The 208692-nt window shown below is 43.3% G+C and overlaps 43 protein-coding genes, 1 long non-coding RNA gene, 5 other non-coding genes and 1 pseudogene across 73 annotated transcripts; 27 read left to right on the top strand and 23 right to left on the bottom strand.

Annotated features, from left to right (window-relative positions):
- Positions 1–6713: 6713 nt before the first annotated feature.
- On the top strand, positions 6714–7819 carry LOC6609572 (skin secretory protein xP2). 2 transcript variants are annotated; one of them, XM_032716075.1, is made up of 3 exons: positions 6714–6800; positions 6872–7385; positions 7446–7819. In XM_032716075.1, exons 1-3 carry the CDS (start codon positions 6798–6800, stop codon positions 7721–7723), a joined length of 795 nt encoding a protein of 264 aa, XP_032571966.1. In that variant the 5' UTR covers positions 6714–6797; the 3' UTR covers positions 7724–7819. The 2 variants fall into 2 exon arrangements, with proteins under 2 accessions (XP_032571966.1, XP_002034251.1); XM_002034215.2 differs by having other exon boundaries at positions 6716–6800; positions 6872–7819.
- Positions 7820–12427: 4608 nt separating this feature from the next.
- Positions 12428–13208, top strand: LOC6609571 (skin secretory protein xP2). Its single transcript, XM_002034214.2, has 2 exons — positions 12428–12508; positions 12571–13208. Exons 1-2 carry the CDS (start codon positions 12506–12508, stop codon positions 13135–13137), a joined length of 570 nt encoding a protein of 189 aa, XP_002034250.1. The 5' UTR covers positions 12428–12505; the 3' UTR covers positions 13138–13208.
- A 992-nt stretch (positions 13209–14200) lies between these two features.
- LOC6609570 (leucine-rich repeat extensin-like protein 3) lies at positions 14201–14929 on the top strand. 2 transcript variants are annotated; one of them, XM_002034213.2, is made up of 2 exons: positions 14201–14292; positions 14369–14929. In XM_002034213.2, exons 1-2 carry the CDS (start codon positions 14290–14292, stop codon positions 14801–14803), a joined length of 438 nt encoding a protein of 145 aa, XP_002034249.1. In that variant the 5' UTR covers positions 14201–14289; the 3' UTR covers positions 14804–14929. The 2 variants fall into 2 exon arrangements, with proteins under 2 accessions (XP_002034249.1, XP_032571968.1); XM_032716077.1 differs by having other exon boundaries at positions 14275–14292; positions 14372–14929.
- A 54-nt stretch (positions 14930–14983) lies between these two features.
- Positions 14984–16105, top strand: LOC6609569 (palmitoyltransferase ZDHHC15). The gene has a single exon (XM_002034212.2). It carries the CDS (start codon positions 15058–15060, stop codon positions 16072–16074), a length of 1017 nt encoding a protein of 338 aa, XP_002034248.1. The 5' UTR covers positions 14984–15057; the 3' UTR covers positions 16075–16105.
- Positions 16106–17948: 1843 nt separating this feature from the next.
- LOC6609568 (matrix-remodeling-associated protein 7) lies at positions 17949–18601 on the bottom strand. Its single transcript, XM_002034211.2, has 2 exons — positions 18510–18601; positions 17949–18425 (listed from the first exon to the last, which is right to left on the bottom strand). The coding sequence occupies exons 1-2, from the start codon at positions 18510–18512 to the stop codon at positions 18129–18131; spliced, it is 300 nt and encodes a 99-aa protein (XP_002034247.1). The 5' UTR covers positions 18513–18601; the 3' UTR covers positions 17949–18128.
- Positions 18602–22245: 3644 nt separating this feature from the next.
- LOC6609567 lies at positions 22246–22455 on the bottom strand. Its single transcript, XR_048405.2, has one exon. It is a non-coding gene; the product is annotated as a small nucleolar RNA U3 (small nucleolar RNA).
- Positions 22456–22694: 239 nt separating this feature from the next.
- Positions 22695–22776, bottom strand: Trnal-aag. Its single transcript has one exon. It is a non-coding gene; the product is annotated as a tRNA-Leu (tRNA).
- A 1234-nt stretch (positions 22777–24010) lies between these two features.
- Trnal-aag lies at positions 24011–24092 on the top strand. The gene has a single exon. It is a non-coding gene; the product is annotated as a tRNA-Leu (tRNA).
- Positions 24093–24331: 239 nt separating this feature from the next.
- On the top strand, positions 24332–24541 carry LOC6609564. Its single transcript, XR_048404.2, has one exon. It is a non-coding gene; the product is annotated as a small nucleolar RNA U3 (small nucleolar RNA).
- A 2712-nt stretch (positions 24542–27253) lies between these two features.
- LOC6609563 lies at positions 27254–27604 on the top strand. The gene has a single exon (XM_032715383.1). The coding sequence runs from the start codon at positions 27283–27285 to the stop codon at positions 27472–27474; it is 192 nt and encodes a 63-aa protein (XP_032571274.1). The 5' UTR covers positions 27254–27282; the 3' UTR covers positions 27475–27604.
- A 650-nt stretch (positions 27605–28254) lies between these two features.
- On the top strand, positions 28255–28759 carry LOC6609562. Its single transcript, XM_002034209.2, has one exon. The coding sequence runs from the start codon at positions 28329–28331 to the stop codon at positions 28560–28562; it is 234 nt and encodes a 77-aa protein (XP_002034245.1). The 5' UTR covers positions 28255–28328; the 3' UTR covers positions 28563–28759.
- Positions 28760–29368: 609 nt separating this feature from the next.
- Positions 29369–30950, bottom strand: LOC6609561 (glutenin, high molecular weight subunit DY10). Its single transcript, XM_002034208.2, has 2 exons — positions 30785–30950; positions 29369–30705 (listed from the first exon to the last, which is right to left on the bottom strand). The coding sequence occupies exons 1-2, from the start codon at positions 30901–30903 to the stop codon at positions 29463–29465; spliced, it is 1362 nt and encodes a 453-aa protein (XP_002034244.1). The 5' UTR covers positions 30904–30950; the 3' UTR covers positions 29369–29462.
- A 359-nt stretch (positions 30951–31309) lies between these two features.
- On the bottom strand, positions 31310–31907 carry LOC6609560. The gene has a single exon (XM_002034207.2). It carries the CDS (start codon positions 31702–31704, stop codon positions 31360–31362), a length of 345 nt encoding a protein of 114 aa, XP_002034243.1. The 5' UTR covers positions 31705–31907; the 3' UTR covers positions 31310–31359.
- A 1062-nt stretch (positions 31908–32969) lies between these two features.
- Positions 32970–33784, bottom strand: LOC6609559. Its single transcript, XM_002034206.2, has one exon. It carries the CDS (start codon positions 33697–33699, stop codon positions 33121–33123), a length of 579 nt encoding a protein of 192 aa, XP_002034242.1. The 5' UTR covers positions 33700–33784; the 3' UTR covers positions 32970–33120.
- Positions 33785–34242: 458 nt separating this feature from the next.
- On the bottom strand, positions 34243–34383 carry LOC116800632. The gene has a single exon (XM_032716609.1). The coding sequence runs from the start codon at positions 34381–34383 to the stop codon at positions 34243–34245; it is 141 nt and encodes a 46-aa protein (XP_032572500.1).
- A 3029-nt stretch (positions 34384–37412) lies between these two features.
- On the bottom strand, positions 37413–38915 carry LOC6609557. The gene is made up of 3 exons (XM_002034204.2): positions 38661–38915; positions 37824–38548; positions 37413–37731 (listed from the first exon to the last, which is right to left on the bottom strand). The coding sequence occupies exons 1-3, from the start codon at positions 38895–38897 to the stop codon at positions 37482–37484; spliced, it is 1212 nt and encodes a 403-aa protein (XP_002034240.1). The 5' UTR covers positions 38898–38915; the 3' UTR covers positions 37413–37481.
- Positions 38916–40639: 1724 nt separating this feature from the next.
- Positions 40640–41308, top strand: LOC6609556. The gene has a single exon (XM_002034203.2). It carries the CDS (start codon positions 40755–40757, stop codon positions 41211–41213), a length of 459 nt encoding a protein of 152 aa, XP_002034239.1. The 5' UTR covers positions 40640–40754; the 3' UTR covers positions 41214–41308.
- Positions 41309–41358: 50 nt separating this feature from the next.
- On the bottom strand, positions 41359–42919 carry LOC6609555 (annotated as a pseudogene).
- Positions 42920–48572: 5653 nt separating this feature from the next.
- LOC6609554 (serine protease inhibitor 42Dd) lies at positions 48573–52801 on the top strand. Its single transcript, XM_002034201.2, has 2 exons — positions 48573–50006; positions 50067–52801. The coding sequence occupies exons 1-2, from the start codon at positions 48989–48991 to the stop codon at positions 50186–50188; spliced, it is 1140 nt and encodes a 379-aa protein (XP_002034237.2). The 5' UTR covers positions 48573–48988; the 3' UTR covers positions 50189–52801.
- Positions 52802–52835: 34 nt separating this feature from the next.
- LOC6609553 (alpha-amylase A) lies at positions 52836–54468 on the top strand. The gene has a single exon (XM_032714968.1). The coding sequence runs from the start codon at positions 52904–52906 to the stop codon at positions 54386–54388; it is 1485 nt and encodes a 494-aa protein (XP_032570859.1). The 5' UTR covers positions 52836–52903; the 3' UTR covers positions 54389–54468.
- Positions 54469–58738: 4270 nt separating this feature from the next.
- Positions 58739–64237, bottom strand: LOC6609552 (kalirin). 2 transcript variants are annotated; one of them, XM_002034199.2, is made up of 7 exons: positions 63804–64237; positions 62972–63103; positions 62540–62873; positions 59696–59782; positions 59528–59632; positions 59340–59471; positions 58739–59275 (listed from the first exon to the last, which is right to left on the bottom strand). In XM_002034199.2, the coding sequence occupies exons 1-7, from the start codon at positions 64085–64087 to the stop codon at positions 58823–58825; spliced, it is 1527 nt and encodes a 508-aa protein (XP_002034235.1). In that variant the 5' UTR covers positions 64088–64237; the 3' UTR covers positions 58739–58822. The 2 variants fall into 2 exon arrangements, with proteins under 2 accessions (XP_002034235.1, XP_032570863.1); XM_032714972.1 differs by lacking the exon at positions 62972–63103.
- A 1287-nt stretch (positions 64238–65524) lies between these two features.
- LOC6609551 (rho guanine nucleotide exchange factor 25) lies at positions 65525–72799 on the bottom strand. 2 transcript variants are annotated; one of them, XM_002034198.2, is made up of 8 exons: positions 72654–72799; positions 69419–70597; positions 67389–67487; positions 67031–67328; positions 66889–66975; positions 66710–66814; positions 66514–66648; positions 65526–66447 (listed from the first exon to the last, which is right to left on the bottom strand). In XM_002034198.2, exons 2-8 carry the CDS (start codon positions 70240–70242, stop codon positions 65944–65946), a joined length of 2052 nt encoding a protein of 683 aa, XP_002034234.2. In that variant the 5' UTR covers positions 70243–70597; positions 72654–72799; the 3' UTR covers positions 65526–65943. The 2 variants fall into 2 exon arrangements, with proteins under 2 accessions (XP_032570862.1, XP_002034234.2); XM_032714971.1 differs by lacking the exons at positions 67389–67487; positions 69419–70597; positions 72654–72799 and adding an exon at positions 68404–68849 and having other exon boundaries at positions 65525–66447; positions 67031–67324.
- Positions 72800–75481: 2682 nt separating this feature from the next.
- LOC6609550 (glutathione S-transferase S1) lies at positions 75482–79637 on the top strand. Of its 2 annotated transcripts, none has more exons than XM_002034197.2 (5): positions 75482–75685; positions 77830–78125; positions 78194–78361; positions 78432–78574; positions 78662–79637. In XM_002034197.2, exons 2-5 carry the CDS (start codon positions 77855–77857, stop codon positions 78827–78829), a joined length of 750 nt encoding a protein of 249 aa, XP_002034233.1. In that variant the 5' UTR covers positions 75482–75685; positions 77830–77854; the 3' UTR covers positions 78830–79637. The 2 variants fall into 2 exon arrangements, with proteins under 2 accessions (XP_002034233.1, XP_032571493.1); XM_032715602.1 differs by lacking the exon at positions 75482–75685 and adding an exon at positions 75950–76110.
- Positions 79638–79771: 134 nt separating this feature from the next.
- Positions 79772–80882, bottom strand: LOC6609549 (enoyl-CoA hydratase domain-containing protein 3, mitochondrial). Its single transcript, XM_002034196.2, has 2 exons — positions 80353–80882; positions 79772–80295 (listed from the first exon to the last, which is right to left on the bottom strand). The coding sequence occupies exons 1-2, from the start codon at positions 80829–80831 to the stop codon at positions 79917–79919; spliced, it is 858 nt and encodes a 285-aa protein (XP_002034232.1). The 5' UTR covers positions 80832–80882; the 3' UTR covers positions 79772–79916.
- Positions 80883–80957: 75 nt separating this feature from the next.
- Positions 80958–84348, top strand: LOC6609548 (sphingosine-1-phosphate lyase). 2 transcript variants are annotated; one of them, XM_032715601.1, is made up of 6 exons: positions 80958–81034; positions 81321–81488; positions 82391–83052; positions 83108–83556; positions 83616–83762; positions 83822–84348. In XM_032715601.1, the coding sequence occupies exons 2-6, from the start codon at positions 81335–81337 to the stop codon at positions 84045–84047; spliced, it is 1638 nt and encodes a 545-aa protein (XP_032571492.1). In that variant the 5' UTR covers positions 80958–81034; positions 81321–81334; the 3' UTR covers positions 84048–84348. The 2 variants fall into 2 exon arrangements, with proteins under 2 accessions (XP_032571492.1, XP_002034231.1); XM_002034195.2 differs by lacking the exon at positions 80958–81034 and having other exon boundaries at positions 81218–81488.
- Positions 84349–85102: 754 nt separating this feature from the next.
- Positions 85103–109166, top strand: LOC6609547. Of its 7 annotated transcripts, XM_032715598.1 has the most exons (9): positions 85103–85497; positions 90768–91501; positions 102119–102501; positions 102720–103111; positions 103224–103352; positions 103573–103958; positions 104371–105136; positions 106820–107524; positions 107592–108868. In XM_032715598.1, exons 2-9 carry the CDS (start codon positions 91357–91359, stop codon positions 108238–108240), a joined length of 3555 nt encoding a protein of 1184 aa, XP_032571489.1. In that variant the 5' UTR covers positions 85103–85497; positions 90768–91356; the 3' UTR covers positions 108241–108868. The 7 variants fall into 7 exon arrangements, with proteins under 7 accessions (XP_032571489.1, XP_032571486.1, XP_032571487.1 ...); XM_032715597.1 differs by lacking the exons at positions 85103–85497; positions 90768–91501 and adding an exon at positions 99045–99538; XM_002034194.2 differs by lacking the exons at positions 85103–85497; positions 90768–91501 and adding an exon at positions 99045–99538 and having other exon boundaries at positions 105278–107524.
- A 79-nt stretch (positions 109167–109245) lies between these two features.
- On the bottom strand, positions 109246–112219 carry LOC6609546 (putative helicase mov-10-B.2). The gene is made up of 4 exons (XM_002034193.2): positions 112061–112219; positions 111861–112003; positions 110962–111806; positions 109246–110733 (listed from the first exon to the last, which is right to left on the bottom strand). The coding sequence occupies exons 1-4, from the start codon at positions 112085–112087 to the stop codon at positions 109268–109270; spliced, it is 2481 nt and encodes an 826-aa protein (XP_002034229.1). The 5' UTR covers positions 112088–112219; the 3' UTR covers positions 109246–109267.
- Positions 112220–112326: 107 nt separating this feature from the next.
- Positions 112327–115122, top strand: LOC6609545 (general transcription factor 3C polypeptide 3). The gene is made up of 2 exons (XM_002034192.2): positions 112327–114126; positions 114183–115122. Exons 1-2 carry the CDS (start codon positions 112378–112380, stop codon positions 115038–115040), a joined length of 2607 nt encoding a protein of 868 aa, XP_002034228.1. The 5' UTR covers positions 112327–112377; the 3' UTR covers positions 115041–115122.
- A 568-nt stretch (positions 115123–115690) lies between these two features.
- Positions 115691–120996, bottom strand: LOC6609543 (spondin-1). The gene is made up of 5 exons (XM_002034190.2): positions 120723–120996; positions 117678–118072; positions 117156–117617; positions 116870–117095; positions 115691–116816 (listed from the first exon to the last, which is right to left on the bottom strand). Exons 1-5 carry the CDS (start codon positions 120907–120909, stop codon positions 115795–115797), a joined length of 2292 nt encoding a protein of 763 aa, XP_002034226.1. The 5' UTR covers positions 120910–120996; the 3' UTR covers positions 115691–115794.
- Positions 118164–120523, top strand: LOC6609544 (protein teflon). Its single transcript, XM_002034191.2, has 3 exons — positions 118164–118629; positions 118691–119772; positions 119831–120523. Exons 1-3 carry the CDS (start codon positions 118260–118262, stop codon positions 120347–120349), a joined length of 1971 nt encoding a protein of 656 aa, XP_002034227.1. The 5' UTR covers positions 118164–118259; the 3' UTR covers positions 120350–120523.
- Positions 120997–121146: 150 nt separating the features above from the next.
- On the bottom strand, positions 121147–126132 carry LOC6609542 (uncharacterized protein KIAA0930 homolog). 2 transcript variants are annotated; one of them, XM_002034189.2, is made up of 7 exons: positions 125569–126132; positions 124794–124960; positions 124318–124740; positions 123809–124256; positions 121843–123165; positions 121572–121721; positions 121147–121516 (listed from the first exon to the last, which is right to left on the bottom strand). In XM_002034189.2, exons 1-7 carry the CDS (start codon positions 125684–125686, stop codon positions 121476–121478), a joined length of 2670 nt encoding a protein of 889 aa, XP_002034225.1. In that variant the 5' UTR covers positions 125687–126132; the 3' UTR covers positions 121147–121475. The 2 variants fall into 2 exon arrangements, with proteins under 2 accessions (XP_002034225.1, XP_032571491.1); XM_032715600.1 differs by lacking the exon at positions 121843–123165 and having other exon boundaries at positions 125569–126129.
- Positions 126133–126415: 283 nt separating this feature from the next.
- LOC6609541 (SET domain-containing protein SmydA-8) lies at positions 126416–128296 on the bottom strand. The gene is made up of 4 exons (XM_002034188.2): positions 128196–128296; positions 128012–128140; positions 126825–127953; positions 126416–126770 (listed from the first exon to the last, which is right to left on the bottom strand). Exons 1-4 carry the CDS (start codon positions 128294–128296, stop codon positions 126597–126599), a joined length of 1533 nt encoding a protein of 510 aa, XP_002034224.2. The 3' UTR covers positions 126416–126596.
- A 32-nt stretch (positions 128297–128328) lies between these two features.
- LOC6609540 (SET domain-containing protein SmydA-8) lies at positions 128329–130344 on the bottom strand. Its single transcript, XM_002034187.2, has 4 exons — positions 130206–130344; positions 130073–130141; positions 128758–130021; positions 128329–128700 (listed from the first exon to the last, which is right to left on the bottom strand). The coding sequence occupies exons 2-4, from the start codon at positions 130123–130125 to the stop codon at positions 128551–128553; spliced, it is 1467 nt and encodes a 488-aa protein (XP_002034223.1). The 5' UTR covers positions 130126–130141; positions 130206–130344; the 3' UTR covers positions 128329–128550.
- Positions 130345–130447: 103 nt separating this feature from the next.
- On the bottom strand, positions 130448–147829 carry LOC6609537 (rho guanine nucleotide exchange factor 12). 3 transcript variants are annotated; one of them, XM_032715589.1, is made up of 24 exons: positions 147706–147829; positions 146013–146363; positions 143154–143946; positions 142765–142857; positions 142646–142703; positions 140333–140472; positions 140100–140273; positions 138704–139765; positions 138212–138296; positions 137327–138146; positions 137088–137271; positions 136910–137021; positions 136700–136849; positions 136592–136642; positions 136215–136524; positions 136019–136156; positions 134281–134717; positions 133621–134212; positions 133379–133556; positions 133118–133311; positions 131475–133056; positions 131203–131412; positions 131032–131142; positions 130448–130970 (listed from the first exon to the last, which is right to left on the bottom strand). In XM_032715589.1, the coding sequence occupies exons 2-24, from the start codon at positions 146036–146038 to the stop codon at positions 130782–130784; spliced, it is 7689 nt and encodes a 2562-aa protein (XP_032571480.1). In that variant the 5' UTR covers positions 146039–146363; positions 147706–147829; the 3' UTR covers positions 130448–130781. The 3 variants fall into 3 exon arrangements, with proteins under 3 accessions (XP_032571480.1, XP_032571481.1, XP_032571482.1); XM_032715590.1 differs by having other exon boundaries at positions 147717–147827; XM_032715591.1 differs by lacking the exon at positions 138704–139765 and having other exon boundaries at positions 147706–147828.
- Positions 140551–141016, top strand: LOC116800463. The gene has a single exon (XM_032715605.1). It carries the CDS (start codon positions 140597–140599, stop codon positions 140996–140998), a length of 402 nt encoding a protein of 133 aa, XP_032571496.1. The 5' UTR covers positions 140551–140596; the 3' UTR covers positions 140999–141016.
- On the top strand, positions 141272–141759 carry LOC116800462. Its single transcript, XM_032715604.1, has one exon. It carries the CDS (start codon positions 141285–141287, stop codon positions 141732–141734), a length of 450 nt encoding a protein of 149 aa, XP_032571495.1. The 5' UTR covers positions 141272–141284; the 3' UTR covers positions 141735–141759.
- LOC6609538 lies at positions 141763–142628 on the top strand. The gene has a single exon (XM_032715603.1). It carries the CDS (start codon positions 141815–141817, stop codon positions 142538–142540), a length of 726 nt encoding a protein of 241 aa, XP_032571494.1. The 5' UTR covers positions 141763–141814; the 3' UTR covers positions 142541–142628.
- LOC116800464 lies at positions 147506–148091 on the top strand. The gene is made up of 2 exons (XR_004361416.1): positions 147506–147598; positions 147817–148091. It is a non-coding gene; the product is annotated as an uncharacterized LOC116800464 (long non-coding RNA).
- Positions 148092–148351: 260 nt separating this feature from the next.
- LOC6609536 lies at positions 148352–154744 on the bottom strand. 2 transcript variants are annotated; one of them, XM_032715592.1, is made up of 12 exons: positions 154519–154744; positions 153263–153663; positions 152506–153143; positions 152328–152451; positions 152080–152267; positions 151731–151975; positions 151480–151669; positions 149769–151365; positions 149582–149701; positions 149375–149521; positions 148832–149310; positions 148352–148741 (listed from the first exon to the last, which is right to left on the bottom strand). In XM_032715592.1, exons 2-12 carry the CDS (start codon positions 153650–153652, stop codon positions 148627–148629), a joined length of 4233 nt encoding a protein of 1410 aa, XP_032571483.1. In that variant the 5' UTR covers positions 153653–153663; positions 154519–154744; the 3' UTR covers positions 148352–148626. The 2 variants fall into 2 exon arrangements, with proteins under 2 accessions (XP_032571483.1, XP_002034219.1); XM_002034183.2 differs by having other exon boundaries at positions 148352–149310; positions 154519–154743.
- Positions 154745–155201: 457 nt separating this feature from the next.
- LOC6609535 (polyadenylate-binding protein-interacting protein 1) lies at positions 155202–158399 on the top strand. Its single transcript, XM_002034182.2, has 4 exons — positions 155202–155306; positions 155418–155532; positions 155810–156672; positions 156949–158399. The coding sequence occupies exons 3-4, from the start codon at positions 155827–155829 to the stop codon at positions 157780–157782; spliced, it is 1680 nt and encodes a 559-aa protein (XP_002034218.1). The 5' UTR covers positions 155202–155306; positions 155418–155532; positions 155810–155826; the 3' UTR covers positions 157783–158399.
- A 486-nt stretch (positions 158400–158885) lies between these two features.
- On the top strand, positions 158886–167213 carry LOC6609534 (EH domain-binding protein 1). 5 transcript variants are annotated; one of them, XM_032714455.1, is made up of 14 exons: positions 158888–159105; positions 159610–159856; positions 160859–161066; positions 161128–161309; positions 161374–161570; positions 162111–162933; positions 163064–163266; positions 163333–163727; positions 163906–163995; positions 164352–164624; positions 164732–165410; positions 165937–166033; positions 166094–166282; positions 166349–167213. In XM_032714455.1, the coding sequence occupies exons 2-14, from the start codon at positions 159753–159755 to the stop codon at positions 166428–166430; spliced, it is 3522 nt and encodes a 1173-aa protein (XP_032570346.1). In that variant the 5' UTR covers positions 158888–159105; positions 159610–159752; the 3' UTR covers positions 166431–167213. The 5 variants fall into 5 exon arrangements, with proteins under 5 accessions (XP_032570348.1, XP_032570346.1, XP_002034217.1 ...); XM_002034181.2 differs by having other exon boundaries at positions 158888–159109; XM_032714458.1 differs by having other exon boundaries at positions 158891–159109; positions 164732–164852.
- Positions 167214–167375: 162 nt separating this feature from the next.
- On the bottom strand, positions 167376–169673 carry LOC116800335 (phosphatidylinositol 4,5-bisphosphate 5-phosphatase A). 2 transcript variants are annotated; one of them, XM_032714460.1, is made up of 3 exons: positions 168608–169673; positions 167826–168095; positions 167376–167751 (listed from the first exon to the last, which is right to left on the bottom strand). In XM_032714460.1, the coding sequence occupies exons 1-3, from the start codon at positions 169352–169354 to the stop codon at positions 167722–167724; spliced, it is 1047 nt and encodes a 348-aa protein (XP_032570351.1). In that variant the 5' UTR covers positions 169355–169673; the 3' UTR covers positions 167376–167721. The 2 variants fall into 2 exon arrangements, with proteins under 2 accessions (XP_032570351.1, XP_032570350.1); XM_032714459.1 differs by having other exon boundaries at positions 167381–168095.
- Positions 169674–169994: 321 nt separating this feature from the next.
- LOC6609533 (nuclear inhibitor of protein phosphatase 1) lies at positions 169995–171608 on the top strand. 2 transcript variants are annotated; one of them, XM_002034180.2, is made up of 5 exons: positions 169995–170123; positions 170186–170400; positions 170456–170670; positions 170731–171301; positions 171362–171608. In XM_002034180.2, the coding sequence occupies exons 1-5, from the start codon at positions 170095–170097 to the stop codon at positions 171481–171483; spliced, it is 1152 nt and encodes a 383-aa protein (XP_002034216.1). In that variant the 5' UTR covers positions 169995–170094; the 3' UTR covers positions 171484–171608. The 2 variants fall into 2 exon arrangements, with proteins under 2 accessions (XP_002034216.1, XP_032570233.1); XM_032714342.1 differs by lacking the exon at positions 169995–170123 and having other exon boundaries at positions 170322–170404.
- Positions 171565–173173, bottom strand: LOC6609532 (probable asparagine--tRNA ligase, mitochondrial). Its single transcript, XM_002034179.2, has 3 exons — positions 173046–173173; positions 172777–172984; positions 171565–172713 (listed from the first exon to the last, which is right to left on the bottom strand). The coding sequence occupies exons 1-3, from the start codon at positions 173133–173135 to the stop codon at positions 171629–171631; spliced, it is 1383 nt and encodes a 460-aa protein (XP_002034215.1). The 5' UTR covers positions 173136–173173; the 3' UTR covers positions 171565–171628.
- A 50-nt stretch (positions 173174–173223) lies between these two features.
- LOC6609531 (CAAX prenyl protease 1 homolog) lies at positions 173224–174908 on the top strand. Its single transcript, XM_002034178.2, has 2 exons — positions 173224–173397; positions 173549–174908. Exons 1-2 carry the CDS (start codon positions 173305–173307, stop codon positions 174809–174811), a joined length of 1356 nt encoding a protein of 451 aa, XP_002034214.1. The 5' UTR covers positions 173224–173304; the 3' UTR covers positions 174812–174908.
- Positions 174909–175022: 114 nt separating this feature from the next.
- On the top strand, positions 175023–176519 carry LOC6609530 (CAAX prenyl protease 1 homolog). The gene is made up of 2 exons (XM_002034177.2): positions 175023–175169; positions 175223–176519. The coding sequence occupies exons 1-2, from the start codon at positions 175068–175070 to the stop codon at positions 176462–176464; spliced, it is 1344 nt and encodes a 447-aa protein (XP_002034213.1). The 5' UTR covers positions 175023–175067; the 3' UTR covers positions 176465–176519.
- Positions 176520–176526: 7 nt separating this feature from the next.
- Positions 176527–178050, top strand: LOC6609529 (CAAX prenyl protease 1 homolog). Its single transcript, XM_002034176.2, has 2 exons — positions 176527–176707; positions 176767–178050. Exons 1-2 carry the CDS (start codon positions 176597–176599, stop codon positions 178024–178026), a joined length of 1371 nt encoding a protein of 456 aa, XP_002034212.2. The 5' UTR covers positions 176527–176596; the 3' UTR covers positions 178027–178050.
- A 3-nt stretch (positions 178051–178053) lies between these two features.
- Positions 178054–179197, top strand: LOC6609528. 2 transcript variants are annotated; one of them, XM_032714344.1, is made up of 3 exons: positions 178054–178175; positions 178417–178789; positions 178844–179197. In XM_032714344.1, the coding sequence occupies exons 2-3, from the start codon at positions 178473–178475 to the stop codon at positions 179058–179060; spliced, it is 534 nt and encodes a 177-aa protein (XP_032570235.1). In that variant the 5' UTR covers positions 178054–178175; positions 178417–178472; the 3' UTR covers positions 179061–179197. The 2 variants fall into 2 exon arrangements, with proteins under 2 accessions (XP_032570235.1, XP_002034211.1); XM_002034175.2 differs by having other exon boundaries at positions 178091–178175; positions 178394–178789.
- On the bottom strand, positions 179111–200842 carry LOC6609527 (calbindin-32). 2 transcript variants are annotated; one of them, XM_032714343.1, is made up of 12 exons: positions 200643–200842; positions 190449–190676; positions 190173–190258; positions 190026–190115; positions 188972–189058; positions 188765–188905; positions 188350–188405; positions 188236–188281; positions 183394–183405; positions 180903–180959; positions 180766–180837; positions 179111–180708 (listed from the first exon to the last, which is right to left on the bottom strand). In XM_032714343.1, exons 2-12 carry the CDS (start codon positions 190600–190602, stop codon positions 180562–180564), a joined length of 948 nt encoding a protein of 315 aa, XP_032570234.1. In that variant the 5' UTR covers positions 190603–190676; positions 200643–200842; the 3' UTR covers positions 179111–180561. The 2 variants fall into 2 exon arrangements, with proteins under 2 accessions (XP_032570234.1, XP_002034210.1); XM_002034174.2 differs by lacking the exon at positions 183394–183405.
- A 5875-nt stretch (positions 200843–206717) lies between these two features.
- On the bottom strand, positions 206718–206788 carry Trnag-gcc. Its single transcript has one exon. It is a non-coding gene; the product is annotated as a tRNA-Gly (tRNA).
- Positions 206789–208692: the final 1904 nt, after the last annotated feature.

Genomic DNA, 208692 nt, shown 5'->3' with positions numbered 1-208692 from the left:
AATACGCTTCGCTGGCAATAAATGCTGCATGGCGAGGTTTCCCTTTTGGCTGCAGCCGAACCTTTCTCCTGGCCAAGGCGACTCGTCTTCCTCCATCTTGGCCCCATCTGGCCGTGGTCTGCGTCTTCGTTCCGGCCACGATTTGCAATTTTGTGTGCATCAGCCGCGCCCGGCGTCTATCGTAATTTTTCGTGAATTTCTTCACGTACTTGCATTCCATCTTCATCGCGCGTCCTTCGTCCTTCGAATCCGATAGCTTCAGCTCCTGTCGCTCCTATATCTCTGCGCTCTGTCTGCTGGCCAGCTTTTGGCCCCGGCTGCAGCAGTGGATTCTAATGGCATAACCTTTGAATAAAATTAGCATTATCGCAGCTCACTTTGGCGGCCATTTCGCTTCGTCCGTCTTCAGGTGCCGGTGTGTGTGCCGATAGTGTGTGTGTGTGTTTGGCTGTGTGTTTGGGGATCAATAAATATGCTCAATGACTTTTTGAGCGCCATATGATGCCTGAAAAGGCCATTAAAACAAAAGCTAAGACAAGGCAGTGTGGAGGTCATTGAGATTATGCCTTTTTCAAGTCTTGAATTTAAGCAGCTATTTATTTATTTGTTTTAAGAAAACTCCATGAAAGGCAATTTAACACCAGGACATATGAAAAAAACCAGGACATACCAAAAATATTTCAAATGAACTAAAAGACGTTAAAAAATACGATTTATAAATACAAACGAGTAACATATCGCTTTTGTAACTTTTAATTTTATTTTGCAGAAGTCGAACGTCAGCAGCCAAATGGAATAGCAATAATTTTAAGCCAAAAAGTTGCATCAGAAACTATTTGCCGTTTTTTAGTCCCGACGCCCCAGCAACCAAATCTCCTCAAAGTGTAAATGTTTTTCGTAGGCACACACACACACATCAATTACGGGTTTTCTCGCCTGCCTCTGCCCGGAAAACTAATTGGTGGAAAATTAAGTTTTTGCGCCAAAATGATGGCAAATTGCAATGCAATCCGGGGCAAAGCGGATTATTGAAAAACTTTCATGATTGAATTCTGCTGGTTGGCCCAACATCGGCCATCCCCCATCACCCCCATCACCCCCATCACCCCCATCTCCGCCAGAATACCCAGTGGCTCCGGATCCAGTAGCTACGGCAAAAAGCGCACCGAGAACTTAATTCCGAGCAGGCTGCTCTGCATGTGAACGGTTGGTTGAGGCCCATATGCGATTGGCGGAGCTTATGGCTCTTGTGTGCCTGCCAAAAAAGAATCGAAAACGGAGGAAGCAAGGCAAACAGGGCTAAAAATTGTGGCCCACACGGCGTTACAGCGATTTATATTTTGCTACTTTCGCTATAAAAAATAAATATGCAATAAAACAAAACGACAACGGGTTCCGACATATGCATTATTGTCCTGCTCGCTGCTCCTTTGGAAATATTTGCTAGAGAACGAAGACATAAACCTGAAAAAATATATGGCGCATTTGGCAGAAACGAAGGCAGGCGCAGGACCGAAGCCAAGACAAAGGCGTTTCTAAATGCCAGTAGCAGTTGCACTGAAACAAAATTAGAACACTTAATGATTAGTAATCACTAAGGTTTTATTAAGTGAATATGATATTAAATATTTGAGACACTTTTATTAATTGAAATTGCATTATATTTAAATAAAGCTTTTTAATATCTGATATGTTTTGAAGTATTGTTCTCACTGCGCCACCGTAAGACAGAGAACAACAGGGCGTATACGTATCGTATTGTTCTACCAAATTGCGCTCTCAGCTGGCGCACGACTTGACTGCATCTACTGTGGCATTTGGCATGCACCAGAAAGGATGAAAGGAGGGGGCACTTTATGAAGCGCGCATATGTTGCATCCCTTTCTGCACGGGGACAAAGGGCTGGTTGGGCTAGGATAATAAAAATGAAGGACTCTTTGCTATATTCCCCAGGCAAATCACTGCAGTCTCGGTCGCAGGCGATGGCTATAAAGCAAATCGTTTGACATTTGTTTTGATTTGCCATGATTGCTAAAAATATCTGCGAGACAGAAATGACATCGGCCAATTGAGATGCCTAAGTGGTATGGTGTACTGATGACATATTATTATATTGGCGAAACACCAAAACAGCGGATAAAAACTATAAGATATCCCTTATTAAGGTCGTAATCGAAAATATAAACTCACCCACTCTGCCAAAGGCTTAATCCTTTCAAAATGTTTAGAATTTCCACTCAAAGCTCTTACACAATCATCCTTTACTTATAACCTTTTGGCACTCACTTACCCATTCCAATTGTGGCATTATAGTTTTCATCATGTGCGAGTGAAGTGACCCGACTGACCCTTTTAAGTGACTCCACTTTCAAGTTCAGCACGGCGCCGAACGAAAGTTTCTTCTTATCATAATTTCGAAGACAATTAGCCCGCAATGTGTGTTCCTTCGATACGAGAACCCATTCCATGAAAACCATATCGATGGCAGCGAAACTTCGTCCGGGTCTTCGGTAGCTACTTCAAGTTTACAGCCGCCGGGGCCAAAACAATGCCAGACAATAATTGGCCAAATTTATTGTAATTAGCTGCACACGCAAGCACCGGGCATTCCATTCCCTTCCATTTCATTCCGTTCCGAGCAGTAAGTAAGCCACCACATGTGTCCGGACACGAAACTCCGGCGTAATTATTAACATTACTGGGGGATGCTCGTCCGGACCTGAGAGCATGTTGTCACATGTGTGCGTGGCGCTTTGAGAACGCATTTAATTGCACAAAGCCTCTTTGCTCTTAGAGAGTTTTTAAATAATTTAGTTGTGTCGTTAGGCCGGGCGTGGCCACGCCCCTTGTCAAAGGCATCTGGCAAGGCGAGTCGGGCGTACGGTGCGGCTACGTAATGCAGTCGAGTCACGTCACACAGCATGTCGCTAATTTTTCTACCTTTTTTTATACTTGTCGCTCGGGCACAAAGTTTCCTTCACTGCAATGCGCTGGTTAAAATTTTCCCTTTTCTTTGGAAGTGGTCCAAAAAAAGGTGGTATTTTTCGAGGATGATAAATTGCGGATGAGGGTAAGGCGGGATTAACAGGATTTGGCTTCGCATTTTAAAATATTCCTGTCTTATTTAATAGCTATAAGAGATTTGGAGTTTGTAAATTTAAGGTTGTAAATATATTTTTTGTCCATTATTTACTTACTTCGCAATTCATTTTAACTTATACAAATTTGGTGCCAAATTTAAACCGGCTAACTGTTCATGGGATTACAATTTTTAAGATATTATTCCATTGCTTATCATTGATTTTTCTCTTTTTAGAAGCTAGGATTTCGCTTTGTGCGCTTAAGAATCCTTAAAATGGTTTTTTCAAAGGCGAGGTACAGTCACCACCTAGCGCGGTGAGCACGAGCATAACGGTATAACGCTAAGAAGTGCAGCATAGCGCACGGCGCACGTTTCCTTTTTGTAAACTTCATTATTCCGTGTTAAAAGTAAATAAACTTAGCTCCCAACTTCAGCTCTCCGCCCGCTGCTCTAGAACCTCCTCCACATCTGTCCACTTTTCCCCTGTAGGTATGTGAAATGGGGAGTTTTGGGTGTTTCTGGTGAAGGGCACCTTCCATACATTGTTTGCCATTTGCGGTGGTCGGCGACAAGCTCTGTCAGCCAGCCAGTCCAAATTGAAATTGGACATTAGACGTTAACAAATACAAACAAACACTTGCACTGAGAAAAATATATCGTAAAAGGGGCGTACAAAATGGTATTTCATCTATAAAAATAATTTTTTAAGTAGAAGACACGTGTGTATTTTAGTATGACCAAATGACAAAACTGGTTCCGAAAGAAAAAGTTAAGTTTATGTACTGCTTGAATTTTAAATTGCGCAATAACTAAGACTTACTTATTGAAGAACGACCTGATCTTTTTATTCACCACCACTTATCTTTAAGCATACAAGTACAAGTGCATTTCAAAATCTACTTTGTTTCTATTCATATTAAGGTATACTTTTAGACTGTCCCATAAATTATATATGATTACATCATTCATTTGTAAAACGGATCCGGTTATCGTGCTAGTTTTTTCAAGTGCACGCATATATGTTTCGATGGCAGCTTCTGTCGTCGCCGCGACTGCTGACAACTTCAACAACAACCACATTTGGAGCAACAACGCGAACAACAACCGAACACACACACACTAAGGCACACACTCATTGTGAATGACAACGCCCCTGGTACGTGATTTCATTTCCGTTGTTGCCTTTTGTGCATTGCTCGTAACTTGACTCCTCCATTCTTTTTTTATCACCCTCTGGTTCACCATTCCCACACCCAAAAGTCCTTACATCTCCCTGCTTCCTTGCAAAGCCTTTTTATCGGTGGATTTTGTGGTTTCTTAACGCAGCCAGGCATTGCCCAAAAATTAATTTAAAAGTGCATAAAAATAAAATATATGTGAGTCTTTACTACTCATTACATTCTAATTCAAAATCTAAGTAATATAAACAACTGTCTTGAATTAAATACCAAACAAAATTGAGCAGAAACTCATTAAACAACTTCAAATATTTTCTGCAGACTTTTATAATCATAATTCAGTTTTATAATTTGGCAATTTATTTATAGTTTATGCGCCAATATCTAGTCTTAAGACAGTAACGTTTGCATCTGCTTCCAACAAAAACAAACTATATAATTTATTTTTTTCCAAGATTTTAGAAATCAAAACATAATATATTTTGTTCATGATTTTCAGATGGATAACACCAAATCACCATATTTAATGCCACCATTGTGAACCTATTTAAAAGAGCCCAAAATCGAAATTAGCTCATAACCGGTTATTTCGCCCACAGAATTGTGGGATCAAATCGATTTAAATTTATTCACATTCGTCATTATCGTCACAGAAAACAGATGATGCTACCAAGTAGTTTTTCATATTTTCAAACCGAAAAAATCACATTATTTAGAAGATTTTCTCTTCCGACAAGCAAAGGTTATTTATTGGCAGAACCCGGTAAATCTTATTAACACAAAGAGTGCCACTGGCGTATCACGAAACCGGCTGATATTTGGATATGTAAATTTAATTAATAATTTATATAAACGACCTTTACATGGCTACTTAACAAGTCTATCTTAATTACGGGAAACGAAACTGAGAAATCCCCGAAATTGTAGTTTACAAATGCAAAAAATATACCACGCAAAGTCTAGGGATTTATTTGACGTAACTATTTATTTTGGCTTGGCTTCGAAACCAGGTATGATGGCCAGCTATCAGAAGTGTGGATGAATATTTGAGTGAATAAACAATGGTTTAATTGAGATTCGCCTATAACGACATCTGCTGATATGCACAACCATAAACCGGGCCAAGTAAAAACAACAACGGAAGCCATTTGCCATGCAAATGCTAAGCAAAAAACCTAGCTGGCCAGCATGTCTAATACGATCGGCATTTACATACATGAAATATAAACAAATGCAGAAAATGATTTGGTCGCCTGGTAGACCAAACTAAACTCACATAGTTAACAACAATTTTTTTAAATGTTTGACCAGATGCGGGCCACGAACACTTGAAGTCCAAACAACACCCCGAATAATTCCGCAACCGGTGTCCAAATCATAAAGCAATTATAACATGGTAGTACATGAAGTTTTTGACCTCTATGAAAATTAAATTACTAACTAGTGCCCACTAGCTAGGGATACAAATTAAACTATCAACCATTCAGGTAAGGAGGAGAAGAGTTATGGAAACATGAATCAAGATGAATAGGAAATAATTTAAGATGCCGCCGCGTAATGAAGCATTCATAATTAAAAATGAAGTGGTATTTTGAGTATTATGCGCTTTGAGGTCCAAACAATTATAGTATACGAGGTGTGGATCATATAATTATGTGTTATTTGAATCTTTTCCTGAGAAATATTGGTTGAAACGTCAAACCATAAATAGCGGAACCTTGAGATCGAATTTATAATTTTAGGCTCAGACGTAAGCTAGACCCATTTTTTATGACCATAATCGTGGGCAACTGGTTTGAAGTAATTAATTGGCCACCAAGGGTTCGTTAGGTATCCAAAGGGTTGAACTAAGAAAAAAGTAGCTTTGTTTTTGACAACTTACAGTATGTATTTGCATAACCGTTTGGATTGTGGGCGCCTCACTTTAGAGTCTAGACAAAAGATTCCATTAAGGGGCCTGCAAGAACATCGTCAAAACCGCTGAATAATTTCGGATTCCTCTAATCCAAAACCAGTTTCTGCGTCTGCATTCGTTTCAAATGATTATTGCAAATTTCCGGCTACACCAGACGCTTGTGCCAAAAATACGGCTTACATATCAATCCAGCTGACCAATAAAACCAAAGATGATCCCATAAAATATGCCTTTAGCTGTCTGCATGCAGATAAATGTCATCTAAAAGTCACTTTTGGTGTTGCCTGCTAACACGGCTTAAGACCGACCATCCATCCATCTATCTATACTATATATCTGTCTATCTATCTATCAGCATCTTATTCTTCATTCCTTAGATCCAATAAACCTATTAAGCCCGGATCCATCGAGCGCTTATTCATTCTGACGACCCCCAAAAACAAAACCAGTAAAAAATCTCATCTGCGCTGAATATTCAGATGAGACGTTGACGATGATCTGCGGTCGGCCTGAGGTTCAGTTCAAGTTTTTGGGCTCGGTCTTGTATAAATAGTTAGCCATTGAGCCTCTTCAGACAGAAGCTACTCGATCGCTCTTGGAGTAACAGATTGCAGCTGTCATCATGGTGAGCTTACGCACATGGATGAAGGATCAAGGATTATATTTCTAAACGCTTTGGTTTGCTTGGCTTTTCAGAAATTCCTGGTTGTTGCCTTTGCCGTTCTGGCCTGCGCCTATGGCGATGTCTCCCACTTGGGTTACGACTACTCTCCTCCGGCCCCAGCTCCGGTTTACCAGCCTGCTCCAGCTCCGGTCTACCAGCCCGCCCCGGCTCCGGTCTACCAGCCTGCTCCAGCACCAGTTGTTATCCCTGCTCCTGCTCCCGCTCCAGTTGTGATCCCAGCTCCAGCTCCCGTGAAGTCCTACGTCCCACCTGCACCCATCAGCATCCCAGCCCCAGCACCCGCTCCCATCAGGATCCCAGCCCCAGTTTACCAGCCAGCTCCTGCTCCCATCAGCATCCCAGCTCCGGCTCCAGTTGAGATCCCTGCCCCAGCCCCAGTGAACACCTACATTCCCCCCGCACCAGCACCAGCTCCGGTTTACCAGCCAGCCCCTGCTCCCATTCCCGTGAGCATCCCGGCTCCAGCTCCCGTTTACCAGCCTGCTCCCGCTCCCGTCGTGATCCCAGCCCCTGCTCCAGCACCAGTTGTGATCTCTGCTCCTGCTCCCGCTCCCGTTGTGATCCCAGCCCCTGCTCCAGCACCAGTTGTGATCTCTGCTCCTGCTCCCGCTCCAGTTGTGATCCCAGCCCCAGCTCCTGTGAGGTCGTACGTGCCACCTGCACCAATCAGCATCCCAGCCCCGGCTCCCGTTTACCAGCCAGCTCCCATCAGCATCCCGGCCCCTGCCCCGGTTTACCAACCAGCTCCCGCTCCCGTCTACCAGCCAACCAACACTCAGGTTCTGGAGGAGATCGAGCCCGCTTCCAATGATGGATACCGCTACAAGACCGTGCGTCGTCGCGTCTACCGTCACCGTTTCTAAACTTACCAAAGCCCAAAAAAAACTGTTTCCTAACGAATCCCTACGGGGACTCGCAATAAAAAATTTCCGCCTTCAATTTGTTAAACAAAAAGAAAAGTCTTCAAATTGTTTTCCAATCATAGCAAATCACACGGGAAACAGGAGGAAGGGAAACTCTTAAGTTTGCTCTGGCCATTTGAGTTGGAAATTTATGAAACCCGAAGAGATGGCGAGACTGGTGGAATCAACTTGCCATCGGACAGATAGTGTCGGTAGGGGATGGGGCAGGGGGCAGGGGGCAGCGGAGGATAATAAGGAGTTGCAAGCAAGTTGCGGAACACTCCCAAAGGATTCGATTCGATGGCGGACTCGGCAGTCCTCGCCACTCCACATTTATCACGAAATTTATGGCCTGGAATGAGCTTTGATGATGTGGAAATTTTTTCTCGTTAGATTCAAAAGTTTTTAGATGCACTCAGAAAGCGGAAAATTTATATTCAGCATTTTGTATAATTAAATAAAGATATATCCAAGGACACAGAAATAAGGTTAAATATATTTTATATTATAAATTTCTTTAAAAATTACTAAATCTTATACTGTTCTCTAATAGTTTATTTTCTTGTGGACAATTTCAATTTTTCTTAAATATATTACAACTAATTGTTGTTTATACGATGATTTGGGTAATATTTTTGTCGGTGCACCCACACGAAATCGATGATGGTGAAGCTGGAGCTCGGAATGTAGATGGAGCCGAGTGGATTGGCCTCATCAGACGACCACTGACCACTTGTGGCTGCTAACAAGTGGCAGGATGAAATCGAAGGCGCTCCAGGAAGCAGGACATCGACAGACGATAGACGCTGTGGAAAATTAACAAGAAAATGCAGCGACAACTGTCTACGGATCTTTTTCTCTCACCAATTTGATTAGGGAAATGTCTGGCTGAATGGCGGAGACTGTGGGTACCCAAATCCACCACTTTCTAGTCTGAATTCCGGGACAACCGCAGAGCCACATATTACACTTGCCACGGCGCATACTAATTAAAAAGCACAAACGCAATCGGGGAGGCTACTAAAATTAATTGCGTAATTAAAACAAAATTATTTTTTTTATCCACTCCCTTTGGCCCAAACCACAAAAGATTGATTGTCCTGGCTTATTTCGTTAATTGCATTCTGGTCAAATATTGGCAGCTCAATTAAATGAATTAAAACACATTTTTGCTTTTATGCGGACTGGCATACAGGAATAGAAAGTCCTTTGTGGGGTGCGGAGGCATAGGGGCTACTAAAATCATTTGACAGGCAATTACAATTTAGAGACGATTCGGTCAGCCGCATTGCAATCAATGGTGATTAGTTTGTGTGGCGGCGAAATTAAAAATCTTCTTTCACTTGCTTAATTTTCACACAAATTATGAGTTACTTAAATTGCTTTATACCGATTCCTCAATATGAGATTGACGTAGTTTAATCTCAGCAACTCACAACATGATAATTCGTTTGCTCTGCACTCCGCACACACGCATCGTAGCATTTTACTAATCCCCGCCAGCGATTAGTTGAAATTCCAGTAGTAGCTGCCATGGGGCATGGATTGGGTAATTTTCAGCCTCACTGCACTTTGCTCCGCCAGCCAGAAGGGCTGGCGATTAAATAAAAAGGAGCCAGGTATGGCGGACACCCAACAATTGACAGTTGGTTGCACTTCCAACCGCACTTAATTAGCAGTTAATGATGCCTGATTAACACGCATTATGGCCGCTGCTACCCATCGGCATGGCCGGAGGAGCCACCCAAAAATCCAGGCCCCTTACACATGCACATTTCGATTTCAACCTGTCAGGCAGATGGTCTGCAAAATGCGTAATCAATGCTTTAGGCGCCGTGGATTACAAAATAATCATCAGTCCAGCGGCCTAAAAGTATGCAGAAGAAAATGCTCGAACGGAAAAAGTGAAAATGCTCTTGAAAAATCATAAATGTCATTAATATGCAGCTATTCGAATAGCAGATGACCTTTTTGGTAAATATACAGAGCTGTGAGTAATCCTCTATGTTAGTTATCATCGTTGCCAATAGTGTTTACATTTAACCTGGAGTTATATCAAAAATATGCAAAATATTTATTTTCAGAGCCACTTGAAATTCAGAATATTGCCGCAACGTACCCTTCATTTTGGGCTTACTCAATAAATCGGATGTAAAAATTGACGAGTACCTCGAACTCGAACCAGCCGGAATCCCAGTTGTTGGTCGGCTGGCTTACGGCTTTAAAGCGACAGTGCGAAATCGAACGTGCAGAGTGCACATGGATATGGGACATGGATCGTTGGGAAATTGACAGTATCAACGTAATTATATCAGCAGTTCGTGAGGGGGGAAGGGAGTCCCCCCAAAACGAAAAAGAAAACAGAAAAACGACAAACTCCAGAAGGGCTGGAAAATGGTGGGGCGGCGGCCACTGAAATATGCAAACGTTGACTGCCTTCATTTATTTTTACTGTTACTGCATATTGGGGCGCCATCGGACGTCGGGGCTGATGGAGTGGGAAAGGTCCGGGCAAGAGGCGCGAAAATAATCGTTATCCTGGACAGGTGGGTCCTCGATTCCTCTCGCGTTCGATGCCAGCAGTTGCACTTCATTTGCAGCATTAATTTGTCGCCCGTTGATTTATCTGACCAGGTATATACCGGCATACACACACTTATAAAGATATATACCGACGCGGCAAATGAATTTATGAGCTGCAGCTCCATCGAACGTTGAAAAATATGGAAAATCGATTGGCAAGTGCTTGTCATTTCCACTTGAAGTCCAGCAAGTCAGCGAGCTGCAGTTTTTGAATATTTATCAAATCAATTTTTGCACCCATAATGTAAATTAGTTATGCAAATAATATTTATACGAATGAATGCGAAAGGGATCTACGCGATAGCTTCGTTTAAAGCGAAGCGCGTGTATCCAAAATTATAATCAATCGAATAAATATTAACAAAAAAAAAATAAATATATAATACATTAGAATGGACGCTGAGGTTCAGTGAACCAAGAAATGAGATTGTAAATTGAAAAGCTAAAGGCAACTAAACACCATTGTGTTCTCACGCATTAAATTAAAATAAAAAAAAGATACAGAAAAACATAAATATCTTGGATATCAAGAGGCCAGAACACATTGTTTAAACACTTGAAGCCCTTTTGGCCACATTTTCAAATTCGAATGGTAAAAATACTCGCCAATGGAACCACTTCATCCCATTTTTCCAGCACTTCAAGGGAAACGAACTATATATTTTCCTTTTGCCCTCTGATGACGCCACCATGCACTGCATGTCAACTATTAACGGGAAAACAACTAAATTACGTATACGCAGCGTTGCATGACCAGCATGCCACTGCGTCTATGTATGTGCAATGCTCCGTTAGAGAGTGTTTGTGTATTTGTTCGAAATACATTTGCAGTTTCGGTTTATTGGCGCTGCGAAAATAATGGAATGGAATCAAAATAAAAGGGGTTAAGTGCTTGTTTGCATAGCTTTTTGACAACATCAACACTCCGTTTCCCCCCTCCCCCCACGACACATGTGCACGCTCTTCGTATTTTATTTTTACACTCCGAGGAAAACAAATTCAACGGAAATTAAATCATTTCGGCGTCGGGAAGTCTCCGCGGATTTTTGGCACCAACCGGAAAATTGTTCATTAGCAATTTGTGTAATTAAAAAGAGAGAGTGCACGGGCACAAAAGTGGTGTCCTTCACAGCGCTGGTCGGTATTCTTCCCTTTTCCCACTTAAAGTGGCCCCAGAACTTCCCATCCGACTGGCTAATTTGTTTTCCGCTTGGCAGTGACACATGGGGACAGTCTGGGTGGCGTCATGTTCAACTTTTGACCCGTTCGAAACAGCCACCGCTTGCTAATTTTGGAGATTCCTTGCCCATCTGGTTGGGCTTCAATATAAGCGCACTGAGCGAAAAGGGGTCATCCAAGTTAAATAATATAAGTATGTTCTTAAAGCGAGATATTATATAGATTTATATATCCTGAAGTAATCTTAAGTAGAACAGTTTGTTTAGTACCATGTTCTATGTTATAGCAGTTTTAACCATTCTAGACCCCATCCTTTTTTGTCTCGGTGTAATTAAGCAATAGGCTTTTGTTTTTAGCCACCTTATCACAGCTAATCAAGCAGATTAATGACCGCCTGAACTTGCCAATCGTCTGGCGTCTGTGGACCAAACAGTCTGTAGGCCTCTATTGCCAAAAGCTTGAGAGTAGGTTTCCAGTTTTAGAGCGGCTTTAGTTTTGGCAGTTCAATTTGATACACTAAGGCACAAATGTTTTATGCAAATGATATTTTAATGAAGACAATGGCAGTACAAGCAAGTACGAGTGGAGAAGAGCAGGTTGAACTTGACGGACTGTCATTTTGCTCTACACTGTAACAATTGTTTAAAAGCTTTAAACCCAAATGAATAGCTTATCTGCATATATATGCACTGTAAGGCCACATTGTACAAATAATAACTATTAAAATGATGCATATGAAAGTGAGCTTCGGTCGAAACAACTCCTCCTGGTCGGCGTAGGGTACCAGAGTTGACCATTGGCGTGGCTCGTAAAATTCTGGTTTCTGGCATATTAAGAGACCCTGATATCCGCACTTCTTCGCTCGTATTAATGTTTATCTTTCGCTTCTGCACCGCGCCCAGGTTTTGATATAAATACCACCTGGCAGATGGCTCCAGACCATACTAGAAACGTCCACGTTCCAAGTAACATACATCCACAATGGTTAGTACGAAACTAAAACTGAATACTCTGAGTCCTGACTAATTTGGTAAATTAATTTGCAGAAATTCCTGGTTGTCGCCGTCGCCCTCTTGGCCGTTGCCCACGCCGATGTGTCCCACCTGTCGGGCTACAACTATGCTCCCGTCAGCATCCCACAGCCGGCTCCATTGCCCGTGGCCGCTCCCGCTCCCATCAAGGTTGCGCCCGCTCCCGTGAACACCTACATTCCCCCCGCACCCGCACCAGCTCCCATCCAGATTGAGGTTCCCGCTCCAGCACCCGCTCCAGTGGCCATTCCCGCTCCTGCTCCCATCAAGTTCGCTCCCGCTCCAGTGAACACCTACATTCCCCCCGCACCCGTGCAGGTTGAGATTCCCGCCCCAGCTCCCGCTCCAGTTGCCATCCCTGCTCCCGCTCCCATCAAGGTTGCCCCCGCACCCGTGAACACCTACATTCCCCCCGCACCCGTGAGCATCCCAGCCCCAGCTCCTCTGCCCGTCAAGGTCGCCCCAGCTCCCGCTCCCGTTCCCGTCCTGGCCCCTCAGCCCGTTCTGGAGGAGATCGAGCCTGTGTCCGCCGATGGCTACCGTTACAAGACCGTCCGCCGTGTGATCCTTCGCCGTTACTAGAGAGCTAGTCCATCGGTGATCTCCGCCAGGAGAAAACTTATTTAATAAAACGAAAAAAGTTACTATCTAAACTTTCACTGTGTTTGTCTTATGAAGGTGTTATGAACAGTAATTTAAGCTCTTGTATAAAAACAATCCTTTATATTTTCTGTATAGCAATTTAGAATAACCTTATATTTGAAAGGTACTCTGAATTACCAGGCATATAATATCCAAAACTATGGATCTTTCGCTTTCATAATCTAAAGAATAAGCGTAGAAAAGTCAAAATTGATTGCTAGAATTTCAAGTGCAAAAGTAAATAAATATAATTAAGCTGGAAATTAAAACACATATCTAACCACTTCTTATAGATTCATTTCAATCTTTTTGGCGAGCACATCTCTTACTACTTATTTGCACCCACCGCAAACGTGTTCATCGTCTGCCAGCCAAATGGTGCGACGCAGAAATACTATAACTTTTTTATTAGCCAGGTGTTTGAAAAAGTCAGAGTCTATCCGGACCTGAGTAATTAATTAAGCTTCGCCAGACATTTTCAAGATCAACATAATCTAAGCAAATCGAAATTAATTTTGGCATAAACTTGAAACGACTCCATAGGCCCGGCCGCCGGCTAATATTTCGCCCAGCTCAAAAAGCAGAAACAAGAGAACAGCAAACGGAAAAAATAATCCAAAAGAAATAAAATAATTATTAAAACATAAACCCAAGCCAATATGGCGTGTGACCCACGACTAAAAAACAAATTAAACCATAATACAGCGTGCAACAATAGGTTTGTTTGATCTAATTAGAGAAGCTTTTGCAGTATCTTAAGACTGAATACAAAAAGTTGGTCCAAGTCAAAGCAGCGATAATGCGATTTTGGAAACCAAAACTGAAAACCAAAACCAAAAAACGAAACCAGAAAACCCGTCCAACCGCCTTGGCATTGGAGGCTCGTTGTCGTGTGTTCGGTATCGCTTGTCTTCCGACTTTTTTGAGTGAGGTGAAGACCCCCATGTATCATGGGGGCATCATGCAATTAATTTGGCTCCGGTTGACCCGCAGCCCCAAAAAACAATGAGCTATAAAAACCGTAGTCACACTTCGAGTTCAGCAGCACAAATCAACTTGTGATCCAAGCAGCAACAAGCCCATCTCCTCAAGATGGTAAGTGCACGGATTACACTACCTTAAGGATAATCGGCAAACTATATATGCTAAAACATATTCATTTCTATCCTAGAAGTTCCTTATCATTGCCGTCGCCTTCTTGGCCTGCGCCTACGCTGATGTTTCCGAGCTGGCTGCCGGAGGATACGATTACCCCCAGCCCGCTCCACCGGCGCCTGTGAAGAGCTACATTCCCCCACCGCCACCACCACCCCCACCAGCACCCAAGAACACCTACATTCCTCCCCCGGCTGCACCTGCCAAGGCCTACATCCCACCCCCACCACCACCACCACCACCGGCGCCCAAGAACACCTACATCCCTCCAGCACCTGCTCCAGTTGCTCCCGTGGAGGCCTACATCCCTCCCGCAGCCCCAGCCCCCGCCTACATCCCACCTGCTCCCGTCCAGGCCGAGGAGCCCATCATCGAGGAGATCGAGCAGCCCGCCCAGGACGGCTACCGCTACAAGACCGTCCGTCGTCGCGTCTTCCGTCACCGCAACTAAGTCCGTGACACTCAATTGTTGACTAATGTGATAGGCCTCCGGCAAAGATCACCTTGCCTAGGTATCAGTTAATGTTTTCTTTAAAGATGGATGTGAAGAGTAAATAAATAATCAAAAAGCACACAAGTCTCTATTACCTATAAATCAAAAGACAGTAGGCTGGCAAAAAGTGATCAAAAATACAAGTTAAGCAACATGTTCCCGCAAAGAAATCAAAGTACAACTCGTACCGGAGCTGGAGGATCCCTTCCAGAATGTGCCGGATTAGGGAAGGCCATAGAAAAGTGCCCTGTTGCGCGGTCAGATGGCTTCCTGCCCTCATAATTCTGGGCGTGTTGGTATGGTCCTACCACGTATTTGTATACCAAATCTGCATAAAGAAAGTTTCGGACTACTTGACCATTGGACTGTTGCTCTTTTTCTATCACCTACTGTTGTTCATGTTTTTATGGACATGGTTTCGGTGCATTTTCGTAGATCCAGTTAGGATTCCCGATCAATGGAAAATATCACCCGAGGATGTGGACAGATTGAAGCGAAACGACGGAGTAGAGGGTGCAGCTCGAGTCCTAAGTTATGCAGCTAGAAATTTACCCATTGCCACGTGCACCATCGATGGACTAGTGAGATATTGCAAGACTTGCTGGATTATTAAGCCGGATAGAGCTCATCACTGTCGAACCTGCCACATGTGCGTCCTGAAAATGGACCACCACTGTCCGTGGATAGTGAACTGCGTTCACTTTCACAACTTCAAGTACTTCATCCTCTTCCTGTTTTACGCTGAAGTATATTGCTTTTATCTGTTCTGCGTAATGATCTATGATTTGTACCTAATTTGTGGCTTTGAAGTTACTGCCCTGAAAAATCAGCATTCGTGGAACGTTCTTCAGTACTTGGTATGCATACTCTTTAACATATTCACGGTGATTATGTACACTGTCAGCTTGTTCAATGTATCTCGAAATCGCACCACTATGGAGTCGGCTTATGCCACATACTTTCTCGTTGGCGGCAAGAACAAAAATGGTTTCAATTTGGGATGTTTTGATAATTTTCGCGACCTTTATGGCGATAAATGGTACCTCTGGCCCTTCCCGATCTTCTCCAGTCGTGGTGACGGACTTTCATTTCCCTTGGCCCACGATCGACTAAAGGAAGTCCGTACCGGTAACCAGAGAAAAGATAACGAACCCACCAGAGCTCAGATGTACAAGGAAAACTTGAATCGAATTCTCGGAATTCATCAGCCACCTTTCAATGAAGAATAGGTTCGCTTGAAATAAAAGAGCAATGTTAAATTTTAAATACGATGCACTGTTATTGCAATTTATATGTCTTAAATTTCTCATTTTCCATTTCAAATCAAGAAAAGCGAAACAAAAACATTCCCGTAGACAATTCGAAAAGGGGGAGCTCCATCAACGTCTTAATTTACGAGTCATTGGCAAGTGCACCAGCACCGGACTTCATCCGCTTGGCAATTGCAATCCGCTGGCCATTTTTTGGACCCGCTGAGTGGCCAACATCGATAAATCCCCGACATTCCGGTTCCCTAGTCCGCTCCTGCCCACAAACGCATTGGAGTCGTTTATAAAACGCTTAACATTCGTGACATATTTCGCATTTGGCCGGGTGTCGGTGGCAGAAATTTATAGACTTTATCCATTAGGAAAACAATTACGAGTGCAAACAATGGCCAATGTGCGATGTCCAGCGGATGGACTCCCCGGCCAGAGGCGATTCCTTGGGCACTGAGTATATGTTGGTAGTGTCGCGCCCCCCAAGTTCAATGTCCTCGTCTATATTTTCTTTTTATGCTGCGGCGACTTCTTGACTGCTGCAACACAAATCCAATTACCTTCAAAATAATAAACTTATGTACATACCAAAAAGGAAAAGAATGCCATCCAAGGGTCCTACCATTTCTCCGGCTGCCTCTACGCACATTTTGCTTTATCAACTGTTGATAGACTCCGTGGGGAATTTTCCGTATGTCACGACAAAGAAGACGATGGAAATGGAAATGGGAGCTGTCTGCCGTCGGGCGGCATTTTTTCTTCATGCTCCTGTAGTCTGAGGTCTGAGTCCTGTTCCCGCTCTCGCATGCACTGGGAGAAATCGAAAATATGTTTAAAATGAAAGGTACGTTTTTTATCCCCCTTCTGACATTTCATGATGGGTTTTTCATTAGTTAGTTATCTAGCATTATTTTTATCTTAAGGGACCTACTTCTTTTGCAATATTGTTTTTATATTTAACTAGAATTTTTCTCAGTGCCTGGACCATAGCTTGCTGATTTCCACAGCTTGTTTGCTGCTCATTATTCGCCTTTGGCTGGTCCGGAGGAGACGTGGCTGTAGTTGGTCGCCAAATGCACGAGCGCAAATAATTTTTGCCACTTGCATGTCATCAGCATAAAGTGAGTGCAAAATATGTGAACTCGACTTCGCAGCGGAAATTCGCCTTAGAGCGCAGAGTCAACAGCAATTGGCCCAAATGACTTGTAAGCACCGTCAGACGGAGGAGGCGAGGTGGTAGGAGCTGGTGGTGTCCTGCCCGCCCAGCCACATGTCCCTGTCGCCATCTCCCTTTCTGTCCAGCCAACCAGCTAACCAAGCAACCGCTCGCAGCTTATTGAATTCGCATATTTTCCCATTTTGCATTATGGGCAAACATTTTTTCCATTTCGGCATCCTTTGTTTTTGTGCTCTGTTTGATTTTGTAATCGAGGATTTGTTCAAGCCAATCGATTGCCGGGAAGGGGAAGCACTTTCTGTCCCTGCTCATTGAATGTTTCAGCAATTTTTGGTTAAGTCAAATTGGTCTAGTCGACGGTTTGACCTTTTTACTGCCAGACTTTCGAAAAGGGGAGAGAATCCATTGGAATGGAATGCCAGTGTTGGCCAGAACATGTGTTTGTCCTTGAGCGGTTTGTTTAGGCCTTTGTGGATTGGTCGGGGTTAAAGAGGGTTGGATGACGGAAAAACCAGAGGGGCTGATGGTTATCGCCAAAGAAACCCCATTCAAATGGCGACTTTGGCATTGCAAATTGAACTTGGGCACTTGGACGATGGGAACCTGTTGATAAGGCGATTGAATTTAAAAATTGTCCTTCCATACAACGATTAGGAAGGATTTCATGTATAGTTTTAAATTTTGTGGTATATTTTCCTGCGAACTAAACTTTGATAACAACCAAAGAAGCACAAGACAACGAATAATATTGCACAGATAGATATTTACTCTCCAAGTGAATTTCCAAAGATGGTATTCAGCAATTGCACTCGAGTCAACAAATTAACAATAACAAATGGCTTTCATCTTAGTTGCGGTGACGGAAGACGCGGCGACGGACGGTCTTGTAGCGGTAGCCGTCCTGGGCGGGCTGCTCGATCTCCTCGATGATGGGCTCCTCGGCCTGGACAGGAGCAGGTGGGATGTACTCGGGTGCTGGTGGTGCCGGGGGAATGTAGGTCTCGACGGGTGCGGGTGCTGGCGGTGCAGGTGGAATGTAGGTTTCCACGGGAGCAGGAGCTGGCTGCTGGTAGTCGTAGCCCGAAAGCTCCGAGACATCGGCGAAGGCGCAGGCCAAGAAGGCGATGGCAATGATCAGGAATTTCTGAATATATAAAATATGGGGTAAATGTTAAATAAACAATCGTCGAAGATAAATATTTGTTAGAGCGAAAACCAAGCAACTCACCATGATTTCAAGTGTTTAGACTGCGCTCAACGAAAGATGTGTGCTGTGAATGCGATGATCTCCAATGGCTTTTATATGCCCAAAACTGTTTGGCCATCTCTTGCCGACGGCAACGGAAGCAACACTAGACCCAAATGACTTTGAACTTGATCTGTGGCTGATCTTCAATCTTCAATCGCTCACCAATGACTTGATCGATGAATCCGGCCGCATCGAACCGGTTGTCCGGCAGTTTTGGATGCACAAGCCATAAATCGAATAGAAAAACTTTGATCACGTTTCGTGTATTTGCTTTTGTTTGCCTAATGCATCGCTTGTCCCATTGTCTTCTAAAGTGTTCAAGTGATGACTTCGTTTGAGGTCAAATTCGTATCGAAAATCTTGACTTTTGGCTATTGTTTGGGGCTCGAGGCACAGCCCTTTAATTGATTTGCTTGTTGAACACGGCCTTGTGGCTCGGCCCCCGCATGGAAAATACTTGGGTCTCTGGCTCTGTTTGATTAAAACCAAATTTAATTTGCATCTCAGTTTAGCTGGTTTATTTGGCTTCGTTGTGATTAAACGGCTGGGGTTTATTGCTGGACCTAACCCCAATTACAAAACTCGAAAAGGAACTGCAGTTGCGAAGTTTAGGTGGAGGCAAATGTACTGTGAAAAGCTATCTGAAATTAAACAGTGGGAAAATTCGGAGGACTTAATATAGCTAACTTAAAAATGTACATGGAAAAATTTCAATATAATGTATTTTTGTTAAAACGTAGCTTTAAAATACACTTACTAAGCAAATTTAGCTATTTTTTAAGCAGAATACTTGAACATAACATTCATCTTATATATGTACTTAATTGCTCGTATTGTTACCATTGCTATAAGCCATCAATTGCATCCCCATTGTTCATCTTTTGCTATAAAATTCCACCTGATTTTTTCGACTGCCTTGGCATATTTTCATTTTGGTATTCTCATAGCCAGCATTTTCATTCCTTCGTTTCGCTTTCCACTGTTGTCTGCCTTGTAACTTTTGTAGCTCTTGATAATATTGCAAATAATTTTCTTTTTTATGTTGATTATTTTTTGGACACCCTCCGCAGACACCTGAGACTCACCTGGCTCGCCCCCTCCTCCCTTTACAACCTTTTTTTATTAACTTCGTTTTCATTTGTGCCGTTGCCTTCACGAGCTCATCATATTTTAATGTGGAAGGGATTCGGCGGCATCGTCTTTTGGCTTTCCTCTCCAGCTCCTCGGGCTGTTCTATGTTTCAAATTATTCTCAAGAGATTTGCAGTTCGTGATTTTACGGCAGCCACGATGGGCAGGGGGATGCGAATAGCAGACCTCCCCACCGGTTTCCAAAATGGGGTTGGAAGCCGCTGTGAGTTAAGACATTTCCCGAATGCAATTGCAGCTTGGGCTTTTAATTACCCCGCTTAAGTCCGTATTAACTCTGGCCTAAGCCTTTTTTAATTTGCCCCCACCACGCCGCCAGCTGTCGTAATTGAATTAGGAGCCAGGAGACAATGCAGCGTCGCTGAACCTTTCACGCTGTTATCCTTGATAATTAATTTAGACGCCATTGTCCAGTGCACTCCCCTGTTGGCCGGCTAGCTCTCCCGGCAAATCCTTTGCCATTTCACATCACGTGCGACGCCCTACTCGTCCTGCTGCTATTTCTTTTTTTTCATAAATCGCCAGGACACACACAAAGTTGTCCAGCTGCAAGGCAGAAAAAATGGGGTGGAGAAGGAACTTCCAAAAAAAAATAGTGGACGAAGATTCCCAGTTTTATGGGAAAAAAATGTAGCGGCAGTTTTGACAACGCACGTTCAACTCAATAGAAGGAAGGACTACACTGCCAAAAAGCTTAACTTACATTTTATGAATATGAGTATATGAATTTAATTGTAAACTAGGGTTTTTACAAATATTGTAAATTAATGCTAAATTAATGTATAATTAAAACTAATATTACAATAAATTTTGACAGTACAAAGTATGCCAAAATATCTTTGAGAGTAAATCATAAGTGAACCTAAGCACCATTCAAATCTCTCACTTAATTTCGCTCAGTGCAGAGGGCATGGCTGGGTCATGTGGCTTGCATATGGAACTACAATAGACAGGTACAAGATGCACACGTAGCACGCATTGCCAGAGCCCCAAGAAACGAAATATGGAACCACCTTTTGTGAGTTCGGGGCCATGAAATCGAGTTTACATCTTACTCCTCTGTTGGCAGCGGCCATAATTAAATGTCAAAAATGACGCTACGTGCAGAGCAAGCAAATCGGCTGGCGAGTGCCGGGGCAAAGTTCACAAAAAACGGTACTTGCCATGCCAAAAAGCATTAGAGTTTATACAACTTTATCCAAATAAACTTATTTTAAGCAATAGAATCGTAAAGTTCTCAACACAAAAATTCTTGCATACTTTTGCTGTCACTACTAATTGCTAAGGTCCACAAACTGCGAGACATGAGGACCGGGTTCGATCCCCAGTCAGGTAACAATTTTTTTTTCTGCATTTTTCTTTTCCTTTTTTTTATATTTTTCCTACCTAAAAATTCTCTTTTCCCAGCTCCAACTTGTTGGCAACTTTGCTTGATATCAATTTATAATTTCTATTATCAAGAATAGCCATTTGTAATCGCTTAATTTAGTGCCACAAACTTTTACACAAAACGGAATACAAAATAACGAAAGCCCTGCAAAGAAAAAAAAAATGGCCCCAAAAGTAATTTAACATTGGTGCAGTTTCCCCCGCACTTCCGCCACATTTGCAAAACTCTCGAAAAAGTAGCTGAAACTATTTAAAGTTTCCTTTTTGCTGCCTTACCCTCAATGTGTATCGTACTTTTTATTGCCATTCGCTATTATTTGTTGCCCCTTTGTCGTTGCATATGCATATTATGCCCCCGAGGCATAGGAAAACACTTCCCCACCAGCTCTGCCCCGGCGAAAGCCAGACAACAGCAACGACTGCGATGGTTATGAAAAAGTACTTAACGTGCACAAAACTTATGTGCCAAGAGATTTTATTTTTTCCTCATAGTCGGGTAAAAGTTACAACGACATGCCAATTTTTCAAAGGACCAGGGGGGTTGACACACATAGGTACTCCAAGGGAAGCGGGGTGGTCTTGGCAAGCTTATAAAATATTGCCAATAATACGTTGTTAGCGAAGAGTTACCTCTACGAACGCAATTCTCCAGGCAGCCAAACTTTTAATGCACTTCCCAGAATGCACAAACAGAATAACGAAACTAGAGAACTCTATTCATAAAGGGCCCAGCATCCCCGCCACCACTCCCTATTACATTTGTCAAATAAAAATCCTAACAATGGCTGGAATATTTATCAATAGAATTTAGAATTTACGTTTGAGAACAAACATAGATGACCGATCCAAAAAGTCCATTCCGACGATACTTCTATGTAGCTCATACCTGGCGGCAAATCATCACACGCATTATCCCAAAGCGGAGAGAGACATTCTTTATTCATCATCTATATTCATTCACCTATTTCCCTCCGACGTCCCATGAACTCCTTACACGCAAGACGATACATAATCTGACGATACACTAAATTTGCTTACGTATATTACAATTAAGACACAGTTTCCTTTATCCACATCAGGATAATTTAAGAAGGAACTGAACGATTCCTAATGACTTTAAAAATACTGTTTTCTCAGCACTTGCATAGATGTTTAAATTGATTTGCATAAAAGGGGGCACCACTCAGAATTCGCTCTATCCGTTTCTACCGAGCGATCATCGAAGCCCTGCGTCCCGAACGATGCGAGGCACCAACAAGGACACTGGGCAAATCCTCACGCTGCCGAATAGAACGATTCAACTCATCAACGCGGGTGCACTTGGCTTTCAGCTAGTGTGAAAGTATGTGAAGACTGACTACAGAAATGATCCTGTGAAGTATAGTCTTAACTGTTCGCCGCCCAACCTGTGGATCTTGGTGCGCTGTCAGCCAGAACTAGTTGGGAATCACAAGAGTGTGCGCATGAACAAAAAGAACAGCACGTAGGCAAGCGATGAATCAGGGCGTTGATATTATAGGGTGGGGAATAGGTTCTTGTTCATTTCTCGAGCGTCTTGCTTGAAGACCGTTGTTGTTGGCACTGATCGAAAAAATACAAAATACAATACTAAGAAAAAATAAAAAATTGGCAGCGGTGGGATTCGAACCCACGCCTCCGAGGAGACTGGTGCCTTAAACCAGCGCCTTAGACCGCTCGGCCACGCTACCTTGCTGTAGCTCCTGTCAAACGCTCGTGAACAGACGAGCTACAGAGACGTTCTAAGACGAGCGCACATAAGAAGTATCTGTGCATGCTTGTGGAACTACTTTTATGGACGCAACACCTTGTCTTTATTTTCCCACCCACACCGCTGTGCATATAAATGCTCTCATTTGGAAAAAAGGAATGTCAATCAAACGAAATCAATTTCTGGCGCAAGCCTTACTCCTTCGACGCTCTGCTGCATTAAAATGTTTATTATATGTATTTTGCAAAACTGTCAGCGTTTTTTCCCGGCAGCGTCAGCTTAGAAATGCGTTTAAAATTCAAATGAAAATGCGAATTTATGCGTGACAGGCGGTGGTCGTGCTCTTTTCGCTCACATATGCAACCGCAGCAACAATTTCTGGTCTTGGGCTGACTGGCGTCCCGTTGTTGCAGCCATAAACTGAAGCCGGCATCTGAGTTGGGCAAAAGACTCAGCAATGAAATTAGAAAATTGCAATAAAAATCTTTGCACGGCACGAGAAGCAAAACAAAATAAAGTCTGCGGTTTCCATAAGGGTGCTACCCGTAGCCAAAATAAGGGGTTGTGAGGCAGCATTTGCGGTTTCATTAAAATGCCACCGAAAAAGGGAGGAAAAAGTCGGACGCCGCGTCAGCAATGGGAATATTTTGCCACACACGTGGATTTGTATACAAATTTAAAGGGAAGCGACATGGAAATAATTATAAAATAGTTAAATTTCCACGCCAGACGACTGCTGGGAAAATACAAAAAATCACGTACAATCCGCGCGGACAGAGGCGAGTCATCTGAACCCGGCCAGGTAAAACGCTAATGGAGTTAATTGCGGGCATTATCAAGAATGTTGGGCAGCTGGTATGTTGGAATCAAATTAAATTTCAAACAATTGACAAATTGAAATTCCACCGACGGAAACTGAACAATAGCAGCATTCCGAGCGCTTTAGAAGAGGTTAGACGGATGTCCACTTAATATGCTCGCCAGCAGGAGCAGTAAATGAAATGAATGACTAGACAAAATAGTTTTGCCAAGACCGCAGTGCTGCGAAATCACTTTGGCCAGTAAGAAGTAGTTGTGGGAGAAATATCTCCAAAGAAATGCTGAAATACCACAATTTCACAGTATAATTTTCCGCCAGACATCTATCTGAAAACAAATCAGCTATTACATTCTCGTTTTGTCTCTTCATGAGCGTTTGACATAAGCCAGAACGAGGTAGCGTGGCCGAGCGGTCTAAGGCGCTGGTTTAAGGCACCAGTCTCCTCGGAGGCGTGGGTTCGAATCCCACCGCTGCCAATTTTTTATTTTTTCTTAGTATTGTATTTTGTATTTTTTCGATCAGTGCCAACAACAACGGTCTTCAAGCAAGACGCTCGAGAAATGAACAAGAACCTATTCCCCACCCTATAATATCAACGCCCTGATTCATCGCTTGCCTACGTGCTGTTCTTTTTGTTCATGCGCACACTCTTGTGATTCCCAACTAGTTCTGGCCGACAGCGCACCAAGATCCACAGGTTGGGCGGCGAACAGTTAAGACTATACTTCACAGGATCATTTCTGTAGTCAGTCTTCACATACTTTCACACTAGCTGAAAGCCAAGTGCACCCGCGTTGATGAGTTGAATCGTTCTATTCGGCAGCGTGAGGATTTGCCCAGTGTCCTTGTTGGTGCCTCGCATCGTTCGGGACGCAGGGCTTCGATGATCGCTCGGTAGAAACGGATAGAGCGAATTCTGAGTGGTGCCCCCTTTTATGCAAATCAATTACAATACTTGATCAGCCAATCTTAGCAGGGTTTTTTATGCTTATGTTCTTAATAGTATTTAAATTATTTTCGACTTTTAAGGTCCATGTGACATTTTTACCCTGTGCCTTCCTACTTAAAGTAAATTGTAACTTTTAATACTGGTATAATTGAATATGCAGCGCAGTAAACCTTTCGGTCCCTTGGTAGTAATAACATTGTTATTTCCAACCGCTCTAAACACTGTTGCTGCTGTTGCTCTGCAAAGCAATTAAAACAGCACTTGAGGGGTGACCCTTTTGCCGCTCCGCTTGTTGCCAGTTTCAAGTGTTTTTGTTGCACGTTGACAGTCCGTTAAAGGTGACACAGGCGCCACCCCACGAGAATTATAAAACATTTTAGTGGGAGGAAGCAGAGTTCCGCTTTTTGTTGCTTCAAGTGCGCTTCGTGCTCAAGACTTGGCAGTGAGTGGTCGAAAAAACTGCAAATTTGTAATAAAATTTTCGCTAATGGTTGTGGGGGCGTTGGGGCTCTAATTACTCAACGCTGCATATGAATGGTCCTTGAGCGAGGGCGTGATTTTTGGCTTAATTCAGAGCTGCAACGATCTCAATTAGTGGATGATGACTACTACTTGCAAGTGCCTTCAAGTAGGTCCTTGGCGAACTTTTCCGAGTTCGTGTTTTGGTTGGCAAACTGCTCCACTTCCTCGAGATGCCCCCAATCCTGTACGTAAGACTATAGTGCATAAATATTTGAGTAGCTTGTCTGTTGCACGCAACAACAATTATGTGTTGCCTAGTTTTTGTCAACTGTCCCATTTGGTTCTGCTCGGGGCCTCGTTTTTTGCCAATTTTGTTGCCAAAGACGAAACAACACGTAGTGAAAATTTATTTAAGCAATGCAAAGCAAATGCGAGTGCCAGTTTGGGTACAGTGCGTTTCATGACAGACAAGTTATACATATGTGGTGAGCCGGAGACCAATAGGAGTCGAAGGGAAGGTATTTATTACTTTAAAATTAATGGAATATTAACATTAACTGTAAATATCTTGACTAAAGGTAATTCTGCGCATTGAATAACATTGTGAAACACAGTGTACCTCTTTTGGTTCACTTACAAATGTCGTACTTTTTGAGTGCTTACATAAAAACACATTTGAAATGCGGTTAACGGGAGGCAAAGGAAGTCGAAGGGAAATGGAAAATGGAGCCGAGGGAAAAAGAAAAGCAAGCACAGCACAGTCGAGGCAGCGCCACCTAGGGGCCCGAATTGACATCATCATCATTATCCCCGGGCCAATCGATGATGATGATGATGATGCTGCTACTGATGGCAATGCGGCTGATGCCGTAATTGATGTCTTTGCGACATGCTTTCCCAAAGTGTTTACGTTGGGAATTACCCATGTGTGTCACTCGGTGTATGTGCATGTGTTGGTAAGGGGTGTGTGTGTGCGCAGGGGCAGGGGACCACGCCCCCAGCTAGTTGACAGCCAGCCGTTTACGTGCACTTAATGAAATGTGCCCCAAAATGGAAGCACGTACCGGGCATCTATTTAATGAGCCCGGCAAGAGGTTCTTCCTGCGCAGAAATTTTGAGAGGGGTCGACTGCAAATGGCTGGGTGGAATTTCTGGAATATCTAGTGTTTGAGAGTGGGCAGAGCTCATGAAATTTTTAAATGTCGCAGCTTAAATTCAATTTAATTTAGCTGCAATGGCTGCATTATTCAATGGCACTCACACGTAAGCGGCTCAAGAAAGTCCTCCAAAAACCTCCTAACACCCTCGAAAACCTCAGACCAAAAGCACCAGCTCCAACCGCAGTTTAAAATTCATGTGAGCTTTTCAACAATTTTCCCAAACAAAATGCGATTAAATGTGCGGAAAATGCTGAGCTCTTGTTCTCGGTTTTCCCATCTTGTTGCTGGATAAGCCACAATGGGTTAAGGCAATGTCTAGTTTGCACATGTGTCGCTAGGGGGCGCCACCCCGTAGCCCTCCGCACGCCGCTGCAAAAGTCGGATATGTCGGAAAAGTCGGAAAAGGAGTTAAAGCGCACAAAGTACACACACATGCCGAAGGTGCAAAAATGCGTTAAACATAACATGCTAATTCCTGGCGCCTGCAGCTTCAATCTTTCACCTGCCCAGGTGAAATTCCCACACCCACTTATATACATACATTTAAATGTATGTATGTATGCACCAGCTGCCATCCTTGGGCCCTCGGAGATCGTCCTGCGGCAGGACTCGTTGGCTATGTAATACGAGCGTTTTGTGTGCCATTTGAGACCGAAGTTCTTCTCTATTTTCTGCCATTTGCCTTTGTGCTATGTGTGGGTTTCTATTCCCTGCCAAAAGGTATTTTCATTTGGCTTTCGGCAGTTATAGTAGTTAAGGCTTTTCTATTTTAAACAATGCGATTCTTTTAACAGCTATTCTATTTTGAAGAAAGTTAAGCTAAACTGGTTATTTTGTTGTATATAATAGGGTATTAAATACCTTGTAATGGATTTTAAGTTTAATTTCTTTCTTTCTTCTGTATTTTGGCTCAACTTTTGAGAAAACACAAAGTTAACTTGAAATTCACTAAATAAAATTGGAACTGATTCATTCCATCGATCGTAAGTTTTGCAGCCCTGAAAATATATTTTTAAGAAGCTTTTAAGAGCTTTTCTCTCTCTTCACGTGCAATCAGTTGATTCTTGCTTGCCGCCAGTTTAGAGTGTTTTTGTTATGAACAGTTCCAAAAACGATGTCCGGTCTTCTTTTAAATACGGACCACCTGTCCGGATCGGAATCGCCGTCCTGGTGCTCCACACCGTCGGCTGGCTGGGTTGGAAGGCGGTGAACCAGGGTGCGGAATCCAAGGAGGCAGTGGCGAAGGCCCAGCAAGAACAATTGCGAGCGGTATTCGCAGAAAAGTGATATAACTAGGGATGATAACACCATATTGGTTAGCAAACCGCCACGGACTGAGTGCATTTTAGATAATTATTGTTAGAAACCTAGACAACTCAGTGTATTAAAAAAAATAAAATGAATTGCTTGCTTGTTTGTTTTCGAGATTTTATGTTAAGCTCTTCGTTGCTTAAAGCTTTTTATACCCTTGCAAAAGGTATATTGATTTCAGTCAGCACGAATAAATATAAAAATATAAGGAAAAAAATTAGTTCCAGTTATACAATTTCTAATTTAATTTGATAACATTCGGTCGACTACATTATATAAAATATAGCTGCGTAGTCTCGCAGGTTTTGATTTTAAAGTATTCGTATTCCCTGTACTGCAGTATTTATTGGTTTTAAATAACATCTGCAAGGGTATAAACTCTTCGGCTTGCCGTAGCTAGATTCCTTGGATAATATTAGTAAAAAAAAATACTTATACTGCAATTGCTTAATTAACAAAACGGTAATTGATAAAAACTATATATGTGCATATTTTCGCAGTATGACATATCACAGATGTACCTCGATGTACCTATATTGTACGTAACATGGGCTACTTTTAAAAATACAAGTTTCGCCGCATATGTATGTACTGATGGCTAACCAATATTTACTGGTCAAGTTAATACATTTGGTCAATTTTCGGTATTGTCTTTTAAAAACGATCAGAGAGAGTTGCTTTGGTTCTCGCAATCTCTCCGAAAGCCCTCCAGATAAAAGCTTTGCCAGCTTTAGACTGAGAAATCAGCAACTTATAAGCCAAGCTAGATTCAGTAACGCAGTTCCCAAGCACGAGGATAGAAGTCGATTCACCTGGAGAAACCCGCGAAGATGTTATCAAGATCCGTGCTGATCGTAGTAGGCCTACTGATGCTGAGCTGGCAGTGGACGATGGCCACGCCGCCCCTTCCGAAGAGCCAACCCAGCGGAGTATCCATCAGTCAGCCCGATATACCGGGAGCCTCGGATATTTTGGTGCAGAGCATTTTCAACATCGATCCATCGCAGTGTCCCAAGGGGTACATACGCACGGGTCCACATCACACGTGTCGTAGGATAGCCTAGGAAGACAAGCTCTGAAGATCGGTTTAAAGTTCAATGCCAGAACGTGCTACAAGCTGTGTTTTTTTATTGATACTTAAATAAATTATATAAATACTTGCAGTTCTCACATACATATTAAAAAATCCGACACATTCGGTTTATATAAGTACATATTCATTAAAGCTAATCAACTGATTGTTGGCACTGATGAAATCTTATTTCATTGCATTGTTATTATAGTTTATCTGTTTATGCTGGTTTTCGGCATCGATCTAGATACAGTTGAAAACCAGGCGAGCATTTCTTTTCGACTTGAAGCAGTAGTAGAATTGCCGTCCAAGTGATCTGATATAGCCATCTTCTAAATTGGAGCGCCATTTCCATACAATGCACTTCGTACAACAATCGCTTCAAAACTAATGTTCTACGGAGATCCCTGGATCCCGGATTCTCCCTGTTATGTGTGTGCTCTTCAAGATATTGATAAAAATGACAGGCGCAAAACGCATTCCATTTATTTGATTAGCCAATGTAACCAATTACACACAGCTTTGTAATTATACAACTGTAATTCAATATTGTAGAGATAACGTTTTCTAAATTGATATATTTCAAGAAAATTGATAACGTATTGCAGCTCAATTGCAATTTGCTGATTAATACATTTTGTGATGTTCAAAAGCTGTTATAATGGTATACGTAAGCTACTACGAAGTCAATTTTTACCGAAGAGCATGCTGAGGTAATCTCTGGGAAATTTGTACTTCCAATCTTGCATAAACAACCTTATCAGTTGAATAAAATGCCCCAAAAAGTGTATGCCTCAATTATTACACATAATGACAGATTTAATGGCACAATGAAATATGTATTGTGTACATGAAACAGTATTATTCAGAAATGAATTTGAATGCGAATTCCCTAGGCTTCCTTCCTGCAACGTCCTGCCATGACCTTGAGTCCTTCTGCACACTTGGGATCCAGGTTGAAGAGACTGCGCTGATTCACCGACTCTGGACTTGCTTCCTCAGCATCCGATTTGGGATCTCGGTTGGCTCCAGGCGCTCTGCTCAATTCTGGTGACAGAAAATCTTGGGTGTTGAAAAGGTCATTGATGTTTTGGCCAACAGTGTCAGAAGATTGAGCTCGCCCTGGAATAGGTTGGATCACAGAAGACTGCCCGGGAATTGGTTGAATAGTCTGCGCTCCGCCAGAGCCCCCAGTTTCGTGATCCTGACCGGGTCGAGGCTGCAAAGTCTTGGGGGACTGGAAATTGAAGTCGGAGAAGTCTTCATCTGGGCTTCCGGGACGCGGTTGTATGGAATTATTGGAAGTACCGGGTTTCCGTCCCTGATTCAAACCTGGTTGTTGGAACTCTCCAGAATTCTGGCCTGGCTGCTGGAATCCTCCAGTACTCTGGCCTGGCTGTTGGAATCCTCCAATACTCTGGCCTGGCTGTTGGAACCCTCCAGTACTCTGTCCTGGCTGCCGGAATCCTCCGGTACTCTGGCCTGGCTGTTGGAATCCTCCAGTACTCTGGCCTGGCTGTTGGAATCCTCCAGTACTCTGGCCTGGCTGCCGGAATCCTCCAGAATTTTGGTTTGGTTGCCGGAACCCCCCATTATTTTGGCCTGGCTGTTGGAATCCGCCTTCATTTTCATTTGGCTGTTCGAATCCACCAGGGTTTTGGCCAGGTCGAGGCTGTAGGGTATTTGCATCACCACCCGGCTGCTGGGGTTCCAGTCCTCGAGGGTAGGTGGGAAGCTCCTCATTGCTGCCCGTTTGTTGATGTCCTGGCGCCCTTCCAGAGGGTTGTGGTCTATTGAAATCATTTCCTGGCTGCCGAAAACCTGGTTGGCCCCTGTTGAAATCTCCACCGGGTTGCTGGAGGCCTGGATGCCCCCTGTTAAAATCACCTACAGGGTAGGGGTATTCCTGTTGTCCTCTATGAAAACCCCCTCCATGTTGGTGGAATGGACTGCCAGGTTGTCCATGAACTGCACCACCGTTTGGATAAAACGGTTGACGACCTCCAGATGGTTGGTTATCTGGATAATACGAAGGAGGCGGTGGAAAACGACCAAAGGCAAAGGGGGGTGGTCCATTGGATCCTGGTCCATATTCTGACCCATGTCCGTGATGACCATGATGGCGATGATGGTGCCTTAATAGAAGAAAAGTATTAATTATCCAAATATTATGAAATCATATCTATCTTAATTAATTTTTTTTGATATACTCACGGATATCCATGTCCGCCGTTTTCCACGTAGTAAGGATTCTGGGGACGAGCTGAAGTCCATTGTCCAGTGATTAAAAGGATCGACACAGCCAACCTTATAGATAAGAGTTGGAAAAACATTTTCGACACGGAATCGACCCAACGTCAGCGTTGAATATTCAAAACAGACTGAGCAGCGTGGTCGAGTCGAGAACAGACGATCTAGCCGAGTTTAGTATTTATTTTGAGCCGCTGATAAGCCAAGTTCATGACAGCAGATAAGGCATCAAATTACATACCAGAAGAGTAGGGAAAAACGGATGCAGCTGAATGCACCGGGAATACTTTGAGTTAGACACTGACTCACAGTGATTGCCACCAAACTAAAATTACTGCGTTTTACACGACACTAAGTTTCCCCAGTGCGTTTCTCCCACAATTGTGAAATGGGTTTTCGATGGGTATTTCTGTCTGCCTCCGAATCGTTTTGAATAATCACGAAAAAATAAAAACTAACCAGTCAGACCATTCATTAATCAACCAAAAGTTCTATACAATATCACTTTATTGGCTAACATCAATCTTAGCGACTAAAGATTACGCCGGCTTTCTGCATCGTTTTGCGAACAGCTCAAAGCCAGGCTTACATTTTTGGGTCGTCTCCAGCAATATTCGGTTGTCTATAACGGGTACCACAGTGGTGTTTTCATTAGCCAGCTCCTCCGATCCACTGTTGATCTGTTCTGTGGTGTTTGTGCTTTCCAGTGCTATTTTGGGTTCCTCGGTTGTCGTTGTGGTCGAGTATGTGAATCTCGAGCTGGTATCGTCGTCATCCTTTGGAAACACGATGCGATCGTTACCACTGGGCCGTGTTCTCGCTTCGGTGAGGAAGAACACCAGCGGTAGGATGCACAGCACCAATGGGTTAATACGTATCAACATTATCTCCGAGATGCACGCTCGTTTGCTACGATGTAGCTTTTATGACTGAGCGCGGAAACAACTGGCGGCTGGCCATTCACATTCAGATTTTCATTCCCAGCGAAACCAGATAAATGATGGGAGCAAATCGTTGGGAGACAACAATAAGAATGGCAGGGGGGAGCTCATACACTCTCCCATGAAAACAAAACGTAAACAAAGCAGAAGAGTAGCATTAAGCTTTTCAGATATATCTCAGCTAGTCTACACTGACAGAAATGAATTATCATAAAAGGTATTTTTTTTGAAGATTTTCTTTAACGAAATCTGTTGATGTCCAGCTATTTCAAACGTTGTTTTCTAGATTTGCAAGGCAAATTTACTCAATACTTTTGAATATATTTTTTACATTTTTGTCAATTAATTCTCACTTGCTTCCACTTTAATGGCTCTAATCTAGGCCTCCTTTCGGCAACGATTCTTTACGGTCAGGTGAGTGCCATTTGGACAAATTGGCAATGTTTCCAGGACAATCCTAGGCTCAATACCCAAACTAGTGGAATCGCTAGCAATGGTGGGTTCCGTATGATCCCAAGTCACTCGATCTGCACGATTTGTATCCAATGCCAGACACAGCCATACAAACAAAAATAGTGGCTTCGGACAGGGAAGACGCCGCGTAATTGCCATCGTTAAGATGGTTTTGTTTATTTGTTTATTTCGTCTCAGTTTCTGATTCAGATTCGGATCCAATTCGAGAGGCAGAGAGGAAGCTCAAGTAAACACGTTCACTTGATTCAATATTGCACCAAGTTCTAAATCGTCGAGGTTCAGTTTTTAAAATGTATAGCAGTTTATAAGACACTAAGATATTCCTCCCGTCGTAAAAACTATAAAATATTATTTCCTCCCGTCGTAAAAACTATAAAATATTATTTAAAAATTATTCAAAGCGTGATTCAGTTTTTCAGCACCTCATTATAGTGCACATTAACTGGAATGGTTATAGTTGAAAATGGGAAAAGCTTACCCATTCAAATAAGTTTGTGTGCAGAAATGTTCATTATATACGTTTCACGTAGAGTATATTGGATTCGTTGAAACACTTACTGATATACTAACGAAGCCGTTATCAGCAGCAAGGTTTCTGCATTTGAGAGAACAATTGTCTCTTTGATATGCTAATGATAGAATGAGATGTCTAATGATTGCAATAAGATTAGCGGTACTATTCCAGAATTGGGAATTTTAGACCTCGAGTGCGTGCACATTGAAAAGAGAATAAATATTGAAACTCTATAAGCACTGTGTTTAATTGATGCTAGAAACATACATGTATGTGAATCGGAGAAGAATTTCAATATAACAATATTTTGAATATAGTTTTTTAATTTTTGTTAATTAATTCTCAGTTGCTCCCAGTTTTATGGCACTAATCTAAGCAATCTTCCGGCAATGATCATTTACGGTCAGGATAGTGCCTTTTGGACAAATTGGCGATGTTTCCAGGACAATCCTCGGCCCAATCACCACACTAGTGGAATTGCTAGCATTGGTGGCTTCCGTATGATCCCAAGGCGCTGGCTTATCTGAACTAGATTCCTTGCCGAAGGTTATCATCTTGGACTCGCTGGAAGGATGTGTATGATTTTCGTTCATTTTAATCTCTTGTGTTGATAAATTTCCCTGGGTTTCGGTCAAGTTTTTCGTTTCATTGGTAGTATTTGCTGGTGACTCAGGCTTGTTGTCGTTAGCCGTAGTTCTCGGCGCGCCCTTTTTGATTTCTTTGAGGATTGGTAGATTTACATTTGTGGCTCTGGTCACCTCCGCCATTTCTCGCTCGATTTCCTTGAGTCTGGATTCCAGTCGAATGGCAGTGGCATTTGGCTTGGACTCCGAGGGAAACACAAACTGATCGCTGGGCACTCGAGCTGCACGATTTGTATCCAATGCCAGACACAGCCATACAAACAAAAACAGCAGCTTCGGCCAGGGAAGACGCCGCGTAATTGCCATCGTTAAGTTGGTTTTGGGTATTGGCAATCGAAGCCCAAGTAAACACGTTCACACTCGCCAAAATCGCTTTCGAGACTGAGTCTCTCGAGTCTCAGTTTCCGGCTCTGTCTCAGTTTCTGATTCAGTTTCGGATCCACTTCGAGAGGCAGAAGTCGGGGTCCGAGAGGCATTAGCTTGTTAGTTCTACAACCTGCTGGCAAATGTGCGAATATGTTTGCACGCTGATAAGGCCTACATGGCACCCAATTGGAAACCGCTTACATAATGAAGTGAATAGTCAGCGAATCGGTAGAGCAACCGCAATGCATTACATTCACCATCGCGAATAATCAGATTCAAGGCAACGATCATAAGTTAATACTCGCATGTTATCTCCCTTACGAACTGATTTGAAAATCTATTTCAAAAATTAGTTTACTCACTTTCCAAGCTTTAGTAAATACAGCCAAGCTTGCGTAATGTTCAGACATGATTTATTTGGTGTAATCAATATAATTGATGATGAAACAATGATACAATTTGACTTTTAGGTTTTTTCACTTTTTAAGGCCAAGTGCATTTTCCACCCTTGTTTACAAATCCAAGACGACACTTCATCGCCGAGACAGGTTTCATGTCAAATGCCAAGCACAGCCAAACCATCAAAAAAAGTAGTTTCGAACAGGAATGTCGGTTGATCAGCATTTTAAGTCTGCTTTGATAACTTTAAGGGAAGCTCAAGTAATCACGTTTACTTGATTCAATATCGCATTAAGCTCTGAATCGTCGAGTCTAATTTTCTAGAATTTATAGCACTTTCGAAATCACTAAAATATTCCTCCCGAAATATTGAAAATATTGAAAATATAAAATCCCGAAAATGCTGAAAAACCGAATCATAGTTTTTGCGACGGGAGGGATATTTTAGTGATCTAGAAACTGCTATAAATTCTAAAAAATGAGACTCGACGATTCAGAGCTTAGTGCGATATTGAATCAAGTGAACGTGTTTACTTGAGCTTCCTTTAAAGTTATCAAATCAAACTTCAAAATGCTGATCAACCGACATTCCTGTTCGAAACTACTTTTTTTAATGGTTTGGCTGTGCTTGGCAAAAAAATAAAAGTCAAATTGTGTCATTGTTGAATCAACTATATTGATTACACCAAATAAATAATTTTTGAGCATAGCTTGGGGGGTTGTTTTTACAAAAGGTTTATAGGTAAGAAAACATTTTTTTCGAAATCCAGAGCGCGAAATGATAGAGGCGGGTGACCAGAGCCACGAAGTTATGGCTTTATGCATACAAAATATGAATTTAATAACATTGCCAATAAAGAAAGGACAATTTTCATGATAAAATATCATTGTCAACGTTTTGTACAAGTTGTACAAATAAGATCCCAGAACCAAACAGTAGGGAAAATATATATAATATATAATATATTATAATATATATATAATATAGTTCAAGTTGATAGTCTAGATTATTAGATTATTTTAGTATAAATTCCAAATATATATATTCCAGATGAATTTTTAAACTTAACAAAAGCTTCAGCTAACTTAACAACCATTCATGATTAGCTTCCCAGACAGATGAGCATCCTGAGGATCGATGTAAAACGCATATCTCATTTTCTAAGTGACTTTTTACGAAGTAACCTGAGCTCGAGCCATAACCTGCCTAATAAATGTCAGCAATTTGAGCAAATAATTTTGACAATTCTATTGTCAACCACCGCAAAGCACATTGGGCTCTCGATATACTGCCTACTTCCATCCAGCGACCCACATCATCATAATCATCATCAAAGTGCCTCGGTGGTTGGCATAATTTTCGCGAAGTAACAAAGAAAAGCAAACAAAATTTGAAACATAAAAATGTAATTTGGCTGTGTGGGTGAGGGTGATGGTGTTGGGTGCGACCCAGTGTTAAATACTGGATCCTTTTTTTTTTTCGCTGTGTACCACATAAAAGTACATTAAAATAATGCCGGTTTAGGTCACAGACAGCTGGGGCAGAGCGAAAGGCTCGTAGAGTCATTTATTTATGACAGCCACCTTCTCAAGCAAGCGAAATTTATGCTAAACGGGGAAGAAGTCTCAAATTGAAGGGGTGGTTGTTGCTCTGAGCAATGGAGTGTCCTGGCAAAAGGACAATGGATCTGAGTTTGCTGTTAATCAGTGCAAGTTTCGGAAAGTAATCAGCAAATATTTGCCCACTTTTTGTTGCGATTTTCTCGAGCATTCTCTTCATTTTCATAAAAGCGTGGTTTCTTTACCCTGCCGCTCTGTTTGCTGGATTGTTCTTGTATTTATTTCCATCTTAGATACAAGATACAAATGGAAATCTATCAAAGCAGATCTGATTTACTGGCAACTTTCGAGCAAACCAATTGCATCATCATCGTTTGGTATTCGAGAGCCCTTGTATCATCTGGCCTTATAAGGAATTGACTACTTTCACAATTATCTTGGCCAACGAGTCGTAATGATCAACTGAAAACTGTGCTTTTGATTCAGTTCAATTTAACTACTCATCGGCAACGGTTTCAATTGAAAATGGCATCTTCGATGGACTTACTCTGCCTTTTAGGCATTTTGATTATCAGCAGTATGCTACTGGAAACTTCGGCACTGGACAGCGAAGTTGTGGAGTCTGTAACCGGTGCTTCTAAGTCGAGCAACTTCAGTGAAAATGTGAAAATAAAACTGGATAAAACGTGGAGCCCTAATGGAACTATGCTGGCGCAACCGTACAATATTCTGGAGACCAACTGTCCTCATGGCTATGTCCTGGCTAATAAACATTGCCACAAGCGTGCCTAAAAGTTATTTAGTATTAGAAATGCGATTGTTAATTGTTATGAATTAAATAGCCTCATAAATCTTAATATCATAATGTTCGCATATAACTACAGAATATATAAAATATATATGATTTGCAAGCATCTCTGAGAGTCAACTTTAAATAGCTCTTGGTATTCTCCTAACTTGACACTCAATAAAAAATGGCACCTTATGGCATTGCTAAGTGTCCACAAGAAAATTCTGTCACCGCCCCGTTCTCGAGACTTTTTACACAATTGACTCAGGTTACCAGAGAAGACCCTCGATTGCCCCCGATTCCACCCACTCCTCTACTATCAACCAATATGTTGCGGTTGCTTCCATGTCCAACCTGGCCAGCAGCCCCGCCTCCAAGGGACGGGATGGTTCGGCTGGCTAACCGCATACATAATTTGCGACAGCAACCGCAAAATGCGGCCGCACAGGATCCCCACTCTGGCCAATACTCAGACCCTGACTGATATGCCAACCAAGGGCTGTCATTAGTTAGTGGTCCATTAACAAAAATGCAACCGATGGCTGCTGCGATTGCCAGACGGGCGGACCGTCATTTACAGGTAGCAGCTGCATTGACAGGACCCCAAGAGCAGGACTCCATGTGAGGGTCCGGAAGTTGGCGCATTAATTCAGGAGGCAGCCATGAAATATGACGACACTCGGGGGCTCTGCTCTGCTCCGCTGAATGAGTTAATTAAGCGTCTCACGGCCAGAAACATAATTTGGGCTCATTTATCAGTGACGGCGGTGATGCGGCGCATGTAAATTTGCCTTAGCGATGGGAAATGTCAGCCGTTATCCTTCGCAAAACACGGAAGTTTCATTACAAAGTACACAAAGAAAACAAATGCGTTATCGCCTTTGCATGCCCAAGCAGAGACTTATTTATCTATTCAAAAATTTCATTTTATTTATTTCAGTGTACACGCTTCATACGCGAAAGGCTGGCGGGCTTAGAACTGCTGACCCAGAGGATTGTCCAGCCAGGGATAGACGGACGGGCACTTGTCGCATACGGTCATGTAGCGGTCCTCGCCGGTGGACATCTTTTGGACGTGGCACTGGACCGCTCGACACTCAGCCTCCGGCAAACCGGGACAGTCCTTGAACGGGGAGTCCAGCGTGGGCTTTCTCACGTACTCCAACATTCGCGAAATTCCGGTGAAATACACATCCGAATAGGTGTTCAGGTGGTTAATGAATCTGCGCAAATTGAAATGGGTAGGTATTGTCAATTTGGCAGTAACCTGAGGTATAAAGCTGCTTTATCTTTATCTGTAGGTAGAAATAGTTACTTTTTAAAGGCACCAAAGTAATTGCGACCCCGCGAAAACCAAGCAGCATGCAGATACATCCCGAAGGGAGCTCTATTGCCAAGATAGTGCCTATTGAAGTTCTCCATCATCCAGTCGAACAGCTCGTCCACATCGTCCTCGGGCGGGTAAACGCATGCATCGATCATGGAGCAACTGTAGCCCTCAGTATCGGTCCACGTGACCATGGGATTCACCCAGAATCCGGGAATGGATGCCTCTGGACAGGGTCCTATTTGACAGTCCTGATTGGACTTGTAGTCCAGGGTGTAGGGCCACATGGCCGGATCCTTGAACTTTTGCGTTGGCCAGGAACTGTCGTAGGTCAAGCCCAAGCGACGGGCTGCTTCAAAGGTGTTATTGCCCGAAATTTGGAGGAACGGCAGGCGCATTCCCTGAATCTTCTTGGGATCCACTTTGGCAAAGGTCTCCAACATTTTGAGCTGCGCTCCAAACTCTCGCTCGATGGTCGCCACATCAGCCGATCGCCAGTAATCGGTGCCATCTCCATGGGTCACCGAATGTAGGGCTATCTCGTGACCGGCCCTATAGAGTGCATTCACCCTCGTGTAATCCGTGTACTCGTGGGACAAAAAGAAGGTACCGGCGGCTCCACACCCATCCGGATTGACCAATCCCTCGAAGAGCAGCTCGTACTGGGCGAAGTTGATAGCATTTACAGCGTCATCGAAAGTGATGGTCACGAACTGTTAAAGAATATATTCATATATAAATATTTATAAGATGCATTTCTGAATTGTCGAAAGCAACGGAATGTGCAATATAATAAGAAATGGTTACAAAAGCCAAGAATATCACCTGCGGAATCTCGTTCTCCTTGCCCTGGAACTTGGATGTGGGTAAAACGGCATCGGAGCAGCGGCAATCGGGTAATTTGCACTTGCTGGGTTTGCAGGGTTCGGCCATTGGCAGGATTTCCTCATGCTGGGCCAGGTCCTTCTGCTTATTCTTCTGCTTTTTGGACTTGGACTTGGCCTCGCCCGTGAGGGCCAGGGTCAAAATTAGGCCAAGAATTAGCAAGGTAGAGTACTTCATGCCGGGCTAGAAAGCTCTATGCTCAGCCATCGATGCTCGATGGTCTTCTTATAACCTTCGGGAAAAGATGATATCTTATCAGTTTCTTGGGGCTCCAAATATGATTTGCTTGTTCAGCACAAGGTGTGTCTCAATTGGGTGGGGTTTCCTCAAGTGACCTTGTTTCATCCGCAGAGCAATACCAACTTCATTCAACCAAAAAGAGACAGAACTTTCAATTATAGACATGCCAACGATCGGAGTGGCCAAAGTTTGTCTCATTAGCATAACCAAAGAACTTAGCAGCTGAGATTTGCCGAGTTGAAGTGGAAAACTTTTCACACTTGCCGGAGATCGCAATCGATGGGCGCCGACTGTAGCCCAAATTATGACAGACCCGCCCCCAGTCAGCCAGGAAAATGCACTTCAAATCGTAAACAAGTGCTTCACAAACTTTTCACAACAGCGACAGGAAGCTCTCAAAAACAAAGCACAAGGAACTCTCAGACCCCCAGCCAATCACGCAGTGGGTGGAGGTCCTCAAATCCCGGCAGGCAGTGGGAAAAAGTCAATACAAGATTGAGGAAAAATCTGCAATTCCCTTGGGGAGCGAAAGTAGTCGAAGGAGCCGGAGGAGTCAGACATCCGTTTCCCGATTACTTGGGGTGCACGCCCCGAATGCGATTTGGTCACGTTCCTGGGCGTTGCCATCTCGGCTAGGAGCCGCAAACGTGGCCAACCAACCGCCAGTCAGCCGAAAGGACTCTCGGAAAAGCAGGCGGAAAACTGGGTGGAAAGTTTCGACACTCGGCACTCCGACACTCCGTTGTAGGGGCAATGCAACATGTTTGAGTGAGTTCGATGGTAGGGTTTTTATATCCAACCATCTTCACGATGGATTCTAATGAAGATGGAAGTTGCCGGGCTGGGTTCTTTATTGAAATCTGATTGATAGCGAGGTGAGCATCGCTCGTTCATCAACTCTCATTAGGAAGAGCACTATGCAAGGGCGTTGGGGTGTGAAATCAAAGGAAAAGATAACCAACCCAACCTCATCACAACTCACACCAGAGGACACATGTGTGCCCTAATCAAACCTTCTCACGTGACCGAAACTGCTCTAAAATGCAAATTTTTCCGTGCTAATAAAAATGTTACTCATATGCGTGGAAGATTTCCCAAGTGCCGAAGGCGACCAAAGAGAAAATTCTCACGCACGTCTGAAGCTGAAAACTATTACGCGGTGGCGGTTTTTCCACCCCGGTTCGGGTTGCCTTCTGTTTGCCAATTTTCGCGATAATCACACAACTAATTTGCATAGCACTGAGACCAGCAAATCTGGGCTAATCAAATCAAGCAAACGAACAAACTCAATTTGCGGGCTGGAGTATTAATGCGAATTTATTTATGCCACAAGTAAACATGTTTTATTTTAAATACTCTATAAGAAAGGGAGTAGACTTAGGTTATGGGTTTTAATTTGTGCTGGCCTATGTTTTTACTATGCAACACTAAATTAGTCTTTTATTTTTAAGTATAATAGTATTTACTCCAAATAAATTATCCTAAGAAAATGGTATATTAGTTTAATCTAGGAAGCGGATATATGATTTCCTCGAAGTCTCCTTTTAAATATTTTTAGTAGAGCATTTCAACTTTGGAAAGGGGCTTTTTCCCAGCCCACGCAGATCTTAAGACTTAGGAAAGCCTCCATCACCATCACATCCATCTGTTATTGCTTTGATGGGACTATGCAAATCTCGGCTTGCGAGATAGCCTGGCATTTCATTTCAAATAATTTTTTGGGGAGGTTCGCAGAAACCCAGGCAAAGCTAAAATTTTCAAAAAGAAAAAGGCAAAATTCAAAATTACTGGAGGATGGCGCAGAAGGAACGGAAGGGAGGAGTTGTGAAGAGGGACAAGGCGGATAAGTGGAACCATGTAGAGACGGCTCGGTACTTTAGGGATTTGCAGGAAAATGAGGTGCGAACGATGCATTATTTGGGGCTGGCCTACGTGGTTTTGTCCCGTCGCCCAAATTTGCAATTGAAAGTTCCTCTGTCCACTCAAAACTATGAAGATGGAGCCACTGTGGGAGCGGGGCAGCGAGGAGGCTATGCCCTCCAGTTGGTCTTCACCTGTGCTGCGAATTATCCACTCGCAAGGCCGCTGGTGGAGATCGTGGAGAAGCGCAATGTGAGCGACGCCTTTGAGCAGGTTCTCCGCAAAGAGATTGACCTGATTTTGGAGCAACATCTTGGCCTCCAGATGATTGTGCCGGTGGTGACCCGGCTGCAAATCACGCTGAATACCGAGATAAAAAGGCTGCGCTTTTAAAGAAGGTCACCCATAAGTTGTTTTTTGCCACATTATGCGTAACAGTTATTTGTGATCAATTTTAAGTACAATAAAATTTACCATTTTCCATAAATACGTACTTGTAACTGACTACTGCCCATCTTCATTTTAAAATTGTTAAGTCTTGTGTGTTATAATCGCATCGTATATATTTTAAAAAATTAATAATCTCAAATAATTGCTCGGCTTCTCGGCCTTGGTCTTTGCCCTAGTTGTTTACAACTTGGCGTTGACGTGGATGGCCAGCACTCCGTCATCCTCGGAGGTGCCAATGTAGATGGAAGCCCGTCCGTCGGATCCGACGCTGACGGTCTTGCCCGTGCAGGAGGAACCGCTCTTGGAGCCGGAGATGACGTCGCAGTAGGTGCCGGCGGGCAGGCCCGTCTGCAGGGAGCTGTTCAGGTCGTAGTTGTCGTTGTTGAAGGCCACGAAGCCGCGACTGGCTCGGCTGAAGGAGATCTGGTTGCTGCCATTGTCCCACCAGTTCTGGATCGCGTCCGAGCCCACGGCGTTCCGGAAGGCCACCATGTTGTAGATCTGGCGCCAGCGGTGCTCGCACACCCAGCCGCCGCTGCAGGAGTTGTCGCTATTGAAGACGGGCGAGGCGATGTTGTGGCCGTCGGTGGTGGGCGGGCCCTGGTCCGTGTCCGAGAAGGAGAAGGAGGACATCACGCGGGGAGTGCCGAAGGGGTGCGCCAGCATGAAGGCGGAGGCCATCTTGTACTGCTTGGGCACCTTGTAGGTCAGCACGTCGGCGCCTCCTGCTCCGTGTCCGCGCTGGTTGTCGTGGTTGTCGACGAAGACCAGGGAGCGGTCGGAGGCGGGGAAGCCCCAGGCGGTGCCCCAGTTGGTCAGGTACTGCAGCTGGTCCTTGCCGCGGAACACCTTGCCGATGGAGTCGGAGTGGCGGAACTCGGTGATGGCGCCCAGTCCGGTGTACTCGGACTTGCTGATGGCCTCGCCGCCCATGTCGATGACCTCCTGGACGATGTACGCCTTGGATCCCGAGGCGAAGCCGTGGTCGGTGTTCAGGTTCTTGAGGCGGCCATAGATGACGGCCAGGTCGGCGGGCCACATGTGCTTGGCCACATGTGTCCACGCGGAATCCGGCCACGCCGAGGTCAATCAGATGGTCCAGGATCTCGACCACCACGCAGACCGACCAGCTCGCAGTTGCGCACCTGGTTGGCGTCGTTGTAGTTGTTGATGGCGCAAGTCGGGTTGAAGTCCAGCGAGGAATAGGGCACTCCAGGATAGCTCTTGCTGCTGGGGCTGGCGGTGCTGCCGCCCGTGCCGTAGGTGCCTCCGTCGGCGGCCATGTGGTTGAAGATCACATCCACGTAGATGCGCACTCCCACAGCGTTGCAACGCTTGACCATGCTGGCGAACTGCTGCTCGTTTCCGGAGCGGGTCTCCAGCTTGTAGGAGATGGGCTGGTAACGTTCCCACCAGGGACGGCTGTCCTTGACGGCGTTCTCGTTCACAGGCGAGACCTGGACGCCGGCGAAGCCATTGGGTCCCAGGAAGTTCTCGCACTCGGCAGCGATGTCGTCCCACTTCCACTCGAAGAGGTGGACCATTCCACTACGACCGGAGGCGTAGTTGGTGTCGAATTGGGCGTTGGCCACCGCCAGGAGGGCGAGGCACACTAGGCTCTTTGCCAGAAACATGTTAATTCTAGGTGGAAGCTAAATTTCACTCTGATTAAAAGCGTGTCGATGCAGCTCCTTATATATGATGACCAAACCCATTCGGCTTTGCCGGGAGTGATTTGTGGATTGATCTTATCGCTGCTAAGGCGATACGTACTCTTGTATGTATTGAGTTGATTAAATAGCGATTAAGGCGTGTTATCTAAGTTCGGGGTAGACCTATTGACTGGTGGCTAATTATAATTAGTTCGAAATAAGTAAGCATCAAGACAATGCATTCCTCAGATATTGGTTGATATTGGAGATTTATTGGCCACTTGACTTGCACGCCACTAGAAGCGTGATCAATCTGAACTTTGGCCTACAAGGAGTAATTTATATTGCTCTAGAACTAGAACTAGAACATAATTTTCAAAGTGCTGTAAGCTAATGTGGTGTTTATTGAATATGTCGTGGCGAAAATAATGAGTATGCGTGTAGTCGCTGTTTACTTCTTCTCCAAGTTCCCTTTGCTATTATGCGTGTTCCTATTTATGAACACGTGGCGAAAATAATGAATGCGTTTAGTCGCCGTTTACTTCTTCTCCATGTTCCCTTTGCTATTATGCGTGTTCCTATTTATTGTCAATGTGTGAGGATGAATAGATGAATTATCTAGGACTTTGCAAAAACGAGAGCGATAGAGCTGTTGCTGAACGTGGCCACTTGCGCTGCTTGGTTAGAAAGGGAAAACTATATAATGAAAAGGAAATGCCAAAAATTGAGAAGAGACAAAGCAGGCTGCACGAAACGGGAGTGAGGTCATTAATCGTGGAGAAGCCAAAGCAGACGCAAGTGGACTCGTTGACTGCGCACAGCTGCATAAAAATTATATTGTGAAAAGAGTTATGAGCAACGCTGATATGGACGGACGGACGGACGGCGAGGACCCTGATATTCTTAACCCGACATCAGAAGTGGGATCTGTGCCACACCCTGCATTTTCTGAGGATCAGTGGCGTGCAGTAGTGGAAATGCAAAATCGGAATTTTGCTGAACTTGTAAAAATCATGCAAGTGACGCCGGAAGTAAATTGATCATCGCACTAAGTAACTGCATGGAAGGAACTGCATCTCAGTGGCTAACACAAATCTCGTACCAGGGTATGACTTGGCAAGAGTTCCAGGAATTATTTCTGCAGCGCTTTGAAACCGAAGAGACGCCGGCCGCTACGTTTTTAAATTTACTCAACAGCCGCCCGACTGCCGATGAATGTTACGCGGTGTATGCGAGTCGGCTGGTGACGACGCTGACTACAAAGTGGCGGAATATGGAAATAGAAGAAATTGCCGTTACAACTGTTCTTGCGCATATGGCAAACATTGACAGTCGTTTGCAGCGCGTCCTCTTCACATCCAATGTGCGTACCAGAAGTAAGCTACAGGCGGAGTTAAAAGCGTTTACGTTCGACAAGAAGCGACATGCTCGAGATGACAACCTTGGACCTGACCAGAAGAACCGTAAGGCATCGCCAGTTGTATGCCACTTCTGTTCAAAGCCGGGACATCGAATTGCTGAATGCCGAAGTAAAATGCGACAAGATAGACAGGCGAAACCGCAGCGTGAAAAATCAAATGTTACGTGCTATCGGTGCGGCCAACCGGGACATTTCTCCAACCAATGCCCGAAAAACGGAAGTGCAGCCAAACAAGATGTGACTCAACAGAAGACTGTTAACCAATGTTGTGTGATTGAGCCAAAGGGAAGCTTGCATCAACGAGGTGAGATCTATCCAATTTGTTTCGATTCCGGTGCAGAGTGCTCCCTTATTAAAGACGACATTAGCAATAAGTTATCTGGTAAACGTATAAACAATACTGTAATGATAAAAGGCATTGGTGGTGGCAGTGTGTGCAGTACATTGCAAATCTTGAGTGAAGTCACTATAAACGAAAATATTATGGAAATATTATTTCATGTAGTCCCGAACGAGCAAATGAGGAATGATATTCTGATAGGGCGAGAAATACTTAAACAAGGCTTTTATGTAATTTTGACATCCGATAATTTTAAAGTTGTAAAATCAAAAACTGTTAATAATTGTTCCGTTACTGAGCGATCGTTTACTTTGTCCGATATTGACACCGAATTAGTCGACAATGAGAAAGCTCAATTAATTGAGTTACTTGAAAAGCACTCGACTTCATTTACCAACGGGATACCTCATACTCGAGTAAATACAGGCGAAATGAAAATCCGTTTGATTGATCCAACTAAAACTGTTCAGCGCCGACCTTATAGACTTAGCCCCGAAGAGAGAGAAGTAGTGCGAATGCAGGTGAGCGAATTGATAAGATGTAATATTGTTCGCCCAAGTTGCTCTCCCTTTGCTAGCCCCATGTTGCTCGTCAAAAAGAAGAACGGAACCGACCGTCTATGTGTTGATTTTAGAGAGCTAAACTCGAACACGATTTCGGATAAATACCCCTTGCCGCTTATCAGCGATCAAATTGCTAGACTTCGCGGAGCAAATTATTTCACATGCCTGGATATGGCAAGTGGTTTCCACCAAATCCCGATTCACCCTGAATCCGTGGAATATACTGCATTTGTGACCCCAGACGGCCAATTTGAATTTCTTACAATGCCTTTTGGCCTCAAAAATGCGCCATCTGTTTTCCAGCGCGCAGTCATAAATGCACTTGGTGACCTTGCTAACTCTTTTGTAATCGTTTACATGGACGATATAATGGTAGTATCGCCAACCAAGGAATTGGCTTTGGAAAGGTTAAAAACTGTTTTGAATGTTCTTACAAAGGCTGGTTTTACCTTTAACCATGCTAAATGCAGTTTTCTCAAAACAACGGTTCAGTATTTGGGCTATGAAGTGCGAGCTGGAGAAATTCGTCCGAATGTGCGAAAGATAGCTTCATTAAGCTCCTTGCCTCCTCCTCAAACTGTCTCCGGCGTTAGACAATTCATTGGCTTGGCCTCTTACTTTCGCAAATTCGTGCCTGGATTCTCCCAACTTATGAAACCATTGTATTCACTTTCCTCTGGTAGCGGCAAGATTACATGGAGCGCTGAGCTGGAAGAGATCAGACTTAAAGTTGTGACGATCCTCACAAATGAACCTGTTCTGGTAATCTTCGACCCGCAATATCCTATTGAGTTGCACACTGATGCAAGTGCCTGTGGATATGGAGCGATACTTTTGCACCGTATAGAAAGTAAGCCCCATGTAATCGAATACTTCAGCAAAACAACTACCTCTGTTGAATCTAGATATCACTCCTACGAGCTGGAAACCTTGGCAGTGGTAAAAGCCGTTAAACATTTTCGCCATTACCTAATTGGCCGTGAGTTCGTTGTCTATACAGACTGCAATTCATTAAAAGCTTCTCGCACAAAAATAGATTTAACACCCAGAGTTCACCGCTGGTGGGCCTACTTACAATCGTTTAATTTCGAAATTCAATATAGAGAGGGTAAGCGTATGGCTCATGTGGATTTCCTATCAAGAAATCCTTTATCACCCGAACACATTTTGTCAATAAACAAGATTCCCGAAAAACGAGTAAATCTGTCTGAAATTTCAAGTACTTGGCTTCTTGCTGAGCAACGGTTAGACCTTGAGATAATAGAAATAGTTAACAAATTGGAGTCAGATGAATTGGCTGAAAATTTGGCCAAAACGTATGATTTGCGAAAAGGTGTATTATATCGCAAGGTCCAAAGACGAGGTAGAACAAGTTATTTACCAGTTGTACCCAGAGCTTTCAAGTGGTCAGTAATTAACCAGGTACACGAGTCGATAATGCATTTAGGGTGGCAAAAGACACTTGATAAAGTGTACCAGTATTATTGGTTCGCTAAAATGAACAAGTATGTTCGAAAATTTGTTTCAAACTGCATAACTTGTAGATCAGTGAAATCATCTTCCGGGAAGGTTCAGGCGGAACTTCATTCCATTCCGAAGACAAGTATACCGTGGCACACCATCCACATAGATATAACGGGGAAATTAAGTGGCAAGAGCGATTTGAAGGAGTATGTCATTGTTCAGATCGATGCCTATACAAAGTTTGTTTATCTGTATCACACCTTAAAGATAGATGCCGAAAGCTGTGTTAATGCTATGAAATCTTCCATATCCTTATTTGGAGTACCAAATCGCATCATCGCCGACCAGGGCAGATGTTTTACTAGCTCTAAGTTTTCAGAGTTTTGTGTATCGCAGAAAGTTGAACTTCACTTGATTGCTACGGGAATGAGCCGCGCAAATGGGCAAGTGGAACGGGTGATGGAAACACTGAAAAATTTGTTGTCAGTGGTAGAATCAAGTCAACGATCGTGGCAGGACGCACTTGGCGAAGTCCAACTTGCACTGAATTGTACAATTTCTCGTGCCACTGAGGCAAGTCCGTTAGAAATGTTAATTGGTAAACAGGCTCGACCCCTTGGATTAGTTCCCCCATGTGAGACCGAATGTGAAATAGATTTGGCAACTGTTAGAGCTCATGCGACAGAAAATATGAATTCCTTAGCGTCTTACGACAAATCCCGATTTGATAGCAGTAGGGCAGCCGTTGACAAACACCACGTAGGTGACTATGTGCTATTGAGGAATGAAGAAAGACACCAAACTAAGTTAGATCCGAAATTCAGAGGACCGTTTTTGGTGACTGAAGTATTAGAGGGTGACAGGTATACACTAAAGTCGTTGACGAGTAACCGATCGTTCAAGTATTGCCATGAAGATATACGTAAAATGCCGGATGCAGAAATCCCGAATGAGTTAAACGAGAATGTAGAGCAATAGCTGAAATATAGAAACAGTTGAATGAAAAGAAAAGCCCGCCAATGAGTTCTTTTGTGAACGAGAGATATCCGTCTAGGTGAGACGATGAATTGTGAGTTATCCGTCTAGGTGAGACGATGAATTGTGAGTTATCCGTCTAGGTGAGACGATGAATTGTGAGTTATCCGTCTAGGTGAGACGATGAATTGTGAGTTATCCGTCTAGGTGAGACGATGAATTGTGAGTTATCCGTCAGGTGAGACGATGAATTGTGAGTTATCCGTCAGGTGAGACGATGAATTGCGAGTTATCCGTCCAGGAGAGACGATGAGTTTGGATTGAATTAATAATTAAGTGTGTGTGAACTGGCGGAAGATCGATTTATAGAAATCGATAAATGATAATGTTAAGATAAGTTGTAAGCTGATTTATTACTGATCAATGGAACTGAATATGAAAACAGAATAAGTTATCCCAGCAACAATGAAATAAAAGCTGTTTTGTTTCTTCACAGAATTAAGATTTAAGAAATACACCTAAGAAAGTCAAACTAATGAAATTAAATGTTATTGAATTGTGATGAAAGTATGTGATCTTGATATCTTGGTATCTCGGTATCAAAAGCTTACACGAGGACGTGTAAATGTCAGAATGGCCGTGTCGTGGCGAAAATAATGAGTATGCGTGTAGTCGCTGTTTACTTCTTCTCCAAGTTCCCTTTGCTATTATGCGTGTTCCTATTTATGAACACGTGGCGAAAATAATGAATGCGTTTAGTCGCCGTTTACTTCTTCTCCATGTTCCCTTTGCTATTATGCGTGTTCCTATTTATTGTCAATGTGTGAGGATGAATAGATGAATTATCTAGGACTTTGCAAAAACGAGAGCGATAGAGCTGTTGCTGAACGTGGCCACTTGCGCTGCTTGGTTAGAAAGGGAAAACTATATAATGAAAAGGAAATGCCAAAAATTGAGAAGAGACAAAGCAGGCTGCACGAAACGGGAGTGAGGTCATTAATCGTGGAGAAGCCAAAGCAGACGCAAGTGGACTCGTTGACTGCGCACAGCTGCATAAAAATTATATTGTGAAAAGAGTTATGAGCAACGCTGATATGGACGGACGGACGGACGGCGAGGACCCTGATATTCTTAACCCGACAAATACGTAAAAATTAATTCAAGATATCGATATTGCCATCAGTAAGTGGCTCATGTATCACCTCTAGAATTGCAATTTTCACGCAAAGAGTTTACAATTACACGCTTGATTGTGGGCATCTTAGCTTTAAAACTGAACACAGTATTAAATAATTTTATACATAATGTACGTGCTCCTACTAATCCTTTTAGGAATCTCACGCTACAGGGCTCAGAAGAATTCGCAATTGCCAGATGGATTTTACGCAGCCATAGTGAACAGCTTTTCGAACAGGAACATTATGTTCTCCACGGAGATGATACGATCCAGCATGCTGTTCATCTATGTGGGCGTGGAGGAGGGTGAATCCGAGCAAATTCGAAAGGCTATGCACTACCGGGGAACACATCTATCTGATTACAAGCCGAAAACCCAGAAAATCTTTGTTATGAGTGCGCAGAAGGCACCAGTGGCCAAGAGTGTTACCCGATTCTATGTACGTCTGAATATGAAGATGTCCACGGATTATAGACTTTTTATGCGGCATACAGAGGGAAGAGCTCGTAATATCGCCTTTGTTCGTGAAAAACTAGACGAGGTGAATACATTTTACAGCCGTGAAATGGGCGAGCAAATGGGGCAGGTGGTAAAAGAAAGCTGGTGGAAACCGAACAGCCAAGGACTCCTCATAAATGCCATTTTCTTCAATTTGAGTTGGGCGCGGACTTTCAATCCGGAAGCCACATATCCCCGGGAGTTTCGAGTAAATGCCGCAAAGAGCGTTATGATACCCATGATGCACGAGGATAGTAAGTTTGCATTTGGCATCCTAGGGAATCTTAAAGCCACCGCCATTTTGGTGCCCTTTTCCCAGGGAGATCTCCAAATGCTCTTGATAAAGCCCGATCAGCCTGATGGACTTGCTGCCTTGCAAATGATGCTGCAGGCCATGAATATCTTAAGTGTTGCCGGGAACCTCACAATGATGGATGTGTTTGTGGGTATTCCAAAGTTTAAGATACACAGTGATCTAGAACTCTCTCCAGCTTTTGAAAAGATGGGCATCAAGGATATATTCAAGCCGAGCAAGTCATTTTCAACATTGCTTCACAGGAATACCGACTTTCGGATTGACCGAATTATCCATGTTGTCACCTTTGAGTTTCAGGAGCAGGGCATTGGTACACCAAGTACGGATGTTGGTAATTTGAATTATCTACAAAAACCTGAGAGATAATGTTTAATTATTTATTTGATTTCAGGCAATGGTAGTTTGACACACACCTTTAATGGGGTGAAATATTTTCTGGCTACTCATCCTTTTGCTTTCTACATCATAGATAACACATCCATTTTCTTTGCCGGTCATGTAACAAGCTTTTAGAAATTAAAAAAATATATATATCAAATTATTGGTGAATAATACATCAATAGCTAATGGGTCAGGTAATTTTTATATTCTCACCGTTTGTGGGGAAATATTATTGCAGAGCTATAATGTTTATGAATCGTTTCGTGTATTAAAAAAATAATGTTAATTTGTGGTCGAGCCATATTCATTTCATTCGGCTCCCGAAATATCTTTTGATTAGCCAAAGGAATGGCACTGGTTGTGCGCCATAAGAATCCAGGTCATGTAGTCCACATATAAATCCCGGCAAATTCATGCATGACCCATAAAAACCAATGCCCCCACTTGGCCAACGGACTTCCCGGCACTCCAGGAACATATTTCCTATTTATGACTGCAACTTTCGGTCGAGTCCGGGTAGGGTGCAAAAATTTCAACACGCTCACACAAAAATTGCCAATTAAGCGCATTTATGACTGCAGCGCAGCGGAAGTATGTGCGGCATGCAACTAGCCGGGTAGAAGTCGGGGTCACCACCCCCGGAATCACCAGCTCCCGGTGGAAACAGTGTCTGGCCCATAAACATCCTTAATGCGAGGACGTGTGCACTCCGAAGACGCTCGTCGGATTATTAAGAAACAATGAAGACGGGACGTCGCTAGAAGCCATAAAAGCGGACACATAACGCCCGCTTTATGGCGCAAGTTAAAACCGGAAACAAAATAGTTGACACCGCGCGGACATTGACCATCGGATACTAGGGGGTGTTTAAAGGGAGCTGGCTGACGCATACTCTCGTAAAACTTGGGTCAATGACGAAAACATAATTTGTAATTTGAATTTGCTTCGTGTTCGAGCATAAGCAATGAGCTTACCAGAATGTCCTTCGCAGTTGTCCTTTGGCTTTAAGGGATTCAGCTCGCGTTTTGATCATGGCGCATATAATTCGTTGGAATAGTGATTGCTGCTGCTGGAGAAGAGGCTTGTGGATTGTCACTACAGGAAATCAGCAGGTGTGATATATTGTTTATAACATTTTGGCGTGTGTTCAGCAAACCCTTGACGTTGAATAATAATTAAATTTTCTTATAGTTGTAGCTTTATCTATTCATTGTGTGGCTTGAATGATTTGTGGTTCCTTGTATGCGATAAGAGACTGAGATAATGTTTAGAAACGATGGTAAGGTGAATTCAATTAATCAGTTAAATCAAAACTTTGTTAATTAATTGCAAGACTTAACATCCAGAAAGGTGATATGAGTAAATTAATTTATCAGTCTCACGAAATTGTGTTAATTAATTTTGAGATTCCAGACCAAATTAACTGAGGAACGAATTACACGAGTAACTCCACATTGCAGCGAGATATAAACTGAAATTAAAAAATATCTTCTACATGGGGAGTTGCGTCTTGGGCTGAGCCCTTGGCTTTGGGGTAAGGGATTCCTTTTTCCTTCGACTGATTTATGCGCTTATCACGCAAGCGTCGCCGTTTTTATGTCGCTGTCGTCGCCGTCTGTCGGCCATAAATGTCCTGGCCCGAGTCCTGGTCACAAATTTGCCAGTTTAATGCTCCCTCGGATCTCGACTAGCGCTTTTCAATTTCTCCACACATACCTGCGAAATGGCTTAGGCTCATCCTTCGCCCTTCGTGACAGTTTTTCATTACGCACAAATCCTTCGGGCATACACAGTCACATTAAAAAAGGATGTTGACTAAGAGCCAAAAGTAAAGAGGAACAGGGTGCGATGTAAGCAAACAGCGAATGGAGACTGCCGTTTTAGGAATTTCATAAAAATCGTTGCCGGCTTATCGCAGCTTTAAGATGTCTGTGGGTGCTCGCATGTCCTTTGCCCTGCAACACTTTCAAAGTGACATTATGCAACTTTGAGCGGCAGCAACAAGAACTGCAGCTATCTAAATTACCCAGAGACATCCGGCATGGCAGGACGCTCTTATGCGCTCAAGGATCAACAGGAAGCGCCCCAAGGAGTCTGACTAGCTCCATGTGTTGCATTTTGCCTTCATGTTTTTTTTGTTACGTTCCTTTGCCCTGCAAATTTCATTTGGCACTGCGACAGGAAGGAAATGTGAGCATGCAAAGCCGAAAAAGGTCCTGCATAGACAGAGATAAGTTGCGCAGCAGTCGCCAATTAATCCGTCGTCCTGGACGTGTTAACATTCCGCCACTTCAGAACCAGAGATCAAGTGGCCTCCAGTCAAGGCCAGAAGTCACGTATTCTGGAGAACGGGGCAGCCAAAGCTTCAAGCCAAAATCGGTTTCTACCTTTATTTTCAACTTGTTTGGGAGATATTGCATGATTTCAATGATTTCAAATACGCTCAAAAACCTGGCCATTGGCGCCACAGTTCACAGTGGACACGCTTCTAGGAGCGTGGACGTAATAAATGGTCAATAAATTCCCAACTGAAACCGATATCAAAGGAATGCATTTTCCCGATGAGTTATTGATATAAATATAATCAAAATAAGCCGGCCCACTAATCATCAGCGAAAAATTGCGATCTCCAGTCAATACGTCTGCTCGGAATTCTGATTAGACAAACTAATCGCCAGTCAGACCCCATGCGTGAAAAAAACCCCTTAGGGAGCGATAAGATCCCATGCAGTCACAAATCACATCCCCGCGAAGCCCTCAGATAAAGTAGCAGTGGGGTCCACTATATAAGGAGCGGCTCTGAGTAGTTCCGACCAGAGTGAAACTGAACTTCCATCTGGAATCACCATGTTTCTGGCTAAGAGCATAGTGTGCCTCGCCCTCCTGGCGGTGGCCAACGCCCAATTCGACACCAACTATGCTTCCGGTCGTAGTGGAATGGTCCACCTCTTCGAGTGGAAGTGGGACGACATCGCTGCCGAGTGCGAGAACTTCCTGGGACCCAATGGCTTCGCCGGCGTCCAGGTCTCGCCTGTGAACGAGAACGCCGTCAAGGACAGCCGTCCCTGGTGGGAACGTTACCAGCCCATCTCCTACAAGCTGGAGACCCGCTCCGGAAACGAGCAGCAGTTCGCCAGCATGGTCAAGCGTTGCAACGCTGTGGGAGTGCGCATCTACGTGGATGTGATCTTCAACCACATGGCCGCCGACGGAGGCACCTACGGCACGGGCGGCAGCACCGCCAGCCCCAGCAGCAAGAGCTATCCTGGAGTGCCCTATTCCTCGCTGGACTTCAACCCGACTTGCGCCATCAACAACTACAACGACGCCAACCAGGTGCGCAACTGCGAGCTGGTCGGTCTGCGCGACCTCAACCAGGGCAACTCCTACGTGCAGGACAAGGTGGTCGAGTTCCTGGACCATCTGATTGACCTCGGCGTGGCCGGATTCCGCGTGGACGCCGCCAAGCACATGTGGCCCGCCGACCTGGCCGTCATCTATGGCCGCCTCAAGAACCTGAACACCGACCACGGCTTCGCCTCGGGATCCAAGGCGTACATCGTCCAGGAGGTCATCGACATGGGCGGCGAGGCCATCAGCAAGTCCGAGTACACCGGAGTGGGTGCCATCACCGAGTTCCGCCACTCCGACTCCATCGGCAAGGTGTTCCGCGGCAAGGACCAGCTGCAGTACCTGACCAACTGGGGCACCGCCTGGGGCTTCGCCGCCTCCGACCGCTCCCTGGTCTTCGTCGACAACCACGACAACCAGCGCGGACACGGAGCAGGAGGCGCCGACGTGCTGACCTACAAGGTGCCCAAGCAGTACAAGATGGCCTCCGCCTTCATGCTGGCGCACCCCTTCGGCACTCCCCGCGTGATGTCCTCCTTCTCCTTCTCGGACACGGACCAGGGCCCGCCCACCACCGACGGCCACAACATCGCCTCGCCCGTCTTCAATAGCGACAACTCCTGCAGCGGCGGCTGGGTGTGCGAGCACCGCTGGCGCCAGATCTACAACATGGTGGCCTTCCGGAACGCCGTGGGCTCGGACGCGATCCAGAACTGGTGGGACAACGGCAGCAACCAGATCTCCTTCAGCCGAGGCAGCCGCGGCTTCGTGGCCTTCAACAACGACAACTACGACCTGAACAGCTCCCTGCAGACGGGCCTGCCCGCCGGCACCTACTGCGACGTCATCTCCGGCTCCAAGAGCGGTTCCTCCTGCACGGGCAAGACCGTCAGCGTCGGATCCGACGGACGGGCTTCCATCTACATTGGCAGCTCCGAGGACGACGGAGTGCTGGCCATCCACGTCAACGCCAAGTTGTGAACAGCTGGGGAGCATGGTGAAAAGCCAGGCAGTAAATTGAGATTATTAATTGTACGAAATATATATGATGAGATTATAAGCACACAACACTTTAATTCGCGAGGGATGATAAGAATATAATATATATATTATCTGGGCTTCAAAGCATTGATTTTATTTATTGAGTCAAGAGGGAAATTTATTTCCTTGTTATTCTCTGTCCAGGTCTAAAGTCCCCAGCGGTTAGGCTATCTATTGATTTGGTCATTCCCCTCGAATTTACAAGAGAGATACAGAAATTTGCGTAGAAACTGATAGCAATCGTGGATTTTACGAATTAGGCAAATTGATATGTGCTTGCGAATAATATTTATTGATGGTATCAAATCAGAAATTTATAAGGACTTTTTGAAGTGCTTCAATTTTAAACATTCATAGATTTTTTAAAAAGCAGACAGGTTTGGTGAGAGTTTGAATATTGATTGTTGACTTTAGCTATACATAAATCACACCGCATCCACCCATTGGTGGTATCCTTCGAACTGGTAGGCTGATGGTGCAAATTGAAGCTGTCCTGGAAATTCCTCGTGTGCCCGGAGAAGCGGCCAGGGCACGCACCAAGTTAAGTCCGTATCCCCACACCCGGCGGCAGATTCTATTAAAATTGCCTGTCATTGCCGTAGCCGGCATCGTTATTGTCCGCTCCCTGGATCCTGGATGGATGGGGCTGCCCCATCCTGGCTGCCTCCAATGTTGCCCTTCCTCTTTTCGAAATGGCAGACATGCTTAGTCCCTTGGACGACGATGGCGACGTTGTCTTCTGGCAGGACCATTATTCTTCAACAACGTGCATTATATTATCCTTTGGCTGAAGGCATTTGTATGCTGGTCCCGGGCGCGAATTGCATTTGGGATCGGGTGGTTTCGGCTGCTTCCTGGCTGATTTCTGGGCGGATTCGGTTGGCTCAGCGCACTGGCCTTTCAGCTGTCGTCAGTGCAATTTGTATTGCCGCCCGTCGGTGGCGTCTGTAACTTGTTTTTTATTGGTTTTCTCGTTTTAAATTTCAATTTGGCGTCCTGTAAGCAAGATGTATGTACAAGGCCTCCCCAGCAACTCCCCAATCCTCGCCAGAAACGCCATGCATACATATGTTGACAGTGTCAGGTGCGCCAACGATGGGCGATTTATTTGCGTCAGTGCGCCAGGTTGACAGTTTCAAGGTGCTGTGACTTGTTGACCCGGCTGCTAACTAAACTGTCATTCAGCTGGTGTTACCATTTCTCGTTTCAATTACACACGAAGAAATTACCGAGCATTAAGTGTTTTCCACAAAAAAATATATAAAGTTTGAGTTAAAATGGTTTGAATGTGTAATTGATAGTGGAAATGGGATCAGTGCAAGTCAAGGTGGCATTCAGTAAGCCCTTAATGGTCTCGTTTCAGTGCCAGGTTATTATGCAATTAGGGGTTAGGGGGCTAGGAAATTTTACACCGCATTTAACCCAAAACATGCCACTTAACGTAGGGCATTTATCAATGAGAGAGTCGGTATTTCCCCAGCCCTACGTGATTCGCCGCCCCGCATTATCAGCCATCAGGAAGCAACCTCATCCTTGAACGTGCCCACCCACCCCATCCCCCATCGAAATTTCCCATACACACATGACGCTGCACTCCGTGCGATTATCGAGCGTTTCCGTTTCCGCTGCTCGGCTCGTTCTGTGGCTTTAGGCCGTGCCCCGAAAATTACATGCCTTTGTTTTTTATCTAATGCCTGGCGACATTATGCCTAACCCGAGGTCTTAAGGGTCTCCCCCAGTCATTCCACTCCCCGTCCATTTTTGCGAAACGTGTCCTGGAACTCTCCATGGGATTCAGATGCGCAATTCGATCTTTTATCAGTTGTCATCGTCGGCAAATTCACACATTCGCATGGGCATTTGTCGCTCTGCTTGATTTGTGCCACCGTAACCAGTACAGTGGGCTTAAATGGTATGTTTTCCCAATAAATTAAAAAGATTAAGAAAATAAAAACATTAAAGATGGTCTATCCTTACTTAAACTCCTATTTAAACAATCTTCAACGAATAGCTGAACTTTCAAACCAAGCATTTACATTTTTTGACACTTTACCCTGGCATCCCATGAACACCACTGTTCCCCATCCGATTACTCCAACTCCCGAACGGAGAAGCACATTGTTTCACGTGCCATTTCGCAGCTGAAATTTGAACTTTTTCAAGCACCCGAGCAGGAGAACTAAACGAATTCACAAATCCGGAGACGAGGCAGTAAATGTTGGACGGATGGATGAAGATGTGTGCTGGATGCGTGCCTAAGTGTTGTGCTGCATTTACATGGAATGGCCATACAATCGTGGATTGTGGGCGAGATAAAGGCTAGGATATCGAGGAGTATACATATGTGGGTGTGTGTCGATGTCGATGGTTTGAGGGACAACAACTGGCGCTGTGGCGTGAATTGGATACGCACAAATCCAATGGAGCAGGAGATAAGTTCGTGTGTGGGGCATATTAAGCAAAAATTAGCAACAGTTGTGGCCCGGACTCTGAATGCTGCGAATATGTCAAGTTAATTTAATGTAGCATGAAAAGGGGGAGGTGAGTGGGTGTGTGGCAGATACGCAGTGCCATGTGTTGCCCGCCTACGTGCAATAATTTGTGCAATTACTTGGCAAATTTGTTCGGCGTCCTCGCAGCCTCGCAGCCCTGCGACGTGTCCCGAAAAAAATTCAAATAAATTATGCCCCTGGCATTCTCCAATTCTATTTGCCAAATTCTTCTTTTTGCACACTTTTTTCTGCGTTCCGAATTATGCATTTAGTTTAAAAAACATGTGGAGCGTGTGGAACAAACTACGTGAGGGGCATAGACAAAAAAAATTAAGCACAACTCGAGAGCCAATGGCCCAGAAATATTGAAAGAGCAGAGCCAAGATGCATTGAGATGAGTTGGAGAAACGTCTCCCGGAAAATTTGTAATTTTTCAGCTCTGCGACTTTTTGGCTCATAAAAATGTCAAATCGTTTACATACACGTCACTTTTGTGACAACTACTTGACAGACATTAATACACTTAAGCTGCCTGGTAAGCACACGGGCATTATCCTTTAGCCAGCTGCCTTGCTACATACTCGTACTACTTACGTACGTACATCCTTTATCCCTTGAGCAAACGGCAAGCGGATGCGATGGCGGCATGCCAACATAAATGACATAATATAATAAACCAACAGCGAGCGACCAACAAAATGAGCACATATAGGGCGCAGATAGGAAAAGCAGCAACCAAAATTTGCTTAGACAGCAACTCACATGAAAATTCCCCCATGCTCCACTTTCCACAGCAAGATGTCAAGGGAGTCGCGTTTTATTTTTGGTGCCCTTTTAACAAATTGCTTTTGTGCAAATTTTGTCACATCCCCAGCACAAACACCAATACAAACCCACTCCACCCACGGATCCAAGGACATGGAAATACAGCCAGATGGAGCACACCACCCCCAACATCCTGATCAGCTTCATTAGTGCACTCTTGGATGGGTTTTTCTATTTTCGCCAGCTCTTTGAAGTTGCAAGGCAGATTTTCTCCTACTTATATACAATATACTATGAATACTTGACCATCGCTTGACCGGATAATCAGGCCGTGTAATGTGGGAAATCAGTTTTTGATTTGATTTCAATCCAAGGCTGTCATACAGTGGTTATGGTAGAGCCAAAAAAATATTGAAAGGTAAATTGGTAGGTATATTTTTAAAAGCAGTCTTTTGGGAGGAATGTTTGAAATGTGTAGCCCAATTTCAGGGTTAAGTTATGAATATGTAATAAGTATAACAGAATCTCTTAAAAGGTTTGTTAGCTAAGCTTAAGATAAAAACATTAACCGGTTTTAGTTTTTGGATAAAAATGAATATGCTAAATCGGATTTTAAATCTTGCTTCGACCTTTTGCCTGCTGATGCCAAACAAACTAGCTTTTAACACACTCCCAGAAGCCATAAGCATCTTGAGCAGTTCATATTCACATCCTTGGATGCGGTTCATTAGATTTCCGTACGCCGTGACTTGGCTTCTTTTTGCGTGGCTTCCTGCATTGGGCCGTCATAAATTCTAAATATAAAGATTTGTCATAAATTTTTCGGTGGCTGTCACACACACTGCACGGGAATTGGGATTGCCTTGTGTGTGCCGGCCAAAGGAGATGAAGAGCTATTTACATTTTGCAGCAAGGACAACGACAAGACGGGATTTGGCCACTGCAAAGGCAATTTATCATGAAAATTTGTCAGGCGACTGCAGCAAGCTTATTTTACGCTTGGACAAACAGCGAGGACGACACAGAACAGGACTACGAAATAACTTAGCTTTATTCTTAGATATCTACGATCTAGATGGGCATGTGGACAGGGTTGTTGCATTGAGGTGGGAACTATCTACAAGTACTGCCAGATCAGCCAGATGGCCAGCACCACGCCGAGGACCAGGTCCATGGGCAGGCTAAAGGTGTTCCGCCTGGCGTGCTCGTTGCGCGCGATCTCGATGATCTTGTGGGTGGCCTGGAGCCATTGCTTCACCACCGACGCCTCCGTAGCCGTAAAGGAGTACTCCTCCCGCTTGGAGCCGACACTGGATCCGCCCTCCTCCTGTTTCACCAACAGGTTAATGATCTTATTGGCATTGGACGAGACCGAGTCCAGCGGCCTCTGCAGCTCCACGTGCTCCCAGTTGTAGTGCTGCCGGTAGGCCAACCGCTTCTTTCGCACCTCCGTGCACACCAGACAGCGGTCGAACAGGAACACCTTGGAGCGGTACTTTTTCCGGGTGGGAAAGTGCTGGGCGTCGAACTCCGTCGCACGGCGGAAGTTTCCCAGCTGCAGGAGGTCCAACTGCGGAATGTGAGAGACTAGAATTAGTAGCCAGTTTCAGATCTTTTAGAAGCTCTTGACCCACCTCGTTGAGCTCCTCGATGTTGGGTATCTCCTCGGCCTGATTGACCACATCCAGAGCGCGTCGCATGCGCGTCTCCAGTTTGCAAACTGCAGTCAGCACTGGCTTGCAACTAATTCCACTTTTGTAGAATTCCTGAAAGGGTTAAGATTAGTTAGCAATGACAAGCTGTGCGAAATCTAGTTACTTACTGATATGAACTGCTGCAGGAGCAATGGATATCTGGTCAGTCTTTGGATGGGCTGAACTAGGAAGCTGTCGATGCCCAGCTTGTCTTTTATTTGGGTTTGATATGTCTGAAAAGGTATTCCGAATATTAAAATTTTAGATATGGGATAGCGTTTGATTGGGTTACTCACCTGCAACCACAGTCGATTATCCTGTCGCAGTTGCATTGAAGACTTCTTGCCCATGGTGAAGCTCACATAGCAGTAGAAGCTATTTTTCTGCAAGTTAATAAACAGCAAACCATATCATAACCCATCTTAACCTCGTCGAAACTGGGAAACCCTTTGTGTCTGGGCCATGTGCCTAGTCTCGCACTTGGCACATCGTTTGATATATACATATGTGTATATTGTGCTATATACACACACATGCCAGTTTGCCTGTTGGCAAAATCATAATTTCTTAAGCATTTAAGTCACGTAACTCCAGACTTGTAGAGCGGGCCAAGTGGAGAAGCCTTGGCAAGCCAGAGCGAAAATTTGGAATTCCTGTCGCTATCTGTGGCCAATGCCAATGCAAATGTTTTCCCAAAAAAAAACTAGTGCAAACTGCAAAGAAAATTGCCTGTCTAACGATTTCCTTTCCATTTTAATTTCATTAGCTCCGCCCGACTGCGGCATCAGAATCAGAGCTCGAAGTTCTGCATTTAGATGATATGATAATCATCTCTCTGCGGACTTATCCATAATATTTCCCTTTCCATCCGGGGGCTCTGGGTCTTGCATGTCTAATGCGATTTAGCCGGACAAATGACTGCCTTAAACAATTGTCGCCTCGTCTGTCGAGCGAAAGGTGACAATATATACATACATACACATTTTTGCATATTGCGAATTTGTCTTTGGTGGGCGTGAATTTTATTAGCATGAAATTGCTAGCTACAGTACATTCCTCCTAATTTAGTAATTTGGACTGTCTAAAGAAAAATGTAGGTACTTTTTATATAGCTAACACGATGTGGTATAAATCAATGTCAGCTATGGTCAACCGTTTTTAGTGCTCATCAAATGGTGAGCGATGTAACAACACATATAATATATAACAATAATAGCATAAATCTGTTTTCTTCGTGTTGTTCAATGAGTTTGCAAGCAAGAAATTAGTTTTTGAAGTATTTTTATTGTTCTTCTAACACGCAGCTGTATAAATAGAATTAATAGCTACAGCGGCTTCCCCATCTTCGTTTGTTTATTTCGCAGCAAACATCTAAAACAATTTGGATCGCCAAATCGATTGCATCAATCTGAGAATTCCCCAACCCCTTTCCTTCAACCACTCAAAAACATCCATCCGAATGTGGTAAAACTTTTAATTTGATGGTGAGAAGTCTGATCGACACGCTTGTCACTTGATGTTTTTGGCCATTTAAAGCCGATTAATAAATGAAGGCGACTCTATTTATGGACACTTCTGTCTTTCGAGACCAAAAACTGATTCCAAATCTCCGGCTGGACAAGATCCAGCATTCATCAATGCTAGGCCTCTCCAGCTGCCACATCAATTGATGTTTAAACTAATCGATTTGGCAATTACTTGAGAAAAGCCTCATTAATTTGCAAATGACGACGAGTCAAGAGGAAATTCATAGCACAAGTTTATATTTATCAACATTTTGTCTTCGCCTCTTTTGTTTATGCAGCATGCTGCCAAATTTTTAGAAAATATGTATAAACAAATCTTGAGCAGTTTTATGATATATTTAGCAAAATATTCGCTAGGCTCTGGTCCTGTGAGTCAGAAATGTTTGTTTTGGTTTGGACAAAATAAAAAAAAAGAATGCAAAGTGGTTTTGGGTAAAAGGAACAAAAAAAGTGCAAACAAGAGCATAAATCACATCCCAGGGGTTTAGCATGTCTGTCGAACATTAAGTTCTTAAGATGACAAATCCTCGGGGTGCTCGACAAGAATGTTACCTGCTTTTGGAGCAGTTTATAAGCTTACTGTACTCCTGGCTCAATTTATATTCGGGATTTCTGGGAACTCGGGTATGACATAAGAGAATTGCGACCGAACAAGAATTCCACCACAATGCCTCCGACAATTCCGTACAATTTCCATTTCAATTTAAATTGATCATTTGCGTTGTCAACACTCAGCTCAACATGGCCACATGGCCGATCTCTCTAGAATGGGCCCGAAAAATCATTCCGAAATGAGTACTTTTAACGAGATGATTTGGGGATTTCTATAGCTATATCTGAATATGCTGAAACGCCAAGCCCCGGACAGCAATTGTCGACTCTCCTCGCCGAGAACCGATGACGTCAGCTGCCGGCAAATGGAACCCCAGCCCAGAAAAAATATAAATACAATATAGAGTCTGTTTGCCCTAACAATTTTCAACTGATTTTCGTAACTAAGTGTGAGCTTTTGTGACTGTGTGTTGGTTTTTTTCGTATTTTATTACGGCGTTCTGCTGATTACTTCAATCTTATCAGGGGACTTCACTAAGCCAGCCCATTCGTCATTCTGCAAGTGATCTGGGATATACATTTGTTTTTTGTGAAAATCGTTTATTAATTTTGCACGACACACGCACTGGCATATGAATGAACTTGTCGCGAGGTGTGAGTAGAAATATATTACTAAAAATTAAGTAATAATCATTAATTGAGATTCTCGCACAGTTTGCATAGCCCACATTGACTTCATTTGCATTAAGACACGAATTGGCGTTCAAATAATAAAAATAATAAAAAAAAGCTTAACAAAGCAAAAGATAATAAAGAAACGAGACACGAATCGCAGGTGTCAAGTCCCGGCGAAAAAAATGTATAAAAAAAGACTTATCCACTTCATTATGTGTAAATATTTGAGGTTGAAATTAGGCACCCCAAGTGCCTACGGAAGACAAAAGAATTTTGATAGATGAGATGTCGGAACCTGTCTAACGGCTACTTGGCTCAACGACACGACTTTGGCTAATGGACCCAGCCCACTCAGCATCCCCTCCACAAACATGCCCCTTAGCTCACCTCGAAGTGAGTAGCAAACTCATCGAATAGACCTTTGAGATCCCGCTGATTGCGCAACATGAGCGGCAGTATCTCCTTCTCATGCAGCTCCAGAATCTCCGCAATGTTTCCCAGCAGCATCTTCTGCTTCGTCTCGCCACTCAGAGCTTCAGGCAGATCCTCGACATCCTTCAGCTGGCCATAGTTCAGCATACCCTTCTTCAGATTGTTTACATAGTTCACCTCCGTCTGGATGAGCTCGTCGATTATGAAGCTGATCTTCTTGGAGGCATATATCTCGGTTTGATCGCAAGGAAACAGATTCTCCAAGGACAACGTGTCCTCATCCTCGTGGCTGGACAAAGTGGAGGTGGGTGGTCATTACTTAGTTACCAAATCAATTACCAATAAACGAATATCTAGGATGGCTATGACTTTCTCAGCTGTACTTACTACTCATCGCCCAGAGTCTCGAAACTGAGCGTGTGCGATGGGAAGGAGTGGAAGCCATTGGGTGCTCGGTAGGTTGGGGATGAGTTCGCTGCGGTTGTTGAACAGGTGTTGATGGAACTCAATGAGATGCCGCTGGAAACAGAACAGTAACGAAAACACAAGAACAGCAAGCCGTAAATGAGGAACACTTAAAAATGAGGTGTGTATATAATAGAGAAATGCGTACAACATTAATTATATTCCTAAACACGTACTACAAATTTAAAACCTCCAGAAACTTTAACCCACAACCGTTATTATTTTCTACTGCTTAAGCTAAATAGTAATACTTTATATAATGTATGCATAATGATATAAGTTATCATCTTCATTGCAAAAAAAATAGTTTATAGAACAAGATTGGGAAAAATAATTTTTGCCAAGGGGAACACCATTTATCGCTTTAGTGTTCCACTTCCTCTGTAAAATTTCTCATTGCCTGAAATTTCTTTTAACAACTTCCTTCCTGCGCTATAAACCAAAACCTTAATAATAAAGGCACTTTGCTTATCTGAAATCAGTCGCGGGAATTAACAATTTTTAACATATTTATCACGCATGTCATGAACTCAGCCACTCCCGACAGCAATTACCGTGGAAAGGCTTAAAAATAACCGGAGCGTATACGTTATCTTATCACGTATACGCACAGTAAGTGGTGTAAAACAAGCCAAAGGTCGTACATTCAATAGTGGACAATAAATTCGATGAAAAAACAGCAAACAGCTGTCAGATGGAGGAACACGTTCAAACAAAACATTAGGTGAGGTTAACCAGGGGGTTTTATCCCTACCTATCGCTGTCCAGCAGACTTATTTGCTTCTCCAACTTGCCGTTGCCCGTTGTCTGGGATTTCGGTGGAGTGGTTGCGATGGGTGAACTGGGTGACTGGGACTCAAGTATCGGGCATTCTTTCGCTGGGGCCCTGTCCACCACATCGATCGATTTGCCATTATCGGCATTATCGTCGAGTATATGCAAGTAAACGTTAAGAATCTGCACTAGAAATATCACAAGAAATGTGAGCACCACCGAAACCACATCGAACAAATTTAAGGTGAACAATGCCAACTCCATAATGGTTGATTTCGTTTTTTTTCACAGCTTTCTATAGACTAAACCACCGCCGAATTCGACGCATATCGATGGCAAAACGTGTACTATATATGGCCACTAACAGTATTACGATACCGATCCGCAGCGAATCAAACGCAAAACTCGACTGAGCTAAAATTCCGCTGAGTATTTGCAAAGACTGAAAAAGCTTCAGCTTCAAAAGCTTATTGCGATCGTTCTCTTTTTTTTTGTGTCGAATTCTCTTCAATATAAAAAGCTAAATCTGACCACGCGTCGAGCATTTTGTTTGTAAACATGGAAAACAATTTGAAACTGTGAAAACCATTTCGATGTCTGGCATTGGAATAGAATTCAACAAAGTCCGTAACACTTTTGCTTTCATCGTGGCAATAATTCCGTTGAATCGTTTATGATTTCATATTTGCATATCAATTAGGCCACGAAGGCTTTGGCTAATGGCCGGGCAATAACTGTTATTATGGCCACTACCTATAATCAGCGATTTCGATATCGCCTTGAACTTTCGGGTGCATTGAAACTGGTTACCTTTTGTTTTTTTTTATTGGATTTCGGCACTCTGCGAATGGAGTTATAAATCAGAAATCAGAATAGTTATACGTAAATCATTTTCCTACCCATTAAACGTTTAAAAGTGCAAATAGTGATGATCTCATACAGATCATCGGAAAACCGATAATTGTCATTTGCATTTGTGAATTTCACCAGTTAAATTGTTCATTTTATTGTTTATACAACTTTTTTTTTCTGGACAGTCTGTATCAAAAGAATTCACTGATGAGGCAACAAAAAACAATAAGAATTATAAATAAACAGCGAGCACTTCTGGGCGCGATTGATGAGCTGCAAGTGGAATGATGAGCATGGGGATCTGATCGGGGGACCCAGCACGCAATTATTGTTTGCCTTTATTTATTTATATGCGCCATTTGTTTATTTTTATACATTTTCTTAGTGATGTCACAGGCGGGCGCAAGTGCCACTCAGAAACAAGTTGTTTCGCTGTTTTGAGTATTGCGTGTCGTATCATTAACAATATTAAGAGTGATGAGGTGGTTTGCATGAATTGTATGGATCGTTGGGTGGCTGCAGATCGTAGATCTCGGGGATCTCGGGGAACAGGGGGCAGCGAGTCCGTAACAGCTGCTCCACGTCTGCTTCTCATGACAACGCCGATGGCGTGCGACCTTTCCATGATAGGTTCATTTGTTTTGACGTCTGTGAAGCGTGTGATTTCGCTGGCGGAAAGTGGAAGGAAGTGACGGTTATTCCTAAAATATGGTACACAGATATTTCCTTAATTAAGAGCAGTGGGAAATCGTGATAAAAATAATAACCCAATTGCTTGTTTCGGTGTAGTGCATGTGTATTGCTTTTTAATGTGCAAAAATATCTAAGAAATTTAAAAAGATAACAACGCTTTTTTGAACTTTCCATTTTATTTTAACCTTTTATTTTTTAATCCATATTTACGAATAACAAAAATAGCTTATCCAGCTAGGCACAAGTAAACGTTCAACGCGTTGCGCTTTTTGACAACAATAATACAGGAATATATACAACTTAATTAACAAGTTACACTTATAATGCAATATTTGGTTACTTAGCATTCAAAGCGAAAGGCGTTCGACTCCCGATCTCTTTGTGCCACAAGCAATGAGCAGGAATTTGAAACAATTTCGAATATTGACTTGGCTTGGCCCAGTGGCCCTCGACAATTAGACGCCACAGGCAGCTCCAGATGAAATGGGACTGGCTTCCTTATACATCGATCCGGAACTGCCGATTTTCATTAGCCGGACAAGGATCCTTTCCATGTCTGATGTTTGTTCCATTCCTTACGAGGCCGCATACCAAGTGGTCCTGTTGCTGATCGTATCCTCGTCAGCCTTTGGCATTATCCAGATGTTTCCGATTCCACTATCTGAGCTGAAGCGATTGGAGTCGCGATACAGCGAAAAACTGGGTGCCTTGCGATGCAGGTGGTCATTCTCACGAGAGTAGCGCTCCTGCAGCTTCTGGCGCTCCTCGTTGGCATAGTTATTGATCATATCCCGGATCAAGTCCAGCCAGATAGCAATCTGTACTGGATCTGCGGTGAATTCGCATTCCTGCTGCTTTCTGCGCTCATAGTACAGCGTAAAGGATTTGGTCTTAGCCGAGATGCCAATGTGCTCGCAGGGATAACGACCATGGAAGAGCAGGTTCTTGCCCTTGATCTCCGTATAGATGATGCACTTGTCGAAAATAAAGACCTTAGAGCGATAGCTGCGCTTCAGCTTGTGATCGAGCACCTGGAACTCGTTCACCTTCCGGAATTTGCCCTGATAGTAGACGTTGAACTGTGAGTGGAGTGGGATAGTTAGAATAGTCGGATGAGGTAAGCCCTATAAGTAATCTCTATCTACCTCATGACAATCCACAATGTCGTTGATGATCTCCGATTCATTGGTGGTTGTCAGCAGGGCACGCAGACGCTTCTCCAGGCGACAACAGGACTCGATTAGTGGTTTCATCACTATGTCACGGTTCTTGAAGAAGGTCTATGAACAGTTGGGAATCAGGTTAGTTAACTATCAAAACCTTCCATTTAGAATTACTCACATTAATGAACTGCGTGAGCAGCAAAGGATAACGAGCCATGCGCTGAATAGGTTGGACCAGGAAGCTATTTATGCCCAGCTTGTCATCGCGTTCCAGGCGGATACTCTGTAAAGTGAAATATATATATTACTTTGTAAAGTGAAAGAAAGGTACTTTGAAATTGACTAGACTTGACTTACAGTAAAGTAATTCTTGTAGAGATCGCACAGCTTGAGGGATTTCTGCTTGTTCATGGTGAAGATAACATATCCATAAAAGCAGTTATGCTAAAGATCAATAAGGTCAGTATCATGTATTATGGTATATATTAAGACAACTCACATCTAGGAATTGCAGGAACTCATCAAACAATCGCTTAAGATCGCGCCTGTTGCGCTGCAGCATGGGTAGGAACTCATCGCGATGGAACTCGGCGATCTGCTCGATGTTTCCAAACAGATCGTACTTCTTTCCCCGCAGACCCAGGGGAAGATCCTTGCGCTGGAAGATGTTGCCATAGTTCTCGATGCCCATGAACAGGTTGTTCACGTACGCCTCCTCCGTCTTGATCAGCTCCTCGAGAATGGGATGCACGCACTTGTCGCTCTTATCGCGCAGTTCGATCTCAACCTCCTCCTCCCTGGGAGAAATTTAAATTATGATTACATAACAAAAATAAATAATAAAAGGTAATACTCACTCATCTTTGGGTTGGTAGACCGAGTGAAACTTGCCCACCAAATTCTCGTTGGTGGTCCCAATGATTTCAGTCTTTCGCCTCGGCGTGGAGCGATAGTTTCTGGAGAGGAAGACAGATTGTAAGTCCCGGTTAAATAAAACTCTAGCTATCTACAGCTTAATGAAAATAACCGCCCAGACAATGGCAAAAACAAGTCCAGCAGTGATAACTGTTTAGATAAACCCCCCGGGAGCAGGAGACATTGGGTGAGTCAGCAGTAGGAGCTCTTGTGATAAGACCAGTGGCAACCTTTAAGCAACTGAAAACTGGCCTAGATAATGTCAGAGCATACATGCTTGCCCAGCCAGTGAGTCACGGAATTCCATTTTCGGGTAGCTCGGGGGAAAGACGACCGTCGTCTTGAGGTTCTCTAGTGGGGCCACCAAAGATCATCATGGATTCTTCAAGCGATTTGGCTGTCCAGGTGACTACCATAAGAATGAAATCCATTTGCGAGATAATGAACCAGGAGATCATTATCAGAAGACCCATGGACAGTGCGGTCACAATGAAACCGGTTATCTGGAAAAGGACTTTGCAAAGTTCGCAGTTAGTCCGTGCGACCTGGATGGTCAATGGTACGAACCCCGGCAAGGCAGCCATCCATATCCTCAATACTGAGGTCTTCCCTCGACATTCGCCAGTGGAAAGAGGAGCTGCCTGAGGGACCGGATTCCACATCCTTTTCCGCCTCCGACCTGCTCTCCCTGAGAACTTCGATCGTGTCGTAGTCTACATTTCTTTGCGCCCCTCTTCTTCCATACTTATTATCTTCTTTTTCCAGATCATCAGAATATGAGGACAAACTATCGCGATCTAAGGAACGTGTTCGCAATGATCTCACTTCTCTACGAGAGGATCGCGAACTGGAGGGCAGTTCAGTGCTGGCTGATCTCACGGAAGGCTGGGAACTGGGTGCACTCTTCACACTGTCGGCATCCCTTTGGTTTTCAAATCCTTTCACGCGTTTCCTTGCCGGCACTGCGGGTGGAACCCTCTTCTTCCTTTTCCGCGGCGGAAGCGGATCATCGCGGGTGTCTGTACTCACGGACACTCCAGCGGGCGCTGTATACACTATGGCGCGTTGTTCGCGCTCCTGGAGAGCCTCCTCGGAGATTTGACGCTTGAGCCCGGCATCCGATTTGGAACTGGTACTATCCTCGTCCTTTTTGGGCTCATCCATGATCGAGGTGGAACTGCTTCAAGGTGACCGGCTCCCAGGGAATCATTTTACGATTTTTGTCATTTTTGTCATTCTCAAAACTAGAATAGTCTACGAAATGCCTGCTCTGCTTGGCAGCTGGCTATCCTCCGTTTTAGTGTTTGTTTTTTTTTTATTTTGGCAGTTTCACTGACGAACCGGTTGAAGAAATGTACTCCAAAATTCAATTAACACTTTGCCAATCAAGTTTTGGCGTGCGATTGCTTACTTTTTTATGGGCAAACTCACATAATTTGATTTCCACACCGAAAAGGAAGCTGAACGACCGCGAAGTTTAAGTTAGTCAAAATTGGAGGAAGGCCAACTAAGTTGGAGCTGATTTCTAGTTCTATGCGTATCCTGCCGTAAAACTATCGTAAAATTTATAACGACTAGCTAATAATTCATATCACCTATAAATAGAAGATAGATAAAACTTGCTGTTATAGCTCGCTTACTTCGAGAAAACAACTTAAGGGGAAAGGCTACAAAACTATTTGAGTTAAAACTGTTTTGTTTATTATTCACCATTAATCTAGCTAAACAAACAAGAGTTGCTTGAAAGTGTTATTGCTTTTACTTTCAAATTGAAATATTACTATTTTATAGTTGTGTCACATAAAACGTTTTAGCCAGCTCCCTTTCTTGATAAATTTTTTTCCATAACGCACCCTTTTCCATTAGAAATAATTAACGAAATAACACAGCTGCACCCGTTAGTTTTTCCGCAATCTAAAGTTTTCTTAAATCCACCCGCACTGATAAGTCTTATCGTTATCTAATTATTTACCTGGGGAAATCGTTGCGCATTTTTAGCGGCAATGTGAGCGCTTCTTTGGACTGATCTGCGCTAATGGATCGCTGCACCTGCTGCTGGTTGACCTTTGAATCCGCGACCTCCTCCTCACTGGGAACGACCTCCGAGGTGGTATCCACAACCAAGTATTCCTCAGCGGCGGCATGCGAATCCGTTTCAAAGTCGGATATCTGATCCACCTCGTCCTCGGATCGCACCTCGTGTATGCCAGCTTGGAAACTGGGTATGGAGCTGCTGCGACTGCTGCCCCTGCTGCCCAGCCCCGGGAGGCGTATGCGACGCGGGGGCGTGGCAGGTGGCGTGCGGTGCTCCTCGGATTGATCCTCGAACGAGGGATGACGACGGTTCTCCAGCAATTTGAGGCTGTGCCTCTCCTGCTTAATGAAGCAAATGTTCGTCCTAAAAGCTTCGAAGCGATGCACCTTCTGCCGGACATCTAGCAGTGCGGGATCTGGTGTTTGGGGCGACATAGGTGACTCCGGTGTGGACGCCGTTCCCAGTCCACCGACGCTCTCCGCCTCGTGCATCTTGAGCAGCGAGCGTTGACGAAAAACACTATCCGTATCGGAAGTCACGGAGTACGAGAGCTGGATCGAGCTGGAGCTGCTGCTCACCGAACTAACTGGCCGTGCGACGTCGTTGGACTCCAGATTGCTACTGACGAGCGTGCTGTTATGCCGCTCCTGCTCCGCCGTCTGTTGGCTGATCCGGCGGCGCGAGTTGCGCTTATTGAAGTTGCGGTTGCTGAGATTGCGCTCCCGGCGAAAGGGCAGCGGACTGAGATCTTCGTCCGCCATTTTTGAGGGGGTGGTCTTCCGATAAACCTTATCTATGGTTTGGGGCTCTCCTTTTGGGGGCTCTCTTTCTCTCTGTCTTAGGGTCTTCACTGTGACATTGTCGCCTAGCGAGTTTGGGTTCTCAGTTCTCCCCCGCCGCTCCAGTTGAATTAATTGTTTACGACCAGCTATTTACTTTTGGTTTTTGTCAGCACCAAGTGTATATAATGTTTATCTTATACGTATATTCAATTTGTTGGTTTTAACCTTTTTTTTTTGGCGTTGAAACACGTATTCGTATCTTTCTGTTTTTGTTGGCGTCAAGTGTTGCGCTTTTTTTGCCTGACTTCTGATACTTTTTCGTCACTTTATTGCGCTGCGAAACAGAAATTTATAATTAAAGCGATTTATCGTCAAAGCCTTATAAATAGCGAGTGTACAACTAATTAGACATGTAGGGGAATAAATGTTGACGTAAATTTGAACAAGGGACTTAATCATTAACGGACTAGGAAATCCGGAAAGCAACCTTGAGCGCACAGCTAGCATGGGAAGCAATTACAAATAAAATAGGTCATTAAATTCAGTGAGAAGTTGGAGCGACTTCTTAACTTTTAATAAATCTGTCAAGAACTAAAAGTCATGATCTATCAATTACAGCTCAAAATGTTTGATCAAAAACAATAGTATAATCAGGATTGAAACTTCTTTTCTTTTGTAGCTCAACATTTTTTATTTTAATTTTTATTTTAATTGAAATGTCTGCATAGATAAGATGGTCAAATATTTGCATAGAATTTAACTAAGAGATACAAAAGATTTATTTTTGTGACAAATGACGTCAAGTTGTCGGAGGTTCGTGACAGAAAGCGAGAGGCGCTCAAGTGGGAAAGGGAGGCATTCTGTGTATAGTTAATTATGTGTGACGTTTGGTTTGCTGTTTCTGCTGCTTTTTATTTGAGCAAAAAAAAATATAAAAAAACAAGTACAAAGCACTCGAAACCGCAAATGAGGCACGACAAAAAGCAAATGAAGAGTGAACGGCTTGATAGAGGAGGAAGTACGAGGTTCCCCCGAACAAAAGAAAGTAGAAAAAGTCGCACAAATGCAGCACTTCGATTCCGGTATAGCTCCTCATTTGAATGTCTCCATTTCAACAGAACTATATACGTTGGTCAATAGCCACACACGTATAAAAAGTACTGCAAATATCTGAGAACAATTTGAACACTCAAATAATATAGTTATCAAATACTTCTGTTGAGCTAGATCTCATTGCATCCACGCTTGTTATCAAACGAAGGCCAGAAATCACAAAATATCACATGTATGTTCCAGTTAGATTAGTGGTATAACTTTCGCAGATATACTCCCAACTCTATATCTAATCGTGGCTTCCACATTTGTGTGGGAGCTATAGAACTGTTTTATTGCTGCAATCGCAAGTGCAGTTCCACTGACAGGGTTTTGCCCTAAACTACAAAAAGTACCCGCGTTATCTAAAAGTGATTCACTTTATGCCTTTTGGCATTATTTTGGTAGTTGTATAGGTACCGATAACGGATTAATTTGCTTATAACTTCGAGTGTCTTGGGGGGATTTTTCAATCGTTATTAATAGACCGCAAACTGGTTAGAGCCGCCTAATTGGGCATTTGGCATCGTCACATGCAAGTTCCATTGTGTTTGACTTTGGCTACCTTTTAACCCGAGTGCAACAAAGGGTATATTGCTTTGGTGCTAGTCCTATACAACAATCTTTACTTGGAGGTCTATATAATATTTTTTACAGTTAGGGGATCAACACTTTTTGCCGTAACAACAATCGGAAAGTATTCGGTCGATCAATTTCTGATTCACTCTGTTATCTTCACCCATTCCACCGCTTATCATCATTTATAATATTTGAATGGGTTTTAAAGCCATAAAATATGGCAATCATAAACGGGTACATTTACACACAGCTACATTAAACTATTTCAGTCAAATCGAAGCTATGGGCTAAACAAATAGATACGTGGATACCTTGAATTGGATAATACGAATTCGCCCATCAGCAAAGTCAGCTAACAAAATAGAGTTTATGTGTTTAGTCAGCCGATTACAAAGATAAAGGCACACAGAATATAGTAGCTTTAATGGCTTAAAGTGGGGAAAACCGCTCATTACCGACACGAGTCGGTACGAGTTTGGAGCAAAACAGCTTTAGAGCCAGCACTGATTATTCGGCCGAAAAGTGACAATTTTTTCGTGTATTTACTCAATTAAAATTGGAGTTCGATTTTCAGGTTTGGCACAGTTCATAATTTGTGGGCATGTGTTAATGAGACAGTTTTTGTAAGCGCATGCAGACGTTTCGTGTGGTTCGCTTTTTTGAATTTGGATTTCTTCACTAGCTGCCATTCGAGTTCACTTGCCAATTTCGGCACTTACATTGTTCGCTATTTATCGGTCTTTTGCCTCGCTTTAAGGTCACGGCTCACGCTGCGTATACGCAATGTGGGCTTCAAGCGATCGCAAAACTAGAGAACATTCACCGACTCGCGCAACGTTCGCTCACCTGCGCATTTGAATTCGCACTGAAGGTGGAATTCGCAGTGCAGCAAGTGCGAGAATTATCGCCTCTCCCGATCTCTCCGTTTCTCTCTCTCTTTCCATATAGCCCCCGTCTATATCTTTTCCCGCTCCCGCTCCCGCCGTCTGGTTTTAACTGTTCGCCCGCCGAGTGTTAGTTATAATTTTTTTATGCGCTCGCTTTTTTATTATTTAGATTGCTCTCGCGGGCTTGGCGGTTCCGTTCTGTGTCGCATTTTCCACAGCAAATTATTGTCATAATTCCGCCGCTCTTTCTTCGTGCTGCTTGCTTTTTTATTTTTACTTATTTCTGGAGTGCAATTGCAGGCGGCATAAATTCTTAATTAGTGCAGGCCACACAGCAATTAATTTTATTTAATTGCAGCCATAGCTATGACCATAAAAAAGTAAACTACTTTCATTCCATAAACGTAAAAATCATACATCTATGCACTTTATGCTATTTTATAGCATGCTGTTAGAACATAAGATTTATAATTCATAATAAATTTTGTTTTAGATAAAACAATTAGCTTTAAACGTAAAATTTCTGCCAGTGCATAAAACTTAGTGGTCTTCGCCACGAAAGAAACGAAAAAGAATGCGGAGAAAATTGGCGCACAACCAGGCAGTCTGGAAAACCGACTTCAAAAACAATAACGAATCGAAAATTTCCCTGACTAGCGAGCAGTGTGTCAAATAAAACTTCGGGCTTTTTGAAACCCAGTTGGAGTTTTTCATGGTGGGTCCGCTGTGATTTGTCATATATTGTCCACCTGTTTCACTCGATTATGCACTCGTCAGCGTGTTTGAAATGTCTGTCTTATCGTGGACGATTGTCATATCTTATCAATCGAGGTCTGCGCGCAATCGAAACCGCCAACGCAAAACGAAAAGCTGAATACGCGCCGTAGCATTAAAAGCCACAAATCGGTCATTTTCTGTGGATTTTGGCGTAATTCTACGAGAATTCTGGGCCCGATTTCGTGGGGGGTTTTGCTGTTTTCTTACCTGTGCACTGATTTGCTTATCTTTGCACATTTTCGAACGTACGCCGCCCAGCCAACACAAAACACACAAATAGTACCCGAATGTCATGGAATGCTTCCCTTCCAGCTGTGGGAGTCCCATGGTTGCGAAAAGCTAGTGAATTCGATTGCGTTATATGGTAGTTATTTGGGTAGAACCAAAGATTGTGTGGGTACAAGCTGAAATTGTGGGAGTCCCATCGTTTCTCAGTAAATAACACTTTTAATCAAGTTTTTTGAGCAATTCAATATTATAGTCAAGTACTAGGTAAACTGTGAAATTTAGCTAATGATAAGATATGAGTTAAGACCTATTTTACTAAGTGTAACTGACCTTGTAACTTAATTTATGGTAATTAAAAAAGTTCAATCAAATAACAAATCATATTTTCGCGCCAATATTCAAAATTTAAATTTACCACACTTTTCTAAGCCGAATTCGCCGAAATTCGAGCCACTAACAGTTAGCCAAGCACACAACCTGAACTAGTGCGGTTTCTAACCAACTTGTTCATTATCAAGTACCGCAACCATACAAAGAGTTGCCAGAATGTTAATTTCGCACATGTTCGTTACAGATTGAATTTGTTATTCAAATTTTTGAATTCTGAAATGCAATTTTCGCCATCAGCAAATATGCCTATATAAACAGTTTTATATATAATAAGTTGACTAGTTTAACCAATATTCATAAATGCAATTAGAAAAGACCCGTTAAGCTATCCATACAAAAAATGTGCAACTTGTTTTAAGTGATTAAATAATTTTAATTTGACATAATTCACAAGCGTTATACATTTTTTGCCATAGACAACCCTTTGAAGTGAACCTGATGCTTCCCACATAAGTATACATCTTGGATGCACTCGAATTTCGTCGCCTGGCACCGCCAGTCTGGATCGAGACAAGCAAAGTCCAGAGCACCGCGATTGAGTATTGGGCGTTTCAAATTTCCTGGCTGATTTCCCACAATTAGTTAATGCTAACCGAAGTAATTATGCGGCGATAATTCCTGAGAATGTGGGAGTAAGACTTAAAGATACGATGAACTTACTTAAGGCCAATAGGAGTAAGATAAAGAGTTAATAATTAGTTTTGGGTACGCATAAGATATTTTTGCTTCGTCTCTAAAAATCTGCTTTATTTAGTTTTCCGTTTTTAAACCATCTTTTAAGTGGGCAGTAAACAAGCTTCATCCACTAAAAGCACAAACAAATATTTACTGCCTTTTTTTGCTACTATAATTGGTTTATTGCTGAACTGAGAACCTCTCTCAAAGAGATCTATTTAAATGCAGACTGAGAGATTTTAAGAACAGAGAGCTGCATTTTGTGTATGAAAGCTAATTGCCAAATTAGGAAGCCGAAGCCTGCTGGAATATTGCATTCCATCTAAGAAAAGAGGGTAGGAAGAAGAAGAACTGGAAACGTAGTTAAATCTGTTAACTAATTCATTAACTGCGTTTCCTTTTCAACGCCCACTGGAACTAGAATCAGAGAGCGAGAGAGAGAGAGCGAGAGTCAAACTTAAAATTAAAACGCTACTTCTTTCCAGTTAACCGGCCGGCTTACACACACAGTCAAGCGTCACAAGCTTGGAAGAGAGTGTTCGCTTGGGGAGAGCGGCAAGCGTATATAAGCAGCGTCGCCGGCAGAAGAAAGTCAGTTGCAGTGCAGTCGTCGTGACGATCGGTTCAGTGAAAGCTTCCCAGTGGCTGGAGAGAGTGAGAGTAGAGAGTAACGGAAAGAGAGTGCGAATCCGAACCGAACGCCTTTCCTTCGCCCACGATTCAAGTGAACGCTTATTGGCGAATTGAAGACCCGAGAGCCCCAGTGCCCAGCTGATTTAGTATTCTTTGTTGAGGTAAGCCAAGGAATCCCTGGAACCTCCTCATTTCGTAGCACCTTTGTGATGTAATTACGCACCACGATTTACCCTTGCCAAAAAGTGGAAAACGCTTTTGCGAACTTCGATGCCGAATGGTGTTCGTCTCGGAATCGGTTCTAAAATTACACACAATGGTTTTTTGGCTTCGATTGATTTGATTTGATTTTTGGGTCAATCGATTCGAAATCGAAAAGTTTTGAACTCGTTTCACAGAATCGCAGTTCGCGCGGATCTCTCGCCCCGCTCGCAAGCAAATATGTGAAGGACAACGACGTTAACCGATCAACTAGAAGCCCTCTTCTTCTGCCTCTTCAGAACCGATCAGATCGGAATAGAAATATAGAAACGACCATAGCACCTCCGTCGACTGTGGAGTGCGTGAACGTATTTCGAAGCGTGAGGTACTCGAACCGGAACCAACTTAAGTGCAGTGCATATTCGGGATCTTATCTAAACGCAGGCTTACATAACCCCTATTAATACCTTTTCGAAAAGGAATAATTGAAATCGAAAACAAAATTATTTAGCAACAAACAATCAGTTATATTTTTGAACTGATATGCCTCGAGGCTAGGGGTCCCAGACTTTCGAATTCTAGTGATAACCCCCCCGATCGGCGAGTTCATCTGGAAATGTTGCCCATATGGCCGTGGGCACGTGAATCCCTTCAGTGCCCATTGACGCCATTTGTGTGCCTCCACTGGGTCCTTGACCCGCTGTGATCCCTGCCCTTTCCCATGGATTGGATAATCTTGGTGTCATTATCTTTCCTAACCTTTTCCCACGATTAAAGTGAAACCATTTGCCACGATTTTAGTGCCGTAGTGCCAGATCAAAGAGCCAAAATAGATCAGAGAATCGAAATTTAATTAAATCATGACACCGAAACACCGAGACAGACCAAATTAAATTCAATTAAAGCTGCCATGGCAACAAGTGCCAGTAAGAAAAAGGGAGAGCACTACGGCGAAACCAGAAGATAACGCCGAAAAGTCGAATCGATTGTTGCAATTTGAGACTCTCCGAAAGCGAAAATTGCAGCGGAAGAGGCGGCCAATCGGCCATTACTAAAAGGGGATGGGGCTGGGGAGGGGATTCGAAGTCTTGGTGACTGACTGGGCGCCCTGCCAAAATGATGGCAAAGGCAGAGACACCATGATTTCTCAGCCAAATCGAACGAAAACGGGTTTACGCTCTACATGGACACCATTGCACACTGAATCGTTTATCCAGCGAGGCAAAAAGTGCCGACGACAATGGAAACAGGGGCGTAGTATCCGTACCTCCTCCGTCCTACGATTCTTCCAGCAGCGCCAACGCCCCGAAAGATATTGATTCCGACTTTTGCGCGATTCAGCGAAAAACATAAGGGGACCAAAAGTGGGCAGCCGGGCGGAGGAGTGGTGTCTGTTTCTTTGATATGCGTGGGTGTGTTGTCTGTGCGCCAATCGATGCACTTCCGGCGGGTTCTATGGAGGAAATACTCTTTCATTTCAGTATATATCTACCATATATAAATTGCAGTTTTATGCTAATTATATTTTCTGTCAACTTTTGCCTTCACTCCGCTTGATTTATTTCATTTTTCTTGAAGTAAAGCCTCATAAGGCATGAAAACCAACATGGCTTTAAAACTAGAGCAAAATTAGCTACTAGCTTACCCCCAACGGTTTTTATATCATTTGTTTACTCACTAAAGAATAATCGTAGTCTTTTGGGCACACTTTATCGTGGATCTTAAAAGTTATACGACACCGTAATATATCCTTATCACTCACGCATGTTCTGGCCCACTTCAACTAGAAACGTTTGGCGCGTTCGCCTTATCATAAAAACCAGGCTATCGACTGATTAACTGGGTTTAATCAGCCAGCAAACGTAAACAAAAACTACGAAAGTTCTGGAAAACTAACCAAAGCAATTTCAAAATGGCGTGAAATGGCTAGCACTGCCAATTATCGAAGTTTTTAATATATGTATATCTATTCTGATAGCCAAGAAAACATAACGGTTACCAACTATTTATATACGCCGCAATTTATTATTGATGAATAATAAATTATCGATAGTACTTCACCGATAAGATTCTGTTAACATACATTGCTCTACATTTCTCTCAGGGAATTGCATTGAGAAAGCGCAGAGATGGCCGATGAAGCACAAGCACCACCAGCTGAGGGAGCACCACCAGCCGAGGGAGAGGCGGCACCACCCGCCGAGGGAGCCGAGGGTGCCGTCGAGGGCGGAGAGCCCGCTCCACCGGCAGAGCCCGCCGAGCCCATCAAGCACAGCTACACGCTCTTCTACTTCAACGTGAAGGCGTTAGCCGAGCCCCTGCGCTACCTGTTCGCCTACGGCAACCAGGAGTACGAGGATGTGCGCGTCACCCGCGACGAGTGGCCAGCCCTGAAGCCCAGTGAGTGCCATAGTCCATCATTAAGTGGTCAGAGGACTAACCATGATCTACTCTATTTTATCCAATAGCCATGCCCATGGGACAGATGCCCGTGCTGGAGGTGGACGGCAAGCGTGTGCACCAGAGCATTTCGATGGCTCGATTCCTGGCCAAGACTGTCGGCCTGTGCGGTGCTACTCCGTGGGAGGATCTGCAGATCGACATTGTCGTTGACACCATCAATGACTTCCGTCTAAGTAGCGAACAATGTGTGCCTCAGTTTCATGTTCAGTGTCCTTGATTAACTCTGGAATTTTTAATGTATAGAAATTGCAGTCGTCTCGTACGAGCCGGAGGACGAGATAAAGGAAAAGAAGTTGGTCACCCTGAATGCGGAGGTCATTCCATTCTACCTGGAGAAGCTCGAGCAGACCGTCAAGGACAACGATGGTCACCTGGCTCTGGGCAAGGTGCGTGCTCAAATGAGAACTTGAAACCATACACTCCTTAATTTTGAATGAACAATACTAAGAACCATCGATTCCTTTCACCCACAGCTGACCTGGGCCGACGTCTACTTCGCAGGCATCACCGACTACATGAACTACATGGTCAAGCGCGATCTGCTGGAACCCTACCCAGCTCTGCGCGGAGTCGTGGATGCCGTCAACGCTTTGGAACCGATCAAGGCCTGGATCGAGAAGCGCCCCGTCACCGAGGTCTAGGTTCACCGAACAGGACTTGGGAGGAGGGAAAGCATTGCACAACCACTCAGACACAACCGCACCGCAGAAATGCACACCACCCACATCTCTACACATTTTGTTCCTTTTTGCGGAGGATCCGAGAGGACGGCGGATTTTCGCACGGGGTCATAAACGCATAGGAGTTTAGCACGTATCACTATGGATAAATCGTATTTGTTCTTAATTTCTTGGTTATAATTCTCTTTGCATGGCGCTATATACATATTTCTATTGGGGTCCGGCAGCGGATCGCCGTTCGTTAGCTTCTTCTGAAATGATGAAAGATAATACTTATTGCACAGTTTATAATATTTTGGCTTACTTTTAGAACATACATTTAGCGCACCTATGCAGACATTTGCTGTACCTATATATATATATACATAAATACAAAAGCTACGAGTGGTTCATCTTACAGGCGTATTCTGTTGCAATTTATTCAATGCGGAGGGCTCAATAAATATTTAAAACAACACCAGCAAAGGCTGAGCAACAATTACAAATTCTTATTTTGCTTTTTATACAACACGCCATCGCGGCCCCAGGAATTTTCTTCGTCTCATCCACTTCCCTTTTAAGTAGCCATTAAAAAAAGACTCACATCAATAGAACCGGTTTCTCTAAAAAAAAAACAAAAAACTCTTACTGCCAAATTTCAAATGCACATAATCACATTATTATATACATATTATTTATTCAAATTTGTAATTGTATTTTTTAAATATTTTCACAAAACACTTTTTAATAAACGTAACACCTAAAAAGGAATGAGCACTATTTGAAAGCACGACAAATCGTTTTATTTCATTGTTCTTAAATGTATTGGAATATATATATAATGTTTATATACATAATCTATTACTTCTTTGTTGATGCATTTCCCAAACCGACCCGACAGACATAAATAAAAAATGCATGGAGTCGTATTCAACATTGTTTTATAAACATTTAAAGAAATAACATTTCAAATTAACATTCTTTTAAGTCACTTTGGACAATTCAATCTTAAAAGTATAAATGCACAATTTGTCAGTTTTGATTCATCATTTCACATTGTAGGTTGCGGTTACTGGTGCTTCCAGTTGGGTGGACGCTTCTCGAAGAAGCTAGCAATGCCCTCTTTGGTGTCACCCAGCTGGAAATTTTCGCACATCTTCTCTTGCGCAGCCGAAAAGGCTTCCGCTTGGGACAGGGCCAGTTGCTTGTAGTAGAACTCCTTTCCCAGAGAGATGACGGCACGACTTTTTGCCTTAATGGCATTGGTAATTTCCTCGATCTCCTTATCTAGTTCCTCCGGAGCAACAGCTTTGGTGACCATTCCCGATATGTAGGCTTCTTCCCCAGTAACGGGAAGACCGGTCATTAGCATATAGGCGGACTTTGGACGCGACATAATGCGGGCAACCGCGACGCCGGGTGTGGAGCAAAAAACTCCGACGCCAGCCCTAAAAGTAGAAATTATATCATGATTAACTGGTTCCATAGAGGGTTTCAATCCTTACCCAGGAGTAGAGAACTTGCTGTTCTTGGTGCAGACTACCATGTCACATGACACCACCAGTTGACAGCCTGCAGCTGCCGCATAGCCATTAACTTTTCCTAGTACGGGCACCGGCAATTTTTGGATGTCGTTTATAACGTCAGTTAGCTTCTGAAATACACAAGCCTGTATCTTGGGGTCATTGTGCAACTCCTTGAGATTATGCCCAGCCGACCAGATCTTTCCTTGGGCCGTCAGGACCACGCATCTCAGATCTAAATTGTCCTTATCTTTTAGCAGGGCGTCCTGAAGGGCACACATCATGTCCAGTGATAGGGAATTCAGAGTTTTTGGATGATTCAGCGTTATCTCTCGCACTCCGTTCTGCTCCTTGACCAGGACCAAATCATTGGGTCCATTGCTGGCAAAGCGAATGACCTGTGGCACGCAACCTGTTGCATATTTCGATATTTTCAAAGAGCTGTTTAAAATACGCAACATTTTTATTTTGATTTGGCAGCAAGTGTTGGTAAATTCGCCGCCTAAACAGCTGGCCATCTATCGAAACAGCTGCAAGTCGATAGCAATGCGCAACAGTTGGCAAACGGTCACTCTAAGCCGCAATGAGTTTCTACGATTAAAAGTTTATGTCTATTCGCGTTTTTCAAAGCTTTCCCGAGTCCCATAGCTGTCCCACTGTACAGGTGAGTAACCGCTCAGGTGCGTCAACAACCGCTGCCGTTCTTTGTGCATCAGCTGAGCGGTCAGACAGAACAACAACAAAGCCAGAAGCTCGCGCGCCAGCCTATGTACTTAGTAAATCTACGTGACTACTACAAAAGCAGAACTTTATCAGCCACCAAAGCTATTTGTTATTTGTCGCCCCACATTCGCGGCCCCGCCAATCAGTTAACAAATCGAACCACGCGAGTGCGGATCCCCCGACTTGAGCTCCACTAAAACGTACACCATTCCATTACCACATTCCAGCTTGCTTCCACACGATGCGTCCGTTCTCCGGCAGCGATTGCCTTAAGCCCGTCACCGAGGGCATCAACCGGGCCTTCGGCGCCAAGGAGCCCTGGCAGGTGGCCACCATCACGGCCACCACGGTCCTGGGAGGCGTTTGGCTCTGGACTGTTATCTGCCAGGATGAAAGTGAGTTGGTGGTTTTAAGCAACAATCCCTTTGTTGGATTTTCTTCTTACACAGTTTATATGTAATCTGCCAGAGAAGATGACATATCTTGGACTTAAATGGAAGTTCGACTTATATAGAACATAGTGCCAAGTCATAACAGTCAGCCGATTTCAGCAGGGCAGGGCACGTCAATTACCTAAATCCATCAAACTATCTTATCTGATGGGTGCGTTGCTTATAAACACAGCTAGGCTTCTTTTAAAGAGATTTCACCTTAGTTTAACAACTTTTATAAAATTTCATTAAAATAGGGACGCTTTAAACTGTACTCTGTGCCCATAGCTTATATAACCCATGCACTCGTCGGGTGCCCTCCACGAACTTATACATTTAATCTAGCCACCGATTACGATAGATTAGAGTTTAAATGTTTGTTAAAGCGTGTAGCAACTTAAAATCAATCAAATATGCAAAGTTCAACAGCGCGAAGGAAATTGATAAGATTGAGATATCCTGCCCTTGCTAGCACATAGTAATAGTTTAGGGGCTTAGTACCAAAACTAATGAGATTAGGTAGTTTCCCGATACCATGACTAATGCTTTAAATTAGGAATGATGAAAAATAATGTTGCTAGCATAGCTTCTCCATGAAGTGCCATAAAGCCTGTCCAAAGTTTCGTCCACAGCAAGGCATGCCATGTCCGATAAGATCGAGCGGGGGTATCATACACACTTCGTTTATCAGGCTGCAATTTTCTTCAGTAATGATTCTTTGTTTTGGGTCTGTTAACCTCATAAATATAAAGCTTTCAACGACTTCAGTCTGATGAAAACAAAGGACAGTGAAAGGTTTATCTATAGTAATATAGTAATATAATAATAACTGTACGCAAACTTATTTCTTAATTTTCTCTCTCTAGATCTCTACATCCGTGGCAAGCGTCAGTTCTTTAAGTTCGCCAAGAAGATTCCAGCTGTGCGTCGTCAGGTGGAGACTGAATTGGCCAAGGCCAAAAACGACTTCGAGACTGAAATCAAGAAGAGCAACGCCCATCTTACCTACTCGGAAACTCTGCCCGAGAAGGGACTCAGCAAGGAGGAGATCCTCCGACTGGTGGATGAGCACCTGAAGACCGGTCACTACAACTGGCGTGATGGTCGTGTATCTGGCGCAGTCTACGGCTACAAGCCCGATCTGGTGGAGCTCGTCACTGAAGTGTACGGCAAGGCCTCCTACACCAATCCCTTGCACGCAGATCTTTTCCCGGGAGTTTGCAAAATGGAGGCGGAGGTAGTGCGCATGGCATGCAACCTGTTCCATGGAAACTCAGCCAGCTGTGGAACCATGACCACCGGGGGTACCGAATCTATTGTAATGGCCATGAAGGCGTACAGGGATTACGCTAGAGAGCACAAGGGAATCACCAGGCCGAACATCGTGGTGCCTAAGACGGTCCACGCGGCCTTCGACAAGGGCGGTCAGTACTTTAATATCCACGTGCGATCCGTGGATGTAGATCCGGAGACCTACGAAGTGGATATTAAGAAGTTCAAACGTGCCATTAATAGGAACACGATTCTGGTACGGGTTTACATAGCAAAATGTATTCTAAAACTAATCTGTAAACTTCTATTAGCTGGTTGGGTCTGCTCCGAACTTCCCCTATGGAACCATCGATGACATCGAAGCTATCGCCGCTCTGGGCGTTAAGTACGACATTCCCGTGCACGTGGACGCCTGTTTGGGCAGCTTTGTGGTGGCTTTGGTCCGCAACGCCGGCTACAAGCTGCGTCCCTTCGACTTTGAGGTCAAGGGAGTGACCAGTATCTCCGCTGATACCCACAAGTACGGATTCGCACCTAAGGGATCGTCGGTGATCCTTTACTCAGACAAGAAGTACAAGGACCATCAGTTCACTGTGACCACTGACTGGCCCGGCGGTGTGTATGGTTCCCCCACAGTCAACGGCTCCCGTGCAGGAGGTATTATCGCCGCATGCTGGGCTACCATGATGAGCTTTGGCTATGATGGTTATCTGGAAGCCACTAAGCGCATTGTGGATACGGCGCGCTATATCGAAAGGGGGTAAGTTTGTATCCACCTTCGTTGTGACATAAAATTTAATTTTAAATCTATATTTCCAGCGTTCGCGACATCGATGGCATCTTTATCTTTGGCAAGCCAGCTACTTCAGTGATTGCCCTGGGTTCCAATGTGTTTGACATTTTCCGGCTCTCGGACTCGCTGTGCAAACTGGGCTGGAACCTGAATGCCCTGCAGTTTCCATCTGGGTAGGTGACTCAACTTTTAAATTAGCGGAACCATACTAATAAGTGAAATTCTCTATAAGTATCCACCTGTGCGTGACGGACATGCACACACAGCCCGGAGTGGCGGATAAATTCATTGCCGATGTGCGCAGCTGCACGGCGGAGATCATGAAGGATCCCGGCCAGCCCGTGGTTGGAAAGATGGCTCTGTACGGCATGGCCCAGAGCATACCCGACCGTTCGGTGATCGGAGAAGTGACTCGCCTATTCCTGCACTCCATGTACTACACTCCCAGCCAGAAATAGACACCTGGAGCAATCCCCGTTCTCTTCGCCCACCCCACGGAGCTAATGCATTTCCTGTGCTGTATTTAAGCCACCAAAACACCCCGTCGTTAAACCTTCCTCAAGCTATTTATATTAGGCTGCAATTAGTGCTGTAATCGAGGGTACAAAACGTCGTTCTACGCGAAAATCTATCTATCTATGTTCATCCCATTTGTCAACATTCGTCGCTCTAAGAGCCATGTTATTAAAGTGTTTTTCTGTGTAACTTGCTAGTGAAATAATAATATAATATTAATCAATTTTTGTGTATTAAAGTAGAGTCTGTTTTTGCTAATGGTAGGGAGCTGATTAATCTTTAAACTTCCATTTTCTCTGTTTAATAGAATCAAAAAATATACACTTAGTTTAATTGGATTGTGGCCCCACAAATTTTTAGCGCGGATCTATTTGTTACCATTTAATTTATATTTGTTTACATTGTTTACCCCTTCAGCAATTAGCAATAATTGCTGCTGCGTGGGTATATGCAATCCGGTCCGATCTGATCTGGCTTGGTGTTTCTATTTCTTTTCGAACATTTTGCCACGCGTCGGCGTTTTTTAATTTAGTTGATCTTGGATGCCCAGCTGACACGCCCATTTCCTCTTTTGTAATTTATGGAAGTCTCGAATGGCGTGCACAAAAATTATTTCAAATACATTTCTATGGCGGAAACATTTATTTCCAAAGGCAAGCGCACATTTTAACAAAAAAAAAAATAAATATAAAATAGCCAAAGCGAAGCAACAAGTGTCGCACAAAGGTGACGATTGATTGGTGGCATCAATTTCCGAACCTGTCATCCTAACACCTAACGCGCCCACGCAACTCCGGTCTTCCTGCCCCTGTCCACCAGAAATCCGGGTGAACTAACAACTCCAAAAAGCCGGGCAGCCAAAAAAGTATGCATGAATTAAATTCACTTTTTTCCCCACTGCCGCTGCTGCCCGCCGACTGCGCAGTCGCCGCCGACGCAGCGCTGAGCGAAGGTGGAGCGGTTCCACTGTGTGAGATATGTTCATTCGCTACGCGCTCGTCGAACCGCCGAGACGTTCAAATCGCTGCCGCCTTCGTCGCGGGTGTGACAACTTATCCACCTTCCTTGTTAAAACAAAACGAAGAAAAAAATATATAAAAATATTGGGAAGCAAACCTGATTTCCACAAAATAGTTGCATAAATCACACATTTCGAAATGCACACTCTATAAGGCCGATCTAAGGAGTTCTTATTGGAGTAAGGTGGCGCCCAAGTTGGTTATAGCTGTGTATAGTTTCCGTTTTAACCCTCGCGTATGTATGTGCTATTGTGTTATGATATGATATGAAGTGAATTAGCCCATCGTTCAGCTGTCTAAGCGGTTTTCATTGAGTGCACATTGCGGAATTTCAATTACTTAGCCACTCGATAGGAAAGGAGTGCACTTCAAGGTAATTTCCAAGCAAGCGGACTACAGGTGAAACAGTAACTCAATTCCCCGTGGAATCTGTTGTTGATTTGGCGGCGATAAGTTAAATGCCATATTAATAGCCAATTATTAAGTCACCAGCAACCACATCATCATCATCATGAATTGTTCATTCAGTATCGATAAGGTAAACATACGAACTCGAATACATAGCAGAGGAAATAGGCGTCTATAGGAAAGTAAACCAAACATTGTTTAAACAATTAACTGGTTCTCGAGCGAGGATCGTAATACCTGCCATAACAAAGATGGGAAAGATATAGTTTATTCCGTTGATTGGAAGATGAGGTGTATTTCACGTAATAGTGTTACAATATCTATTGTATGCAGTTGAAAACATGGGTACTATAAAATGTTAATTTAATTAGGTAATTACAACTCACCATCTAACCTATTGCTTCCTGACTCACTATGTAAATATACTTGAATATATTTTCTAGACACACTTATCTTAATCTTGCTTTAACTTATCGTATCGGAGCTAAGTAAATATTGAAATCTAGTTATTAAATGAATGCGCAGAATATCCACAAATTTATGAAGCACTCGAATCGAAATCTCCTTGAGTTCCCATGGCATATCCAAGGCTCATATTATGTTTACATCTTGATATGCCAAACCCCCGCATTCCAACGAGAAGATAAGGTTCTCATACGTTTTTCCGATTTTTCGCCCAGTATTATGTATTTTATCTAGCAGATAAGATATGACCGCGCACATACAAATATGTACATATCTCTAGGTTGTATGGCACTCTTGCTCCAATTTCGCGCAATAACTTTTGATTTGTCCGCAGTTTTGATGGGTTTCTTTGTTTGGTCAAAAGTTGGCATGCAATGGGGCAATCACACACACGAGTATCCATCCCCATGCCCGGTCAGATCTAAAAGTTTGTAGCTACTCGCATGTGCATTTCTTGCCATGGCAACCCGCAAGCCGCCAGCCGGTCACAACAAGTCCACCATCACATCCACCACTCCGGCCGGAGTTGTTTGCCACCCAACAACAATAATGGCAATGCCAAGTCGGGCCACCCGGGCAACCCCCTGTCCACCAGGGACATTTATTCCGGCGAGTGGCCAGCTGGGCGCGGCTTTAGTGTCTGGCGTCATTACACCATTTATAGCCCATGTTTTCCCAGAACTTTCGCTGCTCCTTTCGGTGTTTAATCGATAAAGCCGAAACGAGCGTAGGAAACCCTGGAATTTCCCATTTTCATGGCTCCTGGTTGCCCATTTCATTTGTGCTAATTGCAGATCGAGGCCAAGTAACTGATTAATGGGGGCAGTGCTAGGAGCCTTCACTGTGGAGGCGGACGCCCAGTCCACTGTTTACCATTTGTTTGGAGCTCGTTAAGTTGGCTGTTAATTATCGTTCGGAATTTCGCGACGCAGTTTGGAGCCAAAACCCTAAAGTGTTGACTTTGCAAGTAAATATCTCATGAATAGCTTATGCTAAAAGATCAACAAAGTACAAGTCGCACATTCGAAAGCTTTTAATGAGATATAAGGTTATACATAGAACAAATGAGTTCGTTATATGTTTTAATTATAGTTAAATATACAATATATTAGCACTACAAAACATATGCATAAATAGGGTATAGATTTTTGAAGTTCATCTATCTAGAGTCCGCAATCAATCTGCCCAAGTTTATTAACAAACGGAATATACGAGCCTGAAATTAAATAATTAACGTTCCCTTCACTTCCACAATCCCCCTATTTATTTCCATATTTTTATTTTTCGGGCAAAGCTAAAAAAACGCCAATCTAGGAGTATTTCACAGTCGGTAAGCTGCATATGCATACTTGCAACGCTCCAAAAAGTCCAATAAACGGCAATCACAAGAGGCAGCAGCAAATGCTTTTCCACCGCTTTTGGCGATGGCAAAAGATTTGCATAAACAGCAGATACATCTGTGTATCTCTATCTGATGGTGTGTGAGTACATCGCAATTAACATCAAACTCGAGTACTTTACATGCGAGTATTATTGACAAAGTGCCTCGTTCGTACTGGGTTCTAATTTGAAATTGAGATCCGAACACGCCTCTGGAAATGTGCCTCGTTTTGTTTCGAGATTCTGGCTAACCTTCGCGCGATCCCCAGAGACACTAGAACGCAGACTGGAGTGACGTGTTGACGACTTCTAAGCGGACTCACCAAGCTCAGATGATTGCCATCAATGACATCAGCGCGGCTAACGAAGCAAAAGTCCGAGCAAACCGACTGTGACTACAGTTTATGGCTTTCTTCTCGCCCAGCGAAAGCTTTCAAATTGGCCAAAAAGCGGCTGCATTAATTATGAAAACGTTTATAATCTGTGGTTAATCGCTTTCTGGTAATTTGAGTGGAACCTCCATGCTAATAGTGCGGTTTTTAAGGGTGGCACTCGCAGGTTTCACATTTCCCCAGCTACAATCAATAAGTCAAGTTGTTAAAATGCTGACAAATTGCTAGACAATGCAGCTGCAGAGGGGAAAAAACAACTTTAATTGATTCCGCTGAAAGGCAAATGCTCATGTCGATCGATTAACTCAATTAGCCAATGAATCTAATGCCAAAGCTATGCAAATAGATATAGCTACTCTACATTATAGTAAAAACAGGGGAGAAATACACAATTAGCCATAGTGGCACTTCAAGTGAGTGGTGATAAATCACTCTTAATTTGAACAACAAATAACGCAGTAAACTCACTCACAAGTTTTCCACCTTTCTGATTAATATCTTAGTCAAATATATCTTTATATATCTTATAAATAAAAGGCATAATGTGTATCTTTTAAACAGAAGGATCAGCAATTGTTGACTCTTTTGCAATACCACTTAACAACAAATAACTGATAAAGCTGAGTGCGACGGTAAACAGAAACTGAAACTCGGCTGAGCACACATGTTCGATAAGGAGTAACCCCCACTCCAGACCCAAGAGATCTGTGTAAACCGACACCTCCGGCATCCCAAGCGACCGTCACTCACTCTGGTGCCTTGCATCTGTTACTGTGCCTAATCGAAAGTGATGCAGAATGCAGTTTACTTGTAGTATATATATACTAGTATGTATATAGAAGAGTGCGTTTGTCGCAGCCACTTTGAAGGTGAGCCTGTCCAAATGGAACGACAATGCTGCACTTGTTAGGCCCCAGACTTGGGGAACTTTTAGACTCGGAGGCGGCTTGCGACAGCTGTCACGGCTTTGGACAAATTCCGAGGTGGAAACCCAAGACGGAACATTTGTTTACAGGCCCCGCTGGTTCAATGCTCCCATTCTAGTTTCTAAACCATTTCGGCAGCACAAGTGTGCTAATTTCGCAAGTTGTGATTATTCCGAAACCCGATTCAAGATACTCCCATCACTTTGTCATCATTTAAATTTGAGTGTGTGAGCTTTAGGCTTGAAATGTTAAAGCGTGGGAGCTGCATTTTTGATATATTTATACAATATATATGAAGTAAGATCAAGATAAAGTTCGTCAACGTCTTGGAATGACATGAGTGGGTGGCGTAAAAGATGATGATGAAGATGATAATGTGGCTGGGATAATAATAAATAAATAAATTAGCTTTATATGGAAACCAGTTTGAAAGAGTCACAGCACGACTGCGGTTTTTGGTTATTTTTTCCTTTTAATTCACTTATATCTTAATGTTGCTCAAAGGCACTCTTAACCCATGTATGAGCACGGAACCCCAATAACTGAAATCTCGAATGGCATTACTCACTTGATTTTCCGGATGGATTCAGAGCACGTCCTCCAGCAGCTCAGCAGCCCTATCCCAATATGGTCGATATGACTGTTCCGAGTCACTTCATATGCATAAGACTATATATCGAAAGGGGGGTGAGGGCGCGGCAAACCTTTCAACTCGAATTATGCACAATAATCTTACATAAATTTTGAGGCCTTATCTACGCATAGAAACTGGTAAATTGGTTGGGGTTCGCTTGTAGTGGCTGGGCATAAATTAACTCGGGAACATGTAAATATCCAAACGAGTTTATCGCTTCAAGTGAGCGAGCAATTATCCAACAACAAACTTGTTCTATATAGCACACATAGCGTCTGTCGACGTCTATTAAGATTTATAGATTTAGTTGTCGCCTAACATAGATATCGACAAGCGTGTCATTAGATTAGTTTATCTGCGGATATAGAAAGACATCTTCGCGTCTGCTTAATTTTGTTTGGCTGGAAAAGTGTGGGTTGGATTGGCAGCTTAGTTTAATCACTATTTGATTGCTAATGAGTTGGGTACTATAATGTGTTTGGCCTTGGGCAGTTCTAATAGTACTAATGAGCACGGGTTGCAAATCTTACATTATTTCCACAATACCATTTTATTTGTATCATTGGGTTTAGATTGTAATTGATGTACCAAATGAACCCGAATAAAAAGTTTCTCTCCCAACACTTTTAGTGTGCGATATTCTTTTGTATCTCAAAGTTTGCCCAACTTGTGGGAGATATGCTCGCACACAAAAGATCTTCAATTGCTTTTAATGCTCACTTTCATTTCGCAATTAAGAGAGGCTGAGAAAAATGTTGGTTCTCGCGGTTTTTTTTTGTAGATTTTCAGTCTCGTTTCAACTGCGCAACACGCCGGGATATCTCCCGTCGAAAGCGAATTTTTGTGGCTGAAACGAAAAGTTAACGGTAATTAAGTGGCCTATTAGGAAAAACTATTCAATCACCCTTTCTCCCGCTCCGTTTCCCCCCTTTCTTCGGCGATTGCGTGAGCCAAGCCCCAAAAGCGAAAAAGCTGTTCGTGAATTCGCAATCTAAGTTTAGCTGATTTCATCATATTCTCTGCTTTGCGTATCCATTAGATACACGCTCCTGCAGTTCACTGTGTTTCGCTGTGTATATTTGCAAATTAGCTAATGTGCGCTTAGCGCTTAGTGAATGTTTGTGTGGTATTTCGAATTTTGTTTGAACGTCACATTTCGAGAAGAACTAGTAACGATTTGAGTTGGTTTTTTATGGCAGCTTATTTCCACAAAACAGGAAAAAATATAAAAACAGTTTACAAAACTGGTCTACTAAACAAAAGAAGAACAAACTTCTTACCTATTATGTAAATAATATTTTAAAGCTAAGATCAGAAATTTGAAATTCAGAAATACATACTGCTAATACTAAGACCTGTTGACTTATAATGAAATATCTATGTATCTGCTAAAACTCACTTACTTTAAATTCATATCTCACGCTCTGACCTTTTGCAGATATTCGTAAAAACAGACGACAACGAACTTTGAAAAGGGGTAGACGGGGAAACCCAGCGCCGAACTCCGATCGCAACTCTCGGATACAACCAACAGCAATTGCAGACCCAAAATTATATGCCATCCAGCGCATTCATTTCCATAGGATTTTGGTGGAAACCTGCGACCAACAAAGCGAATTTCAAATGTGAACCAATCATACAATAAAAACGCAAAAACCAAAAATAAGAAAAAAAAACCTAAAAAAAATAGCGTGCATGAAAAAAAAGATATTGTGAAAACAACAAAAGATACATTAGGCAAAAGTGTTTCCAAAGCCTTTTCGTATGATTTTTTGAAAGTGCAGTGAAAACGAAATATGATTAATTAATCATTAATGAATATTAAGTAAAGCACCAGCAAAACACGAACAAAACGGGAAAAGCTAAGAAAACACTTCAACTTGCATGTGGAGCAAACGAGAGTTTGGCGCGCTTATAAACGCCCGCGACTAAAGACGCGTTCCCGTTTTTCTCCCCACAAACTTGCCCAACTGCAAGCGGAAGATATAGCCAAATTAAAAGCAAGTTAGTTGCATAAATTGCGGAGGATGGCCACCTCGGAGCAGAGCAGGAGGGCCCTGGAGCCGATTTTCATCGCCACCCCGCCGCCCACTCCGCTGCTCCACCACCATAGCTCCATAACGCGAACCACCACACCCCGCGAAATGCCCACCATGTACCACTTCGATTTTGGTAAGTACTTTGGCCAATTACAACTGTAAGCCCAGCGTATGGAGCTTGTCAATCGATTTCCCACACAAAAAACCATAAGCTATCATTGCACTGAAAGAAATTATGTTATATAAAAGATATCTGGCTTGAGTTCCTAAAGAGTCGGTGGAAATCTATTTCACTTTCCAACCGATAGTAAATTAGTATTCCTCACTATCTATTTAAACAAATATATATTTTATAGTAATTAGGTAAGGTTTTTCCAGTGCATTTGGGAAAAATGCATACAATGTGAATGCAAACAATGTGCGGCTAATTCAAAATACTCAAATACTCATGCCACTTCCGCGCAGGCGCACAATATAAAAATCTCCAAAAAAAGCACTTGGCATGCAGCCCCAGGCAAAGAAACTCAAACTCCGGCTGTGTTAGAGGAAGTGTTTAGGAAACCACTTAAAGCCAATAACCAAGAGGAGAGGGCGCCGATTTGAATTTATAATGAACTCAATAAAGCATGAAGTCACTTTTTATGACCAACTAAGCATGGTATTCCAATGGAAAAGCAAAGAACAGGGGTTATTAACATTTTTGTTAGGTTCATAAAAGTGTGTATTTGTCAAAGATTTTAAGGGATTTTTCCGGCGGATATACAAAAGACTCAAAATATTAATGTGGAAATATAAAATATACACATGTAATAAAAAAAACCAAGCATTAGGAGGACGGATGTGAAAAACCCATCAAAAAAAGCTCCTTTCAATGAAAGAAGCCGCTTGAATATAACAAAACCCCAGTTTTCTATCATCCAAAGAGGCCGAGATGACATCAGTTATTATTATTGCAAATACTATATAGTATGTTTGATATTGCAAAAATGATCAAAACGCACAAAAAGCTCTCAACCAAATCAAACACTGAAAACGTGGAAGGCATTTTAAAATCGAAATTAAACACAACAAACAGAAGCCAAGCAATTGACAACAACGCCAAATGACATATCTATGTCAATTTCCATTTGCAGTAAGCAGCCAAAGACTCAAAAAATGAAAGAAATACACAAAAAGAATCACATGAGTTTTAATTAAATTAAAGACCAACCCAAAACAAGAAATTCAACCCAAGTTGGACACCAAAATGTTTGTTTTGCGCAGCAATCGAGAATAATTCAATTAAAGATTGACAGAAGCAAAAAGCTTCACTCAGGTTATAGCCCATATTTATATGGCAGATAAATATGCCAACTGCCTGACAGAAATCGGGCTTTGCGACCGATTTCTAGTCGGTTTTAGCCATGTCAGTCACGTCTGGCCGGCAGATTTGCGTGCCAGTTTTAACAAGTTTCCGATAATGCTAATAAATAAGTACGAAAAACTATTCCATTGTCACCCTACCAACTGACAGTAATGGCCTGTTCCTATATACACACATATATAAGTATATATGTATATGGCCTAAACGACAGGCAGTTGACCCACTTCCCTCGGCCCACTCGAAAATACTGCCCTCTCTCTGCTAATCCGCTGAATTTCCTTGACATTGAACCACTTTTGGCGGCACCAGCACAAGCGGCTTACCAGTCCCATGAAGCGAACATAGAATCAGTTCCAAAGTCAAAATCCCAACCAGTTTTCGTATTGGCATTTCATATAAAGGTGTTAATTGTGCTTTGCAAAAACCTGTTTTTCAAAATCTCTTGCAAGTCACTTATCTGTAAGGGATGAGTTGTGCCATTGAATAAATTGGTCATTGATGAATTGCGGCTTTTCAATTAAATGTTTGAAGTGGACACAAACATATGGCCACAATTATTTGCAACACAGAAACAAATTTGAAAAATGCTAACAGCCGCAAATCCAAATCCAAAAAGCTTGAAAAAGCTTTGAAAAAGAGTAGTAAGCAGTGTTGCTGTGCTGAAAGTTAGCTACTACTTTTTTATATTTTGCTTATTACGTTTTGGATTGGCTAGCGCAGTTGATTAATATATAATATAATAAATAAATAGCTAATATATTATATAAAATAGAGCTTTACCTAAATAATTTTTAAATTGATTATAACACAATTAATTTTAATCGCCTACCAAATCACTAAAACACTTAGTCCCTTTCAAATTTCAATTTTATTTACTGAATTGAATTGAAAGACTAAGCGCCTCACAAATTGAATTGCTAATCGTTTGGCTTCACCTATCGATCGAAGGTGTTCCAAATCCAATTGGAAATTACCTACCTCAATTAGCGGCCCAATTCTTCTCACACTCCAAAAAAGAAATGCAAAAAACAAATGATGGAAAAGCTGAAAACACACAAAATCGTATTGGATACAAACACAAAAGTATTTCACACTTTCCAAAAGCCAATCAGCACTGCCAACAACAAACAAATCAACTTCATTTGGTTGCAACAACATCGAACTCACCAAGTTACAAACAGAACCGAAGACAGAAACAAAAATATACAAAGGAAAACTGAAAACACAGGGAAAATTGTGCAATCTGCAAAATGCCTGCGATGGGAAAAAACTCAAAATAAAAAAAAAGAAAAACCAAAAACAAGAAAACATTCAGCGCCAATGAACTGAAATGGTTTCATTAGAAGATCGAAGGGGCGATTGGGGGACCCATGGGCAAATGACGACTGGAAGAAATAGAACTTAATTAGTGAAAAATACGACGGCCCTATGTTGTTGATATGTGAAGTGTGTTCTTTGTCTGTCGGAGGGAGAAGGAGTATAGCTGGGTTGGAAAGAGAGCGCAGGTGAAGATTCAGGGGCCAACGAAATGTCGCCAAGTCTATCTATCTCTAATACACTAGCACAATATTTATAGATCTTGGGCGCAGATTTCTGTTGAGTAAAAAAATTCATCTGAAGTTGGTCCAACGAGTGACTTAAATTAGCTATTAAAATCAAGTTAATGATTTCTTTCCTTAAGTTGAAAGCACAGTAAAAGCTATCAAACAAAGTCACCTCTAATCGTTGTAAAAACTAGTGACGAAGGCAACCTCAACATATTACTGAAATCGATTTTATTCCACATTCTTTTTGTAACAGTGCATGGGAAAAATAAATTTTTAAGTTCACTATAAAAATATAGTTCTTTGGTCGTGTCGCCGCCTTGCCCCCAAAACGCCATCCGCACATCATCTAGATTCTAGAACTTTGACTATTTATAAGCACGCGCCCCTTTTTAAAACCGATTTCCTGAGGGCATGCGGCTGCACCGTGAAAATTGCCAGAGCGAGATATATATATGTGCAACAGATCCCCCACTCCACAAAAATAAAGCGACCATATGCAACTGCAACAGATCTTCTATTTTCGTTGGCGCTCTCGAAGCGTGACAATTATAAGAGATTATCCAAAACTCAAAGTCGCGACGCGTGGGCGACCACAAACGATGCCGCCTACGCCACTCGAAAAACACCCATGCCCACCCACTTCCTCCCCACCCAAAGTCCTGCGAAACGGAAGTTGTTGGTTCGATAAACCGGATATAAATATAAATATCCTTTTGAATGGCTAGAACCTCAAGTTCATGAATTGTACTAATAATTCAGCCTGGTTTTTGGCACGTGCAAAACCGAACTTTTGGTCTTATGTCAAGGCAACTTGCGTAAGAGAGTTCCGCAGCCTAGTGACGTCAGCGGATGCTGCAACATATATATTCAACGTATATATATACCCAGATTTATAGCATCAACAAATGGGGATCGTTTGGCCCGAGCAGAGCGATGCTCAAAAGTGCATTCGCATTTCAATTAAAAACAGAAACAGCAAAAAGAGATGGAAAGGAGATACGAATATGGTGAACTGAATGTAGGCGAAAATCGAATATGGAATGCACTGCAAACGAGTGTCAGAGACTATATGATTTCAAGATCAGCCAAACATAGCTTTGCATAAATTACACACGGTAAGCACCACCCACGGAGACATTACCTTAGCTGCTGCCTACTGCCCACCCAGATTTAGAGCCACGGACGATTGCTTCTCTTCGCTTTTGGACAGCCTCGGCCCCAAATTCGTCATAGGAGGTGACTTTAACGCCAAGCACACTTGGTGGGGTTCCAGAGTATGCAATCCAAAAGGACGCGCGCTATGCAGGCAGGTTCTCTCCCGCAACCTCAATTGCCACGGAACTGGGACGCCAACATACTGGCCCACTGACCCTGCAAAAACTCCAGACATCTTGGACTTTGCGATCTCTGGCGGCCTGGACCCGGCAAGAATCCAGACAAGGGAGGTGGAAGACCTTCTCTCGGACCATAGTGCCATTGCCGTTTCGGTCTACGCCTCAGCCATGTTGAGATCCGCGGGTAAAAAGTTAATCTTCAAAACGTCCGACATCAGCAAATACCACCACTGGCTGAACAACTCGACAGTCACTAATCCACCATTGGATACCCCTGAACTTATAGATGCGGCCGTTGTGAACCTCACCTCGCAAATTCAGGAGGCAGCAACTTATGCTGCTCCAAGGTTCTCTAACCAAACGAGGGACAGAAGTAGAGACGTCCACTTTTGGAATCATCGGGTTAATGAGCTCAAGTCAGAGAAAAGGCGTCTCCGACGGGTTTGGTTCCTCTCCAGGAACCCTAGAGACAAAACAGCTCTCAACAGAGCCACCAAGGAGCTGAAGGAAACTCTGGTCAGGCTAAGGAAGGAGGCCCTCGACAGCTTTGTTGGTAATCTCGCGCCGGGTGATCCCCACCACAACCTGTGGAATGTTACCAAGCGCATCAAGAGGCCACTGAAGAGGATCCCGCCCATCAGAAGACAAGACAACTCATGGTGCAGAACTGAGACCGAAAGAGCCAACGCATTCGCCGAGCACTTGGAGGAAGTCTTCACACCAGCCAATCGATGTTCCCCAAATGAAGCAGCCGAAACAGCCAGGCTCCTGTCAGAACCTCTCTTTGACTCCGAGTCGATACCCCAGGCCACGGAAGAGGAAATCAGCAATTTAATAGCGGCAATGGGTAACCACAAGGCTCCAGGCGATGATGCCATCAATGCCATTGCTTTAAAGCTCCTCCCCCCTATTAGCAAGTCACTAATCACGACCATAATAAATAAGTGCTTGCAATTGGGGCACTTCCCTTCATCATGGAAACGCGCCGAAGTAGTTATGATCCTGAAGCCTGGTAAACACGAAGCCAATCCCGCCTCCTACCGCCCGATCAGCCTACTACCAGTACTCTCCAAGATACTCGAAAGAGTATTTTTGACCAGAGTATTGCCGGTGATTGAGGAGGCTGGTCTGATCCCTGATCACCAGTTTGGCTTTAGGCGCCGCCACGGGACACCAGAGCAAGGCCACCGAGTAGCGCAATATATCCTGGACGCCTTTGAGAATAAGAAATACTGCCTAGCAGTAATGCTGGACATTAAGCAAGCCTTTGATCGTGTTTGGCACCCCGGTCTCCTCCTAAAGCTCAAAAACGGCCTGCCCCAGCCATATTTCAAGTTCTTAAAATCGTTCCTGGAGGGCAGAAGATTCGCCGTCAGGTGTGGAGAAGCGCGCTCAGACGTCAAAGAAGCCCGTGCAGGAGTTCCCCAAGGAAGCGTTCTCGGTCCGCTCCTCTACAACGCGTATTCGGCTGACCTGCCGGTGATACCGAGCCAGTACATTATGGCAGCCACTTACGCCGATGATACTGCGTTCCTAACAACAGCAGATACCCCAGCAGAGGCCTCCCAGACTATGCAGGAGCAACTAGATCTACTGAACACGTGGCACACGAGATGGAATATATCGGTAAACAGCGACAAGTCAACCGCTACCACCTTCGCAACTAGACGCGGCACTTGCCCACCAGTCAGTTTCAACGGGTTCCCAATCCCAGAGGTAGCCAATCCAAATTATCTTGGCTTTACACTGGACAGGAGACTTACATGGAGACCACACCTGCTAAAGAAGCGGAAACAGGCGGAGAACCGAGTCCGTGAATTCTACTGGCTGATGGGCAGACAATCTAAGCTACCGACTTCCACTAAGCTCCTTATCTACAAAGCGATCATAAGGCCAATCTGGACGTATGGCATTCAACTGTGGGGCACTGCATCGAAAAGTAACATCAACATTATCCAGACATTCGAAAACAAAACGCTCCGCACAGTCACAAACGCTCACCCTTTCCACGATAATGCCACTATACACGAGGTCCTCAGCTTCCCCTGGGTGAAGGATGAGATTAAGAAAAGCAGCAGGCAGTACATGCAGAGGCTTCAAGACCACCCAAACAACCTGGCACAAGACCTGCTGGACACCAGTCAACGCACCAGGAGGCTGCACCGATCACACCCTTTGGACCTCTCTGGGATTAGACACGCAAATTAAATTAAATTATATACATACATTATTATATACATCATACATACAATATCGACAGTTATTGTATAGTTTCGCAACAATTTATGTAATCAATTAATTCTCTACCGTTAAGTTTAGTCATCAAATTTAATGATTGTCCGCGAAGGACAGTTTTAAATTAATATATCCAAAAAAAAAAAAAAAAAATAAATTACACTAAACGAAAAAAAGCCATTTTTTGGTCAAGATACTATTGATATCTTAAAAAAGTTTACCTTACATAAAGTTCTAGGTAAAGTTCTTACATAAAGTTCTAAAGTTATATAAAGTTATAGTTCTAAATAATTAGGATAACTTTTATAAATAATAATATAAAATTATAAAAAATAATAAAAAATCGCATATCCTATAGAAGAAAGCTCTATGATTCAACAGCATACTTGGTCTTGAACTATTAGCCTTTTAAAATGTGTTACGCCGAAATTTAAGAACTTATTCCATGATTTAGAACATCCCAGACTCCCAGTGCATTTCCACGAACCGATTTGCCCAGCTGTGATGCCCCTGATTTATATAAAGTCCACCGAAAGTGTCTCCAACTCTGCGGCCAGCTGCTTATTTATGTGTAGCGGCTGCAACACCGCATGTTGCTGGGGTCGCCAAATGTTGCTGGTGGTGCTTTTTGTCAGTTGCAACTCCAACGGCGGCCACCTTTTTTGGCACACTTATGCAACATCAGCAGTGGCAGTAAGTGGATGTGTTTCATGCCCCAAAAGTGGACATAATTGCACATGTGTGGGGGCAACACCCAGTCGTGGTACCGATTCCTATTACCCAGGAAATGGGCTCTCTTTGAAGTCGCTTAACTGATTGACTGATCGGCCGTGGCGGGTGAGATTTCAATTTGGAACTGGAATTGCTGGCACTGGGAAATTGGCAGCCATTCTGGCAGAGAGTGAATAATGCCCAAGTAGTCGAGGGTTCAGCAACATTTGACGTCGCCGGCGGTGGCGGCTTTAAATAAATCAGCCGTAAAGACAGCAGAGACCAGCCGCCAGTAGACAACTTAAATCCCGGCGAGAGCGAGGGAGTCGGAAAAGAATCGTGGCCTTTGTTAATAGCACCAGCCCCACACAACACAAGCGCAAGCACAAACAACAACACCCACACTCGGACCAAAACTGGAGTGCAACTATTTATAATGCCGAGCAACATGTTGCTGCGCGAGCTTTGTGTTGTCGATGTTGCTGCTGCCGTTTAGTTGAGCACGAGAAGCCGGCGCGTGAAGTTCGCTCGAAATGCGTTCGAAAGTAGCTTTGTTTACACATGAGTGAATAAATACCGCCTCAATATGAGCAAGAAAATGTGGCAGAAGATCTTCAAGTCCAAGTCGCAGAAGCCGCAGCCCTTGTCCAAAATCAACAAGCGACACAGTCGCATTGCTTACGAGGAGTACCAGCAATTAACCGATCTGCTGGCCGGTGAAAATGGACAGCTCAGTTTCGGCAACGAAAAGGAAAATGAGCACGAAAATGGAAATGGAAGTGGCGGCATTGACGTTTTCGAACAGCAGCCGCTGCAAGGTTCTTTCAACTCGTTGCAGTTTAGTGAGGCGCATCAGCTGCAGCAACAGCAGCAACAAAAATCGCAGCAGCAACAGCTGTCAACGTTTTCGCGCGTTCGCAACACATTTTCCATGAAACGCAACAGCAGCAGCAGCAAAAAGCTGGGAAATGCCAAGCCAAGTGAGTCGGATGCAGCAGCAACAGTTGCAACAGCAGCAGCAGCAACATCAGCAACATTAACTAACCATGCGGCAGGCAATCAACTGCAACGCGTCTTGATTGTTGTCAATAAGATCGATGTGGCCACTAACTGCCTGACTAATCATTTGCATGCCAATCCTACAAAAACTGTGATTACGAATGCAGCAATTAAATCATGTAATTTCCAGTACAAATTAACAACTCATTTCTGCTTAATGAAACGTTTACTCTGCGGTGAAAGCTGTAGGTAAAATCTCAGCCAAATGATGTCATTTTGGGATTTCTTCAATATAACTGAAACTTAAAGACTTGATGAGTGGGTAGTTGTTTAGTTTAAAGAATTCTAAAATTAATCTCGTTTTTCGGGACTACGGAAAACGTATAAACATTGTAGAAGGTATAAATTTTCAATGAATCATTATTATTGCAATGTTAAAGTTCATAAACAAAAGTTCTATGACACATTCCCATATTATTGAGTCCCCTAATATGAATTAAGTATTTATCTACGGTTTAGGGGTTTTTCAACTTAAAGTAAATTCAAAAGTTAAGTTTTGACATTTTTGCCAAGTGCAACCAAGCCCGTCTGGTTCCCAGCTTACCCGTTCCGAGGTGCCAAGTCCTCGGTTTTAGTTACCACGGCCATACTTCTTGGGTGTCACGGGGTCAGAAGTTCAGAGACTAGCCAAGAACCTGAAAGCTGCTTGGCCTGGGAACAGGGAAACTGTTTGTATTACGCTTTTACCATATTGCACACACATAAATACATTTATGGGCCCACTGACAGCTTAAGTGGCTTATGGAGATTGCCCAACAACCTGCCGCAAAGACGTGGTATGGAAATGCCTAAGACTAGACTAACCAAATAGAAAGATGGGCCAGGGATTGGGCAAGCCGAAATATCATATTCGACTAGATTTACAGTGGCATTCATCACTCGCCTCAATGGCTTTCAACTTTTGATCTAGTAAACTCTTGACCATTTAAAAGTCCCTCGGCTCCATCGCTCGAGATCCGCTGAAGATCTGATGGGACGTGGAGGCCCTGGTGGTTGTATTTTTAAATATCTCAAGTGGATGCACATAGTGCATATATCTCATGCTCGAAGCATCATTAGCGCAAGACAGACGGCTAGATAGATAGCACAATTCACCCACTTCTCAGCGCCGAGGATTATGTTGGAATAATATGAATAATATGCGTAACACACAACTTTGCATTGATTCAAATGGAAATGAGACATAATGCTCTCAAGATGTTGCGGAAATTCTGCTGCTCTTGTCTTGTGCGTGTCGCTGATTGATGTAATCACAATCTGACATGGTAATTGGATTTCCATCGTCTCTGTGATTAGTGGCCGCCTCCACTGGTGCTTCTAATTATTGTTCCCCAATGCCCACTCAAAGCAAAGGGAGTTTTTTGTAGCTCAGCTAAAGAACTATTCCTCTGTTGGCGGAATAAGAAACTATTACAGTCGTCTTACAAAGAATAAAACCTAAAAACCTTGATTACAATTCATTTGTTGTTCTTTAATTGAAAGCAATGGAAAATAATGTTTTGAGCTTTAATGATTCCAAATAAACCCCGTTCTCGTCGAACGTATTCTTAGAAAGAATGTAAAAATTGATATTATTACCTAAACACTTCGAATTTCTAAGGAATCTAATATGTTTGTTTAGAAATTAAGGTAAATTAGCGTAAAGAATAAACATTAGAAAAACTGATCAAATAATCAAGTACTGGTTCGTGGGACGACGGTGGCACCTGCCATCCGCGAGATGCCAGATACTCGATCTTTGAGATACAATTCCCGCCCACAGGCCAAAAGCAAAAGAGTTTTGGCTGAGACCAGCTGCCCAATTTGGACAGAGCCACATTTCATCAGTCTGCGGCCAGAAGATAAATAGCAATTTATAGGCTGATCGCCAAAGACGAATCAAAATAATAGCTATAAATTATTTGGGGCTGGGACTGCTCCATTGTTTCTGCATTTTTGGTGGATTTATTGCTGGTACAGACAATTTGTCGCCCAAAAAACAATCGACCATGAATCTGCCAGCGGGTGTTTTTCACTTGGCTGCCAGCCATTTTCACTGGGAAAGTGACTGGGCTTTTCCCATTGCCGAACTTTCCCTGTAAGAGCCAAGCCCTTTTGATCTAGATATTGGATCTACTGCACTACCAACTTAATTTTAAAACAACCTTTTCATTTATATGTTAATTAAAGCTTATTTTTATAGGGTAATATTCCATTTTCATTTTGTTAGCAGCATGAACCTAAAATATCTAGTGTTGACTGCTGAATTTATGTTAAATATTTGTAGTAATTTACTAGTTTAATTTTCCACCCTGCTGAGTGATAATTCCAAGTTTTTAAAATCAACTGACAGTTTACTATTCCTATCCTTTCTATTGTTGATTTGTTTAAACAGAGACACACTCCTCTTTTGAACCCCTCACCTCATCTAACAAACATTGCTAAAGTGCTCGTAGCTAACAGAAACCCCTGTCGAAATTCGATTCCCAACTAACCTATCCATCTTTTGGACGCATCCACAGCAACAAGCAGCACCACGGATCCCGAGACCGAAGACTCCAGGCGGGGCGCGGAGGATGATTTGCCTGCCCCGCCGCCACTGACCTCCGGATCCTCCCTTCCGGTGCCGGAGTACGTGCCCGAGCAGTCAACACAGCTGACACCCTGTCCCTGCTGCAGTCGCACCTTCGTCGTGGACGCGCTGCGCAAGCACGTCGTCATCTGCGAGAAGGCCTCCAAGAAGCGCAAGATCTTCGACTCGTCGCGCCAACGCCGCGATGGAACGGCTCTCTCCACGTACGTGCTGCCCAAGAACTTTGGCCTTCCCAGTGCGGAACGCACTGTCGGAATACCATCTCCTCCGATCACCGGTCGCGAAACCACGTCAGTAAATGCTGCTCCAGAGGTGAGTACATCGCTGTAAAAATGTAGACATTTTTTTTTTGAGTTTTTTTATTGAGAGATTAATAAGTGTTATTAAAAATAAGATACATCACATTTATGTGTTTACCCAATGATATCTTTCTGGTTTCTGACCGCAGCTTCTTAGACAAATATTCCATATCTATATCTATATAAAGATTTTTGCCACCACTAAGTGTGTATGTTCCCTACCGATTCCAGCCAGTGAACTCACCACTGCCAGTTCGTCGAAAGTCTCAAACGGAGATGGTGCGCTCCACTGCCCGAGCCTCCATGCGCAAGGCAGCATCCACACTTTCCTCTAACTCGGCAACGGAGGCTCCAGCTGTGGCACCTGCTGCTTCGACTGCTCCAGCTGTTCCGGCTGCTCCCCTCGTCCGCGAACGATCGCTGGCCAAGCGGATCAAGGCACCTGCCTGCGATCGTTGTCCCCACTGCGATCGTACCTTTAATCCCAAGGCATTTGATCGCCACGTAGAATGGTGTAAGGAAAAGGCTATTCAGGCCACCATGAAGTCCACCAACAGCCAGGAGACCAGCAAGGCCAAGGAGCGCCTGGAGGCCAGGAAGCAGTACAGGCCCCCCAATCTGAAGTAAGCCTGGATTTAGTTGACACCCTGTGATCTATCTACTTAACACACGTTTTTGTTTTCTCGTTTCAATTTATTTTGTTGCAATTATTTAATTGACCGCGATGTTTGACAGAACCAAGAGATCCCTCGCCAGAGATAAGTACTCCGGTAACCACGAGGAGGTTCTGGAAGCGGGCGAGATGACAACACCCAAGCCAAGCCTGATGTCCCATTCGATGACGTCGTCCATGCACAGTGATAAGTAAGTAGAGGGTTTCCGAAATCCATAGATTTCTCTTAGATAGGTAGTCTAACCCCCAATGCTCTTCTGGCTCTATCTTAGTCGTCCTTGATTAATCCCGTAAAGCGTAATCGTAATAGTAACCTTTTGATAGCAATTATTGCCACCGTCGTGTAGTCTCAACACACCGTAGTTAGATCTTCGATCAGCGATCTTCACTCATCCCCAAAATGATCTTCAGCACTCAAGCTCAAGTCACCAGCTCGCGAGCAGGAAGTCGTGCCAAAGCAAACTCCACGGTTACCCAGAACCAAGTAAATCTGTTCAATGAGGATCCACCATCACCGCCGCCACCTAAGGAACGATCTGCACTGCGCCGTTCCAAGCGCACTCAGCGGGAATCCTGCAACGAAATTGACGAGACCATGGAGCAGCTGAGGCGGAACAGCGGTGGAGATGCTCTCCAGTTGGCCAAACTCGATTGCGTGGAGGCGCCAGTTCTCCAGCCAGCTAGACGACGCAAGAGAGGGCCCAAAACGGATAAACTAGATGGGGTCGAAAAGCAGATCTGCCTACCCCAAGTAACCATGACATTTGACGAGCTCAATGGGTTAATCAAGCGCAAAGGTATGGGTTGAACTTCTGACTTGGTATTCACCAATCCCTACGAGAGCTGCCCACTGTAAGTGGCATGCAGTTCTCCAATTAAACACTAAAACACTGATGCATTTAAGATCTAAGAACCCGGAACCATTTCATGATCGTTAATTAGTGCGCGCCGCATCGAAGCATTCAAAAGATCAGCGAAGCATTAAGAGGCTTCAGTTGGGTTTTAATAAGATTAGGAGTCGAAGAAATAGAGGGTATCAAAAGAAATATATGGGTGGGAGAATAGAAGTGGGGAATATCGACTGAAGCGCTCAAAAGTAACATCAATTTTCTACACAAAACCACAAAGTAATACTCCGAATATTCGAGGAAAAATTTTTTTCTAACCCGAGTCTAAAACCCTTCCATCCTCCATGCGGTTCCACATCAGGCGGCACGCCCATTTGCAATGTGGAAATGGATGAGCAGGGAATCGGTAGTCTGGTCTCCAAGCACCACTCATCAGCAACCCTAGTGCGTAAGGCACATCGTCGTATTCGCACCAAGGAGAACCCCGATCTGGAGTTGCGTGCCCTGCAATCGTCATGTTCAGCTATTTCCAAAGACGTACAGTCCAGCCTAGTGCCCATGCAGAGAAATCAGTCAAAGATATACTCCGGATCCGAGGAGGATTCGCCAAGGTCAGAGATTCAGATCAAGCTAGAAACTGCAACCATGCGCACGGTATGCCTACCTCAGAAGAAATCAGGTCGCTCTTCCCAGGCTAACTCGGAGCCCAAACGAGCTTTGCCAATGTCCGATTTAAAGGAAAGCTTTGAGGCCATCAACCAATCCATAGGCCAAACAGTTCTCCCGAGACTACAGATGGGAAATGAGAGGCAGGACTATGAACCGGAGGAGGACGGAACGGATAATTATACCAGTGATCTAGATGAGGAACCCGAAGGTGATGACCTAATGGCTCGAGCAGCAAAACTAATAGAGAGGGCTCGTTCAAACTCCAGTCCCATCCGCAATCCTGAGCAGGTAGATAGCCACAGTGAACATAATGAGGAGCAACCAGAGGCGGAACGGGAACTAAGGCTGCCGCCTTTGACCAAACAAAATAGCAACGTCAGTCGCCGTGGATCCCATGAGAATAACGAAAGTGCTATTGCGTACTTCAAGGCACTTAATGCCAAGCGTCGTTCAAATAGGTTTGTATCCCAAATAAGAGCCAAATAATCCATCCAATCCTCCCCAGACGACAGCCAGACAGAGCACTAATGGGCGGTTCATCATATCGTACCATACCGTATATAATGTTTACTTAACCAATTGCAATCTTTTTTTAACAGCGGCCTGGGGGACAAATACGATCCCTTCCTCTCGGCTAAGCGGCAGCTGGAGGAGCTTTGCTCACCCAGCACGCCGCCGCCAGAGGAAGAGGTGACCACCACCAAAGTTACTAGAACAATGACACCCACAGCAACCAGCACTCCCACAGCCACACCCAGTATCGCCATGACCACTTCATTGACCACGGCAGTCGGTAAGCCCGTACAGGTTACCCAAAAGACCACTCCGACTTCCAATTTTCGACGTACTTCATCGCTGAGAGGGCCACGTCGTACGCCCATGCTGAACAGCCGGCCGTTGTTTGCCACCAACTATCGCCCCACCATTCAGCGGGGTCTGTCCGATGAGGGACCCATCTCCACCAATTTCCTTAAACCAGAGGAGTTCGACGAGATGCCGGTAAGAGCTGCATGCGGCAATGACTTTCACAGCCCAAGAGTCGTGCGCCGGGATACCAGTGCCTCCAACCGAAAGCAACTGCTTAAATTGCCCGTGGGTGGAACCAGTGAAGCCAGCAACGCATCCTCCTCTCCTCAGGCCGCCCGCAGTGTGGCCAAAACTGACTCCCTGGCTGTGTTCCTCAAGTACGAGCACGAGCTAGAGCAGCTGAATGGCAAGGCGGCTGAGCTGGCAGCCGCCAGCCAGTTGACCAGCAAGGAGCAAAAAGACAAGAGCAACACGCTGAGCAAACAGAACTCTGCGAAGAGCTTGGGACACAGTACTCCCACACAGTTGCCACCATTAACTCCAACAACGGTGCCCGTTTCGCCAGGTTTGGTTAAAGAGGTCAATTTCCCACCGGTGGCCACTCCGCTTCGATTGGAACCCATCAACAAGGCGGCGAAGATCTCACCGGCTCCCCTTACGCCCATCAAGCTGGAAAGCATCTTTGGAACGAGGAGGGAAACGGGTCTGGGGTCAGGATCGGGCTCTGTGGCAGGCGATTACATAGATCCCAAGCTGATAAACGCCTTTGATAATCTGCATGTAAACAGTGGTATATCATCGGATGCCAGCTCCACGCCTCAGCAGTTGTCCCAAGGCCGGAGCAGGAGTAGCTCCCAGTCCACCATCACCCACGAACGGAGGCAATCCGGTGAGGCCAGGAACCTGCTGAAGCGGAAGATGCGATTGGGACGGAACCAGTTTCTGTACGATGCCTCGCCAGAGGATGCGGATGCTTCATCAAGCTGCTCGGCAGACGATGAGGCCAACCGGTCGTCCATGGAGTACGACGAACAGTGCTGGCAGCAACAGCAGAAACAGCTATTGGCCAATCCGCTGCCGCTGGTCATGCCCATGGTGCACAACGCCATGCCCACCTTCGATGATTTTGACTTCGAGGAGTTCCTCTCCTCATTCGAGAACGAGAATGACGACGAGCAATTCCCGCTGTTCAAGGACTGTCGCGAATTCCTCATGAATCGCTCGACGAGCAGACAACGCTCGTTCCAGAAAGCGACTTCGACGCTACAGACGACAGCCACACAGATTACACCACTTAGTCACCAGTCCAAGATTAAAGACAATCACGCCCACAGGTCTGATTCAAAAATGCCCGAGGAGAAACTGCAACGGCAGCAGTCGAATGCCTCCAATTCCAGCAGCCAGGAGGAGAAGAGCCGCCAGGAGATGGAGAAACGGCCGGCCGACGATGATCAAAGAAAGCGAGAGATTTTTATTAGCATTGAGACGGAGGCCAATGCTCAGGGGCGCTCACCCATTTCGCCCGATTCACTGCGCCACATGGTGGGCAATGCCCAGGCGCACATCGATGTCCTGCACATTGAAAACGGAAACGAGCCGGAACACGCAAGGTTTAGCAAGATCAGCGACACGGAGGACGCCGGAAACGAGCCCAGGGATCAGGCCAGCCAATCTACCAACCGGCTGGCCCCATCCTCGAGCGGATCCGGATTGGCGCCCAACGTGCAGCTGAACAATGCCAAGAATCTGATCCAGCAGATGCATAGCGAGTTCCGGCTTATGGGCGAGGAGGCCAGTGCCTCCATGCGGCGCCAGCTTATCGGAAGTAACGGCGGTAGAGGCGAGGAACCGCAGCGCTCCAGTAGTGGGCTCCCTTCTTCAAATACAACACACCGGGTCGTGGCCAGCTCGCCAATGACTCCGTCACCGTCGGCGGATTCAGATGAGTTAAGTAGTCTGGATGGCTATCCCGTGTCCTCGTCGCAGGGTTTACGTCGAGGAGCCAGCTCCAAGCTAAGCTCGGATTCAGCATACGGCAGGTAAGGTTTTTTTTTAAAATGGCAGTATGCAATGTATTGATATATATTCCATTATGACCACTTGTAGCAGCAACTCACCTTATAGCTTGTCGCGACAACGCTCCTCTGAGCTCCAAGCCGGCACACTACAGTCCCAGGGATTGATGCGTCCACATACGGCCAGTGCCAAGCTGGCCAGTTGCATGATCGATGCCTCCACGCAGGCACACACTGATTATGGCACCCTGAAGGCTCGCCAGCGTCTCTTTGCACCAGAATGTGGAAACAACAATGGCGAAGGAGGCGAGTCGTACAGTAGCGGATCCGAACACTCTTTTGCAACAAATCCAAAACAGCAGCAGAACATCAACTACAACTATCAACAGCCACTGCAGCAAGATCAGCAGAAGCAGCAGCAGATGCAACAGATGCAGCAGCAGCAACAGATGCAGCAAATGAACTGCAACTACAACTACCAACAGGAGCAGCAGCAGCTCCATCATCAGCAGCAGCTTCAGCATCAGCAGCAGCAGGCTAAAATCCCAACACCAGCAGGTTACAACACAACCAACAACAATGTACCGATGACACCCACAACGTCAGAGAACTCACTGATGAGCACCTCGTCCATGAGCTCAAGTAAGAAGTCCAATTACTGCTACGAATGTGGCTCCAAGTTCATATTCGAGACCGCCAAGTTCTGCATGGATTGCGGCTTGAGGCGTGCTGAACTTTAGATTAACCCCACGTAGCCATTGTTTTCAGTAGCTGACACCACTCACAAAACACAGAAAATGAACACTAGCCCGGAATGAAGACGTCCTCCTGGATTGGTTTTGGGATCTTAAATATATACCAAATGTAGTTGTTAAACGCAAGCAGATTGCGAAGAGCGCTAACACCGCTTCTATACAGAATAATACAAATAATATATATTTTAATACGAACCAAATGAAGCAAAACAAAGGTTTTATGTCGAGCAAACTTTAATTAAACGAACTAAACTTGGCATTTCTATCTTACACATATTTCTCATCTTCAATTGCTTAAAATACAAAAAAGCAAGCAAAAAATGCAACTCAACGTAAACAAAAAATAAACACTTTAACAAAGTTGTTGATTAACAAAGACTGAACGAATTTAAAGAATAGCGATAAAAAAAAAACATTTGAATATCCAACGCGGCAAGAGCAAAACTATTTTTAAACATTTTTTCAATACCTAACGCAGCAACTCCATTGTATTTGTATTTTGTAATCGTTTTACTAATTATGTAGACACTGCTTAAATATATATAAATATATATGATAAATATGGATTCGAATCACCGATTTGGATGAATATAAAAAAAATTGATTAAAATGACGAATTTGACTTAACAATCATAAGAACGCATCCGTTTGGATTCCATTGGTCCATTTCTTAAACAAAGCTTGAATCAAATGTTTTTCTTTTTCCACTTGCAGGACGCCAAATGGAATATCCTGGATATTCTTCTTCGTAACGTAGTCTATAACTATTGTTATCAGAAACTTACATTAAAACAAAACAAAAACTTCAGGTTTACAGATGTGGGATAGCTTAAAATATTTTAGTGCTGCCTGAGCATTGAATAAATTTGATTTGGTTTCATCCCATCTCTTCTAGAGGATCATATTATGAACACACTAATGCCTTGAACATTTACATTTTCCACTTAGTCTACAGCTTATACATAAGTCTTACAATTACTGCAGTTTCAGTTATAAAACGCAGGCGCAGATTTTAAGATCCGTTGATCGTTTCAATGTTATATATCGACAATTTTGACATTAATATTTTAAGCTCATTGGTCAGGTGCGCTTTGATTTTCTGAAAGTCCACATTAGTGTGCTGTGGCATCCTGGCATACGAAGGAATAAGCTCCTCGTCTTCGTCCTCCGGCTCACTGCTCGATCTCTCGTTCGATTCATCTGCGTTAATGTGAATCAGTCTCTGCTTAGAGCCCCTCTTCTTGAAGAGATACGTGCCATGTTTTTTGCACTCTTTGATTACAAACTTGAAGTCCCGATGATGACGAAGGGTGACCGGATTGCCAACCAAGATCAGAAGTGCTTTAGCTCTGGACAGAAGAACGTTTACACGACGAGGACTGCGAATAAATCCCATGTTTGTAAAGGATTTAACCAAACAAGCAATGATTATGGTCTTTTCGCGACCCTGATATGTTTCCACGCTGCCCACCTCTACATTTGGGTGTCCCTGTCTTTGGAGTAGCTTGGTAACTAGTTTACCCTGAGCCGTATACGGCGCAATAATTCCGATGTCCTCTTGTCCGACCACGCGATCGTTTATCAGGCGTTTTACATACCAACATATAACTTCAGCCTCCAAATTATTGTAAGAGCTGGTGGAGTTCTGCTTCCGGTTGGTTACTCCATGAGTGGCCTGAAATATTATCGGGAACTGTGGATTCGGTAGAACGCTACAGTTGGCTGCTAGATTCACATCAATAGCAGGAGCCTGAGCTTTTAGCTCTCCGTTATAGTAGAGCCTATTAAACAGGCGTACAATCTGCGGATGGGATCGATAGTTACGACATAGACGCGTCTGCAGGGTGCGATCATAGTTTCCATTCTCATCAAATTTGTAGCAATCGGATTGGAGGAGCCTCTCCATTAGAGACCGGCTTAATCCCAAAGAAGCGGCCCGATTACTTTTTATCACGGCGCCGAGCTGCTTATGATCCCCTGACAAAATCACATGGCAATCTGCTGTCTGCTTAATACCCATAATACCGATTAAAGCCTCGGGTTCAGTGGAAGCGCCCGCCTCGTCGATGAAAATGTGGGTGAAGTAGTTGTACCTGCCAAGGTTATCAGTGACGAAGTGTCCCACTGTGCAGAGTGTGGCCACGGTTATGCCGTACTTTACAATACGTAAAGCTCCCATATACTCATAGATGCCCTTCGAGCAATTGGAATTTTTCAGCAGCAGTGACGGCACGGACGCAAGGCCCTTCTCATAAATGGAGCGCGAGTACACGCGGATCAACTGGTGATCGGGTTCGGGCAGCTTCTGTCGGGCAAAGTGCTTCTGGAGACGGATGTTGCTTTCAATATACTCGCAAAGCTTCAGGGCGATTGTGTCACATGCTGAGTTCGAACCGGCGGTTACGAGGATACGACTATGTGGTTGTCGAAGGCGCAGCTGTAGAATGGCCTCCACAATGGCAGTGGTCTTACCAGTGCCTGTAAATAGTAGTAGTTATATATGTAGCCACAAAACAAAATTGTAAAAAAAGGCATTTAAAGTGGAATGTAAAAAACTGGAAAATATTTCACTTTGGGAAAGATCATCTCCACCTTAGCACAAATTTACTTTGCCCTTGTAAGCGAAAGTATACTTTTCTCCAAAGATTATATTTTAATCGTTTTTCGATATCCGTTTATGATCAAATCCTAAATCATCATTAATACCTGGTGGTCCGAACAGAATGTATGGTCCCTGGGTACTTGGTCCCGCAACAATGCGTTGTACGGCCTCTAACTGCTCAGCGTTAGAATAGATGGTCGAATTAAGAAGAGAGAACGAGGTTGGAGTAGCCGGCTCTTGTGGCCTTCCTTGCATCCAACTAGGCATATTGCCGTCGCGACATACCTTAATCTGAGAATTGTCCACAAGCTGGGTCAGCCAGCTGGGAAACGGAAATAGGTAGCGGCGCACCAAGGGGCTCTCCTGGAGCAGATCGAGTGCGCGATACATGTATCGCATTGTAAGGCGTCTGGAGCGGATTATGGCGTAGAAGCGCTGTCCTGACAAGACCGCTTTGTGTTTTCGGCTGAATCGCAAGTGAACAGAGGTGCAGCTGACCTGCTCCACACTAGCCACATGCCGGAACATTGGATCGTCCGGCTCCAAATCTTCATGAGGATGCGGAAGCAAGGCTAGCACCAATTGTTTAGGTAGTGGAGATGCCAACAGGCTTGCCTTGGGCACCAGCACCACTTCGTCCACATTGGGAGCAACAAAGTCCTCTGCATTCACGGGCGTGCTCTTGAGTGTAATTTCATATTTCTGCTTGGAGACCCGCTGCACAGGCACATCAATTTGGATCAGTTGGGCGTACAGCTCCATAGTGGACAGATCCTCTATGGTTAACAGCGTTTGCATCACGGAGCACACATTGTAAAACTCCAAGCGTTTGGTCTGCATGAATTCGGCGAACACACTATTATTTGCGCACAAATTCTTGTTTGTGTTTGCCTGTAGCATTTCGTTACTCGGCGGATAATATGGCAAAGTCCGCATCAGGGATAAAAGTCTGGAGGGGATTTACATTGGTTTGGTGATCTATATATGCGAACTAAATACTCACTGCTGTTGTTTTTTCTTTGGGTTGCATTGTTTGACTTTCTCGTCTTCGTTCGCTATTTCATTTGTGCATAAAACAAACGAAGTTTTATTCTTTTTTCGGCAATTATATCTTTCGCAAGCTATTTTCGATAGCTGCTGATCTAACTGAAATCTCCAGTAGTATAGTCTTCAATTTACTAGCTGTTCACTTTAAATACTCACTAATTTCAAATCCTCTATTTCGTGCATTTTTTGGTTCCTTAAGGTAAGTCACACAGCTTTAACCACCACATAAATGGAAATGAAATCGAAGAAAACGGCGCGGCTTTGCGGAGAATAACAAATTCGCAGACACTTCCAGTGCCGTTAGTTTTCTATAGGCGACAAATCTGATTAAAGCTCGCGCGCTTTCATATTGATCGTCATTTATCGATATATGCGTGCGATAGTCACTGTGCTGGGCAGCATTGTTCAAGCGAAAAACTGGATGTGTACCATCGCTAATCCCGAGATTTGTTTACAAATTAGAATCGGCGGAAATGGCCGATTCTGATTCAAACGAGGTCCTAATTGAGGAAATAGACAGCAACGATGTGCCGGAAAACGAGTTGGAGCAGTTCCAGGAGACGGAGCCGCTGCGCGTGGTAGACATCATCGACTGCGATGCAGACGGCGAACGACGCTGCATCGCTGATGACGAGGAGGAGGGTGCACTGATTAAGCGCTACGTGCAGGGTGTTCAGTGCCTAGAGTTCCCGGACTTCTGCACCAAGCTGGAGGCCAGCGACGAGGATGAGGAGGGCAATGATGAGGAGCCCGGTGAGGCGGCCAGCAGCGTCGAGAAGCCGAACACTTCGGCGCAAGCGAAAACGCCACAGGAACAGTCGACGGGAAGTGGTCGTTCTGGAGGAGGAGGCTTTCGGAAAAGCCAACTTAGCACCGCCCTGCAAGGACTGATGGGAGAGGCCAATCTAAGCTTTGTGTACGGCCGCTTTGAAACAGCCGAGCGCATCTGCATGGAGATCATCCGACAGAATCCACTGGCCAGTGAACCGTTCTACACGCTGGCCGAAATCTATGAGAACCGTGATGAGGTCAAGTTCCTGAACTTCTCCACATTGGCGGCCCACTTGAATCCCCAGGACCGAGACATGTGGATACGTGTCTCCGATCTGCTGGTGCAGCAGGGCAACTTGGCCCGTGCGCGTCTCATCTACACGAAGGCCATCAAAATGCTGCCCAAAGTGTACCAGCTTCGGCTGCGTAAGGCGCAGCTGTTGCAAAAAATGGGCGAAACCAATGCCTCCATGTTTACGTACTTGAAAATGCTGCCCCTGATGCCGCCGGATGAGTGGAAAATGTGCCTGAATACGGCCAAAAACGTAGCCCGGTACTTTCATGTGCTGGAGAAGCACTCGCTTGCCCTGGAGGCCATGGAAGGGGCGTACAGTGTGTGTGGTGCGCGGTTCACCCTGGAGGATATAAACATCTATTTGGAACTGCTGATCCTGAATAAACAGTATGCCAAGGTTCTTCGGTGCCTACGAGAGCGCACCAATTTTGAGCTCGAGAACGACCAAGAGGAGAGTCTGGAGCTTATATACTTCTGCGAGATCCCAGATGACTATGTCCCCGAACTGCGGGCCAAGCTCTGCGTCAGTCTCATCCACATGCGGGCCCACCATTTACTGGGCTATCTTATCCAGAATGTCCAAGAGCACATCACGCTGACGGCGGATCGAGTCGAGCTATACATGGACATTACCGAGGCTCTGATGCAGGAGCACAAGTATGCTGAAGCCATTGCGCTGATGAGTCCCATAACCGATGGCGACACCGTAGAGTGTCCGGCATTCGTGTGGCTGCGGCAGGCCGAGTGTCTTCGCCAGCTAAACCGAACCAACGAGGCCATTCAGAGCTACGAGAAGGTAGTGCAACTGGCGCCCTTCTGCTACGACGCGCGGTTCACCCTCTCCGCTCTGCTAAAACAGCAAGGCCGGCACGAGGAGGCTGTCCAGGCATTGGAGCAACCGGGAGAGGCTGAGGGCCAGCCTCTTATTGCCCGCCTGCTGTATGAGAGATGTGTGATGCTACAGCAGATCGGGCGCATTGAGGAGTTCTTGGATGTGGGATATGCCCTGCTCAGTCGGCACTCCATCAAGCTGTACAACCGCGAGGAGATGATGGCGGCCGCAAATGGAGGCAGTGCTTACAATTCGGAGAGCCTCAAGACTATCATCCAAATGAGGAGCAAGGCGGTTGACAACTCTGCGGAGCAGGATCTTCAGGTGAGAAATGCGAACAACAATAAATATTTGTCAAATGTAAACCAATTTCCTTGAAGGATCCTGCAAAAAATGCCGCCAGCGAGACCTCCGATCTGACCGTTAAGGATGAATTTGAGCTCTTTCGGGAGCTTGTGCGTACGGCTTTCAAGCATGGCATGCACAGCGCCGCTGAAAAGATCTGCTTTGCCATGGTCACCACAAAAAGATTCACCTACTACCATCACGAGATCGAGAGAATTATGGTACTAACCTGCTACTACAACGACGACTGTGCCATAGCCTTCTCGTATCTGCGTGAGCTGATCGCCAAACAGCCCAGCCAGACAACGCTGTGGAACATGCTTTCGCTCATGATTCAAAAGGGTGACGAAGTGCGTTATTATCGCTATATGCGCCGCCTGATGCAACGACATCCGGTCGATACCAAGCCGATGCGAATATTCCAGGGCCACTATCACCTCAACTGTGCATCTTTTAAGTATGCTCTAAACATCTACATGCCCATTCTGCGCGAGAACCCGGATCCCCTGGTGGCCCTCTGCATAGCTGTTGCCTTTAACCAGCTGTCTCTGCAGAAGAAGGTGCTCCGCAAGTCAGCTTCTGTGGCCCAAGCCGTGGCCTTTGGCCAGCGCTACAAGGAGTTACGATCTGCCGGCCATGAGCTAGCAGATTGCGCCGCCCAGCAGGAGATATTTTACAACATCGGACGTATCTATCACCAGGCCAACATCCTTCACCTGGCCGTGGAGTACTATGAAAAGGCACTGGCCGTGCCCGTGCATCAACTAATCGCGGAGCATGAATCTACGCTTGGCCTGCAGCATGAAGTGGCCTTCAACCTGCACCTCATCTACCGAGCCAATGGAAACAAGTGGAAGGCACGCCAATATCTGATGCGATACTGTGTGGTGTAATCAGCGGCGTTCATGAATTGTTTGTTACTCGACTATTAGTTTTAATTATTGTAAATATATTTGTATTCATTGGCACGTTAAACAAAAATTTCATTTCGCTTTCGTAAGCTAAACTTTTTTTAACACACATAAAACACAAATGGATCTAATTGAAATGTTACACTCTTTGGACTTTCCTTATCTTTATGTCAGATTAGATCCCATTTTCATGAATTCAGGAAACACAATCGATTTAAAAACAGGACACGATGTACGCGACTGAAGTGACTGTTTAGTAATGAAATCAAGCGTTGGTCATGTGCCATATTTATAACGTTAACAATATAATGAAGGGGAATTCCATTATATTACTATATTTCAATTACAGCCGATGTTCATTCCGGTTTCAAGCTTGTAAAAGTTGTCATAACTAATAGATTAAAAATGATAACAGTACATTAACACTTATCTAATGGCTAGAATGGAGCTTACTCATCCCAAAGTGTTTGTTGATCTTTGGGAAGCGGACTAGAAAGCTTTATGTGATCAAGGGTAAATCCATTTAAAATTTCCTTATCAATTTCAATTCAAGTAAGCACAATATGTTGTAATTTCTTACATATGAATAATTCAAAATATATTCTCAATATATTCTCAAAAAAAAAACATGATTACAGTTTAAGAACTTTATTAAGAAAGTGCGTTTTTAATGACTCCAGAGGAGTCAGATTTACAAATTGTGATGAGCAACAAGTGTAGCTACAAGTGTAGCGCCTTAGCAAGCCGGCATGGCGCAAGAACGTGACTTGACCAGGCGCTTGGAGCACTGCTGACCACCATTCTGGGGCTCGGTGACAACGTAGCGCCGGCTCTCGGAGACTCCGACTCCGCAGCTAACGCTGCAGGGCGACCACTCGGACCAATCTGACAGGACGCAGGCCCTGGGCTGATCCGCTCTTGAGGAATATGGCGACCGAAGCACATTGCACGTATTTAGGCAGTCGTTCTCCGTGAGGAAGTTGTTTCGGTTGCCACGGCATCCTCCGTAGGCAAAGGAGGAGCAACGCTGGTTCTGCGGATCGTAGGCATACCGCATGTAGGTGCCACGACAGGGACCCGAGTCCGGTGCCTGTACGCAGATGTCCTTGGCCTGCTCCGCGTTTATGTGGCAGTCGATGGGATTGACGCACTCCTTCTGCTGGTGCAGCTCCATGCGTTGCGTACAGTTCTTCTTATCGGGTCCGTTCTCCAGCAGAAGCAGCCGAGTCCGAATGGTAACTCCCCGGCCGCAGGTCGAGGTGCACGGACTCCAGTCGCTCCACTGGGTGGTGGGACATTGCGGATCAGGAAGCTCCACCTGCTCGTATGTACAGTCCGGCCGCATGCATTTGTTCTTTTCCACTATGGTGATATGGGGGCATCGCTTGCGTCCCAAATGATTGACAAAGGTGCGCGTGCGCATGGTGATGCCTATGCCACAGCTGGCCGAACACTCGGACCACACGCTCCAGGGAGAAGTTTTGCAGACACCGGCGCCCTCGCCATTGCTGCCCACCAGGGACTGCGAGTTGGCTAGGTTCTCACCCTCATCATCGTCACGATCTTTGGATTGGGCTGAGACATCGGCACATTCGGGTATGGCAGCAACGCACATTTCCTTGGCCACCAGTTGGCGAGCGCATTTGTTATGATCCGCCGCCGCGGGATACAGATATTGCCTGCTGCGCATGCGGATTCCCTTGCCGCAGCTTACGGAGCACGGACTCCACGCGGAGTAGTCTCTCACTCGGCATTCGGCTGCAAAACGATTGATTTGATAGGCATGTTGGTTTCAAGTTGGCCCAACCCACCTCTGGTGTCCTGCTCCTCAGCATCGTCGGACACCTCCAGCTGAAGAGCCTGCAGGAACTCATCATCGCAGTTCCGGGAGACAATCTTCTCACGTCTTAGGTATAGCTTTGCAAGTGGTGTCATCTCACGGCTCTTGGGGTTATAAAAGGGAGCCCTAGGATCCTCTGGATACATTGTGGTGATGCGATACATCCTTTCCGGAGGTTGCGTCTCCGAGTTGGGCGACTACCAAGGAAGATCCATTTAATATTTAGGTTTCCAGGAAATATCAGTTGAGTATATTACCATGTAAGAGATGCCGCTATCCGTGCCCGCATCCCATGGAAACAAATCAAAGTCCATTGACTCCTTCCAGCTGCAATCCTCAGTGCAGAGATCCAGACCACTAATGCCCACCACCCAATCGGGGGAAGGACCAAACATGGACACTAGCGATACCTTAGGGTGCTTGCGATCCACCCGAAACTTGGATGAAGTGTTCTGGTTGACATTCGGGTACCACAACCCAGCGGCCTTAATCAGGGTGCGCAACTTGGGCCCGTTCGCTCGCAGCTCCGTTTCTAGAGCAGCCGGAGAACCCCACTCCGCCAGAGAGCGGAATCCGGCGGTGGCTATGTGGTTCTCGCCCCAGAAGGAGAAGTTGGACTCGTGCGAGGCACCAATCACGTCAGAGAAGTGGGTTAACCAGATGGCAAACGGATAATCCTTGGGATGGGTTTCGTTTGACCAGATACCCTCGAAAACGAACTGAAATGGGAATGACATTTAGGTGGAGCTCGGAAAAGTACGTGGTCTACCTTGACTTACGCTGTATTTGGCTTCATCGCAGGCGCAGCATTCCTTTTGAGCAGCAGCTGCATCCGGCTTTCGTTCGCAGATCACGGTGGATAGGTTGCCATCGTCGGCGAACCAGGCTCGCGGACCCTCGTAGACCATTGCTGACAAAGAGACACAGCCAAAACCCGACTCCGGAGCCACCCACATTACCTGGACTTCTGTTTTGGGTAGGTCGTCCGCCTCGGAAACAGTGTTCACGCATCTGTCATTGAATTGGGTCAGGGAGTCACTAAACAGCTGGAAGCGGCCCACTCGCCGGGGACTCGCTGCCTCGGGACGACGGGCGCCAGTGTGTGCCTCCGCAGCAATGGTAAAGTGGGTGAAATGCTGAACTTTCAAGTGAGTCCGGGATCCAAGTAGAAGTACTACGAAATATTTCAAATTCAAAATTCGATAGAAAAACTACGTATCGATTGAAAGGAATCGATGCCAACACTGTTATCGACACATTTAAGTACCTATAGTTGTCTCGCTCTTTCAGCCCTCTTTTTAAGACGACGCGCGATTGTAATTTGTTAATATTATTTAGTCTTTAGTCCTGTGATTTTAATAATGTCTAAGTTTCTGGACATGCTATCGGGGAGTCAGTGCGTCAGCCTGGAAAAATGTGGCGATGTGGTGGTCTCGACCAACGACTGCATGATTGCACTTTATTGCCATTTCTGCCGGGACCTCTTCACACAACTGCCAGAGTTCTTGAGACACCTCCAAAGCAACCATTCGGATGTGCTGCACTTCACCAAGGAGCACAACGTGTACAGCGTGGAGGAGCTGTTGTCCGGTGAGCAGGATAAAGCCCACGAGGACGCTCAGTCGGCGGGGCATAACAGCAGCAGCGGTGACTCTAGGTCACTGATGAATTCAGAGGATTCTAGGGCCATCGACGGCTCAGAGGAAAACTCAGACAATAGCCCAGTAAAACGTAAGAATGTGATGGCATATCGTTATAAAGTATAATTATCTATCTGCTACATATCCCACAGCTGAACAAATAGGGAAACAGAATGAAATAAACCTGCTAGCGGAAGTGACAAACATTTTATTGCAAACCAACGACAAGGAACGCATTAATGATGAATTAAAACCCGAAAGTGGCGTATTCAAGGGAGCCCGCAAAAAGGCTAATAACGAGAGCAGTTCTTTGAAGATATGCGATCTGAAGAGTCACACTATTGCAAGGACTTCGCGAAAGCGAATGAGCTTGGTAAAGAACCACATCCTGCGAGTTCTTGATCGCGATTTGTCCGCAAAGCTTGAAATGAAACCTTTAGAACCCAACTCCAAACTTCCTATAACTGAGCCTATCCAAGAAGACAACATACCTGGAACATGTTTTCAAACTCCCCCAAAGCCCATACCGAGCTTATCTCAATTAAGTGTACGAAAGTCTTCTTTAACAGAGGCAAACCATATATGTACCAAATATGCCACGAACAAAACGGCGCCTACCGTGCCTAAGCTACTGAACAATGTACCAAAGTCCATATTAACTAGTCAACAAGCTCAGGTTAATTCCGATTCAAGTGAGATAAATGAAACTTATCATATCTCTGAAGCAGGTAGTCAAGTGACAAAAACAACGAAATCATTTCCTGTAAAAATAAACCAAATAGAAATTTTACAACCACTTAAGTTACCTAAAACTTTAATAACACCAATCAATGAAGAGGGTGTCAGTGACCAAATGGAGAATAGCACAAAGAATATAAACAATGCCCAAAGAAAAAAAGAAAACCCAAAAAAGTTTTTTAAAAAGCCTAGCGAATTAGGAATAAAAACTCAAGGCAGTCCCAACAAATTTTTAAATATAATAAAGTCCAAGGCGAACCCCATTATTGTAAATCGGGTGCAGACCACCAGTGCCAAAGCTAGTACAAACAAAATCCAAATACGATTTAATGACAAAACTAAAGGTTTTGCTTCTGAGTTTAACAGCACAAAGATCCGCAAGCTAAAGATGGAAAATTGCGTCGACCTAAAAACGGAGGATCCCTGCGACAATACAAATATGCGTTTAAACAAAATGGCAACAATAGGCAGTTGCGAAATATTAAAAGCCGTTGGAGTAAGAACTTTATACGAATCATTGCACATTTCACATCTCATATCTTAATCCATTTTAGTTGCCGGCAATCACAGATAACGCGATCGAGGCAATAATGTTATTGCCAGACGAGTTAGAAACGATGCGAAAAAAGGCAGATCAATTTACCAAAATCTACAGGAAGTACGATTCTATTTGGAATTATAGAAAAATTTTTCCGCCAGCGAAACCGGACTTTATTTCTCAAAAGATATTTGCTTTAACCAGAGAAGTTAACAAGACAATGTTATGCAACCTGGCTAACAGCGATATAAAAGGCATTATTAATCAGATTTCAGTTTGGCACTACAATATATATACCCAATATATTGACTTGGATACTATTTCGGAAATTGCCCGATATACATTAAAGGTATTCTCGTTTTTACCTGTTAGTTTTGCCTACTTTTGCAAATGTTGCGACGATATTTTCATCTTAAAGAAAGAGTACTTAAAGCATTTGATTTCTCACCAAGTTCGGTTTCAGTGCACAAAATGCATTAAAGTATTCAAGTACAAGGGATACTATGAGAAGCATTTGCGAAACGCTCATCCTTAAGCCACAATGTGTCATTTAGTCATGGTTACAAATATTTTCTTCTAACCCTACAAAAAAGTTATGTATTTGTTTAATAAAAAGAATTCCGAAAAGCTAATGCAAACCAAATTGTCAACAAATGTATTTTGATTTTAATAAATTTTTCTAATAAATCAACACGTTTTGTAAACTAAATGCGTTAAAGTTTCTTCATCACTACAAAAAGATTAGTTACGAGTTAATACATAAAGCGTTATCAAAATAGCAACTGGACTAACAAGATGGACACCATCACTGTCTGCTCTAGATTCTCTTATCGTCTCGATGGCTTTTGTTTTTAATTCTCGAGTGACCCCGATGATTACTCAACCAGCTAGCTACCTTTCGGACTTACAATTATATGTCTTGCCGGGCACATAGCCGTTGGTTCCATCGGCCACAATTAATTTGTATCCATTGTCGCCGCGTGTGCGTCGACCGTGGTTCAAGTGGGTGGGCGCCCGGGGACATGCGGTGACCATACTAATTGTCAGCCAGATCACAACGATGAGGCGGATGAGCAGCGGCAGCGATTGCCCCATCTCCAGTGCTTTATTTCCCGCGTTATCACTTTACTCGATTACCAAGCTCAACTGCAGCAACGACCGTTTCCAGCGAGGCTCAAAAACAGACTAATCAAGCCGGAGAGGCGATAGAGCTATCTTCAAGTCAAGCGGGCGACCCGATGCCGGATGCTTCGGGAACTCTGATTACCAGCATTACTCGTGATACGGTCTTGACTTTCATCCATGGGCTCCTCCAATAATTTCTCTTTCCTCTCTTGTCTTTTCCATTCGGTATATATTTTGTGGTATAAATGTTGCCGTACAATTTACAAATAATATTACAATTATATATTTCCATATCATCGGTAACAGAGCTCACTATAGTAGTTTGTAGTTTATAAATTTGTAGGTTTGCTTTCCGCTCACGAAATAGTGTGAATCGTGAGGATGCGCCTTAGGAAACTCAACATTGGTCGAGAACATAGCAAATTTACTGATAAATCAAACTGGGACTGATCACACAGTTGGCATTCGATCGATAAATAGGGAATACATGTGAGAACTATAAAGCATATAAATCACAATTGCAGATTAAGTTAATACTAAAAGGTCAGAATAGGCGTTTCCCGGTGATCCAAGAGATCTGAAAAAGTATTTTACATCAGAATGGCGAATCTTTTTTTAAGGGGGTAGCTCACCTTTTGCAATGCTCCACCAGGGCAGTGTCACATATGTGAGGAATGCATTGAGCGGCGTTGACTGCTGTCTTCTATTCTCCTTCCAGAAATGAAAAGATTGCGTGAAGCCTCGACTGGTCCACAGGGGATTATAAGCGCCATCGTCGAGCTCTAAAAGTAGATAAGGCGCACACAGAATCAGTTTATGTTAGTCGGAATTATTGAAATCTAAGTACACGAAAATCGAAGTACAAAAAATCAAATATAGTTGAAGTAAAGCCTAGAAAATAACCTTTTATTGCCTTTTTTGGCACATCGCACCAATAGTAGATGTTAGTGCCATCGGGTGTTCTGCGCTTGGGAACCAAATGCAGCATCTTGCTGACATGAGCCTGCTTGGCTGTTCTCGGAAGAGTAGCACTGGTGGCCTCCCCGTTGCCATTGGCCACATCCAGCATGGGTGTAAGTTCCGTGGGCGATATCACGTTTGTAATATCGCTCTGCTCGTTCTCATTGTTCTCGTCCGGCTGCAGCGGATGACTTTCCGGCTCCACAGGCAAACGGACAGACTTTTCGAATCGTTTTGGCGGAGTCTTGGGAGAATCCACGACCGGCAGCTCTTCTCGTCCACGCACACTAATCATCAGCTTGCTGTCGCTCTCGCTTAGGATGACCATCTTGGCGGCTCCAACTGGTTCCGATTCACTACCATTCAGGGAGGTAGCATCATCGGCGATCTCGTACTCCTCCGATTTGGAAGTGTCAGGCTTTGGATTGTTATTATTAACAGCTTTTTTCTTATCTGCATCTATTGCCTTGAACTTGTCCTTTTCCTTTTCCTTGTTGCCGTCTTTGTCCTTGTCCTTCTCTTTGCCTGCTTTTAGACGCTTGGGCGACATCTTGGCAAGAAAGTTGGTCGCAGAGCCGTTGACCTTCTGATTTGAAGACTTCTTGTCGTTCTCTTTGTTTTTGTCCTTTTCTTTCTCCTTATCCTTCTCGAGATCCTTGGATTTGGCCGTGCGCAGTCTTGGAGGTATGATCCTCTTGGTGGCCACCGGGAGGCTGGTCCTGCGATCAGCAGCACTCAGGGAGGCACTCCTCGTAATGCTGCCACCCTGTTGCTTGCGTTTGATCTCTGATGGCAGTCGGAAACTGCTTCTTTTGCCCACGAGCAGCTCACTCTCCACACCCAGGATGCTGCTTTTGGGCTTGAGACGGGTGGGCCGCTTGTTGGGCATCTTGGCCAAACAGGCGGGCGACTCGTTGGACGGATCCTCGCAACTGGGGCAGTACACCTCGGACATTTCCGGGGTGTCCGTGTTCTTGGCTGACGCCCAGCGTTTCTTACACTTTTTGCCACCAAAGCAATTGCAGCCCGTAGTTGAGCTTTGTCCAGTAACGCTGATGTCGCCGGAAACTGTGACCTCCACGGCGGCACTCAATGGAGGCGGAGTAACAGCAGGAACAGCGGTTTCCGCTGTAGCAGATGAAGTACTCTCTCTAGGAGATTCTTGGGTCAACTTTTCTTGGTCACCCGTCACGAATTTTTGTGTCTCGCAGTTCGGATTTGGGTGCAGTTTTGCCGCAGAGGCCGAGAAAGCAGGACGTTGCTGATCTACAAGTAGATAGATCGGTTTTTGCGTTTTAAAAGCATATACATCGACACACATGTACAACCGATGATCGGCCCAAGCAACTTAATCGGTAATTGGCAACAGAAAGCAGTGGAAATAATAAACCAAAATAGGGAAACACAAATATAAGCTAGGGGATCGATCGATGAATGAATGGATGTCTAATGAATATACAGTCAAGCCACCAAACAATTTCTAAAGGAATTGGGAATAGGGACGGGACTAGGGAATGTGGTGAACGATTCCCGTTTAAACCGAAATCCAGTGTCAAACAATAAGCCAAACGAAATATAATTTTGGTTGTCCTTAGTGTATTATTTGTCCTGCTTTCTCGGCAATGTCTGGTGTTTTCTTTATATATATACTCTGGAGTCGTTTTTAGGGGCACACTTAAAGTATATATATAAATTCGATAGTTGGAAGTTTTAAAAGAAAATCAATGGAACGACAACACATTACGAGAAGTAAATCAGGAATATGAACGAAAAATGAAAGGAGCAAGCGGAAAAGCAGCTTTAACTACGGCAACAACTGTAAGCAGTAATACAATTCTAAATATCATGCAACTTAAGGATGCTCAAATGAATAGGAAACAAGGATAAAAAAGTACATGTTCAGACTGACCGTCGCGCAAATCTCCAGCCTCGATTTCGGACACCTCGCTAGCCAGCGAGTCCAGTCCCTCGTTCTCCGATCGCGCCTTGGCTCCCACACTGGGACTGTTGCCACTGCCCACCATATCCTGGTTATTCGAGTTCTTTGTGCGCCACCCGTAGCGTGAGAAGTTATTGAGATTGGCGCTCGGATCGCTTAGGCGTCGCTGATGTCGATAGGTGCAATAGTCGTCGTTCTCCTCCTCCCACTCGTCCCACATGTCAGTGGCGCAGAATCCCGGCTCGCTGGTGGGTGTCTCCACACCGGATCCTTTTGGCTTGGTCACCGCCATCTCGGCGTGTCCCTTTCCCTGAGGTCCCTTCATCCGGACAAACTCGCAGCGCGTTTGGACACCAGCTCCACTGCTGAACAGGCCAAAGGACATGCGCTGCGCCACCTTGGAACTCAGACTCGATTGCTAAGTTGCAAAATGTACAAGTTAGGATAGAAAAACACGGAGCATTTCAGATTGGTCATACCCTGGCATCGTACACCTTTTTTAAGGCATCATAGCGTATGGACCCCAAAAAGATCACTCCTTGCACTGCTCCATCTTTGTCGTTGGCCACCAGCTCGACGCACACCATCTCCCCGTCGCGCACCAAAATGTCGCTGAACACCTCGTCGAAATTATCGACCATGAAGCAAATGTGCGGATACGTAATCTCCTCGCCTTCGCCCTTGGTGTCCATCTTCCGACGACTGGGACTTGCGTAAACCCTCTGCGAATGTCTTCTCAGCACTTGCAACTCCTTTGGCGACGTCCTTGTACAAATGGCCAGTGTCAACGTGTAATCGAACTGATGAATGACCATGTTGAGATAAACCGTCTCCTCCCAGTCCACATCAGGATCACCGATGGGCAGTTTGCGCGAGTCCTTGCGGAATACCTCCACCTCAGTCTGTTTAAAGAATAGAAAATGTTCAATGTTTTATGGTAATTCCAGATGCTCACCTCAAATTTTGGCATGTGACGAGAGGAGCTCTTCACGTGCTTTTTGCGCACAAAGAAGAGCAAGTCGTCAGAGTCGATGCTGTGCACGGGCTCTGTCTGGAAGAGGAAATGGCGCACAAACAGGTCCGTCCAGTAGGTCGTGCCCTGTAGGACAACAAAACCGCCATCTAAAAGACATATAATATATTAAAGTGACAATGAATATTAACTTAATGAGCTTCAGCCTCAATGTTATGAAATCAAATGGGATTGGGAACGTATATGTACGTTCCTAAGTGTATTACATAATTTGTTATATAGATTTACTATGACCATAAGCGTTGCTAAGCTTCTAGGATATAAACAATATAAAAGTAGATCAGTGAGAAATAGAACGTATTAAATCCCAAACTTTAAATTTGAGAATTGTGATCAAATAGAAATTCGTTTTTTCTAGGAGCCTTATGCTTCAGCTCTATCTTTTTGATTTTGAGTACTTGTGGGAAATTGGGGGATGCTCATGTTGGCCGACAGGTGAACAGCTGTTTGCGGTTTTCCCATACTGCCATTTGGGCCGATAAAAGTAAAAGCCGCTTATATAAAGGAAAACAAAGAGGTTGGCCAAAAGTGGGGCGGAAAAGGCACGAACACAAACACACACAAGCGCAGCAGGGCACACACACAAGCATACACATCCTTAGGGGTTGCCCTGTGTGACAAATCGATAAAGTGCAAATGTAGACAAATTTTCCCTGCTATTTGGGGAGCTCCGGAGTCCGGATTAAGCTGTACCCACCATCCTTGAGCAACTGCCGCATCTCCTTGGTGCGCTGGAAGTTTATGTCCTCCAGGAGCTGCTGCAGAGGCGTCTGCGAACCCTTCAAAAGGGCGGCGGCGGCACTGGCGAGGGCCATCCTAAAGGGGGATTTCCACGGCTCCGCGCTTCCGGATGACGAATGTCGATGTAGAATGGTGAGTATTACTATTTCACAACGTCCAACACATTACGGCCTTTGCGGGGGTGGCGGCAACGTTGCGGGGACGCGGCTAGTGATGTATATATTGCAGCATTTGTTGTTGCTCCACGGTTGGGATTTTTTTGCAGTCGCAGAAGCAAGCGGCGCAGAGGAGCACCTTATCTCCACGGCACATGCAAATCGCAACTGAGCAGCAAACCCTCGTTTTTTTTCCCAATTGGGGGTTGTTTTATCCCTTATTCGCGGTGCATACCCCATCTGTATTATCAGTCATCAGCTGTTCCCATAATTTCACTGCCTCTTTGTGTTATTTATTTGGAAATGTCGAAAATTCCACGGTTAACTCTTTTGTCTAGCTGAGCTTTTATTGTTTAATGCAAAAAAAGATAAATAACAATAAATAAACTCAGTAGTGTTGCGAAAGCGGTAAATTAAACGATAACAGCAAACGTGTGCATCTTCGATTAAAGCTCTATATAAGTTATCGAATTTAAATTTAGTTATGGTTTAATTAAAAAGTAATGCAAACTAGTATTATTTTGTATTGTTCGTGAGCATTCCTAACAGTTTGGTTTGATTATCGAGATTTTAGAATCTTCTAAAGCTTATTTGTAAATTGTTTTAGTAAAAACGAAGAGTGAAATGAATTACTTGTTTTTGAATTAATTACTTTTACTAATGTTTTACTTGATTTAAAATGTAGCTGAAGTAATATTGTATCCTCTATCAAATTTAAATTTTTAATCAACAATTTGACTTCTATCCCCATTAATAAGTCATTAGTTAAACATGGCAAACAATGCTTGTTGAATTCAAATACCAGTTTTAAACTGCAAACTCGTAGATCTTATTGATTTACCACATCGTCATCGGATTCTCGCAGATTTTTTATATCATCCTGCAGATCCTTCAGCTCTCGGAGCATTGATCGCGTCAGCTGGCCCTCTGGAGTGGCCAGTGGCTCAAATAGAAGCATTCGCAGGGACTCCCGCAGCATGACCTCAACTCTTTCCAATTCGGCCTAGAAAGAATTTCATTAATTTGAGATTAAGGAATAAATCCAGGTGTTTCCCACCAGAAGGTCATTGGCACTGTTCTCCATTTCAGTATACATTTTTCTGGCCAATTCGGCCTGTGTGTTAGCCAGTTCATAGAGGGCGATAGCCTTCAATATGGAGATTCCAGGAGTTACGACCTTGAGTACCAACAATATCTCCTGGCACAATCGAATCTTCCGCTCGTATACTTTCTTATTTGGTCGGGTACCTATATTCTGAAGGATCTGTCGCAATATAGAGGCGATATTTTGCTTTAGATCCAGCATTAGGAAATGATTCCGATGAAGAAGGCGACTCAGCTTGGCCAAGAGGAGCTCCTGTCGATATATATCATCCCTTGCGTGAAATATTTCCTCCTTAGCCCGTTCCAGCATGTTCGATACGAACTCCTGTTTCAGTGTGTGCTCCGGATTAAGAAGGCACTGCCATATTCCGGTATCCGGCTGCCGTACTATGTACCCATCTGCGCACGAGCAGTGACTGCAAATGAAACTGCTCATGTGTGTTCCCAGCTCGGTGGGATCCTGGCATCGTGGACAGGAGCAGTCGAAGCACTTGCCTTCCTTGAGGATTTGGCGACGCTCCTCGGTGCCCAGGAGCACATTGGTGTAGCAATTGTAAAGGATCTCTCCGGCGGCTATAAACCGATTAGCGTAGACCTTTATACGTCGCTCGTCATCGATTGAAATGACCAGGTTGGGCATGCAGCTGTGGGCAAAGAGTCCTGCCCGGCTATACAGTCCTCTCATGGCGCCACCCACCTCCGGAGCCCTTATTTCGTAGGCATTTATGTCCAGGATGCCTAGGAGACCTTGTACTAGGTCCTCATCCGCCGCGCCTCGTAGTTGTGCTAGCACTCCACCAGAATTCAGAGGAGTAAATGCGTGCTCCTGGTAGTTTTTCCAGATGTCAGTCCCTCTTCTAGTCATAAGTTGGGATTCCATTTGGGACATTTCCTCGTACAAGGGTAGGGTTTCCTCGTGCTCTCTTAACAGCAGGCATTTCAAAACTGGCTGGATTTCGGTGTGCTCCTTTTTCTGGAGCAGTTCCACCTGGTCGTCGGAAAAATTCATTTCAGCAAGCCTTTTGCAATCGCGTTCGTCATGATACGAGCAATCCTCACACAAAGCCAACAGACGGCACTTTCTAAAGGGTTTACATAAGATTCGTAAATGGATAACACGTTTGTATGGGGTCCACCTACCTACAAAAACTCTCGGTTAGATTAAAGCACTTGGAGCAGCGTCTATCGCCCATTTGGGGCAAAACCACTATAGGATTCTCCAGCAGCAGGGTCTCGCCAGCTCGAAGATTACACAGGGCAACCACAAATCTTTTGGATAACCCATAAGGGTTAAATATAGAAAATGGGTTATAGATGCACCCACCTGCCCAGCATGTCATTATGCTTTATCTCGCACTTCCTTGCAAAATCGTCGGTTACTGCGGCCATTCTCTGTTTCCCGTTCCCTTTGGCTACCTTTGGCATACTGACAACACAACCAGCGCCATGCTGGCAACTTATTTTTAATTGAACGACAATTCTTTATTTATTTCTTGGTCAATGATTCCCCCACCCAGCCAAACGTTGAACCATGTCGTCGGTACACAATGTAAAAGTGGCAACAACTGAAGGGAGCGCATTGTGTTCGCTTCCCTTCGACTAATCAAATTTGTTTTAAATTTAAAATTGCCATAGCTGTGCTACAAGCGGATATAAGATATATACCTAAAGTGGGGATATTATCTGCCGTATTTCTTTAAATCGGACTCAATCCGCTCCAGCTCCATCGAAATCCGGTCCGCAAGATAGCTTTCTGCCGAGTTTTCCGGCTCAAAGCGAAGTAGGTCCATTGCTTCTGTGGCCACCAGACTAGCGGTCCTTAAATGAGCCTGTAAAATACATTTATTTAATAATTTCAATTTTAAAAGTGTTTTTACTTTACTTACCACATATTCCTTTTTGCTCAGATCACTTTCGGCAAATTGAAATTCTACCAGCTCCACCAAGGCTAGCAAGTACTCAAACAGACCAATGGCATACAGCTTGGAGATGCCTGGAACCACAGCCCGGCACACGGGCAGTAAGTCGGAGCAGAGTTCCACCCGGCGGGCGAGAAGTTTCTTGCACGGCTGGTCCATGGAGTTCATTAAGGCAGCCGCTCGCAAAATACTAGCAATGTTCTGCTTGATGTCCAGTAGCATAAAATGATTGGGATGGAGCAGTGGCCCGTACTGGGTGAGCAGAGCTTCGTAGACCTGCAGGTCACCCATGGCGTCTACTAAGGCAGATCCCACTTCGGCCTGTAGTTCGTGGACCTCGGCCGCTGTTAGCAGGGCTCTACAATCCGGGCAGCGCCAGTCTCCAAGTTTTCCGTTTGAATCAATCTCGCAAACTGAAAATCCGCCGCACTCCTTGCACTTCAGGCTGCTCATGTGGGTGCCCATCTCGGTGGGATCCAGACAACGTGAGCAGGTACACTCCAGTCTCCTACTTAGACGCAGTTGATGTTGTCTCTGACTGGTGCCCATCAGAGGATTGGTGTACGAGTTGTAGATAATGTCGCCAGGCTGCAGGGGAACTGCCGCATATAGCTTCATGTTGAACTGTTCATCCAAGGCCACCACCGTGTTCGGAACGCAGTGGTGCGGTAAAGTAGCACCCCAAACAAAAACTCCCTTCAAGGTATCACCATCCTTTGCGGTCACCTCGAAGGAATTACTGTCGATACGTATGCAATGGGCGTGAAGTGCATCCGAACTTAGTCCCTGAGTGGGTAGAACATCCGCTAGGCCACTCTCCATTAATGGACGCACCACTAGCTCCTCGTGCTCTTGCCACATTCCTTCTCCGTCGCGGTAATCACTCAGATTTATAGGAACATCGATGAGCATTTGGCAATCGGCTTTCGTACTAGGATTCTCCAGCAAAAGAAGGAGCTTTAAGAGTCCACATATTCCAAAGTTCTTCACAAGAATATCCTTGCAGAGGGCTTTTCCTGCTCCGCTGGTGAAAAACTCACACTCGAATTCATCATGCTGGTTGCAGTCCATGCAAAGGGGAAATACCTGACACCTTCGGCATATCACATACGATTCCTGAAGACACTGCGCGCACTTCAGCTGATGGCATTCCCAGTGCGGAGCTACCAGCAAAGGTCGCTCCTCCAATATGGTATCGCCCGGTTCGATCCCTATACTCGCCACCAGATGCCTACACAGAAATACAAGTTAACTATTGTCTTAGAAAGCTATTTGAACTTACCTGCCCAACTTCTCATCGTGAGCCTGCTGAATATTTTCGCCAAATTCTTGCATCGATTACGTCTATTGCCTGGCGAGAAAAGTAATTTAGTGATTCTGCCATTGGCGTCGTGGCTTGTCGTTCGTCTACTCACCTAAAACGCACTGAGCAATTATAAATATACTCTGCAGTGCTGCTGGCTGAGGAATATCCCTCATTTTCAGGAGCCCTGTCGTATTGCTAAGTACTTTTGCTAATTGCGTGCACAGCTCGAACGAAATGATTACTTATTTATAGAATCACTCGTTTAGAGGAGGTGAGGCCGCACTAACGTGTCTACTTTTCACTTTATTTTCCCTTTACGGGAAAAATATGTATATGAACATTTTTGCGTTATTCTTCTCAATAACTATGTTGTTTATTGTTCTTTATAAATGTATCAAACATTGTGTGTTTATCTGATATTTTTTAAGTCGATAATATGCATATATATATGTATTTAATTAGTTTTACGAGGGGACAATGTTAGACTTAATTTAAAGTGTTATCGGCTCTTGTGGAATACATAATATTTTAAGAAAACAAATGAAGCTACATTAACAGTAGTAAAAGGCATGCTCTAAGAAAGGCTACTCGTAAAACATAGACGCCGCCAATTCAATTGGTCAAATGCGTGTGGGAAAAACAAGAACAAATATGTATTTTATACAAAAAAAATTAAACAAGTTTCCTATTCCTCATCCTCAGTGCTAGTAATCCTCATGGCTTCCGCTGTCTGTACCTGGCCGCTGGCGCTTGGTGATGCCTTGGGAATCGGCGTAGGCGTTGGCGTCAGCGAACTGTTGGAAATGGCGTCAATATCATCGTCAAACTCTACATCCTCAGCATGCATCAGCTTCTTTAGATCAAACGGAGTTTCCTGCGGAAGGGCACAGCATCAACATTTCTGATATTCTACTTTATTTATTTTGAGTCATTACCTTTACTTCATCAACTCGCTGTCGATCATGCAGCGCACTCAAAAGCTCGCGAAGGTGTTGATTCTCTTTACGCAATCGCTCCCTTTCCATATCGCGTTCGTTAATTTTTGGCTGTTATTAGGTAAATATAAGTTATAGTGCTTATCTCGGCTTAAATTAGTTAGAACCTACCAAAAGCATGGAAATCTGCTCATTCAGTACTGTTACAATGCTGCTGAGTGCATGGCAGGGCACACTCGGCTCCAGCACACTGGCGTGCTGAATGCGATTCGGCCCACAGGTGCTGTTCGATCCTCCACTTAACTTATCCGTCTCTTTTAGAGCTTCAGTTGGTGATGTTTGAGTGGAGCTATCGACCGTGGTTACCGCGCCTTCTTCGATCTGTAGGAGGATATTAATTTAAAGATAACTTGTCACACACTGAAAATATTTTGTACACTTACGGTTTCCTCGTTGTCTTCCTTTTTGTCAGCTACGGATTTGCTTGTGTTTTCAGCCGATTTTATCTCCCGGCTCTGACTTGGTAATTCATCCACCGATGCTATTGTCGCTGCTTCATTCTTAGAGGTCGTTGGATCTGCCACTTCCTTTGTGATATCCGCCTCCACACATTGCATCTCCTCATTGCATGATTCACTTAGCTTATCTGACGGCACAGTTTTCACTTCATTATCTTCAACCTTGGTCTCCGTCGTATCGCCTTCGAGTGGTTCCTGTTCCAGTAATCCATCCGGAACGGCATCAGTGGATTGACGTTTCGAGGCATCTATAACAACAGATTGTGAAGTTTTCGGCTCAGTTTTGAACGGAGCCAGTGGCGTTGTTGGTCGCTCATGTGGTTTGGACGGAATCGCCGGCAAGCGCAGTTCGTCGATCTCACAGTATCCGTCATCGTCTTCGTGTATGGCAACTTCGTCTAGATCAAGAGTTTGTAGTTTGGGCATCAGCCGCGATGGCGGTATCTGGGCCTGAGCCTGGGCATGCTGCCTATTGGGAGGCGGCAGCGGTGGTGGTGATGAGGAAAACGATGAGGATGGTGCCACCTTCTTACGAAGCTTTTCCTTCTCGTGACAGTGACCACAAACCACCGTGGACACCGCTGATACCTCTTTCTCAGGCGTCACGTGCATGTACTCGTTCAGCATCTTGGTCAGGGTTTGAATCTGATCGTAAGCAGCTAAAGCAATATCTGCACTGTCTTTCGGCGCCTCTGGCATCATGGCAATGTCCACAATCTGGTCGTAGTGTTCCACTGGCAAACGGAAGATATCACAAATGATTTTCTGCTTCTCCAGCAAATCATTCCTAATGGAGGCGTCCAAACGGCGTAGCTTCTCTCCCGGTGTCAACACAGGTTCCGCTGTGTGAGCTGGACTAATGCTGACCTGAATGGCCGTGGGGTCCACCAAGGGGCTCTGCATCAGCAGGGTGCGCGTGTTGTTCGAGTTGTTCGAGCAGACAATGCTGGCGCTGTCGCGTTTGGAGTTACCTCCAACCATGCCATAGGTGGAGTTTCGCTCCTCCCCAGTAGATCCTGGTCTAACCGATTCCCTAGTCGACTGAGAGTGTCGTAAAGTAACGTCGTTTGCTTCCGTCCCATTTGCCGAATACTTCTGAATGGGTTCCCCAGTGCTCCTTATGGACATAGTGCGATTAACTTCATTCTGGCTCGAACGCGGCTTTGGTGTGTTTACATAATCCGCATCAGATTCACTTGCTGTCGCATCCCGTTGAGGGTTTCGCAACTGAACTCCAGTCAGAGAGCTAACGTTACTATTATTAGTCGCTGGAGCCGGTGTAACCGTGGCTATAGGCAACATTGGGGCCAAAGGTGTGGTAGTCAATGTGGCTGTCGCAGCCAATGGCTGTACTGTATCGGTGCTCAACTCCAACGACTCTTTGGTGTTGGAATGCGGAATAGCGGCGAGAGCTGGATCACTAATACTCGTGTCATGGGTGCTTGATGCGTTCTTTGAACGATTCTTAGACTGACGAGCAGCCACATCCGAGAAGTGTTTAAACCATCTGCGAGAAAGCATTGAAGAATTAAGAAATGACTAACTGATGGAATGCAGGGATTACTCACGTCTTGCACTCGGAGCTACTAGGCGCGCGTAGCTCCAACATTTGTGATGTCTTCATCTTGATGAGGAAAAAGGAATTTTTGTCAGCCGCCTCCTGCCGGATCAAAGTGTCCGCATCGATGCTCATAATGGGACTGACTGGCTTATTGGTGATCGATAGCGGTGTGTGCAAGTTCTTAAGATAATATTTATCATCCTAAGGAAATATTTGTAAACGATTAATTAATCACGTCTTTAAAAAGTTACTGTGACTGTAAACTTGCCTGCTTGGTCAGCAAAACAATCATGTTTTCAAACAGAAGTCCATGTAGCTGAACGCTAGGATTCTTCTTGATCGTCAGATTGCCGTCATGGATAAGGTGATGTTGGGTCAGGTCCAATTTCTTAAACTCTTCCTTGTCATAGGAGGATCTGTCTAACTTACGCTGAATGTTTTGCAGCCTATTAAAATAAATAAAAAATTTATTTAATATAAATAATCAGTACCCTTTTTATAGACACATACTTGTGAGCATCCTCCGCTGTCTTTACTGCCTGGTTGACCTCGACAAGAATCCTTTTAGAGGATTCCACTGCTCGTTGAATGGCTTCCGCCTCGGTGGTGTTTTCTGGCAGCAAGCGCACGGTCACCTTGTAGAGGTTCTCAAACAGAAGCGGATACTTGGTGAGGCGCTGCAGCACGGTGGGCAGCAAGTCCTTCAGCTCGAGGCGGCGACATGCCTTGTGTGACTCCGACTTTTTCAATAGCTTTTGCAGCACCTCGTCCTTGTTGCGCTTCTCCTTGAGTGCCTCCAAGGCGATTTGCTGGCGGGCACAGAACTGAGCCGCAAACTCGCAGAGAACAACTCCAGACTGACCATCGAACATGTCAGCGAGCAGATCCCCTATGGTGTTCACCACGTGGCTATGCTCGATGCGTCGTTGCTTAAGACTCTGCTCGAACGCGCCATGAATCTCACGGAGCGACAGCAAGGCGGGCGGGAACAACAACAGCAAATGATCCTGGGACAGCAATCCACTCTCATAGAGTGGCAGGAAGAATAATCGATCCAGCAGCTTTAGGGTGCGCACATGGTTGCGTTCAGTTTGATAGATTTCTAGAAATAATTAAGTAGAAAGCAATACAGTATTGTTTTATTAAATAGAGATGTAAGGATTAATTTACCATTTATAATCTCCTGACGCTTCTTCTCAGCGTCCGTTAAAGCTGCCAACACCTCTGCGGCCACCATGGAACTCCAGTCCGCCTCGTTCACATCGTCTTCATCCTCGCTCTCCAGCGTCCAACGAGCTACAGGCAATGGGTGGCCCGCATTCCAGAAACTAGAGTTGCTAACTGCACTGCTCCCAGCGGCCCCTGCCAAACCTGCCTGAAAGGAATCCTGCTGGCAGTACTGCTGGGCGTGCTGCTGGATAAGCAGATGGGGATGCTGGTTCTGGTTCAATCCCATTGGCGGCACCTGAACGCCACCCGCTGCTCCGGTTGCAGCAAAGTGCTCCATTGACGTGCTGGGACTCTCGCTACCGCCAGCTGAAGAGAGACTAGAATTCGAACTGGCCACATAGTTAGCATTCGAAAGACCCAAGTCCATTTGCTCATCACTGCGTTGAAAGATAAGAAAAGTAAACAATATTGAATGTGTTCGTTAAGGTATCATAAAACCAATGTGCTCAGAAAAAAAAAAGATATACAAGCCTAGCGCAAATGCGATTATGTAAACTTAAAGTTAAAAACAAATAAATTCAAAAAATGCTTTAGGTCTTCTTGTCAATAAAACTAGCAGTTGTATATTTTGATCATTTCGAATGTGTTCAATTTCGATCGATTTGAATATGTGCACACATTTCCCCAGAATTATAAGTGTAACATCCGAAAGCTCTATTTTTAGATTTACACCAAAGAATAATTCCGTTTACATGAGTGACTTTATCACGAGTGTTCTGTGATGTACTAATAGAATTGGGGATCACACATCAAAATTCAAATAAAATATTGATTTACTTGAAGCTATTAAAGTTTAGGGTCGTCTTGAAGCTTTTACTGCGATTAAACCGAATGTTTCTTTCCATTGCCACTATTTTGATTTTCAATTGCGTTCCGTGTCGGACCGATGAGTCAATTCCAAAGCGAGAAATGCCACTGAAAGGGCAGCAGTTCTGGCAGGTGTTGGTAGAAAAATATGTCGGGAGGAGTTGCTCAAACAGTTTGTCAACAGGAAGCAAAGAAACGAGGATAGCTGGAAGCCAGGACGCAAGCTGGCATTGGCTAACATGGTCGGGAGCGGACTGGCGTAACCTACATTGCGCTGCAAAAAGCGGGGCGGACAATATAATCGATGTCAATGCCGGCGTCTAATCAACTATCATATCCACAGTGCCTGCTAAACGTATACGTATGCGGTAATGGTCACCGTAAACATTAGACGATGTCTGTGGTAATGATAAGTCGAAGGCTGGATACCCTGGTCGACGGCCCAGCGGGTGCAATTCCATGAAAACATATTAATGCATTGTCTGTTAATCATATCCTTGCCAACTTGAATATAGTTTAATTAAAAACTCAAACTAAAGCGAATCTTTTAGAATAAACGTGCAGTGGAAAGTCTGTGGAAAGTTTGCGCCACAGAGACGCGACAACGGAAAGCAGACAGCATATATTGATTGCAGTGCGTCGCAATTCACATTAATTAGTAAAATTAATATCCGGTTACTTGGCGGCCACAGAAAGGCGTAGGAAAATGCTTTAGTTGAGAGGATCTAGGGAGTGGCTCAGCCAATGACAATGGAATGAAAGAATTTCTTTGGTAAGCTGAGACGGCGAAGGAGGACAAGAAATAAAGACAGTAGGTCAGGACTTCCCATTTTCATCCTAGATGGCAGCGAAATCGATTGCTTAAACTTACTTCGGACGCGACGACAAGCTTGGATCAGAGGTCTTGCGGCGACTGTTGCGGTTCCTCTTGTTGGACAAGCGCTCCTTGTAGGATTCCGACCGATTCACGGAGACTGGCGCACTTTTGTGCTTCGGATGCTGACTGTAACTGCGGATGATAAGGTATCTCATTAAACGGAAAATAATTAAACATTAAATATTCTTACCGCTCCCTCCGCGCTTCTTTATCCACTGTATCCAGGGCGTTTAGCTCGGCAAACGCACTCAACCCTGCTGCCACGGATCCGCTGGTTGACGGAGTCGTTGACGCCACACTCGTGGACAAATCCATGTTGCATCCGGCTCCACCGCCGGGGTTAATACTGTCGTTGGCACAGCTGCCGTGAAAAGAACTTTGCAGGTCGGTGGTGTTCAGCGCCGAAGTGTTGCAGGAGGTATTCCCATTCGACCTTATCGATATGTTCGCATCGGGTCGCCGATCAGAGGGTTGACGCACAATCGACGTCTGACCACGGTCTAAAAAGAACAAATATCAGAATTGTATTAGTAATTCAGTGTTTGATTTTGGGTTTAATTAACGCACCTGGAGTCAACTCAACATCCAATTCCTCATCTTGCCGACTTCGCTTTTCATCTAGAAGAAGAATATAAATCATTTAATTCCGATTCAGTGTAAAATTCTCCTACTTACTTCCAATGACGTCGCTGGTGCGCGGTCGAATTTTACCCATGAATTTACTGATCTTGTCGTTGTGGGCGAGACGTTTTGCCTGGGGCAAGGGACCGGGACAACTCTCGTCCACTACTTTGGAGCACTGACGGTGTATGTTCAATTTACAGTCTGCAGCACGGAAGTCGAAAATATACTCAATTCAAAAGCAAATTTAAGAGAGATGCTCACCTGTACAATGATAACCTTGCGGGCTCACGCCCCAGATAATCGTCTGACAATGATTGCAGTGCGTCACTTCATAGTATTGACGCAATACCAATGGATGACCACGAACATTTATCTGCAGGGTGATCGATTTTTATTTCAAAAATAATTTAGAATAAATACAGCATTCCAAATGTCTTACCTTGCGATTTTTGCCCATTATACGCGACTTGAAACTCTTGTCTCTGCTCACAAAGTGGTGGACCCGCTCAACGATGCTGCTTGGAGGCGGACGAGTGTTGAAAATACGGTAGATGACGGTGGAAAGAGCAGAACACAACGCCACCTTCCGTACATCCTCCGGCGGTAAACCGTTCTCATCCTCACTGGAAAGGTAAATGTTTAAATACATACAAAAGCTAAATACATTTGCATACTCACATCAGCGCATGAAGTTTGGGCATTAAATATTTGTCGATGATCTGCTCCTTTTGCTTATCCGTCTTCGCCTCGTCCAGCTTGTCGTCCGTGGGTCCGTAAATGGTTCCCAGGCCTGCGGTGCGCTTCTGCTGAAACTCACGTAGCTGCTCACTGATCAGGTCCTTGGCCCGCTTTCGACTACGTAGAAAAACTGTCCGTAGGATCTCCACTTTGTCATACTCCAACTGCAGGACATTATCCACCTCGCGGGCCAGCGATTCATCTTGGCGATACCATGACAATGGAGCCCGTGGCACGAGGAATGTGGAGTGGATTTCGTAGGCCCATTTCCGCATGTCCTTGGAGGTGCCCTCCTTGTACAACTCAGTAATCAGGTAAAACAGAAGTGGCGCGGGATCCGAGTTTGAGATCACGTAGTTTAGGAAGATGGCTAGGAAAGTGACGTTCTCGGGCTCCAACAAACGAGTTAGATTGTTGAAGGGTCCGTTCTCGTCAATGAAGGGCTCATCCAAGTCCGAGTTTTCGTCCTCCATCGAAATGATCTCCTGCTGCGTATCGTTCGACTGGGCCGCATGCATGTGGCCGGAATGTAAGGATATCGGGATCGGAGAAGAGGCTCCCGCCATCGGCGTAAACTGATGCGACTCGATAAAGACTCCAGGTCCGGCTGCTGATGCTCCACGACTATTCTCATTCGGATCTTCCAGCACGGTCATGTGGGAGCTGGATAGATATGGTGGTGGTGGTGTTCCGGGCGGGGAGGATTCGCCATCCTTTTCAACAATCTCCCACGAGCCCGAAGTAGTTTTCGTTAACCGATCTGTTAATGATTTCATATTCAGGTTTACATTACATTACAAAAAGGTAAAACCAATTTTATCTTACCCGGGTGACGTGGATGCATATTGTCAGGTGAAGAACCAACGCGTCGATGTTTGTTTTTTCCCAAATTCGGAGTCTGTCCCAGAGCCTGTGAAGGTAGAAGCGTATAGAAATGAAACTATCAGGATAAAAAATATGTGGCCCAAATTACACATGAAATAAGAAGTAATTTAACCTGTAAATAGCTTTTCAAAATCTACATCTCCGATGCAAATAATATTCCCAAAATAAGAATTTCCTGCGTGTTATTCATTGTTATATATAATCAAAAGTGTTTTCGTTTGCTGTTAGTTGAGCTAGCGGAAAGCTAATTAAAAGTAATATTATTAACATTCGCAACTTATGATGGCGTCAATTAATTAATTAGAAGCATGAAACAGAGAAATGTTAGAGAATGAAAAGGGTGTAAGAAATAAAGAATTAGAAGGTTAGGATTTCGGCAGTGCTTTTCTTGGCAGAGAGATAAAGAGATCGAGTGATTCGTTGGCTACTTACGCCTGTGGCCTGGCCACCGCTCATTTGCTGCTGCTGCTGCTGTTGATATTGCTGCAGCTGCTGGACAATGTTGGGTCGTTGGGACAAAGGAAAGGCAATGTTCAGGTTATCGTTCTGCACCGCTGTTGTTGTGGACACCAGAGGATAGTTGAATGCCGTGCCCACGGAATTGGGTTGAGCGAGATTCTGACAGCTGCCGCGGCTCATATCCTCTGTCATCATGCCAGGCAAGCGAGGCGGTAGCGGTGGTGGACCCCCATCTACCTCAATGGATCCTCCGGCTGCTCCAGCTGCACTCGCCGATTCCATTTGCAGGAACATCTGGGTGGACATCTTAGGATCCGATAAGGCCTTCGTTTTGATCTTGGACCGCTTGGACTTGGCATTGCTCGGACTGTTGTCAGTGCTGCTAGGCAGTTGCTGTTGTTGGGATCTATTTAACTGGGGACTTGTGGCGCGATCCAGATCGGAAACGGGAGCCACCAGATGTGACCCGCCCGGCGACGCGTTTCCGTTCTTCAGGTCCAAATTCAACTGCCTGGGCGGATTCCTCTGCGGCAGTGGTGGCGGCACATCCTCCTCGATCAAACTCCTCGAAATCAGGAACTTGTTTTTGCCTTTCGACGACGGTCCAGTTTCCTTAAAGCGATGTTGTTGCTGATGCGGATGGAAGAACTGCTGCGAGGTCGGAGTGCTGGTGTGCTGATGCATCGATTGAGACATTGACTCCGCTTGGTGGCTCATGCGTTGCTGCTGCAGGAAATCCGTCGTTAGGCCAAAGGGAGATGAAGTCGTTAGGTCCTTTTCGGTCTTATTTTTGCGCGTGCCCAGCGACAAGGACGAAAGGGAACGCGGCAGGAGGGACAGGAATGCGGGTGAGGTGCTAGCTGGCTGTTGCTGTGGCGGATAATTGTTGTTGTGGAGATTGTGGTGGTGGTGAAGATGATGGAATTGCTGATTGCTGTGAGTGGCGGACGCGGACAAGTGTTGGATTTGGTTGGGCGTTAGTAATGCTGTGTTCTTATTGCCAGCGGCCGCCTGAAGTTTAACAGTCGGTGCATCCTGTGTTAGGGTTTCATCATGGGAGTGCGTTAGAATGCCGCGAAATGGAAGAGAAAGATAGAGATCATGTAGCATCAATCGGTTTCAACTGAATCCCTTTGGAACTCTCGTTTCATTTAGCGATCAACTCAAACTCAAAACGGTTACGAACAGCGAAAGAGCATTGTTAGATTGTATTATTAGCTGGGTTAACAGAGCTGCTTGGCATCTGCTTGCGGCATTAATATAATGTTTCGGAAGGGACAGGATTCCTGGGCTTATAGAGATTTCGCTGACCTCCTAGATTTCCTAAAGTACAAATAGATACACCCAACAGAAATATTCCCTCACTCACCTCGGCTCCCACTTGATGCAGTTGCTCGCGCAGCTTACGGATATTCGCCTCAGATAGCTTGTAGCTCGGATTATTTTGATCGCTTTTCAATCGCTCCAGATTTAGTTTCTCCTGCTCCAGCATTTTCTGCAAGGTCTGGATCTTGTAAGTCTCCATCTCCCTACGCTTAATACTCTGCAATTAAAAACGAATGAAATTGGGATGATCTAAGGGCTACCATTTCAGATACTTACGTCCACCGGCTGTGGCCCAGTTATAGAAGCGGTACGATCTCGTCCAGAGAGAATGGGTGTCGAGGGCGTTACCACTGATACTGACGAAGGTCGCGTTAGCTTCTGACTTCGCTTCACCGCCAGCTCAACAGTTGTCGAGGCTTAAAAGTTTAATTGATAAATGATAAGAAGTTTTGATTAGTTTGTCAACCATTAATATTTATTTGGATTTTTCCACAAATTTTCTAATAATCTATTCAAAATATTTCCTTTTTCAAATTCAAAATGATTTTGAACAGGCTCATTAAGCTTGTGCTATTTTCTAGTACCATTTACTTGGTCAAAGCACTAGGAGTTTGGGAGGATCCATTCGAAGCCAGAAACAGTACACTCGGTAAAGAAGGAGAAGAACCTTTGGAGACGAAAAATTCAAACGACAAGTCAGATGAGGGAACAGATATTGGTGCCACCATATCCAAGGAACTCCAGAAGAAAAAAGAGGATTTGGAGAAAAAGTTTTGCCCCAAAGGCACCTTCTGCGAGCCCCCACCAAAGCCCCTAAGCAAAACAGTTGGCGAGGCACTTTCTAACACATGGGGGGTCTTAAAAGGGATTCCGTCCTACTGGAGCGAAACCTTCGAAACGGTTGGCGCTAGGATCTGTCAGTTTTTCAGAGGAGATAAATGAGCTTTATATTTAAGTCAGCATCTATAAAATGAATTGCAACAGAATTCAACTGAACCATTTACTTCTCTGCAATTAATGGTTCCGAATTTTTCCAAAACTTAGTAAACATAACCTTTAACTTTTGAACAATATTCAAAATTCTGTTGAAATCTAAAGTCAAAAATGCATTAAAAATTTTGACTAACCATTTTCGTCCACATCAAGGGTCAAGCTAAGATTGTAACCAAAGTGAAAAGATTTAGTTCCAAAATTAAACTCTCTATTGGACTATATATACGGAATAGGCATGTCTGTGAGTCAACTTAAGCCCGAGGAGCAGGTGGTCATTGCAGCCTCCGAGAATCTATCAATGGGTCCTTCCCCACTTGGAGAAAGCCAGTTCAATTTCGTGGCTGCAAACAACTGTAGTGTGGCTCTCCAGCGGGGATTCTATTTCTCCCTTCGGATGCCCGACTGGGCTAAGGATTTTAAGATACAGACCCAGAAAATACTATCCCATGGTTTTGACTGCCCAAGGAGAAGTTTCAAAAGTAGCAACGACTCGGAGATATCGAAATTTTATGGAGATTATCGTCCTGAACGTTATGGCGAAATCTTTTCGGAGAGCAGTAATGCACAATTCTTTGAAACCATTCCCCGAGAAATGCATGTTTCCAATCAAACGAAATCAAAGCGAGCACTGCGATCACCCAAGATTAAGGACGACTTAACGTGTGGCAAAAAGGTGCCATCCTAAACACCCTGGCATTGGCTGTCTAAAATTCGAGGTCACACAGGAAACATCACAAGGAGTTCGGCTTTCCGAAGCTAGGTAAAATGGTTGTGGGCCTGATTTTGCGAGCGGGCGTTGTCTATGCTGTGGTAATGGTCACCAAGAACTACGGCGTGTGGGAATCGCCAAACAAGACGCAGGATGTGTACGATGAAACCGTGGAGCGCATCGAACCCTACGCCGATCGGGCGCGACGTAAACTAAATATATGTCCGCCGAGGCCGCCACCGGAAGGAGAATGGTCCTTCTTTGGCGTCTACTACTACAACAAGTTAGTTAAATCGGTTTTCGACTTACTAAGCGTCTTTCCCGCTGGACTGGCTGCGTTTTTGGAGAAAGTGCCAAGCTTTGTCAACGCTTTCAACGAAACCATTCAAAAGTACATTAAGGAAAGCCAGTCCAAGAAGAAAGAAATAACGATATCCAAGGGACAGCTGGACGAGACTCCTCTGGTCAGACCTCCCGGACTGGTGCCACCGCATTGTAAAGACAAGAACTGCCCGAAGGCTCCTCTGATTCCACCAGGATGCGACCGGAACAGGGATAGCTTTATCTACGAGCCACGATTACCCAAAAAGCCACCGTGTGAGTGCGCCAAGTGCAAGCAACGTCAGGCGGAGAATTGGAAGGACAACAAACGCAAGTGCCCCAGAATACCTAGCAGTGAAGCCAAGTGTAGATGTGGAGAGGGACCCCAGTCAGAAGCCCGCTCGGAGCCCATCAAATCCTGCAAACAGTGCCGAAAGACACCTCGAGAAACCTCTACCTAGAAATCCCCTGAACCAAATCTCCTCAGACCATTGACCAAATTTATTGTACCATCACCTAGACAATATAAATTTGGTTGCTTTCTTGTAAGGACTATGTTTTCATACCTTTTATTAGACCCACTACAGTTGGATGCTTCTCTAGTCGGACTTCATGGCCGTTCACCTAAAATTTAGTGGTCAAGAACATAAGAACTTGGTGCACTAGGTGAATTTATCCTACTCACCCTTAGTATCATATCGCCAGCAACCAGGCCTGCAATCTCTGCTGCGCCTCCGGGTTTAACGCTCTCCACAAAGACAGGATTATCTCCGGAAACCTGTAAATGATTTAGATAAATGTAAAAATATGTTTTTTTTTTATGTCAGCTGTTTTTTTACAACAGTAAATTTACAAGTTTATAGCCAAGAGAACACCCTTAAATGTTAAATCAATTATAATGGCATTTTAAAGTCGACAGTTACAGGCATTTGTTGCCCAAGATAAAGGTTAAAGCCTACAAAAAAGCTTTATGACACTTTTTATTGCCAGTAAATTCTAACGTGTTACGTTAAATTTGAAATATCCATAACAAAGAAAAGGGTTACACTCCGAGATGAATGTATAGGCACATACCTTCATCCCGTATCCGTTGCTATCTTTTCGCACAGTCAGGGTTAAATACTGAAAATTTTTTGGTAATGCTAGGCTTGGCGTAGTCGGCGTGGTCGCTGGCGTCGTGGACTCCTGGGTGTGGCCACCACCCAGATCCCGGGAGAGGGGGGTCAGATTGAGGCTACTGCGCTCCCCCGGCGCCTGGAGAACGGGGTTGGCGTTGTCCGATTGATTCAATTGCACGCCCCCGCCCATTATGCTGCCGTTGTTGTGGCTCGCATTGTTATTGTTGGCGGCGGTGGGCGTGGCTGGGGCAGAAACACCACCACCAGCTGCAGCCGTGGAGTCACCATTCATTTGGGTCTGCTTGTAGCTCGATGGCAACGGCGGCGTCTGCGGCGGCACGGCGTTCTGGTTCTCCCGATCCTTGTCCCGATCTTTGTCCCGATCCCTGTGACCACTAAGGCTGCTGGCCAGACTACTTAGGCTGCTCGCCAACGAAGGAGACCGTGGAATCTTCGATTTGTTCGCCAACTGCTTTTGCTTCTGCTTGCTCTTCGAGTTCTTTACAGATTTCTGCTTGGGCGCTGGCAGCTCGGGAACCGAGTCCACAACAATTGCTGGTGACTGTGGCGCAACCGCTGACGGGCCTGCAGATGTTGCTCCTGGTCCAGTTGCAGTTCCAGTTCCTGAGTGGCTGGATCCGTTCGTGCTGGTATGGCTCGCTGATGTCTCCGGGGGCTGAATGCTTGACTCTTCTGGTATCTCCTGAACCTCATCGTATTCATGTTCGTCAGTATATAAATCTAGTAACCTGACGGAACAAAATATACATGTAGTTTATTAAAAACTCTTATTTAAAACTAATTCAGATAAGCTCAAGTGTAATTAAAACAATGCTCGCATAATATGAACTCCATCTTGATCTCTGACTGCAGAAAAGCAACCATTTTTTCAATAAGAAATATCGCTGTGGATATTTTCATTGTTTTAAAGTCTTCGCTATGAGTGACTAATTTTCTATCCATCGGTTATCTATCAAATCTTTATCTTCATTTACTCAGATTAGCTGTCACCAGCACCATTTTACTAATCTTGTAAAACCTTTTATCGCCTTTTTATACACACTGATTTGGTGACTACCGCCTCTGTGCTTATTGTGCTCATTTTTATTGTTCCTTTACTAAACCAGAAGGTTGATTAGCTAGTTAGTTTGTATACCCCTTAAAATGCTAGACTTCAGGCATTGAATAGAACCAGCGGATTGCCAGCTCAATCATCTATGAGCGGTAATCAATGCTGAATAATTTCATGGCGGAACTGCTTCTGCTCTTCGCCAACGATTCCCATGTGGTATGCTGGGTTTTAAAGAGCAGATAGCTAGATTAGTGGCTAATCAAGACCTCGCCGTGAATGCGACAAACATGTAACGAAAGTCACGGCCAAAGCCAAAGCGATTTGTCGTCGCTGGTGGGTCTCTTTTAATTGAGCTAAAATTAAATCAGCCAGAAGAATAGATACACTTTAATTGCCGTTTATTTGATCATTTTGCATGTGAATGGAATGGATACACATATGTACATATGTCCCAGTATACAGTGTGTACCACCTTCGGACCCGTTTATATACCGGAATATAATAAAAGCTCATTTCCCGCCTGGTGAATTCATCATTATGATGAGTTATTTCCATAACAGCCGGGCAGGCGGGCAAGACCTCCAAAAATCAAATGTTTACATTAACTTTTTTGACTGATTGGCCCATGTCAATAGCATGTCTCTCCGTTTCATCCAAGTGAATTCTCTTTCTGTCTAAATTTAGCTGCCTTATTTTGAGGAAATCTTGCTGCAGCCCGTTGGCGGGCTGGCATAAAACCTGTTAAGGCCCACAAGTTAGACGACAACACCAGCGGTGGTGAGCTGTTAATAGATTTAAATCATTTTGCATGGGTATATTATACAATTCGTGGTTAAGACACCACCACCAAATGCACACACAAGCATGCTTAGAAAGTCACTGGTTTTGCCAATCTATTTGGGCTAAAACTTCCCTCGGTGGCAATAAAAGAAATAAATGGTAAAATGTGAAAACTGGCCGCTCCCTAAGTTGGTGCGCGTATATATGTATTAAGTCATCCGTTTGGCAGTCGAAACCGCACAAAAACAACCCCAAGCTTGGGGGAACTATTGGTATAAACAATCAGCAAACACAGTGCGTTTCAGAACTGTGAGACGGCGCAAAGTTTCACCTCGTCAATTGGCGATTTTCAAACAACGTTTGCTGACTAATCACGGGTCAAATGAATTAGTAATTGTTTACAAAAGTTGATCGGTGATCTAATGCACAGTTAAATCATCTGTAACTGGCTTAAAAACTATTTAAAATGTAGTAAAATTCCTATATACTGAATATTTGAATATAATTTCGAGGGTTCTTAAAGGCTGCTACACTATTTAGCCAACGATCTTACATAAGTTCTAGTTCTTAAGGGTATCTCTAATATGTTAACTTATAGTAGAGCACTTAGGTCAAGAATTTAAAAGCTGCTTTCATAAGTAAAAACTCTACCCTTTTGGGTGACTAATATCTTCTTCTACTCGCACACATAACTTCGAGATTTCATTAAAATTATTCAATCCCCACAACCAGTTGACACTGCCTTTGAAATTTGCATTAAACCTGCCTCTATACTGTATATTTTGTATATTTATTAGTATGTATAATCGGTTGTTGCTTGCGAATAAGAGCGAAAATAACAATTATTAAGTCTCTCGAGGACAAAAGATAAATTCTTATCGCAATGCGAGCAATTTAACCAGTGGGAAAGTGGAAAGTGGGGGAAATTGTAGCGCATGGAGACAGTGGAGCAGTTGAACTCACCGTTTTTTGATTGATGGGTCATCCATAGGGTTTCCTGCGATGGCTTTTGCTGGCTGCTGTGCGGGTGCGAAGATGCAAATTCAAAGGCATGCGTAAGCCACTCGAAGTTAGAGGATTTCGTGGAGTATTGTTCGCATTGGTTTCGGGCCAGTCACCAGCGCAGTGGTTGCGGAATGCTTTCGGCAGCTATTTTTAAGTTAGCTAGTAAAATCTGGCCGAAATGAATCCAGAAGTGATTTAATTGCCTCGATTTTCGTTGCTTTAGTTCTGTTTTATGGTTTTTTGGTTGCACTATTCCAATGGGTTTTGATATGTGTATGTATATTTTGCACTGCTACTTTTCACTTAAACCTGTGGGCACACAAAATTCGTTTGAAGACATTTCGGACATTAATGCATGTACATTAAAATATTTGTTTTCATTTTTTTTTTTTTAAGTGGGTGGTGAAGGGTTAAGAGGGATGGGGCGGCTCGGAGAGGGTTCAAATGCAGGCAGCAATCTCCTTGCAATTTCATTGTTTTTATTCCAACACAGATAACTGAACAGCACACCCACACACTCACGCGCAAGCCATACATATTCCAATGGCTATGGCTCTCTCGCCGCGCTCGTTCTCTGTCACTCTCTCTCTTAATCTCTTGGTTTCTCTGTCACTCGCAGGCAGCAGTTGTTGCTGGTTTTATTGTTGTGCTTTTTGCTGACTAGTTTTCACGAAACATTTAATGGATGACGACTTGGGGTTGGGGGAAAACAAGTTTTTGGCCAAAAATTGAAATACTAATGCTATACTAATGGGTCAGAGCGGACACACAGGCAGGAAAATTCCAGCGATCGTTTCCAGATTTGCGTATTTTCCATTGGAACAGCTGATTGTTCAATTAATCGCTTGTTCAATTAGCGTGACGAAAACCCGAAAAGAAAAACAAAGACTCCCTCTCTCTCTCTTCGAATTTGCACTGATCTCACTGTTTGTTTACCTAAATAAATCAATTCTTGCAGTTTCACTCCTCTTTAATTAAACGCAAATATTTAATTGAATAAATATGTATACACACAAACTGGACTGACTGACTGGCTGAGTGTGTGTGTGTGGGGGTGCGAGTGCGATCATCGCCGCAAACGCAAAGGCAAAACAATATGGCTGCCGCAAGCCACTTGTTAGAGAAAAACAAGCGATTCGGAGCCTCGGAAAGCGTCCAGTTGTTTATCATGTACTCATTAATTCGATCGCCTCCCGCTCCACCAAGCCGCACATCCCTAAAATCGAATAAAAGCCATGTACTGCAGTTCAAGAGTTCAGCACTCGACGCACTCACACACGCGCGTCGTTCCCTCACACTCACTGCCACCGATGGGCGAGTGTGGAAAATAAATACACATATGCCGTCATACATGCGATGCCCCTATAAGCGCGCTGCGTCTGTCTGCGTGCGATGGGTTAGAGATCATTTTTAGACAAATTTGCGTACAATATTTCCTGGCAATTGCAAGCTCGCGAATAAACGTTTTTCCCGTTGACGAGCGTGCACAAATGCACTTAAATATGTATAAATTTAACGCCAGTGTGTGGGTGCGCGGAATGCATGTAAAAGTCACTTTTTTTATTTATTGCTTTTGTTGCTGCAGTGAGCTCACGCGTAGCGAGTTGCGCATCATTCTTTCTCTGCTTCGCCACTTTCGCCACGCACTTACTTAAAACGCACTCGTATTGCCACTCGTATATTCCACAAAGCTACGAAAAATGTTTTTATTTTTTTCGCTTATCGCGCCTTTAACACGCACACGACGTTCTTTTCTTTTCAGCTTGAAAATTGGAATGAAATGACGAGAAAGAGCGCATAACTGCCAGTGTTGAAAAGAGCTTCAGTTCGGTACGAACTTCAGTACCTAAAACTGGTACAAACATGGTACCTTGACGTATATACAAGTTAGCTAAGATATTGGTTTTTATTTATCGCTTAGAATGCTTCTAAATATGTTTCGTACGTGCGTTCCTTAAGACAATGTGTGTAAATCGGAGTTTATAAAATTGTTATCCCAAAACTTAACTTTTTAATAAAACAAAAATGTAAGCATTATGGCCAAAGCCTTTTCGTTTATTTAAGTCAGCTTAAAAGTAGACAAACCACCATTCAGAAACGTACCTATTTATTGGACCGCAGCACTGATATCCATACACGTACTTAGCAGCACTGGCCTGGGACCAATGCTTTTGCAACACTTGATCTGGCGTGCCTGGCAGAAATCAAAACAAACGCACAGCACAACCACCCACACAAACACGCATGCATATATACATACGGACAGCACAAAGAGCAGACAACAAAACCGCGTCCTGTGTTTTTCGTGAAAAGTCGTTTATTTGGTGGCGGTTACTCGGGTTGACAAACAGAGGCAGGGCAACGCACCCACCGCCCCTCTGAGATATCATAAATGGTTAGCTGCATACACTCGCAAATGTACGCGCCAACAACAAATGTTTGCCTAGGACAAATCCGGACCCAAGAGGTAAAAGAGCAATACCATCAGGTAGTAGAGCAGTAATCCTATAAATGCCATGTTGTAGTTTGGACTTTCCTGTTTCGTGCGCCGCCAAGGGGCGCACTTCTGGCGTCATGAACTGGTCTCCTCCAGAATTGGTGTCGCCCCCGCCACTTCGCTGTTCTTCTCCAGAACAAGGTTGCCAACCACATCAGCACCCTCGCTATCCGAATCCTGCATAAGTGGGCTGTGGAGAATTCGAAGATTTTTTAAGTCTTCATACTGATTTGCAATCTCCAACGTTATTGGTTCAGGTGGAGGTTGAAGTCTACTCAACTCCAGCAACTGCAGATGGTAGTAGACACCCTCGTCATCTATGGCATAAAATTGCGAGAACTTGGCGTCTGTGAAGAACTGACGAGCTTCATTTCCCACAAATTTAACGCAGGCCAGGAGTTCCGGACGGATGGCATTGCCGCGCTTATTCCGCCACAGTTCCGCAGTCTCTCGGTTGACCGGGTGAAACTCGTCGGCAACGAATGTGACATCTTCATCGATGTCCGCTGCAATGGGCGCCGCATCCACAGCATCCTCTTGTGTAACACTGTGCTGCTTGTGGCGTCGACTGCGCCGCTGTTTTTGCTCGCGCTCCAATTGATTGTTGCGCATGTGCGTCACGTTCCAGAAGCACAGCTGCTCCGCGCAGCTGACCAGGAGCAACTTACATGGCGAGAATCGCAATTGCCGGATGCAGTGCTCGTGGACCTTTTCAATGCTGTAGATCAGTTGAACTTTTCTGTTTTCAACGGCAAAGAGCTGTTGGGAAATTTTTAATTAGTAGGAAATAATTATGAAACGAATTTGTAAGACGTATGTATACCTCTAAAGTGCCATTTTCGAAACCCATAGCCAACATGGTACCATCATCCGCGGCTACCAAATAGCTGATCTTGGCCTTCTGGGCGATCTCTTCTTCGCAAATCGGTTCGTACTTTAGTTGGTTACAGCTGAATATTAAACGGAATACCTGTCGTTGGAAATAACATTGCTATGATAATTGTTTAATAAATTTGTTTAGCAAACCCACATTGATGATGTTGTTTTCGTAGGCCAGAAAGAGAAGACTGTTCTTTAGATCAAAGCCGACAATGTATTCCTCCGAATCCTTCGGTTTCACGAATGCAGCTGTATTAGCTATATCCACATGCTGTTGGTAAATATTGAAATCAAATACTGAACTTTTACTCGAATAAACTACAATTAAGAACACTCACACAGACTCCGTGGTCGGAAAACAAAATGATATACCGTCCTTCCTGTAAGGACGCGTACTTGGTACTAACATCCAGCATCAATGGCCACTGGTCATTGGGCTGAGGCAGATCTATCTTTCCCAGCTGGAATATCACAGTCTTCTGGGCACTGTGTGCCGATGCCACCAGAAAGTTGGGACTGACCTGTTTGAGGTAATCAATGGGCTCCTCTATAAACTGCTGAGGTAGTGCTGCATCATGATTAACATCTATTATCATTCCGTTCACATAGCCAACGAAAATCTGTTTGTCGTTAAAGGCGGATATGGCATTTATCTTACAGTTACTGGCAGCATGAGTGGGTGTGATTGTGGACCATGCGGAACTGCTAGAAATGACAGTTTCAATTAGGTGAATGCGCTCCTTGGAGTCCACAGCCAGAATTTGCGTCCGCTCTCTGGTCATGTCCATCAGAGAACGCAGATAGACATTAGGCTCCAAGCAAGCCTTCGTCATTATGCTTATCTCATCTGCACTGTGAACCCAGGCGATTTCCCTATTTTGGTATGAATTCGAGCCAGTTACAGAGCGCAATGTGTGCACATGGACCACCTGTTTTCCCTTAGCGCCGCACAAAACGATGTACTTATAGACAGGATCAAACAGCTCGTAGATATCCACACACTCTATATGTTCGCTGACATTGCTACGTAGCACGGGATCAGAGATTTTTAGATCATACACAATAAGTCCCTCGGATGTGCCCAGCAGTAGGTAGCGTCCGTCAGTCGAACGCTTTCCGCAGGTGATGAAACTTCCTTCTGGCAGTTGCACTGCCTCCGATTGCAAATCAACCCAAGGACCTGGCAAAAAATTGAGCCGCCATACGCTGTACTTAAAAATCAGCAACACGGTGGCGGTCTTAACCTTCTCGTCAAATACATCTAAGGCCAACGGCGTGTCGTTATCGACATTAAAACCAGGTAGTTCCGGCGTATCGCCGGAACCGTTGGTCAAATCCCATACAGTTAGTGTACAATTGGAGGTGCAGACCACGTAATATCGCTTCAAAACCTGAACGAAACACCGAATTCCCGACTGCATCGTTTTCAAAACAGGCACGTGCGAGAGTTTGAACATCTGATCTTGTCCGTCCCAATTCAAAATGTTCACATCACCATTGCTGAATGCTACATGCAGTTGGATGTTGGCCTCTGGCAATCCGGCGTCTTCATTTAAATGGAAAGCTACAATTTTCAGATTTGCATAGCTACCTATAAGGCAGCGTTTAACCACGCTATTGACTAGCTGTTGCTTGCTACCACCACTGCGGAGCCTTCCTGGGCAATCGGGCCACAGGGCCCAAAGTTTTACGCTTCCGTTGCTGTGCAAGGTGATCAAGTGCTTCTGTTGGTTAAACACCGCCATACGCAGAATGTCACTGCTGTCGATCTCGTCCCTTAGCAAATAGGTGTCCTCTCCCTCTAGCGAAACATCGGTTAGCAGAATCTGCCCGCTGGCCAGCGCCATCAAGCAAAAGTCGTTGTGAAGGTAGACAGCATGGCGCCCCTCATTATTACCCAGGTTTATAATCTGCCGGTGCTGGTGAAAACGACCGCTGATAAAAGGAAAAAGTTAAGTACTAATTGAAGAACTTTCATATATACATTTCCATAGTACTAAAAATTACAGCTCTGTTTGTTTGACTAGTGATTAGTTGGCAAGTACTTACTGGTTAGTAAACCAAACTCGACCGTCAAAGCGCTGCACTTGTTTGTGGGCTTCTTCAAAAATCGCCTCATCCTCGGCCATCAGGGCAATCCTAAGCAGGTCCGTAAACTTTGAACAGATAAGATTTTCCTCAATTTTTGGCAAAAAATCCAGAATAGCGTTTACTAAGCGCTCATACTTTGGGTCATTGTCTGCATGAAAAAAAAAAAATTTTTGTTTTTCTTTGTTTCAAATTATTTCTCGTCTACTTACCGCAAATATATGGCTTGTAGAACTTCAGCTGCTGCAGCGTGTTCAAGATCGATCCGCTGGCATTCCATGCAGTTGAATCGTGACGAATTTTTTGTTCTAGAAAACGAAAATCTAAAAAGACCATGCGAAAGAGAGTCACCCGCTCGGTGTGCTCAATGTTTTTTAGATGATGACCGATGTGGCTATAGAAGTATTGGTCCAGGAAAGGCAGTATCAAGTCGTCGTTATCGAATGCATTTGGGATACTAACAAAAAAGGTATAATCACTCGGTGTACGTCTTACTCGTGGCTTAAGGTTAATTCATTTCAACAAAGATTTAAGATATCAAGAAAAGGACTAGAAACTTACTTATAGTGATCTACGATACTCCGATGAAGTGTAGGTTCGTTTTCAACCTCGACTTTCAACTCCAAGTATATGCTGGGTATACTTATGGTTGACTCTTTTGGTTGCTTCTCCACCAATGAATATTTATGAAGTTTGTTAACCACCACCATTACATCCGATTTGACATCAAACCATATCAACGATAAGAGCTGTTCAACAGGAAGTTGATAACGATTAGATGTATGCCGTCAAAAGCGGTGATCACTTACAGTAATGGGTATGTGGGCTGATGGAGGGAAAACTGACAGTCTATCAAACATTTGTCTATATTCAGCGGGTTCCAGAACGTTTAGAGAGCTCTCAATGATGGTCGTCAGCTTATCACAGTTTACACTATAAAAAAAATATATGTGTGATATTCAGTGTGAACACCCATAATCTACATACTGTTTCCAGTTGTCCCAGGTCGCCAGACCATCCCGAATGCTCTCAGCAATAATGCTTAGTCTGCGTGGATTCGTTGTCAAAACTTCCCGGGGCAAATCCTGTGGTCGACAGTGGAGGTATTTTAGAAACAAAGACTTAACCTCATCCGGCGTAAGCGTCATCGAATGATGATCCAATGAAATATGAGTTGTGGTAGCTTCCGAAAGAAAGTCAGTGACCTGCTTGAACCTTGTAGTCAGCAATATCTTGCAGCCCAAGTTGAAGGCATTCCAAGCCTTGGCATTTTGCACATTAAGCAGAACAAGGAGACAATTCTCATATGGCTTGCTCTTGAGCAGTCGTCGCAGCTCCGCCTGAATGCTGTGGATTCGAAGCTTTATGTTACTGGTGTGATCGCAACGACTTGTCCAGTTGGAATCGATCTGGTAAAGTAGTTTCTGCAGCATCTCTAGCACGGTCTCCGGGCTATTGCAGTTCTTTAAGTTTAGCCAGAAGATCTTAAAGTCCATCTTGCATTGCACTTTGTACGATAGGCACACATCCAAGGCTACCCAAGTCTTTCCCGATCCCAAGACTCCATCAATCAATACATTTTTCGCTGGGCGAAGTTCTAGAAGAGCCTGCCTTAGTTTCAAATACTGAAATAAAAAAAGTATTGTATTATGGTTAGATCACAATTCCATAAGTAAAATTGTTTTTCGGTTTCGTACGTTGGACTTCTTTGATTTTTTTTTTATCGAATGGGAGATTATCATACCGGTTGCAGGCGGTTCACATTGTACTTGGCAAATACTTGGTTGTCGTTGTACAGACGATCTCCCTGCTCGATGTACATACTGGTCATCCTGCTGGGCTGCCGTTGCTCATACTTGATTGGCGCCATTAAGAATTCGTAGTTGACCCTGAGAACGTCCTCCACAAAGACCTGGACCATTTCCTCCTGTTTAGAGAGCAGTGTCCAAAACAAACGAAGTGTGCTGCTGACTGCATCCTTAGACATGATGATCTGGTCAATTTCCTCCTTGGACAATACTGGTTGCAGCATACCCTGGACATCCTTGCAGTCGAAGTTGTCGACGAATGCATCCTCAAACACGGACAAAATGTCCTTGTATTGGTAATGCTGCTCTCCTGTTTCCAAATCCATATTCGTATTACCTATATATGTAAATAGGAATAATAGAATAGAATACAAATAATTTATTAGCATTTAATTATTTTTTGTGGCATTTTCATTAATAACAAATGATGTTATAGTTGAGTTCTCCCACTATCAGATACCCGTTACTCAGCTAGAAGTGTGAGCGAGAAATTTAATTATCTCTTGGAAATTCAAAAACAAAATAAATACAAAAAAAATTTAAAAACAAAAATATGTTAATTTCAATGTACATGTGTACATACATATGACGGAAATCTTGGCGCCAAGCGGCTTTGACCCACTTTATTTGAATGCACCACCGTAGACGAGCACACAGGATTGGTGAAATGCGATAACGTGGATCTATGAGATCCCATATCTGCAAGCTGAGATCGACTGGATCAAAGGTAATTTCACAACTAATCGACAAGGACGCGAACGAGATCGGCTCTAAATAGCTAGGAATAAGTGAGCTCGTATGGCAACCATCGAAAAAGGCAATTCCGGTTGCATTTCTGTGCTGCTCCGCTCGTCAATGTCGTTGAACCAAAATTGGATCGAATCAGGCGATCGAATCACCACTATTTGAGTGCCGAATTAACTCCACAGATAGATAAGCGCGTAAAGGCAGAGATAGGAGATGCGTCACTGAGTTTGTGTGGGGTTACGGGAAAAGTGTTAATGAACTTGGCGGACGTCTGTGTGTTAGTGCTCTCGCGTGCAATTGTTTCAGTCACACATACACAAATCGGCAGTGCCTTGGATCTGTGATTGACGGGGAGGCTCAAGGCCGAATAGAAGTATTCAACAATTGCACAGAAAACGAGAGCACTACAGGTACATAAGCTTTCACCTGCACACATAATACTTACGCTCGCCGTTTATTTTTAACAAATCGTCGTCCTTATTCTTAGTTTGTTGTATGTGTATATATTGCACTTTATCCTTATTATATAATTGCTCCGGCTGCAAGGGGAACACTTTTCGCCCTGTTCACATTGTTCTAGCACATTCTAAGCGACACACTAAAGGCTTGAATATAAAACAAATAATTGACGACAATACTACTCAAAAAATAACAAAACAGCATTTCCTCCGACAGAGCGACCGTTCTACGCGAGGGAAATAATACCAAATTATACTATCGTATAGGGTTGTCAAAGGGTTCAAAAATGAATTTAATTGTAATCTGAATTGTAATTCTAAATTAAATTTCGTGTTTTAAGATATTGATTATTTGTATATTATTATTATATATTATTATTATTATATTATTATATATTATTATTATTATATTATTATATATTATTATTTATTATTTGTTGTCGATCAATCAACAACAGGTACCAGTTACTGAGTTTTATATATTTAAGCCCCCTAATACATAAAATATATATATCCCTTATCCAACTAAATTTAAGATTATAATAAATAAATATTCTCGCATAAAATAAAGTAGCTAATTTAATGCTTATTTTCTATGAAACGGTTCAGCATTTATTACTTTATTTAAAGTGTGACCATTTTGAGTCGTATCGATATTTCACAGACAACAAAGGTATTCACCGCCAGGTAATTTTCCGCTAGCCACTTGCGACCACACCGACGGTGAAAAGGCGAAATAATAAATTTTAACAAATTGCCGCAGTGTAAATTAAAGGTGCGTAGCATTTCACATTCCCTTTCAGCGGTCTCCGGCCGTCACGCCCCCGCACCGTCCAATTTTCCATTTTTCACTGTCAGTAAAACGTGCATTCCCACCCAAAATCAGACACGAAATTCGGAGCAGCGCAGCAGAGACGCAGACGAGAAAGTGACGACGCAGCAAAACGAAGCAACAAAAACGAAAATCGGCGACGTACACATTCAACTTGAACAAATTTAAGGTAGGCAATGCAATTTCCCCACCACCACACGGTAGTCGGATAGGTCGCGTCCATTTCACTGGGCAACACCGACTGAGCCGGCTGCGGAAAATAAAGAGATAAAAAAAAAGAAAGGCGACAAACCAGTGCTAGGAAAACAAAATGTCCGCGACTCTGACTGAATCGGCGTCCCGACGCTTGCAAACGTGACCACGCTGGGGATTTCCCTGGCGAATGTGATTTGTCTTTGTTTAGATTAACTAATCCTTATCCATTACTTAACTTTGGTGATTTGCAGTTTCCGAGTCCACCGCAATGTCATGCCGCGCCCCCTTCCAGCCCGACGACCAGTATGAGCAGCTGCGCCGGCCGAATGTCGGCGGAGCAGGCGGAGTGGCCATGCCGGGACTGGATCAGCAGGCGCATCTCTTTGGGGAGTTCGCCGGAGCGCAGGCTTATGGTCAGGTGGTTGGCAATTTTCCTGTGCAGGCCATGCCAGCCCAGGCGCAGACTCTGTCCGATGCGTCCAATCTGTCGGCCACGGCCACCATTTTCATCCCTAGAGGAGCTGCTCCCCCGCAGCAGCAGTCGCGACATCAGCAATACCAGCAGGCTGGTGGAGCCGGTGGAGGAGCTCCTTATGCCCAACAGCAGCCGCGCTATATGAATGGTTTTAAGCATCAGCATCAGCAGCACCACCAGCAGCCGCACTACAACCATCATCACAATCATCAGCAGAAGTTCAACAACGATATGCAGAAGCTAACGAATTCCGTGCAGAATCGCCTGCACCTGAATAGCCAGCAGGGCTCAACCGGCAACTACTATCAGCAGCAGCAGGTACACCAAAACACACACCACCACCAACAACACCAGCAGCAGCATCAGTCACACAACCAACACGCCAAGTTCCAACGGCACTTCCGCTTGAATAACTCATTCCAACAAATCGCACAGCAAACACAACATCAACAGCAGCAGCAGCCGCACCACCAGCAGCACAACCAACAGCAGCAGCAGTATTTCCAGAACCATAACCAACAACCGCAACCATCCACTTCGACTGCGGCGGCCTCCTCGTCGTCCTCGAACTCTTCGCAGCCGGACATGGCCACCATAGCACTGGAGTATCTCGATACAGTCATACATTGCCTTAACCAGGTGAGAATTTAGATTGATAAGTCATCAGGGCAATAATGGGTGAATAACTTAAAAGAAGGCTTCCTTTGATTTATATTTTTAGTGTTTTGTGTTTCTTTAATTAATTTTAATAGGGGTCAGCTTAGAGTCGTGTATAAAAATATATTTAAAATCAATATATTTATGCTCCAAAGTAAAAAAAAAAATCATGTCAAACTTTTCAGTCTAGTCAAACTTAATCTTAAGTTTTAAACCTAATTTCCCCACTAACCAGTCATGTTAATAATCTCCATCCAGAATCCGGGCCAATTTGATACGATTGCATCACGCTTCCTGACCATTTTCGATGGCATGGAGAACAACCAATTCGTGCTCTCCATCGCCATGGAGGACATCTTCGAGAAGTCGATCGAGCAGCCGAACTTCCGGTACATGGGCGCCAAGCTGTACAACCTGCTGCACATGCTCAACTCGAAACCGGACTCTCTATTCCACACGCTGCTCAAGTGCAAGCTTGACTACCACCAGGAGGAAGTGACCAAGTACATGCGCTCCAACGAGCAGCAGAAGGTTCGCGAGACTGCCCTCTTTCTGGCCGAGCTGTACATGCAGTTGCGCGGCGACGACGACTCGCGCATCCAGTTGATCGCTGTGAATATTGTATATTCGCTGAGTAAGCTGCTGGCCAGCGAGAGCAACGAAAATGTTCGCTGCCTGTGCCAGACCCTCAAGCTGGCTGGCTATGACCTGACGGCCGATTGCCCCAAGGACATACATGAGATCATTACGGCCCTGCAGGCGATCGAGCTGAAGTCGCCGGGCAAGTACCCCATGGCGGCCAGTGTAATTGCCCTGCAGCAGAACAACTGGGGCAGGAAGGTGTCGAACGCTCTGGGAGACGATGAAGATACAGTGAAGGAACCGCCGCGTCTGAGCGATGAGCCCGTCTTCTACGGACCTGATGGCCGCGAATTGACTGCCGAAGAGACCGACTTTCTGGCCGGCGGGGATAATGATGGTGATGATGACTTCGATGGGGATGGTGCCGACCTGGAAATGGACGCAGAGATGGACGAGGAGACCGAGCGGGCATACAAGGAGTTCTGTAAGCAGGGCAAACAGAAGACCTAGACGACTGTGGAGAACTGTGTGGCATTGGACGGATTCATGAGGGCGTGGTCGTTGGCAGGATATAGCTTAGGGTATAGAAGGGATAGTGGAGAGCGTAGGAGTGGAGCATTTCCAACAAATTCTCGGTTGTAGGATCGATGATTGCAGTTGCTTGGTTCAGAACCAATTGTGATTATCTTTTAAATTATTGATAGCAAATTGTTTGTGATATCTTCGTGTTTCATGCACCTATCATAATATGACATGTGTTAATGACTTTGTTCGAACGCTTTTTGTGTGATACGCCCGTTTTGTATCTCTGATAACTAACTCTCTGCCATGATAGCCAGTTCATTCATTCAGTTTGTACTTTTTAACTTGAATTAAATAAATTTGAATAATCGCGAAGCCAGGATTTCGACCGTAAACGGTAAAAAAAATATATATAATTATAGCCACTGCCACGCCGAAGTGAACCGCTGATACACACACACGCAGCTGCACTCAAAGACTCGTACTCATATGCGCACCCACACACTTGCATGGCACATATGCAGACCCATAAACGGCAGAAAAAAAACAAAATCGCAAATTTCACATTCAATTAAACGACATTCTTGATCATACAAATCGAAAAACGAAAGAAAAAAACAACAGCAGCCACGCCTAATTTTTAAATAATTGTAATTAATGTTAACGAATCCATGATTTAATTATAAATAAAATTTATCGAATTGCGTTTAAAACAAATTTAAACAGCGATTTAATTGAAACGGGAAAGAAAGATGTTCGGTTTTCGAACTAAAAGCGGTTATATTTCCGTTAATTCTAATTCTGTCGAAAGATTCGAGTATGTGATAAGTGTTAGCTGGGTTTCAAACCTTTCGGATTACTACAAATAACGGTACTGTGTTGATATATTGCTGCTGTTTGTGATGTTTTTATTTTAATACAAATATATATGTGCTTTAAAGTTACTTTATAACTGGAACAACTAAGAAAAATCATTAAAATGTCTTAATTTTTAACAAACCTTTCCAACAAAAACAATCGATATTACCTCATCGACTAAAACAACAAGCGCATATGTTGGGCCTATCGATAGTCTGGGGTATGCTATTGCAGTTTGTCCACCTCTACTCAATCTGCTCGCGACAGTAAAAAAATCGGATCGAAGTGTAAATCGGTGTGAATTAAATTATTCGCTGTGATGTGATAACAACTAAACGGCAGCGAGTGCTCGTAATAAACGCGCAAATGTTCTGCGTACGGTGTCGAAGGACCTTGAAACGAAATTGGAGACCAAAACAAAAGTGACGTCATAATGGTGCTATTTATGTATTTGTATGTACGTCTAGGCATCTATGTATACAAATTTCGCTTAAAAATTTGCCAGTGAGACGCAAACACACAAACACACGCCCGCGGGAACATTAATAGATAAAAACAAAACTAGCAATAAGCTGTAAATCTCGAGTATTTATAAGAAATTCAAGAAAGACAAAGGCAAAGTGACAACTAAAGGTCACAAAACAGCGAAAAAGAAAAACAAATACAACACAACACAAGAACTGTGCGCGCGTGTGTGTGTGCGTGCGTGTGTTTTTAGAGTGTTTTAGCAGACAACAAAGCAATAAAACTCAAAAATAAATTTACAATAGTGTTTTCCGCCTGGCACACTGTAACTTTCGATTTTAAAAGGGTCTACGACAGTGAAACCTTTTTACACCTGCTGTTTGCATTCTCTTCATTTTTTGTTTGGTTCCTTTATGAATGAACCTTGAAAACTGACCCAGAAATGTATAGCATATAACCAGGCGTCTATATTGCTTTTCATTCCGCATCCAGATCGCCTGCAGAAGTTAGCTGGTAAACATGACACAATAAATTACTAAAAAAGCAAAGGCAACGTCGATCGGAACGGGTCTAATTTTTATACAAACCCCCAAAGATATCCAAATAAAAGAGCCCTAAGATCCACACCCGCTAAGATGGCCAGCGTATGGAAGCGATTGCAGCGCAATTTCAAGCGAGCCGCCAAATTCCAGTTCACCGCATCGTACCACGATCTGCATCTGGAAACCACCGCCAAGTGGTAAGTGCGCCACATGAAAGTGGATTAGTTCATCGGGAGTCGGCTAAAGTGGGCGGGGCGGGTCGGGGGCGGTCTTAAGTGCCTTTCAACTTGAGGGGTTAATAGCAGGTTTCTGGCGGAAATATATCTCGTTTTAGATTCCTTTTTGTGTATCATTGAAATGAACATATTTTTTTCCGTTTTCATGTAATTTTTGTGTTTCTTCAATACAATATTTTAAAATTACTCCAGTTTTTCTCATGAATGTTTATATTTATTTGCCTTATCTTGAATTTCTCGTATATTTTTATTAATGAATATAAACATATTTATGCGCAAAAAATGTGTAGTACTACTGAGTTATCACTTGTTGTAGTAACAATATTTCTTATCATTTTCAAAGAACAAGCTAAACAAACACTTATTGTTGAAGATGTGTTTTTCCCCTCATATAAAATGATTGTTTTATAAATGCGATAAAATATTTCTCTGCATTTAAAGCTTATATCTACAATATAGCTTTGCATTTATGACTAGTTACTGTACCCTTAGGGTAACATCTTTAATTTACCTTTATCTAAATAAGTACATATTTCGGAGAATATCATTGAGCAACTAATTATATAGTTTAATTCAATTGCCGAGAGGAGTTAGTCATGCAAATAAAGTAAGCAAAATATTGAAAATAGTATAATATTGAAGAGGCTTTTGGCTACTGAATTCCATCACTGTGAATTTATAATATACTTGTACTCCATTTGCTTTCCATATCTTTGTATTTGCAAATGACCCCAACTTTTCCTGTTGACATGAAATGTTTTGTACGGACTTTTGTTAAATAAACCAATCATCGCATACATTTATCAACTGAAGAACCCACATATGCATATAATGACGCCGCATCCGGTGTTCAGAAATTGTTATTTATGGTCTTGTATATAAAGTACATGATCAGAGTTGAAAGAACTTTGAGAAACCAATTTGGCATGAAATGGTTAATAATCATGTGATGGCCAATTTCAGGCGGCCGTCGAACCTCTCTATCGTTTGGACCAGAAGATCTAGACGAGTGGCCAGTGCTCCTTTGCCATGGGAGCCGGACATGATGAACCCCCTGGTGGGCAATATATCCTGGCCAGTGCCCGACAATCACACCATATCCGTCACCCTGTTTAAGGATCCCCGGACACACGAGCTGGAGGACAAGGACTGGACGTTCGTCATCGAAGATGTGGGTTAAATAATGTCATGGATGCATAGAGTTGCCAGTAATTGGTGTTACCTTCCATTAGGTCACTCCAATGGGCAAGAAACGTGTGCTGGCCAATGCTAGCATCAATATGAGGAAGTATGCCAGCATAGAATCCACTCAGCAGAGCTTTACCTTGAGCCTAAAGCCAGTCTCGAAGAAGATTACTGCAGCCAGCTTGGAGCTCACGATTAGCTGTGTATTTTTGCGAGAAGGAAAGGCTACGTAAGTCGACTACCCTTTAAATATCTACTTAGAAGGGAGCTTCAGTACTATGCTTCGATTCCAGAGACGAGGACATGCAGAGCGTTGTCTCCATGATGTCCGTGAACAACAATGATGTGGCGCCTTTGGATGACTTGGAGGATATTCCTGATCTAGATGGCTTTAGTGAAATTACGGACAATTTTAATGACTTTACGCAGCAGCTGGAGCATATGACAACTAGCCTAAATGGCTGCATTGATGTGGCCACGCCTCAAAGTGGTAAGAAATCTTGTACTATAACTTAAAAATTATGTTCTATGTGCTAAAATTCAAGTATTTATATCTGTTAGTATGTAAAATGGACTAGATCGTATCAATTATGTATATTGAGTGCTAGACATAAGGAGCCGGGATTTAAAGTATTTTAAAGCTCTGTTTCCGTTATGTAAGGCACTTTGGTTAAGTATGTTATATACCCTGTAAATGTTTTCTTATCTCTAGATCAGACTTCCCAAACTAGGTATCTCATGGATGCATATATGTACACTTGATGATGCATGATCTAATCCATACAAATCAAAATTCCACATTCTCCGAAACAACAAATTAATTGATTCTAATTATGGCATCTTAGCTTTAGATACTTTGTACAGCCACTTCTATCTGACTGAAAACGAAATTATTTCCTTTCTATATCCCATAACATCTACAATCACATCACGTATCTTGAATGGTTTCCTGCAACTTGTAATTTGTGCGTAAATTGTTAAATGTACATTTTCTTTATTTTTCGTTTTCTTTTTGTTTGTCATTATGTAGTACCTTCGTTATCTGAAGATCCAACTCCGTTGGCCGAGTCATTTAATCACTTGCATTTTGAACTAGAAGCCGACGGCAAGCGGGAAGCTGCTAACAAGTTAGACTTGCCCACAGCTGCATCCTGTGGTTCTAGTGGTGCTGAAGAGTCCCTGAAAACGCCGAATGGATTGCAGCATGTGGTGGACAAAACGCCAATAAAGTCACCAGATGAAGTAAAGCAGCCAAAGCAGACGCCGGCGGAGTCACTGAGGTCCAAAACTAACGAGGACTTTGACAAAATGGTCACCTCAACGCCACTCGAACCCAACGTAAAAAAGGATGATGTGAAGCCAAAGAAGAAGAGGGCTTTATTCTTCACTGAGAAGGAGGATGAGCAGGACTTAAGGGTGGAAAGTGTGAAGGAGGATACCACCAAGACTATCGGCGACAACAGCACCACAAAGGAAAAGCCCAAAGAAGAAAGCCAGTCCAGTAAGGATGCCTCATCCGTGGTGGTTCCGAGTGCCAAGCGCCCTGAACTGCAGCCCCTAAACCTAAAGAAGAGTTACGAACCCTCGCAGACACCTGAACCCGATCCCGTACCCGCATCTGTGATAAACGAATCGATTGGATCGTGCTTTAGTACGTCTGGCTCGTTGAACAACAGCCTCAAGCCGGTGGAGAAGATCGTGCTGAAGGAGAACACCCCCGGGCAGGATCTGCTGGAGTGGTGCAAAGAAGTTACCAAAGACTATCCCAATGTTAAGGTTACCAACCTGACGACCAGCTGGCGCAACGGCATGGCCTTCTGCGCTATTATTCATCACTTTGTGCCGGAGCTCATGTGAGTTGTCATGATTACGTTGAATTTCTTATCGAGCACTTTATTTACAATCAATTGATTTATTACAATTCCAACTTTAAGTTATAATAACAGAAACTAAATAAACTAATAATTGCATTTCAATTCATAGTGACATGTCCAAGCTGAGCGCCCATGACGTAGTTGGCAACTGTCGAATTGGCTTCGATGCGGCGGAATCATTAGGAATACCTCGTGTAATCGAGCCGCGCGACATGAATATGCTCACAGTACCGGACAAGTTGGCCGTGATGACTTATTTGCATCAGTTGCGGGCGCACTTCACCGGCAAGCAGCTAAAAATCGAGCAAATTGGTGAGCGGGTTCTTAAATGGTCATTATAATATAATTAACAAACATAAAAATACTTTTTTTTTTTAGGTTCAACGGCAGACGAGTCGAGCTACGTTATTGGAGATTACAAATCGGACAATTTGTCGCAGAATCGCATTAACTTTTCGCACCCCAAGTCCTTGTTGCTGCATCAAAACTCATTCGATGAGGAAATAAATGGTTCAAATAAATCGGAGCAACTTTCACCCACAAGCAAAAAGGATGTGAAGAATCTGATTCTGTACAACTCGAAGAATATTCTGGACAAGGTGCTGTCGCCCACTAAGGACAAGAATACGATCAACGCATCGCAGCATGCAAATCAGTCGCCGATGTTAAGCTGCCAGACAACACCGCCGCAGGATGAATCGCTGGATAAAGGGTCACAACCGGGTGGCAAGGAGAACAGCTCCATAACCACCATTGATCCGCTGGCGGCCAGTGTGAGTAAAAGCCAGCATCACAGTTGCCTCGTTGAGTTGAATTTATCCATTGAGTTGTTGCTTTGGCTTTAGCGATTTATTTATTTATCTACTTTGCACTTTATTTCCTAGACCTTTTCAGTTTTGTATATATTGGTTTTTTTTCTTGATTTCGCTTTATTTTTGATTTGATTTGTAGCGAATTTTAACGCGCCACAAGATGATGAGCGAAAAAGCCAAGCTGATGATGGAAAAGCGCAAGCTTAACAAAAACAGCGACACGAACGACGTAAGTAGCTTTTTGCTTAAACCGCAGTTCGCCGCAGCTTATCTCTGGCATGTCATGTTAAGTTAAAGTATTTTCTTAGTTTTAAGAATTTAAATACACCGAAAAACATTTTTGAAACATTTTTATGTATTCGTTGTTTAGAACATTACTTTTTTTTATATAATTACTTTTGTTAAACTAGAAACTTGTGTACATGTGGCACTCATAAAGTGTCGCTTTTCAACAATGATCTACACAGATTTGGTTTCACTTTCTAAGAAAACCTCTTTTAAGTTTGTAGTTCTATATTTTTTCATACAAAGGTGCTGCCTTGTGTAAATCCTCACTTAGTTGTTTCAATGTCTTTGCCCCGGCAGGAGGAGAGGCAGCAGCGTCTGCTGGAACAGGCTCGTCGCCTTATCCTGGAGACTCGTGTGAAGAGCGGTGGTTCCGTCGAGAGTCCCACCAGGCCCAAGCTGGAGCGTACCATCTCGCCCATCCACAATGGAGCCGAGGAATTCTACGCGGAGCACGCGAAAAAGCTGGAGCTCAAGGAGCCAGGGAGTCCTAGTCATAGGTTAAGTGATCCGAAGGTCTTACAGTCCTTCAACGCAATCGTGGAGCGCGTCTCACCAAAGCACGAGAAGAGGGTAAGCCTAAAACATACAATTAGTAAAAGATAATATAAAGTTCGCTTTTTAAGTGTCCACTGTGGCTTTCATCTTGATCGAAATTAATAACGTTTCAACGTTTCCAGGGTGACAAGCTGTCCTACATCGATTCCGAGCTGGAGGCCCTGGAGCGGGAGCAGGAGGCTATCGACCAGAAGGCCAGCAATCTGGAGGCCAAGCTGCGCGCCGTAATGGGCGGCAATCCAAGTAATAATCGTCGGGGTGGCGCTAGAAACAGCAACCCCTTCCTTAGGCTAATCCGAAATAGTATTGGTGGTGGTGATGTCATACGGATTAAGCTGCTCGACTCGGATGACGAGAGCCTTTTTGGTGGAGGTGCCGGTAGCGGTGGCGGTCGGAGTGGGGCGTGCAGCGAGGATGACGACAGGGACACGTCCAGCGATAGTGTCTGCAACTCCGGCGATGAGTTGCACACGAGGCTACGCCCCCGGCCACGCTCCCATTCGTGTTTTGTGAATGTGAACAAGAACCATCAATCGACCATCAACACGCCCGCTCATCTGCGCCCGCATCATTTACATCACGTTGTGCCCTATACTCCCATGATAGACAGTTCCCCGTCGGCGCTCTCCTCGCAGCAGTCTTCCTGTGATAATCTGCCTGCGTGCAGCGATGATGACGAGGTCCTGGCCCTGGCGGCCAACGGTCGTGCGGCCTCGTTGCGGCGGCAGCAGGATCGTCATAGGCGACGCCGTCAGCGGCGGGAGCGGCGCTCCCATTTATGTCACTCTCCCAGTCATTGTGGTAATGTGCGGCCCATCCTATCATGCCTGTACCATTGAGCTGCCCTGCTAATTGCTAACTGCCAGAGCACTGCCACGCCTCACCGCCTGACTGCCCGGCCGATCGCCCAGATCTTCCGCCTGCTCGCTCGCTCGCCTCTTTCAACCGCATCCACTCGCTCATTCTTTGTGCCGTTTGTTTGTTCCAATTAATGTCTGTGTTTGCTTGTTAACTTGACGGGCAACCGTTCCAACTTGTGGCTAACTATGTTTGGACTTGGTTCTAACAGCTCCGATGATATAACGCTCACTAATCACAGAGTCCTCACTCTGCAGCAGCTTTTGAAACCGGGAAACTACGCCTTCTTAGCCTGTTCTGGTATTGCCTATTTCAAAAACTGTTTTAGAATACTTAAGCCATTTATGAATGGTTGCGACTTATGTAGAAAATCAATTTCAGAACAGGCAGGCTTTAAATAATCTTAGTGCTTCACAAAGAAAACCAGCATCATTGCCTTTATGTAATCAGCCATTTAAACATTCCACAGAGACCGAGGAGACAGAGGAGCAACTGCTATCGCAATGGTTTACGCTGGTCAACAAGAAGAACGCACTCCTCCGGCGGCAGATGCAGCTAAATATACTGTAAGTTATCACATAAAACTACTATCGGCTTTGTTTCTTATTATTATGTACACCCTTCAGCGAGCAAGAAAAAGATTTGGAGCGAAAGTATACAATGCTTAATCAGGAGCTGCGCGCGGCGCAATCTGTGGAAGATTGGCGCAAAACGGAAGTTCAGCGGGAAAAGGAGCGACTGTTGCTCGAAGAACTGATGACGATTGTCGACAAGCGCGACCAGTTGGTTCAGCACTTGCACAACCAAGAGATAGCGTAAGTGAAGCACTTTTCCCATCATTTAAATAAATATATATGAAGCTGACCCTCGGACTCGTTTAGGATCGAGGACGACCAGGAGATCGCGAGGAAACTGGAGCACGTGGACATCAGTGCTGAAAAAGACAAATGTGTTCTTCAATAGAAATCGAAATTAACCAAACCTGACTGGAGATTATACTTACACACACTCAATCTTATCTATGTAACTAGTTAGATAACAACTATGTTCAGAGACACGCGATAAGGTCGCGTGGTTTTTGTGGTTCGGTGTCGCTTCTTATGCAATCGTTATATCCAACGACAACAAATACTTGGACCACTTGGTATGGTTATTAAAAAAAGGTATACTGTGAAACAAAACAAATTGCTTTTGTATTAAAGCAAAACAATTCAAGAAATAAGAACAAAACGTCCGTTAGTGAACTAAGTAAAAAGACAGGCACACGTTTATACACCTATTTACGATAATCAGATATTGGTATTACTTTAAATTAATTGGTGGTAACTTTGTTTCATGTTTCGTTGCTGTGCCATCTGAACCACTTCTAACTTATGTAAGTCCTAAACGCAATAACGATGTGAGATAGTGAATTGAGGAGGCAACTTTTACGTTAGTTTTACTTTAGCATTTATCCCACATATCTAGAAACGCTTCATCCAAAAATACACGTACACTTATATATTTATGAATTACACTTATTCAAAAAACCTATCTAACCATACCTTATTTAGACCCGTACATTTGCTCTAAGTTAAGCAAAGCGCTTTAATCATAATTTAAAGGTGGCTTATATACTTATATAATATACATTTTAATTTACTTTGCCCAGCCGAATGTTGTATAAAGAACTGTTCGACCCACGAAACATTAATAGCTAATAAAAAAAAACGAAAATGCTGTCATCAGCATTGAATAAAACCAAAACCATTCTAAGAAGTCTTTTTCGTTGTTTCCTGGGAAAGGTACTCCAATAACAAAACAAAAATGCGTCATATCAATTTATTTATTTTCTTGTATTAACAGGTTTCTCAATACAAATACTTAACAGAGTATCATTTTAATTGACTCAGTAACGAAAAGGGTTAGTCACGTCGAGAGGTAATAGTTTTTTATTCGATCAACAGTTTAGTGTACAAAAATACATTTGTTTAATACAATTAATCGTTAAATTAATATCCTCTTAATTGAGTGATAACATATGTATGTATATATACTCGGAAGATGCAATATTTCCATGGATCACTTGAGAATTGCTTAAATGATTGCTAAATTAGCAGAGATTTCATCACATTGTACTTGATATTATTTTCGTTTCTCTTGTTCCTTCTAAAAAGGAAGTCTTTTAATTATTCTATAACTGGTCTACGCATATTATCTAAAAGCATGCAAAGAGATTTAAAAGTTCACAACTAAGTGACGTCATGACGGGGCTCTACCATTGCTCTAGTTCAGCGATAAATAACTACAAAAGAAGCGAAATCAAAGTTGAGTATAGGAAACAGCTACAAAAACAACAAAAGCGAAGAATAGACTAACATTTGGCGTCGCAGGAGATGAGGCAGATCCGTGCGTCATTTCGTGGAGTTCCTCGTCGGTGTAGGTCCGGTTAACAGCCTCGACCTTGTAGTTGAATGTCGCCGATACGGGCTTGTGGTCGGAGAGAGTGTAGTCCATGTGGGACTGATAAGACAACTGGTTGGCACTCAGCGTAATGCCCGGATAAATGTTGCTCTGCACGCGATGCAAAATTCTATCGCACCAGGCGGGTCGCCGCTTCAAGTTGTAATCATTAGTGCCTTCCACGAACTGCAAGCAAAATCAAATGAACTTTATATGGGTGCTAGAGATAAGGCGACTTAATTACATTCGGCATATTGCCTCATAAATAAGTTGATTATTGCGTTTCTTATGAAATCTGTGGAGCGAATGAAGTGATTGAATACTCACTTGAGTATATTTAAGGGGATTCCCCAATGAGACTACGTATTTGTGAATCCCCTAATGGGCGAACTATTTGTTTTGACACGACAAAACATTTTACAATACCGCAAACTTTGTTGATATACAAGAAAAAAATATTATTTCTTAAATCGTGCAAAAGGAAGTATTTTATAATTATTTCTGAGAGTTGCGTTGATATCTTTCCTTTACAAAACAAAAAGAAAATAATGAACGATATGCTATAAGAGGAAATTAAAAATTCAAGTGCAGATAAAATTAATTTCACCCACCCCTATATACGTTATTTAGATTAAGATTAGAAAGTTCAAGGCAAACGTTTACTGTAGAGATAATAAGATTGTATATTAGATTGTTACCTTAAAGGTGGGCGCAAAGTTGGGCTGCTGCTCCTCCAGCAAGCTGAAGGCGTTGCCCTTCTCCCGCAGCAGATTCAACTGGTCCAGCTTGAGCAGATCAGCGTAGCGCTGGTTCTCCACATCCGTGCGGACATCCCAAGCGGACATATCGCCGGAGAGACGGAAGTTGAGATCGCCAAACCAAAAGACAAAGTCGTGGTCGAATATCCGGCGATATCCCTGCGCATTGTACTTGTGATTGTCCACGATTTGGTGATAGTCTTCGATGCGCTCCTTCAGCTTCTCATCGTGCGCCGCCAGATGAGAGCAGACGAATGCGACGCCAGTTCCGTAGAGCGAAAGTCGAATGCTCACGGCACCCTTGTTGCCCCACAGCCCTCCAAGTCCCGTGCGCGTGGCCTCTGTCTCGATTTCTTTCATGTGCGGGATGTGCTTGTGCTGTGCGAACATGGTTATGAGAATTCCCTGCAGCTGCTTCGAGTCCACCTTCACGAACTGGTGATCGTTCAGAGAGTCCGCGATCTTCAGCACCCACGGATCGTCATTGAAGATCTTTAGCACCTGCGGAGTGGTGCTCACCTCCTGGAATCCGATCACATAGATGTCGGGCAGCTGGTTATCCGGACAAGTGGTGGTGCCATTGAGGGACAAAAGGGAGCTCAGATCCTGATTTCGCGGCACGTGGGTGCCCACGTTCCAGGTCAAAAGGAAGATGCACAGATCCGCAATCGCCGTGGCCGTAACCATTTTTCCGCCGTCTAATTATCTATGATTAATACTTGTTGTTTTGGACGTCACAAGGTGGCTGTTGATGAGTTCACGGGCATCCAAAACAGGTTTACGGATTTGACAGCATCAGCAAATAAAGCGAGTGGCGTTTTGCACACGCAACTTTCATTTATGTAACCGTTAATTCTTCAGCACTAATTTTTTAAGCCGCTTTAATTGGACTAAGAAGCGCTAGTTGCCTGTATTATTTATAGAATTCTCAGATGTCGTTATTTATGTTTATTTGTCCGTCCGTTGCGTGAGCTTAGTGTGACCGCTGCACAACTATTTAAATATACCATAGGCGGCGGCAAAAACTTTATGGTATCTCGATAGTAGCGGAGCTCTGAAGCCTATCGAAAACATCGATAATGTTGAATATTATTTATACTGCATATAATATGTAAACATCTTATATAATTAAGATTATTATTTGAAACACATCATAAGGTACACATTAGATATTATAAAAGTCAAAAATCAATTAAAAAATTTAAAGATATAAGGATAAAAGTTTAACTGTGCTTACGTTCCTTTAAAATATTTTATTGTATTTTTTTTTTGACACGAGAATACCCCTTTGCATTTGTTTGTGCTAAACCGATACTATCGGCAGCTCGTCAATTTATGTGTGTACACACTGGTGGCTAAGGATTTTTCATAAAAATAAACACTTTGCTTAAACTTACTTTCCGTACTATTTTACTTAAGTTAATAGTATGGCTAGCAGCTACGACATACCCAGTTGGTGCGTTGTCAAATTCAGGCGCTGCCTTGCCACAAAATCATGTAGCATTTTATTTATTTTAGGGCTGGAAAACCACCCACTGGCTTACATCTGGATGTGCTAAAGGACGACAAACTAGTGCAAAAACTTATGGTGGATGAGAAAAGATGCTATCTATTTGGTCGCAACAGTCAGATGAACGACTTCTGCATAGACCATGCCTCTTGTTCGCGGGTCCACTCGGCGTTTGTCTACCACAAGCACCTCAACATAGCCTACCTCGTGGATCTGGGGTCCAGTAGGTACTAAGATGTCCGGTATTTCGAGTAAGCTTATCCATTTACTTTTGACAGCTCATGGCACCTTTATTGGAACACTAAGATTGGAGGCGCACAAGCCCACACAGCTGCAGATTAATAGCACCTTCCACTTTGGGGCTTCTACCCGGAACTACATACTCAGGGAACGACCTTCTGGCCACCACAGCAACATCATGGAAGACCTACCGCTCAGTGAAACCAGCGATGGAGCTCTCCTGGGCCTGCCCGAAAGCCAAACGGAGCTTGATGTGCGTTAGGTTGAAAAAAAAGCTAATTACTATATAAACTAACCATCCATTATCCTGCAGAATCTCACAGAATACAACACGGCCCACAATCGGCGCATCTCAATGCTGGGCATCGATGATGATACCAACATGCGAAAGCAAAACGCCTTGAAACAGGGACGGCGCACTCGAAATGTCACATTTAACGATGAGGAGATTGTCATCAATCCTGAGGATGTGGATCCCAATGTGGGACGCTTCAGGAACTTGGTACAAACCACTGTGGTGCCCGCTAAGAGGGCTCGCTGCGACGTCAACCATATGGGCATCCATTCGGGCAACAGCAGTTTGTCCAGTGCCAATGCCGCACATGTGCACCAAATGTTCCAGCAGAGCCTAGTTGACATGAAGCAGCAGCATAGGGAAATGCCTCCGCCCAATGCGGTGCTCCACTCGCCTACTAATTCCCTGTATCAAGGTCTACCGGCCGAAATGCATGGCAAGGGTGATCTAGAGCCCATCTCCCCGCTGAGCATTGGTTCCAAATTGGGCCTACTGCTCCCGAATCCTGCGCCTGAAGTGCTGCCAGTCTATGACGACGTTGTGGAGACCTCGACATTGGCTCAAAAGTTGGCCGTCGCTAATGCAAACGGTAATAGTTCTTGCGACTATTTGTTTAAAAACTTTCTCATTGTTCATAACACCATTTTAGTTCGTCGCTTTGGTGAGGATCCGCATGATTCGAGTGGCGAGGGCGATTCGCTTTGCCCGCAGAAAAAGAAATACGCCAAGGAAGCATGGCCAGGTCGTAAGCCTATGTTAGGGCAGCTGTAAAGGCGTACTAGCAGCCATGCTCTTAGCAAAATAAGTAAGATTCCACCTACGATTTTCTCAACCCTATGATTGACAACATACTTTTGAGTAATATTTGTTTATTAGACTTTCAACGTAAAACAAAACATTTAACATCTTTATCTGATCACATCTTGCAGCTGTGTGGATACCTGGGAAAGGGTATCACATCACGAATGTTTTTAACGCCCGTGACAAGCTGCAAGTAACGCTCAAAGCCCATTCCAAATCCTCCAGTTGGAACTCCTCCGTACTTTCGCAAGTCAACGTACCATTCCAAATCCTTCGGCAGTTGCGGATGGGATTTTAATATAGCAGGATCGCTTTCACGCAGGCTCCCGCCGCATAATTCTCCAACAGCTGGCATGAGGAGGTCTAGGGCATGAACTCGATTAGGATTTGTACGCGAGACTTTCATGTAAAAAGGTTTCTGCTGAACTGGCCAATCCACAACGAATACGGGAGCACCACAATGGGCCACTAAAAAAAGTTCTTGGTCCTTCGAGAATCCTTCGTTCAGGCTAATGGGAGTCTTAAGACTGCCTTTGTTTTCCTGCAGCACTTGCAGGGCTTCATCGTAGCTCATTATCTTCCACGGTACTTGCAGCCAAGGCAGATCGGAGTTCGAGTTTGAATTCCGTTGACAGAAACTTAGGTCCTCGCCACTCGTTTCCAGCAAACGGCTTGTCACAGATTTTAGCATCTGTTCAATGAACCGCGCTAACTTCTCCAGCTCCTCCAAATGCGCAAGTTCCGCTTCAAACATGTAGAACTCTGCTAAATGCAACGGAGACTTGGAGTTCTCCGCTCGGAAGGCTGGTGAGAGGGTGTATGTCTTGCCTAAACCGTATGTCATGGCCTCCAGGTGCAGTTGACCAGAGACGCTGAGGAATACTTTGCTATCAAAGTAGCTTTGTTCCATGGGAACATTTGGTCGGTTCATCTGCTTGAGCAGATCTTGGGAGTCCGGTTGTACCCGAAACACTTCTCCTGCTCCCTCGCAATCATTGGTTGTAAGCAGAGGAGTGTTGATCTGCACGAAATCCTGCTCATCCATGTAGTCGTGTATAGCTTTTTGTGCTTTGTGTCTGACCCTCATCTGGGCGGCCACGAAATCTACGCGGGATCGAAGATGTAGATGCTCACGTACATATTCCGGTGGATGTTTCTGTTTGGGACTGAAGGGATAACCCTCCTGCAGGCGTCCTTCAGCTTGGGAAAGAAGGAAAAGCTTTAAAAGATCGCTTCATCTTGTTATCAAACATACTTAGTTACCCAACATTTCCACCTGATTCGCATGCAACTCGAAGCTGCCATTTGGAGCCACTTGAATTTCACCGACCGCTGCAATGACGCTGCCCGGAGCCAAGTGCTGGTTTTCCGGAGTCCGGGGCACCACCACCTGGAACCTACTGCTCGTGGAACCATCATTAATGTCCAGAAATGTGTTGTTCTTCAACCGGCGAACGTTTTTGATCCATCCCTGTTTAAACGTGGGAATTGTAAATGAACAGAGAGTTGAATTTGTTAATCATGGATCCCACCTGTATGGCCAAAGAGTCGCCTGGCTTATTTGTCTTTAATATTTGAGATATCCGTCCGGATTTGCTGTAAAATCGTCTCAAGAATAACATCTTTATTCTTATTTTGATTCTGTTGCAGTCAGCGCTGCCAGATCGTTCGAATTGCTATTGCTGTGATATATTTAAACGGCCGCACGACGGTCACACTAATAATTCGTCACTGGCGCTTGTAAAGTAAAATTCCAGTTTTATTAGTTTTTTAATGAAATAGCATTTAAAGATGTCTTCATTGGACGCAGACACCGTGCTGCTGAGCATTTTGTTTCTCGTAGTTATCGAGAATGCGCTGGAGATCTATATATCGCTGCGCCAGGTGAGTTTTTCCGTTGTGCCGGCATGATCTAGCCAGGCGACATTTGGCGAGGAATTTTATCAATGCGAATGATAAATTTAGAGTGGCAAATGTTGATTGGCCGCCTCATGTCTTCCCCCCATTAAATGATTTACCCTGCCGTCGCCACCAGGTGAAAGTGTACCGAACTGCACTGAAGGTGCCGGCCGAACTGACGTCACACATGGGCGAGGATACGTTCCATAAGGCGCGGAAATATGGTCTGGACCAGGAGAAATTCGGCATCTTCAAAGCAGTTGTTATGGATGTGTGCCTGCTTTGCATGGAGCTGTACATCGGTCTGATCGCTGTGCTCTGGCAGCTGTCCGTCCAGGTGGTGGATAAACTGCAGTGGGACTCCAAAAACGAGATCATCGTCAGCTGCGTTTTTGTGCTCATCTCGAATGTATTGAGCACTTTCAAGGGACTGCCCTTCAAGATCTACAAGATATTCGTGCTGGAGGAGACGCATGGCTTCAACAAACAAACGGCGAGATTCTTCGCCTGGGATCAGCTCAAAGGCTTTCTAGTCACCCAGGTCCTCATGATTCCGATCACAGCGGCTATTATCTTCATCGTTCAACGCGGCGGCGACAACTTCTTCATCTGGCTGTGGATCTTCACAGGCGTTATCTCGCTGGTTCTACTCACATTGTATCCGATTTTCATTGCTCCACTGTTCGACAAGTATACTCCGCTGGAAAAGGGTGCTCTGAGGCAATCCATTGAGGATCTGGCCGCCTCGCTCAAGTTCCCGCTCACTAAGCTGTTCGTGGTGGAGGGATCCAAGCGCTCCTCGCACAGCAATGCCTACTTCTATGGCCTCTGGAACTCGAAGAGGATCGTGCTATTCGACACGCTGCTGCTAAACAAAGGTAAACCGGACGACTCCGAAATGTCAGAGGAAGAAAAGGGAAAGGGTTGCACCGACGAGGAGGTGCTGGCTGTTTTGGGTCACGAGCTGGGACACTGGAAACTGGGACACGTTACCAAGAACATCATTATCATGCAGGTTCATCTCTTTCTGATGTTCCTGGTCTTTGGAAATGTCTTCAAGTATCCACCATTCTACGTGGCCATGGGATTCCAACCTGGTACTCGGCCCATTCTCGTCGGCTTGCTAATCGTCTTTACATACGTGCTCGCGCCATACAATGCCCTCATGAACTTCGCTATGACGATTTTGTCGCGACGATTCGAGTATCAGGCTGATGAGTTCGCTTTCAAGCTGGGATTCGCTGAGCAGTTGGGTCAGGCCCTCATTAAACTGAACGTTGACAACCTGGGATTTCCCGTTTACGATTGGTTGTACTCGACATGGAACCACTCACATCCGACTCTACTCCAGCGCCTGAATCGGCTTAAGGAGCTCAAGGAAGAGAAGAAACTGAACTAAGTCAGCTCACTTCACAGAAGACCAAAGTTTACACTATTCCCTTCGATTAAACGTACACAAAATAAAGTAAGGGGACTTACCCCAACAAGCTATTTAAGATTTTGCAATGTGGAAACATGTATCTTTTGTGATTTCCAAAACATGTAAGCTAGTAGTTAAAAATCCGTCATCAATAGATTCAAAATGATTTCCTAACGGAGCTTCAAAATTAAGAAAATATGACTAACATGTCAAGCCGTTGTCAGAGGATTCCAACATGTCGGTATACTTCTGGGAAGATCCACTAGCAATACTCTACATTATCATAGCTTTCTTGGTTCTGGAGAATCTATGGGGTGTATATCTGATGCTGCGGGACGTAAGTGATGAGCTCATCTTTCCGGTATATTGTGGATTTATTTGCTCTTTCAGATACATGTGGCCTACAAAACACAACAAGTACCGAATGTTATCAGTCCCTATCTACCACAAGAGCTCTACGACAAGATGCGCGTGTACAAGATTCACAAGGGCTGGTTCACCATTGTCCACAACCTGTTTACGGCAGTTATATTGGGTGTTATGGAGCTATACTTCGGCTTCTATGCCTGGCTGTATGGAGTGGCTGGAAAGTGCGCCTTGTCGAAGTGGATGGAGCACGAGGCTTGCGTATCCGTGATCTTCGTGCTTCTCCTGAGCGTGTATTTCTGGCTTAAAAGCGTGCCGGCTATGATCTACGAGAGCTGTTGTATCAAGAGTTTGCAACCCAGGCCAAAACCACCGTGGTGCTCCCGCATCTGTCACTTTGTCGTTGACCTGGTTGTGGGAGCGATGGTTACCACCTTGGTGGTGGTCGCCCTGGTGTTCATGTTTATCGGCTTGGGGCCCTATGCTCCCCTGGCCTTGTACCTTCAAATGGTGATCCTGACGATCATCATACTCCTCTTGATTCCATTTTTGATCCATCCATTTGTGGGCCAAAGTGTGCCCCTGGAAAACTCGAATTTGCGCACCCAACTGGAGTACCTTACGAGACAAGTCGGTTTTCCCATGAGTCAGGTGCGCATCATCCGTGTGCATGACCCTAACACAGGAAGTAATGCCTTTTTCTACGGATGCTGCTGCCTGAAAAGAATTGTGATCTTCGATACATTGCTGCTCAATAGGGGAAAGTCAGATCTATCCCAGCTGACGGCAGAGGAGCTGGGTAGGGGACTGGCAGATCCTCAGGTGGTTGCTGTGGTGGCCCACGAACTGGGTCACTGGAGGAATGGACATTTCTACAAAGCTATCATAGCGTTCCAAGTCCATCTCATACTGACTATCCTGCTGTTCGCGCTTATGTTTTCCCATGGGCCCATCTACCAGGCGGTAGGATTCGCACCCGGTCTCCAGCCGACAGTCATTGGATGCTTAATCATCTTTGGCTTTGTATTGATTCCATACATGACCCTGTCGAACTTCAGTATGCTGAGCATGACGCGTTGCTTTGAGTACCAGGCGGATGAGTTTGCCTACCGGCTCGGATATGGAGGAGAACTTCGACAAGCGCTGCTCAAACTATATGCGGATAATCTGGCATTCCCCGTTTCGGATCCTTGCTACTCCAGCTGGAATCATACGCATCCCACCATGCTGGATCGGTTGAGTCGTCTGGAAGAATTACGACGTTAGGCGATATATTTTTTATCGGTGTTTCTCAAACATAGTAGCTTCTGATTGAGTTATCCGTCTTGGGTAATATAGATATATACAATATTTTACAATAAGTAGACATTGTTTGTTGGGGGAACATGATAAGTTTTGATGGCATTCTACGATACTTGGCCGAAAGTAGATCCACTCATAGTGCTGGTGGTGTTATGTCTGATCGTGTTAGTTGACCGGATTTGGGAGATGATACTCACCAAGAGGCAGGTAAGTAGTGGATTGATTGTTCCACCGATTAAGAACTGATCGCGGATTTCTTTCACCAGCAATTGGTGTGCTTGAATGCGATTATGGTGCCGGAGGAGCTGAGAGGAATCATTCCGCCGGAGATTTACCATCGGGCCCGCATCTACGAGCTGCATAAAACGGAGCTACAGCTATGGAAGTACCTCATCGACTTGATTATTACGCTCTGTGAACTGATATTGGGCTTCTATCCATTCCTCTGGGGCTTGGCTGCGATGACTCTACAGAAAGTAACCTCCCAAGAGATCTGGATCACCTTGATCTTTGTGTTCTACCTAACCATATACATATGTATAAGGTTCCTGCCGGTTCTGATCTATGACAAGTGCCTGCTGGAGTTGCGGTATGGGATGTCGGGCAAGTTTCCTTGGTACCTCTACTGCTGCATTGGGGCAATGTCCATTCTCCTAAGCCAGCTCGTCCTGCTCCCTTTGGCGGCGGCCATTGTGTTCAGCGTAAAGTTCATTGGGTACTACTTCTTCCTTTGGTTCTGGCTCTTCTGGGCTGCGTTCACCCTGTTGCTGGTATTTTTTTTGCCCTACTGCTGCATTCCGTGCATTGGACGACAGGTGGTTTTACCAGAGGGCACTGCCCTTTATATGGAGGTGAAGCGGGTTTGCGATGTGGTTGGCTTTCCCATGAAGAGGGTATTTATCATTAAGACCCGGACGATGCAGTATAGTAATGCCTACTTTTACGGGAGCTGCTGTCTGAAAAGAATTGTGATTTTTGACACCCTGCTACTGAACAAGGGCAAGGAACCCAATGAGATCCATCCCTATGAGGTGGGCAGAGGTCTGACCAACATCCAGGTGGCGGGCGTGGTGTGCCACGAGTTGGGTCACTGGAAGCACGGACATTTCTACAAGGCGACGATCATCATGAAGATTCACTTCTTTATCACCATGGGACTCTTCGGATTGTTCTTCCACTCCCCGCAGTTGTACATGGCAGTGGGCTTTGAGGCTGGCGTTATGCCCATCATTGTGGGTTTCATCATTGTTCTGAAATTTGCCCTGACTCCATATCTCACGTTGGCCAATGTCCTGATGCTATGGAATCTGCGTCGCTTTGAGTATGCCGCCGATAAATTTGCCCATCGCATGGGATACTCCATTCAACTGAGGATGGCGCTGGTCAAGATCTATGCGGATCACATGAGTTTCCCAGTCTACGACCAATGCTATGCTCGATGGCATCACACTCATCCCACGATTCTTCAGAGACTGGCCTATCAGCAGAAACTGGATATGAAGGCCATAAATGCCGGAACCTATTAATCTTAGTAGTCGCCGACTTGTACTTCCGTTTGATTTTGTACATTTTTCGAGATATCCTGTAAAATTTACCGTGTTACCATGACTCGAAAAAAAATTGATACGTCCCGCTGTGAAACTATTGCCAAATTGGTGGTCAGCGTCGGCAGTGGGTGAGTTTTGCAAATGCGAAAGGAGGAAGCTTGGATGAAGGACCCTTCAAGGGAGGATCTCAAGCTCTAATGGGGTCCTTCGGCCTTCTTCTCATATCTCAAATTGAATAGGCATCTTTGAGGTAGTTCTAAAGTATACAGAAGTTAATACAGTTTCGATTCATACCATTTAAATTATTAATTTCCGAACTTAGTACTCTTCAAATAAAATCCATTAGCGAAACCTTTCTTACTTATGCAGATGCTACAACAAGATCCTTCTGCGCGAATCCCTCGTGGCTGAACTTTCAAAATGGCATGATGGAAGTGGGACCGATTAGCAAACCGAATCCCCATGATCCCCAAAAGGAGGCAACCTCATTTTTGGAGCGACATTTTGGAAGCAAGCGTCTGGACTCTGAGCAAATGAACTCGGAATTTCAGAACAGGAAGACGATTATCTGGCACACTTGGCTGGTGGAGAAGGTGAGGTTTCCTCCAGCTCAGTGTGCGGTCATCAAGGAATGGAAGGATCCCGTCACGGAGACTCTGGGCACTTGCTATTGTTCCTGGCACTTGCAGAGCTGCATGGCCTGGCAGCTTATTATCAGTAATCGAATGACGGAGGCCAAGTGGTAACTACCTTGTATCTAATGTTATTAGTAGTTACCTATAAAGTTCCACCATAGCTTCTGTTCGCAAATCAAGAAAACGATGGACATTGTCAACTGTCTCGTTGACTCGGAAGTGGAACAGGAGAAAACATTAAAGGATTGTTCTTCCCCCTTAGCCGTGTTAACCGAGAAAGTGTTTGATGCCACTGATATGCTGAAGAAACTGAATGATCTTCTAGAGCTCCAGGAGAAACGCAACCGGAAATACAAACGCCTGTGTGTATGTGTATAGAAACAAATAAGAAATCGAAAGACTGCTATTGGAGTGCTGACCCCTTGATGTCTGCATAGATTGTATTGTATTTATTTTATTAAAACATTTCTGCTGTATTTCCATAGTGTTAGACATATATCCATTTAGATATTCGATATTTGGTATCTTGTTTCATATAGAAGAAAGTCCGTTTCGAAGCTTTACATGCATGTGGTTTTGAACAATATCTTAGGATTAGCATAAGTATGTTATCATATAGAGTTTTATCGTAATTAGTATATTTATATGATAAGTTGGCATTTTGTTGCATGGCGTCTTTACTCAGGGTTTCATTTTCAAAGGCGATGGAATTGATCTATTTCATAATTATGGCTCTAAAAGTGAATCCTTGGGCAAAGAGCGTTTCAGGATTGGAACAACTTGTCTTGGTTTTAAAGCTTAAGTTATTAGTTGTTAGTTATTTAGTTAGTTAGGTTTCAAAAGAATATGGGGAAGGGAATATGTATCGAAATAAATCATACAATATATAGCTATAGCACCTTGAAAGAACGTTGGATAGAACGTTTTTGTTTAGAGGTTAAATAACCGATTTGCCTAAGTTGCGGAATTGTGTGAAAATGGTAGCCTCAAACGGCGTCAATCTGCTCCTCGTAATCTCCCCTCAGGTGGAAAATACAAGGACGAGTGCGTGTCCAAATTTAACTGGATACGTCACCACCCTCCAGCTTGACATTGTCACGTTCAGGTGGCGGATGCATTTGCATTTGCATTTGCATTCACCTGCATTAGTGGCGTCCACCCTCGGGCTAATGTAAGTGGCTCTTGATTGATTGATTGATGCTTGCGGGGGATATTCATAGCAGAAGTGCGGGGAGTTGGGCGCGGAATGCAGCCACCCACTTTTGGGGTGTACTGTCACAATGATTAACAACAATTATCTACAGATTGTAGCCACAAATATGTTTTTACTTAGGTAGTCTCAAATAAATATGGTATCCTTAATCATAGCTACTTTTATTCCGATTTTAATTGGTAATTAAATAAAGTACGTTATGCAAATACACATAGAAAATATAAATACATATATAGTATAATATAAAATCGATGTACTGATCTTGTTGTTATCATTTCTTAATTGTTTACTTTAAGTGGCTCGATTCTGTGTTGCAAATTGTTTGACTGGATAAATTTCCGTTTTGGTTTGATTTTGGGGGAAATATACTATATACTCTCAATATCTTAACATACGATAAACATTTATTTAAGATTGAAACATTTATATTAGATTTATTTTATACCAATAGCTTCGTTTCGGTTTGGATCTCTCAGGATTCTCCCCCGATTCCAATATCCCTTCTGTTTTTTTTTTGGTTTTATTTGCTGCCCCTTTTAATGCAGCTCTAAAGTAAACAATTGCCTCGAAGCCCATTTCGGAGCCTCATTTCTGGATTTCCCGCGTTCGGGTGACAAAAATAGAGTTGGCTAAAATCTCTTTTTGGTATGTTCTCGAACATCCGGCTTACTCCTCGTCGTCGGGCGATATTTTGGCCAGTGTCAGCAGGATCATGGTCAGTTCTTTCCGGGAGATCTTTCCATGCTTGTCGGTGCCAACTCCCCGCATGATGGTCTCCTCGAATGCGGCCAGATCCTGGGCATCGTAGTCGTCCTGGCAACCAGACAATATCAACATTTCATATCATCTGACATTAAGAGAGACACTCACCTTCTTGACCAGCTCCAAAAGGTCCTTCAAGAAGCCTTTGAGCTCCTCATTTTCAATGGTGCCGCTATTGTCCTGCAATGAAATCATATTATATTTTACATCTTTATATAGATTCCTTAATAATTTGCTTTACTTACACGATCGTAGAGTGAGAATACTTTTTCAATGTCCTCTTTGGTCAACTTTGTGGCCCCCTGTGGATACAAATTGCAATACTCAATATAATATTATCCAACAAGTTTTGTTTATATGCATGTTTCACATAAAATAGTATTTATAAATAAGATTTAGCATACTTTTCCCTACATAAACAAAAGTTTTTGGATAACGTATAAAATGAATACACAAAATTTAATTATAAAGTATGCTTAATCCATAAACAAATGTGTGAAAGATTTGCTTAGACTATCTTTAAATTTTCTAAATGGGTAACCCCTTTAATATCATAGGCCTAAGCTACGGGTCAAGTTGTTTTGTTGGTGCGATTTTGGTTTTGATTAGTTAAATATAAAGGTATGAGCTCATGCAAAATAAAGCTAATTATAATGAAAACATGCTCTTAGGAATGCAATGGAAAGTGACAAATTAGTCTTAGGAAAAATAAACAAGTATTCCATATTCCACACTCATTCATTAAGCTTAACGTAAAAGCCTAATTATGCTAAAGGAAACATACTGCCGTTTAATATATGTGTTTTTATGCCGTTGACATTCGCTAATTAATATGAATTATTGCCCAGGTAGAGCAGATTTGTCATTACCATTCACCATGCTCATTCGGGATTTTTCCGGATGTGTTTTCCACGAGGGAACACGAAATTTATCGATTCCATTTGCGCCCGGCAAATTGCACGAATTACATTGCCCCCCCTATAATAAACCTCCTTTCACATACATGAATTTACCCCCCACATACTCATGCAGTTTGGAATTTTGGGGGTTATGCAATGTGGCCAAGGTGGCGCCTCAAGTTCACTGCACTGATAAAAAAAAATATGGCCACATAGTGAAATTTCCATTTAAACTCAAAAAGTGAGCCTTAATAGTAAGTTGCTTTTTTATACAAAAGAAAACATTTAAATCTCTTAAAATTTTGCCTAAAAATGCATCAGGCATAATTAGTTTAATATAATGTTAAACTATTTCAGGCAAAAATTTTATCAGTGCACTTACGGTGCGAATGAAAAGCTACGAGGTGAAACTTAAGGTTTTGTTTTCTTTATCCTTGGTAAAGTCTGATAACATTTGTTTTACTAGCGCCAAGAAAACGCAGCGGGCGCACTGTTTTTTCTTACCGGGATTAGAAACCCATTAACTGGATACCCTTTTCCCCTTAAGCCTTAAAAAAAAGTGCTTAGCCCGGCATTATAAATGGCGATCCTTTTCCCTTTTGGCGGTGGCAAAGCTCCTGAAATTGAATTTCACACGAACGCAAAACGTATATATCGTATTTTGCTGGGTTTTTACTTTCACTTTCGTGGCCTGGCTCTTTGTCAAATTGCCCAGACTCAAGTCGATGTTCGCCTTGAACGTGATGTGATGTTATGTGATGTGGCCCCCATGCCAACACACATTGATAAAATGAAGTAATTATTTTACACTTCAACACTTTGAAAAGCCGGTGGCAGAGAGCGTGTCAGCCTGCGGCTGCCATTATCCATATGGCCCTTCCACAAAATATATCCATTCCCCCAGATCCCCCAGCTCCCCAGCCTCTGCAGCCACCGAACTGAATGACTAAATTATGCAAAAGGTTCCCATGGAGGAGGAGGAGGAGGAGGAGGAGGTGGAGTTCCACATCAACGTGTAATTTGCGTGGACCTCACATCGTTAGGGCCAAAGCTGTTCACGTACTGGGATGCCGGGATGTGTTAAGCGGCAAGTGGGGTGGACCAATGCCATCAAAAGTCTAATTAGTAGCTCGTAGATATCATTTTCTTGTTTCGAGTTGGCTTGTGGCTTTTGGCTAGGACCCTAAAAACGGCAAATTGCAAATGACTCTAACTTTTACTGGCAACAAGTTTAGTTGCTCTTCGTTAATAGAGGTAAGCTATCATTAGTTACTGCAACAAAAGGAATAACTTTGAAGAAAACTAAAACTAGCAAAATGCAATTACAAAATTTATAAAAATTCATTGCATACATTTGAAAGTATCTCTTAGGTGGCTTAAAAACCTCATAGATATGTAGATAACACTCTTTGTCACTATTTGACTCCATTATTTTCACTTTGTCAAGTTTATTTGAATACATACACTATGCTTATTAATTGAATTGAAAGATTTATATTTATCATTCACGCAGCAAAAAGAATATTTTATAATTCACAAAAAAAAGCATGCATTCTTTTATGAACATGAATTTTTCAGGCAAATTTAAAAGAGTAGGTATTGGGTTGTTTTATTTTAATAAAATTAAATTGTTGAGTACAAAATTGTTTGTACAAAACAAAAAACGATTGTTTAAACAAGTGTTAACCAAAGCTCAAAATAATACACTTTTATTGAGAGTTTAAATAGGCCACCAGTGTCTTTGTAATCACTATTTTACCCACATGAGTTATTATTTTTTGTGGGGCTTTTTTTTTTGATTGTTTGAATGTTTGATGATGGGGTGAAAAATACTTACGTCAATGCCCTCCTTCAGTGTGTGGTTTAAATATATATATATATATATGTATATATACGTTTTTTATGTTATTTATTTCATTTCATTGGTATCAGTTTGGTTTTGCAGTAATGCAAATAGTTTGTGTATTGTTTTACGAAATATTTTTGTTTGTTTTTATAGTTGGCAGTGCAATTGGTTGCAGATTGTTGTATGGAAATTTTTGTATATACAGCAGATGGCAAGAGTTTTGATTTGCGGTAATTGTTTTGTTATTTCAGAGTTGATTTTCAAATTGCATTTTTGTGAGATAAGTCGGAAGTTGAAGGTGGCAGCCCAAAATGTTATACACCACGTGCACGGTATAGTTAATTCGGTAATTGTTTATTTTTAGTTTGGTTATTGTTAGGTTGTTTGTTTTGAAATAAAAATGCACAAGATTATAGAAGTATATGCAATATATATAGTATATTATGTTGATAGTATACAGATGGCATAGAGGAGGTTGGCGGGGGAAACGAAAAAGATATATAGAAAGTTAGAAAAGTCATGAACTAAAGCAATTTAAGTCTGTTGAAGGCTAATTAAAATAGGCAAATTTTAAAAAGTATCTTTTAATTATTCGCCAGCTTTGATTAACTTATCTTTTTAATGTTGTATACATGATTTTAGGCTAAAATTTTAATTATTATATTAGTAAGCTAAAGGATCTAAGATCTGGATGCAGTAAAACTAAAAGTGAGAAATATTAAGTATACGCTTAGTTGAACGTAAGCTATGCAAATGCATTACCAATTTCAGCTTTCTTAGTTAATTGCTCAAAATTGTTTCTAATTGCAAGTTGAAAAATTAAGTTACAAGAAAATTAACTGAAAAATTGTCTGTGCCGCAATGTCACGTATTCACTTAGTCGAGTCCTTGGTTTTTTTTTTTGTTGTTTCTCTCGTCTGAAAAATAAGATACCCGACAAAACGCTAAGTGTACCGGGCTATTTTTCACAATGTCCTGCTGCTTCGTGTCCCTAGATGTCTGTCCCGCCCACCCTTTTGCCGCCCTTTCCTGTCCACACCTATTGCCATTTGCAGTGGCTTTTCCCGTTGCAGCACATTATGTCACTGCTCGTTGCGGTGCATGCGGCGTATACGTGATGTGCATTAGCATTACTCTTTCTGGCACTTTTGGCCACCCGCCAGCAATACACTGCGCCACATAATTGGACGCCCGGAGACAGAAGTTTCTGGGAGTTATGCAGCCTCTCGAAAAAGTATGTATGTATAGCTGAGCAGCTGGCCCACTGCGGTTATCAAAATGCTGATGCATGCTTTGGCTTTTATGGCCCCAAAGAAATTATGTTGAAAAGTAATAACTGCACCTTGGGAAAATGTGCTGGAAATGCCTATTTTATGGCTGCCAGAAGCCTCAGCTTCCAACCTTTTTATGGCACTTCATAACGGCCGACTTACGATGGCGAAAGTACGGTAAGTACAGACGCGTATCTACGATGGTCAGGTGCCTGGGCACCGGGATGCCTTAGGATTCAGTGGCTCGGAACTGAGTGACAGCAACCATGTCCGCGCCGTGGCGTTTTCGATTAAAATCCAACTTGTCTCGCTACATTGTTATGCATGACTCCGAACGACTGGTGCCCACTCCCTTGCCCACCACTTGCCCACCATCCCACCATCAATAAAAACCAAATAAAATGTCGTTTGTGCTGCGAGCTGTAACAATGAGCAAATATGCGGCATGCAACCCATGAGCACCGAGCACTGGGCATTGTTTGTTGTGCAATCCTGCGGCTTCTTCTGCTCCTCGCTCGGACTGCCGCTCCACATGGCTGCACATCGCTACATGGCTCAGGGTCGTTCCCACTCCTGCTCCATCTCCTCCTTCTTTCCGCCTGGCAAAGAGGACGTCCCTGCGCGCACAACACAAATATCTCGTTGAAGGAACATGCGAGTTGCATTTGAATTTACCAGCAGCTTGCCATTTTAAATTGGAAAGCGTGAAGGATGTAAGCTGACATCAAGATGACTTCAATATGTTTATTTGAATGGGACAGTAGTGAAAAAAGTATTGGCTTGTCAAAATGTTTGCATTGAATTTGCAGAGTCAAAATGTAGCAGCTATGTAGATGAAATTTAAAACTTTTCATACAAAAACGTTTATAAAACATATAAAGGATATATTAAATCAAAGCCCAAAAAAGGCACCAAACTTTTTCTGCTATATTTGCTTTTCAAATTCAAAGTAAACTTGTTATAATGGAAATGTATTTACTCTCTCCTTTCGCCGCGAAAGTTGCAATAATTAGCTTTGAAATATTAGAATTAAACAGTAGTGGTTGTTTTTGTGCTGCTCCACGGCGTCAGCAAAGCCAATTTTCGTTAGCCACATCTCCAAATTTTCCATTTAGTTTTGAACAACGCGTGGGATTGCCACCAAGCAGCCAACAAAAGGGATTTAGTGCAATGGGAATCCGATTGCAATTGAAAACCAATACAAAGTGAGTTCAGGCTGAATGCAACACTTTTGATTTTGAGAACACTATTGGAGGCGCCACCCAACACCCACCACAACCCCCCAAAAATTTGCCCGAAAAATGCCGCTTCGATAGCTAACACATCCAACTTTTCGGCAACTACTGCCAATGAGCAATGAGAATAAGCGTCAATGCGACTGAAGCACGTACATTTGCAGCAAATAACAATAAGAGCTCTCAATGCCCTTCGATTCCCCCACTCAGATCATTTTGCTGTGCATCTAACCCACTTGATTGCCAAGAACAACACCACCGACAACCGAATGGAGGTGGTTTTCCTTTGGGTGGATAGACCATGGATTGCATACACACATATGTGGCGATGTGTGGTTCATGTGGCAAACAGCAAAAAGGAAACCCAAACGCGAGGACGAAACACGAGAAGAGGATAAAAAAAATGTGTTCGATGAGGACGTGGGAAACGCGACTCGGGAAATTTCGAAGGGGCTGGCTCAGCAAATTGGGAGTCTTCAAGGCTGCAGGTCCAACATTTATTTCCGCCTGCCCTTATTTAGTAGTATTATTTATGTAGAGTGGATCTTTCTTTCTACACATTAAACACACTTAATGCTTAAATTGATGAAAGCACTTTGGCTTTAAATATTTTGTTAAAAAGTTTTAAATAATGTTTGGAAACTGCTGATAGAGAACCAAGGCCTCCATACACTTGGTACATGTTTCAGCCAGAATTTCTTAAGCAGCTGCTGCTTTGAGCAAAAAAAACGATTTCTTTGGTATTTGGATAGCCCGATTCCTTGCCAGCATGCTTGAAATGCGCAAACGGTAAACATGCTCGAAATATATGTTCTTTTTGGCCAAGTTTTGGCCTGCGGGAAGCTACGTGACATTCGTAGGCAGCCTCAAATGCAATGACAGTGCTTCATATAACCGCATTTGGCATCATCAGCATTTGGGCCAAGTCGAAATGGGTTCGTAGAATTTCCCAGGGGAATTTTAAGCCCCAACATCTGGCAGCAGCGGCGGCGGCGGTCGTGGCCAAAAAGTTTGTTTTTCCAACACCACATGGCTTTTCTTCTGCTAATTGTTCGGCTGGGCATCTCTTCGAGGCAAACTAATATTAAAGTATTTAATGGCCAGCCATTTGGGGACTTTCCACCTTCTGTTTGTGCAGTGATTGCTGTTTAGCTTCCCCCCTTTTTTTACAGCCCCATTCAAATCGCATCAAATCTGTTGACGCATGAGCAAAAACTGGGGGACATAAGGAAGCTGTTGCCTTCGGAAATTGATTCCACCAACTCCCACGCATTTTATTTCTGCAAAAAAAAAAAAAATGGAAGAAATGGGAGTGGGTGGAAAGCACCTGCCAGTTTCAGCTGAGCTTTGCCATTTTGCTTCGTTTATTTTTACGATTGCAGACAATATTTCTTGCTATTTTTTGTTTTCCTTTTCGGCGGAATAGCTATATGTGTTTGGCCATGGCTTTATTTGTTGCGACGCAAACAAAATTGGCTTGAATATATTTTTTTTTTTATGGCCACAACAATTCAATGTTGCATTCAGTGTCGAATGCGAAAGCAAGAATAAATAGTGGCATTGTCCTTTTTTGTCAAAAATTGTATTTGCTGATCTATCGAGCGAGAATGAAAAGCTTTTAAAAGGATTTAGAATCGCTGTTGATTCGGGATTCTGATTCCATTCAGAAAAGCATAACACTTTTCATTCCGATCCTTTTATTTTTTAAAGTTTGTTTAGTCCATGGACTTTTATTGCCTGCAATAGTATGATTGTAAGCATTGCAATGTATTTAACCAATTAATGTTTGCTCATGGTTGAAAACTAAATTTGGTAATTGATTTTTATAATAATTGATGAACAATACGATTTTATTTAGTTATTGATGGTTGGTTGGCTAATTCCCTGCATGGAAGTTTAACTACAAAGCTGCTGTTATATATTGTCTTTAAAGCGCTAATGTTTTCTGACTTAAAATATGATATTGGCCCTTTTCCGATAATTTAAATTCGTTAATTTCTTAAAGATTAGTTCCCAAGTCGGCACAGACATCGTTTGAAATGATAGGTAAACAAAAGAAAAGACAAAACCAATATGCATTGCTGATTGAGTTAGTTGCAAAGCTAAGTTAGTTGGGATAGTCAAGGCTGCAGCTAGTGATAAACCAAAAGTCCAGGCTAACCTAGGTGCTAAACGTGTTTTGTTCAAGGCAAGCCGAGTTTGATTTGGTTTCATAAACAAGTTCTTAATAATAAATGTTTGGAAAACCGCGATATGCTGATAGTATCTGCTCTTGGCAATTTCCTCGACTGAACGATGCTTTCACACATTTTATCTTTGGCACTTACCTTAAACACTTGGCGGCACAGGAAGTTCTCTTTAACCGGAAGCAATCTGCAATAAATAAGTTAGTTGGCCGGTTGCTGCCGGGAATTTCAGAACGCGACTTCAAGGACACTTACTTGGCCATTTCCGACAGCTGCAGACGTCCGTCCTTGTTGGCATCGAATACTTGGAGCTGGAAGGATTGGTAATTGGGCATACATTATCGTGTGCTTACAGCAAATCTGCATAATTTACACTTTTGTGTGTAAAGTGCATAGTCCATCCGTCAATAATCACAGCAGTTTTGATTCTAAGCATGCCATAATTTAATCGTTTTTGTTTCGACATTCAATGTATAATCATTAGGGAATTTTGAACAAGAAGTTTATTTACTCAAAGGATATTGAGTCCTTAAGAAAATGTTAGATAAATAGTGAGTGTTTGTGTATTCATTAATTATCTTTCAGTTTAGTTTAGCTTTTATGCTGTATGTACTGATGAATTTCGTAAGCAAACCAAAGTGATGTAATGCATTTATGTCTGACAACTTACCATGGTATCGGTGTACTCAATGAGCTTGTCCTCGGACACATCGTTGATCTTTTTGGCCTCTTTGAGCAAATCGCGCAAGAAATTCTTCAGCTCATCCGCTTCAATGTAACCCGAATTGTCGGTATCGTATTCACGCCAGATCTAATTTAATTTCAGTGCAAATTAATTGGAGAATTTCAGGGTGCGAAATTCCTGATTGTCACTTACCTTCATGAATTCAACGCTAGATTCCAGAGGATTATCGAAGCGGAAGAGCAAAAGGAAATTCTCCTCCATGGGCAAAAGTTGAGCCAGCTGCGGAAAAGTAGTACAAGAAAAATACCTTTTTGTTTCAGTGCGTGACTTGACAATGGAATAAGTTATAAATGGGAATGCTCCGAGGACTGCTGGGTACCTAAGTCTTCTGTTTTTCCGGTGCATTGCGTGAAAGGCGCATTGCTGCACTTTCATTAGCGAACAGCCGGAAAAGTTTCGCCTCAGGCATTCGTTAAAAGTTTCCGGCATAATTCAAGTGTCGAATTGAAGCCCTTACCCTTCTACAAGTAATCATCTGTGGCAGGGAAAACTTTATAATTCGCTGTGGCCGTGGGATTTACATTTTTTTTGCTGTTGGTAATTACAGCACTATCGTAATTAAAGTTTATCCCCTGGCCAACAAAGCCTTGTTTGACAGACCAGTAATTTAACATTTGAATCGCCGTTCGACGTGGCGTATGAATAATGTGGACCACATGAATTATGAATGCCCTGTGCCTTTTGTGTTGCAAGCAATCTTAGTCAACAATCCATGGGGGACCCGGCTACTTGAACTTTTCACTTTTCTTCCCCAAAACTTTCCTTTTTTCGTGGGCTCATTTATCAAAAGTCCATTGTGCACCGCTGTATTATTTGGTATGTATAAAAAAACGAAAAAATCCCCTTCCAATAGTCCGTACTTCTGCTGCCAGTTCAACTTCAATTAAAAACTCATTTAATGTGGCCTCCACACAATGAGAGAAAACGAAGAAAAAACTTTTTTTGGGCAACAGACCTTGCCAGAAACTTGATTCCTTCTCCAGGGAAAATCGCCAAATAATTTATAGGTTTCGGCCCGGCCGAGACATTTAAAAACCAATTTAAAAAAGGCAAAGAAGGCGCCGCCACGACTAAAGGAAATGTCATTTCGAATACAAAAATCCATACAGACAACATTGCGCATACGACATGGGCGCCCCCATCAAACTGAAATTTTGGGTCCGAGTGTGGCGTAGGTATTACCCACCTCTCTAATATCGATTTTACCATCCTGATTGTCATCGTAGGCCTCCATGAAGCAGGACTTCAGCTCCTCGAGCATGGTGTCCGTTACAGCCTGGGGATTGGGACATAGGGATTAAGATGCAATTGCTCCATTCCACTTCAGACTCACCTCCGGACTAATGTCTGTGGCATTGGCACTCGACACGAACTCCCGCAGGAATCCGTCTAGCTCGGTGCCCTCAATGTAGCCATTTCCTAAGGTAGAAATTTATATAGGTATTGAGTTAACAATATAATATATAATAAAAAATATAATATATAATAAGTATTATACCTCTTATTTATAATTTTGATTAATATATGCTAATTTATATTAAGTACAAATATTTATGGTTTAAATATAAAAAGTTTAAAGTTCTTTATGCCTAGTTAGATCTAAATTTACCATCTTTATCGTAGTGCGCCCAGACATCCATGAACTGGTTGGCCGACAGCTTCTTGAGTTCCCTGGACTCGGGATCGCGATACTGGCGCATAAAGTTGTGGGCCTTCTCGATTTGGACGCGCTTGGCGGCGGCGGCGGCGGCGGCAGAGTCCATTTCTTATGTTTGTTTTTTTTTTCTCGGGTTTATTTATCCTCGCTGAGAAACTAGATGCTGCTGAGCAATTATCTCTGGGGAGGAGAAAGGCATACAACAATTAATTTGCAGCCATTAAACGCTATGCTCGGTGTCTGGGGACAAGCCAGTTGTCAGCGCAGCTGAAACTGTCAAATTAATAGCATAAAACAGAAACACCCACGAAAACCCACACAGCTGCAGCTCCAAACACACGTATACGTATGGCGGGTGAGAAATGGTCACAGTGGGACTCCCACTGCAGCCCAGGAAGCGCCGACATTGCATCCGTGAGCGGGGATTTCCCGCAGCTGAAATGAGACAGAACGCCATCTCCACGCGTCCCCCAAGCGACCTCCAATCAAACCCCCCCGTCCCCTGCCACATCGCTTGACACCGCTCCCTGTCACAAGTCATTGTGGGTTAAACACACCGCGCGGAATGGGGGAAAACAAGAAATGTAAACAAAATTGCTGGGCCACCCACATCTGCAGTTGCCTTGCGGGTGGGTTGGTGGCTCTAAAAATAAGAAAGCAAAGTCCTGGGCTCAAAGCGCGTGTGCAGATGATGTTGGCTTGAAAGGGACACTTAAAAAAATAATTACTAAGGGTGGTGGCCCAACTGCAGTCGGCCTTTCTGTGCTGAGATGTTTATTTTATATGCATTATATTTTTTTAGGGTTTAATGGCCTGAGTCTTCGTTACATTTACTTTTAGTTTTTCAACCAAAATCTTTATAATAATAATAATTTTCTAATTGTGCAAGGTATTTTCTGTTTAGGAAATGTGCTATCCCTTTTTAAGGATTAAAGAGTATGAACATTTTAATTGCATACTTTCCGGCGTTGAAATTCATATTTTTGATGTTTGTATGGGTTGAGAAAAGTATCGAATTAATTTGAATACAATTTCCATGCCCCTTTGTATCATATTTTGCCTTTTATTCACCCACTACGGTTTTGCTTCAATACGTCAAAAGTCCAAATTTGTCATTAAAATTAATAAAGGAGTAAACATTTGATCATGAAATCCTGGAATGTACCAAATGCCAAGCTGTACTCAAGTGGAATTTGAGCAGTGCCAGTTTGGCTTGGATTTAGCCAACTCGCTTGCCAACATCCGGATGAATGTACGTGTACATATATCTGCGGTGGGAATCGTTGACAGTTTGCTTCGGTCGCTCTTCTGTCGCTAAAACAAAGCTCAGAATAGAAAAGCCGTGAGCATAAATTTGCAGCAGCTGTTGCCACTAAATGAGTTTCGCACTGCACACTGTCAAGAAAATCGCAACTAATTTCAATTTGAAGGTTATTAAATGGATGCGACAATATCTGGGTTTCAAAAATGAAAAATATATAGAAATATAAATCAAAAATAATATAAAAATATATGTAGAAATTTTTAGAAAACTTTAAGTATATGATTTCCTCGATAAAACTAAAGCATCTAGCCAATTCTCAAAGACATTAGGCACTGTGCGATAATCGCATTAGGACCAACTTGTTGACTATGTCCCCATTGTTTATCGAACACGCTGCCAATATTAACTTTCATTTAATTTGCCGCTAAACTTTTCGCATCGTTCGCGAGGACTTTGGTAACTCGTGTTATCTGCCTGCAAGAACAAGTTGGCCGCATTAACCGGCTGCTATGAGGGCCATTACCTGCGAACGCTTTCGTTCGAGCCAAGTGAAAGGACTTTTCCTGCTGGTTTTTCCTGCCTAGCCATTTTATGGCCTGGAAATTTCATTTCACCCATTGCAGTCGCTTGAAGCCTCTTCCGCTGTTTACCCAACCCAACAAACATCCTTTGTTGTCCTTGTTGTTTTTTTTTTCTCTTTTTTTCAAATGTATGTAGAGAAAGGAAGTGCTAGAACTGTATACGTATTTATACGATTATGGTGGAATGCTGGTCGAGAACTTTTGCAATCCAGAGTGCAATATGGCAAATACTTTTGGCCCAGCTCCAACTGCCAGCTAATGGCGAACTGGATGCCGAGGGTTAAGTTACGGCTTTAATATAAATTGTGTAATGAGCTGTGGGCCAAACTGGGAATTAAGTAAGCTCGATGAGAGAAATTTATATAGAAATACGATGCAATTATACAAATATCTTGTACTATGTAAGTCTTTTACTAAAGGAAATAATTCGAAATTGGCTAAACAGAAGTAATCATAATTTCTAAATTTTATTTAAAGTATTTCTTTAGTACGTAAGAAACTCTGATTTTTCTGTGTGTTATCAATATGACCACGGCTAAATGAAAAGCAATAATTTACCAATAGAATATGCTTGCAAACGGATTTTCCTAATCTCAGATTGAATAGTTTAAATAAATGGAAAAACTTTTAACTGGAATTTTGCCATTCGGATATGCAAACCCATGCAGCTTGGCGAGGAAATAAATAAATCAATATGACTAAAGCAATGAATATATAATCAGCCGCAGGGATTCAGAAAAATAACTTCAATAGCGACTCTGCATTTTTAGTGTGTCTACATAGCAAGTTGCAGTTTGTACTAACGAGACAACTTTGCAAAGGGCTTTTTGAATATTCAATACTGTTTTTTGGCCTGGGGCCCAACAACAAATTAAATCAATAAAACAACGATAAAGCAAAAACATGAAATAAAATGCTGCAGATAAAAAGTTCGTTCCACCAAAAACGGCCGCAAGGAGTCCCCAAGGAAATAAACTTGGCAACTTCATATTTAAATATGCTTTCGCCGCCACGAATCAATGGGGGAAAACCTATTGAACATTGAAATATTGAGGAAATATTTTGTTGGCTGACTCGACGTCACTAATGGTCGCCTTGCATGGCAAAAAAAGCCAATGGCAAATCGAGCCTTTGGGCAAGGAAACGCAGATAAGCAAAGGCAAACCAGACTGTCAAGCCTCGTTGGCCGCATTGCATAAGCCGCGGCTTACACTCGATTTTCAGTTCTCAGTTCTTGGCTTTTTCTCGGGCGCGTGCTCGAGTGCCACAGGAAAAGTCCGGGATAGTCAAGGGGATGGGTGGGTTGGTTAGGTAGCACGGAAAAGCGCAGAGCACCTGCTTACCTGTCAATGGTATCCATCCATCCGTCTGACATTGGCATTGCCCCACAATGGCCACCACCCACATTTGCACCCTTTCCTGGGCATGTACTGACTTTAAGTGCATTAAGCTCAGTTCGCAATTTAATTTGAGTGTTTTTCTGTTTATTTTCCCCGCTTGGCGGCCTGTCATTTCCCCCGCATTTTCCACGCTTTTCCTTTTTCTTTTTCCCTTGCCGATTGCTTTCCCTTTCCTGGTTTTCCCCCCGCTTGTTGCTGGCGTATCTCTTATTATTTCTATTTTAAGAGCTTGCGCCCCGACCGCAACGTTTTTGCCTAGTCTGAATTATAGACTAGGTTTTTGCCTTTTATTTGGCTTGATAGCATTCCAGTGTGTCTATATATAGCTTTAATTACCGCACAGTTTTACTATAAATATTGGAAAGGTGCATAATTTAACTACTAGGACTAAACTATAATAGGTACTGTTAAAGCTTGAAGTATGTCGATTAGTGCGCAAACTAATATTTTATAGATTTATAAGTGCTTTTTATGTAAAATGCTATTATTTTTCTTGAGTTAATTTGATTAAGCTTTTTTTCAATGTTGTGTCCTTTTAATTAATGATGGCCTAAATAATGAAGTACCCTTTTTTTTCTTTTTCTTCACCTTGGGTCACCTTAATGGATCAATGGTATCTTAAGACATCCATCATATCCACCATCCATCCCTTAATGGTTTTTCTCGATGCTTTCCCACCCACAAAGGTGATAAAAACGGAATGTGTGTGTGAGTCCTAATAGAATCATATCAATGTTCTAATGCACCTAAAAATGCACTTAGGTAAAAGCTTGTATACAACAATGAAGGGACTTCCGCTCCGCTTTCGTTTAATAGGATATTTCCTGTTTACAACCTGACCATAATTCTTACAATTTTACTGCACTTTCCTCGCTATTGGCCCTGAGTGAAGCAGTTGTAAAACTAGAAGATGGCTTTCACGAGTAGCGAAAACCCTTACACTTGTAGCCGTACAACGAAGGCAGTTGCCCCAAAAAATAAAAATATATATATATATAAATGTCAGCCAAAGTTGCATTCATAAATAATAATATGGAAAACTCCTGCTCGTACGAAACACGGTCTCACACATCTGACATTTGAAACATGAGCGAACATAGCCGACAGACAGTTCGCTGCAAAATGCATTCCAAGTGCAAGGAACCTGAAGCTCAGGCACTGCAAAATGCAGGGGATTGAAATAATATACTCACAGAAAGTTTTTCTTGCCCGCTGGCTTTTTATACAGGCAAGTCTATAAATAAGGACCTTTAATTAAGTACTATCATTTCTAATTGACAAAATTAGTGAATATCTATATATAACTTACTAAATAGGTTTTTAAATATAAAGAAATGAGAAAAGTATATACACATTATAAAAGGTTAAATGCAAAACCTTATTTTGTCAGAAGATCCTCTAGTCTAAATGGACTAAAATGAAATCTTTATTCATGTTCTGATTTCTATAATTTCTGAGGAACCACTGTGCTTAGCATTTGAAATGTAAAACACAAGGTGGTGGGTGTTCTTTGAGTTGGTTCTTTGTTTTTCTTATGTCTTTGAGTTCAAGGGTTACGGCACTCACACTCAAGAGAGCCTGCATTTTTCGCGGCATAATAAACTTAGCCTTGGCTTGGGCCACTCTGGGCCACCCAAAAGAAAACGCTGGCGAGCCGTGGAAAACCCAAGGCCCAACAAGGCCAGTTGACATTGACATTTGCTTGGCGTGCCTCAAGAAATATGTTTATATATGCAGGACTGGTTATCCCCAGGAGAATATTCATCAGTTAATCCCCCGAGTTGGTTATTAAATTGTTCGTCCAACATTGATTTGCGTGCACACCCACGAAAGCCGGAGATTTATCCCCCAAACGGCTTATGTCGGACACAAAAGATTCGGCCGAGTAAGGGGTTTGAATTTATGGCCCAGAGTCCGGCAGACAATTTGCCGAAGGATCGACAAGAAAAACAGCGTAACTTATTGCATTACGGTTTATTTTATTTGGCCCAAAGAAATTGGTAGTCAGAGGGTTGCGGTAGCATCATAAAAATGCAGTTAAAAATTTAAATGCCAATTTGCTAGGTCATCGTTGAGCAGATGATTGCGTGCCAAGGTACGTTGGCCATTATGCGAAAAGTACAAAATGAAAATCTCTTGATATATAGTGTTGATATAAAGACGGCGAACTTGTCGCTGATTTATTCAGCCGAATGCCCAAATTTATGGCGTGCAAACATCAATTTTAATTGCCCAAAAGTGGTCATTTCGATTGGTTTATAATTATAATTCGCATGTTTAGCTGCTCGCAGAGAACTCACTTAATTGAATGGTTTATGGCTTTTGATTTTAATAAATCGCTTTATTTATTTTTCCTTCCTCAGCAGCGGCGAGCGATTTAGTAGGACGCCTCAGATGTTGATTTATGTAGTTTGCAGTTTCGGAGGAGGATGAGAGAGATGCCTCTTCCTCCGGACCTGGACTTGGGCACTTTGTAAACAATTATAGAAATTATAGAACGGCGAGAAGAATTTCTTTGTAATTTACTGTCGATAATCTACCCAATTTGTATACGCGTGTTGGAGAAGCGATTTGCTAAATTACAAGAATTTTTGGGGGGCACATTGCATCTGGTTCGTTGGGCGATTTTATCTGGTTTTTTTGTCATGCCGAGCTGGCCAAGAGTTGTTTACGATGTGTTGCCTGATGTGCCTGCTGCTCGGAAGATTTTGTGTATTTTATTTTCCATTTGTGTTTTTCTTTTTACTCCCAGCCAGCGCTGCGTGCGAAAGAAAATGTGTGAAAATTCGCAGGGCCAGAGGGAAACTATTTTCAGTTCTTTCCTTTTAAGCTAGTTGCGGTGGTGTAGTAGCCACATTTTGTTCTGCCCATTTTTTGCTGCTGCCCGTACACTTTAATTACATTTTATTGGTCACCGCGGAGCCGTAATTAGCTTGGCCAACTCTGGTTAACCACTGGGATCCGTTGAATTTATATTGAAAAATAATCTACCATGGATGAAATCTAAAGAATAATGGTTTTTTGCATGACACCACGCTCTTTTTTTCTCCTTGTCCGGCGACTGGACACCCGCTGGGCTTTAGACAGTTTTAATTAAATTCCGAAATGGGCGGAGCGGAAATGCGATGTCCGGCCATGCCAACTCCCCATGTGGTCATACTTATGGATTGTTATTAGTCCCCGTCAGCAGTGAATAAAATTCAATTCGCTTGCATGTGAAAAAACCGTTTCCTTTGCTTGTAAAAAGCAATAAAGTAAGGAGAACAGATTAATTATGGAGTGCATACTATGTCTGGGGTGTGACAATTAAATTGATTTCATCTTGGAACAAATTCCGTTCTAATGGTTGGCATACATTGCGTATACGTGATGTGTGGAAAGTGTCACTTAAAATGAAACCTAAGCAATTGACAAGCAGTGAAGCTATTAATTAAAATAGTAGCCATATTAAATTACAGAAACTTTCTTGAAAAACGAAACCAAATCGATATCTTATTAATATTACATTATGATGCATTACAATTTATACGCAAAAATGCGTACACAAATCACCGGAAAAGCGAGTGTTGTCTAACCATTTGGGATAAAGCATACTTCGTAAAAGGATATGCCTGTCAGTCAATTTGGAAATTGTCACTGTAGCCAGGACATGACAGTTGTAAGGGTCGAAAAGGGCTCAAAAATCAAAAGCTATAAATAACAAAATAGAGCGTGGACTCCTGACAATCTATATCACAATTTTAAGACGACAGAGTGAGAAAGTATTGAAGTTTGCCCAATTACTGGAATTGCATTTTTATAACCTGCCACAATAAATAACCGACAAAAGAAAGGCGTGCAAACGAAAACCGGGCAAACAAAAAAAAAAAAAAAATTGTGCCAAAAAAACATGCGTCATTTGTTTTTCTTTATTGTATTCTTTTGTTTTTCATGGAATCCAGGAAAAAGAAGAACCATAAAAAGATCACAATAAATGCAAAACTGCCGAAGGTATGCACATATGTACATTTTCCCCACACGAATATTTACTTCAACGTGTTTTTTAAAGGCTTTCTTAGTGTTTATTCAGTTTGGTGACGCAACGCGTAATTGCTGTCGAAAAACCTCAAGTGATGATGATGTAAATATTTACATAGCTAATAGAAGGCACTTTTTACGCTGCCTTTGCGTAAAAAGCAATCAAGAAATAATAATAATAATAATAATAATAATAATAATAATAATAAATAATAATGATCTTCGGGGCCAACAGTTGGGCAGTTGACATCCAGCTGGATGTCGGCGTGTGGAAAGATTTCCGACCAAAGTCAATACGCAAAAATGTGAAATACAACAAGAGGAAAATTATGCTGATTGCTGTGGGATCCCCGCCACTTTTTGGCTGGTTTGTTTGCACGGACAAAATACATAATTGACAGGCCCTGCGGGGCATTCAAGCACCTCGATAAACTTTTCCAGCAAAACGCCTCGTAATTAGAATAATTATTATCGCTAGGCGCGAACGTTTTTTAATGGCCCTTTGTGTTTTTGACATTGTTCTAAGATAATTACGCCCAATACCTGTGGGCGAAAAACTGCGCCTTGCGATTGTGGCAGGACATTTACGAAGGTCCTGAAAATACATTTTTTGAGGCTAAGTAAAATGAGATAAGGGAAAAAAGAATTGGTTACAATTGATGCCACTCTGTTTTAAAAAAAAACAAACCATTTTCGACTTTCATAGAATTTAAATAATATATTTCAGTTCGCATGAAAACTAACTCATAAAAACGCGTAATAACATTTTCCTCCACCGATTTTTTCAGAGTTTATATTTGCAGGTATCTAGATTGTTTCCGAAAACCACGCATTTCGTACAACCAAACCAGAATTAATATTGCGTATAATTTATTTCTTTGAAAAAAGTATATAAATAATTGCCGGAAGCTTTGTTTTACGAATTGCTTTCTTTACTAACTGGAAATTCACAGAAGCCGTATTTATTTTGGCAGCGAAGAGATTACATAATTGTTTCCAATTTGTATTCCAAAGAGCCCACACGATTTCAACTGCAAATAACCCATCCATCTTGCTGACCCTGAGAATAGTGTGAAATTAATTCAAATTAATGGCAATCATTGCTCATCTCTGCGTCTGTCAAATGACGTCGCCATATTTGGCCAGTGTTTTCCATCCGCTTAATCACCCATCCTTTTGCTGAATAGCCGTCTATTTATAACCAAAAATCCAACTTCCTTCCCAATGCCATTAAATGGCTGAAAATGCAAACAAGGCCTCCATTTTTCGCTGACAAGCGTATTTATTTTGATAATTCTTCGGCTCTGATATTCCGATTCCTATTTGTTTTCGCTAACCGAGAGCGTGCACAAAATCGAGAAAAACGTAAATAAAAGCATCACAAATACTCACAGGAAATTAGTTATTTTAATTGTTCGTACACGAAATTCCTTGCTAGATTTTGCGTTAAACTAGGAATGTAATTGCAATTAAGCCATTTGCTCGAATGGAGGACAATCCGGCTCGTGCTAGTTGCAAGTGGTATGTCATCTAATTAGCCAATTTTGCACTTGGCAAACAACGCTGTGTGGCCCGAATCTTCAGGGGAAGCCAGCGAAGGGTCGTGTTTTATATTTAGATATTTCTTAATTATTTTTGACAGCTCCCTTTTATGCTGCACAAAACATAAAAGGTTGCACATGCTCTTCACAAGGTTCATTTTGATTTATCATCGAATTTGTGCATAATGCGTGCTTTTCGTAAAATTTTAATGGAAAAATGAATGGTATTGTATTTTTTTTTTTAATTTTCAAGTGCATTTGAACTATGTTAACATAATTTTTTGAAAAATATTTCTAATTTTTTTAATAATTTTTTATAAAATGTCCTTGACATTTTGAAGAGTATTTAGATCTTCGTCTCCTCACAGAAGTCCATGATGTAGTCATAACTTTCAATTTGCTTTATTTCATTGCATTGCATACATTCTGGCGTCGACTGCGTAGCCGATTGCAAGGGATTTCCACTGAGGGAGATTTATGAATGAGCATAAATTAGGGGGACTCGTAAATGTTGGCACGCAGTCCCACTTGCCCCACATGCCCCACCACCATTGCCACACTGTAGTGTAGTGCCCATTACCCATTACCATGGCATTCCAACCCATTCCCGCTCATTATTTGTCCCTTCTGCTGCTTAATTTTGCGTTTGAATAGGCAAAGTCAAGGACATTCGGCGATGGCGACGGCATTTTAGTGTCAGCTCCTGCGGCTGCCATTCGGCATACCAATGAGGAGGGTTCGCCTTCTATCCTAATTGAATGCGGACTTCTTGAAAAATTATCACAAAAAGGTTTGCCCTTGGTGTCCGGGAAAATTTAGCTATTTGACACGGTTTAAGCTGTCAGCGAGTTGAATACGGAAAGCCCGCACATTTTTTCACTGTTGCTCTTTTTTTAGCGACGAGCTCTTCAAACCAATTTTCCACCTATTTGGAAATCCATTGCAAATTGAACGTTTTTTTTTTTTCAAAAGAACAATCTGCTCTGCGTTTGTCAGCTTGGGCTAGTTAGCGCAGATTTAAAAGGCTTTTAGCATAAATTATACAATTTATGTAAAGTGATTGGAAATCGTGAGAAAAATGTAAATTTTCATGTTTGAAACGAATTTTTAGATAAACGAGTTCATAAAAAACTGACTGTGAAATAAGCAGAATTTACAAACATTCTTATACACTTATGCTGTTTGCACATTTATATTTATTTTAAATAAAAGGGTTTTTTGAAAATTTCTTCTAAAAACGAATGCATAAGCCCTCTAAGAAATATAAAAATAACTGCCGAAACCAATATAGTTATATAGTGTTCTCCGCCAAGAAAATGTTTCAAATAACAGGTCATATTTACTTTTTAAAACTGCTGCTTGCTTTTGGAATTTCTTCTTTTCCAAAAACTAAAATTCACTTTTCTCGACCGTTTTTCCAGGTAATGTTCGATTTGAAGTATATTTGGTTAAAACGCACGCGACGATTGCCGTTGAATACTACTTGACGGTATTTTATCTTTGGAGAACCGCTGGCGCCTAGAATCCTTTGCAGACTGTTTCGATTATGGCCAGGTCTTTTGCTTTTATCAAAGTGGAAAACTCAACACGGAGAGAGCGTAGGAGAGTGTTGCAGCAGCGCGTTGGCAACATGTTGCTGGCAACAAACTGTTGAATTGTTTTTCTTTTTGGCCAGAGATTTCCTGGGCTTTTTCTTCTTTTAGGTGGTATTTCGTCCGGGCAAAAAACAAAAAAAAAGCGAGAAAAATACGTGGAATATAGGCTTTGTTTTCCGTGATATGGCTAATTCCAAGTAAACTTTGCGCCAGCACTTGCAGTTATCTACAAAATATATGAAAATGATTTCCGCCAATGTTGAAACTGCTCTATGTTTTCCCTCTCAGTTTTGTGGGTGGCTGCGGGTGGCGGTGCGCTTAATTGTAGTTCCCCCAGGGCCTTTTGACTTTCAATGTTTTATCTGCATGCCATATTATAATTCACTAGAAACGAGCTTCCTTCGGCTGCCCTTCGGGCGCAGTGCGTGTGTGTGGGTTTTCCTTTTCCCATTTTCCTCGCCCTGGCAATGTCAAGTGTTACTCATGCATGGCCGTCGAGCTTTTCCACATTTTCCCGCCCCCAATCCACCTGGTTTCTGCTCGCGTGCGGCTCATTCATTATTCATCTTTTACTTTTTACTTTCTGCCTTTTTCTTCGTGTTCTATTATACACATGTATGTTTTGTGAGGACTACAATTGTGCAAGGATTTATGTCTAAACCTTTAAAGTTAATTGTTATGACTCTAGAAAAGGTTTCCATTTTGACCGAAACGAAAACTAAAAGTGTTTATTAATCATACGCCCCATGAACGCCATTGTGTGTGTTCCTGTTCCCTAATCTTTGGGTCATATCAAAGGGACGGACCTGTGTCCATTATGCAATTGCCACTGGGTCTCGAGTGGCAGCTCACTGACTTTGTAACCTTAAGCTTAAAGGTAAGACAGAAGGTTCAGTTTAAGCCTGGCCGAGTTATTATGCATTAAGATGAAAAGTTGTCTTTCATTATTACTTGTTGAATGTAGCTAAGGAGAAAATACATAACTTTTCTATGGTTTAATCGTAGGAAACAAAAATGAAATTATTAAAATTTTTATTATTGTTATTTAGTCACAAGTTTAAGCTTAACCATTTCTTTCTGTGTGACATTCGGTTTAACCTGTTCCAAAACTCCCATTCGGTCTATTTCAATCTTGTAAAAGAACTTGACTCCCACGAACATATGTGATCTGTGAACTTTACCTCCTAAATTACAAGATGTTGTAACCGGAGGAAAACAAACTGCGAAACCGCGATAGCAATCCCATAAGAAATCGCTGTGAAATCCCAGCATTAGCAACTCGGCTCATGAGAGTTGGCCATAAATTTTCGCCACTAATGCGCCGCTTATCACTCAACTAAAGAAGGCTAAGAGGATTTTGCGCTGACTTTGGGCTTACAGGGAAAATCGAAAACAAAGGAAATCATGTGTTTGTATATTTCGTTCAATTAAAATAATTAAAAACCAAATAAATGTGCGCATGGAACAGCAGCCACAAAAAAATTAAAAATAGATTTTAAATAAGTGCCTCAAGCATGTGCACACGTTTAGTTTTTTTTTTTGTTCGGGCAAAAAACTTTGTTTACATAGCTTAATTGAAAGTATTTTTCTGCTTCACATATTTTTTTTTTTGGTTTTCGGGTTTTTATCGGTTTGTTTTTAATATACATAAAGTAAAGCACATTTTCAATATTGAAAATGTGTAAATTTGTTAATGGGATTTTGTGGGGCAGCATGAATAAAACATTTACCGAATAATATGTAAAAACGAAATAAAAGAAACTCCAGAAATTTGCCATGCAAATGTTTATACACCAAAAAACGGAGAATGGGGATTCATCGTGGCATTGGTAATGGTTACCACTTCAAATGCTGTGGCTGCAACCGGCTCAAATAAATTTTCAAAATTTATCATGCCCCATACGTTAACCCCCCCAAAAAAAAGAGCAAATATTTGCAGGGGAGCTAAAAAATTTAGGGTTTTTTTTTTTAGTTGGGGTGGTTCTGAAGAGTGATTTTCCCATCGAGGCCTTAAATATATTGACATATTATTTTGTTTTTTTTATTTCTTAGAAGGAAAATCGGGAAGTTTTTATTTCGGGAATGCTTCTTTGATTGCGATGAAAAACTTTTTATGCAGGCACAATACAATCCCCGGACAATATTCTTTCAGTAGTCTTTTGCTTTGTTTTTGTTACCCTAACCAAGAGTATTTGAATTGTTAAACATTTTTTCAAGCATTAGTCCTTTGAATTCGAAATTTTATTATATTCTGGTAAAAATTTGGATATATTCGTAGTTTATTATGTTCTATTTTATACTCTATTAAAATATATTTACAATTACAAACTTTAATTTAATAGGAAGAGTGTCTTCTAATTCGGTTGGCATTAAAAGGAGCTGTTCCTTCATCTGCCCCAATTCTTTTGTATTCAGTTCGCCGTCTTATCAGCATCGGGAAAGCGTATTATATAACATAGTGTGGGAGGGAAACAGAAGATTGTGCGGCAGTCGGCCCAAAGCTTTATTTATTTCTGTTTACATTGCATTAAACAGCTTGCAATCAAAAGGAGAAAAAACGACACAATCACTAAAATCAAATTCAGCTTAATTAATTCAAAGTGCAAACAACTAGGAAAAGTCGGCAGATTGAATACATGGATGGGATGAGTAATAGGCAAATCGTGATATTCGACCAAATTACCTTGGACCCTCGATGGGATTAGACAGATTGTGGACGTGCCACGCCCCCAATTGGAGTTTCAAGTGGTTCGTGAGCCGACTTAGTCGCTGCTTAAGTTAATTGCTTTGCCTTAATTAGTTGTCCTTTGTGTGGTGGATGTGCCTGTGTGGGCGGCACATAATTATAAATTAATTAATGCGATTGACAGGCAAGCACAATGAGCAAAATGATTGGGAATGTACTTTGAAATTGAAACGAATTCGCCGGACAGTTTTGGCATTTCGTAATTGAACGCATTCGACACGCAATGAACAGCCGGAAAAGCGGGCATGAATCACAACATTTTCCGCGAAAATGTCTGCCAATTTTAAGGCGCAAAGTGTGTGCCTGTGTTGGGGATCCATTTCCTGTTTTTTTTTTATTTTGTCCCATACATGTGTTGACATCTGCAATTGGCTGCGGGCTGACATTTAACGATGCACGCAATCGATGGCTTTCACCCTTACACTCACCACCCACTTTCCCCACTTTCCCCGCTTTCCCTTTTGCGGGATTTCCCACTTTGCTGCGGAAAATTTTGTCGTATTTTCGGTGGCTGTTTGTTTTTGTTCTTGTCCCCCAGCGATGATTGAGTGAGTGCTTTAGTCGATCGTAAATGTTGCAAGTGGCACATGCAAATATGTTGCAATTTGCCACTGGATTTGGGTATGTTGTACATATATACACACATGTCCCTTTGTTCAGTTTTGGGTTCCAGTTGTTGGGCAGTGTTGATTCCGGGGGGCTTAATCGACAGGAAAATCAGTAAATAAAAAATTGTGCTGGGTAAAAACTGGGAAAGTGAAATGAATTACTACGCTGCATCGACAGGGAAAAGTCACATGTATGCATAACAATGCAGCAAAGATTGGTTTGGGGTTTGTAAAAGGACTCCCAAGGGATAAATTACAAGGAGATTAATGTTATTGAGTGTCATTTTCGACTTAATGTAAGTAAGTAATGATTCATATTAGACAATATTTAGAAGATGTTTACTATTACTCAGTTGTGCGACGCACTGAATTAGGTTTCCTACCTGTGATTTTGGGCAAAGCTTCGTAATTTAATCATGTCTAAACCTTTATCCGCTTCCGTTTATTTCAGTTTCTTCGAATCCAAATCACAATTACATGGGGAGCATAAGCTCTCTCTCAAATTACCATCAAGTTGCCATACATTCGACATTGATCCATTTCCCTTGATGGTTCCTCTGCTTTTCCTTTCACTGTTTCCTCTACTTTTGCTGGAATTTCCCTGCTCAGTTTCCCAGCATTTCACAGTTTTCCCTCTTTATCACGATTTCTTTTTTTTGTGGTTTTTGGCACTGTGGAGCCATTTGGTTTGTGCCAATTGCTGCGGTCATTTTCATGCCTCATCCCTTTTTCTGGCTTATTTTCACATTCAGCTTGCGGATTGATTTTACATTTGTAATTGCAGTAGAATTTTAATGGTCTATAAAGTTTTCCGGTCTGACTTTAATTAGAGATGGCAGGAAATTAATGTTTTACATGTACAAAAATTTTCATATTTCCTAATAATAATATTTGATTCTAAATATTTGATAATTTCTTTAGGTTCTAGAAAATAGATTTTAATATTTTAAAAAATATTATGCCTTTGATTATTATTACTTATTAATTTTTGTGTAGTCTGCAAAAGGCAGTACACTTTATGAGCAATATTAAAGCACACAAAGCACTTAAAGAAAATCCTTTAATACCATATGAAAACAGGTTAGCTTACTGTGGTTAACCACATTAAGAATGGCCAACAAAAGGCTAGCGGATACAATTGATACCGAGTGCCTGGGATCCGGCACTTCTTCGCTTATTGAGTTGATTTAAGACTGGATTACACGGATTTCATTTCGACAGAAAGTCAGATGAAATGTTGCTTCGTTAACTTTGGGTAGACGAAGCAAATTTTCTTTTTTGCCCCGCCCAGCGCATGACTCAAAACAAACTGCAGCTCATTATCACGCCCACCCAACGCCCCTCTCGTGTGTGCCACGCCCTCTGCCACCCGTGAAGCCCCCATTTTGAATGTGGCTGCCCGGGTTGCTTGCTTCGTTTTGGTAAATTGCTGGCACTTAATATGCCATGAGAGCCAAATAAAATTGGCAGTAAGAACGCAGCAGCAACAGTTGAAGGATTAATTCAATAAGAATAAATACGCTAAATATCAAAAAATTAGTATGCTCTCGAGAATTGTGTCCTTCGCACGTATTTATCCAGCAAATTTGTGCAACTTAAAGCGATGCCACCACGTCGTATGCGTAATATCCGCGTAAAGTGTAATTTGGCAGCTCGTATGCGAATTTTCCGTCTCCCCAGTTGGTTTCTCATCATCACATGCACGTGTGCCAGGATGTTGGATCCTAAATATTTATGCCAACGCTCAAGGAGTGCTCCTTCCTCGCACTTTTCACTCTGATAATGCCGATGTTCATGTGGCTGCCACAAGATTCTCACTTAAATATTTACAGACAGTAAGTTAGCAACGAGAGTGTGTGTGCATGAAAGCGCCAACTTTTGCATTGCATCTTGAAGAGCTTCTGCATAATTATTCAATTTTTTGCGGTTACAAAGTTTCCGATAATTTACAAGTTCGCAGGCAATCGATGAAAACTTTTCCCACTCGATGGAAATTCTGCATTATTCTTTTTGGCTACTTTTCTTTCCTCTTTCACTCTTAAGTGAGTGCACTTACTGAATAATGAATACATTTAATCCCCGTCGCGCTGCTTAAAGCATAATTTAATATGACAAGTGAGAAACTCTTAAATGGCCAACATGGCGAATGATTAATAGGTTGAAAAAAAAAGACTTAATCATGGCCAAGACCTCCCACTTTTCTTGCTCTCCTTCCTCAGCTGGTAATTTGTGAACTTTCTGCTATTTTTCTTCTCCACCAGCACTCGGGGCGTATGAGTAATCTAGCTTTCATGTAGCAAATCACATAAAAATTGATTGATTTTTGTATAAATATAAACGACTTTTTATAATATTCATTTTTATTTATGGTAATGGGCTGACCAAATTCTCTTATATTCATGGGTGTTTCGGCTTTCGTAGAAATTTTGTAAATACCTAAAGCTAAATAAGGATAAAAAAAATGTTGTTTGCATCGGCCGGGAATCGAACCCGGGCCGCCCGCGTGGCAGGCGAGCATTCTACCACTGAACCACCGATGCTTGTATAAATTAGACTTTTTAATATGTGTATTTCAACTATCTTGTCGTGATTATGAGAAATAGCTATAAATAACTTTTTTGACAACTCAAATAAATTCGGAGCTTATCTAAATTCTAATAAATTCTAAGCCATAAATTCATATAAAATTTCGATAAGAAAATTTAATTAACTGTATTACTATATTTAATAAATTTATGTTAAAAAGTGATTTAACTTGGTTAGCAAATGTACTACTATTCTTTATATTTGTTATAACGTTAGGTATTTTCCCACATTCGTATCAGCTACAATATCCGCAGGTCTTAATAAATAAGACATTAAATATGACTTTATATCTTTTCTGAGAGAATATAAATATTCGTATTTTATTGAAATATCTACCCGGGTTCCGGTCAACATTATTTTTTAATTTTACCATAAATTGCCATCGGAACATTGTTTATATTTATCAAATGTGCAGCCATAACAAAATAATGATCTTCTGGTTTAATTTTGTTTGCGAGGAATTTAATAGACAAAAGGCACCCAAAAAATACAGAAGTCAATCAATTGCGTGGGCGCTGAAATTGAAAAGGTGGGAAGTGAAGTTGAATGACTGGATGAATGGATGGATTGATGGTTTGAAAAACGACTGTGGGAATATCTCATTTACTAGTTTATTGAGCACTTCACTGGGGGAAACGACTTCACATTGTCGCTGGCTGATGAAATGCGTATTTTGTTTCGGGAATTCGTTCCAGAGTTTTCACATCTGCCACCCCCAGTGGAAAACTTGGCCTCGATTTTCCGTGGCCAATTAAAAGCTTAGGGCTGCTTTCCACTCTCTCCGCTCTGCATTCCCATTCCCCGCTGACCACTTGTGGAACTCATAAAATATGCACGGACAGGCGGCAGTTATCCTTGGAGTCCTGCCTGTCGCTTCTGCCCCTGGATTTTCTCCTAGTTCATTGTTTGTTTTTCCGGCTGCCTGTTTGTGGATTATGTGAAATTTTTGCCGCTTTCAGCTCGCATTTACATGAACAAACTAAGTGCTCTAATCGAAAGCAAAAATGTGGACGCATTTCCATGGAAAGTTTTCTGATTCTAGCGAAAGTCCTGCGGACCTATAATTTTTAAATTGAATTCCATAAGTACGCGCCCCGCTTTTTTAATCAAAGAGAAAAAAGGTGCTCTCAAAATGTAATTAACTCAATTAACATAAGCCAGATAGCAACAAAAAATAAGTCTTCTAATCATATCCTTATATATACATGTAAGATTGTTTATTATTATTAATTTAATTATTAGTTTAATTCTAAATGCGGTAATTATATAAAGTATTCTTAGTTTGTGACCGAACGACTGCTGCTGAGAACTCGACTGCCTGCTACGCTGACTTCCACCCCACTCCACTGCTGCCTTGCGATCGTTCCTTCGATGACTGATTGTCGATAACTTCCATTTCCGACAATCATGTTGCTGCTCAACAGCGCTGCCAACCGGGTTGTTGCCAGCCTTCAGCCTTACTCCATGTTACATTCGGCCCTCCTGATCATCATCATCCGACCCGGATGACAATAGGTCTGCATTTTCGGCTATGTACTTCCACAACTTCATGTTGTCACAGCTGGTGGATGTGACATTGGGTCCTTCGACGTTTGCTGCTTTTTTAACGTCATATCTGCCATTGTCTTTGACTCCTGTGACTTCGTATGGACCTAAATACCCGCTTGCCATCTTGCGGCCAGCTACAAATTGGGTCCTTTTAATTGCAACCAGATCACCTGCTTTGTATTTGTATTCAGCTCGGCGCTTTTTGTCGTAATTGCGCTTGTAGTCCTTCTGCGCCTGCTCGATGTTGCGTTTTACCAGCTGTCTCATCTCATAGCGGTCCTCGTTGAATTGACAGACCACTTCTTCTTGG

The sequence above is a fragment of the Drosophila sechellia genome, chromosome 2R (assembly GCF_004382195.2).
Source record: "Drosophila sechellia strain sech25 chromosome 2R, ASM438219v1, whole genome shotgun sequence".
NCBI lineage: Eukaryota > Metazoa > Arthropoda > Insecta > Diptera > Drosophilidae > Drosophila > Drosophila sechellia.
This window is presented reverse-complemented; position numbering and strand designations above follow the sequence as displayed.

Coding starts and splice junctions, on each gene's coding strand:
- LOC6609569 (XM_002034212.2), top strand. CDS start 15,058: ATGTGCCGGATTAGGGAAGGCCATAGAAAAGTGCCCTGTTGCGCGGTC.
- LOC6609563 (XM_032715383.1), top strand. CDS start 27,283: ATGAACAGTTCCAAAAACGATGTCCGGTCTTCTTTTAAATACGGACCA.
- LOC6609562 (XM_002034209.2), top strand. CDS start 28,329: ATGTTATCAAGATCCGTGCTGATCGTAGTAGGCCTACTGATGCTGAGC.
- LOC6609561 (XM_002034208.2), bottom strand. CDS start 30,903: ATGTTTTTCCAACTCTTATCTATAAGGTTGGCTGTGTCGATCCTTTTA. Junction 30,706..30,784: donor AACGGCGGACATGGATATCC/GTGAGTATATCA, acceptor TCTTCTATTAAG/GCACCATCATCGCCATCATG.
- LOC6609560 (XM_002034207.2), bottom strand. CDS start 31,704: ATGTTGATACGTATTAACCCATTGGTGCTGTGCATCCTACCGCTGGTG.
- LOC6609559 (XM_002034206.2), bottom strand. CDS start 33,699: ATGGCAATTACGCGGCGTCTTCCCTGGCCGAAGCTGCTGTTTTTGTTT.
- LOC116800632 (XM_032716609.1), bottom strand. CDS start 34,383: ATGCTGATCAACCGACATTCCTGTTCGAAACTACTTTTTTTGATGGTT.
- LOC6609557 (XM_002034204.2), bottom strand. CDS start 38,897: ATGAAGTACTCTACCTTGCTAATTCTTGGCCTAATTTTGACCCTGGCC. Junction 38,549..38,660: donor AGGAGAACGAGATTCCGCAG/GTGATATTCTTG, acceptor ATTCTTTAACAG/TTCGTGACCATCACTTTCGA. Junction 37,732..37,823: donor TACTTTGGTGCCTTTAAAAA/GTAACTATTTCT, acceptor CAATTTGCGCAG/ATTCATTAACCACCTGAACA.
- LOC6609556 (XM_002034203.2), top strand. CDS start 40,755: ATGGCGCAGAAGGAACGGAAGGGAGGAGTTGTGAAGAGGGACAAGGCG.
- LOC6609554 (XM_002034201.2), top strand. CDS start 48,989: ATGTACGTGCTCCTACTAATCCTTTTAGGAATCTCACGCTACAGGGCT. Junction 50,007..50,066: donor TACACCAAGTACGGATGTTG/GTAATTTGAATT, acceptor ATTTGATTTCAG/GCAATGGTAGTTTGACACAC.
- LOC6609553 (XM_032714968.1), top strand. CDS start 52,904: ATGTTTCTGGCTAAGAGCATAGTGTGCCTCGCCCTCCTGGCGGTGGCC.
- LOC6609552 (XM_002034199.2), bottom strand. CDS start 64,087: ATGGAGTTGGCATTGTTCACCTTAAATTTGTTCGATGTGGTTTCGGTG. Junction 62,874..62,971: donor GAGACTCTGGGCGATGAGTA/GTAAGTACAGCT, acceptor CACTTTGTCCAG/CCACGAGGATGAGGACACGT. Junction 59,276..59,339: donor ACATCGAGGAGCTCAACGAG/GTGGGTCAAGAG, acceptor CACATTCCGCAG/TTGGACCTCCTGCAGCTGGG.
- LOC6609551 (XM_002034198.2), bottom strand. CDS start 70,242: ATGGCGGACGAAGATCTCAGTCCGCTGCCCTTTCGCCGGGAGCGCAAT. Junction 66,976..67,030: donor AGTTCCTGCAATTCCTAGAT/GTGAGTTGTCTT, acceptor ATTGATCTTTAG/CATAACTGCTTTTATGGATA. Junction 66,448..66,513: donor ACATTGTGGATTGTCATGAG/GTAGATAGAGAT, acceptor CTCCACTCACAG/TTCAACGTCTACTATCAGGG.
- LOC6609550 (XM_002034197.2), top strand. CDS start 77,855: ATGGCCGATGAAGCACAAGCACCACCAGCTGAGGGAGCACCACCAGCC. Junction 78,126..78,193: donor GTGGCCAGCCCTGAAGCCCA/GTGAGTGCCATA, acceptor TTTATCCAATAG/CCATGCCCATGGGACAGATG. Junction 78,575..78,661: donor GTCACCTGGCTCTGGGCAAG/GTGCGTGCTCAA, acceptor TTTCACCCACAG/CTGACCTGGGCCGACGTCTA.
- LOC6609549 (XM_002034196.2), bottom strand. CDS start 80,831: ATGTTGCGTATTTTAAACAGCTCTTTGAAAATATCGAAATATGCAACA. Junction 80,296..80,352: donor AGCAAGTTCTCTACTCCTGG/GTAAGGATTGAA, acceptor TTCTACTTTTAG/GGCTGGCGTCGGAGTTTTTT.
- LOC6609548 (XM_032715601.1), top strand. CDS start 81,335: ATGCGTCCGTTCTCCGGCAGCGATTGCCTTAAGCCCGTCACCGAGGGC. Junction 81,489..82,390: donor TGTTATCTGCCAGGATGAAA/GTGAGTTGGTGG, acceptor TTCTCTCTCTAG/ATCTCTACATCCGTGGCAAG. Junction 83,557..83,615: donor GCGCGCTATATCGAAAGGGG/GTAAGTTTGTAT, acceptor CTATATTTCCAG/CGTTCGCGACATCGATGGCA.
- LOC6609547 (XM_002034194.2), top strand. CDS start 99,145: ATGAGCAAGAAAATGTGGCAGAAGATCTTCAAGTCCAAGTCGCAGAAG. Junction 103,353..103,572: donor TCGTCCATGCACAGTGATAA/GTAAGTAGAGGG, acceptor AATGATCTTCAG/CACTCAAGCTCAAGTCACCA. Junction 107,525..107,591: donor TCGGATTCAGCATACGGCAG/GTAAGGTTTTTT, acceptor GACCACTTGTAG/CAGCAACTCACCTTATAGCT.
- LOC6609546 (XM_002034193.2), bottom strand. CDS start 112,087: ATGCACGAAATAGAGGATTTGAAATTA. Junction 111,807..111,860: donor CCAAAGAAAAAACAACAGCA/GTGAGTATTTAG, acceptor AATCCCCTCCAG/ACTTTTATCCCTGATGCGGA. Junction 110,734..110,961: donor CATTCTGTTCGGACCACCAG/GTATTAATGATG, acceptor TACTATTTACAG/GCACTGGTAAGACCACTGCC.
- LOC6609545 (XM_002034192.2), top strand. CDS start 112,378: ATGGCCGATTCTGATTCAAACGAGGTCCTAATTGAGGAAATAGACAGC. Junction 114,127..114,182: donor CTGCGGAGCAGGATCTTCAG/GTGAGAAATGCG, acceptor ATTTCCTTGAAG/GATCCTGCAAAAAATGCCGC.
- LOC6609544 (XM_002034191.2), top strand. CDS start 118,260: ATGTCTAAGTTTCTGGACATGCTATCGGGGAGTCAGTGCGTCAGCCTG. Junction 118,630..118,690: donor AGACAATAGCCCAGTAAAAC/GTAAGAATGTGA, acceptor CATATCCCACAG/CTGAACAAATAGGGAAACAG. Junction 119,773..119,830: donor AAATATTAAAAGCCGTTGGA/GTAAGAACTTTA, acceptor AATCCATTTTAG/TTGCCGGCAATCACAGATAA.
- LOC6609543 (XM_002034190.2), bottom strand. CDS start 120,909: ATGGGGCAATCGCTGCCGCTGCTCATCCGCCTCATCGTTGTGATCTGG. Junction 118,073..120,722: donor GCCCGGCAAGACATATAATT/GTAAGTCCGAAA, acceptor AATATTTCGTAG/TACTTCTACTTGGATCCCGG. Junction 117,618..117,677: donor GCGATGAAGCCAAATACAGC/GTAAGTCAAGGT, acceptor TTCCCATTTCAG/TTCGTTTTCGAGGGTATCTG.
- LOC6609542 (XM_002034189.2), bottom strand. CDS start 125,686: ATGGCCCTCGCCAGTGCCGCCGCCGCCCTTTTGAAGGGTTCGCAGACG. Junction 124,961..125,568: donor GCGGCAGTTGCTCAAGGATG/GTGGGTACAGCT, acceptor TATGTCTTTTAG/ATGGCGGTTTTGTTGTCCTA. Junction 124,741..124,793: donor GTCACATGCCAAAATTTGAG/GTGAGCATCTGG, acceptor TTCTTTAAACAG/ACTGAGGTGGAGGTATTCCG.
- LOC6609541 (XM_002034188.2), bottom strand. CDS start 128,296: ATGCCAAAGGTAGCCAAAGGGAACGGGAAACAGAGAATGGCCGCAGTA. Junction 128,141..128,195: donor CATAATGACATGCTGGGCAG/GTGGGTGCATCT, acceptor GTTATCCAAAAG/ATTTGTGGTTGCCCTGTGTA. Junction 127,954..128,011: donor CTAACCGAGAGTTTTTGTAG/GTAGGTGGACCC, acceptor TAAACCCTTTAG/AAAGTGCCGTCTGTTGGCTT.
- LOC6609540 (XM_002034187.2), bottom strand. CDS start 130,125: ATGCAAGAATTTGGCGAAAATATTCAGCAGGCTCACGATGAGAAGTTG. Junction 130,022..130,072: donor CACGATGAGAAGTTGGGCAG/GTAAGTTCAAAT, acceptor ATTTCTGTGTAG/GCATCTGGTGGCGAGTATAG. Junction 128,701..128,757: donor TGAGCAAAAAGGAATATGTG/GTAAGTAAAGTA, acceptor TGTATTTTACAG/GCTCATTTAAGGACCGCTAG.
- LOC116800463 (XM_032715605.1), top strand. CDS start 140,597: ATGATTTTGAACAGGCTCATTAAGCTTGTGCTATTTTCTAGTACCATT.
- LOC116800462 (XM_032715604.1), top strand. CDS start 141,285: ATGTCTGTGAGTCAACTTAAGCCCGAGGAGCAGGTGGTCATTGCAGCC.
- LOC6609538 (XM_032715603.1), top strand. CDS start 141,815: ATGGTTGTGGGCCTGATTTTGCGAGCGGGCGTTGTCTATGCTGTGGTA.
- LOC6609537 (XM_032715589.1), bottom strand. CDS start 146,038: ATGGATGACCCATCAATCAAAAAACG. Junction 136,643..136,699: donor CACCAGCGACGTCATTGGAA/GTAAGTAGGAGA, acceptor TTCTTCTTCTAG/ATGAAAAGCGAAGTCGGCAA. Junction 134,718..136,018: donor AGCTTGTCGTCGCGTCCGAA/GTAAGTTTAAGC, acceptor CTTTCAACGCAG/TGATGAGCAAATGGACTTGG.
- LOC6609536 (XM_002034183.2), bottom strand. CDS start 153,652: ATGGATTTGGAAACAGGAGAGCAGCATTACCAATACAAGGACATTTTG. Junction 152,268..152,327: donor CAGCCCACATACCCATTACT/GTAAGTGATCAC, acceptor CCTGTTGAACAG/CTCTTATCGTTGATATGGTT. Junction 149,702..149,768: donor TTTCCGACCACGGAGTCTGT/GTGAGTGTTCTT, acceptor ATTTACCAACAG/CATGTGGATATAGCTAATAC.
- LOC6609535 (XM_002034182.2), top strand. CDS start 155,827: ATGTCATGCCGCGCCCCCTTCCAGCCCGACGACCAGTATGAGCAGCTG. Junction 156,673..156,948: donor TCATACATTGCCTTAACCAG/GTGAGAATTTAG, acceptor ATCTCCATCCAG/AATCCGGGCCAATTTGATAC.
- LOC6609534 (XM_032714455.1), top strand. CDS start 159,753: ATGGCCAGCGTATGGAAGCGATTGCAGCGCAATTTCAAGCGAGCCGCC. Junction 165,411..165,936: donor TCACTCTCCCAGTCATTGTG/GTAATGTGCGGC, acceptor AACATTCCACAG/AGACCGAGGAGACAGAGGAG. Junction 166,283..166,348: donor TTGCACAACCAAGAGATAGC/GTAAGTGAAGCA, acceptor GGACTCGTTTAG/GATCGAGGACGACCAGGAGA.
- LOC116800335 (XM_032714459.1), bottom strand. CDS start 169,354: ATGGTTACGGCCACGGCGATTGCGGATCTGTGCATCTTCCTTTTGACC. Junction 168,096..168,607: donor ACTTTGCGCCCACCTTTAAG/GTAACAATCTAA, acceptor TTTTGCTTGCAG/TTCGTGGAAGGCACTAATGA.
- LOC6609533 (XM_002034180.2), top strand. CDS start 170,095: ATGGCTAGCAGCTACGACATACCCAGTTG. Junction 170,401..170,455: donor CCTCGTGGATCTGGGGTCCA/GTAGGTACTAAG, acceptor TACTTTTGACAG/CTCATGGCACCTTTATTGGA. Junction 170,671..170,730: donor AAAGCCAAACGGAGCTTGAT/GTGCGTTAGGTT, acceptor ATTATCCTGCAG/AATCTCACAGAATACAACAC.
- LOC6609532 (XM_002034179.2), bottom strand. CDS start 173,135: ATGTTATTCTTGAGACGATTTTACAGCAAATCCGGACGGATATCTCAA. Junction 172,985..173,045: donor GCGACTCTTTGGCCATACAG/GTGGGATCCATG, acceptor ACGTTTAAACAG/GGATGGATCAAAAACGTTCG. Junction 172,714..172,776: donor GAATCAGGTGGAAATGTTGG/GTAACTAAGTAT, acceptor TTCTTTCCCAAG/CTGAAGGACGCCTGCAGGAG.
- LOC6609531 (XM_002034178.2), top strand. CDS start 173,305: ATGTCTTCATTGGACGCAGACACCGTGCTGCTGAGCATTTTGTTTCTC. Junction 173,398..173,548: donor TCTATATATCGCTGCGCCAG/GTGAGTTTTTCC, acceptor CGTCGCCACCAG/GTGAAAGTGTACCGAACTGC.
- LOC6609530 (XM_002034177.2), top strand. CDS start 175,068: ATGTCGGTATACTTCTGGGAAGATCCACTAGCAATACTCTACATTATC. Junction 175,170..175,222: donor TATATCTGATGCTGCGGGAC/GTAAGTGATGAG, acceptor TTGCTCTTTCAG/ATACATGTGGCCTACAAAAC.
- LOC6609529 (XM_002034176.2), top strand. CDS start 176,597: ATGGCATTCTACGATACTTGGCCGAAAGTAGATCCACTCATAGTGCTG. Junction 176,708..176,766: donor TGATACTCACCAAGAGGCAG/GTAAGTAGTGGA, acceptor TTCTTTCACCAG/CAATTGGTGTGCTTGAATGC.
- LOC6609528 (XM_002034175.2), top strand. CDS start 178,105: ATGACTCGAAAAAAAATTGATACGTCCCGCTGTGAAACTATTGCCAAA. Junction 178,176..178,393: donor GTGGTCAGCGTCGGCAGTGG/GTGAGTTTTGCA, acceptor AAAATCCATTAG/CGAAACCTTTCTTACTTATG. Junction 178,790..178,843: donor CGAATGACGGAGGCCAAGTG/GTAACTACCTTG, acceptor GTTCCACCATAG/CTTCTGTTCGCAAATCAAGA.
- LOC6609527 (XM_032714343.1), bottom strand. CDS start 190,602: ATGGACTCTGCCGCCGCCGCCGCCGCCGCCAAGCGCGTCCAAATCGAG. Junction 188,406..188,764: donor TTGAGTACACCGATACCATG/GTAAGTTGTCAG, acceptor CAATCCTTCCAG/CTCCAAGTATTCGATGCCAA. Junction 180,838..180,902: donor TATTCTCACTCTACGATCGT/GTAAGTAAAGCA, acceptor ATTTCATTGCAG/GACAATAGCGGCACCATTGA.